The sequence below is a fragment of the Carettochelys insculpta genome, chromosome 4 (assembly GCF_033958435.1).
Source record: "Carettochelys insculpta isolate YL-2023 chromosome 4, ASM3395843v1, whole genome shotgun sequence".
Lineage (NCBI taxonomy): Eukaryota > Metazoa > Chordata > Testudines > Carettochelyidae > Carettochelys > Carettochelys insculpta.
Window position 1 is genome coordinate 16,786,070 of NC_134140.1, and position 230,265 is coordinate 17,016,334.

The window sequence follows — 230,265 nt, forward strand, 5'->3', positions numbered from 1 at the left end:
GGCTTTCTGCAAACTCAGACATCTCTGCATCAGCTATGCTCAGATCATATTTTCAATCTGTTCTTTGCAACCATGAGGGCTGAAAAGTTACTGTATTTTTAAATGAAGTCTGAGACGCTGATGTAATCACATAACTAGGAGCTGAGGCATTAGGCATGGGCCTATATTGTCTTTACTGTAATTCAGCCCTGTTACAAAGCTTCTTTCAGTGGTTTGCAAAAAGTTATCACAGCAGTAGAGCAAACGCTCGTATGAGTTTAGCTCAGACAGTCTTGCAGGAGAACACATATAACTATTGTTTTAGGGTAGGTCTGCACAGCAAAGTTATTTCAGAATAACAGCTGTTTTTTCAAAATAACTTTCCTAGTCCCTATGCAATGCAACCACTATTTCAAAATCACTGAAGGCCCCTGGATACACGGGTAACGTTAGTTTCAAAAGCGGCTCTTTCAAATCACACACAGATGCCATTATGGTAATGAGGCACTGCATATTCATGGCAGCGCCTCAGTATCTGCTGAGGTGCCTCATTACCATGCCCCCTCCGAAAGGAGGGGGCTAGTGTGGCCGCAGCCCTCCAGAACAGCTCTTCCAGAACAGCTTATTTCGAAATAAGGCTGCTGTGTAGACGATCCGTTAGGCTGTATTTACACATACCCCCTCCTTTCAAAAGGCCCCCATCTACATGGGCGGCATGCATATGAGAGTGACACTTTCGAGTTGTGCGCAGCTGCCATGATGTTAATGAGGCACTGCATATTCATATCAGTGGCTCATTAGCATCTTCTGAACTGCCCCTTTTGGAGGGGGCATGTGTAAACACAGCTTTGAGACCAAGACTAGTGAGGTAGCTGTCCTATGCAGGGAATTGGCAGCAATGCCTCAGGATGTTAGGGACTTGCAGAACTAAGTAAATCCCAAGGGAATAAACCCACTAGCTCAGCAAAATTAAATTATATAAATTAGGTGAGGAATCAGCCAGCTTAAGTCTGAGCCATCTGAACCCTCAGACAGAGATGAATGAAGCTCTTGCAAATAATCCACAATACAAGAGACCAGGTGAGAGTGGATACATATACAAACTCCTACAAGCTTTTGAAGAAAAGCAGCTCCTTCCCACCATGGACAAGGCACCTACCATCTTGCTAAGCAAAGCTGGGGTAGAACCTCATGTGTGTGATAAAACTGCAGAGCAGCAGCAGCAGTAACCAACTGACCAATTAATTGTGACTGCAGCATGCTGGCAGGGCTAATTACCGGTGGGATCCAGGGCAGCTAATTTATCTAGAACACCCACAATAAAGAGACTTTGTGGAAGAAAAACTCCAGGAAAATGTTACAGGCCACACCCTCATCTGGTGAGAATAGGCAGAGAAGCACTGCAGCATTTCCAACTGAGGATCTGGCCTTAATATCGCACAGTAGATAAAGCTGCATTCGGTTGCTATGGCAAAGTCTTTGCCTGAGGCTGGGAAAGCACTGGATGAAATACAGCGGGGGCCCCTGGCATTGGGGAGACTTTTCTAAAATAGGCAAAAGTGCTCTTGGATATTTCTACAGCTGGCGTATAGACCATGATGGCCAGCAGGCCACTTCAAAGAGAAACACAACAAAGGTGTCCCTCTGCCCCAGTAACTCACAGACCACCCAGGCACAGAGGGGACTCATTTGGTGAGGAGAGAGGCCAAAGAAAGGTCAGAGGCTGACAATCAACTGTGAACAACGTTAAATATTCCAAAACAACCCATTTAGCATGCAGTGGAATGTGGACATGTCAGAAATAACTCTCTGACACTATAAATATAGCAAAACAAAACAAGGAGGGGTGAGATTTAAATAGAGCAATTCACACTTCAGCATAGCTGAGGGTCAAGTCACACCCATCTGTTAATAAAATATACGGCCCCTTACCAGATCCAGCTCAAAGGCTCTGAAAAGACATGTCTCTCCTTCAACCATCAATATTGGGAAGACCCCTGGAGTCTCATCTATGGAGTATCAGTGGTCAGCAGAGCAGTCCCTGGCAAAGCACACTGAGTTCATCCTTATCATCAATAACCGTGGGCTCAGCACCTGTTGGTGTCTGATGCCTCTCTCACTATTTCCTTCCATCTTTCCCTGTCGAGTGCAGAGTGGCTTAGTTTCTGTAGACTAGCTCTGCACCAATCTACTACATCATCTATCCATTCTCGGGGGGGTCTGCATCTCCTATTTGAACCGTCCATTATGCCAAATACTAGGGTCTTGATTTTTCGTTCATCGTTCATTCTGCAAATATGTCTAAATAGTTGTAGCTTCTGTTTTATAACCTTCTGCAGCAGGTTCTCTTTTGGCTGTATCTTCCTATATAATTCCTCATTGGTGATCTTCTGCATCCATCCTATTCTCAGAATCTTTCTATAACAACTCCTTTCAAATGCCAATATTCTTCTTTTTGAATCTTTCATTATCACCTGTGTCTCACATCCGCACAACATGCTGCTGAATACACACATTTTCAAGACGCCCAGCTTCGTTCTTAAGCTAATTGCTTTGCTTTTCCAGATCTTATCCATCGCCTTCAAACTTGCTTTGCTTTCACTATTCTAGTCACTATTTCCTTCTTACAGTCTAGATCATATGTTATGTTGCTCCCCAGATATGTAAACTTCTCTACATTTTCTAGTTGAATACCATCAACACTGATCTTCCTTCCTATTTCCTTACCTCCAAATACCATTGTTTTTGTTTTATCGATGTTCATGATCAGTCCATACCGCTTCCCTTCTTTGTTAAACACCCACACCGTTTTCTCTAGCTTCTCCTCATCTTCCTCAATGATAACTGTATCTCCGTGAACCTCAAGTTGTTAATTCTTTTCCCATGCACAGATACACCTTGTACCTCTTCCTTGATCTTGTCCATCACTCTCTCCAGATGTGCGATGAAGATACTTGGTAATATTGGATCTCCTTGAGTTGGCTAGTCACATGATGCTGGCTTGAGCCCTTGGTTTCCAGAAAACATATGTGAAGGAAGGAAGGAGATCAAGTGAAGATTAAAAAAATAAATGCATTATGCACTTGTAATGCTGAACAGACCTGGCTTGCCAGAACCAGGGATAGAACCAGTGAGCAGAGGGTCTAAAGCACTGCACCCTACCACATGAGCTAAAGGCCAGCTGGCTTGCAACTAAGGCTGTAGAGCAGAGGTTTCACTCACTCCAGTTGAGGTCTCAGTGCCTCTGGGTACTACACACTTGTGTTCAGTCACATTAAATTGAGCTAAAAAATGGTTATTTACCAACACGCCACTAGCCACCCCAAAATGGCGGGTGCTACACATAAATATACCAAGAGACACTCCCTGTCTCCAAGAGCTCATGTGACTGATGATGCAGTGGATGAAGGCCTATGTAATTGCAGAGAGTGAAATAATCTCTCTATTGAGATGCCGTGGAAATGACGGATGACCACAGTATGGTCTCTCATTAAACTCTTAGTATCTGCTCAAGGCAGTAAGAGTACCGTTTCCTTTAGCGTGGCCAAAAGACTGCAATGAACTCCTGACAATTCGTCTGAAAGTGAGAGAGATCTAGGCTTAAAATTTAAAAGGAGTAGCTGAATACAGACATGGTTTCCTAAGATGGAGCCTTCTCACTTGGCTTTTTATGCCCATCACCAGCTACAATGGGTCTTCAAAAAGAATAATCAAGTTCCATTGTGCTTCTAGGTAGAAAAAAGCCTTTTTTCAAAGAGACCACGTTATTGTAAATGTACGGGTGTCTGTGAATAACAAAGATTTAGTGACATTAACAAATAAACAGCCTATTAAATCCTGAAAGAACCTTGTAAGAAGTGGGGAGTGAGTAACTCAAATTATCTGAAGATCCCATTATGATTTTCCATTAAGGAACAGGTAATATGGTCAAGCTGAGATACTGGATAATACCTATGGTCCATGCAGTCCCTTATTCTGTCTTCAATAGCAGCCAGCACCAGGTGCTTCTGAGAAGGGGCAAAGTAACCTCGCAGCAGGCCAGCATGGGATAATATGCACACCAGAAAACTGTCTTTCTAACCACTAATCATTAGAAACTGCCTTAGCTCCTCAAGAAGGAAGATGTATATCCCTTCCAAAATTCCCACTTTGTTAGCATTAATACAATAGCTCTGCATACACTTGTTATCATATAAAACATCCAGTCCCTGTTTGAATTTTGCTAACTTCTTAGCCTCAGTGATAATCTGTGGCTAAAAGTTCCACAGTCTAATTCAAATTCATACATGAAATATAAGATGAAATAGGAAATATTTCCAATTCCTTCAAAAGCACAACCAGATCCAGGAAAACAGGATACTCTAGGGCTATAACTAGGAAAATGTAGAGGTGACTATTCCAAGGAATAAGAGGCAAACATGCCTAAATAACCTATGCAGAAATAATAATTGCTGGTAGCACATTAAATTTTCTAGGCTGACGAACTGGGGGAAAATTCTGAAGAGAATATTGGTCTCATATACTCAAAAGGAGCCTTTTCATTCTAAAATAGCTTGAATTGAAGATCATGAACAATTTTTTTCTCTGATTTCAGGGATGTTAGCCAAATTTGCAGAAGAGAGCTCCAGGAAATGGTGGAGATGCACACACACTATGCAAAAACATTTAAAAATTGGGGGAGGAAGAGTGGAAAAACTGGACCAGACTATCAGTGGATGTAAACTGGTATAAAATTATCATAGTCGCTGGAGCGAAGCCAGTTTACACCAGTTGAAGATCTGGCCTACTCATTACAGATTTATGAACTGTTGGCAACGGGGTTAGAAATGGGCTCAGAGTTTGGATTGCTGGCTATGAAAAATGACAAGATGGTAGTACACTGGAAGAAAGTGGATAAGAAACTTTTAGACCTGATGCTAATATCTGTATAGTGTGGCTTATAGAGGAACTGTCAAGCAAATTCAGTTCCTTCAGAGCAGAAATAGTTCCCATTTGTGCTGGATATGCTGGAAAAGGGATCTTGGTTTCACACTTCTCCTTATGAGGTAGGATAGGGGAATTGTGATGAACTACGGCAAAACATATACGGTTAAAAGTGAACTCAATCCCAGACATCAAGTTAGAGCGGAAGCTGAAGCTAAATACCAGTCATTGGCTACTGCTGGATTTGAATGGATGTACCTAGACAAAAAAAAGTTAGCATATATGTAAGGCTGATGAACCTGGGTCATTGGCAGAATGGAGTGAACATGCAACTGTAGGAGCTAAAGCCAGGTACTCCACTACATGAGTTAAAAGCCAGTTAGCCATCACACCAAGGCTATAGAGCAAAGACGTCACCTTCCCTTGTCGGGGTCTCAGTGCCTCTGAGGCTGCACGTATAATGCAAAGGAGGTGCACCATGTTCTCACTTCTCTCATTAGAAAAGTATATTAAATACCACACCCTGCTGGAGAATTAAAGCTGTGTTTTTAAACCACAGGCAATATTGGGCATTTAAACTGTATTTGCTTACTTACACTTCTAATGCTAGATCGCCAGTACTGCAGTACCGTATGTTTGGAATTAAGGTCTAGATGCTTGGCTCCTTTTCAAATGAACTCAAAGATGACACCCTCATTATCTTCAAAATAGGAGCAATGCTGGACCCTCTTGTTTATAATTTACCACCAATTGTCATGGGTGGCAAGTGAATCTAGGTCTGGGGGAGGCAAGACCCCAACCCTGCCCCTTCCTCCTGAGGCCCCACCCCCCATGGGAGCCAAAGCCCCCATCCAAGACAGGTCTCCAGCTCTCCACATGAGCCTTCCCAGCTCCAGAGCACTAGGAGGGCAGGCAGCGAACAGTCCCCAGCCTCCCAGGCCCCAGAGCACAGGAAGAGCAGGTATCCCCAGTCTCCTGCTCTGGAGAGACCCCACACTCAGTGAAGCTGGTGCCCAGGGGCAGCCTAGGAGCTGAGATGAAGCAGAGAGCATTCTGAGGGCAGGGTGTGGGTAGGGCCAGACTGGAAATGCCTTCCCCTGCCTCTTATACCCACCATCCATGCATACTGTGGTGCCAAATCCTGCTTGCCTTATTTATCCCACATGACCCAAAGCAGAACCCCCTTACTAAGGTTAGAGGCATGAGTAACACTGCACAGGCTTAGCCAATAGTCCTCTTTATTTACCTTCTTTAAAAAGAGCTGGAATGCTTTGAGATTCGCTGGAGATGAACCCAGAACCCATCTCCAGATCCAAACATCCTTAGTTTTGGAGAAGTTCAGGTACGAAGGTCAGGCTGAACCATACGCCTCATCTCTGAGCAGCCTTAAACTTTGTGCAAATTTCAACCCAGCCTCTTGACCCAGTATGCTTTTCCTAACCAAGGGCCAATATCACCAGCCACCCAAGATGAGCTGCAAATAGATACCTCCTGCACTAGCTGGGCAAACACTGCATGTTCTGAATTTCCCCAATCTCATCTGCCTTTCCCATGGACCAGGATATTTATCTTAAAATAGAAAAGGTCCAACAAGGGAAAACGAACATTTAATTTAACCTTAAAACAATCAGTTTCCCACAGTTTGCCAGTCAGTGTGACTTGGTGTCACTACATAGGCCCATTGAGCCATAGCTTTTTCCAGTCTAACATACCTGCTTACAAGAAATTTCCTGTTCCAGGTTCTGGCAGTTCATTATGAATGCAAAGCACCTAACCCACTTTTGCCACTACTGAAATAGCAACGATGCAGCAGGAAAGCTGTGTGTGGCATTCTTGAGACAAACAAGACAGTGAAAAGGATGGCCCGGAGTTTAGGGGAAAGCACAGGACTTGGAAGACCTATGCCAAGAAATCTGCCCCACCACAAAATTCCTATGTGTTACTGTTGGAAGACAGGATACCTGGCTAGATGGACCTTTGGGCTGACCCTGTATGCATTGGAGATACACAAAAGAAAAGAACTTAATTGGAGACACACACCTCCTAGAACTGGAAGGGACCTTGGGAGGTCATCTAGTCCACTACCCTGCCCTTTTGGCAGGACAGAGCAACATCCCTGACAGCTCTTTGCCCCAGTCCCTAAATAGCCTCCTCTAGGATTGTGCTCACAGCCCTAGGTTTAGCAGGGCAATGCTCAAACCACCGAGCTATCCCTCCTCCTTAAGTACACATATAGGCTAGTGCTACACACACCCCTGCTGCTGGCAGCTTGATGCAAATGATCAGCTGTGGCTGCAAGGAAAGCTCCTGGAGGCCCACATCTGAGCAATGCTGCATTAAAGTCTGTCAGGTACTCAGCTACTACAGTGACAAGGGAAGGTAAGTACCTTGGAGCTATAACAATAAATGCAACACCAATATTGCTGCACTTGTTTTCTGGATCAGAAAACTGAGACTTGGAAGGATAGAATGATGTACCCAAGAGTGCCCACATGCTCAATATCAGGAATATATCCCAGGAGTTCTAATACCTGCTTTCTTGTCCTAACCATGAGATGAACTTGTCCAAAAAAGCAAAGAGGCTACACTAACATCATTCAAAATGCAGCCCAAACTCCTGCATGTCTTTGCTTCCTGTGAAGCATTTGCTGTCCTCTTGTTTGTGGTTATTTATATCTGCAGCACTGTCATTCACAGCAGGTGATTCTATTTAACACCTCCATGTAAGGAGAGCACTAAGGCTTACAGTAATTCCCAGCAGGGCCTTTCTACAGCAATGATTGTCTTAACCTACTAATGTAATCTCCATAATTTAGTGCCATTATCTCTCCACCTCCAGCGTTAAAATTAACTCTGATCCCACCACCCACTGCCAAAGACATCTGCTGCAAACACATGTGATACGTGCAGCGTTACTTGGTACTCAGAAGAATCAGTCCATGCAGTGGTCTGTGCTGTATTGTTTTGGGAGCACTGAACAGCACAAACTGTGCACAGATTAATTTCAAAACCTCCCTTTAAGCCTGTCTTCTATTATGTCTGTTATCGAAATCCGGTTCCGTGAAGCACTAAGATTTTTCCACTGCCCTAGGATTCAGCACGCTGAGAGCTTTCCTTGATGATCAACCTTGTTACCTCCAAGGCCTTATTCTTTTGGCACCCTCATTGGATGGTGAGAAGAAAGACAAAGTGAGTTCTTGGAAGTAAAGATCCTGCTGTTGTTCAGGTTTGAATAAAGAGGGTCATTGCTCCCCAAGGCTCCTCTCTCTTTTCCTCTCTCTCTCTCTTCCCTTTCTTAGGCCACATAATAGAAAAGTACCACCACCCACAAAGCTGTATAAATCAAGCAGCAATCAATACACCAAAGCTTCTGCAACACATGCAGAGACAGGCACATTAGCAAATGTACGCTGCTGCATGCACACTTCTTTAATCCTACTCAATAAGTCACATGGATGTGCATTTCCTTCTCTTCTCCAGACCTGCATCCCCTATTGCATGGTACCTGAAGCAGTAATTTTCCCTTCCTTGAGAAGCTAGGGAGCAATTTTTTGCTCTGGCAAGAGGTCCCCAATGGCAAAACACTCCAAGACATCAAGGGGGGAATTTTTGTGTTCCATTGAGTCAAGTCCAGAGCTGAGAAAAGAAGATCCAACTCCACTGAAGCCAATGAAGCTTCACTCACTCACCTGAGCTCAGAATATGGCCCAGTATTCTTAAGCCTGATTCTGATAGGGCCTGGAATCATAATGCTGGAAGACACCTCAGGAAGTCGTCAGGTCCAACCCCCTCCTCAAATCAGGATCAACTCCTACTAAATCATCCCAGTCAGGGCTTTGTCAAGCCGATGCTTAAAAACGTCTAGGGATGGAGATTCCATCATCTCTTTAGATAACCTATTCCAGTGTTTGACCAGCCTCCTGGGGAAATAGCTTTTCCTAACATCCAACTCAGACCTCTCCCATTGCAACCCGAGACCATTGCTCCGCGTTCTGCCACTATTGAAAACAGCCTCTCTCCACCCTCTTTGTAATGCCGCTTCAGGTAATTAAAGGCTGCTGTCAAATCCCCTCTCAACTCTTCTCTTCTGTAGACTAATAAGCCTAAATCCCTCAGCCTCTCTTCATAAATCATGTGCTCCAGTCCCCTAATTATTTTGTTGCCCTCCACTGGACTCTCTACAATGTGTCCATATCCTTTTTATAATGGGGAACCCATAACTGGACACAATATTCCAGATGTCCAATAAAGGGGAATAATCACTTCCCTAGATCTGCTGGCCATGCTCTTACTAATGCAGCCCAATATGCCATTAGCCTTCTTGGCTACAAGGACACATTGTTGACTCAAGTCCAGGTTCTCATCCACTGGAATGCTCAGGTCCTTTTCTGCAGACCTGCTGCTTAGCCAGTCAGTTCCCAATCTGTATCAGCATTTAGGATTCTTATTTCCTAAGTGTAGGACTCTGTACTTGTCCTTGTTAAACTTCAACAGATTTCTCGTGTCCCACTCTTCCAATTTGTCTAGGTCACTCTGGACCCTATCCCTACCCCACATCTCCTGCAACTTTGTGTCATCTGTGAATTTGCTGAGGGTGCAATCTATCCCCTCATCTGGGTCATTAAAAGATGTTGAACAAAACCAGCCCCAGGACTGAACCTTGGGGTACTCCACATGATACTGACTGCCAAGCAGACATAGAGCCATTGATCACAACCCATTGAGCCTGATGATATAACCAGCTTTTTATCCACCTTACAGTTCATTTATCCAATCTGTACATCCTTAACTTGCTGGCAAGAATATTGTAAGAAAATGTATCAAAAGCTTTGCCAAAGTCCGGGAATATCACATCCATCCCCATATCCAGAGAGACAGTTACTTCATCATAGAAGGCAATCAGGTTGGTCAGGCGTGATTTGCCTTTAGTTAATCCATGTTGACTATTTCTGATCACTTTCCTCTCTTCCAAGTGCTTCATAATGGATTCCTTGAGGATCCCCTCCACAATTTTTCCAGGGCCTGAGATGAGGCTGACAGGTCTGTAGTTCCCCGGATTCTCCTTCTTCCCTTGTTTAAAGACATGTGCTACATTTGCCATTTTCCAACCATCAGGGGCCTCCCAAATCACCAGGAGTTTTCAAAGATAGTGGCCAATGGCTTTGCAATAACATCAGCCAACTCTCTCAGCTCTCTTGGATGCATTAGACCCAGCCCCATGGATTTGTGTATGCCAAGCTTTTCTAAATAGTTCTTAACCTGTTTGTTCTCTACTGAGGACTGCCCACCTCCTCCACGTTCTGTGCGGCCTGCTGCAGTTCTCTGGCATCTGACCTTGTCTCTGAAGACGAAGGCAAAAAAAGCATTAATCAATTCAGCTTTTTCCACATTATCTGTCACTAGGTTCCCTTCCCTATTCAGTCGTGGCCCTGCTCCTTCCCTGACCACTTTCTTATTGCTAACATGCCCAAAGAAACCTTTCTTGTTGCCTTTCACATCCCTGGCTAGCTGCAACTCCAATTGCATTTTGGCCTTCCTGATTGTACCCCTGCATGTTCAAACAATATATTTATATCTTCCCTAGTCATCTGTCCTTGCTTCCACTTCTTGTAAGCTTCCTTTTTGTGTTTAAGCTCACCAAAGATTTCTCTGTTAAGCCAAGCTGGTCGCTAACCACATTTGCTTTTCTTTCCGCACATTGGGATGGTGTGTTCCTGTGCCTTCTGTAGGGCTTTTTTAAAATACAGCCAGCTCTCTTGGACTCCTTTCCCCCTCATGTTATCTTCCCAGGGGAACCTCCCCATCACTTCCCTGAGGGAGTCACACTACATTTTTCTGAAGTCCAGTGGCTGTATTCTGCTGCTCTCTTTTCTCCCTTTGGTCTGGAATCTGACCTCGACCATCTCATGATCAGTACTGCCCAGGTTGCTACCCACATTTACTTCCTCTACCAATTCCTCTTTGTTTATGAGCAGCACGCCAAGCTGAGCACAGCCCCAGGCTGGTGCCTTCACAATTTGCACCAGGAAGGTGTCCCCAACATTAACCAAAAACTTCCAGATTTTCTGTGTATGGCTGTATCAGTCTCCCTGCAGATGTCCAGATGATTGAACTCCCCTACGAGAACCAGGGCCTGTGATCTGGCAGCTTCCATTAATTGTCAAAAGAAAACCTCATCTACCTGATCCGATAGTCTAGAGTAGACACCCACCACAACATCACCCTGGTTACTTCCACCTCTAAACTTAACCCAAAGACTCTCAACAGGCTTTTCTCTTGCTTTATACTGGAGCTCTGAGCAATCATACTGCTCCCCGACATGCAGTGCAACTCCTCCACATTTCCACCCCTGCCTGTCCTTCCTGAACAGTTTATAACCTTCCATGATATTGCTCCACTCATCTGAATTGTCCCACCAAGTCTTTGTTATTCCAGTCATGTCATAGTTCCTTGAGTGTTCCCAAGACTTCCAACTCTTCCTGCTTCTTTCCCAGGGTTCTTGCATTCATGTGCGGACACCTAAGATCACTACCCAATTGCCTTGTTCTCTCAGTATGATTCAAGGGTTCTCTTCTGTTGCACTTTTCTCCTTGTTGCAACTTTCTTCCTGGTATCCCATTTCTCCACTTACCTCAGGGCTTAGGTCACCATCCCCCAATGAACCTCGTTTAAAGCCATTCTTACTAGGCTTGCAAGCCTGTCCGTGAAGATACTCCTCCTTCTCCTCATTAGGTGGAGCCCATCTCTTCCTACCAATCCTCATGAACAGCTTCCCATGGTCAAAGAATCGAAAGCCCTCTCTTCAACACCACCTGGGCAACCATGCATTTACTGCCAAAATTCTTCGATCTCTACCTAGGTCTTCGCCTTCAACAGGAAGCATGGATGAAACCACTTGGTCTACTTGGTGTGAGAAAGAATTTCCACATGGTCCATTGGAAAGTAGCCGCGAGTCGGGAGATCAAAGTCTGGGCCTTCATGTACAAATAGTCTAGATTTGTGATGGGAATTCCAAATTCTACCATCTCATCCTCATTTTCCAAAGCCTTCCCTGCTCTGCCTCTCTCAGCTAATCTGCCCTTTATTTTCACATCGTTCTTGCTCCCCAACTCCATCAACACTAACAGTCTTGACAAGCCAGCAGCCAACCCCACGCCAGTCTTCACACATTCCCATGTTCCATGAACTCTTCCCAAAGGCCAAGCTGATCCAAAATGGCAACTGCCCACTTCACCATCATGGCCCAGTGCTTCTGCTAGACCTGCAAGAAAGGAAATGTGGCAGGACTCTGCCTGGCACAGTGGAAGGGTTCTATTCCTTGTTTTAAAATGTACAAAATGGGTATAATTCATAAAAATGTTACATACTCTATTGCGTTCCTCTCTCCCCCATTCTACAGGCTGCTTGTGTTAGTAGATTGTAAACTCCTCAGAGCATGCCTCTTCCTGTGAGTTCAGGCAGCACATAGAACAACAAGGCCTGGGTTATTACTGTAATTTGTGTTACAGTTGCACCTACAGACTCCAGCCAAGATTAGGATCCTCTTAACCAAGGTTTCGTGCCTATATATAGTAACAGGCAATCTCTGATCCAATAGTTTGCAATTGAAATAGACAAAAGATGGGAAGAGGGAATCAAGATCATCTACATTCTTTATCTGAGACAGATTTAGGGAGTTGCCTGGTATCACACAGAACCCTGTGGTAGAGCTAGGAATCAAATTCAGGTCACCTCATTTCCAGCTACACAATTGCTGTAGATGGAATTGCATATCTACAAATCGACTTCAAGGTCTAGCATAGAATTGGCCTAAGTTATGCCCACTCTCCCAAATTTACAGAGCAAGGGGATTTTGTCACCTGGCTCAATGCATTTTCACAGGCTACAGGATGGTGCTGAGCTTCCAGCATCTCCCCAAACTTCTAATTAATTCTGTGTCCTCCTACCCCTATGCATCGACGGATCCCCCAACCCACTCAGTGTTTAATTATGCACCTGTCCCAGACTGTCACTGTTGTTCCAGGGTTATGAACCCCCTTGTCTCATCCCAGGCCTGGTTTTTCAGTGATGGGGTGGGAAGAGGAGGAAACAGCAGGGTTATCCATTATGCTCAGAAGGGGATGGGAAAGGAGGAAGCAGAGCAGCCCACAGTTGCTGAGACTTTTCACTTCTCTCCTTCTCTCTCCCGTTAACATGGCCTCCTCTGCTCCCTTGCTCTCTTTTCCACTCAAAAGTTAACCTCAGCTGCTGAAGGAAAGAGGGAGAGTCAGGCCAGTCATGACTGGCTGCTCTTCCCCAGGGGCGAGCAAATGGGACACCTACATCACATGTCACCCACAGGCTAGCATCCAGCCCTGACTGGAATCATGTCTGCAAATGCTACATTTAACCTGGAACCCCCACATTCTGTGTAAGTGTAAGTGCACTAATCCCTTGTTGGTATTACTGTTGTGTTGGTCATGAGTAGAGATGGAGGGCAAGGCTGATGATATGCCAGTGTTGAATTCATGCCTGGGCAAAATACACATCAATTTGGTTTGCCAGGCTGCAAAGGACTTCTCAATGATGTCACCGGACTCAATCTATGAAGGTTATTCTAAAATTTTCAAGGGATTATTGCTGTGGGGTGCCTCAGAGCTCAGCACGCAGTCCCTCTGCATCATCCCCCACCGAGACGTCAGAAACTGGGCACTCATTAAAAGAGGAAACCAAAATCAACAGTTACTTTCATACCTTCTGGCCACAGAGCATGACTTCGTTTCACAGAGGGGGCAAGACGGGTCCCAGGAGACTGAGTGCTTTGCCAGGTGTGACACAGGAAGTCTGACAGAGATGGGTACAGAACCCAGGAGTCCAGGCTTCCCACTACCACCACCACCACACACACACAAACACACACACACACACACTCTAAGCAGCAGCTACCACTTCCTAGTGGAAAACCTGATTTTTAAATATTTTGAAAATACATTTGTGATTTTATAACACTCTCCCACCCCCATGTGTGTGGGTGTGAGAAAGAAGGTGTGAATTATAAATTACCCAGATGTATTTTCATAATGATGTATGTGTCTCTGATCTTTCTTAAGCTCTTCTTTTTTTTTTTTTACAGAGGCCTTTGCTTTTTTACCTGAATTAGTTGAGTAAGTGTAAACTCAGAAGGGTCCCCTGAAGTTAGCCCCCTGCCACATTGAATTAGATTGGGTATTGAGATCAGCTGGAATGATTTGTTTATTCAGTCTGTGGCCAATAAAAGGTCTCCCTGCTTGCTCCCTCACCCTCTGTGACCTTGGCTGAACTAGGACGGCCCCAGTGGCTACCATATCAGGTTGTGTGAATGCAATCTAAATTCAGTAAGCATGCCTAATTAATGCTCCTTGTATTTCTTTGACTCACAGGAGGTGCATGGTGACCTAAGTAGTAAATCTCATCACTACACAGGAATTATGTGGGTCAGTTTTTTTTACCAAATGTGTCCTGGATAAAGCCCAAGATACCCAAAACATGTCTTGGTGTCAAATGAAAGCTACGATCTCTCTGGAACAAAAGCAAACTTCCTTCTGGAGGAGTTAAGCGCTGCTCTGACCACTGTAGCTTTTAAAAGTACCTTCAGGTTATTAATAGAACTGATTTGTTTAAAATAGCTCACCCATTCCATTTCCTGCTTTCACTAAGACTTGAATGATAAACAGATAACTGTTGCCACCGTTTTCCTCCTTGACAAACCACAGCCACAAGCAACTTGGCTGCAGATATTTTTCTACTACCTTTTTAATAATAGAGCAAGGCAATCTACTTGCTAACTGCCTTCCAAGTCTTCATGCCCAATTTTACCAGGTCTTTATTAGAAATGCTTTTTATTTTCTTAATCCTGGTGTCGGGGAACATACCTTGACACGTGACTACCACACTGATTGGTTCAACATAAACATGCAGATCAACAGATTAGATACAAACAGTCCCTAAGACTTTGTACACGTTTAAACTACAGAATCCACAGGCACTGTTTTACCTACGTGGATTGTACATTTAAATGACCAGAAGATACCATTTTATCACATAGATGGGTTGTATATTTAGATTATTAGCTTAACATGCTGGCATACCTAGCAATAGTCCTCCCATGGTTAAAGCTGAAGCAAGATTCACACTTTAAGCTTCATTTTTAAACATGTACACATGAAGGCTCCATTTCCCATTGGCTTGCTTTTTGCTTAACTTCCTGTGCCTGAATAACATCATTGCCATCAGTGGGACTACTCAGGTGCAGAAAATTAAGCAACAGCTTAAGACTTTGCAGAATCAAAGCCTAATTTCTCCAGAATTACAGAGCTCTTCCTCAAGTCTGGGAAAGGTGTGGAGCATGACAGCTGGTGCAAGATGAACCAGATTATTCAGCACAAGTATTTGACATATAGTCTAAGGGACCATTCAAGGTGAAGACCTAAAGAAGAACTTGAAAGTGTCTCTCTCTTACCAACAGAAGTTGGACCAACAGCAGATACTCCCTCATCCAATCTTTCTTTCCCATATTCTGTGACCAACATGGCTACATCACAGACTTTCCGTTCCCTTTTTAGGCTTTGGAGCAATAACTGCTGAATGAAGCCAAAAGTAGCGGGCCACAAACTGGCAGAACAACGGAAAATGAGAGGGTGTGCTGGGAAGGCGTGAGAATAAGGAAGCAAAGCAGGGACAGAAGTATTCAAGAGATCGAAGTGGAGCATGAATAGGATTATGGGCCAGAGAGACAGGTCAGCACATGGAAAGAGGGCTAAAGGGGGAACATAGATACAGGGCTCGTGAAGGTCTGAGGAGAAGCCAGAAGGTGCAAAGCATGAGCACGGGAGGAACTCAAGTGTTCATTTGCAAATTTTGCAAAATTTGAGCTGTGTCTACACTACAAAATAACTTCAAAGTTAACTTGAAAGTCAGGGGCCACTTTGAAGTAGCCTGCAGAGCATCAGCACAAGTTTTCCTTACTTCGAAGTTAACCCAGAAGTAAGGGAGAATAACTTTGAAGTACACTACTCCATTCCCAGGAATGGAGTAGTGGCTTACCTGAAAGTTTAACTTCGAAGTAAAGAATGTGTAGGCGTTCTGCACTCCTTACTTTGAAGGAAGAGGTCAGCCAAGGAGGCGCCACCAGCCCCCCTGCGGACAGAGACAGTCTGGGCAGGCCAAGAAGGGCTCTATGGTCCCTACCATCCGCCTTAAAGGAAGCAGCTCTCTGGCAACCCCAGGCAGGAAGCTGACACTGTGCCACAAGCAGGGGCAACACAAATTCCCACTCGGACTGCCCCTGCTCGAAGCACCAGCCAGCCTCCGCACCCCCTGCCCACCATGGCAGCACACCACACCTCTCTGGGGACCTCAGATGAGGAGTCTGAGGGCTCAGAGCATCCAGTCATAGGCCGTGCCAGGAGGGGACCCTCCTGGTCCAAGGCCGAGCTGAAGGACCTCCTCGCTCTGTGGGGGGAGGTCCTTCTCCAAACTGGTGCCCACCAACGCAACGCTGAGGACTTCGACCAGATGGCCAGTGGCCTCAGTGCTGGAGGCCTCCCCAACTGCACTGGCAGCAGAATCAGAATAAAAGTAGAAGAACCGAGGCAGGTGTACTTCAAAGCCCACGATGCTGCCAGCCAGTCAGGAGCATAGCCCATGCACTGCCCACACTATAGGGAGCTGCACAGACTCCTGGGACCGAGGGAGGTGGCCACCCCAAAGCACCTCATGGATACCACCCCCTTCCCCCCGCCACCGTGGACAGCGAGGACGAGGCAGGCCCCCCCGGCACCACCAGTTCCCTGTGCTGGGAGCGGCCCACTGAGACCGAGGGCGATGATGAGGGCTCCAGCGATGGGACCCTCATCACTGCCCTCCCCTCTGAGACACCCAGCAGAGCCTTGTTGATCTGAGCCTTGCCTGAGCCCCAGGAGATCACAGCTGGTATATATGGGGTGAGTGGGATGTCACAAGGGCCAAGGACAGGGCTCCCCTGGAACAGCCCCACAGCCCATATGCCTGGGGAGGGAACATGGGCTGACACTTACTGGGTGGAAACCTCCAGGAACCCAGCATCCCACAGGGTTTGTGGGCCATCGGGCAGCAGGGGAGTGGGGTGGGGACCAGTGGACCGGGGGCCCCGCCTCTTTCCCCCTCCCTGCTATTGGGACCCTGCACTCAGAACCCGTCCCCCTGTCTCCTTGGGTCTCTGCAGGTCCATCATTGGGAAACTGCCACAACCCACCAGAGCAGGCTGCAGACATAGGGTGCCCGAAGGCCACCCCATCACTTCAGCCTGCATCCACCTGCAGCTGCAGCCAGGCTTTCTGGAGATGACACTGGAGGGATGAGGAGGCAGCCACCAACTGGGCAGTCATGTGGGAGATGACTGAGGTGCTCTGGGACTGGCTGGCGATGGAGCAGGACGTGTGGGTGCAGCTGGCCTGCAGCCTGGATGCCAAGGCCTGGGCCATGGCTGCCCCCCTCACCCAAGCTCCCGCCCCCTCACCAGCCTGGCCCACAGCTGCCCATCCTGCAGCTGGCCCTCTGGCAGCTGCCAACTGCATGGAGGATCTGTCAGCAGCCACCCACCTCGAGCTGGCTTGGTGGATCCTGGCCAAGGTGGATGCACCTGGCCCAGCCCTAGTGGTGCCCCCCACACACCCTGTGAAAGCCCAGCCTACAGCACCCTACCTCCCTGTGGTCCTGGCCCTGTTGCAGCCCCACAGAGGGCCCCAAACTTTGGATGATGGGGCAGCCATGGCCACCATGGCTCCCAGGCCCCCCAGGCCCTTGGGTGACTGACCCTTCTCCCATCCCAGCCCCCACCAACCAAGTTCTGTCTCCCTACCTAGCCCCCCCTCTTCCCCCCCAGAGTTCAGTCCCTCTACTTAGTCTTCTGCCTCCTCCCTGTGGACGGTTGCCCTGTGCACTGTAAATAGCTTCACACGTTGTTCTGTTTTGTTGTACAATGACACCCTAACCCCCATGTCCCTGGTGCTTGCTGGGAGCGTGGCAAGGGGGGGTGTGCAGGAGAGGGTACACTTGGTGGGGGAGCGGGACAGGTGGGGGGGGCCCATGGGGCGTAGTGTGGCTGGGAGGGTCAGGGTAGGCCCTGCATGAAAACCTGGCACAAGGCCTCCTAGACCCTGACCCCATCTCTTTGGGCCTCGCAGCACTGGGCAGCAGGCTGCTGTTCATAGCAGGACCCCAGGTCCACAGCCCAGGCCTGGATAAAGGACTCCTGCCAACCCTCCATTGCAAGTGGCAATGACTGACAGAACATTTGGGAGGCTGACTTCCGGCCCAGTAAGGAGGCTGCAAAACCTTTCCTTCAGCCTCCCAAACGCCCACTCTACTGTGCCCTGGTGCGGTTGAGGTGACCGTTAAAGGTGTCATGGGCTGGTGTGGTGCATCCAGCATAGGGCCACGGGTAAAGCTCATACACAGCACCAGCCACAATGCAGGAGGACATCATGATGTCCCCGAGCAGGAGCTCCCATGGGGGGACATATGTGCCCTCCTGCATCCAACGTCCCAGCCACGAATTCCCGAACACTGGGGCACCGGGGGCCCTGCCCGGCCACCCCATGCACACATCCAGGGAATGGCCCCTCACATCCACCAGGGCCTGGAGTACCACCGAGTGGTACCCCTTCCTGTTAATATAGGCGCCCCCGCTGCGGTTCAGATACCGGATCGTCACATGCATCCCATCCAGGGTTCCAAAACAACTGGGAAAGCCCAGGTTTGTGAACCCATCGAGGGCGGCATCTAGGTCCCCCAGGGTCATGACACCTTGCAGGAGCATGGTGTTGATGGCTCAGATAACCTGCCGGGGGGGGGGGGGGGGGAGGAAGACACGTCCATGAAGACCTTACCAGGAGGCCACCCCCCCGCCAGGCCCTACTTCCTCCCCACCAGGGGTCCCCTTCCCCCTGCCCTCTCCCCAGGGTAGGGCCGTGGTGGGGGCCAGACTTACCCCAAGCACCACTGCTCTGACGGTGGCCTTGCCAATGATGAATTGGTGGCCGATGGACTGGAGGCTGTTGGGGGTGTCCAGCCTTCACAATGCGATGGCCACCCCCTTCTGCACCGGGAGCGCTGGCTGCATCCATGTGTCCTGGTGCTGGAGGACTAGGGTGAGCCAGTAGCAGAGGGCCTTGAATGTCTGGTGGGTCATCTGAAAGTTCCTCAGCCACTGCTTGTCATGACAGTCCTCCAGCACCAGGCAGTCCCACCACTCGGTGCTGGTAGCGAAGGCCCACTGGCAGTAGATCGGGCGACCCAGGGGAGAGGCAGCAGGGCCATGGCCAGGGCCTGCAGGCTGTGTCCCATGCGGGTGACCCAGCCGCGCCACTGAAAGAGCAGGGTGCCCAGTGTGGCCAGCAGGCTGGCCAGGGTAGAGGGGACATCATCCTCAGGAAGGGTGGGAGTGGGCATACTGGTCAGCTCTTCTCCCCAGCACATGCTCCGCTGCTGTCTGCAGCCTGGCAGCCTTGAGCAAGTGGAGGGTGGGGGTGTCGGGAGGGGCAAGCTAAGGGGTTAGCTGGCTGCAAGCTCGGAAGGGCTTGTCAGCCATGCAATCCCATGTCTGCATCATTTCCTGGCCCCTTACTTCAAAGTAGGGGCTAATGGTGTGCAGACGTTTTACTTCGAAGTAGGGGTTGCCTACTTTGAAGTAAGCCCGGGTGCTTTTTATGTGTGGACACTCTACTTTGAAGTTACTGTGTAGTGCAGAGACAGCCTTGGTGTTTTTTACGTTGTCAAATTTCTATTTAGGAAGTGTAACAGCCGGGTGTGATGCAAATTGGATTCCATCCTAAAATCTACTTTCAGCCTTTGCTCTTCTAACAGTAAGGTTTCTTTTTAAGAATATTAACATTCTATGCATATGTGTGTAAAAAGCCACACACACACACACACACACACACCTTGTTCTACAACAATGAATCAACCACGCAGAATGTTATCAGAGTCAGACTGATGCATGGGGAATGAAAGCCCCCCAGAATAGATGGTCACGAGAATAGAAACAAAAGGAGAAACTGCACACTGACCATGAACTTATTTTTGGTGGGGAGAGGGGAAAATGAAAAGAATAAATCCCTAATTTTTCCAGCATAAAAAATCTATATAATTTTTATAGGATAAGAGGTCTTAGATCTTTGTCTTTCCCATGATGATCAGGCATTCAGCCTTAAGAAAACCACAGAAATATGTTTTTTCCCAGGGCTTCCTAGACCTTTTACTATTCGACAGCAGAAAAAAAATGAATTAATATTGTTCTGTTGAACCACTGATTTCACAAACAGAGAGGACTTAAGGATTTTCTCCTTTTAAAAATGTTTTACTTTGCATGTCTTAACTGTATCAATCCCAACCCCAGCTCCTGGAAAATAATCCCTGAAGTGGTTCCATATGCACTTGAAGTATAGAGACACAGCAATTGAAAAACATCAGTATAAAATTATTTCATTGAGTGAGATAAATGGAGAGAAACTCTTGTATGATCCTTTTCGGCTCGCTGCTGGGGTATGCTGTAATGTGTGCGCCTTTTCTATTATATATGCCCTGGGTTTCTCAGGCTGCTTTGAAAGACAAAAAGAAAGTTGGTAATCATATACTGACAGATGGCTCATTGGTGACTTACTTGTTATTTATGGGGAGGCAACTGCAATTCATCAGCTATTTTTTTAAGCTGCATCACGGTGAACCTCCAAGTCCAAATCTATTTCTGAGAAATATTGTCTGTAAAGATCTATTAATAGTGAACTGTGGGATGGTTGGAAAATTATTTTTTTCAACTAGCATATGCCATGGTTTGATACACTTTCCTCCAAATGCCTCACTGCTCTAGTCAAGGTTCCTTTGCTAATTCATCTTTATTTCACTGGTTTCGTCTAAGTCCACTTGTTTGATGTAAATTAGTTTACAAGTTATCAGCAAGTGACCATTTTTTTAACTATAAATGCTAAAAAAGTTTGCTTTGCTTGTTTACAAAGGGGCAAATTCTCCTTCGTTGAGATTCTGTTACCCTATTCAAATGTGTATTTAAAGGTAGTCATGCTGACTGGACGTGAACATTGTATAAAAGTGCATACATGCTTAAAGCCAGGCGCTTGCTTACGGCTCAGATTTTTTAAAGGCATTTGGGCATTGCAGTGCTCAGCCTCATAACACCTGATTTAGGGGTCCACATTTCATTTTCAAAAGAGGTTTCACCTCTTAGGAATCTAAATCACCTTGGAAAATGAGACTAAGCCTCCGAAATCAGTTAGGCATTACAACACTGAATGCAACGATGCCTAAATACCTTTTAAAAACCTCATTGCTTTACTGGACATAGGCTTGTATTTTAGCTACAGCAAAGAAAGTGTGTGCCACAGTCAAGCTTATTTTTAGTGCTCCAATCCTTTTCAAACTTGGTGTCTGTATTTGGAGCCTGGGAACAGTAATTTCTCCCAGCGTCCCTAATAACTTAAAAGGCTGTTTTTAATAGTGATGAAAATTCTTTGTTTCTACATTATGGGTGACCATTTTACCAAGCTAAGATCCTTGAAGTGAGGGGCCTAAAATAGAATCAAGGAGCACTAAACCTAAGGACACAGAGTGTGAGTCCATTCCTTCAAAAACATGGGGGATGCAGCCATTGATGTTTTCCCCTGAGCTCATGTACTGCATGTCTCTCTCTAGTCAACACATGAAAACCCTGGTGCTCTACAATTACTAGAAGGGGTAAAAGAGAGCTCTTTTCATGTTTTTTTTAAATATATCCTTTTTTTTCCCCAAAATGTGAAACATTTTTTTACCATCTCTTCAGTCGATCAAAAAAGTATTTTCCCCAAAAATTTAAAACGTCATATCTAATCCAGCATTTATAGTTATCAAGTGTTAATGTGTTTTGATCAATCTCTCTCTCTCTCTCTCTCACACTCACACACACACACACACACATGCACAAATCTGTATCCAAACTCCCCTCAAGTTTTCGGTAGTTTGGGCCTGTGGTTTTGACTTGCTCCATTATAAGTCTGTGAAGTTCCATTCTAGATTAGACTTTACCACAATTCTGCGCAGAAGTGCTACAGTGGGACTTGGTTCAGGTCCATCCCCAGCTCATACAGTATTAAGTGCAGCATGCTAATGCCTCTCACCATATTAGTGTTATCACGATATCTGCCTTGGAGACCGAGTTAGACAAGGGAAAGCTGAAGGAAACATATCCTTTTCTTACAGAATTTTTGGATGCATTATGTTGTTATCCTTCTCTCCAGGAGGACTATATTAACTTCCTGTGGCGCACACTGGATTTTAGCAGTAGATCACTGCTGTCAACAACTGCCTTGCAAAAAGGCCCCTTTCTAAAAGCTGAGTCACGTTACTAGGTAAGTTAGCTAGATCTTGTGAAAGACACTGAATTGATGCCAGTGGAAGCACAAGCCCTCTGCTTATTAAATTATCATTCAGAGAATGAGCGCGGCACAAGAAAAGGTAGAGCAAGCTTCTCCACCCAGTCCCGTCAAAGTGCTTCAGTAATGCTGTTCCAAGCCTTGGTCACCCATGAGAGCACATGTGGTGAGGGACACATTAAGAACTGGTCTGAGACCATCTACTCATGTCACGATTGCCTCTGGACAACCATTAGGTGGTGAGAATGTGTCATTATAGTCAGAAGCATGACTTTGTAAAGATGGCAACTTCAGCTAGCACTATTGGCATTAATGATGCCAATTTACTCCAGCTGAGTATCTGACCCAATGTGTCTGTCCACTGAGTGGCTTCAAGTCGTATCTGTGTCAGACAAGTTATTGTTGCTGATAGTACTGCTCAGGGAGAATGAGGCACTCTTAGCTGTGACAGCCAATTGGACTGGATTCTGCCTACCGCTTTGTCAGCACAGTTACTAATGAGGTTTTAGGCTGATATAGTCAAAGCTGCCTAAAGGATTTGGACATTTAATTCTCATTAAAATTAATAGAAATTGGGTGTCCAGATCTTTTTGGTGTCTTTGGAAATTTCAGCCCTGATGACAATTCTTTATTAGTATAAGATGGGGCAAGAGGCAGACAGAACAAACATCCAAAGCAGAGGTTCTGGGCTGGTGGAGAAAGAAGCAGCAGAAAAAATGTCAGACCACATATGACCATGATTTTTACAGAGTTGTTCTTCTGACTTGCCTGAAATTTCATTTAGATTAAGGCCCTTTACACAGCTCTGGCCTGGCAAAGAAGCTTTCTTTACGCTGCCACAGTGGTGTAAGTTGACCTTAATATAAATGAGGATCAGGGTCAGTCATGCTAAAGCCAGCTGTTCCTTTTGCATAGTGATCTGTCTCCATATTAATCGATAGGCAGTCTGTGCCCTGTGATTTATAATAAAAGAGAATGATGGGCTCTGAACAAATCCCAAGAAGAGCTATTGATTTGCAAATAGTTCAAAAGAACATTCTGGGGTCACAAGATGACCCCTTTTCAGCTCTGACATTTTATATCAGGGGAATCCTATTGAGTTGAGAGTTTTCATCCTAAACAGGGTTTTGTCTTGTTTCATAAATAAGTTGAATAGCTTAATTGACTGACACTCACCACACTTTCTCAGCTTCCTCAGTCGCACAAGTACACTGCTGTTTCCTGCCATAAATAATCCGAACTCTTACTCAGTTGCCAGGAACAAAAAGAAACTGAAAATTCTGCATATGAGACCTGAGATCTTGCCAATGAGTAACTGTGTGTTGGTAAAGAGTAGCTGATATTTGAGATCACCAGGTATTACTTTTCTTCTTGTGGTTGCCATGGCCATTTCTAGGATGGCTCCCAAACACCACATACCAAGGAGTGCATACCAGGCTTGAAGAGCCCAGTTTGGTTCAGCAGTTGGTAGTCAAAAGGATAGCATTAAAGATGCACGCTGTGAAACACAATTAAAATTAATGTTCTGCTGAGCCCTCTTGCTAACCAGCTAGGGAATGACACCTCTATAAAGGAGAGAATTTGGGCATATCGCTTCGAGAAGGTTTCTAATAAATTCAGGGTCACTCCATTAGCTATGTCGGAACCGCTTACAGACGAGCCCCAAGGGAACTGAGATGAGGATTTAGCTTGTTTTTGTAAACAACATCCAGGGCTGGAGAAAGTGAGCAAGTGTGCACTGACTAGCAAACTTTTTTAAATCCATATGCAAGAGGACCTGTTTGCCGGAGAGAAGAGCATCTGAGAAATGTCCATTATTGCAGGGGGGTCCATGGAAAAAATAAATGCTAAATACAAATGATCACAGAAAATAAGTTTTAAATAAACTGCAAAGTTACAATCAATGATTATTTTAAAATAAATAGCTTCCAGTAATGTTAGTAATTGCTGTCTGAGAAGCTACGTTGTGGCGCCTGCGTGTGAGGAAATGATCGTGATGGTTAGATGCTTAGAAACTTTAGCCATACATTGAACATGGACCTTTGGCTGAGATCAGGCTCGCTGAAGAGGAAGGAGACTCATGTGAAAAGTGAAGCATTCACAAGTGGAACATCTAATCAACCAGACACATATAAATGAAAAGTGAGAAGATGCTCCACTGACTACTTAAATTTCAGATTTACTTGGTCAGGCAGTGAGGCTGAACTGCGACCAATGCGCATCCTGTGCCATTGGGTGTTAGCAAATGAAAACCTAAAACCAGCCAAGCTTTGTTTCCTTTTGCATGTAATGAAGTGTATTTAGTGGCTAGAATTGGCTTCCGTGGGGGTCTGCAAACAATGGGGGGGGTGATTGGGAGTCTGCACTATTGAAAAGGTTGGGAACCCCTGACCTAGTGGTTGGAACAGTGAAATGGAAGAAAAAGCCACATAATTATCTTCTCCACGGACTCACTATAAGATCTTTTCTGGGTCTAGCATAGCATCTGATTGTTTTTCTTCCAAAATGAGAGAAAAGTATTTAAATTTCATTTTGGCTTGGATTCAGTCTCCCTCAAAAAAAAAAAAAAACTTTCCAAAGATGACCACCATGTACACTGCCATCTGTAATTAATAAAGGACACTTTCCCACTCACCATATCAAATCATAGAAGATTCCTCATTCACGAGACATTTGCAAGCCCAGTCCTGTCAGAACTGAATTTACTACAGCTGATTACCCTGAGAATGTGTTGACCTTCTTAGCTCCTGCTGTGGGATTTTAGTTTCCCCTCATGGCAGATAATATGGGGAGCAGAAATTGGGGACTTGGTGGTGGGATTATGTGATGCTAATGAGACAAAGCTTATTGTTGATGATAGCGGTTATTACAAAAAAAATTACATTACTTGGGACAGAGAGACCGTCCATTATGGCACAAGAGAATACATTTTGACAGTAGTAGCATCTATTTAAAATCTGCCTCACATCTGGGGGTCTCTCTGATGTGGAGCATATCTGATCAATCAGAATTATGGCTGTTCAGTTCCCAGAGCAGTTAGAGGAAATTCAGTATACTTTTGAAGTTTGTTCCTCTTTCGTCTGTGACAAAATGAATGAGATTTCATCACTGAACCTATTTTAATGTTAAAAAAAGAGCATGATAATTAAAATAACTAGCAGGCTTCATATCCAAAAACATGAATAATTCAGAATACCGTTGCATTTGCATACTGTGCTCGTGTTATATGCTTTAGCCTTTTATTATTTTCTAGTTGACAAAATAAGTAACCGCTAACTTGCTTAAGGATTTCATTCATGTGTTGTGATTATTGGTCACTATTGGTACTGAGGTGGGGACTAAAGGCCTCAGTCGGAGACTAGAGCCAAGTGGTGCTAGGAACCATACATATTTTTAACATAAATACTTTTTTATACTTCAGAGAGCTTGCAGTCTGACGACCTGATCCAGCAAACCCCCTAAACCTGCTTAAAGTAAATGGTAACACATTGCTTAATGTTTTGCATATGCATAAATAATTACAGGGCTGGGGGGGTCTAAGTAATCTGCTCCCAAGTTCATAGCTGAAGATGCAGCAAGAGCATTTGTAGTGTGAACAATAATGGTTCAAGTACCTTGGGTGCCAGAACAAGATAACAAATCTGCCGATACATTATTTTCAGCATCTTAACCCCATTCTGATCCTTTCATAGCCCATTTTACCAGGGTAGCATATAAAACAGAAAAGTTCCCCACCATAGCAAGGCCATTCTCTTGCTTTTGAAGTGGCCACATTTGCTGTACCCCATTGGTTGCCATTTGGGAGTACCAAAGCCTGCAGGTATGCAAGAAAATTTCCTAACCCCCCCCAGAAAGATGTATAAGTCTTAATGCTTCCACCAAGGAACTGACTCCACAAGTGTTTGCAGAGATTTTTTTGGATTAGGAACTTGAGAAGGCAGATTGGACTCAATGGAACATAGAAAAGGGGTCCAGAAAGAGGAATGGCCATAGATTGGAATAAAGGGCTCTAATTTTTTCTATGATCAGCTTTTGGGACTCCACTGCCAAAGGCAATGATCATATGTAAAAAGGGTGGCTGACCCTGCCCCAGAAGACTTACAATCTAAAGAGAGAAAAGAGATGCAAGCAAATGGGGGCCCAGATTTTGCTGTCCTTACACACACAGGCCTGGAATTCAACGGAACAACTGAAGGAATAAGGTACTACATGGTGAGGTGAAGGGTAGTAGAAACTGGCCCTGTATTAAGGCTTACCATTTACCTCGGCTCTCAGCCTTGACCCTTTGTGCAGTTGCCAGTTCTAGGAATGTCACAAACCAATGGCACAAAACACCCGTTGCACATCCATCACGCAATACTTTTTGAAACACTTCCATCCCTTCCTTAATATGCAGCTCCCGGGTAATCAGCCAATTAGATTGCTCTGCCTGTCTTAAAGAGGATGCAGTCAGCTTTTAAGGAGATCATTGATAAAAATAGAAAATCCTAAAGTATCAAGAGCTATTTTGGTCAAACCTCTGACTTTAAATGGAGTAGGTGCTAAAGGAGCTCACTGGCTCCATTACAAGTAAAAGCCCCATTTAGAGTGGATAGATGAGCTGACTCCAAGAGCTTAGTTTCCATTTTAACATGACCTTCATTAATCTTCTACCATAAATATGTCTCAACAAGAGCTAAAGAACATCATTGTGTGTGAACAACCCCAGCCACTTACAAGATAATCAATTAACCTGGGCCTTCCCTGTCTTCTCCCTGGTCTGAGAATTTAACCCTTGACATACAAATGTAGACAAGAGTGAATCAGAATGCAAACACCTGTGTAGGAAAACGCAGTCACAGAACACGTTGTATTATGAAGCTACTAGACCTAGTGGCAAGTTAGTGCGTTAATCCATGTTTTGGGTTACAAAACCATGTGTCACAAATAACAAACAGTCCTCTAGCACCTTATCAGGGTATCAGGATATCAGCCATGACTGTGCAAAATCCTTTTTGGCAGAGTATCCCCCAAATTATCCACTGTGTGCCTGCAAGGGTGCAGCTCTTGGGAGTAAAGCTTAAAAAAGAATTTCCTACTGCTGCTGTGTGCATATCATCCTGACAAGCCACGCACACCCCAATCAGGTCAGGACTTGCACCACAAAGTTCGCAGAGCAGCACCTGGGGTGCTGGTGTTGGTGACTGAGCTGATGGTGCACTTCTCTGAGAGTCACTAGTGAACCAGTGTCCCATGAGATTAAGTCTAACGTTGAAGTCCATGACTTGCAATGGTGTTAACCCAGATGTCTTGAGTGGATACCTATTCTGCCGACCACACCTACATTCTCTCTGACGTCTTGGAGTATTGCCTTCTTTGCCTATACTGTTATGCTGAGGTACAACAGTTACTATGTTTTGCCCCTGAAATGGGTATGTCGCAGCATGGAGTGAGTATTTCCTGGGTATAATCCAAAAAGGCTCTGGGATCTTTTGAGAGACAGTGGACTATATCAATACATGTTGAACCTCTCCAGTCTGTCATTCTCAAGTCTTAACTGGTGCCGAACAAGAGAATTTGCCAGACCACAAGAAGTCAATATTGTCTAGCAGCATTTTGAACACTTCCAGTGTTTATTGGACACTAAGAAGACTTTTAGGGGTAAATTACAGCTAAACAACAGCACAGGACACAGAGTTAGGACTGGTGGGTGTAAACAAACTTTATGGGACCCTGGGAAACTTGGTCAGATCTATGGTAAGTGGTCATCCAGCTAACTAAAATTATTCTGGATTATGGTTGGTGCTGGATGACAGAGTGCCAGACCAGCGAAGTTCAACCAGAAGTGGCCAAGGAAACTGCTTTCTGAAAGGGTTCAGGTATGACACCGAGTAAGGGCTGGAGTTTGGGTTCAGGCTCAGATTCAAGGTCAGAGCTATCTCCCAAGCAGTCCTTATGACATTTCAGCTGTTCTGAGATTGCTACTGTTTGGGGCTGAAGCATCTCTGTTCTCAAAAGATTCTGGCCACAGGTGGATTGAAGCCAGGAAAGAGTTTGGGATCTGACCTGCTTGGATCAGTTCATTCAGATCTGTAACGCCACCTTCCTGAAATTCAGTCGCAGTCACCAGTAGCTGTAAAGTGGCTGTAAAATTGCCCTCCTGACGGACTAGAAGTTCTGACTGTCCTATTTCCAGGTTTTTTAACTTGTGAGTGAATTTTGAAATGCACTGAAGTAAGGAACTGGTTGATTTAAGCTAAACTTGGGGTGAACTTCCATCCCCTGACTCATCTATGGTCATAGCTGGCCAAAAAACTCAGCAGAGATTCCATCATATTGTGGTGTGGGGTAAGAAGCTCTGGGGAACCTGTGCACAGTGCAGCATAATCCACAAAGGTTCTAGCTCTGGGCACGTGTATGGGGGCATCTGTGGGTTGGGACTCATGGGAACATGCCATATAGATCATTAAGTCTGCCTACCACATGACTCTCCTGGCCCCGGAACCATGTTGGAGTACTTCTGCAGCTGGAGAACATTATGGACTAGATGTCCTGGTGGCCAACCCTCTTCCTCCAGGTTGGAGAAGAATATCCCACCTCCCCTAGTCCTGGCATGGTTTCCATGAAGCAACTATGCAGGTTTTATACAGGGTGCACAAACTTCACCAATAATGTGAATGGAGGCCAGTACACTTCATGTCCACCCAACAGCATTTTGTGTTATTCCAGTGCTGGCCTGAGATGGTCAAACCACTCTGAGGCTGTGTGACATGGCCCAATGGCGACCCAACAGGATAAAACTCCCATCATGTGCCAGCTCCAAGCCTTAGCTGTCCCTGTCCAAAGATGTGTGCTTTAAGAAATGCTAGCTGCACCTACCTCTCACCCCCATGTGATGCTGCAGAACTAGCAGAGAGCTAGTGCTTGGTTTCCTAGGTGCTGCAGTGCTGGAAGAATAAATGAGATCTTGTTCTAGACAAGAAGTGGCTTTCACACCAGCAGGCCTGCAACAAACAACCACTCTTTTGGCAGTGTCAGGAGTTGCGGGGCTCCCAAGTTAATGTAGTTCCCATTTGGTTATAAATAGTGTCCGTGGGTGGAAGCGCTCGGTTTAAGTTTTGTACAAGAACAAAACATTCTGAAAAGCTGTCACCTTTATTCTGGGTCATGCTTTCTGTTTCACCCTGAAAAGCCACGTAGGTGTATGGTGCCAGGCCTGAAGAATGAAATCCTCTCTTTGTCCAGGGGGCAAAGTGGGTTTCATGTCCCACTCTGTGGCTGATCTACAGAGCATAAACCACAGCTGCTGCTCTCAATTCCTGGCTAATGAGTTTAGTCTTGTTTCTCACCATCGAGCCCCCTCCTTTGGAACTAAAGGTCCTGGTTCCATCCTCACTGGCAAGGCCAACCTCAGGGAAATGGCCATCCTGGCTGAACTTGTATTTTGGTGCCCCAGCTCCCCACTGCCTTTCTGGGCTCTCCACCCATCCCACCACTCCCCCGGCCTCTGCTCAATGTTTCCTGTAAACTGAGCACTTGGGTGGCTGTCCAGGGGAGAGTCAGGTGCCATCCATCTGATTCCAACAGCACTCACAGTGGGTGGCATGTGTTTCTCTTGCTGGTGCACATCCAAGCATGCTTTGGGGCACATAAAATTTATTCCACCCAAGGATGGAAAAAATTAGAGGGAACACTGCTCCTGCTGCCTCCCCGCTCACTCCAGACCTCTGATGCTCTCTTAGGCTCTCCAGGCCCACTTCACCCTCCAGCCCCACTGCCTTCTGCTACACACATTGTCCCAAGCTCCCTTCCAAGGGCTCATACTGCAGGCTCACACTCCAGGCTCACCCCTCTCCTTGCCTCTTGACCACAGCATCCTGACTCCCTGACCCTGGCACCCAACTATAAGTCAAGCCCTGCTCATTTGTAACCAGTCTGTTATAAGGGATAGCTCAGATGGTGATTGGAACTGCTGGGGAGCTCAGAAGTTTGGGGCAAGCACCCTGGGACACAGAGAGCACCTTCTGTAGAAGACCTCCTCTCTACATGTGGAAGATGCCTTGTGATGTAGACATGTACATTAGGAACTGGGATTTGAAAAGTGGTGAAGCAACTAGTTATTATTTATGATACATCCCAGGATGTGCTAGATTCCAGGCAATCAAGGAATGATAGTCGCAGACCTCAAAACTCAGAGTTCGATGAGTAGTATCTAAGCCCACTTGGGCTTCCCTTCCACATATTTCCTGTGGAATTTCAGAATGATACATGTTGACACATACATCTCCATTCAGATGTTGGTGTTTTTTCTGGGTTACAGAGCATTGGTGACTAATAATTACACTGCCAGGCTCCATCAAACATGCTAACACTGAAGTAATGCTAAAAATGCACCGGATTTATTTTGAGCTGTGACTGTGTGGGTTGAGTTTCATAAGAAATCAAAACTTAACAGAGCAAAACCAAACAAACCAACAGCAATGAGAAAGCTTCCCAAAGCCACAGCCCCCAGAACTGTTGAGCTTGCACAGCTGTTACTGAAAACACCCACATGGTTCACTCAGGTCACTGAAACCTTTGTCACCACTTTGCACGTTTAATCCCCAGTTGAACAAATGGTCCAGCGATACCTATCTAAAAACTCATATGGTTGCCATGAGCTGAATACCTCACAGTCTTTTAATGTATTTAGACCACGTCTGTTCACAACACCCCAAGAGGTTCCTTATAATCCCCATTTCACAGATAAGAAGCTGAGGTACAAAGAGCCTGAGAGACTTGATCAAGGCTGCTCAAGTCACCTGTGACAGATCAGAGAATTGAATTTGGGGCCATTCTGTGCTACGAGGACAAGTCCACCTAAGCAATGCAAATTGAGTTATGTTAGTAACGTACCTCTAAAAGGTGTAGCTTAGATCTACTTACTGTGGGGTCCAAACGGTGGTGTGGGGAGGCAAACTGACTCCCTTTACTCCTCGTGTTCTCTTGGAGAACTGGAGTTGACAGAAAAGAGATCAGCAGTCGATCTAGTGGGTCTTTAGTAGACTCACTAAATCAGCCACTGGTGGAGTGATTGCTGGAGTGATCCATCCTGTAATGTAGACAAACCCTCAGTCTCTCCGGTCCCAAGCTAGTGCCCTCACTGCTAAAATACTCTGCCTCTTTTGAGGGCAATCGCTGTGTCTTATTACTAATCCCCTGATTCAATTATTTCTTCTCAAAAGCCTTTTCTATCAGTGGAAGATATAAAAATACTTAAATCCAAGAAAAGAGCCTTTGGAAGATGGCCAGTCCCTACCCCTTCCACCTAGGAGGGGTGAGGTCTGTTCGTGGAAAGTCATCCCCGCATGTATCTCTTAGGGACATATTCCAGCCCACTGCTATTTCAGTGATCACAGGAAGTATTTTTCATGGGAATGTTAATATCAGGGATTTGAGACCCTGGTTAAGGAGGCTCCTGGACTGCAGAAATGCAGTAGACATGTCTCAGTGCGGTAGCCTTATTAGCCTGTTTCAGCAAAAGCAATGAGAAGGTCTGTGGCACCTTAAAGACTAACAGATTTATTTGGGCATAAGCTTTCATGAGCTAAATCCCACTTCATCAGATGCATGAAGCGGAAACTACAATTTGGCAGAGATATATACACACATGCAAAGGTGGGAGTGTGTCATTACTCCGTGGAGGATGAATGCTAATGAAGCTAATTCAATCTGGGTGCATGAGGCACATCCCAACAGCCGGTGAGAATGTGAAAATATCAAGAGGAGGAACACTGCTTTTTGGAGAGAGCTAGCCACTCCCAGGCTCTATGCCGACCGAGCATGATAGTATCAAGGTTGCATAGGAGTTCCAATTCTAGTTTCACACTGCACTCTGGTTTTGATGTTCTTTTGCTCAAGCTGCTGTCAGGGTTCCCTGTAAGTTTTTCCCTCCATGGGCAGAAAAATTTTTAGTTATGTGTGGATGTGCACCACCAGCAGAAACACAAGCTGCCAGCTGTGGGCAGCTGTGGATGCTCTGCTAATTAGCTAGGTGGCACCTGAATCTCTCCTAGGCAGCTGCCCAGCGTATAGGGAACATTGGTTGCCGTACTACCACACAGAGTCTGGTTTTTGCAATAGACATGGTTACTCGAGCAGCAGCAGAGCCAAGCAGGAAAGAGCATCTGCTGAGCTGCAAATTCAGTCCTCCTCTTATGTGAACAGCCTTGGCAAGAGGGGGAAAAAAAAAAAAAGCCCCAATAACAGCAATCAGATGGCAAAACTGCAGCCAGTGGCCAATTTGCTCCCTCAGTGGGTTCTCGATTCGTCTGGTCAGCGAGGTCCAAGAAAGCAGCCACAGCTGCATGCTTCAACCCCACTGTAACATTGTGGGATCTTTATCCACGCAAGTGGAGGGAGACAGTGATAGTGATCTATCTGACACCGGCTGGAGCACAGCGAGCCTTTTCATTTCGAATGAGGATTAAAGAGGAGTGTTATGACTAGGCGCACACTTTGCAGCCAAACAGCTGCCTACGCACAGGCTTTTTACTGGTTCTGTTTTAAAGTCTGACACAGATGCCAGCTGCAATTCCTGAGTGAGGCCAGTAGGGGGCATTTATTCAGTTGTGAACATGATCCGGATGTCTGGACAGCAACGAGAGAGACTGATGCTTCCGACCTGTGTGTCGTGAGAACTCCCTGAACAAGGCAGCACTTTGTAACAGTAACGCTAAGGAGTCTTGATTCCACATGGAGTCCTTAAGCGCAGCAAAGGAAACAAAGGGTTGTTAAGGCCAAAGGAAAGCAAGGAAAGGGCTGAGCAGAAATGGGTTTTGCGTTTTAGTCCAACCACGGATCCTTTGTGCTTGTTATTGTTCTCTTTTCGGGCGAGAAATGCGTCTCAACCAGAACCCCAGAGCCAAGCGGCCCTGAGCTTTGGGGAAAGTATGTCAAGAGCTAAACTTTGCACCTGGGCCCACCTTTGCCAATGACTTGCTCCCACAATGCAGCTCTTTGAGAATGAAAAGCAAAGCCCCCAATCCTGCCCCCGCTTCCCCAAAACGCACGATTCATGCTCAGGGCACAAACAGCCATTGCACAGAAGCTGATGGCAGTTGTATGCCTGAAGCCTAACTCCCCCGAGAAAGGGGCCTGATTCCTCAGAACTACAAGGCTCCCATAATGCTGCTAGGCCAGTGGAGTTTTGGTTTCACAGCCTCTGGGATATGAGCTTTTTTCTCATAACTGCAACCGGTTGCTCACATGAAGAGTGCCACCAAAGTCAGCTCCCTGAGGGGCGTAAAGGGCTCACAGTTCTGGCCCCATTAATTTTCTTTAGGAGCCACAGTTTGAAACGTTCTGGCCCAGGACTCTCAGATTTGCTGTCTCAGCAGGGTAGTATTGACTGCTGGTGTGTGTTGTGAAAGGCAGTACAGGTTTGACCTATCAGGTCTGGCGCCATTGGGACCTGAGTGGCCCCAGACCAGGGATTTTGCTAGATGTGGGAAGGTCAGTGCTGCCCTACTGGGCTCCAGCCCACTCCTGAGTTCCCCTGCAGCTCCCAGCCTCCAGCCCCCAGTGGCTTCTCAGCCCCTGGCTGCCTGCTCCACATCCTGCCAGTGGCTGAGACTGGCTGTGGGCTCCCCTTCTGCATTTCCCCAGCCATGGCTGCCAGCTTCCTGGCCCCAGCTGCAGGCAGCCGGGTTCTCAGCCCCGGCTGATGGCTCCCCAGCCCTGGCCACTGGCTCCCCAGCCTCAGCCCTGGCTGTGGGCCAACTGCTTCCCAGCCTGGCCACGGCTCCCTGGCCATGGATCACCAATATCCTGGCTGCAGCTTCCTGACTGTGGGCTGCTGGCTGCTCCCAGGCTGAAACTTCCCAGCCTTTCCCAGCCACACTGCCACTGGCCTGACTATGGCTCCCAGCTGCCGGTTTCCTAGCTTCTCTCTCCTCCAAGGCACCAGGGCTCTCTGGTCTCGCAACATCTGTGATCCAGCTCAACCATGGATGTTGCAGGACTGGAGGAGAGTCCTGGATTTCAGAGGTATAACATGTATGTTTCTCACATGCAAAGAACTGTGCCCTTCCAACCAGAATCACTTGTCTGTTTGAGCTCTTCATTTACACCAGTGGAGAGGGATCAGGGCAGGGACATGGGGCTGTTGCCAACTGGAATCCCCCCCACCATTGCCTCAGCTGGCCCCTGTACCTTTTTCTGGTTATAATATACCTTTTCTTAGCTGAAGCTAACAGAGCTGCACACAGTGCCCCAGGTGTGGGTGTATCACCCTTTTACACAGTGACATTATAATTTTGTCTGTATCATTATCTCATTAAATGACCCTGAATGTGGTTCTATCTAGCTCTTGTGCCGCTGATGCCTGGCAGCTTGCTCTGGGGTCTGTCCCAGTAGTCTGTGACATGCCCAGCCATGAGTCTACCGACCCAAACCTTTACCAAGGCATATTTTTAAGGTCTCTCTTTGATTCCTCCTTTAAGTAAGAATGCTGCTGGCCATCCATCCACTCTCCTCCCTTAAGCCCTCATACTCCCAGTGGAGCAGAGGTCATCTTCAAGTCCCCTCCACTTCACTCTGTCTCAGGACAAGAGCTCCAGCCGACTCCAGGAGTACCCCAGTTGTTGTCCTTCAACCTCAGTAAATCTTCTCCACGATGTTCCAGCTCTTCTTCTTTTGCGTTTTCCTTGCGGGAGCCATTTGAGAGCTTGATGGACAGTGCTGGCTGATGGTTTCCTGAGAGCGTAACCGAGCCATCCTCACTTTCTTCTCCTGCTACAAGCACCAAGTGATTCTCTGCTCAGAGCCCCTCATTTGTGATGAAGTCTTGCCATTTGATGCAATATCTACTGCTGAATATCTGTAACTTGTGACTTGCTGCCTTTTGTGTATGCCAGATCTCACATCCATACAAGAGCACGCTCTTCACATTTGTGTTGAAGATCCACAGTTTTGTCTTTGCAGATATTATTTGCGAACTCCACATGGGATAGAGTCTTGAATGCAGCTGTTGCTTTCCCTGTCCTGGCATTGATGGCCTTATCTGTTCCTCTGTCTCCACCCATAATACTCCCCAAGGAGAAGAACTGCTCCACATCTTCCAGGTCATCCTCTCCCAGTCTGATGGTGGTATTCTTAGGACTGGTCGATCCTCATTGTCTTGGTCTTTCCCTTGTTAATGTTCAGTCCAGTTATTGAGGCAGTTTTGTCTAGTCTTGTGACCTTTTCTTCCATGCTTTCATGTTAGTGTGAAAGGAGGACGACACCATCAGCAAAATCAACGTCCTCTAGCTGTTTGAAAAGTGTCCGCTGAATGGCTCATTGATGGTCATCTGTTGTCCTGCTCATAATCCAGTCCATCCAGGTACAGGCGACAGCAATCCCCCTAGATGACAGAACCAGAGTCGCCCTTCTCCCTCACTTGATTGCCTCACATGCAGAACTTTGACTCTGAACAAGGCCCTGCTGCGTCCCAAGGACAGCGTGCCTCTCCCTGCGGAATTAACACACTGACCTGGCGGAACCCGGGAAAGCTTCATGGCTCTTTGTATCGGAATTTATCAATGAAGTTGCAGAGCCAAACGATAACGCACAGCTGGATCAGCCAGACTTCCTTATATGGTCATGAACAGGCGTGTGGAGGGGTGTCAAACACGCAGCCCATTTTACTGTCTGGACTCGTGACAGACTCACGATGTTGCAGAATATAATGCTCTTTCCCTTCCTTTTTTTCAGATAAGTGTCTGGCCCTTCGCAAAGATAACGTGCCAAGTGTGAGCAGAATTAGAGCTGTCAGACCAAGGAGATGCAATGGCTTTGAGAGCTATGAACTCCCCCATTCATCTCAATGTGGGGCTGATTCTGAAACCCAATAGTGACACCCAGAAAGAGACAGTTGGGTAAATAATAGTGCAAAATACATAGTCAGGCTTCATTTTGATCTACATACATGCATATTGCCAAACATACAAGGGGAGGAAAGGGTGGGAATCAGACCAAAGCCCTGCATCAGTTTTCCCCACGGAGTGATAGTGAATGCGATAACTTTACTAAATCTTGAGTTATATCATAAATCTAGCAAGGATCTGGGTAAAAATCTCCCCCCGTTATGGGTAAAATCACCCTGGGAGTGAAATTCTGGCTGCACTGGAGTCAATGGGAGTTTAAAAATCAACCAACTATGTAGACAGGGAGAAATGACTAAAACAATGTAATATTTTTTGTGTTGTATTCCAGAGGTAAAAATTCCAGACTTCGCTGCATCCATTCCAGCTTCATTCACTGTGTCGGGTGTCACTGCATTGAATGAAGGAGGGATTAGGCAGAATAACTTGGCAGAGCTGTGCCTGTAAGGTGAAGAAAAGAGCTCAGGTAACTTGATGGATCACGTTTGCCTCATTTTAGTGAGGAGTTCTGTGGGTTGTGACAGCAGATTTCCATAGGGCTGTCCTCCTAATACAGGGACTGTCAGCAGTCTGGCAGTGGCCTCCAGAGCTCAGATAACATTTTGCATATCTGGGCTGGTTACACTACATAAAGGGTCTGCAACCTGTGGCTCTGGAGCCATAAGCGGCTCTTTAAGGACTTCTTTGGAGCTCCCCACACTATAATTTCAAAGCAAAAAAATAAAAAAACCTCCTGATTATTTTTGATAAATGGTGAGCATCTAAAAGCCCAACAATGAAGTACTCACACCAAAGTAGCAAGCTACATGTGATCTCGAAACTTTGGCTAACACCCCCTTAAATACGTGCAGCGCATTGTGGGATGTGCTACTGTATCTATGTTTTGATTGTGTTGCTAATAAAGTCTTCAGTTTGAAAAGGCAAAGGAAGTGTGCAGCTTTCCTGCTGTGAAGGGCAGCACTCATCTTAAAAAAGAAAACTGAAATTATAGAGGTGAAATAAAATTGGCAGAATTAAAGTGGGGTCGGGAGTGAAAGTCAGGAAGACGGTGGTACAAACACACACACATGTAAAGTGCGAGGAAATGGAACGTGTGAACAGTTTGCGAATGTCCTGCAATGAACAGGTGTCGCATTACAAATGTGCATTGTTCTTAAAATAGGGGGGTCACAAAATGTGTGGTTTGATGTTATTTATTAAGGACCATCTCATATTCACATGCATTGCAGCTCTTGAATTATTGAGTCTTTACCAAATTTTTAAAAAAAGCTCTTCTTGCTGTTTTGGTTGCCAACCCCTGCACTGCATGCTTGATTGGAGACTGGGTGTAGGGAGCTGCTGTTTGCTATGCCTGACTTAAATCCAAATTTTGCCTCAGCAAAGAGAAGGTGTTAGACATTATCCTGTAGTGCTCATGTGCTCTGTTCCCAAATTGTAGCAACAGCATCTGTAAGAGGAGGTTTATATCCCCAAATTATTTCAAAATCATGGCCATTATTTTGAAATAACTACCCTAGCATATACGCAACGCAACTGCTATTTCGAAATAATTTCAAAATAGTGGTTGGCTTATTTTGAAATTGGTAAACCTCCTTGCACAAGGAACAGTGCCTATTTCAACATGGCTGTGTCAAAATAGGGGCTGTTTAGACAGGGAATAGAGCCTATTTTGTAATAAGCCATAATGTGTCCAATGGCTCTTTTGCGGAATGGGCTCTATTATGCATAGACGCTGTACATCTAAATAATTCAGTGCTATTTCAAAATGCATTTTGTGTGTAGCAGCATTATTTTGAAACATGCTCTTCCAGAGTAGCTTCTTTCAAAATAAGGCTGCTGGGTGGACAATACCCTAAGGGTATGTAAGCCCCTCTGTATGTGGGAGCCTCTAGCTGTTGCTGTGTGTGGCAATCTGATGAGGCTTTGGGAAGGGGAAGGGGCTTTTTGGGGAGGCTAGAAAAAGAAGATGGTGGTCTCCTGTTGCTGGTGAGTTAAGGCTGATGGAACAGACTGCTTCAAGGCAAGGGTGACGCTTTCTCCCAGCCAAAATCGGCTTTGGGGAGCTGCAGCCTGCTAATGAGAGGCCCTGAAGGGAAGGAACTTGATCTGTGTGTGTTAGAGTGCTGCAGAGGCCAGCTCCAGGTCAGAGGGCTTGGGCACCTTGTTGCTTTGCCTGAACTGACACACAGAACCCTCACCAAGGTGTCTGCAATCCAGTGGATAACAGCCGCACGCCAACGCAAGCCAGTAACTGGAACATTGATCATTAAAGAGTGTACACTCTGGGGTGGGAGAACTGATGGTAGTGTACATGCTAGTTAAGGTTCATTTATTTCCGTGTACGCTGAGAATTCATTTCATTCATGTTTAGTCTATAACCCTGTCTCCTCAAGTTGTTAAGTAAAGGTGTGTGTTGATTCTTATGTGGTCTATTAGACACATACTATTTATAGGCTGTGTCTACACTTGCCCCCAACTTTGAAGGGGGCATGGTAGTCAGGGCCATGGGAGATTACGAATGAAGTGCAAAATGTTGAGGAGTAAAGGGACTTCGAAGTAGCGCAGGCACTTCAAAGTGCCCACAGCTACACGCATGCCGGCACTTTGAAGTTTGATGCTGCGAAGCTGCCACGGGGGAAAATTATCCTGATGAAGTGCCACATATTCACCACAGCACTTCATTAGTAATCTCCCATGGCCCTGATTACCATGCCCCCTTCAAAACTGGGGGCAAGTGTAGACACAGCCATATTATTTGGGAGTTAAATCCAGATTATAACTGAAATAAGTTTCCTGGAGGTTTCCAAAGGCACACCGTTAAGCGTGTACAGGGGCCAAACAGGTAAAGGCACTGCTGTTTTACAGAGCTTTAGAAATCAGGGGTGGAAAAGGGATTCTCAACTATCCAATATCACCACTGGGATACTCAGGATCTCCTTTAATATTGAACCTCTCAGGTGCATAGACACACAGCCGAGTGCTACCTGCTCCCGAGTAACCCAAGGAGGACAGAAAAGGGGTTACAGTAGAATGAGTGATAGTCTGTTACTGATAGATTGGGGCATCCCTAAGTTAAGGCTGCATTACGGGAGTGGTGTGTACCTTAACGTTGTACCGGCTGCTTTCAGAGGTTTAAGTTCACCATTCTCCACATTTGGGAAGGGCACTGGCACTGCTTAATGCTGGGTTAATGACATTGGGGAGGCATTTAACAGGACACACAGCAGTTTCCCTGCTGCAGAGTTCTCAAATCCCCACATCGTTTGGCATAAGACGGGCCTCAGCTTCACCCACCGGGCCATTCATTGTAACAGCCTCACATCCATGCCGATTTGCCACAGGCTTACAGACAAGTGGAGTGCCTGAACACCGGGGAGGCGACAGAAAGGAGCTCCTCTTTCTGTCTGCAAGTTCTGTACTGATGCAGCCCAACCAACAGCAGGACTCTCACATCCTACACTGAGCAAACTATGCTGACATCTTTCAGCAGCAGACACACACCCTGTAGCACCCCCCACAGCTCCAACCAGAGGCTGACATAGCTTCAGAAAGATACACTTGAGGGGGAATGACATGTTTGAGCCAATAAAGGTAGTGCTAAGCACCCATAGCAGCTCATTACAGGTGGCCACAGCAACTGCATGCTGTCCTGAAATTGGAGCCCTTACAAGTAGTTAGATAACTGACATGGTCCATTAGATTGGCAGGCCAGCGTGCCAGAAAAACCATCCCTGCTCCAAAGGAACACTGTTAGCAGTAACTGAAGAGGGATGCAACAGAAGAAAATAAACAAATAATAGAGGCAGTTGGAGTAACTGGCCAGCAGACCAAGATAAATTCATTCCAGCTTGTGAGTCCGGCTGCTGAGAGTGATTCAGAGTAAAGCATGTGGCATTGACTCCTGGGCCAGCAGGAATGAAATGCAGTATGAGACAAAGGCCAGTCCGCTTTTTAGAGAGCCTGAGTGAACAACCACCACTCTGCTCTGTCCTTTTGGGCTCTGTCACATGGTTTCTCTGCTGCCGCAAGCTAACCGTTTTCCCAACCAGCCATTAAGTCTTCCAGGGAAGAGCCAAACCTGGGTTAATATAAAAACTAAACAGATATTTTAAACATATGTCAAAGAGGTTAGGAATAAAACAACTTTACTAAACTTCGAGTTACAATGCCTCTGAATTGTGTCACTTCACCTGACTCATATTTTACCAGTCCTCACTTGACCTTTGTCACATAGATTTTGGGACCTACTTAAACAAGCATTGTCTCGATAAGCTACAGGTAATGAGAAGCATGTAAGACATGTCTAGACAAGGCTAGAATGAGATAGCATTTTAAAGCTGCATGTCATACAAAAGATGCTCCAATCCCACGCCTCACTAATGGTCTCAGATAATTACATGCATTGAACAACAGAGCATTAGAGCACATTCTACAGAGGAGCTGAAAAGAAATGGGGAGACCGTGCAAAAAAGAAAATCAATGTAAACAAACAATCACTCTTTTAAAGTTCCTAAATGCCTGCTAGGCATTTAGTAGAGCAATATAAATAATATTTATGCTTCTCGTATTGGCATCTCTTTGAGGCACTGACCTGTTTTTATTGATTTGCGAGTCTTCAGGCCACAAGCTGGATAAATAAATGTAGCTCTTATCTTTTTAACAAGCTGGATTTCAGGGAATGTGACCCTTTGGCAAAGCACATATGTATGAGCCACGATAGGAGTAAAATCGCCTGTGAATTATACAGAGAATGAGCATTTGATGAAATAACCGAAATATGTGAAAGTTCCTTGACTGTTAGCTTTTTTTGTACCTTCAATGCAATGGAGTGATGGCATCTTTCCCGTAGAGTTTTGTATGTCTGTGCAAAGGTCTCTTCCTACTCCCTCTCATCGATCCCTCCTCTATTTGCTGGTGAAGAAGAAAATGCAATGAGGTAGCCTTCTGCTCATCCGGGAGCCTGCCTTGGTGTCCAGCAACCCAAGGTATGTCGACGCAGCAAAGTTATTTCAGAATAATGGATGCTATTTCAATATAACTTTGCAAGCATCTACATAGCAAAATAATTTCAAAATAGCAGACGGCTTATTTTGAATTCTGTAAACGTCAGTCTGGCTGAGGCTACACTACATTTCCCTTTTGGATGGGGAATGCAAATGTGGCCAATTGGAAATGCAAATGAGGCACTGATTTACATATTGCATGCCTCATTTACCTAATGGTGGCCACTCACTGTTTCAAAAGTGCTGTTTTTCAGGAAAAAAAAACAACAAGCAGTGTAGACTGGGTTCATTCAAAAGGAAATCCCACTTTTAAAAGCTCCCTTCTTTCTCATATTTTTCAGGAAGAAGGGTTCTTTTGAAAAAGAATGAACCCCCTCTACACTGCTTGGTTTTTTTCCTCCAAAAACAGCACTTCCAGAACAGCAAATGACCACCATTATCCAAATAAGTCACATGATATGTAAATCAGTGCCTCATTTGCATTCATTGGCCATATTTGCATTCTCTTCCCAAAAGGGGAATGCAGTGTAGCTGCAGCCTTTAGGAGGAATAGTGACTATTCTGAAATAGATATTTCACAATAGGGGCTGTATAAACAGATGTTGGGGCTGTTTAGAAATAAGCAATTCCTGAATAGTTCATTCCGAACTAATGCTGCTGTGCAGACAGAGCCTATTTCTGATTAGAGCCCTGAGAAATACTCTAATCCAAAATAGGCTGCGATGAGTGTGGACATATTATTTAGGAACAAGTTTTGCTTATTTTGTGATTTCCATGCAGTATGGGTGCATTATTCTGGAAGTGATTATTTTGGAGTAATAAACTCCAGACTAAGCTGTTCCAAAATAACTCTGTAGTGTAGACATACCCTCAGTGTGTAAGTCACAAAAATGCACACTGATGAACTGAACTTGAAATCGGTAGAAGCCACAAAAATTCAGATCCAGACGCAAAGTTTAGGGATGTTTGGATCCATGTTTTTGTTTAGTGCCTGCAATATATTTGTGCAGGGGCCCAACAAGGTACCAAAAAACAAACAAACAAACAATGATATCTCATCTCTAACTAAGGATCCCATTAATTTAAAGTACATGTATTTCAGTGGGAATTGCTGGGGTCTCACAGATTTTCAAAAAGCCAGTTGACAGAGGCACTAATTCAGTACAGTGCTTAAAGAAATCCTTAAAATAATCCTTTAATTTTAATTACAGAATCATAGATCACTAGGACTGGAAGGGACCTTGAGAGGCCATCGAGTCCAGCCCCCTGCCCCAATGGCAGGACCAAGTACTATCTAAACCATCCCTGATAGATGCCTATCTAACCTGTTCTTAAATATCTCCAGCGATGGAGATTCCACAACCTCCCTTGGCAATTTATTCCACTGTTTGACCACCCCGACAGTTAGGAACTTTTTCCTTTTGTCCAACCTAAACCTCCCTTGCTGCAGTTTAAGCCCATTGCCTCTTGTTCTCTCCTCAGAGGCCAAGAAGAACAAGTTTTCTCCTTCCTCCTTATGACTCCCTTTTAGACACCTGAAAACCGCTATCACGTCTCCCCTCAACCTTCTCTTTTCCAAACTAAACAAGCCCAATTCTTTCAACCTTTTTTCATAGGTCACATTCTGTAGACCTTTAATCATTCTTGTTGCTCTTTTCTGGACCCTCTCTAGTTTCTCCACATCTTTTTTGAACTGCGGTGCCCAGAACTGGACACAATACTCCAGCTGAGGCCTAACCAGCACAGAATAGAGCGGAAGAATGACTTCTCGTGTCTTGTTCACAACACACCTGTTAATGCATCCCAGAATCATGTTTGCTTTTTTTGCAACAGCATCACACTGTTGACTCATATTTAGCTTGTTGTCCACTATAATCCCTAGATCCCTTTCTGCTATATAGTAGCAGAGAGGAAACCGTGCTAGTCTATACACTGTCAAAACAAAAAGCATTCCTAGACAGTCTCTCCTCATTCTGTATGTGTGAAACTAATTGTTCCTTCCTAAGTGGAGCACTTTGCATTTGTCCTTATTAATCTTCATCCTGTTTACCTCAGACCATTTCTCCAATTTATACAGATCATTTTGAATTATGACCCTATCCTCCAAAGTAGGTGCAACCCCTCCCAACTTGGTATCATCTGCAAACTTAATAAGCGTACTTTCTATTCCAATACCTAAATCATTGATGAAGACATTGAACAGAACCGGTCCTAACACAGACCCCTGCGGAACCCCACTAGTTATACTTTCCAGTGGGATTGAGAACCATTAAGAACTACTCTCTGGGTACGGTTATCCAGCCAGTTATGCACCCACCTTATAGTAGCCTCATCTAAATTGTATTTGCCTAGTTTTTTTTATAAGAATGTCATGAGAGACCATATCAAATGCTTTACTAAAGTCTAGGTAGACCACATCTACCACTTCTCCCCTATCCACAAGGCTCATTATGCTATCAAAGAAAGCTATCAGATTAGTTTGACAAGATTTAGATTTGATTCCTATTACCTTACCACCTTCCAAGTGCTTGCAGATGATTTCTTTAATTACCTGATCCATTATCTTTCCTGGCACTGAAGTTAAGCTGACTGGCCTGTAGTTTCCTGGGTTATTCTTATTTCCCTTTTTATAGATGGGCACTATATTTGCCCTTTTCCAGTCTTCTGGAATCTCTCCTGTCTCCCACCAATGGATCATGTTCCAGCTGGATGGCAACTTTTGTGCCTCTTTGCTGTTCCATTGTTAAAACTGTTGGTGCAAAGGTCAGCTTTAAATAGGGATGGTCCATGAATTTGCCTGTTAGAGAGCTCTTTAAATAATTCAATGAAAAGGCTTTTGCACCAGATTTGTTAACAAGTTCTGTCACTCCAGGAGAATCCAAGTTCTTCGTTCCACTTTTTCCTCAGAGGGTTAGGACAAGTGGCAGTGGTATAAATAGCAATAGAGGAGTGATGTTGAGCTCAGATATGGTCTGCACCTAGTTCTAACAGAACGCACGAGCAGAATGACAGACCGAACTCATGTTTTGTTTCTCGTCTGTGTAGCAGGATGGCTACCCTGTTTCAGGAGAAGAAAGGGTTAAACTCAGACCTGAGGCTGAAAGAGCCAACTGCTGGGGCAATTAGCTGTCAGTTAGGGCGGCAGCTAATTAAGGTCCAGCAGGGGCTTTATAAATGGAAGGCTCCTTGAGAGGAGGAGAGAAGACAGACACTTGTCTAGCAGCAGGACAGGTGGGACCTAGCTGCCAAGGAAGCTACAGGGGCTCACGCAGAGCAGGGCTGGGAGAGAGCCGATAGAGCTGGGGAAGTCTAGCCTAGACTGAAAGGCCTGAGACAAGGTTTGTGGGTACTAGGGCTGCAGGGTAACAGCCAGGACAGCAGACGGCAGCAGGTCCACAACCCCCTTGCCAATGATGAGGGGCCGTTTCGTACTGCAGTTTACCCCCCGAGGTAAGGGGCTAGATGATGACTGGCAGTGGGTGACTGAGGCAAGGATGGTATCAGAGTTCAGGGGTCCCTGGGAGGGGAGGACCTCAGAGAGAAAGTGGGAGCACTGCAGGAGTGCACCGTGGTCTGGGAAGGGTGTGTGTGCTGGCATGGGTGGCGGAGAATAAGCAGGTAACAGCAGGCAAGACAGCAGCCAGAAGAAGGTGCTCCAAAGGCTGGGTGAGCCAATTCCCAAGTGACTTGCAGGAAGCATCCGGGCAGCGTGTTGCTCCCTGGTTACAGTTTGGTAAAAGGAGAATAATGGGATAGTGCATGTCTTCATTAAGCCTGGAATGACCTGATTAGCAACTCTGAGAGGCTGTTACTTGAAGCTGTTTCTCCCCCTTCTCCAGCATGGATTGTCCCATCAAAGGTGCTTGGTGGAAGATAAGTGAGATGTGTCATGTTTATCATTCTTTGCAGGACAACCACAAGGAACTGAAAGTTGGGACAGATTCCAATGGGAACTAGCCAGATTACAGGCCAGGAGCAGCAGAGAAACTCCTTGAGAGCAAACCAATTTATAGGCCTCGCAATCACATATCCTTTATTCCTTCCACATGGACAGCCACCTGCAAATATGTTTCACCAGCACTGGACAACTCCTTAATCCTCCTGTGTGGCTCTGCCTGCCAGCCTTGATAAGGGTGCAGTGGGACTATCCAGTCTTAAAGAATATATCCACGCAGCACTTAATTATACATTAGGAAGATACAACTCCACTTCTTCCTCCCATCTGCAAGCGGAAATCAGATTTAACATCTGCCTTTACCCTCTCTAGAATGAGCTGCACAGATTTATTCTCCCAGTCCCAGGAGAGGCTACCAGACATTTTCATGTCACCAAAGCCTCTATATGATCCCTTTTTATTGTATGTTCTTCCTCACAGCCTCATTGGTCTTCACTTGGACTGCTTTCCTCTCAGCCTGCCTCCTTCTCCCGTTCTCTCATTTCCTTTCTTTTCTGTTTCATGCTATTCTTGCCTCCTTTTCTCCTCCTCTAATTTCTACTTCACAGAGCTCAATGAGATGTTAGCTGAACAGGGTTAACTTAGCACAATTATGCATTCACTTATAGAAACGGTATTAAATTCACTGATGATAAAAATCTTTGGACCAAACTGAGACTCTAAAACATTTCCATTGGAACTTCCCAGTGCATTGATGATGGTTCATATCAAGTGGTGTCTTTCCAGAGATTTTCTCCAACCTGTTAATCCTGTAGCATATGGGGGAGGGAAATACCACCAAACATTTCTCCCCTTCCAACAAAACTCACAGTTGTCTCGTAATCAACACACCAGTACATACATTTCACCCCAGTGGAGAAAATCTACTTCCTCTCAGTGCTAACAATCCCATGGACATCTTGAGACTATGGTGCATACATTACAGCTCTCGGCCTCTGCAAGCAGTCCAGCCATCACCCATCATAAGAAATTGCTTGCCCAGTAGCAATCTAAAAAACGAACCCAGGAATTTCAATTTAGGGCAAATACAATATTCTGAGGCAACTGACTGATTCTAATATAGGATACATCTTATAATACTCTGTCCTGATAGGAAAAATAACTTCACAGTAAAATCAGGTCCCCATCTCTACCAAATAATGGCGTTGCACAGGTATAACTGAGGGCAATACTTGGGCAGCTAAATCTTTAGTTCTAGATATAATACACAAGCCATGAAAAACCCAGCTTGACGTTCAGTCCCTGGGATGAGTTTTCAGATGTGGCAGTTGGAAAAAACACCATTTCATTAATGAAGAGGTAAAACTGAATGCGGATCAGTGAGGCACAAACATGGGACCCCAGAATGGCACAGTTCAGAAGAGAATTGCATTTTAAGGTCAAAGAGAGAGAAGGATAGTTTCAGGGTTAAGGACATTGAACTAAGGCTCAGGACAGAGATCCAAGTTCAGTGTGTGATTCTGCCATGGATTCTTTGTGTGACCTTGGTCAAGTCAGGTTAGATAAATACCCAAAAGGGACAATATAGATAGCGCTTGGTCCTGCCATGAGGGCAGGGAACTGGACTTGACCTCTGTGTCCCACTGTTCCACTTGTACACAGAGTACAATAACATGTTGTGCATATGCTTGTTGACAACCCCCACCCAATGAATTCTAGTAGATTAGTAAGGGAAAATCATACCTCACTAATCTACTAGAATTATTTGAGGAGGTCAACAAGCATTTGAACAAGGAGGAGTCAGTGGGTATAGTGTACTTAGATTTCCAGAAAGCCTTACCCTTGCCAAAGCCTCTTAAGTAATATTAGCTGTCACGAGATAAGAGGGAAAGTCCTGTCATAGATTGATAGCTTGTTAAAAGAAAGGAAACAAGGGGTAGAAATAGTCAGTTTTCAGAATGTAGAGGGGTAACTTGTATTCCACAGGGGTCCATACTGGGACCTATGCTATTCAACGTATTCATGAACAATCTGGAAAAAGGGGTAAATAGTGAGATGGCAAAATTTGCAGATGATTCTAAACGACTCAGGTGAAGTTAAAGCAGACTGTGAAGAAATTCAAAAGGATCTCACAAAACTAAGTGACCAGGCAACAAAATGGCAGATGAATTTTAATGTTGATAAATGCAAAGTAATGCATTCTGGAAAACATAGCCCTAAACATACGCGCAAAATGATGATTAACTTATCTATTACAATTCAAGAGAGAGATCTTGGAATCGTTGTGCATTGTTCTCTGAAATCATCCACTCAATGTGCAGCAGCAGTCAAAAATCAAATAGAATATTAGGATAATTAAAATGGCAAAGAATATCTTATTACCTCTACATAAAGCCATGGTAAGGCCACACCTGGAATTCTGTGTACAGATGTGGTTGCCTCGTCTCAAAATGGACATGGTGGCATTGAAAAAAGTTCAGAAAAGGGCAAAAAGAATGATTAGAGGTTTGGAATGACTGCCTTAGGAGGGGAGATTAAAAAGACTGGGACTTTTCATCTTAGAAATGAGGAGACTAAAGTGGTATAGATAGAGGTACATAAAATCATGACTGGTATGCAGAAAGTGAATAAGGAAAGGTTTTATACTTGTTCCCATAACACAAGAACAAGGGGTCAGCAAATGAAATTAATAACTAGCAGATTTAAAACAAATAAAATAAGTATTTCTTCATGCAACACACAGTCAACCTGTGGAACTTCTTGCCAAAGGAGATTGTGAAGACCAGAACTTTAACAAGGTTCAAAAAAGAACTAGATGAATTCATGAAGGATAACCCCATCAATGGCTATTAACCCAGATGGGTAGGAATGGTGTCCCAAGCCTCTGTTTGTCAGAGGTTGGGAATGGATGGTAGAGGAGGGTTCTGTTCATTCCTCCAGGACACCTGGCATTGGCCATTGTTGAAAGACAGGATACTGAGCTAGATGAACCTTTGGTCTGATCCATTGTGGCTGTTCTTACATTCTTAACACACAGAGGTATTGTCAGGATAAACAAGAAGTCTTGTGGCACCTTCTAGACTAACAGATATTTTGGAGCATAAGCTTTTGTGGGCAAAGGACCACTCACGCATCTGATGAAGCGGGTCTTTGCCCACAAAAGCTTATGCTCCAATATGTGTGTTAGTCTATAAGGTGCCATAAGACTTCTTGTTCTCGACGCTACAGACTAACATGGCTACCTCTCTGATACTTGTCAGGATAAAATTAGTTTGTGATTTGTTTAAGTACTAAAGTGACAGAGGTCAGTATATGCAAGTCTGTGCTGTACCAGGATGTCAGGAGAGATATGGGCTTTGTGAATGATTTTTGAACTAACCCTACCATTCCTTCTCATGGTAGACAGTACTGATCACAGGAGCAAGGTCCAGAAGAATGCTTTCCAGGAAAGGAAAGTTACTTTGCATTTCATAACAATTCCACTTCCTTCTGCAGAATTTGTTAAGTTGTCCTAAGACTCCATCCTGCCCAACCAGAGACACAGCTCACAGGCTTTACCTGGGAATAGCCTGTACCTCTTTAGGCATGTCTCAGAAAGATAAGTAGTATCCCTATAGCTAGTCACTGTCCTTCCATGGGAGCTGAAGGAGTCCACTGCTAAGCAAGACTAGGTCCCAGCAAAGACATTAATTTTTAGACTGGCTTTTACCACTGCTTTTATTTTTGCAAGGGGAAGGTAAGCACCAGCCGTACCAATGGAGAACATTGCTCCTTAGAGGAGACACCAGGAACAAGGAAGAGGAACATAAGCTAGAGTGGGATTAATGTTCAAATGAATCTCCTATTATGAGTTAAGTTTTTCTTTGAGTGATGGATGAACGTAATCCAGCTGTAATGTTAGATGTAGCTACTTGTACTACAGCAAAGGGCCATCTGCCCCTCTGAATAAACGTTCATAGTGCTTCTGGGACAATAGTGATGATCCCTTAATGAAAGGCAGTCAGCAATTAGCCTTCAGTGAGGTATACCCATTGGGTTGTGTACCAGGGATGATCTCCAAACGTGCACTCAACAAGTGTATTTTTTCCCACTGTCTATGGCAGGCTTTTTGTGTGTGGTGGGGGGCGGGGGCGGGGACAAATATGCTCCAGTTCCTGCAACAGCAGGAGCCAAATCAAGTTGTAATCAACATATGGCTATTGTAAGCTGGGTAGCCATGAATTAAAAGGGCAAACTGCTCCTCATTTCCAGACTGCTCCTCTGAATCACAGCCACCTGCTTAGGCGGCCAGACTGCAGCAAAGCAATGGGACGAGTGATTCCATCTGTTTAATAAATATACTGTGGATTTGGGGAAGCCGACTAACTTTGCCTTGGTTTATTTTCTTCTCTCCCACCCCCATCCTCTCAACTGCAGCTTGCTTTATGCTGAGATCCTCAGCCAAAGGGGCGGACACAGTTGAGACAATGGAGCAAAATTGGGCCAGAGCAGGAGTTCGTTAAAGTGTGAGGGGCTTTCTCCCCCGGCTCAGGCTGAACAGCCTAAAAGAGACAGATGAAGCAAGTATCCAGTTGCATCACGGATGTGCAGGAAAGCCTCGGTCTGTGCTATGAACTGGTGTCTCCCGAGAGCAGCATTTTGCAGCCCCAAAAGGAAACATTTGGCACAAAGCACATTCTCTCTAGTAAGAGACTCTCATAAGGATTCCTTTTTTCAGGAGGAAAGGTCACCCCAACCAACCACCAGCTCCCTGTGCTAGTCTGCATCAAGCTATACTGGACTGAGTTTGCAGCCTAAATGAAATCCATAATGAAAGTGGACTATGAATACATACATGAAATCCATTTCCAGTGGCGTTTTTCACAGAGCAACACAACCCAGGCTGTGCAAAGGGAAGATGAACAAGTTTCCAGTCCTACTCAGCAGCTAGAAAAAGCAATAGATGAAAAAAGGATATAAGCTAAAGACACTGAGGTTCAGTTTTATAGGCAAATGAAGAGCGGAAGGCAGGTGGTGTGTGGACAAGGCACAAACCTGAGCGTCAGAAGCTCAGAATGCTACTTCTAGGTCTGTCACAGGATCTCCCTGTGGTTCTAAGGCAAATTACTTAGCCTAGCTCTGGGCAACAGTCCCCCACCTGTAAAGTGGGAATTATGCCTCGTCCCCTATTTCTAAAGGTGTTTGTTGAGGGGCTACATTATTTACTGTCTGGACAATGCTGAGAGACCCTTGCATAACATTCAGTGTGTAAGTGCGTAATATCCTCACCAACGCTTCCTTATTAGTGTCATACAACCTTACTATGCAAAAATTTAGTTTGTTTTCTAATTAATTCCAGCTTTAATACTTCTTTTAAAAATAGTGCCTCTAAAAACACCTATTTGCTTGTGAGACCTTAACAGCTTTTAACAGCCTGTTAACGTGTACTAGGAAAAACATGATGTCATCAATCAAATAACGTGTCTTCGGAAGACTTTGGTAAATAACTTAAATACAATAAACCTTCCAGTTACACAGGGGGTTACACTCCTGCAACCCCCACGTAACTCAAATTTTCACGCAAGTTGGGAGACGGAGATGGGAACCAGGCTACTGCTCGGTTCCCAGCTCCCCTCGGCTTGCAGGCCCAGGAAACTGAACAATCCACCAGGGCTGGTCAGTTTCCTGGCTGCTTCTCCCTGCCTTCCCCCCACCCACCCCCAGCAGCCTGGCTGTCAGGCTGACAGCTGTGAGGCTGGGAGAAGGTGCTGCAGAACAGCATCAAGTTGCGCTTAACTCACGTTAAAGCGAGTGACACAACTTGAAGCCGCTCATGTCGAGGGTTTACTGTAGGTGCTTATGAAATGCATTAAACCGCTGGCAAAAGGCTTCAGCATCAAGGGTTAATGAAAACCTCAAGAGCTTTGCATATTCATTTGCTAAAGAAATAGATGGGGATGAGAGAGGGGTATCAAAACAAATGAGGAGTTAAAAGCCACTCACTTTGAATCAGGCAGAACAGGAACTTGAAGGGGAATAAGCTGTACTGAGAAAAGCTCCCTTTAGCAGATGGACTCATTGCTGTGGCGCCTCCTGCTGGTCATATTGGCAATTGCTGTTGGAGTGCACCAGCTTCTGGACAGCCTCTCACCCACAGTCATTCCACTCCACTAACCGTCGCCAGACCCACATCACTTCCTGAAGTGCAGTGTCCTGTGCTGGACACTAGTCTCTAGCAGTGCTCACCCCTCGGTTCTCACCCACGTTCAGCGATAGCAGCAGCCCTCGGTCAATACACCGACCGCTGTGACCAAACGCTAGTCCCTTGTCTCAGGGGGCAAGCTGCTGTCTGTGAAGGCCACACGCTGTGATGGTGTAGTACAAGGGCTAGCCTGACCGCTACTTTGGGTCCCAACCAGGGATCCTCTGGTGGCAGCCTTGCCCTGTCCCTCAGCTCCCCTCAGCTTTCCCTGGCCACTTTCCCTTCACCCTAGCACCTTCTCGGCCCTTGTGTCAAAGCCCATAGCCTGGCAGGCATCAGGCCGGAGCTTCTCTCCAGCTCACCTGAGCCTGCCCATAACTGCTCTCTCCAGGTGCCATTCCTTCCCCTGGGCAATGGGTGACCCCACGGCTAGGGAGGCAAGCCCTGCAGCCCCACTCCTTCCACCCTAGGCCATGCCCCACACTGTGGCTATTGCTGGCCTTTGCCCAGGTGCATAATGGGACAGCACAGCTCCAGAGAGCTGGCAGGCAGAGCAGCTACAGCTTGCCTGGTCCCCAGCTCCTCAGTGGGCAGCCCTCCCCTGGCCCTGGAGTGCGGGAGATCAGAGCCCGGAGGCACAGCCCCAGCCGCCCCTTGTGCCTGCCAGACTCCATCAGAAAGACTGTCCCTTCCAATCAAGCCGTCAGTCTGGGTGCTGGGAGAGCAGGCAGCAGGGTGCAGGCCCCAGCCTGCCTGCCCCTGTCTCTGCCACCACAAAAGCAGGCTGGGAAAGGGAGCCTGGGGGATTCTATTAGGGCATGGGTGGTGTCAAGTGAGGCAGGTAAAGAAGGCATTGATAGTCATTGCCTACATGCCCTCCCTACGGGGACTCAGCTCTCACTTCCTCGCTGGTGAGGGTGAGAACGAGCCTCTTTTTAAAACTCTCACAGCCGAAGGGCGGGGTGGGGGCAGCCATCCCACTATAGCCCCCTTAATCCAGTATAATTGCATGAAGACCCACCTCTGACTTCTATTATTAACCTCCATACAAGTCATTAATATTGAGCTGTAAACAATGACAAACTGGACCACAAAGGCATGTATACTGATTAGCTGCAGCTGAGTTCTGTGACAGTTTTTAGTAATAATTTTTCAGGACCTTTAACTTCATTTCCTTCATTAGTTTACCAAAAGAAAGCAAGAGTCCAGGGGAGAGTCTGCTGAAATTCCTGGACACCCACAATTAGGAAGACTTCCAGAGACAAAAATACTCAGAATATTGTATACAAATTCACACATGGTCGTCTTGTTTCAGGGAGTATCCTGGCTTGCCTCTTGCTGCAAAGGTGGAATTCTTCATTTGCCTTAACTAGTCTTTCTTTTTCTTTCTCTATGGCTTTCTTTCTCTTAAAGTCCTGTTCTTGCAACCTGTTGGATCAGGGCCTATAGTTTTACATCTTATGTGAAATGTGGTTGAACTAGACTAGCTATCTTTATCAAAAATCTATTATACAGATGCAGAAAACTTTTGGACAAGTCAAATGTCTGGAATATTACACTTTTGGTTAGATATTTATTTTAATTTCCAAAATGTATCCATCCCAAACCCTAGAGAGTGTCACATAATTCTATGCTTAAAATGTTAAACACCTCAGGTCGGCTCACAGTGCATAATAGCTTAATTGGGTCAGATGTGAATATATGCCAAGCACCTGCAGCTTCCTTGCACTACAGTGGTGACTGCAGATGCTCCTCACCACTTAGGCGTTGGCTCTGAGACAACTCAGAAGTACCAATACAGAACCATGTTTTGCTTCATAGGAAGGAAGATCATTATAGATGGGATCAAACTAGAGAACACAGAGAAGTTCATGTATCTGGGGAGCAACATAACGTATGATCTAGACTGTAGGAAGGAAATAGCAACTAGAATAGTGAACACAGGAGCGAGTTTGAAGGTGATGGATAAGATCTGGAAAAGCAAAATGATTAGCTTAGGAACGAAGCTGAGCATCTTGAAAACATGCGTATTCAGTAGCATGTTGTATGGATATGAGACGTGGGTGAAAAAGAAAGATTCAAAGAGAAGGATATTGGCATTTGAAACAAGTTGTTACAGAAAAATCCTGAGAATAGGATGGATGCAGAAGGTCACCAACGAGGAATTATATAGGAAGATACAGCTGAAAGAAAACCTACTGCAGCAGGTTATACAACGGAAGTTACAGCTTGTGGGGCATATCTGCAGAATGAACGATGAACGAAAAATCAAAACTCTGGTATTCCGCATAATGGACAGCTCGAAAAGGAGAGGCAGAGCTGCAGGGAATGGGTAGGTGGTATAGTAGAATGGTGCAGAGCTAGTCTACAGAAACTAAGCCACTCCACACGGGACAGGGACAGGTGGAAAGAAATAGTGAGTCAGGTATAGACACTAACAGGCACAGAGACCATGATTGCTGGTGATGATGAAAGGTCCTTCAGAAGATGTGCTTTCAGGCTGACAATTGTGCCCTTTGCAGCGCTGAGAACATGGCAATCCAAGCACTGCACAAGGGCTGGCTGTCCTTCAGCTCTGCCCCGGGACTTGTATGGCTTCCAGCACCATCCGAGCAGAGCCTCAGATAAATCTAGCATTACTTTCACCATTATGCTGATGGTGCGCCAGCGCATTGGCAGTGATCTTCTGGGGTTTGATGTAGCATCCCTAGGGGGCTGCGCTAAATCGAACAAACCAGGCTCCACCATCAAGCCTGGTACTCCTGGCAGTCACACGGAGTAACGGAAATTGATGGAAGACTTTCCCTCCCACTGTGCACACAGCAGGAAAAATCAATTTAGTGTATGTCGACTCCAGCTGCACAATTCATGATGCTGGAGTTGTGTATCCTATATTGATTTTTCCCTGTAGTATAGCCCTGGCCTAAGTGACTTGCAGTGAGGCAGTCACCCCACTCCAGGGGTATAAAGACCCCAGCCCTGGGAAAGGGCTGGGGCTGAAGAGTGAGCAGCCAATTAGGGCCCAGCTGGGGCTGTATAAATAGAGGAGGCGGCGAGAGGACTCTCGCTGCAGCTACGGAGTAGGAGTGACCTGGCTGTCAGGGAAGCTACAGAGGTCTCCTGAGACAGAGCAGTGCTGGGGAAAGGAAGGCTGAACCAAGGAGCTCTGGCCTGATCCTATTTCCAGGCTGCAGGCCCTGAGACAAAGCTTGAGGGTGTGAGGACTGCAGGGAGACAGCCAGGGTAGAAGACAGCAGCAGGTCCACAACCCCCTTGCCAATGATGAGGGGCCATTTTGGTCTGCAGTGTACCCCTGAGGTAAGGGGCTAGATGATGACTGGCAGTGGGTTACCCATCTCAAAGCACCTGCTTCTCCTTTAACCCTTCTGCTGGTGACCATATTTAGTGCCTCATGCAGTATCTAACAGCCTGTGGACACTTACCAGATACTAATTATGGAGAGCATGGAAGAAGAAGGTGACCTAACATAATGGAGGGCAAACAAAAGAGACTTATAGCACATCCTGATGGTTCCTAAAAGGATGAGAAACCATATATGTTTGAAATGGTTTTAGAACATGCATATACCTTGGGAGCCTCAAGATGTATTCAAAAGCCACTTCCTCCACAAATTAAACATAAAGTTCTCCAGATTTGTGCTGTTGGGCAGGCCAGCAGGTTTTTCACTTCCACAAGTGGCCTGATTTCCGGGCTTGCATTTTCAACATCAGATGGTTAGGAAGAAAATGACTTGCAAGTAAGATGTCTGAGCACTGACTTCCTGCTACAGAGAAATCAGTATCCACCCTCATGGGCTCTTCAAGGTGCTAGACAAATATTTTTTTCAACATCAGACTTGTGCCTCTTCAGTCTTCTTTCTCATGTTTACAGATGGCCTGAAAGGTCTCTCTGTGTGCCGGTTTTAATACAGCTTCCGCTTTTCCTGTCAACAGGGACTGGAGTTTTTCCAGATGCAACATAACCTCTTCCTGAATTTGCCATCCAATTGTTTTGCCCAAATTAAAACAGCATCAAAACGTCTATATTTCAACCAGGCAGCCCCCCAGTACAGACCATAAATCAAAATCTGGGGACAGACAGACACACAGCACAGGGAAGTTAGCTTAAACTGGCAGAAGATGAGATAATGGTACCTTGTAAACCCATTCACTGTGCCCTCAGCCTCCATTCTGACCATTTGCACCAACACTGATTTTTCTGGTGCTTGCATTATTTGAAAATAGACCTTTTCTTGGCACCATGAAAGGGATTTTCTGACAAAGAGCCCTTTTGGAGGAGCCTGGCGACACAATGACATTCTTGCATTAAGCAATTTACAAACTTGGTGTTTACAGCACCACGTGGGCTGATTGGTCAGTTTTAGACCCATGGCAAGCCCCATCCAGATACCTCTATCACACCGTCTGCAGCTCTACAAGTAGCAGAGCTAACAAGGAGTCTGAAGGTACAAAGCCCAGATTAATGCTTCAGTTAGTAGCCCAGCTGGCTTCCTGTCTCCCCACACATTTGCATAATTATCACTGGGGGAAAGAAGAGTGGGGGACAGACCAGCCTCGAAATGGAACAGCTGGCCATTCTGAAAATGGATTATAAAATTCTATTGTCCTGATGTCTGGCTCGCTTAGTTTGCATATTAAAGATCTGCCCGCCCAGGCTCATAGTTTGCTATAGAGCAGCAGCACCACTTGCATCTCTGGTGTTTAAGGCTGTCAAGTAAGCCATTCAGTTTGCTCTTGACACTCAGCATACAAACTCTCGGGGAATGGAAAAACAACAACAAAATACTCAGGCTAGAGGCCTTCACCCGACTGAGATTAGGAGGAGTGTGTGAAAGTTCAGCTTGATATTACCACTTGCAAATGAATTTAAGAACAGACGTTGTGATGAATATTGAAATGTGTTAATCTGGCATCATACAAAAACAGGTTGAAAAGACCCATTCCTTTCCCCTGGGCTGTATGTCATTACAGCCTAGCCTACAGTGCATTTTAGTTAATGGGCATGATGGATATAAGCCTAGAGGATTTCATGGGCTAGGTAACTGCCAACAATAAAATCATGTTCTTTCCCAAGAGTAATTTAGTTCTTTTTTAAGAAATGGGGGGTTTTTAGCTAAAAGCCCTAGCTGGGGCTGAGTTTTGAGGATCCAATCTCATGAGTAACCCAATCAGAATCAAGCTTGCACAAGCATTCACCTTATCACTAGTTATTTTTTTACAATTACAAGAACTTCAAGGTATCACCTAACCTGTTTGCAGTAGCTCCCACATTATATCAGCTGTTTTCTATTCTAACTCCTGGGAATACACCTTGGATTTTTTTCTCTTATTTGAATTTCCCTTTATCTCTGTTTCTTTCTTCACAGTCTGAATTTGTTTCTGCCTCCCCACCCCCCATTTGCCCTATACAAATAGCAAAATCAGAGACAGTTGAACTGCTGGCTTTGTTATTAGACTTAGCAAGTTTGTCCATTCCAGTACATAAATTAGGTGATGAAGGTAATGCTGGCGATTGTTAAGGTTGCCCAACACTTTCATCGAATTGTAGAATGGTAGAACTGGAAGGGACCTCAAGAGCTCATCAAGCCCAGGCCCTTGTGATTGCAAGCAAAGGCACAGTTTTCCAGCCAAGGAACAAATGTAGAAACATCAGCAAATTATACATAGAAAGGGGAGATACACAGAGATGGAGACAGGCTCCCCCTTACCTTCCATGATATAGTGCAGCATGCAGAAGATGCCCCACGATCTGGGGGACATTGACAACACCCACGTCCAGGTGGGTGAGGAGACAGCACCACCTCTCCTTCAAATGGCCAAAGGTGCACTCAACCATCTGGCAGGCGTAGTTGAGCTGGCCATTGAAGCGCCCCTGGCTGGGGGTCGGGTAGCCCGTATAGAGCTGGAGTGGGTATATCGCATCTGCCATCAGGCAGAGGGCCCGGTGGTATCCCCCCAGTGGGATCTCCTCCGAGGATGTAGATCTCTGCCTCCAGCCAGCAGCACAGGCCCAAGTCCAAAACACCTGCACATCGCGAGTGCATCTGGGCTAGCCCAGGTGTATGTCCTGGAACCAGCCCCAGTTGTCCACCATGGCCTGCAGGACCATGGAACGGTACTCCTTCGTGTTTATGAATTGTCCTCTGCTGTGCTCCAGGGTGCAGATAGGCATGTGGGTCCCGTTGAGGGACCCAAAGCAATTTGGGAAGACCAGTGCAGTGAAGCCCACGATGGCTGCATCCAGGTCCCCAATGTGGACAACCCTCTGGAGGAGCACATCATTTAGAGCGTGGACCATCTGTGTGTGTGTGGGGGCGGGGGGACATAGACACCCATGAGGGTGTGCGGGGTGTGCCCAGCCACCCTGGCCCCACAGGGTAAAAATAAAACTATATCTGGCTAATAATTTAGGCAAAAATCTGTCTAAAAGCTCAAATTTTAAAAAGAGAGAGATTGATCCACAGCAAATCCAGATGTACTCCCCAGTCTAGAAGGGACAGGTTAGGAACCACTGACTTGGTCAGACAGGGCTGAGCGAAGGGAATCTTTTGAAAACATTGCATGGGGAATCCCACGAGCATAAGGATGCCAAGCATCAGCTAGAACAGGAGTGAGCAAAGGCTGGGTGCGGGGGAATGAAATTTCCTAAGAGGGGGGCACAGCATAATTGGCTGCTGGGTGTCAGGCTCACCCATCTAATTAAAAATGTTGCAATATGTTACTGTTTTTCTGTATGTGTGTTCACATTTCTATACCGATCGATAAAGTTTTTACATTCTACAGACCTATTTTCTTACATATGCTGAAAGTTTTTTTTTTTCATATGAACATAAAAGGAAATTTCTGTTGGTTTGGATTACATTAGACAGGATGGGGGGCCCTGCTCATTGCAGGGATGAAATCTGAGGCTTGATGTAAAAACTTTGCTCACCCTGGTCTAGAACATCCCTCAGATGTTTGTTTAACCTGCCCTTAAACATTTACAATGATGGAGATTCAACAACCTCCCTAGACAATTTATTCCTGTGCTTAACCATCCAGACAGTTAGGAAGTTTCACTTAATATCCAGCCTAAGCCTCCCATGCTGTAATTTAAGTCCATTGCTTCTTGTCCTATTAAGTGTGGCTAAGGAGAATAATTTTTCTCCAGCCTCCTTCTAACATCCTTTTAGGTACTTGAAAGCTGTCATGTCCCCTCTCAGTCTCTTTTTTTTTCAAACAAACCTAATTCTCTCAAGCATCCCGCATACGTCATTTTTTCTAGATCTTTAAACATTTTTGCTGTTCTGCTCAGGGCCCTCTCCAGTTTCACCACTTTTCTTGAAATGTAGTGCTCAGAACTGGACACAGTACTCCAGTTGAGGCCTAATCCATTATAAAACTTGGTTTGCGATAGCCTTTAACTTTCCCACACAAACCACTTGGCCTGAAATTTTCTAATGCTGGTTATTTTCTTCAGGCTGAATGTGCTCCCGAACCCCCATTTTCTACACGTAATTCAGCCATCTCTCAGACTGAGGTGTGGTGGGGAAAGGTTGCTTTACCCATGTTAAATAAAAACCTCTTTCAGCCATTTTAGCTGAGACCTTTAAGCAGCTGCATTGCTTTGGAGAAGGTGCTTGCCCTGGGGTCAGATACGTGCCTTTTGCTGTCCCTGTGAAATAGCATCTCAATTTGGCCATGCTTTAAGACTTAGAAAAATCTCACCTTACACATGCTCAGTGGAGATATGCGAGACTTTGGCAAGCTGCATTCATTGAAGACTCCATCCACACTGGGCAGGCTCCATCTCCCTAGCCCCCATCCCTTCCCCCCCCAAGCTTCAAGGGGCCAACCAGACTGCAAATACACCATGGTTGCAGAACTGCAGAGTCACCAAAGGGGGTGGGGATTGACAATCCAGCACCATCTGGGGCTCAAGCAGCAAGGCTGCCCGAGTCCCACCTGACACGGGGTTCGTCAGTCCTTCCCCCCACCCTCCATGGTGGCTCTTTGCAGTCACCACGAGGTGAAATGCTGACACTGCAGGATCCCGTTTGTATCAGGAGGTAGCTGAAATGCTGCTTCTTGGCCGAGTGAGCTGGCAGGGAGCCAACCCTCTGTGTTCCCTGCTGTGGCAAGGAAGTGCGAGGGAGGGTGGGACCCTGCTGAAGCTGGGACACTGTTTAAATGCCACATCCTGGCTCCACCAGGCTGGCAGGGAGGGGAACTTGCTTTCAGTGGTTACTTGTTTACTCAACATCCTAGCATGGCATTGAGCAGATTTTGAAAACGTGTCTGCGCTCGCTATCTAAGATGGTGCATTCTGTGGTGGATTTAAAACATTAATGCATTTGTTCCTTGTTTAGCTTCTTGTATGCCCTCCTATGTTGCAAACCTCTCTAGTAAGACTGTAACCATAGTAAATGTGACATTCATGAGCAATCGATTCAGCTGAAAAAAGTGGGTGTGCCAGGGAATTGTTTGTCTCATTGAAGTGTGCCCAGGCACTGAATTAGACTGCAATGAATGAGGCTGTTGTCTGCAGTATCTGTGTCTCATCTGATGCAAAAATGAAGGTGGGTGGTGAATGAAGCAGAGATCTGGGGAATTGCAGAAAGAGGAAAAGATGGTGATCGTGGAGGCTGAAAAATGTCAGCCCAGAAAACTGTTCTCTCCTTGCCTCTGCCACAGAGTTCCTTTGTGATACTGGGCATGTCACATAAACAATTTCCATAAGTAGTCGGTGTGTGCCTCATCTTCTGATTGGTAAATGTATTGAGCACTTGTGATTACACTCACAGGGAGCTGTGATCTGAACACACAAAAGCTGCGTCTACACGTGCACGCTACTTCGAAGTAGCGGCACCAACTTTGAAATAGCGCCCGTCACGTCTACACGCGTCGGGCGCTATTTCGAAGTTAACTTTGACGTTAGGCGGTGAGACGTCGAAGTCGCTAACCTCATGAGGAGATAGGAATAGCGCCCTACTTCGACGTTCAACGTCGAAGTAGGGACCGTGTAGACGATCCGCGTCCCGCAACGTCGAAATTGCTGGGTCCTCCATGGCGGCCATCAGCTGGGGGGTTGAGAGATGCTCTCTCTCCAGCCCCTGCGGGGCTCTATGGTCACCGTGGGCAGCAGCCCTTAGCCCAGGGCTTCTGGCTGCTTCTGCGGCAGCTGGGGATCTATGCTGCAGGCACAGGGTCTGCAACCAGTTCTCAGCTCTGTGTATCTTGTGTTGTTTAGTGCAACTGTGTCTGGGAGGGGCCCTTTAAGGGAGCGGCTGGCTGTTGAGTCCACCCTGTGACCCTGTCTGCAGCTGTGCCTGGCATCCCTATTTCGATGTGTGCTACTTTGACGTGTAGACGTTCCCTCGCTGCGCCTATTTCGATGTTGGGCTGAGCAACGTCGAAGTTGAACATCGACGTTGCCGGTCCTGGAGGACGTGTAGACGTTATTCATCGAAATAGACTATTTCGATGTCGCAACATCGAAATAAGCTATTTCGATGTTGGCTGTACGTGTAGACGTAGCCAAAGTGTTGTAGAATACTAGGCACTCTGGAAAAAAAAATCAGGCCCTAGGCTTCTTAAATTGGGCACCTAAAATGGCTGACGCCATGAACAATTTTGTATTTAATCTCATTGCGCTTCAATTCCCCCTGGGGCAAAGGGTGATAATAACCATCTCATCAGAAGGATATTGTGACGATGAATTCATTTATGCTTGTAAAGAACTATGATAGTAGTAGGTAGTAGGCATCCTTCAGTCTGCATAGACTATGGATCGTGCCCTTTATAGTTTCAATTGAGGACTTCATTTACAGCGTCTATTGTGACTATGAAGACCCACACGAGAGTGACAGTCCTTGCTGCATCTCTTGCAGATGTGGTGGATGTCTGGCAAGTCCTTAGTGTGCTTTCTGTGCGCTCGCTTCTCCTCTGCTAGCTGTCTGATCTTCATCTGGCCCTTCTGAAGGCCCTTGTGTAACCCCTGCCTCCATCTGCTGTGGTCGTCTGCTAGTTCTTCCCAGTTGTCCAGCTCGATGTCTACCTCTCTGAGGTCTCTCTTGCAGACATCTTTGTAGCGCAGCTGGGGGCGTCCGGGAGGTCTTTTGCCAGAGGCTAGCTCACCATACAGGATGTCTTTTGGAATCCTTCCATCATTCATCCTGTGGACGTGGCCAAGCCAGAGGAGCCGACGCTGCCTGAGAAGGGTGTGCATGGTTGGGATTCCAGCTTGCTTGAGGATGGCGGTGTTGGTCATTCTGTCCTTCCATGATATTCCAAGGATGCGCCTGAGGCAGTGCAAGTGGAAGATGTTCAGCCTCTTTTCCTGGTGGGCATACAGGGTCCAAGTCTCGCTGCCATAAAGGAGGGTGCTGAGGATACAGGCTCTGTAGACTTGCATTTTGGTGTGAGTGTACAGCTTGTTGTTACTCCACACTCTCTTGCTGAGTCTGGACAGAGTTGTGGCCGCGTTTCCAATCCTCCTATTTAGCTCAGTGTCGAACGACAGGGTGTCAGTGATGGTGGACCCGAGGTAAACGAACTCGTGGATGACCTCTAATGTATAGTTGTCAATGCTGATTGATGGGGATTCAGCAACATCCTGACCGAGTACGTTTGTCTTCTTTAGGCTGATGGTAAGCCCAAAGTCCTTGCACGCTTTGGAGAACTGATCCAGCAGTTTTTGAAGCTGGTCTTCTGTGTGAGACACTACAGCAGCATCGTCTGCGAACAGCATGTCTCTGATGAGGACTTCCTGCACCTTAGACTTAGCTTTCAGCCTTGCAATGTTAAACAGTTTCCCATCAGATCTTGTGTGCAGCAAGATGCCCTCTGTTGAAGATCCAAAGGCATGCTTCAGGAGGAGTGCGAAGAAGATCCCGAACAATGTCGGAGCAAGCACGCATCCTTGTTTGACGCCACTCCGGATTCTGACACCATTAAAAAGTCCATGAGGAAATAAATCTATCTGCATTCAGTTTAACAGTCTGCGGTAAGTAATGTGTGGGACCAGGCCCTGAAGGAAGATGAAAGAAATATCAGTTACCCATTCAGTGAGTGCTTTCCATTCTTTGCACTGAACGAGGCAGAGGTCGCAGGGGGTGGGGAAATGGAAAGAGATGACATAACTGAAGGCTGTCCAAATGCATTTGCATAAGGGGAACAAACCTGAAATCTGGCATTTCCTACCTTTGGAGTGCTTGACTTTGCAACTTTAGAGATATTTTTTATATATAGTGTTCCAAACACGTGCATGTTGCGCCACATCTGTATTTGTATGGGTCAGAGCCCCTGGCAAGCAGTGGGGGAGGAGGACAAAGGAGGCTACTGCCCCCTAGGTCCAGCATTTCAAAGGGGTCTGGAGTGCCAGCCACTACAGTAGCAGTGGCAGCAGCCAGAGCTCTGGGTCCCTTTGAAACGCTGCAGCTCTGAAGCAAGGTGGGGGCTAAGTTCTGCAGTCTGAACTGTGCTCACACCTGACTGCCTTAAGCCCCACCCCTTCTGGCTTTGGCCCCACCCTTTCCAGGGGCACAAAGCTGCTGCCCCCACCCACATTGCTCTGGAGCCCAGGGTGGCTATTGACTAAGATTACACAGGCCTGTGACAACCTGTTGAAAGTAGTTTTGGCAGAATTCTTTTTTCTTTTTTCTGTAAAATGTCCATGTTTATTTTTTGTTGACAAATTCTCACAAATGCACAAAAGTTATGGGCCTTTAAGCAGATTTTAGATTTATCCATTAGAATTTTCACAGTTATGGGAAATTATGAATGGAAAGGTCAGAATAACTAATGACAGTAAACATTGAAATTCAAAAAGGAAAAGCTTTATAACCCATTACAACATAAATTATCAAAATCATATATGAAGTAACTATTGCTGAGTCAAAGGCTAATATTTTCAAGCTGCATATTTCTTTACCTATGTGTACATTTCAAAAGTCAGTTGAAACACGTTTTCATCAATGTGTTTGTGTCTGTGAAAATTTAAGTTTACCAACTCAAATCTAGTCCTTCCATGCTTATTTATAACCCATGGTTGCTAAATTATGTTTTAGCATTTTCTAGGCTTGCAACATTTCCTATCTTGAAATTTCTTATGGGATTGACTTCTGCATCACCTTTTTTTATAGCACCCTTGTGCTGTGGGTCTGAGATGCTGTCAGTTGGGCTAGTATAACTACTCTCCCACATGCACAAAGAATTTTAACATTTTCAGAGAGCACACTGACCAGAGGTATCTCTCTAATAGTATCTAGCAGTAACCAATGCAGCTAGAGACCAAAATGACTCGTGTCACAACCCAGTGTGTCAGAACAGGCTATTGAACTACTCACTTACTGGACCTATTTCTGTTGGTGAAAGAGAGAAGCTTTTGAGCAACCCAGGGCTCTTCTTTGGGTCTATCAGCAGACAAGGCGCGCACCTGCTATTTAGCGAAAATACATTGAAAAACTTACCGGATTCTGGAGTGGCCTTCGGGTTTCTCACTTGGTTCAGCTTTGGTTTATCACAGGGGCAGTATTAAGTGGGCCCGAATGATTTAGTCGCATGGATCGGCTCAGGAACATATAATGAGCAGAAGATTAAAAGGCTTTTGACTAGTGTAGCAGAGTTCCATCCAGGGTGTCCTGTTTCTTGACAGGGTACTCCTTCAAGGTGTGACTCAGGAGCTGCTCCTTTCCCAGGATGCATTTGGCAGCCCCCCCCCTCACACACACACACACACACACACACACACACACACACACACACACACACACACACACACACACACACGCAGAGTGATCTCAGCTGCCATGAGTAAGGAAACCAAAAAATTCACTGTTCACCTTAGAAAGTAGAATAAGACTTGACAGGAATATAAAATATGCATGGTCTAGAGAAAGATCAAAAATCTTCTGTTCCCTGCCTCTCAAACCACCAGAGCCAGGAGACATTCAAGGAAATTGAAGAATGGACAATCCCAAATTCAAAGCACTTGTTCACCCGACGCATAATTCATTGGCACTGGATGTTGCTGAGGCCAAGGACTCAGCAGGATTCAAAGAGAGATCAGGCACAGACCCTTTTCCACAGATATACTTTCTTAGGGAGCACAGTGGCTGTCAGTATCTGGCTTTGGTATCTAATACAGACAGCAAACGTTTGCTGTTAACAGAACTGAGTTTGCATTCAGTGCAGGAACTATTAGCCAGCGATCATTTAACTGCAGTGTTGCCAGCCACCAAGGTTCAAAACTCATGAGTCAGACCCTCAAAAATCATAACACTGGCCCCCAAATTGAGTTTTTTCCTCTGTCCCACCACACCTCAGTGTCAGTGTTGCCCAAATTTATTAAGGTGATTTTCGCTGCCGCTGTAGTAGCTCTCCCTGCCACATTTGCCCATCTCTTTGCTCAGCAGTTAATTGTGCATGCCTCCAGCCTCCATCTACCACTTCCCAATCCTCGCTCAGTTCTGTCCCCTTAGCTCCCACCAGTCCAGACCCAAGGGCATGAGAAAGATATAACCCCACTGGTCTGCAGAAGGGAAAAAAGGACAGACTCTAGTCAGGGAAGGTTATGGTCCCCACATGCCCTCTAGAGAGCCTGCTGTCCACATCCCTGTTCTTCCTTGGTAATAGGATTTCATCAAGATGAACCAGCCCTGGTGCTAGCTCACATGCAAGGTGCCCTTCATGAGTGTGTAATGTAAAGTGTTGCAGGACAAAAGCTTATTCCATGGAGCTCAGGTGCAGCTAATGCTCCCTATTGCCTTCTGAAGGCTACATGTAGCCACAACAAAGGAGTCCAGTGATGATTGGGTGCTACTTCCTGCAGTGCCTAAAAGGGGCTGGAGAACATGACCTTGCTGCTTCAGACTAGCTCACAATTTACTACTTAATCTTGGAAGGGGCTGTGGGAAGTTGTCTGGTCAACCACCAATGTTTCCTGGGAGCTGAGCACTTGGGTCCAGGAAAGATTCAAACACCCCCTGCCCCCAGCTGCTTAGCAGAGCACCACCAGCCAGTAGCATTCATTCATTTCCGGATGGAAAAAATTAGAGGGAACGTTGGCAACAACATACACTTGTTGCTTGTTGTGGCGCCAGACCTCACTTTGTTTTGCTCTGATGTTCAGTTTCCTGTCCCAGACTGCCTTTGACCCTGATTCTCAAATCCAGCTTGGTGACTGCATCTAATCTTTTGTTTCTGACACCAACCTCTGCCTACTGTTTTTGGCTCCTTCAACAATTACAATTCCTTTAGGCTGCCCCTTACTCCCATGACACCAGCCCAGTAGTAACCACCCTGTCTCAACTAAACCGACCTGTGTTTGTATTGCAAGTGTTCACCGGTGCCATGTAGTTTACAGGAACCATGATTTGAGAGAGAACTGGGGTACACTGCACCTCTTGGGGCAAAGAATAGGTGTGAATTCCCAATCAGCACCTGGGCAACCACAGGGGAATGATTTGAAGAGGCTCAGATTAAGGCACATTAATTTGTTAACCTGGAAAGCAACATAAAAGCTGACATCCCAGGTGACAGTGCTTATGTGGCTGAAAGGCTGGTGGTATTAGAGAGTGGACACCCAGCCAGGCACAGGAGAGACTCCCTCATGTTACAGACGAGGGGAAAGTCAGCCCTGGCTTTTCTGGGTACTGTTAACAATACACACGTATGCAAGTTAGTTCAAAGGGCTGGGCTAAAATCCAGTAGAAATCCCAAATTTCCAAAAAACTGAACATATACACAACATAGTAACAGCTGCAACACCATCAGTTTTTTTGGGCAGTATCTATCTTTTGGGTATACACCACTTCCCCACAGAACCTCACCGCAACAGCAGAGTGAGAAATCAGTTGATCGTTTGGCTTCATTTAGCTGGTCTGCCATAAAGACAGATCCTCTTGATAAGTTGACACTCGAGTGTGCCACAATGCAGGCCTTTCCTTTGAGCGGGGTACAAGGATCATGTCATCATCCCTCCCTGGGCTCAACAGACCTTTCAGTCTCGTGTGCAGGTTTCCTCACCACCTCTCTAGGTGTTACTATCTCAGAGTCTGGACCCTCATGTTACTGAAGAGCTCTGCCCTTAAACAGGGGGCAACATTTTTCCTTAAAGACAAGGCTGCCCTGCTCACTGATTTCCCAGACCCATTTCTGTGGCAGTTGTTGCTATTCAAGACCTCTCTGGTTTCTTCCTTTGGCCCTTTCCTAGCTGCTTATATAAGGGTTCTTTCACTGGCACTCTGCAAGACAGGAACTTTGTTCCTACCAGCTGTTCCTCCCACAGAAGATAGGTTACTTCATATCTTCCCTCAGAAGATCTAGATCTCAGCCACATGACCAGCAAGGGACCAAGCCCAGCTCAGAGCTGAAACATGAACCTCCTGAAGAGTGATGCTCAACCTGCAACAGGCTGCAACTAGTTGTCCCACAATGCTATGACTTCCATTTTGAAAATCCCCTTCTACACATGTCCATGGTAGGTTATTAGGAATGTTTCCCTGTTCACCTGCAGCACTTGAATATAAATACATAAATGTGGTAATTTCATTGTCTAATAAGCTCTTTAGGGACACCAACCACATTTTCATGCATTCCACAATGCCAGGATCACTATCTGATGTGAGCATATAAATACAGTTTTAATTTCTAGCTCCCCATGGGATTATACTGGGCTGTAAACTTAAAGTACGTATTCCTCTTCCAACAGATTTCATTTGACCATAATTATGCAATATTTCTAGCACAGCTGTTCAATTAATTTTCTTGGTCACCCTGTAATAAAAATCCCAGCTCAAGTAGGTGGTTACTACTGCATGTACTTTCCCATGCACTTTGTTCTTCTCTGTCAAGGAGTGCTCCTAACTTCTTCTGTACTCTCTTAAATAAAACTTAGCCCTTCTGAAGTTCCTCCCATCCCAGGGTCCTATGGATTCTAAGCAAGGCATACAGGTGAGAGAACCAACCATTAGTTTTCACGTCATGGAACTGAAGCACAGAGCACTGATTTCTTTAGACCTTAGACCTGAGATTAGAAATTTGGGAGATCCTGGTGTCCGGTCATTTGCTTGGATCAGGCCTTTCAATTTGTTCCTCTTGTGTTTTCTATCATCTTTAATTGTTAACAAATCATGTATTCTCTCATATAGTGAGGTACTACCCCACCCCCAACTCCCTACATCTATAGACCGTTTTTATTTTCCCTTCTTCTAGGCTCTCCTGCTGTGGGTTACAGAGCCATGGCTGTGAGCATATCTGGCTTCTCATTCCCTGAAGCTTTAACATTGCTAGCAGCATATACTAAAATAGAAAGACGAGATATGAAATGATCTCAACCATCCTATTGCCATTGGCTATCACCCTGCATCATTAAGTTCATGCACATTTACTTACCTTTATTGCTGTATTTAAAAACATGGAGATCATAGTTGTATTGCAACTATAAGTGGAATCTCTCTAATTTGGCACACCCATCCGGCAACATCTGTAATCCAGCATGATTTTAGTTAGCTGGATAACCACTTCCGGGTGTGGACAAGTTGCCTGTGCTCCCATAAAGTTTGCATCCACCAGTCTCCCTGTTCGCAGTGTTCGGTGCTGTTATGTAGTTTAATTTGCTCCTAAATGTCTTCTCTCAGCCCTGTAAGCAGGGAAAGTGCTGGGAACGCTGCTAGAAAATATTGACCTCCCACGGTTTGGCAAATTCTCTCATCTGGCAACAGTCAGATCTTGAGGGTGATGAGAGAAGTTCAACTTCTACTAACATTCAATTTTCAAGCAAGACATCTCTGGGCTTATTATTCCACAGGGGCATCCTCTACATTTCCAAGGGTGATGGACACACTAGATTTGTCACCCTTAAGTCACCACACCCTTGCACTTCAAAACCAACAATTATGTTGTAAGAGCTGTGGCTCTTTGAAATGGTGTGTATGTGTGGATAGCTCATGAAGCATAGCATAGATGCAGGATTTCGTTGTCTTTGTACAGCAAGATGAATAAGAAGTTCTTTTCTGTATACAGACACCTGTACTCCAGCTCTTACACTCCAGTTGCTAGAGTAACAAGGCTGGCATTTAGGGCTCCCCAGTGACTCACTTCTTCATTACTGAGGTGGCTTTCATTCTGGATACACCCTAGGCATCTCAGGTGGTTAGTTCTTTGAACTGAGCTCCCATCTGGTGACGTGCTGTGGCACTCCACATCCCACAGGATTAGGCTCTGTGGCACCTCGTTACTGATGTCCTACTTCTCTCTTACCACTAAGTCTGCTGAAAATGAGCTTTTACAGAAGGGACAAATCTCCACTGCAATGCACTGGCACCGCTGCAGAAACTGCAGCGTATTCCACTTTATTTAAGCGGTCCTACACACCATTCACTACTTGAATGGCTCCACAACTAATCTCTACCATCCTCAACTCCATCTAATTTAAAGTGTCCCTGAACTCAGCCTCCTTGTGTGTGTGGAAAATTCCTTCACTTTAGCCATATGTAATGAGTATTGTAATGGTTGGCAATCATATAGTACAGGTTGAACCTTTCTAACCCATTGCTCTGGAGACCTGACCGCTGCTGGATGAGAGAATTTGCAGGACTACGGGAGGTCAGTATTGTCAAGCACATTACCAACCTTTCCCCCCGCCCCCCTCATTTACAGTAAACCCTTGATTTAATGGACTAATGGTGGGAAGGGGTGTATGTTAATGCCAAAAGTCCATTACATCCAAATCATTATACTGTATGATGGTGCACTGACCTTCCCAGCCCATCATCCCTGTCATCTGCCCCCACGTCCCTTCCCTTTCTCTCTCACCTCCCTCTCCCCCCCTCTCCCAATTAGCAGGAGAGGAGCTAAATGATAGCCTGGCTCCTTCCACCTCCTGCAGCTCTCAGCACTGTGGCTCTTCCGGGGCCCAGCTCCAAGCCACCCGCACGAAGGTAGCGCGTGGCTGCCCTCAGCCTGCCAACAGGCAGCAGCCCCCGACATCACAGCTGCTGCTCAGTGCCACTGCAGGCAGTGGTGGCAAGGCACTGACATACTCCATGCACACGGGGCTGGGGAGGAGAGCTTCTGCACCCCACCACAGACCCCTTCCCCCAAGGGCCCATGCCACCGCATTGATCCCTCCAGCCCTGGCAGTCCCAGCCGCGGCAGTGACTCTGATGTGTCTCTGGCATTTATTTTTTGGGGGTGTGGGTGGGATTTGGCAGACAGCGCCCATTAATTTCTGAAGTCTGTTATATCAGGGTCCGTTAAATTGAGGGTTTACTGTACTAGGCTCTTGGAAGACATTTATAGGTAAATTGCTGCTAAATAACAGCGCAGAACACTGAGAACCAGGACTGGTGGCTGGAAACAAACTTTATGGGATCACAGCAAACTTGGCCACTCCCACGATAAGTGGTTGTCCAGACTAAAATCATGACTGATTACGGGAGGTTGCAGGTTGAGAGAGAGTGTTCCAGATTAGAGAGGTTCAACCTATAAAACATACTTCAAGTGCATTTTCACTGCCTTTTTTTTTTTTTTTTTTATGATTACCCCATGAAATCCCTCAAAAAGTATTCTGGAGAGATAAGAATCTAGAACTTCATCTCATGCTCAGGAGAGATGCCATGCTACCATACCTGCAAAGGCTCCATACATCAACCAATAAAATTCATAAACACGTGCAAATGCAAAGCAAAATGTCAATTTATTTAATTCAAGGACTAACTTCCTTCTAGTATTGCTGAAGGGATCACCTTCTGGGGAACTGATCATTACAAAGCCCCTGTTTAAAAGTTCAGGTGCTCTTGTACATTCTTTTGAACCACAGAAAACATAGTAATGACCGAGAAGGTGGGCAGGTACTTGCAATCTTATCCCACCTAAATTAGCATTGCTTCAGGCTAGAAAACAATTCAAGTAGTAAAATCATGGAAAATGTTAACCTTTAAGGTCACTACTACATTTTGATCAAAAAGGTCTTGAATGTATGAAAAACCAATTTGTACATGTTATTAAGTTTTATAACCACTTACTGTATAAGGAGACAGTTAAGTATTGTGGACCAGTTGTCGGGATACTTAAGAGTTCAGATCTCCAGATATCCAATGGTTTATTACCAATTTAATTATGCAACTCACTTTTCACATTAAGGTATTTAACAAATGGAACATATGCCCGCACCAGAATCACTGTAGACAGATTTTGTTTTACAGACTGCCCTTCTGAAAATTCATTTCAAAATAGAGATCCTTTCTACAGAACTGTAAAAGCCATAAAAATGCAAAATATCTGTTAGGAAATTTGTAATCAAAGTTACTCCTTAATGTTCAAAATAACATTTAACCTCCAGTCATCTTTTGCTGTTGTTCGTATACTGATCAATAGACTATAAACAGGAAATAATGGTTCATTTTTCCCCCCCCATCTGAAACATTTTTTCTAACACAGTCCCAAGATAGGCAATACAGAGATCCAGGAACATGGATTATGTGGTGCACAGGTAATCCACTAATCATTTTAATTTAGAACTCTGATTCGAGTACACAACTTTGATCTTCAGTTGTTTTCAATCTGCTCTAGATCCAATTCCCCACAGTCTAGTGGAAAGATGCCCTCTTCAGTGCTCTCACAATCACTTGTGTCCTCATCAGTTTCACACACTGCAGCTGCCTTCTTATAATCCCTTGCATTGAAGCCCACTTGGCATGGCCCATAATGCCTTACTTCATTCATTTGCTCTTTCACTGGACTGGAACCAGGGGTGGTGATGTTCATAAAGTCATGTGAGTCACAGGGGGATGACACAATGGTCTTCATTTGTGTCTCATCATCTTCATCGTCGTCATCTTCTTCATAGTCAAGGGAGCAAAGACTTTTTGAATTTTTTAAAGTCTGTAATTTAAAAGAAATATATTAACCAAGAGCAACAAAAAAGACTGCAAAAGTAGACGACAATTTACAGTAACTCCGTAAATGGGATCCATTTGGGACAAAAACAGTTAACGACCCTGCTGTAACTGCAATTCTTAACTGATTTGTCCCTATAGATCTCACAATGACTAGTTAGCAATTTCCAGCTTAATATGAGCATCTGAAGTCCTAGCTACAACTACCCAAACAAGGGCTGCCAAACCTTTGTTCTCATTTGAGCATCTGGCCTAGTCACCAAAGCCAGGGCATGACGTTTCCCAAAGGTATGAGCTGAACTTCAAGTGGCTTCCCTGCAGATGACCCATACAGAAATATATCTAAGGCATACTGAAGAGGTTTTCCAGTTTCCAGCTGAGTGGGCCCTGATGCTTGAGGTAACGCCATATCTACTAGTTGGTAAAAAACAGTGATCCATTTGGGTCTCTGAGAAAAGACAACCTGATCTTTTACAGCCTTCCCTAATGCCCCCATTTGATTTCCTGAATGGCTTTATTTTATCTAAATAGATAAAAGCTCTCAAAATATCTAAGCTGAGGCATTTGGTTTAGCCCAAGTTTAAGTGGGGCTTAGGGGTAATAAGAGGAAGTTGATTCGGTCTCGGTAAAAACCAGAAGCATACTGGTCTCTCCCCCAGAGAGTAGCTTAGGGACACAATAAGTCATCTTAGTTTATTAGGTGAGCTTTCGTGGGACAGACCCACTTCTTCAGACCATAGCCAGACCAGTCTGGCTATGGTCTGAAGAAGTGGGTCTGTCCCACGAAAGCTCACCTAATAAACTATTTTGCTAGTCTTTAAAGTGCTACTTGACTGCTTTTTGTTTTGATAGAGTATAGACTAGCACGGCTTCCTCTCTGTTACTATTTAATAAGTCAAAATGCGGAAGGCATGGCTTGAACCTGCAGGTGCTTAGCCTGGCCTTTAGATGAAAAGGAACCTTAACACCTTCAGAAGAAAAATCATTTTAATGGAGCTGTAGAAAAGTTGTCACTAAGCTAAACAAAGTAACCAAATAATTCTAAGTTGACTCTCCGCGTACCCTCTGGGGGCAGTACAAATGCTGCTGGGTTCCGTCTGCTGCCCTGGGAGTATAAGAGTGAAGTGAGCGGTGGCAGAGGCTGCTCTGCCCCATATGCCCTTATTGGAGAAGGGAGGCAGAATGGGGTGGGAGGGTGCACATATATGTAGGTCCCAGGCACACCCCCAAAGGATGCTGGTATAAAAAGGTCCTGATCTTCCATGCCTGAGTGCGCACACACCAAGAGGAGGATCCATATGGACAAAAGACTAAAGACCCCTCTTATTTTCAGTGTTTTTAGAGCTTTGCTTTTATTCTTCTTTAAAGCCTGTTCTTTGACCACCTCAATCTATTCGTTAAACAATCACTATCAATATCACACAGTATATTATGCTAAATCCATGTTAAGAATTTTACAAAACATGCTTTTCACTGCGCAGTCATTTTACCAGCATCTAGCACAGGAAATTTTTTAGAAAGAACTTTACACATTCAAAAGAGCTTCACCAACATTTACTAACTAGCCTTTGCAACACCACTGCAAGGAAGGAAAGTAGCTGTTCTTTTCCCCATTCGACAAGCAGGGAAAGCAGCATAAAGGTGAAGTGAAGTGACTTTCTCAAGACTATATAAATCCCTGAACTTGGGAATGTTACCCCGCAATTCCATGCTAAGTACTCCAGTTCATGTTACAATAGACCCTTGAGTTACGCGAGGGTTCTACTCCATGCACCCTCGCGTAACCCGAATTTCGCGTAAGTGGGGGGTCTGGCTCTTTCCCCGGTGGAACACACGTTCTGCAGCTGGGGAAGCAGCAGGAAGGCAAGTCCTGGGGTAAGGGGAGCAGTTGGGGTGGGTTAAGCCTGACAACGGGTTAGGGCTGCAGTGGGGTGAGGGGTGGAGTTCAGTCAGAGCTGTGCATGGGGGTGGTGAGCCGGGCCATGGGGTGTTTGAACCAGAGTGGGGGCAGGGGGGTTGTTGAACTGGAGCTCTGAGAAAGTGAGAGGAGAGAACCAGAGCCACACACACAGGGGGCTTAAACAAGGGCAGGAGGATGGAATCGAGACTGCAGGCAAGGGGTTTGAACCAGGGAAGGGGTGATGATTTGAACTGAAGCCATGCGCGGGGGGTTTAAATTGGGGCAGGGGGGCTTGAGCCAGAGCCAGAGGAGGGGGGGGAGTGGTGAGCAGCAGCTGGGGCTGGGGCTGAGCTGGGGCCATGTGGAGCTGGAGGGGTTGAGCCAAGGCCCAGGGGAGAGTGAGTTAAGCGCAACTGGAAATCACGTATTTCCAGCATTTATGGTAGGAATCGGGGGTCAGCTGCGTACTCTGGGTTTGCGTACTCCGAGACCTTACCATACTTCCTAAACATGCATAACTTGAATCCAGCAATCTGGGGATTAAAGCACTCAATTTGAGAAATAAATCAGATAACATTAGAGATGTTGAATGACTTCACAGCATAAATGGGATGAATGTTGGTGGGCTATAATACTACCACGATTAACGTGCTTCACTGCCTTTGTCTTCTTATAGAGGACCACAATGAGATTTTTGCCTCACAGTAGAGACCACTGAATGTCTATTATATCTCATGGTAACCTGCACCAAATCATATTGCTGGAGTGGAACAAATCTTCCTGGAGTAGGCTTTGGATGGCTCCCATTATTTGTACGTTGGGCTTGATTCATTTGTCTCTGGTTGGAGTAACTCTGCATCAGTCTACAACATTACACTGGTTGAACAACATTATTAGACTTTGTGGCTGGAGCGTTTGCCTATAAAAATAAAAAAAAGGAGAGCATCTCGACTTTGTTACGCAGATTCACCAGTTTTAAAGCCAGAAGGGATCATTGTGATCCTGCAGTCTGACTCTTGCATTACACTTGTCATAGGAATTTCATCAATTAATTCCTGCTACAAGTCCAGTACCTGTGCTCTAGCTGAACTAGAGCATCTCAAAAATATCCAATTTTTATTGAAAGATTTCAAGTGATGATGACCAGGTTCTTTAATGTTTTTCATCAGCAGATTGAGAATCTATCCTAAACCTTGATAAATTGCTCCAGTGGTTACTATCACAAAATTCTGCATCTTATTTCTCATATGAACTGGTCGAGCTTCAACTTCAGCCCTCAGAAACTGTCATCTTTGTCTGCTAGACTGAAGAGTTATCAAATTTCTGTTTCCTAGGTGGATTCTTATAGCTAAATCATGTGCATTTTTATATATCACTATGAAATTTCTACAGGCCTTTACTGATTTGTAGCAGTCTATATACATACAGCTACTGAAAACAAACCTTTAATATCCTGCAAATGAAGAAATGAGGTTCATTCATATTTATACTTAAAGACACTGAATTTCAATGATGAATTACTACAAGAAAAACGTGGTGAGGATACTTGCATCCGAGCTGTAGCCTATTCCTTCAAAATGGTGGAAACATTTCTGCTATATACCTCCCCGCTGAGGAAGAAAGTGTCTTCCAGGTAACTAATTCCTATGGTAGATACCGGTTACAGCTTCTGTTCAAAGGAGGACACAAACTTAAGCATGCTTTTGGAAAGGAATTCTTGAACCCCCTGAATTGTCCTCCAGTCAGCTTTATTCAAGTTACTACTACAGATTAACCAAAACTAAGCACAGCTGTCTTTCTAGAAGGTTTGTGTACATAAAACAGAAAATTGCCCGTTAGATATACTGCATGGAAACCATTTGAATAGGAACTTTTGGCTGGTTTCAACACAACAGCAAGTGCATTCAGCTAGTTTTTTGTTCAGGCACTTGTCACAACCACACCAAACTAAAAATAGGTGGATTTATTATCTCAAGCACAATCCCACTACTTTTCACATAGCAAAAAGGTAGACACTGAAATGCATTCAAAGCCCTCTAAAGCTTTACATGTTACACCAGTACAGTAATACACCTTTCAAGCACAATCAAGCTCAGTGGGGAGTTAGAGAGTACTTGCTCAATGGTCCTCATTTTATAAAGGATGCTGGACTAACAAAACAAAAGAACCCACAGTTAGCAATGGATGGAACTCAATCAGCCAAAAGTATTCTTTTGTGTAAAGAAAGAAAAGAAGCTCAAAGGAGTTTTAGAAGGAGTAGGGTGATAAAATGTCTGAATATTAAAACCCTGTATACGAAAACAATGGTGGAGGAAAGAAATAAAAGAAAAATATCCCTAGACCCTTGTTTTCAAATCAAATAAGCAAGCAAGGCCCACAGGAATTTGAAAGCAAGTTGGTGTGTGCATGTTCTTCTCAGTGTCTGCCTCAGAAATTTCGCAGTATGTCACTACACACTTCTGAAGTTTTTTGTTTTAATAAGTGATTTCACCGGAGCATTTTGCTACATGAGTTTACCCAAGACATTAAAAATCACACATTCAATTTATCCATGTCCCTAGCAGTGTTTAAAAAGCCTACAGAAATGTGTTTGTTACATTCAACTCTCCCTGAAAAGCTAAATATAGTTTTATGCAAATCCCACAGATGTACTTTGGACTTCCTTTCAAATGCCTGACTCTGGTGCTTCCAGTTCTCAACACCACCTTGCAAGTTTCACAATAGGTAGTGCTCTTCTTAAAGCCCCTGCTCCTGGAGTGTTAGGATTCCAAGAGAACCTCCACGTTCACTTTGTACAAAAGGAGCTGGTTTCTAGCTGTCACTGGTACAGAGGGAAACGTGAAAAAGCTCAAAAACTAGAATGCAAATTGAGACTCCCTTTTGCTCTCTCCCAGTTCCTTTTTTTTTTTTTTTAAATTAAATCATGGCATTTTGTGGCTTGGTTCATGATTTGAATGCTTAAGATTGGGTAAGATGCTTTTTCCAAGCGATCGTCTCTTCTCAAACAACAGAGAGGGAGCCATGCTAGTCTATATACTATCAAAACAAAAAAACCAGTCAAGTAGCACTTTAAAGACTAACAAAATAATTAGAAGTGGGTCTGTTCCACGAAAGCTCTTCTCAAATACTATGCCTTTTGCCCAAAAGAAGCTACTTCAACACAACGTTATAGAAATTATTTGTACAACACTTAGACAACACTGCCGTTACCACAGAGAGCTCACAATTTAAGTTTAGCCATAAAATCTATACACATCCCACCAGGCTTGTTTTACTCAACTAGCCAGATTTAGTCTTTGCAAGGGCTGCAGAAAAAAGTGTTAAGGAAACAGAATTAAAGAATAATTTTCCACATGAAACCAGACTGAGCCCAAATCCCACATTTATAGCATGTCTGTTAATAAATATTTCTATGAAGTCATTCTAGAGTTAGGGGAAACACCACAGAAGGAATCCACAATCTCTTTAAAAACTGAGCTAGAAATCAGGAAACTATTCCACTTTTAAGTAGTTTATGCACCTAATTGCAATTATGGCAATTACTAATGAATGCAACTGGAGTTGCCTATGCATTACAAGCTACCTTTACCATACATTTCACATTACTACAAAACTTCATTTTTTTAACATGAAACATTTTAAATATTGAGATCAGATCTGCACGGATTAGTAATTTGCGTTGTGGTAGCACTCCGAAACCATCATCACTTTGAGGCTTGGTGCTGGTTTGCACCTACTGTGACAGGTACAGAGCATTGCAAATTACCATCCCTGACTCAGAGTTTACAAAGATCGCTGAATGTCCCAATGATTTCAAACATTTCAAGAAGGATTTGATCTCATGTTGTCCCATCACTGCAATTTGTATTTTATGGACCCCACAAAATTTTAAGCTCGCACCAAGCAAATGCAGTTATGCGAATGCAAACAGCTATACCACACTGAACAGAATGATTGGGCAAAAAACATATGCATACAGATGGTCTAATTTTTCACTCTTACCCTGTATATCTATTGAACACACGGTTGCACTTGCATAACACTTAGTGGAGTTAAGACCTTTGATGACTGACTCAAAAAATCAGATGTACTAACAAAATGCTTGACACTATACAAAACAAATACAAGAGGAATTCTTGACTCTAGTCTTGCAGAAAGGCAGAATCAACCACAAAGTGCAAAAAACACAGGAGGGGGAAAAAACAAACAAGGTAATCCTTTACAGTCTTGAATGTTTGGAATCTAACACTTTTGTTACTACAAATCACTTTCTCAGCATTTAAATTGAGACAGACATCAGGCATATGGCACCAACTACTCTGCTCCAAGCAGGTGGCCAAACCTTTCAGACAAAAGCAGGAAGTCCCCACAGAACCATGAGTTGCCCATGGGAGGGCAACGGCCTATGACCCATTATAACCACTTCTACTTTCTACTGCTCCTCACTTGACCACAAAGCCTGTAGACCCACTAAAATGGACAAGTCAAAAATTTGGATGATTATTAAGATATTTGGGATTGAGGCCCAGTTGTGCAACTTAGAAGTGAGACAACCCCAACCCTGATGGGCTCTTCCACAAGGAAAATGGCCTTTTCTTTGAAAGGTTTCTGTTGAAAACAGACTCATGCATGCTTGCATAAGGGAAAATTATGCAATCATTTGCTCAGTAACAAAACAAAAAACAAAAAAAAAAAAAACACACATAAGAAGAACTGTTTATATCCACAATATGTCCTTCTTGGTTTATATGGGGTTTCCCCCGCCCATGTCATCAGATTTAGCCATTCACATCTTTCACTTCAAGCGTGAAAATGTTCACATTTATCATTTTGGAGATTTTAAGACCGTATTTCCAACTTTACAGAGAAAGAATGTGTTTGTAGATCTTATTATTTATATTATATGTACAGCATAGGTCTATAAAATTCATATAAGCTGACATCTCTCTGGTCGGTTTTCAATGTTTGGTTTTTAAAAGGGTATTCTGACACAAAAGGGTGCATTCACACTGTTTTGCAGGAGGGAGGTATGCAGACAAGCCCCTCTGTACAGGGATGAGAATACACTCCACGGTACTCAGGCTGACATTTCTCAACAGTATATGGTTACTGTCCAGCAAGACAAGGACTGCTTGTATCAGCAGTGGTGAGCAGTATTGATCTTTGTGATCTACAAATCACTGTTGCTATCGTTTCTCACTGGAGTTGTATTGTATGCATTTTTGGCTACCTATTTAGAAATCTAAAGTTTCCAGATACCATAAAATATTCCTGTCCCCCTGCCAAGAGGGCTGGGGGTGGGGGGAGATCTTAGCTAATAATATAAAAATAGCTAACTCACTAACTTACAATGAAGTAATATTTGCCGAGACACAAATGAGTCATTTAAGTGAAACTTTCTAAATAAAAGGACAAAAATTATAAACTTGAAAATCTCAAAATTGCTTCACTTTCACACATTAGACCTCACTAAGCACTGGTAGAAATCCATTGCCTTTGGACACAATGACAGAATTTGATCCCTTAGGTCTATGAAACATTGCCAAATGGTAAGTGTTAAGAAATAATACATTTGTCATCTTGACTTTTATGCAGAACTATGTATCTTCTACTCCACCTGACATTTAGCATCAACAACAATCTTGTGTGCTCTTAGCAGCAACCATCCCATTAGTGCTTAGAAGTCATAGACCCACATTCCTATGTGTTATTAGAACAATCATTTTGTACTGTTTTGCACAGTTTACTGAAAGCTGAGATACATAACAAACCAGGAAGGCCAGTTGTGGTGTGAATATTAAGTTGACACGTATCTAATAGAAAGATTTATACCAGATTACATAGTAAACTTCAAAATTTAAAACTTCCAACTGCATTCATTAATTGCTGACAGATGTCCATCTCACTTACATTATTAATTTGTGCTTGCATTCTACTATAACCAGCATTTTAAGGGGTTTTATAATTAGGCCATAAAATTCATTCCCAAATGGGAAAAAAAGAAGTCTCAGCCTGGATGCAATTTCTCCCCTTTATCTTTTAAAAAATAAATAAAAGGTTGAATATTCTTCTTAAACAAGCATTAAAAAGCAAAAATGCTTGGAATGTTTTGCTTGTACTAATTTTAACAAGTGCACATGACAAATTAATTCTTACTGGCTATTAATCTAAAACTACAAGTGCACCATGGCCACTCATTTCCAATGAAAAGTAAAAATGGGCAAGTAACATTTGTCTGTGTGAAGGGGAAGAATCCCAAATCAAACTATACACTAAACTACCAGTAGGTGTTATACCTAATACAAACCTGGCGTGCATGAAGCCACAAAGATTCTGGTATTGTACTTTTTAAAGAAGTTTCTTGGTTCAGAAGTCATATGGTACTAAGGGAGCTTGGAACCTTGCAGGGTTGGATGTTTGGGTACAATGCTCACAAAATCAAGGCATGTGGTCATTTACCATTTGTGTCAGACAAATGGATACCACACTTGTTCCACGAGGATAGGCTCTTTTAGGTAAGACTTTACAATAAAGATCTTGCCTGTTCTGAGTGAGCATTAGAATTCCTATGGCACTCCTCATAATAGTGAGCTTCTCTCAGTTCCCTACTGATCTACAGAGTGCTATGTACCAGCTGTCCAACTACATAATTCCTCTAACCGATTTGTACAACACATTGGGATAAAAGCTTGTATATACAAAGGTTAAATATCACATATTTCATGTTTTAAAAAAAGACCATCAATAGTCCACATTACCAAATACCATGCTTGACTATTGGACATTTCTTTACTTTCTTCACTTGTGGAAAATGCAACATGAAAGCTATAATGTTTATCATTATTATTTATCATCATTATCCTAACTCAGAAATAAGATTACCTGTTATTAATAAAAAGCAAAGACTTAAAGAGTCACTTATTTGAATGTCAGTGTCTCACTACTGCAGTTTGTTGCATGACTAACTGCCCACAGGCAGATTTGAACCTGGGACCTCTGGAGCTTCATGCAGGTGCCTCTCCTGTTTGAGCTGAAAGCCATGTGACTCTCAGTTCAGACTGTAGGGGACACTCATTCTTTCTCTGTGACATGGTCTAGATGCCCCTACATGGGACAGTGAACCACGTATATGTATGTGTGTTACAACAGCAGAGTTATAAAAATCACACCAGCTGTATATAAATCTTTATTTCTGAGTAAGATTCATACCTATTTTAGCGTTAATCTTTTGAAATAGCTAGGTTACTTTCAAATATAAAATTGGAGTATGTGACTGGGTTAGTTATTTAAGGAGTAGCAGCTTTTATTAGTGCAAGTAAATATTTCAGGTTTGTACATCTTGAAAAAAAGAAGTGTGTAATCATGGATAAGTAGTAATTCCCATTATAAAAACCTAGTGGATGAAATCAAAGTCTAATAAAGCAGGCTGACATACCCAGCTTACTTTAGTCTACCATTCAACTCATTTAAGACATCTATCTACCTACGTGCCTGTATTTATATGCAAACAGAAAATGTTTTTGCAATGCAAGTCCACTAGTAAGACAGATTAAGTAATAGTTACACTGATTCAGCTGAATAGTAAACAGAGAGGGAGCCATGCTATTCTATATACTATCAAAACAAAAAGCAGTCCAGTAGCACTTTAAAGACTAGCAAAATAATTTATTGGGTCTGTCTCACAAAAGCTCACCTAATAAATTATTTTGCTAGTCTTTAAAGTGCTACTGGACTGCTTTTTGTTTTGATTCAGCTGAGTTATTTCCCTACAGAATGCATTTTATAGTGGCTTTGGGCTTTGCAAAGCTTGTGTTTTTGCACTCCGAAGAAATTGCTCAAAAAGTGATTTTACTCAAAAGCACAATAGTACACCTACAGTCAAGTTTCACAGTGAATATCATCTCAAAAGACAGCCTGGTTTGAAAATGAATAGAGCTCTTTCATTCTGGAACCAGATAATACTACACCAGACCCAATACTTCATTAATGAAATGCAGAATCATTTAAAGAATTCCACTAAATTAGTAATTGTAAAAATGATACAATTAACTCCCTTCTCTTGAGCTTCTAAGGATCTTAACTGACCTTCTTTCTGGCCAGATTATTTTTAGAAATCAGAAAGTGGTTTTCCATATCAATGATGGAAAACTTTTTCCCCTCTTTCTACCCCAGATTCTAAAGGGGGGAAAAACTAATTCTGTGCCACCTCCCAAAGTCCCATTAGCTTGGGAATAACTTATAATATCCCATAGCAGGTATATTGCAGCATGATTCTTAAACTGGATACAACATTGTAATAATTGATTATTAAAACAATAGGTTTACCATGAACACATTCCTCACTAATTTAAAAAGCTGTCTGCAAGCTTACATGGGAGTTTACGGATAAGTCCTTTTCACATAACGTTAAATGCAGCTGGTAGGGTATTCATTTACTATTTCAACAATGAATTCTTACTTGTACTTATAGAAACTTGCCAAAGAGGAACAGTAAATCTGCATCAGATATTAAGCTGCAGCCTCTTAAGAGTACAACACTTCCAGAACAAAGCACTGTTAAGTCTCAGTACTGCTTTTCCAGGGCTGGAAGAGGGCAATGTGGTGTTGAACACTTATAAGCAAGCTAGTTATCTGTAAGACATTTGATAGATAAATGACATTAGGAAAAGGAAAAACAGTACCTTTAATGAGATTCCCTTTCCCTCACACCCTCGTCCTCCCCCTCCTCATCTTCCACCCCCCCCGCAACCCCATCATATGCAATTGGGCTGTCCTTTGCCACCGTCTGAGCACAGGGAGGCCTGTAACAGAGGCTTCACTTCATTAAATGCCATTTTGGGCCTAATTTCACATTGTGATTCACTCTGCTGATGCAAAGAAAGCAAAGCGCCAGATGCTCTCTGTGCCTGCCACCTCAGTAGTGCTTCATTCACGATTGCAAAAAACCTTCAAGCGCCCATTCAAAACTAAGTACCCCCAGCCCGGTCTCTCCTGTCAGAAGACAAAGTGCTGGCTTCTCTTCAGCTCACTTTTGATGCTTGATTATCATCTCCTAGCCTAGCCTACCGCTATCTCCTTTCCTTCTTCCCAAGCCTGCTGGAATTTGAACTTTAAATGGATGTCCTCCCTGGTAACAATAGATAAAAAGGGGGCCTTTGATTGTTCATGCGTTGCTGAAAAGAAAGACCGGAGATTCATCCTGGCTGTGACCTAGCAGGATCTCATCAAGCACAGCTCCCGTTCCATTCCAATGTGACGCTTTAGCCTGTAGCTAGTCATTCAAGCTCACCATGTCTATGTTTCCATTCAGAAAGGATGAATTCTTCAGGTTTCCCATTAAGAAATTAAATGTTGATCCTGTGAATGAAAGGCAACACCAAGCTTGGAAAGCAGCCAAAAGGCTCTATAACACTCAGTTGTTGGGGGTTAGTTCAGTACTTACTGCTTTCCATCAGGATTTATAGTTGCATTATTTTTAAAGAAAAATTTCAGTCATATTTAGGGCTTGGTAATAAACTGTTTTTGATGCCATCTGTTCTTGTAGATCCCCAGTTATAGCAGAATTTACTTTTGTATGGTTCCATATTACTAGCCCACTTAAACTGCCCCAGTTACCAGAACCAAAGAGCAAGAATATGTGATGCAAATCAAATCTTTCCCATCACCTTTTGAAAATGGTACTTAAAACAGGCTGTAGATAATCCTGAGTTGGTACCAACCAGACTGTCTGTCCTCAGTTAAAAAAATCTGTACAAATTTTTAACAGGCAATACATTTGATACAAAGAACGTTACTATCTGGAAAGTAATAAATGCTCATTAACTATTAAACCATCTGAAAAATGTTCACTCCTGGCAGTGTTTTTCTGAGAGAATAGTTGCCAAGTTTCAACCTCATTAAACCCATAGATATTTTGTAACAAGTACGCTCTGTCAGGCCACACTACGGTTACAGAGAGGGAAATGGAAAGTGGAAGCAGCTGCTGCAGGCAACTTGCCCCAGCAAAGATGAGACGGTTCAAACAGCAGCTGCCACCCAGGCAAGAGCCCCCCAAAACCCACCAAATTAACTCTTCAAACTCACATTTATATTCTGCTCTTACCGTGGGACACAACACTGGTGGCCTCCTCAGCATGACAAGAGGGATAAGAGTGAAGGGGTTGCTGATTTTTTGAATTCTGATTCAACTAATGCTTTGGATACTTGCATACTGATTAAGTTCTCAGAAACACATTGAGTAGGAACAGTACATTCATCTTGACCCATATGACACATCCAGGTTTCCTTTCTAACCATAACAGCAGCAAAAATATTTTAAGGCTTTGCTCCTAATGATGTTGGAGTTTTAAAAAACTTCTACCAAAAGCAAGAGAAGAGAAATTAATGCTGAACAAATGTTCTTACTCTTTGTGTGGGGCAGAAGCGTTCAATAAAGGTTATCAGGTTTACAGGACTGGTAATGTAGCTATGACAGATGTTTCTAGAAGAAAGGGGGGTTATGCTGCAAAACCAAAGAAATGATTGCCAGTATGCAATATTTAATTCACTTATGTACTTGGAATACATAATATGCTCAGATAAAAAGTGCATCTGAATGCACACACACTTTAGTGAATTCTAGACATATACATAACATTCTAAGGATTTCAAACCAACTCTTCAAACAATCTATATTATTGAAATCCAGTTCACTTGGCACTGACAGTTGGGTTTTTGTCACTATCTGGAAGAGCACAGCATACAATTAGCTAAATGAACTGGGAGGGGGAAAAAAGATTTAACACGCCAAAAAGGAATATGTTTTGTATGTCACAAGAGTCAGTTAAAAGTTATACCTGGCAACCATTTTTTTAAAATCAAAATCAAGAAACTGGCAATATGAATTACAGTTCCCAAAGGCTGCTGTACAACTTGCACATGTATTTACAAAACATGAATTACTGAAGAATGTGATGGCTGATGCAAGCTCCTGCCTGAAAGCAGAGGCTATTAGACTCGCTTTTATTAGCAAACAGTGTTATAGTTTACAAACTTCAGGTGGCTAAGGACACTATTTGCAGCTTTCTGCTCAACACATCTAACCCTTGTACTGTGGCAACCACACATACTTTTGGATTTTAGGGACAATAATGACTACAGGAATATGCCATATCAGGAAAAAAGGCAGTAAACAAGGTAACAAATACAATAGAACCACAGAGTTATGAGGGCAGGGATACTCTACCTGGGGTCCCCAGTGTGCCACAAATGCGCCAGCCCAAATGGAGCTGCCCCAGTCTGGAGCCTCTGCAGACTAAGGTTCATATTAGACCTTGTAACACATTAATACAATGTGAGCTGGTAGATGTTGATACAGATACACTTCCTCTCAGGGGTGTCCTTTTATAAAGGTAACTTTACGCTACCCCGCCCCATTTAATTGGTTAACTGGTTAAAGGGGGATCTTAAATCCCTAGCGCAAATAGTACTCTGGTGTAATTTTGGTTTGTTTTAGTGGGGGCAAAGGGAGCGGAGTGAAGGAGAAGACACCCTACTCTACAGAAACAGTCATCCATACATCAGCCAATACAGAGCCACTTTCACCCAATATAGTACTCAAATCAGTAACACCGACTATGGCAGAACAGCCCAAGTTCTGCAACAGCTACACCACCTTGCACATTGCCTTTCACCCCACAAGATAACGAAGTACTTCACAAAAGTTACATACATCCTTCCCACCTGCACTGGAGTGTGGTGTAGCAGCAAGCACACAGCACATTTAATTAATTAAGCTGAGGTCCTCTGGTCCAGCAATTTCCCTCATTCAGGACCACTCTGATTGCGAGGGTGCTGTATTTTAAATGGAGCGTATCAAGGCTGTATCAGCCACTGGTGCAATCTTAAGTCTGTGTGGTAATAAATAAGAATTTTAAATTTCTGTTTAGACATGTTGGAGCTGACCCAACCGTAAAGCAAGCACATCCTGATTTCAAAAAGGAACAGAGAAACTAGCTTATACACAGACATACACAACTTGAGAATAACTTTGTAAGTCTATGCAGTAGCACAAGACGGTTAGGCCACAAAACACCTGTGATATTGTGATACTTTCCAAATACGTACTGAAGACCCTAGTTTTCAGATTGTGCTACAGTTAGACTTCAGATTAAACAGAGCTAAAAAAAACTTGGGAAAAAACCCTAAACTTCCTCTACATCTACCCAAACCCCATCTTATCTAAAAAAGGTCTTATTTAAAAGGCTTCTAATATTTTAAGGTAAGTGGCACTAAAGAGAAATGTTTTTTAAAAGGTTAAAACCTATTTTAATGAGAGAAAATTATTTCAAAAATGGCACAAAACTTTTATATCAAAATTTCATGCCATAATTCTCTTGTCCTCTAACTGCAGATATCTTCCATTTTTACCCTCCACAGGCGACAGAGAAGGGTGGCAGAGTGCATACTGATCAATATAAAAACAAAACGCTAACTGATATTAGTTTAATGAGAAATAAATAAAGCTAAGTACTAGATTAATGGTCTAGAACAGAAAGTAGCTGGCTCTCAACACTGCTCTTTACTGGTAAATTTATGCTACACATACTATAGTGGCTTGGCCAAACTCATCTCCCTGAACAAAGTTAGCTATGGCAACAGAAGTTAGCTTCCATGGTGGCATCTACATAGCTGTGTCCAAAGGTATATTTTTCACCTCCCTTCTGCCCCCAACTGACATAGCTATGCTGATACAACTTTTAGTATAGACCAGGCATAATTCTTCATTAGAGGAAAGAGAACAAACAAGTTATAGGCAATTCAAGTGTGTGAGAAGAGACATTAGGTCAATGTTTACAGCTGTACTAAGTCAACAAGTAAGATGGGGTGAATTCAGTAAAACTAACATTTAGCACAGATGGCAGACAGTATTCCAATGCTGTACAGTATACTACTTGTATTTCGTAAACAGACTAATAGGGTTTTATATTCTGAACCCATTATAATTTATACACAATGCCAAACAGTCATTTGGATCCTGGAAGCAAGGCAGACTCCCCAGAAGCAGGGGGAGGGGGCAGGGGAAGAACAGGCTTTTGACACCTTTCCAAAACCTCAGAGAAAGCTTTCAACTGTGCTTGCAATTCAAGAAATACACATTTCCGATTGCTGTTTCTACTGGAGTAGCACCATAAAAACGCTATTTGACATCATCAAGGCTTGAAGTTAATGAGGTTTGGAAACTAAGAATTCCATTGCTCCTGAAATGCTTTCCCACTTCTTGAATTCCATATTATGAGAATTATTCAGTTTTGCCGATACTATACAGGTGGTTCCATGGTCTTTTGCACACTCTTATATTGGATGTGTAACCCTTTCCTATACAACGCTATTGTTCTTAGGGGATTAGGATTTCAACACCTGAGCACAATTGGCAGTAACAAGAAACAGAGCACCCAGTATACGCAAGTACTGGAAATGTCTCAACTGAATTTATTTGCTTGTATGATTTCTTTCAGACTCTTGGCGATTGAGAACAGAGAAAGAAATGTTAAACATCTTTCCAGTTCATGGCACTTCTTCCTTAATTTTAATCCGAGCAGTTCAAAGTAACAAGCACTACACAAACCCATCACCTTTGAGGGAAGCTTCCCCTTATCCCCTAATCTGTTTTTAATTCTCCCGGGAAGCATAAAAATAACTATGGGATTCTTTACATGGTGAAGTTGATCAGAACAGTTATTCAGGCACTGGTCCCCAGGTGGAGTTGCTTATTCCAGAATAAGTCCGTACTGGGGACTGTTCCAGAAGAGCTACTGTGTTTCAAAATTCACACCTTATCTTTTCCTGGAATAATTTCTCCATGTAGACAAGCTCCAACTCATTCTACCAATTTGTATGAGGAGCCCCGTTAAGACTTGTCTGCTTAAAATAGGAGGTTATTAAAGTCTGAATGTGAATAAGGGAAATCAAAAATGGTGAAGTCTTAGTTAACCATATTGCAAAATCTTCCATGAGAAAGAATGCTAACGCTTTATCATCATCAAAACTGAGGGAGTTTCCTTTTGAGTGAGGGAGGCTTTGCAGGTCTGAAGATAATGTTTTGTTGGTTTTGCCTGTGTACCTTGAATTAAATTAAGCACACTCTAAATGGAAGTCTAGTTCAGAGGAGCTCAACTGCATCCTCCAGGTGGAATTCATAATGCTCACAGGTCCGGGAGAGATGGAGGAAAACACACACACACACACACACACACACACACACACACACAAGAGTAGCATGAGTTACTTCTGCTTCTCCATTGTAAAAGCTATTATCTTAAGTTTATTTTACAAATGGAATAGTCTGGTACATTTAGGTTTCTAGTACAAAATGGGTATGCACTGATGAAGGGATGTAGCAACCTAAGTCAAGTCAATTTCCACTGTGAATTTAGCTTTACAAAGCTTCAACCTAATGAAAACTTGTACTCTCATGAAGATTAAAATGAACTAAATGAAAATTAAAAACAGTCTATAATTCAGTTCAAGTGTCTCGTTTCACTGTCATTACTAGGAAGGCATCTTATTTAACTTTCACAAAATTGCTGTAGGCAAAGAACAAGCATTAAAAATGAAGGTCTGGTTTTCAATACAGCTGAAATGCTGTTGATTGGAACCTATAATTCCATCTCCCACAAGCTTAAAAAAATATTTTATCTTCTTTTGATGAGCCCTTAAGTCGCCCCTGCAAAGAACTATAATTCAAGCTACTATTGTGGAGGAAGCTTATTGGCCACTTTTTTCCTTCTTCAAATAGCAAGTTCCAAACTGTTGGTCCACTTTAACAAAGGCTTTTTGTGTAAGAATATTAGCATAGCAACTTTAAAAAGTGTTTTACGTAGGAGTTTATAGTGGAAAGTCTGCCTTCACTGTTATAGCTATTGAAACTGTAAAACCATGTGTTGGAGGCAGTGTCAATCTTTGCTGTGACTAAAAAAGCTGTGCCCCCCACTTTGGTTTTACAATTAAAAAGCAAATGCCAGTTCAGTCAGTAAGACCAGGATGGAGCCACAACTGCATTCCAAGACAACTGACAGAGTATACTTCATATATAAAGCCATCTGTTCAGTTTAAAATAAATAAATTTATTTTAAAATAAATTAAAGTTTAAAATAAATTTCAGCTCACACTGCCTTGTACCACATTACAGAGTTAAGAGTTGTGCTATTCAGGAGCTGTGTTTTAGTTTCAACTACACTGTTATGGTGACAAACTTAATTTCAAAGGTTTCTGGCGTCTCATAGTAACAGATACCTTGCTTCACCTGTGTAAGCTAATGCAAATATTTACTAGTTATTTTGATATATTAAAGACAGACTTCACCTGTCTAACGGCCCGAGCATCCAACTGTCTTAACAGCCCAAGCATCCAGACTACATAACTATTTGTATAGCATGGCAAGCCTATGAACTTCATGGCGTAGTCTCCAGTACTTGAAACACTGCAAGGCAGCAGCAGCTATGACAAAAGCTAATTAATTCAAAGAGCTAAAAAGTGACCTACAAGGAAATACAAACCCTTACTTTTAGCAAAACCATACTATCATAATCAGCTCTGGACACGTTATAATCCTGATCAGTACATGAGTAAACAAGTACTCTGTCAAACTAAAATAGTATCATGGAATTGCTTGTCCTACAACATACTTTCAGAAGAGGCGGCGAGAGCCAATTCTCACTGCAAGTATCAGAGAGGTAGCCGTGTTAGTCTATCTTCAAAAAAGAACAAGAAGTCCTGTGGCACCTTATACACTAAGATATTTTGGAGCATAAGCTTTTGTGGAAAAAGACCCGCTTCTTCGCCCACGAAAGCTTATGCTCCGAATTGTCACTGCAGAAATCCATTCCATCCAAGAGCTATATAGTTGCATTGAATTATCCAAGATACTGACATTTGATCAAAGTATATTATACATGCACTATAACTGTTTCACCACTAAATTTTTAAACAAGAGTAATGCAACTGATTCTACCTCAACTGCAATAGATTGGGCAGCATCTCTTTTGTTAAACATAAGTTTGGTTATTCTAAGTTTGGGACCATATGTAGTTTTTTAGATATCAACAGATTGTTCAATGAGTAAATGGAAGGAGCAAAGCACTCATTAAAAGAAGAGGCTAACCAAGTAGATTAGGCAATAAAGCAAGTGAAAATGAGTGTCAGCAAATTGTCTTTCAAACCAAGAAAAGAGTAAGTGATACAGAACAGCACTCGCACATGGGTTCAGTGTGAAGGATAATTATACCTACAGAAACACAAGCAAGTTACATTTGGATATTAAATTACATGAAGTTTTTCTCTCAATCCCCTTCCCTGCCCCATTTTAAGTTTCTGAACAATTCATGAGTGTCAAGCAACATTTAAATAAACATAGCCAGGTCAGATTATTTTAATTGTATTAGATATGGAACCTAGCTAGGATCATGGTGCCTTTGCAGTAGCGACCATATAAAACACAGCAGGACAGTCCCTGCCCTAAAGAGGGTTTATAATCCAGACAGATAAGATGGACAAAAGGTAAGGCAAAACCTAGGTGGAGAAGTTAACTGACTGGCTCATATTGGCTGGGTGGACAAGAGAACAAGTTTTCTGGCTTCCCAATCTGTTATCTTAGCCACTACATCTCACTGCTTCCTGTCAACTTCCCATGACCTGGAACCCATAAAAAGCATCCAAAAAAAAATCAATAGTTTGGTTTTTCAATGTGGGGAATTAGGCAAATATGGAATTAAGACGTTACAGGCCCTCTATGTGGACGTGAGAAGAGTGAATCTGAATACCGCATCTAGTATATATATCCAAAACGCAGAACTGGAGTGAGTTCAGAAAAGATTAACCAAGTGCTCAAGAGTTAGAAGGACTTGAATTAAGAACAGATTAAAGAAGCAAAAACATATGTAGCTTGGAGTAAGCAGTGACTAAGGCATGAGTAAGGGAAAAGGTAACAGCAATTTAAAAATTGCAAGCTTTTTTTGTTTGTATGTTAATTACATATATATGTCAAGAAGAGAAAGGTATAACTGAGAAATGGGATGAAATGATGAAGGAAGTCTAGGCTGAACATCAGGAATTACTTCAAGGCAATGGCCGCGTCTACACGTGCACGCTACTTCGAAGTAGCGGCGCCAACTTTGAAATAGCGCCCGTCACGGCTACATGTTGGGTGCTATTTCGAAGTTGAAATCGATGTTAGGTGGTGAGACGTCGAAGTTGCTAACCCCATGAGGGGATGGGAATAGCGCCCTACTTCGACGTTCAACGTCGAAGTAGGGCACGTGTAGACGATCCGCGTCCCGCAACATCGAAATAGCGGGGTCCGCCATGGCGGCCATCAGCTGAGGGGTGGTGAGACACTCTCTCTCCAGCCCCTGCAGGGCTCTATGGTCACCGTGTGCAGCAGCCCTTAGCCCAGGGCTTCTGACTGCTGCTGCTGCTGCAGCTGGGGATCCATGCTGCATGCACAGGGTCTGCAACCAGTTGTTGGCTCTGTGGATCTTGTGTTGTTTAGTGCAACTGTGTCTGGGAGGGGCCCTTTAAGGGAGCGGCTTGCTGTTGAGTCCGCCCTGTGACCCTGTCTGCAGCTGTTCCTGGCACCCTTATTTCGATGTGTGCTACTCTGGTGTGTAGATGTTCCCTCGCAGCGCCTATTTCGATGTGGTGCTGCCCAACGTCGAAGTTGAACGTCAACGTTGCCAGCCCTGGAGGACGTGTAGAAGTTATTCATCAAAATAGACTATTTCGATGTCGCTACATCGAAATATGCTATTTCGATGTAGCATGCACATGTAGACATAGCCAATGAGATGTAATCACTTTACAGACTAGAGACAGAGCTTTAAATATGTAGCGTAGAAACAACTGAGTTTGAAGTCATATGTAGCACCAATACAAGTAATCTGGACATACCACAATTAGAGATTTGCATCTATAAATACAAATATGCCACAAGAAAAAAATTAATTTCAACTTGTTTTGAGACTTGAAACGAATCTGGCATTGAAGTGATGTTTAGCATAGCATACACATGCTGTTTGGTTTAACTAAATTTTCATAAACGGCATGCCGTAGATTTTCTTTGGCAAATTCACTGATAATTTTGGCAGAGCAATATTCACAAGTTCCCAAAAGTCTATCAATAATTAGATTTCTCAGAGTTTGTAGCTTGACAGTGTCCCTAAACCTTATCCAGTTGGCAGGAGTGTTTTTACTAATATAAGAAAAAGTAGTTCTGTGGCCCAAAGAAAATCTGGAAAAAAATCTGTATACTTGCTAATAAATCAAGTCTGACCTATCTGATAGGGGAAATCTAATGTGTTCTACTCGTTTAAAGGATTTTGAGATGATGTATCACATCTTTTTCACCACTTTTTACTGCAAGCAGACGGCTGTATTCATCCCCCTCAATTTCTTCCACAGAGTAAGCATATTACATAGGAGAAAGCAAATTATGTCTAGGAAACCCATCCATGTCTCAAAACCTATGAGAAAAATTTCTCTCAAGCTTGTTTCAGAATTCTTTGGTCTGCTGGTGTCTGATTTACCAACTCTCAAAAGAAATGCTCGTATGATACAATGCCTGTTTCCCGTAAGCTAAGCAATCAGAATGGCCATACTGGGTCAGACCAAAGGTCCATCCAGCCCAGTAGTCTGTCTGCCAACAGTGACCAGTGCCAAGTGCCCCAGAGGGGGTGGACTGAAGATAATGATCAAGTGATTTGTCTCCTGCCATCCATCTCCAGCCTCTGACAATCAGAGGCCAGGGACACCATTCCTACCCTTGGCTAATAGCCTTTTAGGGACTTAATCTCGATGAATTTTTCTAGCTCTTTCTTAAATTCTGTTATAGTCCTAGCCTTCACAGTCTCTTCTAGCAAGGAGTTCCATAGGTTAACTCTCTTTTATTAGTTTTAAACCTGCTATCTATTAATTTCATTTGGTCTCCTCTAGTTCTTGTATTATGGGCACAAGTAAATAACTTCTCCTTATTCACCCTCTCCACACCTGTCATAATTTTATATACCTCTATCATGTCCCCCCCCCAGTCTCCTCTTTTCTAAACTTAAAAGTCCCACTCTTCTCAGCCTCTCATACAGAACCCGTTACAAGCCCCCAATCATTTTAGTTGCCCTTTTCTGAACCTTTTCCAGTGCCAGGGATTTTTTTTTTTTTTTTTTTTTTTTTTTTTAAGGTGAGGGGACCACATCTGTACACAATATTGAAGATGTGGGCATACCATAGATTTATATTTTCTATTCCTTTTTTAATAATACCTAACATCCTATTTGCCTTTTTGACTGTCTCTGCACACTGTGTGGATGTTTCCAAGGAACTATCCACGATAATTGGTCCAATTAAATATATTACCTCATCCACCTTTTCTTTCTTATATACTGGGACCAGCATAGCTACAACCACACTGCATACAGCAATGGATTTACAGGGAACTTTCTTCACAGCAGACAGTCTGAAGCCTGTGAAAAGTCAGGAGTAAAATACAACATTTCAACATTGTTTTATGTTCCGTAGGTACATCGTGGGGGTCAACTGTCTTGATGCGAGAGCAGGGCCCCGAAGTTAGACTGAAATACATTTTTTTTCATTCAGTGTTTGAATCCTTGTCTCTCTCTGTTCTCTAGAATGTGTATCTAAGCAGGATATTTCAAGGTACACCATATGACCTGAAGAAGTGAGTCTGTCCCACGAAAGCTCATCACCTAATAAATTATTTTGTTAGTCTTTGAAGTATTACTGGACTGCTTTTTTGTTTTCTTTGTCTAGTGTACACATAGGCTACCTTTCCAGTTTACTCAAAGTGGAAGAGCTCTGTGTAAGCTTAAAAAGCTAGTCTCACCATAAGAAACTAGTTCAATGAACGATATTACCTCACCCACCTTGTCCCTGGTAGGTCCAGCATTTTATAAGGTATTTGAAGGAACAAACAGCTTGTTCATTTGACTCATTTGTTTAATGAAAACAAGACACACTTTCAGAATAACTTCAACAGCAGCAATTGGTTAAGCAATAACTTTGTGAACATGTCTGAACAACCCATACCCTGCCCATGTCCGGATGAAGCTCAAATCTAAAATGACAAAGGGAGGGGGAAGGGGGTTAATGGATTGGAAACGCCAGGAGAAAAACTAGGAAGATTTTCCTCCCCACCCCACTTGTGAACATTATCAAAGAATGGCAGATCAGGGAGACATGTCACAGTTATGAATGCAACTTAGTTTCCTCTCTCAGCCTGATTTTTGTCAATTTAAAGAAATCCAAAACCACAGAAAGAGCAAATGCATTCAAGATTGGTTTGTTACTTATGGAACTCTGGTAATTTTTTTCTACCAAATTTTAAGTACAGTACAATCTTTATCCAGCATCCCTGTAGAACAGAGGTTGCCAGTTAATCAAATGTGCCAGGTATTGGAGCTGGGGCTGACAGTTAACCGCACTTGCCAGTTACGGGAAGGCCAGATAATATAACTTTTACTGTAAATTAAACTGTGCTTCCCAAGTTGTGACACCCTAAGGAGAGACATATTCAAAGATCTAAATCAACACCATCCTCAAAAGATCCTAATTTAATTTGCTGAACTCCCCTCCTTGAAATCTAGCACCCAGGGCCACTAAAAAAAGAGGAGTCCTATAAAAGTGGAAATTAGGTCAAATTACAAAGAATGAATATAAACAAGTACATACGTAGGGGCAAAATTAGAAAGGTGAAGGCACAAAATGAGCTCAATCTGGCTAGAGACACATACAGGGTAAGAAGAAAGCAGCCTACAAATACATTATGAAACAAGAGGAAGACCAAGGACATGGCAGGTCCATTGCTCAAGGAAGAGAAAAAAAACAGTAACAGGAAGTGTGGAAGTGGCAGAGATGCTTAACTTCTTGGTTTTGGTTTTCACCATGAAGATTGAAGGTGACTGGATGCCTACAGCAGTGAGTACTGGAGAAAAGAAGTTAGGTTCAGAGTTAAAATAGGAAAAGAACAAGTTAGAAATTACTTAGAAAAGTTACATGTTTTCAGGCCACCATAAGGTTGGATTACACTACGTAACCCTGAGGATTACATTATGCAAAACAGATACAGGCTACCCATTCCATAATGCAGCGATGCATCGGATGTACATCTTAAGATGGAAATACCAAATGTTTCATGGACAGCTCTAGTTCCAGTCCAAGTCCCCGCCCCAACTCCCCGCAGCATGAATGGTCCATAATGAGTTGCATTAATCCTTGTCAAACACACTGCAGAACAGCTTTTCCAAACTTTTTTTTTTAAAAATAAAGATTCTTTATTTTTAAAAAAAAGTATTTCCAGACTTCTCTCACGTACACATGCATACCACCAGTTGAGAAACATGGTCCTAAGGTAAGTTGAGGTCTTGAAACAAGTGCCATTTAACCTTTCCAGATTACTGTACCCTTTTCAGCAGTAAGATTTGTTTTGCCTACCACCAAGTAACACCTGCTTCACTTAAACTATTTACTTACAAAAAACATGCAAAATATCACAGAAGACTACTACTGAAAGCTTGCTGACTTTCTACCATCTTATCATTAAATAAATGAATTGGAATATTGTACTTACATTTCAGCATAAGGCATATGAAGCACTGATTAGGCCTCAACTGGAGTACCGTGTCCAGTTCCAGGCACCACATTTCAAGAAATACGTGGAGAAACTGGAGAAGGTCCAGAGAAAAGCACAGCAACAACAATGAAAAGTCTAGGAAATGTGACCTACAAGGGTGGTTTGAAACAATTACATCTGCTTAGCTTGGAAAAGAGAAGACAGAGGGGATAACAGCTTTCAGGCATCTAAAAAGTCGTTACAAGGCGAAGGGAGAAAAATTATTCTCCTTAAACACTGATGATAGGACAAGAAGCAATGGTTTAAAATTTCAGCAAGGGACTTTTAGCACTGGAATAAAATTACCTAGTAAGGTTGTGGAATCTTTATCACTGGAGATAGTTTATCTAACATAGTTTGTCTTAAAAATACTGGGATGATCCAGAGGGCATTTGGTCCTGCTGTGAAGTGAATGGGACTGAAATTGATGACCTCTCAAGGTTCCTTCCAGTTCCAGTGTTCTATGATACACTGTGTTGACAGCTTTCAGCATTCTTCCCTTCCATCAAGCTGAAGAAAATTTCAATCTTGCTAACAACAAACAAATGGGAACAGTATAACACAGTTCAGCCACAATTCGACAACTGAAAAGGCTATTTTAAAAGTAATTTTAAACTCATTTTCCAACCACAGTCTCACTTCTTGATTCAAGGACCGATCACAATCAATGACATTTACAGGTGAAGTTCTCAAACCAGCACTGGGGAAATAGTACAAAAAGGTAGCATCTCCCCAGCCATGGAGCGTAAGAGTTAAGAGGAGGGTTCACAAAGCTGTCAGGCACAGGGAATGGGCTGAGAGAACTGAGCATAAGCAGTCAAGCACCAACTCTCAGCAACTAGTTCAAGTTACTAAAGAAATAAAGGCCATCTTTTCCCTCACTCTTTCAACAAGACAGTTTGGGAGAGACCTAACAGATGGTATGCTCAGACAGTGACTCCTTAATCCAAAAGTTAAAATTTTGTATGTTGGTGGGAGAAAGAGAAATCAGTAATCCAAATGGTACAGTACTTATAGAGCAGGGAAGGCACATTCCTCTGTGTGGCTCTTAACTCGGTCTCTTTGGTCGACCAATGCAATAAACTGCAATAAATTCTCCCCACTCCTCCTCTACCCATCTCCATGGCGTTTAGTGCTTCTCCTGCAGCTGAGGATCAAACAGGAGTGGGGAAAGAAATTGCTACTGGGGAGCCAGGAAACTGGTATTGGCAAGGATTAATGTAACTCATTTTGGACCATTTATTTCGAAAGTCTCTTGGACTGGAACTAGAGCTCTCCATGAAGCATTTGGTATTTCCATCTTCAGACGTACATCCAAAAAGTCACTGTATTATGGAATGGGTGGCCTGTGTCTGAGGGTTACGTAATGTAATCCAAAATTACTTTCACCTTCAATACAGAACTGAGACTATGAGGACATAGTATTCATGGTTCACCATTTCTTCAAATTTAAGTTTACAGCAGCTAGAAAGAGAAGTTACTCACCTGTAGTAACGATGGTTCTTCGAGAGGTGTCCCCATGGGTGCTCCACAATAGGTGTCGGGCTCGCCCGGCGCCGCAGATCGGAAATCTTCCAGCAGTTTCTCCTGGATCGCGCATGTGCCAGCGCGCGCTGCCCCCCTGCGCGCCCCCGGCCGCGTGCACGATCCAGTCCCTGCCAGTTCCTCGACTAAACGCCTCAGATGCTCCTGAAAAACAATAGACAGAGATCCGAAGCAGGGAGGATGGGCGGGTGGTGGAGCACCCACGGGGACACATCTCGAAGAACCATCGTTACTACAGGTGCGTAACTTTTCTTCTTCGAGTGGTCCCCGTGGGTGCTCCACAATAGGTGACTACCCAGCAGTAACCCAAGTAAGGAGGTGGGTAATCGGTTTATGTGCAGCTTGCCCCCGAGAGGACTGCTGTCGACAGACGGGTATCCTCTTAGAATACCCGAGGCAGGGCATAATGCTTGGCAAAGGTGTCATAGGATGACCAGGTCGCTGCTCTACAGATGTCTGTGAACGTGATGCCCTTGAAGAAGGCTGTTGACGCTGCCATGGCCCTGGTGGAGTGAGCCCTGGGCGGGGCCAGCAAAGGAGTCTTTTGAAGTTCAAAGCACATTTTTATACAGGACACAATGTGCTTTGAGATTCTCCAGGAAGAGAGACCTTCTCCTTTTGACTCAGGAGCAAGAGAGACTAGAAGCCTGTCTGTTTTCCCGAAGGACTTAGTTCTGTCTGTGTAGAAGGCCAACGCCCTCCTCACATCTAGGAGAGGCAGGCGTGCCTCCTTGCCGGAGCTGTGAGGCTTCGGGTAAAACGAGGGTAAAACTATTGGCTAGTTAAGATTAGACTCCGAAGACACTTTTGGAACAAAGGCTGGGCACAGCCTTAAGGTTACCGCCTCCTTTGAGGATACTGTGCAGTGCGGCGTTGCCATCACTGCCGCGAGCTCACTCACCCTGCGGGCTGACGTAGTTGCAAGGAGGAAGGTTGTTTTTATCATAAGGAGACGTATGGGAACTGTGGCTAATGGGTCAAAAAGGTGGACCCGATAGCGTGCTGAGCACCAAGTCCAAATTCCACGATAGTGGAAGCAGTTTCCGAGGTGGGGGGTACAAGGTTTACCAGCCCCTTCAAGAACCTGGTAACGATAGGATGGGCGAATACCGTGGGCCCTTCCTCTGTATGCCGAAAGGCTGATATAGTGGCGAGGTGGACCTTTAGCGAGGATACAGAAAGCCCACCTCTCTTGAGGTCCAATAAGTATTCTAGTATTACAGGTATAGGAACGTCAAGGGGAGCTAACTGCTTGGCGGAACACCAGGCTGTGAATCGAGTCCATTTCTGCTTGTAAGTCCTCCTGGTGGAGGTCCTTCGGCTACATTCCAGGACTTGTACCCCCTCCGTACACGTGATCTTTAAGGAGCTGAGCCATGGATTAGCCATGTTTGTAGGTGTAGACCCTGAGGGTGCGGGTGCTATGGACCCTTGAGCCCGCGTGAGTAAGCCCGGTGCCACTGGTAGAGGGAGCGGTGGGCAGTCCGACATGCGCAGAAGCAAGGGAAATCATTGCTGCCGATCCCAAGAGGGACTATGAGTATCATGTGAGCTCTCCCCCTTCTGGCTTTGTGCAAGACCTTGAGGATAAGCCCTGCAGGGGAAACGCGTAAAGTAGGGAGCCCTTCCATGAAAACATGATCAGGGACCCCCGCCCCACTCCTGCCCTGGAGCAGTACCAGGGACACTTTTTTTTTTTTTGTTGTACTGGGTGGCAAACAGATCAATCTGGGGAAAACCCCCACGTACGAAAAATGCGCTGTAGCAGATTGGAGCGGATCTGCCATTCGTGCGTGATTGCGAAGCGCCTGCTCAGCTGATCTGCATTCACGTTGTGAGCGCCCGGCAAGTACGAGGCTTTCAACGTTATGTTATTGGCGATGCACCGATTCCACACTCAGAAGTGCTTCCGCACATAGGGCACGGGATAGTGCTCCTCCTTGTCGATTGATGTAGAACATAATGGAGGTATTGTCGATATTGAATCCCGACTACTTTGCCAGGTAGGTAATCTCGAAAATGTTTGCAGGCGTTGAACACTGCTCTGAGCTCCAGTATGGATATGTGCAGTGCCTGTTCTGCAGGGGACCATAGCCCTTGCATTACCTTGTCGCCGATGTGCACTCCCCATCCCATGTGGGAAGCGTCGGTGGTAAGAAAAATAGAAATTTGTGGTTGGTGAAAAGGTACCCCTACTAGCAGATTCTCGGGGTTTTCCCACCACGCCAGGGATCTGCGCACCTCTGTTGTGGGCACCACCACCCTGCGGACAGTGTGGGATGTCGGTTTGTAAACGCTCGCCAGCCAATGCTACAGGCTTGACATGTGCAACCTGGCATTCCGTACCACAAACGTCGCTGCCGCCATGTGGCCCAGCAGCCGTAGGCATGTTAAGACCGGCACCGTGGGGCTGTATGTAATGACTTGCACCAGCGAACTGACTGCACAGAAGCGGGCGTCGGGTAGGTACACCCTTGCTGTGATAGAGTTTATGCGTGCCCCTATGAACTCTGTATGTTGTGAGAGTTCGGACTTTGACTTTGCGAGGTTGATGACTAGGCCCAGCGAAGAAACGTGTCTGCTGTGATGCGTATCATGCGTGAGACCTCTGCCTTCGAGGTCCCTTTTAGCAGGCAGTCGCCCAGATATGGGAAAAAGAAACACCCCTTGTCTGTGCAGGTAGGCTGACACCACTGCCAGGGATTTGGTAAAGACTTTGGGGGCCGACAAGAGGCCAAACGGAAGAACCCTGTGCTGGAAGCGCTCCTGGCCGACTGTGAAGCGGAGGAAGCGTCTGTGTGCTGGGTGGATTGTTATATGAAAGCAAGCATCTCGTAAGTCGAGTGCTGCAACCCAGTCTCCATCGTCCAGTGCCGTGAGCATCAAGACAACTGTGATCATCCAAAACTGTTGCTTGCGCAAGTAATGGCTGAGGCCCCGAAGATCTAAGATGGGCCTCCGGTGTCCTGTTTTCTTCCCTGGTAGGAAGTAGTGTGAATAAAAACCTTCCCCTGGAATTATTCCGGCACTCTTTCCACCGCCCTTATGAACATAAGGTGAGTCACCTTCTGCTTGAGCCTCGCCTCGTGGCAGCGTCCCTGAGGTGAGGCCTAGTGGCAGGCTTGGTTGGTGGAAGCAACTGGGAGGGGATCGCGTAACCCGTGGCTATGATCTCCAGCACCCATATGTCTGTGGTGATCTTTTGCCATTGGGAGTGGAACGGTCTGAGGCGATGATGGAACATGAGATGGAGTGGCATTGAGCGAGGGTATTGATAGTGCAGCCCCCGACATACCCGTCAAACTTGTTGCCTTTGGGCCTGACCCGAGGGCGTACGGCTTTGTTGAGAACGTCGCCTAGGAGTTCTGTACTGTTGCCGCTATTGATAGCGCCCTTGGCCGTAGGCCTGTTGATATTGAGCATGCTGTGGTTGTAAGCATAGCGTCTTTGCTGAGGATAAAATTTTTCCCTCCTGTATGGGGGAGTATAAATGCCTGAGGTTCTAAGTGTAGCTCTCGAGTCCTTACTGGAGTGAGGGACCAAGTCGGTTGAGTCTGCAAACAGCTTTTGTGTATCAAAGGGAAGGTCCACGATCTTCGCCTGTAGTTCCCTCGAGATACCCGACGTCTGGGGCCAGGATTCTCTACACATGACCACTGCTGTAGCCGTTGAACGTGCCGCCGTGTCCGCCACGTCCAGGGCAATCTGGACTCCCGTCCGCGATGCTGCATAGCCCTCTTGAACCATCGCCTTTAACACCGGCTTTTTATCTTCCGGAAGTGCATCCATGAGGGGAGTAAGCCCAGAGTAATTATCAAAATTATGGTTTGCTAGGTGTGCCCCTAATTTGCCACTCTCAATAGCAAGATAGGAGAGGAATATACCTTCCTGCCAAACAGCTCTAGCTTCTTAGCATCTTTGTCCGATTCCCCGATTTGTACTGAGAAGCCTTTGACCTCTGCTGGGACGACCCGACCACCAAAGAATTTGGTTGTGGGTGACCGAAGAGGAACTCCAGGCCCTTTGCTGGGACGAAGTATTTCTTATCCGCTCTCTTGTTCGTAGGTGTGAGAGAGGCCGGAGTCTGCCATATCGTAGTGGCTGACTCCAGAATGGCTTCGTCCAGTGGAGTAGCAATTTTAGATGAAGCCGGGGGTCTCAAATTTTTCAGGAGTTTGTGATGTTTCTCCTGCACCTCTGCCGTTTGAATGTCTTGCGTGAAAGCCACCCTTTTAAACTGCTCCTGAAACTGTTTAAGGTCATCCGGGGGAGAGACATCCCCGGGGGCCACGGCCTCATCCGGGGAGGATGAGGAGGAACCACTAAGGTAAACCTCCCTTGAACCTTCGGGTTCCTGCGGTCGATGATACACTTGCTTGCTGGAGGATTGTGAAGGAAAGTCTCGGGGTTCTAAAATTAACTCCCCTTGAGACAACTGTGTTTCCGTCCCCGATCGGGAGTGCCCACGGGGGTATTGAGCGGCCGGGGGGGACCCGCCCCTGGGTGTAGGCCTGTGGTTTGTCTGTGTTCAGCATGATAAGGGCGACCATGGCAGCATGGGCAAGGGTCTGGGGATGGAGACCTGGACCACTCACGGGGTTTGTACCCCCGATGTCTGGGAGAGCGAGACCTCCGCAACAATACAGATAGAGGTGAAACTGGCTTGTGATAGCGCTCCAGGGGATCCAATCCCAGAAATGGTGAAGGTGGCCCAAGCCATGGTGACATTGGTTGGAGGAACGGAGAAGGAGGTGGTGTTTTTTTTTTTTTTTCTTCTTTTTTCCGGATGGGCCGGTGGAGACACAGGCCTTCAGTGCGGCGTGTGTATCACAGGGGGAGGGCTTGGTGCTAACAGCAGCGCAGCCCTGTCCAGAGATGGACTGAGGTGCTGGGTTTTTGATGTTGCCTTGCCCCTCCGCTGCGGGGCCAGCACCGCCCCCTCCCGTGCCAGGGATCTCGGCCCCACTGTCAGCACTGCGCTCGGCACCGTCAGCTGCGGTGCCACGCGCGTATCCCCCTCCGGTGCCTGCAGGCTCCGTGCCTGGTGCCCCTGCACCGCTGGTGCCACGGGGGTCTGTGCCGCCGGTTCCAGCGCTTGCCTGGCTGACGCTCTAGGTGCCGCACATGCCGGCTGTTGTATAACCGGAGGCTCAGCCTCTGCCACATGCGCTGCCGCTTGCCTGAGTATGCAGCTGGTGGCTGTGTGCTCCGCTCGTCCTGCTCGCTGCAAACGCACGGCAAGGATTGAGCCAGGGAGAGTTTCCTCCGTTTCTGCACTGAGGGGGTCAGAGAAAAACTGCCCTCCTCTTATGCAACCCAACGGGCCGTTCTGGGTGAGGCTTCTCCGGCAAGGTAGCCTGTAATTCCCCCAGGCATCGGATGCCTTCGCTATGCCCCACGGAGGCCAGCATAGCTTCACGGCATGACTCCGGTTTGGTAAAACCTGAAGAGGCCATTGCGTTGAGTCCTTTATTGTTAATAGGGTACTTAGCACGTAATCCGTGCCTTTCCACCCCAAATAGTGATCACCGGCCCGCGGTAGCGGGCGGCCTAAATGGCCTTCACGTCTGCTCTTCTCTTCTCCGCTTCTCTTTTTTTCCTTTGCTGATATTCTCTTTGTCTTTGCTCTCTCTCCTTTTTTTTTTTTGTTTAATAACCGAAAACGACAAATTACACGTGGAAAAAGCCACTAAGTAATCTGACTCTGGCCTTAGCCTGAGTGGATTCCATCTGCAGCCGATGGCGGTTGAGAAGGAACTGGTGGGGACCGGATCGTGCACGCGGCCGGGGGCACGCAGGGGGGCAGCGCGCACCGGCACATGCACGATCCAGGAGAAACTGCTGGAAGATTTCCAATCTGTGGTGCTGGGTGAGCCCGACACCTATTGTGGAGCACCCACGGGGACCACTCGAAGAAGAACAAATTGTTCCATTTAGGTGCAGCCCCAAATTTCCTGGTGAATTACCAACATGGCTCTTGGCAATATAGAGTTATAAGCACTTCTGGGTTTGCCTTACAAGCCTCAAACATGGATTTAGAGAACAACACTGCTGAGTAATACTGTTTATATACTGCTAAGTCTTATTTCAAAATTGGGCCAACAGCTCTGAATTCAGTTGTACAATAAGATATGAAAGAATAGAGAGTCTCACTAGGATTTATAATCTTCCTGCATTACAAAATATGCCAGTTCTCTACTGCAATAGAGGGAGGGAAATATCGATTATTTAGGGTATAGCTGAAACTAAAGAGTACGTGTTCAGGAACATTAAGACAATAGTTCCTGTACAATATACCAAACATGAAAAACAATTTTCATTATAATGAACAGTTCAAATTCAAACCACTCTAATTTGGTTACTCATTTTGCATGACAAAGTCTGAAGCTTTTTTCCCCCCTGATTAGGTCACGCTTTCTTCATCTCTTACACAATTACTGTGATGTTGCATCATTACAGGAATAGGGGAACTTTTCATTCACTATTAGTCTAGTTGGAGCACAGACATCAATCAGAGAAGAAAGCAGAATTTAGTAATCTGACAGCAGCTTTCAATACTACCAAGGACCTTTCACAAAACCTAAAGTGGTTGGTGCTATTTCATGGATCTATAATTAACTCATACTCCTCGCCAAGCCACTGTAGAATAAGATTCAGTATACCAAGAAATGTCATGAGGCTGCAGCTAAGTAAATGATTATGCTGCAAATGGAAGCCATTTAAAACCTAGAGAAGTCTTAATCATGTCAGTTTCACGTTACTGCTGCTGGAGAAATTATGGACAGAAGCAAAGGCAGGCACTGGAGTTATTCACCAGAGGTCCAAAAACTAATTTAAAAGACAAGACAAAGACTGGGGTGGATAAAATAAGATATTACTCCAGTCTACAATCTTCAAACTTCCATGAAGCAGCTAGCAGTCTCCAGATGGTGCAGAAGGGTTACAGTACTCCTGTCTCTCTTACAGTAGCTTGGAAGCTTCCAGTCTAGCAGGCAAATACAATGAAGCAGCTGGTAAGAAAAGCAGAGTCATGTGTCCATCTCCCCCCACCCACCCACCCGCCGGGCAAAATCTTCTACATCCAGCTCTCTATCTAGTTCCAGACAGTGTTGGTCAGATTCCTTCCTTATTGGGTCTTCCATATTACTTTGCCTAGCAAATGAACATGCTCCTCGTGAGTGAAGTCTATCAAGGATCTCTAACCCAATTTGATTTAAAAAAAAAAAAAAAAAAATCTACAGAACTGGTAATGAGGGAAGATCTGAGTCTACTCTTCATGGAAGTCACTTCCCTACTGTAGATTACAGTCATTATCCACAATCAACACTTTGCATTCTGGACAATTTAATTAGAATCCACTATCCTGGTAGCTAGCGAATGAAGTTCTAGCTGTCACGGTGGAAACAAGAATGTATGATTTAATGCCATTTCAAAAAAAAAGGAAAAAAAAGCTAAGAAAACCAAGCAAGTACTACACTCAAGACCAAATTATCAAGTGTGCTAAAACTATGTTTCAGCACTTGTGTGTCAAAGTGGCTGGATTTTGGCCTTAACATATGTAAAGTAAAGCTAGCAGAGAAAGCTCCTGAAACAGGAGTCCTCTCCCCAAAACACCACAACATATGGGCCAATTCAGGGCAAAAAGGGGGTCAAAATAGTACATAAAATTCTGTTCTGTCTAATCCTCCACTCGTAAAATATAACTTCCAATGGGATTAACGAGCTCTGTATCAAGGATCCACTAACTGCTGCCTGCTCCACCTCTTCCCATCTTGTCTGTAAGTGGAGCTTGGACACTATGCAGTAATGAGCCCTTAAGCTTTCACTGAAGTCAGATAAAAGTCTGCAAGACAATGAAAGACAGCAAGGATCAACATACATTTAAATGAAAGTAAGAAGAAAGATTCAGAGCACTACCATCTATGAAGTAGACCTTTTAAGAGACACAGAGTGACATAGTATTTAAAATGATTTAAAACAACCATGCTGACCCCTGTTGACAAAACAATCACTAAGTGAAAGTTACTTAGCATTTTAAATCCAGATGCAGTCTCTCCCCCTAGAGAGGAGAAATTTTCAGCAGTAAATGAGTACAATAAAATGATGCAGGTGCACACACACAATGAGGAATTAAAGAATGACAGGAAGGGAAAAAGAGAACTGAATACATCTTTTAAGAACAAACATATTAACCAATGCATTTCTGCATCAGTCTACCACTTTTGAATAAGCACAATACACATTTGGCCAGTTAGTACACAAGTTTTTGCCAGCCCAAACCCAACCAACAACAGGTCTCAGTAGGTCATCTACCTTTTACTTTAAATACTTGAGCTATTCCAGACTGAACACTAGAAAAAGTGAAGTGCCTACATTTTACAAATTTTTCTTCTAGAAGAGTCCTCCAATCCTTTTAACTTAACAGTCAGGACAAGGCGAAAAAAGTCCTTCAAATTCAACCATGAAAACAAAAGGTAAACAATTCTTTAAGTGCTCTTTACATACCATCAACAGACTAGTTCCCAGGCAGCATGAGGTACAAATAGATAAGAAAACATGCATCTTTTGACAATAACTAGGTTACAGGGACAGTTTATAACCAACTTTGAACTGCTCAATCAACTATGCTATGGAATATAAATTACAAGGCCTGTCTAACAACAAGCAGTCCTCTAGCACCTTAGAGACTAACAAACGTATTAGGTCATGAGCTTTTGTGGGTAAGACCCACTTCCTCACATCGGAAGAGCACATCGTGGCCTTACCTACAAAAGGTCATGACTCAATAAATTTCTTAGTCTAAGGTGCTACAGGACTGCTTGTTATTTGTGAAGCTACAGATTAACATGGCTACTCCTCTGAAGCCTGGCTATACATTCAGAGCTTCTCCAGCCAGCACAGAAACTCTACCTCCCTAGAGTGGCTCTTCCAATTTGCACAAGGCTGTCTACACCAGGTGTTAGGTAAGTATAACTGGTTGTTCAGGGGCATGTATTTTCTATACAGTAGGTACGTAAGTAGGTGCATGTGTGTACGCACGTGGAAAATATTCACTCTAGCAACCTAAGTCTGCCCAAGCCTCAGATTACACATTTGATATTGAAACATGTAGACAGCAAGATCCACAAGCTTTGAATTCAGCCTTATTATAGAGGGATGAACCTTCACAGAAGACTATTACATTATTAAACTGAATACAGAGAACAGTTCCTTTCTACTTCAGTAAAATGAAAGCTAGACCTATAGAGACATGCCTTTTGAGGGAGAAGGAAGAAGCCATTTGTTCTACACAGGAGACCCAATTTACCTGAGCTCCAGTGCACCACACATTTTACTTGGTGTGACTTATAAAAGACAGTTGGGAGGTGGGATAGGTTAGAGGAAAGCACTATCAAGTAATGCCACCATTTGGAATTTTCTTTGTCTTTGAACTTGGAGGGGTGAAGCTGCTGAAAGTGCTAAAAGTTCTAATGATGAAACTACACAGAATTTAAATATACTAAAATTTTGGAGCTCTTCCAAACTAGATTTGGTTTGATGTCATGGCAAAATAAATTTTTAAAAATGTGATGAATGGGAACAATTGGTAAACTTTCAATAATTTCAGTGTGTGAAACATTTACAGACAAGCCCAAAACTATAGTTCAAGGTCAACTCCCTAAGTAGATACATTGCCATCAGCCACACTGGTAGTTCTGAGCAGTAGCAGTGAAATGGACTAGAGTTTAGAAGTTTCACATTACTTCTGTTGGCAAAGCCATTGTAATATCTCATAAGCTGAGATACTGAACCTGCATATAGACTCAAAGACAGCATGTAGTGATTGTGCTCAATGTAATGCAACTGTGAGGCTGAAAGATTTTGCCTCAAACAAAAGAAGTAAAATTATGTGATGACTTCAGCTTTCAGCAGGTGGTATGGAGGAGTTAAATATTCAGTACCAGCGTAAAGAATTGTCAAGACTTGCAAAACTCAAGTATTATTGTTATAGTTTTGAAAGTTATTTAAAATAGGATTAAATCGAAATAATCAAATTCAACTAAATAAGTGAAGACTCATAATAAACTATGGAGACCACAACTCTAGTTTGGCTGAAACATATGACAAGTGACATTCTCTGGCACATTGTTACAGGTTAATCGCTATATTTAGCTATAGGGTGCTATACATGTGCAAACACGGTATATACTGATTACCTCCCTAACGAAGGCAATAAATATCAGCTCTTTGGCAGATGAGCTCATTTTGAATTCTTGCTGACTAAGAATACAAGCTATTAAGTCTCTAAATTCTTATTAAACAGGATATTCTGTGAAAAAAATCAAAAACTGTCTGTACGAAGGACAATGTGTCACTTTAGGTAGTTAATTCTGATTTATAATTTCATCTAACAATTGTCCTAAATCAGACTGGAAGAAAATATCGAGAAGTTAATAAAGCTTAGTGGGTAACTAAAACAGCAGTGAAAAATTATGTCCCCTCTGAGTCTTCTCTTCTCCAATTTTTTCTATCTTTCCTCACAAGTCATGTTTTACAGACCTTTAATTTTTGTTGTTCTCCTCTGGAATTCCTTCACTTTGTCCATGTTTTTCCTGGAATGTGAAACCCAGAACAGAACACAACACTCCAACTGAGACCTTATCAGCATGAAGTAGAAGAATTACCTCTTGTCATACTTAGGATACCCCTGCTAACTCATGCAAGAATAACGTTTGCTTTTTCTGACAACTAACTCATTTAACTTACGATACACTATAACCTCCAGATCCTATTCTGCACTATTTCTTCCTAGGCAGTAATTTCTTATTTTGTTCAATAAGAAGGAACACTTTTCATTTGATATCCTTGAATTTCATTCTGTGACATATTGTACTTGAAAATAGCACCCTCTACAAGCCCCACATGCACGTATTTAAACTTTGTACAGAGAATGTCTTGTAAGATATCCCATGAAAGGTGATTAATTTACTGAAACTCACTGCTTTGCCAAAATATGTACAACTCCTTGAGTTTGAGATTTTGCTATCTGGTTAGGGAAATTCTTGAGAGTCAGAAGTGCCCACAGCTTGCTCTAAATTGGCAACAGATGCCATCTGTATCCAGACAAGTATTAAGCAACCATCACCACCCATTGATGCATGTAACTATAGAATTATCTAGCTATCGATAACAATCATTTCTCTGCCAATGGTGCTCCTCTGTCCCTCCTATTCTCTTCCCATGGCACATAAAAGGTTCCCTTCCTGTAATACTTCTGTTTCATTTCAGTTGCTGAGTTTACTGTTTGGGTACTGGGTGGCACTGGTGGTCCAGGAGATCACAAGATAAGGTGGTCCCGTCCGGCCATCACTCATTTGAGGACATCTTAAAAAATGTTCTCTTGATATCTCATGGTACAGGTTTTAATAGATTCAGACTCAATTGTGTATTGAATAGTCACATCCATACTCTAAACATAAGATAATATTTACCTGATATTTATATATAACTATTCTCACCCTCTCCAAGTAAAAGGTCTTCAGTGATGTTAATAAGCTGGACTCCTTTTCCTCCAAAGGGATTTTCCATAACTCACTTCCAGCCCCAGAGCTCAGCATCTTACCTTAGATTCCCTACATCATTAAACAAAATATCAGTCCAGTGGTAGCTGTAGTGTTTGCCTAATGTTGGGCAACAAGACAGGCAATGCAAGGCATGCAGAGTTTTAAGCAACCAAACTCTTACCAACACTGGAGCACATGACTAACACAAGAGGGACTATTTTTTTACATCTTGTATAATGCAACTTTATTAGCGCAACTTTTTATCAAGTATAACAATAGGATTTTGGTATTAATTGCTACACAGTATTCTTGGCTAGATCTTCATAAACAAGAAGTCTTCAGAAAACTTATTCAAATTAAACACATTTGCTTCCAACAACTGCAACATTATTCCCAAGTAATAAGAGCTATATATGTATTACAGAAAAGACTTTTTACGTCAGTAGAATTACTCTTTAGATATCTTTAAGTGTTCATTAAAGCTATATCCTACAGTATATTTCACCTTTCAACACACATGCATTCAACTTGTTCAGATTTGTACAAGTAGAAAAAATGCAGAACACTAAAACTACAAATCTAAAATTACATAATCTGATGAAGTGAGTTGCAATTCACAAAAGCTTATGCAATAATGAATTACGAGCCCTTTAAGGTGCCACCTTGTTGTTTTTCTTGACACAGACTAACAGCTACCCTATGAAACCTGAGCTAGTACTGTTGGATAATGGCCGAAAGCCCAATGGGAAATACAGATTTCCAACAAGGTCAAAACAGCTACACTGAAAGTTATCTGAATGATTAGTTAATATACAAATGTCTCCTTTCCCAAAAAAAAAATCAGTCTAGTGCCTATTCTAGAACACAATCACTATTTTCTTCTAAAAAAAGGATACTAAAGTACACAACAAGAGATCAGAGCAAGAGGATAGAAATTTTCATTTAAACTTTCTTCAGTAAAAAAGGGGTGGTAAGAAGTAGCCTATTCTTAAATTATTTGAATTGCCAACACTGGTAGGAACTAAAACTAAGCTGGTTAATAAGCATCACACACAAAGTGGAAGTGCACAAGCTCCTACAAAGAAAGGGTTTCCTTTCCCAAATCAGCAATCATCATTAGCTTTTATAAATCATGTTCCTGCTCAAGTGGTTTTTAAAACTGACAGGAAAAGTCACCATAACACTGAACTCATGAACTTAAGAAACAAATCAGGAATAAGGCAATTTCGAAGTGTGGGGTTTATGTTGAAGCACCTGAGTCTATACAGCCAGTCTGCGTTTTGAAAACAGCACTTTTGAAGTGTGACTGGCTGCAATTATGCTAATGAGGTGCTGAATATGCATGTCAGCACCTCATTAACCTGTTCCAAAGTGCCTCATTAACACGGCCCTTCTGAAAGGGAGGGGCACTTGAGACACCGCCTAAAAAGTGAAGTCAGTTTGATCAAGGCAAGTCAAGGAACATAGGTTTAGTTTTGCATTTTTTCCCACAGCAGATAGGACCAATTTACTTTTACATGAAAATTTTTTTCTGCTGCAAACAACTTCTTCAGGGGACTTGAAAAACATCAAACCATTGTGTTTGTATATGTGGCTCATTATAATAGAATTTATTTTTGTTTTATATATTGAAACGGCCTGTCTTGCTTACCTTATTGTACTGGCAGAATAGCACGAAGATTGATGAACTAGTGACATGATGTCACCAGTAGCAAGAGAGGAGAACCCACGCAGCTGAGAACGGATGAGCAGGCTAAACAGTTTAGCTCTACAATTCCTGACTAACACTGTCTCCACAACAGCTAGAAACGCATGGCTGACCCATGCCAGCCATCTTGAGCCGTGAGTCTGTTTCACTGCTGTGTAGACTTCTCATGTCAGGCTGGCTACCAGGCTGTAGTGTCCTACAAGGTTTATAGTTAGACACATGCAAATATCCACCCACATGCACTCCACATTAGTAACTCCATGTTAGCTGTACAGTATGTTAATTTTTTTCCACAAAGTTAAAAACTAACAGCTAAATGAGTCATAGCACACTGACTAGACATCAGCCAACTGAACAAGTTAACTGGATTACATTCTGCCATTCTGAAGAATTTGGTCTCACTTCCCATGCCTGTTTGGTGTATAGTCAGTCACTGATACAGACCTTTCATAATAAGCACTGATAAAATGTGTTCTAAAAAACGTAGATTAGCATTACTTCCCCTCCTGTTCTTCAGATGGGGGAGCAAGGCAGAGATTAAGGATTTGAACCAGAATCTGCGCTTTCCAAATACCAACCTTGGATCTAAATCAATTCCCTTGGCTACAGCAATTTTCTTCCATCCACTCCCTCTTTGCATTTGCAAGAGGGTTCTACACAGTTACAGTAGCTTGCAGCTACCTTTCCTCTTATTTTCTAGATCAGAAAATAAACTAGAAATACTGTAAATTTGGCTAATCTTATTTTTAAATTTAAGTTTGACAGATCAAAGTTTTTATTTTTAAAGACCCACTGCACTTGGTCTTTAACTATAAATCACATGTAAACAAGAAACATGAGGTCTTCTGCAACTGAAGTGATATACTCATGTTATGGATGGAGGCTGGAAGACAGAAGTTAAAATGAGAATATAAGAATTTATTCACCATTTAAAATGCTGTAGAATTTCACTCAATTTTAGGCTTTTTGGCTCTGAATGATCTGTGAGTATCAAGTCGTATGTCACCACAACAGGTGATTTGACCTTGACTAACGATGCTTTCTGTAAGAATCCCAAGATATGTTCCAGAAAACCTCTTCAGCATGTGTGATATGACTTTCAATCTAGGCAGATAACTTCCCTTGCATTAGCCAAAAGGGGAAGAGGACTAGCCCAATGTAACATGACTCCTATATCTGGTATTTACATTCCCATAATGGAGTTTGGAGATACAACTGCAGTACAGAATATTTTTTAAGACTACAACAGTGCAGACTGATTTCAGAAGTCAAATATATACATTGAGAGAAGGCGCGATAACTTGTCCATAAATTTCAACGCAATTAGATGTACCCCACCAATACTGGGAACTTTCTGCCATTATGGATGTTTTGTGATAAGAATTAAAATTAAAAAATTTCAGGGACACCAGTTGAGATCTTCATTTTGGCTAAACTAAGTAATTTAGGCTGCAGTGCTGCTAATAATTCAGACATGTATAACCCCAATGTTACAGCAAAGGATCAATAGGATATCACGTGAAGAGCCAGAATGCATACCATGAGTGGAAAATAAGATTCAACTAGCTGTTTGTTTACTAACTACTACAGTGCTGAGCAGACTAAGTATAGGACACTCCCCTCCCAAAAACAAATTCAGAAGCCAACTGAGAAAATTATTCACATCCAGGATAGAGTGAGACATTCAAAGATGTGGAGATCAATCAAAAATCTAAAGTTTCAAGGGAAACAAAATTAAAAGATTTGGGCGAAAACTTAATTTACAGAAAAATATTTTTTCTTATATAAACAAATCTGCTGCAATACAGATGAAAGCTGAATGTCTGAAAAAATTATTTTTATCACCAATAAGTGTCAATTTCACCATATACACAAACCAAATATTTGCACTAATAAAGTTCATAGTAGGCTATGAAAGAAAAAATGTTGCTTGAGAACTTACTCTGATTGAAGGATACTTAAAATTTGCATTTTTAACAGTTGTAAAACTAGCTTTTTGAATCTGAATGTCTGTCATTAAATGATTGTCCTTTGCTGTCTGAAACCATGCCCACGCACCCAAATGTGAAAATTCAAGTTAAAATTGAAAGTGCTTTAAAAAAAAAAAAAAAAAAAATAGATCTCAGACAAAAACTATAAAAAATAAAAACGGAGTTCTGGCTAGCTTAAATATAAGTTTGCACCACAAAACACAATGACTCATGAAAGACAATAAGGGGGGGCCTTTCCCTATCTTCCAGTATGCTCCCTAGATAAAGGTCATTTGTGCAGCACAGTTAGTCCGTGAGCAGGTTTTGAAAAGGTTCAGAAAAAAATTACAATTGATATTACTTCACCTTCCTTTGTAAACTTGGTTCTGCTAATTACATCCTGCTCTTCCCTTTCTCACTGCTTCCCCCACCCACCCAAGCTTCCAACTTTTTTCTGCCACCATGTACGCCCGGAAAGCCCTTCTTCCCACTTTGGTCCCGAAGCCATTGCCTCCTCCATAAATACATGTGTAAATGCTTTTAAAACGTGAAGTCTAAAATGTCTTCTGAAAACGCACTTATTCCACAACAGAGGAATGAACGTTGACACTATCTTTATTTTCAGTCTTGACTTCAGCAGGACCTTGGGCACGGGGGGGGGGAGGGGGGGGGCGGGTAGATGCTAGCAGATTCAAAAGCAGCATGTGCGCCACAGTTTCCTCCTTCCTTAAAAGGCTCTTAATTTTGGAAAGGGAGCAGAATTTTTTTTTTTTTTTAAATTTCAAGACCTATTTGAATGATACCATCAGAAATCAGACTTTCAAAACAAGTAGACAGTTCTACAAATTCCAGTTGATATTGAAAAGCAGATTTTAAAACTCATAGTACTTATGGCCAAACACTATATTCAGTATCTATTAATTCTTGAAAAAGTTATCCAATCCATAGGAAAAAGTGTAATACCTTAACTGGAACGTATCCCAGGAAACAGGGCAACATTCCTCATACGAAAATTTAGAGCTATGGAGACGGACACAAAATAGTCTTTGTATTCTTATCTATCTCAAAATGTCGGCTGCACTGTATGTGACTAAGGTGTGGCAAAAATGTTTGCAGAAGTAACTTTCACTCAAAAATATATCCAAACAGATCTTTACCCGAGAGTTAATTTTAGTAGTGTTCTTTAAAAAAAGGTAATGCTGTCATTTATTTTGCATAAAAATATAATTGACTGCTACAAGTGCAATATTTCAACCAACTTAAAACAAAAAACAACTTTATTATTGTCTTTGTTGCTAAACTTCTCTGGAAGATATAAGTAGCTGAAAAGAAGAGCGCTACTAGTTTGAATGTATGTTTATGTTATGGTTCAACATTTGCTTGTTAAATGATTTAGATACAATAGTGACTGGAACCTTACAAGAATCTACACAAATTTCTAGATGTTATTCCCCATTTCAATCAGATCTATTTAAAATTGAGAGGAGGAGATTGAGTATCTCAGTAAGAATGTTCCTGTAAACTTTTAGGCCAGAAAAAGTTTTAAAAATCTATGCAGTGAAATACTTCCTATTCCTTATTGTAAATGAACTGCTGGGCCTGTAGAATTTCAGAATCATTGACTGCCCAAGTAACTGCATACCTCATTTTGGACCCAGAAGTGCACAAGCAGCAGAGCCCAAACAAGACGGCAAAACAGTACACACAATCCCAACAGTGAAGGAAGACAGAAGATCCTGGAGACGAACCAGTGGCTAGGTAAATTGCATAGAATGGAGCATTTCGTGTCCTCAATATGCCAGAGTGCCAGGTGGGCTCATTTTGCAATGCCCTCCCCCATGGCCTGCTACCCATTAGGAGAAGCCAGTGGAGGAGATGAACATATAAAGAAGGGGATGGGGAGATGTCCTGAGGACCAATGAAGGGCTGGGGTGCAGTATGGGAGAAGGAATATTTAAGGACATTAGGGTAGGGATTTTTGGAGCACATGGGGATTGGGCATATGATTAAATTGGAGGGGCTATATAAGGGAAAGGAGGGGGTTCCCTGAAAACAACAGGGTTCCATATGAGTGGAGGCAGAGGTGCAGTGAATGGGAACCAGAGGGAGAGGGAGAATACCTGTATCTATGGAACAATATTTTAAAAAGGATAGATGAGATCCAAGACGATATATCAGGACTGGAGAAGGAAACAGTTGCTGTAAAGAGCTGTGATTTCCCTTGGTTTGTGTCACTTTATAGGGATGAGAAGTGGAAGTTATCTATAGACTGCAATACTGAGTAAATTTCAAAGGGTGGGGACATTAAGGAACTGTGCAGGAGTATGTGGAGGGTGTTAATTGTGGTGCAGAATAGCGTGTGTATGAGAGGAATAATGCTTAAGAAAATATCGTACAGGAAAACTTGGCTTTAGATACCTCAAATGACCCCATATTCACAGCTATTTTATTAATGACAAGTCTCAGATGGGTAGCTATGTTAGTCTGTACCTACAAAAAACAATGGAGTCTTGTGGCATCTTAAAAACTAACAGATATTTTGCCATCAGCTTTTGTGCTCAGGAGAGTGGAGGCTCAATACGGTATGGGGGGAGAGGGGAGGTGAAGATGGAGAAGAGGCAGCAGGTTGGGGGCTGCAGCTCAGCCCAATATGGCTGGGGCGGGCTGGCTGGAGATCCTGCAGTCTGGGTCCCCTCCACCCCACTACCTTTTCCTTTTGTGGACTGGAGACCTGGAGGGTTGGGGCTGAGACAGCCGGCTTGCTGCCTTAAAGCAGGAGTTCACTGGCCACCAATGTACCACTAGGAATAAAGATCGCAGGCTATGCACACTACACACTTTTCAAGGAAGCTGAGTAGTGGTGGGCAGCCTGTGACCCACAAGCTGCATGTGGCCCATCAGGGTTCTGTGTGTGACTCATGAGACATTTCATTTACTGCTGTTGTGCACTCCCTCAGAATCCAAATCAAAGCACTGCCATGCATTAGTCAGCACACCCACAAATCCTACGTAAACAAGTGCAGTTAGCAACAGCACCCTGTCCTGGGAGACAGTGTTTGTTATGACTACCTTGTGGCACGCCGAGATGAAGCCCACTCAGAGTGCACTCTTTAGCCTAGGTTGCCCAATGCTGAAGCAGCGACTCTGGGGGAAAAAAGATATGGGGATGGCAATGGGTTATTTCAACATGAACTCCCCATATAAAGCGGTAGCCAAAAGGGAGAATGCAATCCTTAAGCATACACATGGGAATCTTAAGCAGGAGTAGGGAGGCTACTTTAGTTCTATATTTAAGGCTACTGCAACCAAGTCCCATTCCTATGCTCAGAATTCAGGTTGATGAATTGGGGAGAATTCAGAGAAGGAGTGACAAGAAAAATAGCTAAGTGGTTAAAATACATGACTTAGTGATAACAGATTGAGCTCCATGAATACATCTTAAAAGGTAAGGATGACTTTTACATGAGGAACAAATATTTGATAATGGCCTCCTCCACGTAGCAGTGAAAGGTATAATGTAATTCAATGGCTGGAAGTTGAAGCTGTACAAATTGACTGTAAATGAGGCATATATTTTTAATTACCCACTAGCAGTTTGTCAATGTTCACTGGATGTTTTCATATCAAAAATTGTTTCCCCCCCACCCCCAAAAGATCAGCTCTGAAAATTAGTTTGGTGAAGTCATGACCTCCGTTATACAGGAGGACGGACTAAATCATCATAATGGTGTATTTTGGCCTCAGAATACAACTCAACCACAGATGTCCCAGTTTAAACATCCTGGAAGCAATGGTGTCATTTTGCCTAAAGTTTCAAAAGTGACCAAACTTTGCTCCTTGAGGTGTAGAGCACATTCCCACATGGAGCTTGCCCTTCCTCTGAAACTTGGAATTCTTCTGAAAACGTGCCCTTTTTGAAAGGGCAAGGGGATTATTTAGTTAGGCTTACGGTCAGACGATTGCCATTTTATTTTGAACTCATCACAACAACTTTTCAACTACTGCACTGCCTTTTTAAGGAGAAAATTGTAGTTACTTTTTAATTATGGACATGTGTATTTCCTTCATGAAAGAAGACCGTCTAAACCAAAGATGAACCTAATTTTTTAATCTAGTAATCAGAAGATTAAAGCTATTTATAAATAGGATATAAAGTCCACACACCACTTCACAGAGCTAGGCACATTTCTTCCCCTAAAAGGAATATGGTGCAAGGTAAATGAGACACAGGACAACAGTCCTGCCAATGAATGGAGACGGGAGGAAGGAATCAGATTTTGAAGGACTGTACAGAGAGGGGGAGAGAGAGAGAATGAATTAGTGTGTTTGGTGTACAGGAAGAGGACACTTCTAAGTATAAAGAGCAGGAATAAAGACGTTAAATAGAATACAGGAGAAGAGATATAAGGCAGAACAAGTGCAGTAGTGGAGGAAAGGAGAACAGAGAGGCTTGGATGCTAGATTTATGTAAAGCTTTGGAAAAAGATGCTCTATTCTTTTACACTTAAAATGCAGTGAACTAGTCCTGGCCTTTGCACAGCAAACCACCAAGTGTTTTAATTTGCTGATGGAGTCCCCTATATAAGAGGACAAGACTGTACTAGCACAGAAAATAGACTGTGACACAACACCCAGGATACCAATATGCTAGCCACTAAGCACATGTTCAGCTAGTTGTCTTGAACAATAAATGTATTTTTCAGAATAATGCTAGTTCATTATCGCAACAAAACTAGTTGGACACCGTGGTTCTACAGCATAAAAAGTTGCAAGACATTAAGCATCTTAGTGTTCCTTCCTTCTAAAACACTGCTATATCCCGTATGTAAATATTATATATTAAAAACCTTCAAAAATTAGAATTAGATCAATGTTAACTGAACCACTAACAATGACAATGACACTTGGCTTCAGTTTCTGAAATAGTCTTTTTAGACAATACGAACAGATGCTTAGCTTTCAGTTTGGCATTCTTTATCACAGACTAATGAGAAACTGAGGCAATCTCTGACTAAAACCAAGATTGTCCCTTTCGATATTCTTTTTGTGGCTCAGATTCATCAGTGTTAGGCAAATCAAAAGCCACCCAAAATGAAGCCTTGTGCAAATAATTTTCCCTGCATGCTGCCGCCTATTAGAGGAATGAAATAAATTGTTTTAACAAATTAGCTACATTTACACCCCACCTCCCCTGCAAAAAACCCTCACTGTAAAGTAATACTAATGCCACAATCTATTTTAGACTTCTGCCAATCATGAGTCAGGAAGATTTTCAACAACTGACTAATCAAGATTCATTTGCTATAGGCCTATCTCACATATTTTTAGTCAAGGTTAAAATTAATAAAAACACCCGTGATGTCACAATCTGTTCTGTGAATAAGGAGTCTTTAAATGTCAGAAAGAGGTAGAATAATTGAGAGTTCAAAAAGGAACACTTCTTGGTTCCAATTTTGCAACACCACTTTTATAGATACACTGCCAGGCCCTTGCTGCAAGATCAAGATCCATGATCTCATTTCAAATCAAGGTAATTTTAATTAAAAACTATACAAAAAGTTTCAAACTTGTCATATGAAAAACCCCCAGTGAGATCAGTCACAAAACCAGTGCACAGACTCAATACAAAAATGTATTAGTAACAGTCAAGAGAATTTTCAATTTAAATAAAAGCACCAGCTTGAAAATTGTGAAGTTAGTCAGTGAAATAGTAAGAGAGGGAGCCGTGCCAGTCTATATACTATCAAAACAAAAAAGCAGTCAAGTAGCGCTTTAAAGATGAACAAAATTTATTGTGTGAGCTTTCGTGGAACAGACCCACTTCTTCAGACCACATGGCTATGGGCTAAAGAAGGGCGTCTATCCCACGAAAGCTCACCCAATAAATTATTTTGTTCATCTTTGAAGTGCTATTGACTGCCTTTTTGTTGTGATAGTCTGTGAAAGTTTGTTAGAAAAAATAATCAATAGACTAGAGATTTGACAATGACCCACAGACTACCTTTTTTTTTAAATTAGGTGTTTACCTGCATTAAAGTTGCAAACACTACATATCTTTGAAATGTACTAAGACCATCTCCAGCCCATACATACTCTATTGTCCTTTATTAAGTCTTACCCAAGCACCCTGCCACAGAATCCATAGAACACTACTAGTGAATTCAGGACATTTTTGGACAGTGGACATTCACACTACAGGCTAAACACTTTCATACTATAGGCTGAACATCTTTTCAAAGGATCATATCATTAGTTTATGATCTATTGAGTATCATAACGTGTTTCCAAGACAGGAGGTGGTCTTAGCAGCAAGCGATTACTAGGATGATCACATTGCCCTATGGCTAATACCAGACATTGGGCTCTGGAGATAGGGGCAGGACTGCAGTCCCACGTCAGGGAGCCTTGGCAATGGGCTCTGCTGCTCCATGGGGAGGCACCAGTGAAGGGGATCTGCAGTCTCCCATGGGGAGGCACCAGGGCTAAAGGGGAGTGGAGGATGGGGTCTCCAGAATGCCCTGGTGGGAGGGAATTCTAAAGCTTCCCGGAGGACAGGGGGAGGGCAAGCAGGGAATGAAGCAGGGAAACTTAGCCAGGTGTCCACTTATCAGAGGTGCATTCAACTAAAATCATGCCAGACCAGGGACTCTGCCAGAGCAGAGTGCGCCAGACTAGAGAGGTTCAGCCTGTAGTTGAAAGTTCATCCCACAGCATTTCCCTATGTTCTTTTAAAAAAAAAAAAGGGGGGGGGGGAGGGGCAGAATCACTAATGGGTAAGCTGATTTCCAGAGTCCCAACTCCATTCAAGGGCTCTCAGCTTACACCTTTGAAAGATCTATTAGGTAGTTACACGTTTCTCAGCTTATCTTTCATTATCATCTTTTCACCACTGTATTCTCCTTTGAAGAGGAAGGCCAGTTAAATGAACTTCTCCAAGGCTAGTGCCAATGAAGTTATGGAAGAAGTGTGAACAGATGGATGATTCCAACCTACAATGATACTACAATATGAGAGTTCTCTCTAGGGCTCAAGTGACTGCACCTGATATTGTTCTCATGGACACATGCAATGGGATTTGTTTTCAACTGCAGCAAATACTTAAATCTATATCAGCACTGCACAGTCAATGAAAAGATTAACCCACATACAAAGTCTACACTTCCACTAGCTCAGAATTAGGTAAATAATGAATAAAATTAGTCAAAAAAAATTCACACAAAGAATAGGGAAATAAAAGTATCCACATAGCGTTTCTCCAAACATTCTCCACACTACCAGAAAAATGCTTTCTTTAGACCACCTGTGCCAAATTCTGTTCCCACTCTTGTCTATTAGCTTCAAACTGCATTCACTTACGCCTCTTATTAATGAACATCTATCTATGCTACTGGATCAGGCCAATACATGTTATGACTGATTTTTGACTTACAGAAGAAATATTAGAGCCAGAAGGGGGTTACTTAAACAAGAACATATTTGCACCACAACACTTAATGACTGCACCCAATCCCACTTCATGAGAACAGGCTTACCTGGCTGACTACATCCCCCTCCACTTGCCCCTGACATGGTTATGGCATTTCAGAAGCAAAACCAATTTTTAAATCTGCTCCAACTCTGGTCGTTGGTTTTATACAGCCCTTTGTACAGTATGTAAAATCAGGATGCAGCGGACAAGGGTGCCAGTAATCGAGAGTAATCAGTAGCCACAGGGCATGAAGTTAGCAAGTGGTAAAACCCAGCTGTATTGCTGGAATTACAAAAGCCAATATTAAACATTTAAATTTATCTGACTATCACACCCCCTGAATATCTTGGTTAAAACAAACTTATCTAGGAATAGCCTGGATGCAATACTTCATTTCTATACTAATGAAGAAAGTAAAAATCTCACCCGTGTCATTTTAAAAAAGTCTAAAGATGGACGATTCCACCTTACATCCTCCTCCCGTCTGCGCTTTAACCGGCTTTTCTTTTCATTCAGGACACAAGGCTGGGAGCGACATCTCAGCAAGCCCTGACGCCGGCTGAGCTCTGGTGTGGAGGTGGGAGTGCTGTTGGCTGAAGGCAAGAGATTTCCTGTCTCAGTGATATGCTCCTGTGAGAGGGAGAGGCGACGCCTAGGGTTAAAGTCACAATGTCCTCCAGAATTCCAACGGATACTTGAACTTGTGCTGCCCTCGCTACTGTCCACAAAGCCACTGCTCGCAGAGGAAGGTCTGGGTACTGGAGACGTATTGAAGCTGGCGATAGTGAAGACATTGTTTAAGGACAGAACATTTTGTGGCAAGCTGACACTTGTGCTTCTCTGTAAGTTAGCACTCCCATGACTGTTACAGCGCTGCAAGGTGGCACTGCCACCGCTGTTGCATCGTCTCTTTGATACAGGAGTCCAGACTTTGGAACTGCCAGGTTTCCATGGCGACCGACACCGAGCCAATTCATCTGGCTCAGAGAGCGACCTACAGTGGCGTTTGGTAGGTGGCGCCAACGGCTGTCCCAAGCTTTCATTAAGGTTTAGTTCACTTATCCATCCTGACACCATAGATGTGCTGGAAGATTCCTGCTGCCATTTCAGACTCACATTGTTAACTGTGCCTTTACTGAACGGGCACACTGGAAAAGGGTAAGCTGAAATTTTGCTTGCTTCAGCTTGGATTGGACAACCCCCATTTAAAGTTTTCCAAGGGCTCTCTTCTAAGAAAGAAAAATGTAAGGGGAGAGAAAATAAACAGGATACACAGTTAGCTTAGACTCAAAGATATCATTTTGGTAAAAAACTAACAAGTTGGAAGTCCTAGGTCTCTTAGCTATGAAGGTGGCACTTAACTCTGCATCTTCACCAGCCACCAACCCTGTAACACGATCTAGCTTTGAAGAGGAAAATTACTACCGGAAAACTCCAAGATTTCAGAGTAAAAAAACACCACCCAGAAATTCTCTTGAATCATCCCAAAGTAACATAACTGTGTCTTAATACCCAGCCTTTATACTTCAGTATGGCTACTGTGAAAATGTGAATTATTTTCGCACATTAAGAGCTACAGTCACTTTAGTTCTGAGCCACTTACAGAACACAACACCTCACAGCACACCAGGTTGTACATTGCAAACCTGCATAATAAAAAAGTGTTGCTACTAATAAGCAATACAGTAGTGGCAAATTTCCTGCTTCTCCAGAGTCTACAAACACATTGACATCAAGACCAGTAGTAATGAACTACTATAGGTAGGGTTAAGCTGTCTCAACAGGTTGCTTTTCTTCCCCTTGCCTCACCCCGTGCACAAAAAAAAAAAACAACTTACAATTAAAATCTAATAGGCTTAAAATGGTCACAGCTATAGGAACCACAGATCATTTTGTTTTCCTCTCTTATGGACATATATTGCATATGGAAAACCAAACTGAGTTTTCCCTTCAAGACATTTCCACATTATAGAAATCCAAAACTTACATGATGTGACTAAGGGTTTTAAAAATAAACAAACATTATAAAAATATTTAAAACTCTTATTTTAGGAATGTTAAGATTTTTGGGATGGGGAGGGGTAGTGGAACATTTGTCCCTCCCGCTCATATCCATGACACAAAGCCCCTGAAAGCCCTAAGTTAAGAGCCACCGTTCCCCTTTACAATTTTTGAAAACCTTTTACAAATTTTACTGTGAATACAGACAGCCCATAGCATACAATTTCTCATGGTGTGAAGCAGCAATGCTGGGTTGGGGGAGAAAAAAAAAAGTCTGCCAGACAAGCCTCACACTCTTGTGAAGCTTTTCTTTGAGATCATTTTGCACATTTTACAGCTGTTCCCTACACTGCAGAGTGAAGCGTAAGATGAACTACAACAGAGGGCTAGGATTTGCAAATTGAAAGGCATATTGTCCTGTTGGCCAGTTAACAGCTCTTCATGCTTGGTTAGAAATTTTGCTAATTTAAACCAATTAGCCAAGCAAATTTCACTCAGTCTGGGGGAGTGGTAATAAGATTAATTCAAGTTTTGGGACACCAAGAGGTCTTTCCAAGTAAGTTTTAAAAGCTTGTAATTAGAAGATGAAGTTTTTAAATCTTAATTACACTAACGTACATGAAAGCAGAGCACTACTTTTAAAGCTGGAGGCAAATTTTTTTCTAGCTCCACTGATATTTTACATATGGATACTGAAGATCTCAGATGCAAACTCTTGTTCACAAGTAACTCTAAAACCTTCGTGGCCAGAAAATGAGAAGAGAAGATGAAATGGATCACTCCCACTGCCCTGTTCTTTAGTCTCCCCACTAAAGCTGCAATACCTGTTGAGACAGGACATGGGGCAAGATAAACCATTGGTTTTATCCAGTATGGCAGTTTTGTATTTCCACTACAGGTAGGTGGGTGGTTTTGTTTTTTGTTGGTTGATTGGTTTTTAAATTACCAAGAGGAAATAGTTGCTCTGTTCATAGGCTTTGAGGGTTGCAAATGCAAGCAGATAATAGGTACGAGCTCCCTAGCCAGTAGGGTCTTCCAATAGTTTGCATATCTTGCTTACACAAAAACCCACACCTTTCAATTTACAACAGTAACTGTCCAGACAGCTGCCTATGCAAATATACGTGACTAGAATTCCTTTGTCCTTCTTCCTCCAGTGTTTCAGGTGACAACCACCACACGTTTTTGTCTTAAACTATAAACTCTTCAAGGCAGAAACCACCCTTAACTGTTTGATTATAGTCCCTAATCCAATGAGGCCCTGATCCCGCCTGATTTTGAGACACTACTGTAGTGCTAAAATTTATCATCTAACCTTAAAATTCTTTATGAAAGGCTTGTTCATGTAAAAAAAAAAAAAAAAAAAAAAAAAAAAAAAATCAAAGTCTCAGATAATTTCCACAGTAAATGTGCTGTGAGTATGTTTTTTCAATCATGCTCCTGTAAGATTAAGATACTGCTGTCCCCTTTGGAACTTTTGAAACATTGATCCAGGAGACAATCCCACTGAATAAATGAAATATACCATACCTTAAAGAAAACAAGCTGATGTAAAATTTCAGCTTTCCCCATCAAAGATATTTTAAAAACCCATTACACTGCAGTAAGATAGAAACATAACCAGATATGCAGAGACAAAAAACAAAATCACACAAAAACCCACTACATGCAGGTTTTCCACCCACTACATTAAGAGACACTGGGCATGAACTTTCATTGTTTGCATCTTGTGAGCATATTTGCATTATAGAATAAAATAAATGTATTCTATAAAATAGAACATATTTAGTTCTCAAAGTCCTATGTTATGAAAGTGCATGAAGAGGCAAAAATGTATGGTTTTCTATAATGAAGCAAGCCTGACGAGGAAGTCCTGACAGGACAAAAGTGTGGGTGCTGTGCATTTGTACCACACAACAGATATTGAACAAAAATGCTTCACAAGTGCTTTTACCATGCAAAGCAGATCACAAGCACAAAAACCAGTGACTCCCAAAATTTGTTCTAGGACCTGCATAAGCTCTACAAGAGCATGTTCCAACCCCTTTCACCTTATTTTAATAGAAAGGCAGCTTACTATAGTACTATACCAACCACCTCAGCAAAACACTGCTAAAATGTCGGGGGTGGGGGGAAAGGAAAAAAAAACATCAAGAACTTACCACTGATTTCAAAAGGGAACAAGCTGCCACTTTTGTTGAGCTTCTCAGATGAGTACTGAAATTAAATCAAGAAAAAAAATTTCAATTCTATACAACTATACCTGGTGAAAGGCAGAAAGCACAAGCCTGAGCAAAGATTTAATGTTTTAGTTTTATTATATATCAATGGACTAACATATGTCTTGTTTAGAGTCTGAAGGAAAAAACCCTACAATTTTCAATCAGTTGCTGATAATTAAAAAATGTTGACTATGGTGTTGTTCTGGAAGAATCCAAAATATTTCAAGTACTTCCTATGATGCAATATGAATCAAAGTAATTCAAAGCCTGAGTGAACCTATCCCTAACTTGCCAAAAAAGAAAAATATGGAGCTTTCAATCCACACCTAAAATTTCTTCTATCAAAACATCAGGAAATTGAAATTTAATAGCTATTACCTGAATTTTCATGGTCTTATAATACTGCAAATTCAACACAAGTGAAAAGCTTTACTAAAGCCATTCCAATCTTTTATGTAAAAGAAATTCGGACTCAATATGTAACACTGGATAAATCTATTGGAGCATTTATAGGAGAAGAGTGTTTGTTGTCCTTTTAAGAGTAAATTTTTCTTTGTTTTATTGATCTTTTAGCACATCTCTTATGGATTTTGCCCATTAAACAGCAGATTTTTTGACAATAAAATGCAACAGCTGAAAAAAAAAAAGATACCTACAGTTTTTTCCATGCAAAAGGTTGCAAATATTACTCAGCCAATAATGTTACTGTGGCATTTAAGCATGGCTACTGTGTCTACAGGCTATGGAAGGACTTAGAAAAACACAGTCTAGTAAGGAAAATTTGTATGTTAAACATATTTCTCCCAGTTATCAAACATTTTTAGATGGAAAAGTGACTAGATTTGTCTCCTGTATAGCGTAGCTTGATATCCATCATCCTAACAACTTCAAGACAAATCAATCATTTTATTAGAACTCAGACTGTGGCGGAGTTTTTCTGGGGATGGGAAGGAAAGACTTTCTTTTAAAACATGCATTTAAAAGCTTTTTTTGGACCTTGTTTTCAGTAATAAGCCAAAAAAGATAGCATTGTTCAGAGACTTCCTTCCAGATACAAGTTCAGTTTTAAGTAAACATCCTTGGGTAATGGAACATTTTTGCTGTTTCGCACCAAAGTGCAAATGACAGCTTTAAAACCTTGAACTTCAAATTCACAACTAAGATACTGAGCAACGAAAGGGACAGTTTTCCTTTCTTAAAAGAAGTTACCTATTGCACAAAAACCACCTGCATGTCTTATGCACTTCTTTGCTGTATTGCTAGCCTCTTTCTGCAGACGCACTGATACTTTTCTCCCCCACAAGGAACAGCAAGATTTTTTTAAGGATCTCAGGACTAATTTAGGTTTCAACCCATTAGCCCTGAGACTAGCAAGGAGCATATCATTCACCTTTTTTGTAAAACTGAATTTTCCCAGTTACATAATCTAGAGATATTAAATTAATACAATTTAATTTGTGAAAAACTAAGAGGAACTCTTTTGTTCTATCTAGTCATTTGAGAAAGGAAGTCACAATTACTGTTTTGAGGCACAAATGAGTACAGAGTGACAATGTGACAAATTTAAAGAGTTTGAGTAGGTTATTTAAAAGGTCTCCCCTCCAAATTTGGATTAAACAGATATTTCAAATCTATTCACTATCACGTGACAATGGCATGCTACAGAAAATTACCAAACTAATTTTGGAAAACCCAATGATAGGTGAGATATGGTGGAATGCACATTCACACACAAATTTATACCCTATTATGCAATTAAAAAACAAACACGTTTCATAAATTTCCATCAGCTAGAATTATACCACACCTTCTGCTCTGAACTGGAGATATTATTTTTCTGGCTTGCAGTGGGAAAGATTGAAAAACTAGACAAAATTAAGGTCTCAATTTCTCCAGATGAGAAAACCTGCATTACAAACCACCTCTTGAAAAATGACCAATCAGTGGAATGTTCCATCCATTTTTATGATTACAATATATGTATTTTAGGGCATAAAACAAAACTATACTGGGATACACAATGCTATGGAAATTCAAACAAGATATGCGACCACGAATACTTAAATTTTAGAAAACTGTACTTCTATACAATCACAAAAAGGTAAAAGGACTAAGATGTAAGTAACTCTTTCAACAGTCAAAAGACTTATTAAGCAACCTAAAAAACCTGAATCTGTTGGACAAAGGCCTCAAATTTGGACAATGTAAGGGTCAAAAAAAAAAAAAAAAAAAAAAAAAAATAGCAAATCACAGAATTTAACCCAAATTTCTTGTGTGGACCATCATTAACTGAATGCCCAAATGATTCGAAAAGCAATCCAGTAATAATACATTTTATTTTTCAAACATCTGCAGTGCAGTTATTTGATCACCAGCATGTTCTAATCCACCATAAACCATGCAATTTTAATTGGTCTATTAGATCTTTAGCAACTATGACATAATCAAACTGGAAAACATTTGACACAAATGTCATTGGAGTGATCATTCTATGCACTAGAATATGGTCAGAGGCCCTGTCTAAACAATCATAGCTACCATCATCATAGAAGAATTTAAATTTTTCTCTTTGACACAGCTTGAGTTATGTTTGTGTCAACAACATTAAATTAAAAATAGTTCTAGTCTACTTCACAGGAAAAAAAGGCCCTACCCATTTGTAATTTAAGACCTCGGCCAGGATGGACAGTGGCTAAAAGAGGAATTCCAGCAGCAGGAACATGGTAGAATGTCATCAGTGATTCAAATTACAGATTTTCAATTATGGATTTAAACTGGCAAACTGAAAACCTTCACCTAAACCTATTTTAACTGTTTTATGTTTGTATTTTTGGGGAATTTGTCTAAAAGAAGATTCTTATTCGTTGGTAACCATTAACACATGTTTAGTTAGAGCCACTTATTAAAATTTTACACTAAATTTGACGGGGGTTTTGGTAACCAGGAGAATAAACCATACCTGTATGAATTTATTTATGCAACCAAGTAGCTTGACTTGCATTTATTCAGATGCTTAACTTTTACCCTTTTTATACAATGTTTGAAAATGATGCATGAAATACAGGTTGAACCACTCTAATCTGGCACTCTTGTCCAGCAAGATTTGTAATCCAGCAGGATTTTAGTTAGTTGAAAGACCATTTATCGTGGGTGTGGCCAAGTCTCACATGATCCCATAAAGTTTGCTCACAGCCACCAGTTCTGTCTCTCAGTTTTGTGTTATATTTAGCTGTAGTTTACACCTAAACATCTTCTAAGAGCCCAGGAAGCATAAGTTTTTTTGATAATGCCACTAGAGAGTACGGACCTCCTGTGGTTGGGCAAATTCGCTCATTCAGCAATGGTCAGGTCCCAAGGGTGCCAGACCACAGAGGTTCAGCCTGTATTAGGATTGTAGAGGGAGCTTCGCCACCTATTACTTTTTTTACTTGTGTTTTGTGTCAAACTCTTTTAGATGGAACTGATTAAAATGCACAAAAGCAGCAATTTTTTTTAGCTAAGTGAAGATTCTGAAATATGCTGGATACATAAAGTTTTAAATGAAAGGCATATGCTCTCTTCTTCCAGCACCCTCAGCCCATGCTCATGGAACACCCACAGGTAAGTCTCACCCAGCCCACGCACTCAGTGCCAGTTGCCCTGCACTCCCCACAGGATCCCTCCACTGCCAGCACACTGGGGTGACCAGACTGGCTGCCTTACCAAGCCAGGAGCTCGCTGGCTGCCTCTGTTGCCCAACACAGGACCTCCCAGGGACACCTCCACACAGGCACCAGTTGCCTCTGCCCTTCCACCACAAAGGGAGGCAGACTCTGTATACTATATTTATATAGTACACTCTGTATATTTATAGCAAAATATAAAGTGACCACTACACCCTTCATATTGTATGTTAAAACTGAAGTCAATATATTTAAAAATATAGAAACATTTAAAAAATATTTAAATAAGTGTTCTGATGTGTTCAACAATGCAATTAAAGCTGAAATTAACTTTTTAAAGTCTCATTATAATCACTGACAGCCATAATTTAAATAATAGAATCATAAGGCTGAAAGACACCACAGGAGGTCATCAAGTCCAGCTCCCTGCCCAAAGCAGGACCACCCACTAAATTATCCCAGCCAGGACTTTAAGCTGGCTGTACCCTAATATGCCATTAGCCTTCTTGGCACACTATTGACTCATATCCAGCTTTTTATCTGCTGTAATCCGCACGCCCTTTTATGCCAAACTGCTGCTTAGCACATTAGTCGCAGACTGAAACAGTGCTTGGGACTTTTCTGTTCCAAGTGAGGGACTCTGCACTTGTCCTTGTTGAACTTGGTGCAATCCCCCAGTTTGTCTAGATCCCTCTGGAACCCTCTCTCTACCCTCTAATGAATCTACCTCTCCCCCTAGCATACGGTCATCTGCAAACTTGCTGAGGGCGCAATCCATCCCTTCATCCAGGTCATTAATAAAGATGTTAAATGAAGCTGGCCCTTCAACCACTCCTTGGGCCACTATGCTTAAAACAGACCACCAACCAGACATCAAGCCACTGATCACTACCTGTTGAGCCCAACAATCTAGCCAGCTTTCTAACTACCTTACAGACCATTTATCTAATCCACGTTATAATTTAATAATAAACCATACCATGTTTAGGCCCTAACAGTCAGATAATTTCAAATTTAACCAGGGAAACAAAATAACTCTACCCTAAAATGCCATCACCAGCTACAGAAAGAATTTCAGAGACACCTTTCCTACCGTCTTCTCCCTCTTCATGGTTAATCACTCACAAGGACATGGAGGTCATTGACTCTGCAAGGTCACATCTCTCCTAATCGGAATAGATCGTCCAAGTTGGAAACTTAGATTGCAGCGTCCAAGTGCCAAATATCAGAGGTTTTAATTGACAAAAGAAATGCTGTTCAAAATAAGTTCTCCCCACGTGTGACGAACTGAGTGCTGAATCTAAAGATGTTTGCTTCCTACATGTTATCACAGCTCAGATTTGCAAATAAACCCGGAGGAGAACTGTAAAAGATAACACGGAACAAGTGAGAGGACTCGTGTGAATTACAGAATAAATCTACAACTGTAGATGGTTTTAAGTAGCTAACACTTAAGTATGCTAACATGGGTTTACATTTTCAAACAAGTTTTATCTACCTTGTCTTGTTCTGTCCCCATGCTTCTATACGAATCACCTCAAATACCAGTAAAACACAATTCAACTCCTGAAACAGACTGGTGAAACTAAACCCTAAGAATTTGACTAGAAAATCCCCCAATCAATACGGTTGACTGAAGCAGGAATAAATTTAGGCCATGTCTATACTAGCATTTATGTTCGCAAAACTTGTCACTCAGGAATGTAGAAAAACACCTCCCTGGGCAACATAAGATTTGCTGGCATAAGCGTTCATGTGCAGAATGTTAAATCAGCAGGAGACGCTTTCCCATCAACACAGCTATTGCTGCTCACTAAGCTGATATTAATATGTTGACAAGAGAACTCTACCTATCAGCATAACATGGCTACATAGGCACTCTTATAGGTGCACAGCTGTATCAGTATAGCTGTAAGCTCATAAATGCAGACCTGTGAAGTGGGGTTCAGCAAGGATCATTTCTAGAAGTTGGTCTTTTCAGTAGTTCCATCAATGATTTAGATAATGGCATAGAGTGTACAATTAGCAGCTTTGCAGATAATAGCAAGATGAAGGGGCTGCAAGAGTTTGGAGGACAGAATAACAACTCCATGATCTGGACAAAATGGGGAAATGGTCCGAGGTAAACAGAATGAAATGCAATATGGACAACCACAACTATTCCATTTAGTAATGATTAGCTGTATGCATACAAAAGTGAAAATATGGATTACCAAGGAAGTACTACCACAGAAAGCAACGCAGGAGTCATAACAGATCACAAGCTAAGTATAAGTCAGTTGCAAAAAAGCATGTGTCATGCTTGGATGTATTAACACAGTGAGGGGCAACGTAGGATAGGACATGGGCCGCAAGACTGTTTTAACCAAGATAGCAACACTACCCTATCCAAGGAGGCTAACTGTGCTTGCATATCTAGAAATTGCAGGTTGTGCCTTTGGAACCTTAGCTGTACATTGACTGGAAGCAAAGGGAGCAAATGGCTTTTACAATATGTGCAACCTAACTTAACCTGATCTTCTTTTAAGTGCTTGTCACTTCTGTGATACTGGTCTTGGGTGGGGAGGGGGGGAACAGGACAATCCATGCAAAAGAAAACCCACAGAATCCTGTGTCTTCTGGGCCATACACAGAACCCCAAATGGGCCAACCAGTTGCCCACCACAGTATTAATAGAAGTACTGTAAGCAAGTCACTAATTCTGCTCTACTCCAGACCAATTAGGCCTCAGCTGAAGTATTGTGTCCAGTTCTGGCTAGAGCACTTAAGACCCCTCCAGTGATACATAACAGTAATCACTAGTAAACATTTGCAACATGGTAATCACTGTGACTCCAACAAACTGGGAGCACATTTGTTAGTGCTCATAAAACACCTGTCTGACAAAGTAATATCAACCACCACAGTAGAAAAACTTTGCACTTTATGAACACACTGATTTTGGCTGAAAGAAAATGTACCGTTACTTTTACATGATTGAAGTTCAAATATTACTATCTAAGCATAACCATGAGCACCTGAACGTGTAAGTTTTAGTCCCCTCACCCCCACATACACTTAAACACTCAACTGCAACTGTAGTCCCAGCATAAATCTATAAATTTAAACTTAATTCTTCATTCTTGCGTTAAATTTATGATTTGCCTTTTATGAACTCCATCTCTTTGCTATCTGCTACTTCAACAAGTTCACAGAGTAGTTTGGCAGGTCCTTACCAAATGAATGTTATATGTTTTACATGTCAAATCATCCAAGCTTTGGTTCTGCAGCTTTTCTGTTATTAGTGTTACCATGGTAGTTGCCCCTTTTCCACTGCTCACACTGCGAAGTGTCAGAGGCTCTTCTACGTCCTGTTTCAGTAGTCGTGAGCCATTTCTGGTTCTGTTCTAAGTCTCAAGATTTATGCTTCCATCTTACTGCCGAAGTTTATATTCAAAGGCCTTCAGTGTGTCATGTCTGCTTTTCTGTAAGGTTGGAGGGGAAGAGAAAGTCAGATTTATATGCACTAAATTCCTTACAAAACAACAACAACGACCACCACCACCACCACCACCACCGACTTCTAAGTCAAACTTCCACAAAGCCAGAGATGTTGGTGCCTCCGAATTTCTTACATTCCCCCCCCCCTTACCTCACAGATTACAGGTATCAATTCACAAAGTATAACTCCTACTGCAGTTATACTGATCGCAGACAGTTACAGCCATAAAGACAGAACTCGCATCTCAATTATTTTGCTTTAGTATTTATTTTTCCCCCATTCCTACAGCCATTGTGTTCTATCAGATTCCTTTTTCTCATTTAAAAGGAAATAATGAAGGCAAAATTAACGACAGGTGAGTAGAAAAGCAAGTTTATACAATCGGAAGGACAAATGTAGAATCTTGGTTCATAAAACAGGAAAGATCTGCAGACTATTTTACATAATAGCTATTACGTTTCCCAAATAGGTCCCTCTGGAAGATCTAGCTGAAAGATTTTTACATGCATGAACAGAGCAGATTTTTTTTTTTAAAATATATTTTCCGTTTCCCTGTATTTCAATGTAAATATGTATACTGACCAATAATGCTTATAAAGATTTAGTTAACCTTCAGGATTACTGATCTTCAGCTACATTTGGATCTGAGATTTATGAAACAGTATAAATACACATTTTAAATGGAGAACATTTCCTTAGGGAGCAACAGAGATACCAACAGTAAGCTCATTGTTGTAGATGCCATGTCCTGATCATCCCTTATCTACCTTCATTTTTGCTATTCCTACCACTGCCCAGAAATAAACCTCTTTTAGGGCTCCCGTCTTTGAAGAACATTACAGACCCACCCTCACACACCAACTTTGCTCATTTTCTCCAACCCTCATTTCTTGCACTTCTCCAAACAATGATGGAATCTTATATATTAGACTCCTTTGGGCTTCGAACACTCACTTCCAAACTCACTTCTAGAATTCTTTGAAGGGGTTAATAAACATGCGGACAAGGGGCACCCAGTGGACATAATATACCTAGATTTCCAGAAAGCCTTTGACACGGTCCCACACCAAAGGCTTTTATGTAAATTAGGTGGTCATGGGATAGGAGGAAAGATCCTTTCATGGATGGGGAATTGGTTAAAAGACAGAAAACAAAGGGTGGGAATAAATGGTAAATTTTCACAATGGAGGAGGGTAACTAGTGGTGTTCCCCAGGGGTCAGTCCTGGAACCGATCCTGTTCAACTTGTTCATCAATGATCTAGAAAATGAGGTAAGCAGTGAGGTGGCAAAGTTTGCAGATGACACCAAGTTGTTCAGGACAGTCAAAACCAAAAGGGATTGTGAAGAACTACAAAAAGATCTCAGCAAACTGAGTGATTGGGCAGCAAAATGGCAAATGAAATTTAATGTGGGTAAGTGTAAGGTAATGCATGTTGGAAAAAAATAACCCAAATTACACGTACTACATGATGGGTCAAATTTAGCTACGACAGATCAGGAAAGGGATCTTGGAGTTATAGTGGATAGTTCTCTGAAGACATCCACGCAGTGTGCAGCGGCAGTTAGTAAGGCAAATAGGATGTTAGGAATTATTAAAAAAGGGATCGATAATAAGACAAAAGAGATCATACTTCCCCTATATAAAACTATGGTACGCCCACATCTCGAGTACTGCGTGCAGATGTGGTCTCCTCACCTCAAAAAAGATATATTGGCATTAGAAAAGGTTCAGAAAAGGGCGACTAAGATGATTAGGGGCTTGGAAAGGGTCCCATATGGGGAGAGGCTAGAGAGACTGGGACTCTTCAGTTTGGAAAAGAGGCGATTGAGGGGCGATATGATAGAGGTATATAAAATCATGAATGGTGTGGAGAAAGTGAATATAGAAAAATTATTTACCTTTTCCCATAATACAAGAACTAGGGGACACCAAATGAAATTGATGGATAGTAGGTTCAAAACTAATAAAAGGAAATTTTTCTTCACACAGCGCACAGTCAACCTGTGGAACTCCTTGCCCGAGGAGGCTGTGAAGGCCAGGACTCTATTAGGGTTTAAAAAAGAGCTTGATAAATTTTTGCAGGTTAGGTCCATAAATGGCTATTAGCCAGGGATAAAGTATGGTGCCCTAGCCTTCAGAACAAGGGCAGGAGATGGATGGCAGGAGATAAATCACTTGATCATTGTCTTCTGTTCTCCTTCTCTGGGGCACCTGGCATTGGCCACCGTCGGCAGATGGGATGCTGGGCTGGATGGACCTTTGGTCTGACCCAGTATGGCCATTCTTATGTTCTTATGTTCTACCTTTGTCTCAGCAATAATTTTTCTATGCTCAACCTTCAATGAGCTGTCAACCCATATCTTAGCTCAGAATGTCTGCTTGTAAGTGTAGGGATACATCCCACTGTCTTTGTAAATATACATGTAAATTTATAGTACCAAAAAGAAAATGATTAATGAGTCAGACTGATTCATTTTAAACCATGTAGCATCAGGAAGGGATATTACAGTTACACAAAACTGGAACAGAGCTATTTTTACTCAAGCATATTCAGAGATGCAAGTCAAATGTAAAGAAGCCAGAGACTGTTTGCTGTTCAGAAACATTTTGCAATGTTGGGAAAGGCCAAACAGAAAGACACAGCAAATTAAAGGCGGCACCAAATCATCAAGTTCTGTTTTTATTCAATAGGTTTAAAACAAAACCACCACACACACACCCCGAATTTGTGACATGGTAAATGAGACTCTACCAGTCCAACTTCTGTTGATGAAGGAGACAGGCTGCACAGAACTCTTCCTCAGATCTGGGAAACTTATTCAAAGAGCGTCACAGCTAAATATAAGATGGAACAGATTGAAATACGTGTTAACCACATATGGTAAACAATCTGTTTGATCTTATAGTTAGCTGTGATACTCTGGATAAGTTTCCAGACCTGAAGAAGAGCACTGCGTAAGCTTCAAAACTTGTCTCTCTCACCAGTAGAAGGTGATCCAATAAGATACTACACCTCACTGACCTTGTTCTGATGCCTTGGGAACAACACAGCAATACCACCACTGCACACAATTTGTAAAAATGGATTAATCTAAGGAATATTGGAAAATGGTCGCCTGATTTACCTTTATATTTATATTTAAATACAATATTTTGAAGGTGTTCAGTATTTCACATATACTAATCAGCTTCTTAAATAACTAATAGCAAGCCAGAGGCTAAATTTGAGTAAATGACTTAAATTGAAACCACCTAAAATCTAGGTAACACCCAGAAGTACATTCTGGGAATATATTTCATATTGTAGCCCTACATAACAGCAGGTTTCTTTGGAAAGAGTAAAACTGATGGGATAACAAATATGCTACTGTCATTCTTCCTGGGCCTCCCTCCATTCTGATTTTATTTGACATGAAGCAGGTATTGTTTACTATGAGACAGACAAATGCGTTCTAGAAATGCCAAATAAGCTGCAGAGCTTTTACAGAGATACAAGATAAAAGCACAAACACTATCTTCCTTTATAGGCACCCAAGAGTCAAAACATCTGCCAATCAAATCTCAATCAGAAACTGAAGCATTGTTTGAGGGCGCTAAGGCTAGATCTACACTAGGGTATAAAGTCTATTTCAAATACACAATTCTAGTTATGCCATTAGCATAGCTAGAATTGTCATATCAGAATCGACTTCCTTATCTAGTGTAGTCCAGGGCTCTTCAAGCTTGCGCCAATGTCCCTAACGGCACACAACAGTGTGGAATACAGCGGTCAACAGCCAAGCCCAGAGAGATCGATTTTGCCACTTCTTCTATACTGGCAGATATTGGATCATAAGCTTTCGTAGGCAAAGACCTGCTTCATCAAAATGTGACTGATGGCACACTAAGTTTTACATAAAATGGATAAAGACAGTACTACACAAAACAAGACTATGCGCTAAAGTTGTTGCACCTTTTTTCCCCCGCATCACATTGCAGAAATTTAAACCATAGTTAATTTTATGTATCATTAGACAAATTAATTGGAGGGGCGCAGGCTATTGGATATTTGTTTTTGATTAATTGGACATTCCAAAGCCCCCACTTAAATTCAGAAAGAGTTCTTGAATTAATATGGCAACCTATTTCATGCTCAAATTAAGCATCTGGACTGGCCACCTTTATTATTTCTAGACAACCACAAAGATGGAGAAGTTAGTGGATTTTGTGCAGTGGAGATTCAAAGGCAACTTTTGGTTACCATACAACTTACAGTGTAAGAGTTTTCTTCCCCTTAAGTATGGTCCTTACTCAGGCTTTGTCTACACTACACAACTTTTAGCTACATGCCCATGTTGATAAACACATGGTAATGTAAATACCAACAGCAGTTTTGCCAAAACTACTTCTACCCACTCCAAGCAGGGTTTGTGTTGTCAACAGGAGAATGATCAGCTTGTTTATCAGCAGTAGCACACTGCCACTTGCTGTGGCAAAACTTGTCTTTTGCAGGATAAGGGATCTTTCTAAAGCACCTGTGAATGACAACAGATTTTGTGGTACAAATGGCTACGTGGACAAAGACTGAACCAGAAGCATAGGTATAGGACTATTTTCTCCTCCCCACCCCCTCACCCCACAGCTGATCTTACTGGGAAATCCCAAGTGAGACTTTAAAGGAGAGCTATAGCAGATAGTTAACTATGAGGAGTTTGCTAAATTTACCAGAGCTGTGGAAGAGTGTATGTGCTACAAAGATGGTAAATTCTTTTAATCAGATTAATTCTTTTAACACTATTTCAGCTCCTGCCACTCTGGCAGGAAAATTCCAGCTTTCAGCACTAAGTAATTGGAGTCAGGGACAAGGGGACTGTTCAGTGTGGCTACAACAGAATTCAGACCACTGCTAAAAGTCCTCTTGTAAAAAAAATTAACTATTTTGAGGTAGACTGCATGTTAACTGACTTGTGTTCTCCCACATAGGCATTCAGTTTTTTATGCAGTTCATAGAGTAGAGAAGTGCCATTCCACCAAATGAAGACTTCAAAATGATTTTTCCTTTCCTCTTTCAATTCAGACTTCCTCTTTGCTGGATAAACTGCAGTAGCACAATGCTCCGATGAAACACCACTTGGGGTCAGAATGACCCAGAAAAATCTAATTGTCCAAACTAATGGAATTACTTCCGCTCAACTCTTGCCAGTTAGTGGATAATTTATGGACTTAAGTCTGAGGGTCTCTCTCTTCTAAAATGAAATAACCACATTATGTTATTTCTATCAACTGATTTCAACGTTTGTGGGGTCCTTTCAAAAAGGCCCTGTGTAGACGAGTCACGTGAAATTGAAACATGGCACTTTCATTAGCATGCTGCCAGCCGCGGCAGTTCGAGTCACTGAATATTCATTCCAGCACCTTTTTAGTATTCTCTGATTTGGCCACTAGCATAGCCCTTTCGAAATTTTGGTCAAGTGTAAATATGGCCAATATGTATTAGACCTGATGGTGAGCTTGGCTGATGAACTTTCCCCTCAGTAGTCAATCTTCCAGGTAAAGAAAGATGTGAATCCCTGTTCTAACACAGGCTGCTGCTACAGGCATTTGGTATGGGCACACAAAGCTGAAGGCAAGACAAAAGTGAATACTGTGTTTAAACAACAATGGCAGGTAAGCAAATCTCAGACTTCCTGGGGCTTCATATAACTGCAACATGAAAGCAGACTACTTGAAGCTAGGGAGCAGCAAGTCACTGTGATCCATAGCAAAGAAAATTAGAGCTCATGTTTCCATGTGGAATTTCATATTTGAAGTAACTGCTGATACTGCCAAGGTTGAGAATATGTCTGAACCCTGTCTTTGACCTGGGAATCAGGAAGGTGTGAGTGGAATACTTTTTCCCAAATGATGACAAATATTTTCTGACATCCAAAGCTCAGCGTATTAAATCTGAAGATGCAGCATCTTATCAACAGTGTTCCTCGAAAGGAATGAGGCAGAGAAGGAGCTAGTTTAGGAATTAGATGGCATATCCCAACCATGCAGTTCTCAGAACCCATTTGTCAATAGTTACTGTTCCCCAAGCCAGGTAGTTGTAGGACAGTCTGTCCCCAAACAGGAAGATACAGTCAGGGGAAGCTGTTGACAGGAAGCATGCTGATCAAGAGTTAAACTGACTTCTTGCTCAAAGCTGACGACGAATGTGATGATTGATTCCCAGAGGGCTTCTCTTCAATTTGTATTTCTTCATGAAGAAATCCTGTGGCTGGACAAGTAAAGTTGGCAGTCTAAAATACTCCTGGGAATATTTATGGTAGCATTAGTACTGTTGTCATCTACTCGTAATAGCTGGGGTATAAACTACTAAGGTGCAGTGAATAGTTCATGTCCTTAAAGAAATCAGTGTTCCACCATTTCTCTTTTTGGAAAATGAGAGCAGATGAACAAAAGGTAAATCCTCTATATTTTGTTGAAACTTAGATGCTACCCCAGCGTCTATAACCACGAAGCTCTTCTCATTATGGGCTCAGCTGGCAACAATCCTGAAGGAAGCTTTGGTACCTCAAATTCTGATTACATTGCCATCTTAACCACTAGGCTACCTTCTAGCATTTTACTAGCAAACCTGGATGTCCTGTTCCAATTTACAAAGTTATATTTGGGTAACACCTACTGATTAGCACTGTGCATCTATAACAATGAAGTAAAATAAGTCTCTCCCCATGACACCTAATCTCAGCCTTTATCTTTGGGTGTTGCTTTATACCTTCCTTGTCATCAACAGATGTGCAGTCACTACAGTTAAGAGTTCGGGCCTCAGGGAAAAGAAGAAACTCAAATCATTGCATAGGTACATAGTACCACTTACCTGTACTCTCTGCTGTGGGAATAAGTTGAATATGTTGCAAGGAGTTGGCAGGCTCCAAAAGAGTATGATTTATAGGTAGAGCTACCTCACCAGGGATCAAGAACACCTACTAATTCATGAGTATTCTCTGGAAAAATACAGGCTTGGATGCCATCCCAAGGGTTCCAGGGAACGCTCTGCTGAAATGAATATGGTACAGGATATTATTACGTACTGTGTCAAGAACATCCCTCCCTTTTTTTTTTGGGAACTGTGCCAGTCCTGGTATCCATGGTGGACACCCCAGAGATCTAGGCAGAGTGATAACAACTCTGAGCCTGAGGAATCATTTAAACAACCTGCAGACAAGGAAATGTTACTGCACTGGAGCCAGAAAGCATCCAGACTGTCTTCGGTACCTTAGCCAAACCTGCGAGTAGTAGTTGCAATACTGATGTCGGACTAATGCTCAGTACCAGAATAGCCATCAATACTGGAGTAGAGATTGGTACTGAATTGAAGAACTATTCTATACCAAACGCGTAGAAGTTGGGATCATCATCCAGGCTGAATAGGCTATCAGTTATGACAGAAGATCTCAGCATCAACAACTGGACTGGATTAACTTCTGTAGAATGATTCATAATTGGTGCCGAGGAAGACACCAGCAGCAGCCTGTAGGTTTAAGGCGCCAACCAACCCAGGTGGTCCTGGGGTCACAAAAGGCACCACCAAGCTGAGAACTACTTTATTAAAGAATGCATGAAAGAGAGGCAGAGTTAATTCTCTGCTTCATGGGATCAATATTGTCAGTGCCAAAACTGATGTCATCAGTACCAGGTGGGAAGTCCCTTGCACATTTCAATGTTCCCCACTCTTTTCTCTAATCAGGAATTTTATACACAGACTAAAGAAAGCCAAAACTCAAGGGACAAAGTCAATGGTAGAAATGGCACCCCAAGCCAATGATCAGAGAAGTCATTATATACTAGCTCCTCTTCAAAAAGAGCAGCTTCCAAATTCATATCAGAATCTGAGGGAAATATACCAGGATAGTAATTAAAATGTATGTATAAACTCTAACAGCTCGCGGCCTGGCAATGTTAAAATCCCAAGTGGCATGTGAGCTTAGCCCTGAGGTGTTCATGAGTTCAGCGTCCACACAAAACAAGCTGTTCCTTGGACAAGAAGTGTTTTTTGGTTCAAATCTAAGACTAAAGAAGTTCCAGACCTGTGTAGTATTTGATACCTAATTGCCATTTTTCAATCAAGTCTTTAGAACTATTATTAGACTAGCACACTTCCAGTATAGTAAAAATTCTATTATCTGGCACCCAGTTCCCTCGGGGAGGGCGGATGCCAGATATTGGCATGGGGCTGGTAGCCCAGCTGCCACCAGCCCAGTCAGGTGGTAGCAGCATGCCAGTTATCTGGGTGCTGGATACTTGAGCTTTTATTGTATTTAGTCATAGGGTCAAAATGCCAGAAGTATGCACACTACTGCTACACCAAAAGCACGATTTTCATGAACCACCAAGTCTAAAATAAGTGCTTTACACAACTGGGATCCTTGTTTAATATGGAAATTTTTAAAGAAAGGTGTTAGCCTCCTTTTATGAGCCATAAGCGCATTTCTGAAAGCAATGGGACAGAACTACAGTCCTATCTTTAATTAAAAATAAGGATTGTTGGCTGTGTTTATGCTGACTAAATACACTGGCTAATATATTCTCCTTAAGCAGTAGTTACTCTTTTCCTGAAATAAGCAAACAAAAAACTTGGAATTGAACCAAAAACAAAAACAAGGAATCTTAACATTTAATTTCCATAGGTCTTCCAAGAGTTGCAGTGACCATAGCTACAAAAAGCTTCACCAATTTTCCATACAAATACTTTTAAAAACAACATGCCACAGAATTCTAGATTTCTATGTAGCATTCAGCTAGCTATGCTCCTGCACAGTCAAAAGGGATTGCGGGCGGGGGGGAGGGGGGATTTATAAACATAGGTAGAAACTGTAGTCCAGAACCTTTGGGACCTGACCTGAACAAGAGAACTTGCTAGACCATGGGAGGTCAATATAGTCTAGCAGCATTACCAACACTTTCACTGCTTAATAGGCTCTTCAAAAACATTTAAAGGTAAATTACAGTTAAATAACAGCACTGAACTCAGAGTCAGGAGTCGTGGCTGTAAACAAACTCTATGGGACCATGAGAAACTTGACCACATTATGATAAGTGGTCAGGCTAACTAAAACCATGCCAGACCACGGATGCCTCCAGACTAGTGAGGTTCAACCTCTATTCTAAATGTTTTCTCTGTATGAAATGAGAAATTAATAAGTTACACTTTCAGACAATTTCAAAACTTGAGAAGCACAAAGGATGTGTATGACTTTGGAAGTAGTTCTACTATAATACAACCTACATCAATAACTCTACAGAATATTCTGTTTCCCAGAAGGTCAGCTATATTAGATATGAAGAATTAAGATGCAAGGGTATGGAGGGACTGCGGCGGGGGATGAAAAGAACACATGAAGGGCACCTTTGTGAGCTAGACTCAGCCAAATTGCTATGTAACCCAGAAAGATTAGTACACCATGATCCATTTCTTGTAGCAGGACAAAGTTTTGTCCTAGCTCTCTACCACTCTGGCATGCAATAGCAGCAGATTGCCCATTCCAGCAATTGGAGCAAAGCAGCACAAAAAAAACCCACCATACCCAAATTAGAGATTACATCCTACACATATTGGCAATAGCTTATCTACCTCCCACAGTCCATCTGGGCAAGTCTGCCTGCAAGACAACAAAACCTGTATCACCAAACATAGGTTCTTGGTACTGCTGTACTCACCAGGAGCTGGTGTTTTCTGACCAGGCCTTTGCACTCAATGGGACATACATAAGATAAGAGTGCCTGAGGACCATTCCACTAAGCCCCAGCTCAAGTGTTCTGTGTTAGATAGGGAAAACCTACAAGTGGACCATGGGGACAATCAAAGGACAAGAGAGTATGACAAATTTTAAACAGCTAACTGAAGAGAATGGGGCTGAAGAACACCCACAAACTTAACTTCTAGGCAGTAGAGACAGCCAACAAACCCCACATGCAGGAGAAGAGCTTCAAGAAAAGGTTTGTTCTTTTTAAACCATTTCCACCTTCTGTAAAGGACATGTAAAATCCACTACCTATATTGGCACTGTAGCCTAAGCAAAAACCTGGAGTTCTTCAATGGAAATTGAAAGATTTAAATACAGTTTAACAATTTTTGAACTGTTTCTCAATACACTATTGCATGCTGAAAGTACTATATTCTTCATTCTTTCAGATCACTGTCAAAGATATTAATTCTTCCTAGAAAGGTACCCCCTTCCCCACTCTAAAAATTCTCTTCTAAACCAGGACACAATCCTTCCTTTAACAGAACTAAAACAGGCAAAACCAAAACCAATAAATGTAGCAGTTTCCTGCTTGTGTAGTTAGATTATGAAACTAAGTGCTATAGGAAATCAACAAGACTCAAGAGGTTGGACATCTATATGGATATGAGAAATATCCAAAAGGTATAATCAGTGATAATTTTGGAAGAAATAGTCACCCTCATTCTACACATACACCTGTGAGGCTGTGTCTAGATTGCTGAGAAATGTCAGCAAAAGATATGCAAATTGCACAGGACCAAATGTTCAAAAGAAACAAACAAAAAAAAAAACAAAAAAAAAAAACAAAACACACCTCTGCTGAGACATGCCTTCTGTGGAACAAGCCGTACAAGTATGCCAACAAAATGCTCCCGACTGGCAGATCTCTTGTAAGAGATCTGCAGTCTGGATGTGCGCTGTCGACAAAACTTCTGTCCACTAAAGTTCTGTTAACAGAAGCCTGCAGTCTGGACGTAGCCTTAGCGACCAGAACGACACATACCACCCAGGCAGAAGTAACTATCCCACAACTTCATATTGCTGGATACTTGCATCTTCCTTTCAAGCTGTGGTTCTCAACCTTCTGGGAATCAAGACCCTTTTGTAAATCTTGATGGCTAAGTGTTTTTACCCATGATATAATATACACAAACTAGTAAGTTGTAGGTAAGTACACCATGATGCAAGCCAATAAAGTACATTTAGATGACCATTCATTGCAAAAAGTGGACCTCAACAGTGCTGGGCACTGAACCAGATGAACCTCAGGCCTCTGTTCTCTTCCTTCAAATTTATAAAACATGCTACTTTAAAAAGTCTACTTCTACACCTAAATCAAGTCCCATAGGTGCCTGCTACCAATATTAACCTAAGAAAACTTTGAAATATAGCTTTTCTAAGGCTGTTTTTCTACCGCATCTGAATAAAGGTTTCCCCCATCTACTATTACTAAACTCAAGTGGTACATACTATACTATATCCTTTACTATTATGCTCAAATCTGGCATAGTAAGGTTTTTAATACATTGCTTTTACTATAATTAGCATTAACTTTACTAGTTTGGAACTCAAAGATTCCTGGTAGTGATTACTAGTCCATTTTGTTAGGTCTCCTTATTTTTCTTGAAATATCTGTATATAAAGAGTCCAGAGCAGTTTGCTGAAATATTTTAGTTTCCCACTATGCTTGACGGCTTTTAAAAAGTACTTGGCTAGACACCCACCAGTTAATTTTAACTAGTTAAAAAAAAAAACCTCTTCTTTAAAAATTACATGAATCAGAAAATAGCTAATTAAGTTTTGGAACAAGATATCATAGGAGTAGATTGATTTAATTGCAACTGAGTACACCCACTTTGTATGAGCAGGCTTAATGCTATTTAAGTGATAAACATTCAAGCAATTAAAGGGTCTCTAATAAGATGCAAAACAAAGATTCCTGAAGAAACTGACATTAAACCTCAAATTCATTAGGATAATTTCTACACATTAAATATTGACACAATAGTGCCCTCAGAACCTCAAAATTTTATTGTACTTTTCAGAACAGCTAATGCTTGGGGACCTGAAGCAGAGTACACAAACGTTGTCAAGCTGGCTATGCCACCCTGATGGCCCTTCATTGCACTCCAGTAGTTGAAGGTAGAAGAAAAATCTTGAGAATTAACTAACACCAGCTGCACTGCTAGTCCCATCCCTTAAAGAGAATGCAGCCTCAAGAAATCCCTTGCAGTGTGATGGGTCCCAGACCAGATTTTCCATTGCTTTTCTGAAGCTGTGTGTATTATGGGGTCTTATACCACAAAGAGAAAAAAAAAAGTTACCAGAAATTTCTAGCCCTTTTGCTCTCTGGGGACTGTCAGTTCCATTTTGAGAGTTCTCAGGATGTTTTCTTCACAAAAATTTCTATTCTAAATGTTAATTAAAAACAGCAACTGAAAAGTACAAGATAAAAAGAATACCCCAGCAAAAGCAGAAGGAAATCTCAATGGAACCCTATAAAGGATAACCCACATCTCTAACCTCTTGAATTCTTTTTAAAAGTAGAAGGCGGAAGAAAGAGAAACAAGTGGATAAAGTGTATTTAACCCTTCAAAGACTTTCTAAATAAAGTTCTACACACAAAACTAAAAAGGAATCTTATTAGCCACAGAGCAACAAGTCCTATCATAATTTAAACCTAGCTAAAAAAGCAGGAAACAATGGTATAGGAAAAACTAGCCAAATTCTCAGCACGGAAAGATGTTGTTAGTGGGGTACGTCAGAAATTAAGGTTGGTGTTTCCTGTATGGATTAACAGCCTGAAAAGGGATGAATAATGAAATGATGAGCTATGCCTAACAGGGATGTTTTGTCTGGTTGATTTTCCTTGTTTTTAAGTGTGGGGGGGAAAAAAAAATGACTGGCTATTTTTCTAAAACTGTATGCTCTCTGGCCTATGTTTTTCAGGAGATCATGCCAGATGATCGCAATGGTCCTTTCTGGCCTTGAAATCTATGAATCCTTAGATGGATTGAGAGAAACTTCAAGAAATCCTAGCAAAAACACATGAAATCACATGACCAAACAAAAAACGCAAGACCAAACTAGTATGAATAATTTCAGCTACTTGTACACAGTGGCTGCATCTGAGTTTAAGACAGAGAGCTATTTACGCACACAACTCAATAGGTAGTAATAGTCACATCAAGTAAAAGGACAGGAAACACATAAGCACATATAGAGGGGGTCCTCATTAGAAGTCATTTTGCATATATATTGTTAAATAATTCAGGAAAGCAGGTTCATTTTGAGTCGTACTGATCTGCACTTACATCGTTTAGGGGCTGAGGGATCAAAAGCCAGGAATATAGCAGAGCTTTGTAGTGGCCAGGTGGCAGGCACTGTAGTGCAGAGGCCCTGGAAGTGAGCCCTGAAGTCATGGGGGAACAAACGGTGGGGAGCTGGCAGGTACCTGGGGGAGTGGTGGGGACAAGCAAGGAGCTGGCTTATCTTTTTTCCATTTATTTGTTTATATTTATTTATTCTATTTATCTATTTCTATTCTATTTACAGTAAACCCCTGATATATAGCTGCTTTTGACTCATGCTTAACTTGCATTAATGCGAGTCAAAAGCCAGGGGTTTGCAGGGGCTGGCAGGAGCACGGCTCCTTTACCAGCTCCTGCCTTCAGCCCCTGGCCCTCCCAGCTGGGAGAGCCAGGGGACAAACAGCCATGGCACAGAATATTCTCCTCAGCTTCCCTCACATGGGCAACCTTGCATAACTCAAGTTTTGCACAACTTCCAGCCCCTGACTCCTTTAAAATTTGAGTTGTGTGTGGTTGCCCAGGAACGCAATCCTCGCATAACTCGGGAGCCTAATGGTTTGGGGTTTTTTTTCTTGGTGGGCTATAGGTACATTATATGTACCACACATGTACAGTGTGTGTGTTGAGAACATAGCTCAAGCTAATTACATTATTCCTTATGGATATTAATTCTCCTTTGTAAGTCATTTCACTATGGCCTTCCCTACACTTGGAGAAAACTTCAAAATGGCCATTAGCATGGCTATTTTGAAGAATACTAATGAGGCAATGAATATGCATTTCAGTACCTCATTAGCATGCTGCCACCTGCGGCAGTTTGAAATTGCCACTTTTCTTTCCCATGTGGCTCGTCCAGGTGGGTCCTTTTCAAAAGGACCCCACCAACTTCAAAATCCCCAATCAGCAGATAGGAATAAGGGGATTTTGAAGTTGGCGGGGTCCTTTTGAAAAGGAGCCCTGTCTAAACAAGCCGCGCAGGAGTGAAAAGCACCAATTTCGAACTGCTGCAGACAGCAGCATGCTAATGAGATGCTGAATATGCATTTCAGTGCCTCATTAGCATTCTTCAAAATGGCCATTAGCATGGCTATTTCGAAGTTCTCTACGTGTACACATTTAATCCAATGGAATTCAATTTAAACCTAATAAATTCATGGTAAGCCCACACCTGAAATATTGCATGCAATTTGTGCTATCCCATAATGGGAAAAAAGATATTAGAATTGGCAAAAGCATACAAAAAGATGACAAGTTATTAGCAGCATAGAACAGCTTCCATATGAGGAGAGGTTAAAGAACTGGGACTGTTCAGCTTAGAAAAGCAACAACTAAGGATGGATATGATAAAGGTCTGAAAAAAAAAGTCACATGTTGAGAAAGTGAATAAGAAAGCATAACTCACTGACATAAATCATGAATGAAGAGTTAACCAATGAAATTAGTAAGTTTAACAAAGTACTTCATTCAATGCTATCAAACTGTGGAACTTGTGCCAGGGGATGTTCTGGGCTCTGAAGGTCAAAAGTAGAACTGGGTTAAAAAAAAAAAAGAATTAGCAAATTTAATGGATGACAGGTTCAATAATGGCTGTTAACACAAAATAGTCAGGGTTGTAACCAGTGGTTCCCTGTAAGCGGAGTGCTTGGGCAGCTGCTCATGAAAGAGTCAGGTGCCGCCCAGTTGGTTACCAGAATACAACTAGCAGCATGCATTTCTATGGTACTGCACATCTGCATTCGCTTTGATGACCAAAGTTTATTCCGCCCACTGAGGGGAAAAAAAAAATAGAAGGAACACAGTGTGTAACCCCAGGCTCTGGATACCCCAAAATCTCTGGCTGCCTGAAGCAGGTGCTGGCCTACAGGGAATGGATGGCTTGATAAATTGCCTATTTTGTTAATTTCCTCTGAAGCGTCTGGCACTGGCTTGTCAGAAGATGGGATACTGGGCTAGATGACCCATTGCCTTCACTGGGTCAAACCATTCTTATCTAACATGTTAAAAAAAATGCATTTGCTGAGAATCTCTGCTGCTCACCTAATCTGCCCACTGACCCCCTCTTTCCCCAAGGATGAATCTAACATTCTACATTTAACTTCTCTTGTTTAAATGAGCTCTCCTAAGAAGCTGTTCTCTTCTCACTCTCCCCCTAAGAGGAAAATTTGCTTGTCTGAGGCCAGGTAGGAAAGGTTCAGTTTAAGGTCTCGATGACCTTGTGTCCCTTTAAAAAGGAGCTCCACGAAAGCTACTGTAATATTTAACCATGCATGTGTTTCAATTAAAGCTATAGAGTAATTCTGTAGGTTTTAAAAAATGTATGTCTTTTCCACTTCAGGACTCCAGCTTTTAAGATACTCAGCTCTATGGATGGAAAAATAAAATTTACTGGAACCATTTTAAAAATGGCTTATTTCTATAGTAAATATCATCAGTCATACACTTTGCATATATTGGTGATTTGTCAGCTGTGTTCATGGGAAAAAATGAAGCTTTCACTCCCATAGTACCACACTACTCAATTTGATGCATTGAAGAAAATTTACACATCCTCCTCTCTAGAATCCAGATTTAGCTTGTGGGGCAGGGAAGAAGATTAAGGAGGATCGTAGCCTAGTATCTTCAGAGATAATGGAGCAGTCTTTATGTTCAAAGCCCCATTTTATTGCCAGGGGGGTTGTTTGTTGGAAAAAAAAAAGAAACAAGCCACAAACCCATACCATACCCATACGTACTTAGTGTTCCCCAAACTCCTGCAATATAATTAACAGAAAAACCAACAAGAGAACTAATGGAGAACTAATGGATATGATAGTTATGAAAGAGAACTCTACAGGCTTGTGTGTGTTTTTCAAAGGTTTTCTGCTGTATCCTCTATCTTGAAAGTGCACAAAATGGATACATGAGACTGCACACAATAAACAAGACAGTTGCCTTCTGCAGCCCAAACTTATTCTCAATCAAGATTAAACATCTGTAGTTTACTACTAAGAGTAAACTTTCAGAAAGAAAAATTTACAACAGGAAATAAGGTAAAACTTTTTAAAATATTTAAAATGGGACACTGCAAGGTCCAAAACTTAGACTATTAAAGTTAAAAATTTAAGCACAACGATGTCTGTTAAAATGTATAATCATGCAATATTGTTTAGATTTAAATATCTGTCTCTAGCATTTGTAATCCCAAATATCACAGCATTATGCTAGAGATGGGAACCAGGAAGTGAAATGACGCCAAGGGAATGAAATGTACAGGGTAAAAAGTAGCAAAGAGTGTGCATTTTCAGTTTTAATCCCGGATATTCTACATAATAAAGTTTACTTTGACTACTCCCCGCAAATAAAAACAAATTCAGCTAAGGTTGTCTGTATTTCCAGTTCAGTTAAACTATAACTTCATTTGTGGTGTAGCACGTTATAGGTTAAACAGCTAAGCAAAGTTCAAGTTCAACATAAAACCCTGACTGCCTCCCTCTGCCACACTACCTGCTTTGTAACTTAACATCTATGCACATGGTACTTGTCACGTACAAAAATGAATTTTTTAGTCTTGCATAACTACACTAATTTCATTGGCATAATGGTCATTTTTTACTTAAGGCTCTAATTGTAAAAGTCTCTAACACTCATTTTGCCATTGGTTTTTCTTTGCAGGCATACTTTACAAAATTGCTGTTTAAGGATATCTTTTGACAAAGAAACATGCAGCTGTGGTCTTTTACCATTTCATATATGTGTGCATTTTTCATGCAATTTAAACTCCACCTGACTAAAGTAGTAGTATTTTAAAGTATGTGCAATAAACTCATTGGAGAGAGTATGCACATACAAGTTATACATCACCATCTTATTGATTGCAGAATTAAATTAGTTACCAAACCTGCAAGTTGATCCCTAGTGGTAGACCCATACACCCAAGTGGCACCAAAACAGCAAAGAGGACTCAGCACAGAAAAGCTGACCTACATAGGCAATCAGAGTTTTATACTACAAGTTTCTAGGCACAGATACAATCCTTTTGTATGCAGCTCCTAGCACAAAAGCTTGTTGTCAGAGACCTTTGTACACTTTGTAGCATATGAACAAGCTCCTAAGAACAAACCAGGAGCTAGAGGAAAGATCCTCTTTAAGGCTGTGACTTTTTTTTTTTTTTTTTTTTTTAAGGAGGGATGGCAGGGACAGACAAGAGGGAAGCAAAAAAAATATTCTTCTAGTCCATGTTGACCTGCCTACATGTCAGATAAGGGACTTCCCCTGCACGTTTTGTCTTGTTCATCTGCCAGAAGGAAGAGGGAGAGAAGACATGACATATTAGTGATCAGAAGGGAATCCTACTTATGTCCTCCCACTTGGCTTAACATCCAGAAAGTTACCTTTGTAAGTGAAGTGTTCCAGATGTCACTTAATACAACTGGTGAGCGAAGAAAATACACGAATTTAGCAGGATAAGGGCTTATTAGTTACAAACTGCCAAGTATGTGAAAGGGCACCGGAAGATAGATAGGGGAAAGCAAGAGAAAGATGCAAGATTAAGTAGCCCTCCTCACCTCCCACCTTCCTATCATACATCCTTCAGTAAATGATTTTTCTTGCTAGTCTCACATATTGCCTCTTGGGCACATCAAATGTACCAATTTCATGTGCAACTTACACCACTAACCCAGGGTAATTGGAGCATCTGCTGAAAAGGTTAAGGACAGTCAACCTTCACATATGATCACATAACCACACTCACCCACATATTTATACTATTACCCCTTGGGTTAATTTTATACTATTACTCCCATTTGTTAAAGCGTTTTTGGAACCCAAAATCATCATACCCCTCTCTACTGGTTTAGAAACCTAGCGTTCACTCAGTCCACTGTATTTACTGGAGCTGACTGACTAAGCTCATGTAACTATTTTGCCAGCCATGGGGTGCCAAGGAAATAGGACTTTCACTTCATTCCTTTTTGTTTCATTTTAGAGGCACATGCCCTGTAAATGAAACTTGTCAGGACTATTATAGAAAGGACTGCAGAAGTCCAGGCTGTGACTGAAATAGAAAAGCAGAAACTCTTTTCAAATGCACATTTAAAATAACCCATTCGTGCTGTAAAAAGCCATACGCTGAAGCTGCACCTTTTATCCCCTGCTAACGGACGCAGATAAGAATAATTTGATACATCCACATGCACTGCTATGTGGAAGTGTTACCAGACAGCTTGTGAAAAGATTCAGTAAGTTAGGCCATGTTTCACTGGAATAGGTGATCATGTGCTACTGCCGCTTGCTGGAGGTGGTTTAATTATGTCGATGGGAGAGCCCTCTTGTGGGACAGAACAGCTACACAAAAACCTTACAGCTGTAAGGTTGCAGCTGTGCCACTGTACAGTGTCTAGGGTAGTCATAGCCTAAGTTTTAAAGAGATGGCTGAGAAACAAGAATTAACCCTTCATCAGCTGAAGCATGACTCAGTACATTTTTTCCCCTCAAAAAGAGAATTTACCAGTCAGTCAGTCAATGTTAACAGCCAAACCAACTTCAATTCACACCATACCATGAGAGTATTTGAAGGGACTTGATCTGTAATTTACATTCCTTTTCTAACCAACAACCACATACAGACACCTTCAATTCCCAATAAAGGGCAAACCCTAGCAACCCCTCCCATCCCCAACTCTTACTGCCTCAACTCCAATCTCAGCAAGACTGTCTACTGGTAACATATGCTTTTTGGGGAGAAAAAAAAATAAATAAATAAAAACTATTGTGATCTTAAAGTATCTGAAGTTAGAATTAGGGTTGCATGAATTTGAGTGAAGTTTTGAGATGCTGGATATTTAAATGGATGCTTTTCAAGACAGGAGTTATTTTAAGAGTTTGATCATTATCTAGCAAAGCAAAGCCGCTAACCTCTACTGCAAAACAAATTTATATTGTGGGATGTTTATATTGGAAGCCAAAAGGAATTTGCCCTGGAGAAGAAAGCTAACGTATTTTCACTCTCTTTAATCTGGATAAAAAGGATAACAGCAGGCAATCAGTGTAGTGACATGGATGAGGTGGAAAAGACAACATGAATTGATGAAATGTGGAGAAATAGAGGCTAGGCACGGTCATTGAAATACAGAGTGTACTACGGGACAGGAGCAATAATGAAAACATTGGTAGGGTTGAAGTTTACATTGGGAGTCAGGGAAAAAAGATTTAGCAAAGGAAAGGAGGACATGCTGTACTAAAGGACAAGGGTGATGCTGGGTAGGTATAAGCAGCACAGCTGGCAGTGGGAGAGCAACAAGGGAAAGAGCGGAGTTATGAGCAGAAGAACAGTTTAAGATTACACAGTCCCCAGTGGGCAGGATTTCCCCTCTACGGGATTAGTTCTTTAGAGACCCTAGAATAATAGTTAATTCAGAAAGCATCCTAAACAATTCAATATCCCCTGAACAGAAGCCATGGCATACTTGGAAACTAACAACACCCGTGTTAGAGGGATTTTATCTTTGCTGTAAATGAGGAGCTGTAGCCAACACTGAGTAGCGTCACTACCATAAATCCAAACATTTCAGAACCACAAAGCATACTAACTTAGTTTCCCACATGACTGAAGCAAAACACATTAAATTTTTGCTAGGGAAGATTAGGACCACACTTACTAGTTTAGTTCCAAAAACCAGGTTCAGAAATGCAGCCTCATTTGGCTGTAATTCCACCAAACCACCATGATTTCCTGCTCCTCAAATGGCTAGCAATGGTTTATTAAAATAGTCACCTTTCAAATGAAAATTTAACTCATAAAATACCTAGCATAATAGTTTCATATTTTATGGCACTGCAGAAATCAGATGCCATGCTTACTTTTTGAAGTACAGATGTAAAATTATCAGTTTAATATTTTAATGGCATAAAGGAGTTTGATATCAACAGTGGAATTTTTGCTTCAACAATAAAAGTCACGCACAATCCTCAGGAAGGGCTATATAGATTTATTTTCCTGATACAATAATAGTGCTGGAGCCAGAACTTTAGTTCATGACATAATATCTTAGCTTACTCTTTGGCATAGGTTTGGGGGAAAAAAAAGTTTCCTCGTAATAAAATAAAAATAGACATTACAGACAAGTGGTTGGTTGTGACTTTCCACTCTGGAAAAAATAAGTGAACTAGATAGAGTGCTAAAAGTTGAACCTCTCTAGTACAGTACTTGCTCATCCAGCAACATCCGTAATCCAGAATGATTTTAGTTAGCCAGACAACCGCTTATCATGGGTAGGGCCAAATTTCCCATGGTCTCAGTTTGTATATAGACACCAGTCCTGGCTCTCTGTTCTGTGTGGTTATTTAGCTGTAATTGCCACAAATTCTTGTGAGAGCCCTGTACAGGGTGGAAGTGTTGGTAACGCTGTTAAACAATCTTGACCTTCTGTAGTTCAGCATTTCTCATTCAGCACCAGTCACGACCCAAGGGTGCCGGACTGCAGAGGTTCAACCTGTAATGATGTAGCCCCCTTTTACAGATTGAGACTTGAAGGAAAATTTAAGCTTAAATTATGTTCAAGGACTAAAGAGACACCTGTAAGTAGTATTAGTACTAGTAAGCCTCCTCCACTCCTACATCTTGGAGTGTAGACCATTGATGCCCACCCACCAGTGTCCCCTGTTTTGAGCAATCTTTTCCTGTTCTGACCAGGTATAACCTGTACTTTTAGTCTCTGCCCTCAGGTCTCTATGCCACATGTTTCTTAGCCTCTTCTTTTCCTTTTTCCCTGTGAGTTCCAACTTAAGGCTTGCCTTGTGACTTTGGTGGCTGGTTTTCTAAGAGTAAATCCAATCCATTGCCATTTTCTTTTCCCAATTTCTTTTTTGGCAGGAAGTTGGTGAGTCAGTTGCCACAGGTCTTGGTTGTTGATGTATGGACAGTGGATCCAGAGGATTTTACAGAGGTAGTTATTGATAAACATCTAGATTTGTTTGGACAGTCCTCTTTGTTCTCCAAATTTCTGCTCCATACAATAGGACTGATTTGACAATGGAGTTGAGTAACCTGATCGTTACCTGAGTTCTGATCTGCTTAGAATTCCAGGCGTTTTCATGAGAAAGATGTTCCTTTCCCAAGCCATGAACTCACATTAGCATCAGTGCCCCCTCTATCGATGGTGCTGCAAAGTACGTGAAGACCTCAACTTTTTCCAGCACCCTGCCGCCAAGTATAACTGGCTCTGTGCTACTGACGCTGACTTTCAAGGTCTTAGTTTTACATTGTGGATGTTCAAGCCAACTGTAACTGAGATGTCAGCAGGGTGTGTCATCTTTTCTTGCATCTGTCAGTGGCTGTGGGACAGAAATGCCAAATCGCTAGCAAAGTTCAAGTCATCCAGCTGGGTCCTCAGTGTCCACTGGATGCCATTTCCTTTCCCTGCTCCTGTCATCTTCACGACCAAGTCTATCACCAGGTGAAAGAGGAATGGTGACAATGAGTAGCCTTGTCAGACTCCGATCTTCACTTCGAGACTCCTTAACTGTCCCCCATTGTCAACTTTACGGGGAGTTACTTCGTAAGAGTTCTTAATGAAGCTGACTAAATTGGTTGGTATGCTGTAACACCAAAGCAGCTGTCAGATGTGTAAGATACAAGAAAGGAAGCGCAAGAAAGAGGAAGATAACACCAGCCACAGCAGATCAGCAAAGGCAGCAGCAGAGGAAGAATACACAAAAGTCAACAGGGAGATGAAGAGGAGTGTGAAGACAGACAAGTGGGATTTCACAGAAAATCTGACAGAAGAAGCAGCAGCAAACAACACTCCAAAGAAGCTTTCAAGAAAATGCAGCAGACTTGAATGACCAGTCAAAGACAAAGAGGGACAAGGTCTAGTAGGATCAGAGCAGCAACTGAACTACAGGGCAGAACATTTTGAAAACCTTCTCAACAGCCCCAGAAAATTCACCATACATCAATCTTCCAATAGACTGTGGCAAATCAACTAGACAATCAGGAAGACCATCTTGAAAGCAAAAAAAATAAAGCCATGGGCCCAGAAGACATTCCTGCAGAAGCCCTCAAAGCTGACATTGATACCACAGTAGAGATGCTGTTTCCTCTATTTGAGAAGATCTGGGAAGAAGAAGATATACCAGCAGACTGGAAGGAAGGCTACTTCATCAAGATCCCAAAGAAGGGCAGCTTAAGCAGCTGCAAGAACTATAGAGGAATCACACTTCCTGCCTGGCACTGACAGATCTTCAACAGAATCATTCTGGAAAGAATGCAAAAAAGCAGTGGACCCAGCTGAGACACCAGCAAGCCAGCTTTTGACAATAGGTCATTGACCATATCGCAACATTACCAATCCTATAGGAACAATCTATAGAATGGAATTCACCATTTTACATCAAATTTGACTCCAAGAAAGCCTTTGACAATTTACACAAGGAAACCCTCTGGCATTACAGCATTCCAAACCTGTCACTACCATTCCTAGCTCTGGTACATCTTTAGAGTCCCCTCGATCTTTAAGAACAAGAAAACCCTTCCTCAGTTTTATCTTGTAGTAAAAGTTCGAAACGCAACCAGGGAGACATTTAATAAAAACCCAAGTGCTACCCATTTGAATGATATAATTTAGGGGAAGGCAATATTTTTGAAGTGTAGAAATTAATTTTTGAAAGTTAGTGCCTTATTTTTCAAAGCTCTGATTTGACTTAAGTGTTAAGTTTCTGAAGAGATGTGTGTCACAAGGGAATACAAGGTAGAGCACCGATAGTTAAATCTTACCCCTTAGGAGTTGAGACACAATAGTGAGTGAGATAAAAATCTTTTAACAGAAGTACAGCAGTTTCCTGTCTAAATTTTAAACAGAACTATCTACAGCAATAGTACTGGTAGGGGAAGAGGCAGAAAAAGGCACAAAATATGGAGCCACCCAGATGTGCTCTGCCACAAGTACTCAGCAGGCCAATATTTTTCAAATGTTTCTCTGAGCAGTTTTCCCATTATACTGTTCAAGTGCTCCTTATTCCAACATTGAATCTAAATTACATATATCCCTCAAGTCTAGTCTTTTCCCTTTAGCTCTTGGAAATTTACATCAGAAACAAAGCACAGTGAAACTGAGTTATTTTAAAATAAGAAATCAATCCATCATGTATAAGTAGCCATGTGAACTTACTTTCATTAAGGACATCACTGCATTTCATTAATCTTCCCTCTTTCTTCATCCCACCTTGCCTCATGTCTTACCTTCAAATCAGACAAAGTACTTCAGCATCGGAACAATCTATTCCTATGTATAGCATCTACTACAGTCTTAACTCTGCTCCTAGTTGGGGCTTCCAGGCACAGCTATAATATAAATGTATAAGGAAAATAACTACTGGGAATAGAGAGTGACAGGCTTGAACAATCAGGTCAACTAGCATAAAGCAGTGTACAAAAGGGTAGTAACATCAAAATATTACCCAAGTTCCTATTGAAGAAACCATGTCCCTCCCAAATACATTAAGAAGACAGTAGTACTACTTGGAAGAGCTGAGATATCAACCATTATATGAAGACAAACAGTTCACTGAAATGCCATAAGAACTTGGGAATGAATTGGACCATCCTCATCTTTCACACGGAGAAACAGCTTATGGAGGCTGTAAGACCCAGCTCCATTTCGTCGCCAGCAGACTTCAGCTCAAACTAATGTGTACAGTTCTATCCTGTGCCCCAGTTCTCGCTTGTACCTCCCTATTTCGGATCAAGACGCATACAAAATGTTTCACTTCGCGTAATTCAGGCGTAGTTCTCAAACCCTGAAGAGTTACCAATGCAGCAGATCTCAGATAAACAAAAGGAGACCCTTAATGTGACTCCTTTGCTATCAAGAGCCACTGAAAATGTGGCTATATTATGGTTCCACCTTCCCAATATTTAATATTTCCAAGTCAACAGAAAACTTGTAGGCAGAATATACATGTCACAGGCAAATTGGGAAATAAAAGCAGGGGGGAAGTCTCATGATGGAGGTGTTGTGACAGGGAAAGGAGGGAAAGTTTTTTAAAAAAATTCCAGTCACACTACTGATGGAAAATGTTTTTTCTCACAACAAAGCTATGACTGGCAGTATTGTTTCATACTTGTTGCATAGAATATTTAATACAAATACTGAATGAAAGCAAATATTAAAGCTATGGTTTTTATATACCCATCAAAGTCAGGCATAATTCAAAACTATGGCTCCCACAGTAATTCTGTTTCATTGTACCCACACATTTTATATTAATGTGCATGGCTATACAGAAGTATTAATAAAAATATTAATACCAACTAAAGCAAAACAAAACACACACATGTAACGAACCAAACAAAGTTTGTGAGAACTGTAACATAAGAACATAAGAACATAAGAATGGCCATACTGGGTCAGACCAAAGGTCCATCAAGCCCAGCATCCCATCTGCCATCAACTTTGAACTGGCTGATTTTTAGTCACACAAAATTCAGTCTCACCACCACAGTGAGAGTTCCTGAAGCTCATTTCTTTGTACAAATAAATTCATAATAGATATTTATCATTTTCTTCAAACTCCTCAAAGACAGCAGGCTAAATACAGATAAAAAACCACACAGATTCAGACCTCTAATTTCAAGATAGAAATTAGAAGTCTGAGTTCACTAGCAAGAGTGCAGTTTGCCCCAATCCACATGTGGATAAATAATTCCAGTCAAATGGAATTTTACCATAGCTTTGGTTTTGAGAAGTAGAATATTAGGCCTGTGTTGAAGGTGTGAAGCCACAAAACCCCTGATTTAGTATGCATAGGACTAGACAATCTTAAATGATACAGATCAACTGCTAAAAGTTCCAATTCTGATGAGTTAATAAATCAGTGAGAGAGTTTAAACCTACTGACAAAAATTCAATCAATGTAGGACTGGATGGAACTCTCAATAGATCATTTAGCTCACTGCACTCAAGGCAGAGCTAAGGAATAACTGGACCAGAGGTCAGCAACTTTTCCAAGATGGAGCGCTGAAATTTGACCTTTTGATCTCTGTGTATAGTCCAAGTGCAGATGGTACTTTTTAAAGTCACTAATAGTCCTATTTGCAACAGCTTCATTAATAAATAAAGATTCAGGGCTTTACTGTTTCAGTTTTAAATCTTCGTCTGGCTGGGTTTAATATCTAAAAATGTCCAGGATTTAATACAGGTTGAACATCTTATTCTGGTCTCTCTGGTCTGGCACCATCCACGGCCCAGCACACAACACAACGTGAGAGCAGTGAGCACCCTCTGCATCCAGTCAAAGTGCTCCTATGATTCAATCAGCACATCATGCAAATTCTAGATACACAAGCACAATTAGCAAAAACTACCTTATCCTGGAGACCATCTAGGATACGAAAATTTTGCCACCCACTGAAATGAAGGGCCACTCATGAGACCCACTCACTAGTGTTGGTTATGCATGGCTACTGTAAATATAGGAATCATTCATCCAGCACTAAAATGAAGCTACCCCTGGGATGGAAAACAGCTACTGTGATCTACAGCAATTCTGCCCAGATGACAGAGAATTCCATAGCCGGTGGAAAAAGCATGGCCTAATTACCTGTTGGCTGGGCCACTCAGACTAACACACCTTCTCTTGAAGACAGCACTGGGAATCTCTACATTAAATCTCAGCCCAATACAGCACCTCCAACTGCACAACAGCTTCTTGTGCTGTGCTGGGGCACTGAGGTCAACACCAACTAAACAGGTAATGTCTTGTTGCATCAGCCCCCCCACCAGACTAATCATTTGTCTCCCAGCTAATGTTAGTGCAGGGTGCGATTTATTCTTAAAAAGGAGCCTGACCTTAAAAAGCCATTCAAAGCTACTCGCCTGTATAAAATCCAGTTTCAGCAAGTTCCACAAGTTAGTGTGAAAGTGTCAAAGAGTCACGACCTGTTCTGCAGGCATCTTCCAGCAACCAAGATATAGGGGACCTCCCTAAGCCTATAATTAAACCCCCTTGTTCTCTCAGACCATGCAAAGTCTTTCTGGGGAGAAAGTTTCCACTTCCAAACAAAACCCAGCCAACCCAGGCTCTCTCACTCCTCCCCCACCCCCATCCATGCCCACTGACACAAAGGCAGTTCCATGTGGGAGAAGAGATGCCTGTTATAACAGTGGCGAGATCACTCCTGTTTTTACAGGCTAAAAGACAAGGGGTATTTTTCCCCCCCAACATTTATCCAATAGTACAGAGCTGCTTTGATTTTCATGGCAGTAATACAAAAGGGAGCCACTGCCACCATGACAGCCAGAGCCAGGGAGCTTCTGTGGCCAGAGTCACAGAACCGCCCCTGGCTGGGGACCCCCCAAGGCCAGAGACATGGAGCAACCCCTAGCCCAGCTGGGGAGATGCTGCAGGAAGGAAGAGTGGGACTGAACTCCTGCCTGCATGCTGGGGGCAGGGGGAAATCAGTTTGTGTGCACGCCAGGAATTGCCAACCTCTGAACCAGAGCATTTTGACATGTTTGTATAACTTCTTAAAGACCTCCAATGATGGTGATTCCACAACCTCCCCAGGAACTTGCTCCAATGCTCAGCTATCCTCACAATCAGGAAGTTACAGCTCCCTTGCTGCAGTTTAAATCCACTGCTTAACATGCTATTCTCAGAGGTTAAAAAAATAACTAACTATCTTCAAATGCCTAAAAGATTACATTCCCCCTGCAGTACTTTTCTCCAGACTAACCCCATTTTTTAATTTTCCATGAGTCATATTTTCTAGATTGTTTTGGTTTCTCTGCTCTAGATTTTCTCCAGGTTGTCCCCATCCTTCCTGAAGAGTGGCACCCAGAACTAGATACATTACTCCATTTGAACTGAGCCTTATTAGTGCAGAATAGAGTGTAACACCTACCTCGTGCAGCTTGCTTACACCACTCCAGCTAATATCTCCCAGAATGTTAGGTGTGTGTGTGTGTGTGTGTGCACGCGCGCACGCACGCACGCGCGCATGAGTGCGCACAGAAGTATCATTCATTCCCCCAAATTTTTCTGTTGTATCCCCCAACCCTTCACCCATAATGGAACCTGTCCTTCCCTACTTCTCCTGGGGGACCACAGTTGGAACCAGAGATGCAGCCAGGGCAGAGCAGGGCTGGATGCTGCTTCCTCCAGCTCCTATGCCCCCATGCATGGCATACCACACAATTTGAGAGGCAATGTGCTACAATGTTGACTCACTTTAGCATGTGATCAATGATAACTCCCAGAACCCTATCTGCAGCACTGTCACACGCAGTCCTTTGCCACTTTCTGCGGGTGCACCAGTTCCATTGTAAGGGAGTACTTTGCATTTGTCCTTCAATTTTATCCTATTTAATACAAATCTTTTCTTCTGCTTTTTAAGACCCTTTTGAATTTTAAGCCTCTCCCCTCCAGCTTGTTATTGTACACAAACTTTGTAAGTTTAATTTTTTGAACAGCATCTAAACGGCTTAAGAAGATACTGAAAAGAACTGAATGCAGGACCAAGGCCTGTAGGATCCCATGCAATGTGCTCCTCCAGCCTGAATGAGAACCACTCTCCGGAAACTATTTTCCGACCAGTTATACAGCCACCTTATAGCAGGTCCATTTTGCTAGTCCATAAGAAAGCCACGTGGGATACTTTCAAACAACTTTCTTAACTCACAGATCCCCTACATCAAACCTTCCCCTCATCACGAAGGCTTGGTATCCCAAAGAAAGCTATTAAGTTCATTTTAGTTGTTTTGTTCTTAACGAATCCAGGATATTACGTATCAACTTATCTTTCAGGTGTCTTCAAATTGATTGCTTATTTGTTTCAGTATATTTCTGGGTACCAAAATTAGGAATACAAATGTTTAATTCCCTGGGAAATCCTTATTCCCTTTTTTTTTTTGAAAAAAAAAAACAAACTACTAACAGACTGACACCATATTAGCCCTCTGGAATTTCTCAATCTCTTGAGTGTTCTTACCTTATTCTAGCTTCAGTTGCTACCTCATTTCATTGGCACCCAATTTGTCAAACATCCAATCATTACTGACTTTTTTTGGTGAAAGCTGAAACAAGTCATTTAGCACTTCCATCATTTCCACATTTTCTGTTATTGACTCTCACCCCACCCACATCGCCATTGATTAACTGACCTACCAGGTCCTTGGTCTTCCTCTATTTTTAACACGTATATGTAGAATGTGTTCTTGTCACCCTTTATGTTTGTAAGCAGTTTAATCTTATTTTGTGCATTGGCCTTTCCAATTTCATCCCAACACACCTGTTATTCTTTATCTTTCACATTGTGAACCATTTTCCACTTTTTGGGGGACTCAGTTTCAGATCATTGAGAATCTCCTGATTAAGCCATTGTGATCCCCTGACATATTTCTGACCATTGCTACGAAGTAGGACAGTTTGCTGTTGTGATTTTAATATCTCTGAGAAACTGCCAAATCTCTTGAAGTGCCTTTCCCCTTAGCTTGCCTTCTATGTGATCTAACTTACTAACTCCTGGAGTTTTCTAAAGTCTGACATTGAAAATCATGATCTTTAATTTGTCTGACCTCTCCAATCATTCCTTTAAATTATGAATTCTCATTTCATAATCATTTTTGCCCAAACTGCCTGGCACTTGCAAATTCTCAACAAGTTTCTCCCAATCTGTAGAAGTCAAATCTAGAGTAACCTCTCCCCTAGTTGATTTGTCTTCTGAAATAAAAAGAGTTGTATCCAATGCATTCCAAGGACTTGCTACATAAATCTGTGCCCTGCAGTATTATTTTCCCAACAGATGTCTGGATAGTTTAAGTCCCCCATCACCACCAAGTCTTGTGTTTGTCATCTAATTTGGTATTTTTCAGACAGAAGTAATTTTTTTTCCCCAAATGATCCAGATATTCTTCTGAGTGAAGCTATTTTATACCATACCCTGCCTTCCCACTAAACACACTTTGAGAAACAATGCATGTCCTTCAAAAAATGTATTCACAGTGCTGTAGTGAAATTCTCCACCAACCCTCCCCTACTCAGTTTGGTTTCAACATGTAATACTCAGTTCAAAAAACAGCCTGATAATTTTCCGCCATCCTACACAGTTCTTTCACTGGTATAAACAGTGCTAATGATGTTCCATCGTTTTGTGACAGGAGCTTTTTTGCAAAACAATCTAGTATTTGTTTGGTGTAGTCAGTTGAATAATACAGTATGATTATTTCTTTTGTTCATGGGCCCAGATCCCCAAATTCAATCTATACAAGCCCTCTGTTCACATGAAAAGCAAGAGGATTGGTTTCAGAGATCTGCTTCCACAGATTCACCTGCAGAATCAAAGCTTTGGAGACAAATTTTTTGGAATTATATGGCCAACATAAGGCATTTAAACCCAGAGTTTAGCTGGTTGAGTTTTAACCAGTTTAACAAAAAAGCTTTATATTACTTAAAAGCAAGAGTTTTAAGACATATAAAGCAATTATTTCAATATAGGTAGCCTTTTCCATGCTTACATCTGTAGGCAGTTCTCACTAGGGCAGCAGTTCTCAAAATGGGGTAGCAGCAATCCCACATGAGGTCATGCAGTAGGGAGGTCGCCATTTTGTAATGCAAAAGGGCATCTTCCCAATGGCATGACCTTTCGCATACAGTGTGCATGAGATCAAGATACATGGAGGATACCATTTTTAAATGGTATCCTCCATGCTGTCTCGGGTCACAGGAATCAAGGCATCTGAAAATGGTGTCACGAAGGGAAAGTATTTGGGAAATGCTGAGTAGGACATTAGCCACCACACAAAACCTATTTTTAAAATGAGTTAAGCACTCTAAGTTCAAAGGGTGAAAAATAATGTGGTAAAGATACAATTTTAGACATTCAAAGGTTTTAGGTATTCAAAGCAATTTTTAAAGAGTATAAATCGATATGGTTATAAAATTTTCAGCTGTGATATGAAAGGAAATCAATGAGCTGATCTGTTTTTAAATGTATTTATGAACCTGAAAAGACAGTCTGCCTGAGCCATACAACTCCTTTTTAAAAGAAAGCCAGAAAAAACTGTTTTCACATATAAATCTTTCCCAATATAAAACAAAAAATTACACTGAAACTGAATGACTGGAAGAGATTTTAAATGTATACATTAAAATCTAGGTTTTCCACCATTTGAGCTTGTTTTCATTACCCAGAACAGTCCATTTCATTTGGTTCACAGCTATTTTTCATCTGTTTACTTGCACTAGCATATTGCCACAATATTGGATATGAACACTGTATATCTTTCAAAAAATTCTAGTGGGTATCCCAATAAAAAGTAGACATATACCTCTTCACTGGGCTTATGCTTGGTCTATTTCCCAGGTGTGGATTGTTCTTTTTTTAAGTTATTAAAAACCACCTTATTTTCTGGTAATTTTGACTTTGAGTCCCCTCTAACAAATATTTAAAATTAAGAAAGAAAACAAAATCTAACTGGTTTTAAGATCTAATTTTTTTCTTTAATACAGAAGAAAAACCTCACACTTTAATGATCTGGAAAGAGAAGTAAAGGATGAAATGGCAAAATCTGAAGATAATTAAACTCAAAACAGACTGAAACAAGTTACAAAGGCATCTCACAAAACTGAATCATCTCAAAACTTCTCTGTTAGTCTGTAAGGTGCCACAGGACCCTTCGTTGCTGTCACAAAACTGAGTGACTGAGCAAAAAAGATAAGACATTCGCTGTGGATAAGTGCAAATTAAAGCATACTGGAAAATTTAATCCCTACTGAACCCACAAAAATGGTATGATCTATAGCTGTCAATACTTTAGAATAGTCTGCAATCACTGTAGATAGTTCTCTGACAACATGCACTCAATGGGTAGCACCGGTACACCCACACCTAGAAACTGCGTGCAGTTCTGCTGGCACCATCTCAAAATAAGATATATCAGAATTGGAAAGGTTCAAAGGGCAACAAAAGTGATTAGAGGTATGGAACAGCTTCCATATGATGAGAATAAAACACTGCCACTGTTCATTTTAGTAATGGGGACAAACAGTAAATATGATAAGTGAGCTATAGAATTACAAATTGTGTGGAAAGAGTATAACAAAACACCATTTACTCCTTCACTTAACACAAGAGCCAGAGGATCACACAATGATATTAATAGGCAGCAGGTTTCAAAACAAACTAAAGAAAAATAATTCGCATAATGCGCAGTAAACCAGGATGATGTCTTAAAGCCTGAAATATAACTAGATTCAAAGCAGAACTAGACTAGTTTACGGAAAATAAGCATCACCTGCTAGAATCCAAGATGGTTAGGGATACAACCCCATGATCTGGGTATCTCTAAGCCTCTGAGTGCCAGAAGCTGGAAGTGGACAGCAGGTGAATCACTTGAAAATACCCTGCTCCGTACATTCCCTCTAAAATGCTTTACCCCACTGTCAGAAGACAGGATATGAGGCTAGATCGGGGTCTGCAACCTGCAGCTCCGGAGCTGAATGCAGCTCTTTTGGATTTCTCTGTGGTTCCTGACCCTATAAAAGCAAAGTAAACAAAAACCCACCTGATTATTTTTGATAAACGGTGAACATCCTGTATCACATTACAAGTCATTTGTGTGTGCTGTTCTAAAATAGGGGTTACAAAAAGTATGGTTTGATATTATTTATTAAGGACCTTCTCATATTCACATGCATTGTGGCTCTTGACTTACTGAGTTTTTTTATTGAATTAAAAAATGGTTCTTTTTGCTATTTTGGTTGCCGACCTTTGGGCTAGATCAACCATTAATCTGACCCTGTCTGGCCACTCTCACATTCTTATGCAATATTTTGTTTCTCTCCTAATACAAAAAAAGGATAAAAATGCTTAGTAAGCACTGACAGCAAGGATTTTAGCCACATAAGCCTCAGGACACATTCCCCCACCCTGCCCCGCCCAAAAAAAAAATTCATTGCTTCTCAGGTATTATACCCACTTTACCGATACAGTCCCCCTACCCACTAATAGAAACTGCTACAAATACACAATATTAGGAGCTACATTTTCAGTTGGCACATGGTTATTTTTGCTGTTTCCTCATTTGAATAATTTTGGGTTTTTCCCCCCATATAATTAGCATACACTATTTTATATCAAATAATTCCCACATGATCTGTCCAATAACAGATGCACCTATTTTTTGTTTTACAGAAAAAACATTAACATCATAGCATCTAAAGAGGCAGTATTACTTCAACTAAATTATTAAAAACAGCAATGCTCTTCTTGCCGAACTGTAAAGATGCTACAGGTCTGCCTGTGAAAACATAGATGCTAGATATTAAATAGGAGACACACAAGTCAACAACTATTTACATAATCTTCCATGTTAGATTTCTGATCATTTTGGATAATCCCATTATAGCTCCACATAAAATGGATCGCAGGAATTATGCACAGCCCTGAAATCCACAGATATCCACTTCATAGTTGCAGGTATCTGCATCAGCAGATGCAGATATGGGTATCTGTGGATCATTTTTGCAGATGTGGATACCAATTTCCTGTGTGTGCAAGACCCTATATTGTGAAAATATTTACAAAGTAGTAAAAATCTCATGAAAAACTAGACAAGAATCTATTTCCATAAAAGAGAACATAAGCTACTTCTTTATACACTAAAGACTTCTATAGAAGAACATTTTAGATAGTAAATGGGGCATTTTTAAAAATACAGAAATAGAGGAAAAATTCAAGTTAAACTTTTGCATACTTATCATATACTATCATTCAGATTCCTTAGAGAAAATTTGAATTTACTGTAACTCATACTAAACAGAAGAATTCATCTATGTCTTAACATTCTCATAACCTCCCTCAAACATGCAAAGAACAACTGTGTCTCAAAATCTTCTTAAAAAATGAAAATGTAAACCCACAATCACCTCTCTCCAACATGGTATGACAAGACTTACCTCACTATTAATTAATTAATAAATAAATTCAATTCCTAAAATACAGCTCTAAGTGGAATAATAAATTTTATTGCAGTAACAAAAATCAGGGTTGGAAACTTTTAAGTACATGTTTCTAAAGGGAATAATCTATCAAGCCACAGGAGGTGACTAGAACTGCCATCATCATTGCTGTTAACACAAAGGAATGTACTGGGGAGGAAAAGGGGAGACAAAAGCCCAACAATGTCTACCAGACTCAAAAAGAATTTAAGAGGGGGAGAAATTATCCCAAGCAACACACAATTTTGGTATAAAATTAAAGTAGTAGTTTTACTATGACATTAATTACCACATTAAACTTTCCAGCCACATCAACTAAACTTTCCACAAGTTCTAATATACTAACATTTCTACAGCTTAATGCAGAAAAAAATGAAAGCACTGTTTATAATGTTTCTCCTCTTCCCATTCAAATCATAATACTGTACACAAAAGTAGCACTCAAAGTGAAAAAATATGGAATATTGGAATTCATTACAGTATTTTGCAACTTGCAGTAAATTGGTATATCACATTAAATATTTGAGATATGGAATGCTACATATTGGGTTAAGCACAAATTGCTGTTGGATTTTCTGCAGTTGAGGCCTTCAGAATATGATCAGTTTATTCCAACATAAAATTTTGTAAAGGTTTACTATCATATGGCTCATCCAGTCATCAATGAGCCAAGTATTAAAATTCTAGCCAGATTTTTTATGCCTCACACACAAAATGCACTTTTACTCAATTACAGTTTTCACTAGAGTATAAGTTTGTATTTCACAACAAATAATAAAAATACTTTGGACAAAAAATATGAATGAACTCCTAGGGATTTAATATAAAGCAGCAGCAATCCTATTTTAAAAACCATTGAAGCAACATACAATAGTCATTTTAAACAGACTAGCTTACATTAAAACAATCAGTTTCTAGGTACTATGAATTGCTGTCATGCAGCTATACTTCTGACCATGCACACACCCTCCCCATAAGTTACAATCCACCTCAAAAACAAGGTAGTTGTACAGGGATAAAAAAAAAAAGAGTCTTCTGGCTTGATAATACACTCATGCCTGAAAAGCTCCAGTAATCACTTAAACTTCTAATACAATCCCAAATTAAACTCCACACTCCATTAAAGGAGCCTCATGGAATTTTTTGTTCTGGGCACTGAATTCAATTCACAGCACACAAATACAAAACAAATTAAAACATCTTCAAAACTTTCTACCTACAAAGCAATTTTATAACATAAATCACATTTTAATGTTGGAAAACACAAAATTTCAGGGCACTGTAACAGTGAAGCCTGTAATTCCTCCTCACAGGAGCTAATTTTAATGTAAACAAAGTGGACCAGAAAAATAGATATGACCAGCTGGCTAAACTACCCTAAGACCTATAACTCAAGAGTCCACATTTAACAAACCAAAGCAGCGTCTATCTCTTCCGATTTCCCATGAACAGTTTAGGCTCCTCTCCATCAGACAACCTACAGTACTATTATTACTATAAAATTCTACTTTTCAAAAAAGCTATTTATTGGAACAATTTGGAAAACTATTATGACAAAAAAGCGAAAAGAGGGCATTATTTTTAGAACTCAGGCAAGACTTAGAAAAGGCCAGATGTGATACTAAAATACAGGGTCATCTCCACCAAACCTCCCAATCACCTTAAAGTTACCTCTTTGCAGCATGCACGGTTTCCAGTACAATTTTATTTGACCTTTAAAGAACTCTCACAGGCAACAGCTTTTTGCTGTCATTTGGGTGATTGAAGAGAATGAGTTTTTCTGCACTTAAAAAACCTCTCTGTTTGAAAAAGTAATACAGCCAATGTAAAAATTTGTCATCATGACAATCTTACAGTTACATCACATCTTTTATCCTGGCAGATCTTAAAAATGTTTTTAAGCTACACATAAATGGAAATTAATTGCACAAACACAAGGCATTTGGAACGATCTGCGAAATGACATACTGATATTGTTAAAGCTGTGTAACTATATTAACATAACTTGGTTCCTTTGCATATGCCTATTAATTGCTGAAGGAATAATTTAGCTCTGGAAATCTTTCAGGATATGTATTTTATTCCAAAACACAAAACTGTGCTCAGAACTAGTGTTTCCGTGAACACAGGACACAGTTACTGTTGCAAAACTCAAACAAACAACAATATTTTATATACAGGCCAGAGAATTCTTTGGATAGAGAAGGAACTTTAACCCATAACCATGCAATACATAAAACCTAATTTTAATCTAAGCAGTAATTACTGATGTTACTACCTACTTCTTTATTCCACCAAAACCAACTTTTATTCTCAACCTGCATTAAACTTGACAAATACAACTCTTAAAAACTAGCATAACTTAAAAATCACTACTTGACACAAGAAATTGTTTATTAGTAGCATTTAACATAATAATGTAATCAATTTACAAGCATAAATCAGAAATTATACCTCAACACTCAGTGGTTTTCTAACAGGCACTACATCATCTCCCTCACTCATACAATAACCAAGCTGCCAATCCTTCTTTTCTCTCTAACACTTAGGGTGGTATGGGCCCAGAGCAACCCACTGCCAAAAGATAGGGCCCTCTGACCATTCCCTTAAACCAGCATTTGAAAGCTCTTTCAGAGAGAGGGATGCTCAGAAGAGCTAGACAGATGCCTTGTTACCTTAATCTCACTGCCCATCAACCACTACCCAACCTCTCACGCTCACAAAGACATGCCCCCAGCCCCATCACTACCCTCCTTGGAAGATATCTGAGGGAATCGCCAAAAATCCCTCAAACAACTGGTATATGTACATAGCTCCACAGCTGGCAGCTGTGCTGGCCCAGGCTCCCTTCTCTCTCTCTCTCTCTCTCTCTCTCACACACACACACACACACACACACACTCATGAGCCAGGCCTCACTGCCTGTGTCCCCATCAGCACCGCACATAGCCAGCCTGCTCCCCCCCCACACACACACCCTACCTGTGTCAGGCCCGACAAACCATCAGCCCACACCCTGCCAGCTGCCCTCCCAACAGAAACATCCCATGCCTGTCCCTTGGGCACAGAAGCCACCCACCACTGCCCAGCTATGGAATGACACAGTAAACTGTAACCTGCTCCCAGCCTTGCACCTCACTTCTCTCACCCCCCGAAACCCACGTCGCCCAGGGCCCCAGAACCAACCCTACACCTCACCTCGCCCCTACCCCCGTCGCACGAGGACCCGTGGCCGGCCCAACCCCTCGCCACCCGCGTGGCCCGGGGACCCGTGGCCGGCCCCACACTCGCTTCCCGTCTCACACACACGCATCGCCCAGGGATCCACAGCCCGCTTCATACCTCGCCTCCCCCCTCGCAGCCGCGTCGCCCAGGGACCCGTGGCCGGCCCCACATCTCATCGCCCCCCCTCCCCCCAGAACTCACCTGCGCTCGGTACCCTCCCCCACACACCACAGCAGGCTGTCCTCTATGCCCCCCAACCGGCCGGCACCTGGGGCAGCGCCGTTGTCCTTGGCCCCACTGCCTCCCCCACGGGCACCGACCCGGCAGCTGCCCCGGCGCGCTGCCTCCCAGGCTCCCAGTGCTTCCCCGCGCCGCCCGCCAGGTACCTGCCCCTCAAGGCCAGCCCGGGCGGCCTCCCTCTGCATATGAACAGCGCGTCTCAATGGCAATTGAACAAAACACAGCCAGCTCCGCCCCGTCCAGACACGATCCACCCATTGGCAGGGTCGGCAGGCCGCTGACCTCTCACACCTGCCGCCATAGGGCCGCACTGCACACTTAGCCCGCCCACAGGGCCGGGCTCACATCGCCGCGACGCCCAAGTCAACGCGCCTTTCCGGACTACAACACCCAGAAGGCTAGGCGTTCTGGCGGCGCCATGCTTGGTGCACACGCACATGCGCAGTGGAGGACATCACAAGGTGGAAGTGGTATGCCTGGTCTGAGTTTTAACGTCATAATCTCCCCGGATGAAACCGCAAAAAGCCAGTCTACCCGGTTCCCTTGCCCCTCTTGGATGCGTGTTATAATTCCTCAACCTCAGATTAGAAGTGGATGAGTAACGTTGTACGCATGCGCAGTGGAAACCTGGCTTTCGTGGTCCGGGGGCGCTGGCGAGTCAATGGGCATGTATTTTGAGGGGGGCGGGGCAATAGCTTTACAATGGTTCTGACGCGCGCGCGCTGCGGGGTCGTGCGGCTCGCCTGTCAGAGAGGGGTGGGATGGGGAGGTGCTCACCGCGGAGCCGTGGCTCACAGCGGGGTGGGCTGGTGGTGCCGCGCTCTGATTGTGTGCGCGTCTCACTCAGCATCGCCAGACCTTGTCAGCCCGTGTGTGTGCGTGTGCGTGTGCGCGCGTCCCAAACCCTCTCACCCAGCATCGCCAGTGCCTCTGAGCCCCTGTGCGTGTGTGACAGACCCCCTCACCCGTCACCAGTGCCTTTGAGCCCGTGTGTGTGTGTCACAACCCCCCACCCAACATCCCCCGTGCTTCTGAGCCCGTGTGTGTCACACTCTCGTCACCCAACATTGCCAACCCCTCTGAGCCCCTCTGTGGGTGTGTCACAAACCCCCTCACCCAGCATCACGAGCCCCTCTGTGTGCATGTGTCACAACCCCTCATCCCACATCACCACTGCTGCTGAGCCCGTGTGTGTCACACTCCCCTCACCCAACATCGCCAGCCCCTCTGAGCCCCTATGTGTGTGTGTCACAACCCCTCATCCAACATCACCAGTGCTGCTGAGCATGTGTGTGTTGCACACCCCCTCACCCAGTATCACCAGTGCCTCTGAACCCCCGAATGTGTGTATGCATCACACACCCCTCAGCCAACATCACTGCCACTGAGCCTGTGTGTCATAACCCCTCACCCAACATTGCCAGTGCCTCTGAGCCTGAGTGTATGTATGCATGCATCACACCCCTCCTCAGCCAATATCACACCGGTGCCTCTGAGCCCCTCAGTGTGTGTGTATGCTTCACACCCCACTCATTCAGTATCACCAGCCCTCCTGAGCCTCTGGGTGTGAGTATCTCAGTCTCTCTCACCAAGCATTGCCTGCTTCTCTGTGCCCCTGGGTGTGCCTCAGAGGGGATGGCAATGCTGGGTGGGGGTCTGAGACATGCGCACACCAGAGGCATCAATGGGGAGTGGCAAAAAGAGACATCAACTTCCCTTCCCCCCTGAATAACCCTGCTGCTGCAGGATAATGGTTCCTGCCTCCTCACCCAGGGGAGTGAGAAACGTCGGACTCAATTTATGCATCTCTGGCTCTGCTATTTCTTGGAGGCTCTCCCCCACCCTGACCAGGCACATTGATTGAAAAGCTAGTTCACACTTCTGTCTCCTCTCCCTCCCTCCAGGCTGACTATTCTTTGCTCTATCACCTAAGAACACTTCACCGCAAAAGCAGCAGACTAAAAAATGACCACCTGCTGGGATCTTTCCCTGCTGTCAGGAAACAAACCTGCTGCCACACCACAGACACTGCTTAAATTACACTTAAAACTTTCCTATTTTTACCAACTCTCCAATTTTGGGGAGAATGACAGTACCCCATCATGGGGCACCTGTTCTTCCATTTAGTTACACTTAGAAGTTGCCTGAGAGACTCTTTCCTTTGCAATGGGCTGGGTCAAGATTACCAGGAAGGGTCCAGACTGTTACACTCAAATGTTGATTCCTTCCTAGCATAGTAAATGAACTTTTGAATTCTAACAACTTTTTCCTAGAACACCTTTGCTACTCGATATTGTGCAGAAACAACAAACCAGCCAGCCATTTTATAGCTGCGTGTCTCCTGCACTATCCTCTTTCAGCTGTAAGTAATCGTAGCTCCTCTTTACTTTTTTGTATGACTGATGGGAGCAGAGTCTCTCAAACTTGAGTACCTTCAGTGAATGTCATGGAGGTGAATGTTTATACTCTCAGATCTTCCTTCCAATGCTTTGTATTTATTCATAACCAGGGGTGATATTAACAGATTTCTTACAGGTAGCGTACTGTACCCTTTGGTGGTGGGGGCTGGGATAAAAACAGGTTTTTTTCTGTAAGGAATGTAAGTGTTGGGTGGGGTGTGGGGGATTCAGGGCAGAGGGATCAGGTGAAGTGGGGGGTACAGGAGGTAGGGGTTTGGGGTGTGAGGTACTGTTCCCTCTAAGATGTTTCATCTGTGAGTGGCATGAGTTTTGTCTTGTGCAGCAATACTGAGGTTATATGTGCTTGTTCAGATGTGTGCCACCATGGCACCATAGCCATCAATTCCCAGTGGAGGTGTTTTTAAAGCAGGCATGCACACACAGAAGGAAGTAGGGAGCCCAGCCATGTGTGCACACGCACATACAGACACACACGATTGGGGCCAGGCCTTCAAGGGTGGCTGGGCTCTCCTGGCTGTGCAGAGCAGTTCATAGGGGTCGTAGTGGCGTTGTGTCTCCCTGAAACTCTGCCAGCTTGAGAGGGGGCTTGAGAACTGACTCCTTCAGTCCCACCCCTTCCACCCTCAGTTCCTCTCCTTCCAGGGGCATGGAGCTGGGCTTCTCCCACCTTGTTCTGAAGCTTGGCATGGCTGTCAGCCCCACTGCCTGCCTCCCAAAACCTGAAATGATGCCCTGGCGCACACCCAGGGCCTCAAAGGGGCTGGTGATGCTGGGAGAGGGGACTGAGACATTCACACTCTCAGGGGCTCAGAGGCACTGGTGATGCTGGATGAAGGGATGGTGACACACGCACACCCAGGGCCACAGAGGGGCTTACAATGCTGGGGAGAGGAACTGAGGGATTTTCCTCACTCCTCCTGGCCACTCAAAGAGCCTGCGATACAGATCCAGGCCCATCATAGGTAATGAAAAGTTCCTCAGACCATTGCTGACAGCAAAGGCCAACACCACAGCCTTTGTAGGCAACAGCCTTCCATCCTTTCCAAAGTACAGCAATATCCCAGCTGAAGCCTCAGGAAACATTTCCAGTGCCTCTTAGGTCAAAGCTCCCGTTTTCAAACTAGCCAACAACCGCCTCCATTCCAGTTGCACCTCACTATTTGCCCTTCAGACAAGGTCACACGCATGAGACAGTCCAGGCCTTGTGGGTGGAGGATCTCCAACCTATAATAGCCAGAGGACTTGTCCATCTCTAGCAGCTGACCATGGTCTTGACTGCTCATCTCAGAGGTATAGTAGCCCTAGCCCCAAAGCAGAGTACTCCATGGCAGGGCTCTATATGCAGCCCTGCGAAGGAGGCTCAGGACAGCCCTTTGGCCCTGGCCCTTGCCCTGGCCCTTCAGAGGGGTCTCAGGGGTTATGGGGGGAAGAGGGACTCTGACCTTGGCCCACACCACAGCTGAGGTTCCAGGGGGATCCTCCAGCCCCACAGAGGATGCTGGCGGTGGGGGGGGCTTCTGGCCCTGCCCTGCAGAGGGGGCTCGGGAGGAGGAAAAGGAGACTTTGGCCCCAGCCCCGCACCACAACTGGGGCTCCAGGGGAGGCCTCCAGCCCTGCCCCCAGCTGTGTGCTGCAGCCCTGTGCTTTGACCCCATGCCATGGCAGGGGGCCCTGTGCTCCAGCCCCCACCCCACACCATCGCTCTGGGGAGAAAAGGAGGGGCCCTGGCCCCGCACTGTGGTGCGACTCCAGCCACACCCCGCAGAAGAGGCTCGGGGAGAAGGGGGCTCTGGTCCTGGCGCAGCAAAGAGGGCTCCACACTCCCTGGCCCCACAGAAGAGGCTTGGAGGGGAGGAGAGCTGTGGGGGGAAAGGGGGAGCTCCAGTGCTGTGGCGGGGGCTGCAGCCCCACACCATAGTAGAGCTTCAGCCCCATGCTCCCTCCCCCTCCCATGCTGCAACGTGCCAAGAGTGACATGCATGCCAGGGGTTGCTGAACCCTGGTCTAGAAGAATTGTGGGAGAAGACATTAATCTCCTCTATGTGCCTGGCAAATTCCCATGGTCCCCTTGTCCCCGTATTTCTCAAAAGGAAGGAGAGGGTGGGCTGGTTTTGTGTCTTATTGTATAAGAAAGGTTTATACTGGATTGTTTGGAAAGCAGTTAGTTATGAGGAACTGGAGGGCATTCGGACAGTACTAAGACTGTCTGCCTCTTGTGACTGCATTTCCACCTACCATTACCATGGTCATGAATTACAACTCATAGAATCATAGAATGCTACGGCTGGAAGGGACCGTGAGAGGTCATCAAGTCCAGCCCTCTGCCCTCATGGCAGGACCAAGTACTCTCGATGCCATCCCTGATAGACATTTATCTAACCTCTTCTTAAATATCTCCAGAGATGGGAAATTCCACACCCTCCCTAGGCAGTTTATTCCAGTGTTTGACCACTGTGACAGTTAGGAACTGCTATAAATAGAATCATAAATTAAAATCCTTTTAATAGGTTTTTTTGCTGTTTCTACCCTTCACCCTTTGGTGCTTGTAGATATTTATACAGTAAACTCTTTCATATCCGGTATTCTATCATCTGGAACTCTCAACTGGAATTTTAACCATAAGTAAATTTTAGTTACGTTTTCCATAAGTACAGTATACTGAGAGTGAATACAAATCTATACAGCAAATAGAGTATACGTTTACAGTGTACAATAGTACTGTTGTTGGCCAATAAAATACTCTGCATACATTTTTGTTTGTTTCTTAATATTGAACCTCGTTTTTCTTGAGTTTATGCATTATTAGGTATACCTCTCTATTATCCAAAATATATGGATATCCAGCAATCTCCCAGTTCTCAGGCTGCTGGATAATGAAAGAGTTTACTGTAGTAATATAATGTTACAACACACTACCTTACTCACGATCTTGCCTTGGCATTGATTATATCTGACTGCACTGTAAATGTGTGGTGCATTCTGAGACTGTGCAGGAGCAAGGGCCAAACCTAACAGATTTTGGTGCAGAATCAAGGCCTAAAATCAGCAGTGTTTGTTTGCAGGAAAGCCCTAGTTCATATAGTTTCCATGCTTTTAATTCTGGTACTACCATGTGGCCAAATCAAAGTTCTTTTACCCCTCCCCCCATGCTACTTCAGTATTTCTTTGATTGTAGGCTTTGCTTTTCTGCTTTCCCACATAAGTCTTATGAGACCCAGCTTGTTGAATTCATCCCTGGTATTTTTAATGTCTCTCCATGCTGGCATTAAGGCCTTTCTAAACAATTTTGTAAGGCCACCCTTCCTGCACTATTCAATCCATCACAGTACAATAAATTATCTTTGAAACAAATTATTTCTTTGGCTAAGTGTGCACTACCACTTTACTGCACTGCAACTTTTCGGCTCAGAGGTGTGAAAAAACACCAGTACCATTCCCCTCTGAGTGCAGCAAGTTACCTCCCTATAAAGCACCAGTGTAAATGGGCTTTGTTGCCAGCACTGTTAGCTGCTCCCCTCCTGAGGGTGGCTTACCTAGAATGCTGGGAGAGCTTTCCTCCAGCACTCTTCTGTAGCCATGCTTTAATATGAAAGTGCTGCTACCTCAGCGCTTCACTTATAGACATGTAAACAATGCCTTTCTTATGCTACCTCTACTAGTTTACTTCCAAGATGTGCTGAAAAGATTACCTACAGTGCACAGGTCTCCTTTAGCTCCTAGTGCTGGTCTCTGAAATACTTTTCGGTTGTATTCATGTTGCATCTGGCCATAACCATTCTAAACATAGAAAAATTGTATCTCAGCTGTTTTCATGATCCTATCCATGACCTTGTTCGGCAATGCTAGGGCCATATCCTGCGATCATTTTTGTACGTAGAACTCTGTATTGAAGACCTGATCCCTTGGGCGCTTCATAGAATACCAGAACACTAGAATTGGAAGGGACCTTGAGAGGACAGCAAATCTCCTGCCAACTACTCACTACTAACTATTTTCCGCACTCAGACCAGGCCTACACCAGGCGAACAGATGAATGGCTAATAATGATTCCTGTGGCCAGAGTAATATTACAGTTTTATGTAACTTATGTGCAATTTGTTAGGAAAATTCTAGATTGCCTATCTGTATTACTCTCATAGCTCCTAAGGTACAGGAGAACTGTGAAGCGGTTATGCATATGCTCAGCTGCTTTTGGATTACCAAGCACTTTAAAATGTGATTACTACATCATTATATGGTGCACATTTTTTTTCCCTGCAGACTCAGATAGATAATGCAAAATGCACATCTGAAATTTAACATAATTCTGCACTGTGGATAAATACTTCATCTCATTCACTTTCCTGTTTCTTTCTTGTAGTTTTTTTAATGAAAAGATTACATTCCATGATGAGCTCAGAGGATATGTAGTGTCAGAGAGGTAGCCAGGGTAGAGGATATGGAAAAATCTATGGGTTAGATTGGAGCAATATCCTCCCAGTTTGCCCCCTTGATCAAGGCTGGGGATGAAGTGCTTCATTTTCATTTTTGATTTACATTCCCCTTTCAAAACAGGAATGTAGTGTAGATGCAGCCATACTGGCAGCAAATTACGCCCTCGCATTCCAGTCCTAACTTAGCTCTCCTCTACCACACCAGTTAGCAAAGCAGAGAGTAGCAGCTGCTTACCACTGTACAAGTGCATCCCAAGATCCAGGTGGTTTACACAAGGTGTTATGGAAGCTTTAAGCTCCCTCTAATGCTTCTACAAAGACATGCAGCACAAGGGGTGATTAAGCCCCAAATGTGTTGTTTGACATTTGTAATGGAGGGCTGCAAGGGTCTTCCAGAGTTCATCCAGTCTAGCCCCCTGCACAGGGGCAGGATCAAATATACCTGCATCATCACAGAGGGTGTTTGCTAAACTGGTTTCTATCTGTATGAATAAAATACACTCACACTGAGTATATGGTGGAATGCAACAAAATAATCTAGAAAATGGTATTCGAGGATACTCATCTCATACATAGTTCTACATAGTGCCAGATGATTACTATGAACCTTGTCACTGAGGATCTTTGGATCCACAGACACACTGCGATGGGTTCTCCATGAGATTCCACCTGGAACTGGGGTACCACTAAGCTGTCCTGGCCTACCTGCCTGGATTGTCAACCATGCTATACTGCTGCAACAAGCTACCAAGCCTGCCAGCCTGTACTATCACCAGCATATATACATGTAAGGACATACCCAGCTGCAGTTACAGGCAGGCTATTTGACCAGCCCCTGCATGGGAAGGCCTCAGCATGAGGGCAATAACCAACTCCTCAGGCACACACATATACACCCCTCTGGCTATACCCCCAAATTATACAGTCTTGCACTGCACAGAGAAATGTAGATCATAAACTCCTGAAATTCATTCCCTTCCTCAGTGTGGAGAGAAATATACAACAGTCATTTGCCACCAAGTTATGATTCCCACACACTGGTTTGGATAAAGCAAAAACAAGTTTATTTTAAGTGGTTATAAATTATAGCACACAGTTAAGCAGATTACCTAGGAAATAAACAAAAAATGCAAACTAAATTTAATGCACTAAACAGTATGAATAGCTCATTCTCACCTGGAGAAATGATACAAAGAGACTGTAGGGTCTTAAGGGATAAGCTGCATTTGCTTAAATTTTGAAATCCCAGGTATTCTATTCACAGGCCAAAAATCCCTTTAGCCTGGGTCCAGCACATCCCCAGTTCCATCTTTTTCCTCAGGTGTTTCCAGGAGTGTTCTTAGCTGGGGAGACACTGAAGAACCCTAGGTACCGTCACTCCCCTCCTTATATTGCTTTTGCATACAATTGAGGTATCTTTCAAGAGATAGGTGAAATTTATTTTTTTTTAAATGAGCCAATATTTTCCAACTTTGTTGGCACTTGTCCTATAACTATCTGTTGGGCACAAAAGAAAAAGAAGTTTATAATAGCATCCCTATGCGATAGAATTTTGGATGCCTGGGCTATTCACACAGAATGGGAATTGTCTTCAATCACACAACTATACATTTTCTTTCGTTCTATTTGGCAATCTTTGGAGAACTCTGAGGAGTATGGTGTCCTGTGGCAAGTAGCTTTAAGTCAGACCTGCATAACTTTCAGCTTTCCCAGGAAGCAAAATCCTTACAAGCTTGAAAACTTTACTGGAAATAAAGACATGTTATTAACAAATATTGTAGGCCAGTTATCTGTTTATTTCACTTTATCTGATGCAAAATATTCATAACATTATTATCATCTGATAAAGGAAGAAACCATTATATTTTTCTGATGATATTCAGAATGATTACAGGCCAAATTTTCACACAGTCCTCAACCCAGTTGTCTAATACATGCCCAAATATTAGGCATAGAATCCTTCACCTGTATTCCTGCTTGCAGAACCTCTTTTCTGTGCTCACACTGCATCTTCTCAGATCACACCTTATCCCTGAGTAATCTCATTGCAAACACACACTTGACTACCATCTCTAAGTTGAGGATTCATGGATCTCTCTCTCTCCTGATCTATCTCCTTCTGTCCAAACTGAAACCTCATCCTGTTTCTCTGACACTTCCTTACGGATGTCTAGCTGTCAGGACTCAATCACTCCTCTATACTCGTCCCATTACTCCTTTTGTAGTCACTGTGGAGATCATCACCATCCTGTCTGTCACTCAAGTTTATAATCTAGGAGTCATCTTCAACTCCCTTTCAGGACATGTATGAATACTGCCAATTTTTTCTGCATAAACTCACAAAGCTAAAATATTTCCTTTATAGCTCTGTGGTTTGAGCATGGGTTTGCTACACCCAGGGTTGGGAGTTCAGTCCTTGAGGAGGCATTTAGGGAGGTGGGGCAATTAGATTTAATCGTTTTTTTAAAAAAAAGAGGGATGGTGCTTGGTCCTGCCATGACAGCAAGAGACTGGACTTGATGGCCTCCCACGATCCCTTCCAGCTCTATGAGGTGTGTATAGCGAAAATCCTCATCAAGGCTCAGTTCAGTTACTGCTGCAGCCATCTCTCTGACACATGCTTTCTAGCCCTTCTCATATCCTTTCAGGATGCTGCTGCAATCATCATTTTCCTAGCTGTTGCTTTGACTAGGGCATCTCTGCTTTGCATCCCTTCACTGGCTCCTTTGTCATGTTATGGCCAAATTTGCAAGAGCAAAAAGTCAGGTTTTATGCCTGGGTGGTGGGTAGCATAGGTAGGGGAACTCATAGCCTTTCAAAGGCACCTCACCTGGCCATGCACATGCTCCACTGGAGGCTCATAGGTTTCCTCCCTCAGCCTGCTCTTGCGGTGGCAGAGGCTGGACTAGGCAGGCTGGGAGCTGCACTGTGCCACTTGCCCTCCCAGTTCTGGGACTTATGACTAAACCAGGAAAGGGAAGCTAGGGGAAGCTGCAGCCGCACCACCTGCCAGCTCTATGGAGCTCTGGGGCCAGGGAAGGCTGCAGCCAAGCTGTCCACCAGCTCTCTGGGGCTGCACTGTATCATGCTGGGGGCCAGTGGTCCTATTGTGTATGTTGAGGGAGGGCTGGATAGAGGCCAGCAGCCAACAGTGACCACAATTGGGGTTGGGGCCTTGGGCAAAAGGGGTGGGGCTGAGGTGCTTGCCTCACCAAGCTCTGGGGGTCACTCACTGCCCATGTTTTTGTCCAAAAGCCAGGCGGGTATGTTCACTGGAGCGCCACATTTTGAGCTGAAACAGCTGAGTTCCAGCACAAAAATAAACCCACCACAAGGAGTGTCTTTGCACTGGTGCTTTTGTGCTGATGTGCCAGTGAGAATTCTTGATTGCTTTTCCTGGCCTAATTGCCCTCTGGAGCTGTCCCACAATGCAGAGCGGGAGTGGCCACTCTTTGACACTCAGCAGTCCCACCCTTCCCTTTAGCTCCAACCTGACAGCCATGCTGTCACTGCTCCTGCACACCAAACAAATCATTATTGTGGAATGATCCTCCTGCCTCCCGCAATGCAAACAGAGGCAGGTGGAGTGCTCCTTTCATATGGATGCAAGTGGTGCATTTGTAAATACACTCAGATTCCTGCAGGGAGGACAACAACCAGTGCTTTTGTGTCACCAAGAAAGTGTCAGTAAAAAACTCTGGAAGTGCAGACACAGCCTTAAGCACAGCAAACATAAGTTGTTTGTCTTCAAGGGTTTCACAGCCAATCTCACACATCAGCTTCTACCTTTCATTCCCTTCCGAGGCAAAAACTCTTGTCTCTGGTCTTGTCAGCCTCATCTCCCATTTGTTAAATTGTCAAAAAAAAAAGCACCTTTATGCTTTCCTGTAGGCTGCTCTTCATGTTTGGGAAGAGCCCCCATTAAACATGTGCAAAGCCACTCATTAGTCTTCAAAACCTTCCTCACGACTCTCCTTCACCTCAATGACAATGGTCAGACCAGTTATACCCTTACCTGTCATGCTGACCAGAAGTGTTTCATTGTTTTCTTGCAGTCCCCCATGTATATCTGTAGCCATCGGTTGTCCCTTGTCTTCCACTCTGTTCTTTGCTTGCCTATTCGTTCTGTGTATGTATGCACCCAGTTCAGTGGCGTCTCAGTCCATGAGTAAGGCATTACAATAACACAAATAATAATCGGTGTGTACAAAAAGGTATAGTTCTGTGCCTAAGTATCCAGCTTAGTGCAAACATGCACATAAGAGGTTACATGCAAAAAGTCAGATTAAGAAAAATATTGCACAAGCAAAATTGGAGGCACAAGTTTAGAGGCCATTACAAAAATAAATAGAAGTGGTGAACGTTTAAGGCCGTGATGTCCAACATGCTAGCCTCTAGCCACATGTGGCTATTTGGCCGGTTGAGTGTGGCTAGTTGGCTTGGACAGTAAATACAGTTTTAGAATAATATAGCTAGTTCACTATAGCAGTAGCCATTATAGTTAACTATAGTGACTGCTGCTTAAAAGCTGGTCAGACACCAGGGGTTTAAAGTAAAGCATCATAGATTTGTTTATTTATTTATTTATGTCTGAGGAGAAAGGAGCAATTTCTGAATGTATATTTTCTGCTGCAGTTTGTTTTGAACTTTTAAATGTAAAAATTTATCTCAGTGCCAAACTCTAAGAATGCAGCAGTCTGATGCTTGCTCTAGAAGAAGCATATTTCTTTCCTCATATGTATGCATGCATGTGTTAAGAATAAAAAGCAAATCTCAAAACACCAATGTAAAGACCTGCCTCAGTGTTTTTTCAGGGTTACTAGTCTGATACAAATTAAAGCAATTAGTCTTTCTGAAAATAAATCTGACTGCAGTTCAATCTGTTCTCTTTGAAGCCTTAGTTTGCAGATAGCAATGGCATTCCACTGGCTAAGCCAGTTCAGTGAATTTCCTGATTTTGCCTAGTTGCTTAATTTCCTGTTGGGCTCACATTTTGCCTAATTCAGGACAAAAAGACCCCTATAAATGGGATGAATGATTGAAACTGCAGAGCTGGACATGGTAATTTGATTGCAGTTTAGTATGTGAGTGGAGCTAGGGTTTCAGAAAAGTACATAGAAGTGACTCTAAAGATTGCCTTCAATAAGGGAAAACCACTGAGTTTACTACAATCCTGTTAAGCTAAGTATCTGCTAGTTCAACACATTTTTTACTTTTCTACATTCCAATTTTAATTTGTGCCAAAGACAAGTGTCTTGCATTCCATACTAATAAGCCTTAGGTCTTTAAAAACTGGTAAAGAAAATAAGGCACTAGAAGCTTTCAGTGAATAGCATATATGGAGTGTTAACATTTACTGCTAGAATGCCTTTGGAGCAGGGCTGCATCATTATTGTGGTCTTCAGCCTCCCATTCAATTTTTCAAGACGTGCAAGTGTTATTATGGTAAAGTAGTGCTTTGTCTAACACAAATGTATAGGGAGGAGTTATGGACATACACAATGTGCATAGCATTCATTCTGTTGTACATCTCTTAGCTTTTTGTATTGTGCTTATCTCCATGGTATTTATGTGCTGCACAAAATTATTAAAGTATAAAGGCCTCCAACAGAGTTTCATTTTTGCTCAGTGTTCCGCCCTAGCAGAAGAGCATAACTTTGTCTGCGTCAGACTTTTTGCTGATCAGTTCATGAAGACGATCAAAAAACATGTTTCACACCCTGACCTGAATAACATTAAAATGGGGCTCAGCATGAGCCTTTCTGGAAAGCAGACCCACAGCTGGAGGCCTGTTGCTGAGACTGGTTATGTTCTCAGGGCCCATATTGCAGAACCTGCATATGTTCAGCTGCATCCTCTTTCTGGATCACAGTGTTTTTGGGGATCATGGAAACTAAGATGATCTTTTAGGACCAATGCTCTGAATTCTGTGTTGATGCTGCATGTGGAGGCCAGGGATAAGGCCACTCTGAAAACTAAGCATACTCAGACTGATCTTAATGCTTATGCAGCGAAAGTGCCAAGTCTTCCTCCTAACAAACCTGAATTTGCTTATTAAACGTTATACTTGTGTCATGCCTTGTCTTTGACCTTGGAGTGGATGAAAAGTCTCAGACCAAAGTATATCAGTTGGAAAGTGAATAGGAGGATCTCTGTTTGGGAGGATTATATTCTACCCTTCAAGAAGAATGGACCCTACCTAATAAGACATTCCCATCTCAAACTACTATGGGACAGACCCTGTGAACTTTGTTGACAAACTTAAAATTGAAAAGTGTCTGTATCGAACCAGACTAATAGTTGGGGTAACTGCATGTGGCCTATATTGTTCTGTAACTCATTTGCCCTTCTAAGGTCATTTCTACTGGTGAGCTTACAGCAGTACAGCTGTACCAATGCAGCTGCACTGATGTAAGATCACTCTTGCAGTCACTCAATGCCAATAGGAGCGCATGCTCCCATCTGCATAATAAATGAGCAGTGGTAGCTATATCAAGGGAGAAGCCCATTCACCAGCCTACTACATTGCTCACCAGCACTTGTTTTTTCACACTCCTGAGTGACATAAGTTTTGCTGACATCAGTGGTAGCGTCAATGTGGCCCAAGTCTCGAGAAGTCTACTTCTCCCAGCAAAGGCTGTCACGTTGATTTTCGTACTCTGCTAGGCAGCCCTACAGTAAGGAACCCAAGGCACTGCTTGCCTTCTTAAACACTTGTGTATGTGGGTGTTATGCTATCCCATCTGGTCTTATAAGCATGAAAAGGGCCAAGCTGTACAGAGAACTGGATTCTCATTTAGTTCATAACCCAGCCAGCTCAGAAAAATGAAGCACGCAAAGGGAATGTCAAACTGTTAGCCCAAAATGGATTAAAGGTGTTTACTTTATGAGGCTGCTGAGAAGATGGGCTAATCCACAGACTCTTTCCTCTCCCATATCTGTCACTAGTGTAGTTAAGAATGAAGCCAACAGGGTAAGAAGTAAATACAGTAAGATTTATTAGACCAATATGGTCTTAAACAGAACCCTTATTAGAGAATTAATGGACATCTATACAAACAACAAAATGGCTCACATGTTAGCAGTGAATGGAAGGACTTGAAGTCTGGAGCCCACTAACTTAATGCACTGGGATGACTGAAAGACAATAAGAGAAAACAACAGTACCTTCTTTCTCCTTGTGCTGGGCATGAACCCCAACGGTCCAAGGAATGGATCCCAACTGTCCCACAGAATGAACCCTGGCCACGTAATGCAGATGGTTCTGGAATCCTGGACAGAACCAATGAAATTGGAAATGATGGCCCACAGGAACAACGGACCACAGGACACAATGATCACCCAGGCAAGTGACTTGTCATCTTCCTGCCAGCTTCTGTTCCCCATTGTCATCAGTGGCAATATGCAGGTTTGCTGGTGGAAATGAAAAGAGGTGTGCATAGTGTGTGACAACAGAGCAAACCTGGTACCATATACAGCAATTCTGGCCTAACTACTACACCTCCACAGACAGGTAATGGGGAGATACCATCAATAGGATGGACAGTCCTGAGAAGCAGCAAGGTTGGCACCTAAATAGTCAGGACTTGCTAAGCAGATGAAACCTTCATGTGATTCTAAGTGCACCATGATTCTAACTTTTCTACTCTTGGTTGAAAAATGGAAAAAAGGAGCATCAGGAAGTTCTCCGTCCTGGTCAGTGGGAGAACCTCTGCTTTGGGCAGGCAAGTACATCAGCTCTGCCCTTCTCCCCAAGGCCCTGCCTCCACATGCCAACACCCCAAAGACCCTGATAAAAGGGAAAGTTGTGAGGGGGCCCCAAGACCACAGGATCTCTGACCGGTTCACCCCAGCCATATTGGACTCAGCTACTACTGCCAACCCCCAAAATGCTGCCTCTCAGCACCAGATTGAGGTTCCATTCCCCTGGCCCCTGAGTACTGGGCCAGCCCTAGTGCCTGGGTGAGCCGTCAGCCTCCCCAAGCACCAGGCCAGCCCAGTGCCACTAAAGTTAGGCTGCTCCTAGCATTAGGCCCAGCCACGGGCCAACCCCTCAAGTGCCAGACCAGCCACAGCAGTGGGCCAAAGTACCAGCAACTTCTCTGAGCACCAGGCCTTCCCTCTCCCTTCTCGCAGAACACCAGGCTGGCCTCAGCACTGGGACAAGTCTCTGGCAGCCTCCTCAAGTGCCAGCTCCTCCTGCCCTGAAGGCCTCACTCCACTGTTGAGTCAGCAGCACCCAGATAAGCCGCCTTAGTCTCCCAGCTCTCCACCTCAGTCCTTGCTGCCCCATCCCCAAGAGGAAGTATGCAGTGGGCATCTGGGACCTTTGAAGGGAGGAGTTGGAGTGAGGAGGCAGTGGGGTTCTTGGGGGTGGTGGGGGCACTGTGAGCCAGTTTTTTGTGGATAGGTTGTTGGCATTGCCTTCCCTGGCCTATTATACCTGCCCACCCACATTCTCCAAGAAGGAGGGTGTCCAAAGTAGGGTCTTACTTGCTGACTTTTGTAAAACATGATAGAGACTAAAGAAGAGCCATACCAATGAAGAGTTTTCCCTCAACAAAAAGGCCTTGTGTAAATCTAAATTTAGGCCTTGAATTTCAGTCTGTACAATGCTGCATTTTTAAAGGTATTTAATGTAAATAGGGCAAAGAACATGGAAGTAATTTGGGGATTTATATATATACACATTTTAAACCAGTTAAAAGAGGATCTTCATTCACAGCTGGCTTAAATTAAACCCATCACTTTCAATGTAATTGAAAGGGGATTACAGAAAATATGGTCACTCTTAATGCCAGATATTGCAGATGCACAGGATGAGAACTGCAAATTTAGTTACTTTCTGATCCCCCATTGAGCACCACAGAGACAGCCATAGATCAAACCCTCCTTTTCTCTTTTTGTAGAGAGGCTTCTTCATCATTTTTTAAATTATAATAAAACTTGGATCCTCTGAAGTGCCTTAGATTTCTGTGTATGCATTTGTCAGGGACAGCAAGAAGCTGAACTGCTGTACCACTGGCCCCCACCTAAAGCCTGGTCTCCACTACTGGTCACATCAGTATCTTATGTTGCTCAGGAAGATAAATAAGTTACCCCCCACCCCCACATGATGTAAGTTACACCAACCTAAGCACTGGTGCGGACCGTTCTGTTTGTGTGAGACTTTCTCCCACTGACCAAGCTACCACCTCTCACAGAGGTGGATGTATTATGCTGATGAGAGAGCTCACTCTCGTTAGCATAAAGCATTTTCACTAGTTGTACTACAGCAGAGCAGCTGCACCTTTGTTATGTTTCTAGTGTAGACTAGCCCTAAGAGGACAGGGTCAGACAGCTGTGAAGAGCTATAACCAGAGAGGTGCCTACTGTGACTTTCCACCCGTAATCTGAGGAAGACAAGATTTTCTTCTCCTGCTGTGCCTGATCCAAGCTCTGGGAGTTCCAAAACACCCTGACTCAAATAGCTGTTGAAGTAATTATTAGGGGAAAACAAAACAATTTAAGGAAGGGTGGATGGCTCTTCAATAGGCAGGCAGAGAAGAGGTGGGCACATCCAGGTACAGGTGTTTTCTGGTAGCTGACTTTTGGATGTTGTCATTCTGATGTGTAACACAGAAGAGAGATTTGAGCATCCTTTGCAGAATATCAGTAATGTTCTGCCTAAATGGCTCTCTAGTTACAGCTAACAACACACTCAGCCAGCCTGGCAAAATTTTACTGAGTGGCCTGAGGAAAGTGGAATATCATTTTTTCCAGCTCCTTACGGTCATCATGCTAAAATATAGCCAGGCAGTTTTTGTGCCTGGGCTGGTAAGTTTTCAAGACTGCTCTCACACACAGGGTCAGGAAGTTAAAACCATGTGGGCAATGAGCAACTTAATCCACTGTTCTCATCCATTCCAGTGCCCACAGGGACCTGTCCTAATAAAACCAGGCCTTGCATATCTGACTGTATACATGTGGGGGACGTGCTCATCACCAGCTTGTGGCTACTGTCGCAAATAATAAGGGATGGCTCAGAGACCTCCCACATCTGCCCTAATTTTTTTTTTTTTTGGGTCTGCAAACAGAAGGTCATCTGTTGCGCAATATTTGAAGCCCAGATGTCCTGCTCAGAAGATGATGCTGTAACGCTCTGTGGTTGCACTGACACACTGGTAGTTACATGGCACAGGGAACAGAACCTGACCGTCTGCTGTTGTCCAGTAAACACAAGACCCAACTGGATGGGCAGCTTTAGTGGTTAATCTTGGAGCGGGGTTATGAAAAGACAGGTGAGCTGGTCTGTTGTTTCATGTAGTAGGAAGCAGTGGTTCCCAGCCGCCCAGGCAGGGACAATATAATATGGGCCAAAGCATTTAAATGTGACTGCCTAAAATTAGGCATGTACCTTCTTATTTATGCCCCTATATTAGAGTGATCTGCTACAAAAATGTGCTGAGCACCCACAACACTAAATATGAGATGTGAGTGCTGAGTACCATTGAAAATCAGATCCTGTCTTTTTAGGTGCCTAGAGTCCTGCTCCTGTCATTGGACCCACACAAGTGGATGCCTTGTCTCCATCCATGTGTACCTGATTGTGGATCAGAGCTTACATATGGCCATGGACATTAACTCTAAGTGCTCCCCAAGTTTGAAAATGTTGACCATAGTTCTCTGCCAGATTCATTTGGACAAAAGTGCAGTTCTTTGGCAAGGGCATTTGGCTGCCAGATTGTTTCTCTAGCACTGACGCATGGAAGCTTTGAAGAATGTTATAATCCACTGTCTTTGTTTTCAGGAATGAGACAGAAGGTCATAACTGTCTTCTTGCCTACAGTTTGTTAGGCACCATGCAATACCATTACCACCAGGGCGTTGCATGGGAAAGTTTGCTTTTTGTTGATTACATGTGGCAACTTGCACACGTTTGTCTACATCTAGAACAAAATGATGGATGCAAAAAGTAGCATGATGTGAAAACCTGCAGCACTAGAATTTGTAATGAAAATCTCTCAGGAAACAGTGAAACAAACTTATGCCAAATATTTGCCTCCCATCACTTGGCTTGCCAAACCACCTCCTCATCATACCCCTGCCTGTGATTCACCTTTTCCACCTCCCTCCCTGTGGGCATTCTGGTATCATTTTAAAACACCAATTTTCTCTGTCGTGGTGGTTTCTAAGTACATATGTCTTTCTAAGATGGTATGTTCTTGCAGAGGGGACGAGGATTGCCAGCTCTCCAGAATTGCCCTGGAGTCTTCAGAAATTAAAGATTAATCTATAATTAAAAATTATGCCATGTGACGAAATGTTTAGGGTTCATCTAGCCAAAACTGGCAAGCCTAGATGAGGCTCATGTTGTGTGTTTTGTATGGGGCCAAGTATGGTTTCAGTGCCTAATAATAAACTAGAATCATAACTACTGAACCCACTAGATCCTATTAATTAGTTTCAATAAGGTTGACATTTGGATCTTAGCAAATAATACTAAAGGCAATAGCCACTAATTCTTGGCTTATTGTGGGTGTGCCTTTGTTTTGACTCACCTGATTTCATTATCATTCCTGTATCCTCAGGACAGTTCTTCCACTCAGAGGGAAAAGTTCTTATGAGAAAGTTTTGAAACTTTGTTCTGTGATGGCACCTGCTCATTAACAGATATTGGCAACTAATATGTCCAAAGGGCCTTCACACGGAACTGCAGTCAGATTTACTATTTATATTAGCTAATTATTAAATGTATATCAATCGCCTTCGAATTTAGAGTCTCAGGATTTGTCACATAAATTAGATATGTTCAAAGCAAGCAACATGTGACTATAAGAGATGTAGCATGCATTAGTTCAGTTGGGATACAGTGTCACCACTATAAAGTTAAAACAGGATGGCCGTGTCTACACGTGCACACTACTTCGAAGTAGCGGTGCCAACTTCGAAATAGCGCCCGTCACGGCTACATGTGTTGGGCACTATTTCGAAGTTGAAATCGACGTTAGGTGATGAGACGTCGAAGTAGCTAACCCCATGAGGGGATGGGAATAGCGCCCTACTGCGAAGTTGAACGTTGAAGTAGGGCACGTGTAGACGATCAGCATCCCGCACCATCGAAATAGCGGGGTCCGCCATGGTGGCCATCAGCTGAGGGGTTGAGAGATGCTCTCTCTCCAGCCCCTGCGGGGCTCTATGGTCATCATGTGCAGCAGCCCTTAGCCCAGGGCTTCTGGCTGCTGCTGCTGCAGCTGGGGATCCATGCTGCATGCACAGGGTCTGCAACCAGTTGTCAGCTCTGTGGATCTTGTGTTGTTTAGTGCAACTGTGTCTGGGAAGGGCCCTTTAAGGGGTGGCTTGCTGTTGAGTCCGCCCTGTGACCCTGTCTGCAGCTGTTCCTGGCACCCTTATTTCGATGTGTGCTACTTTGGTGTGTAGACGTTCCCTTGCAGCGCCTATTTCGATGTGGTGCTGCCCAACGTCGAAGTTGAACGTTGACGTTGCCAGCCCCGGAGGACGTGTAGATGTTATTCATCGAAATAGACTATTTCGATGTCGCTACATCGAAATAAGCTATTTCGATGTAGCGTGCACGTGTAGACGTAGCCGATGAGTAAATTCATAGAAACATAGGGCTGGAAGGGACCTCGAAATGCCATGTCCAACTCCCTGCAGTGAGGCAGGATCAAGTAAACCTAGACCATCCCTGACAGATATTTGTCTAACCTGTTCTGAAAACAGGTATTAACACAGCCTCCCTGGGAGTCTGTTCCAGAACATAGCTACCCTAGTTTTTCTTAATATCTAATCTCAGGCCCAGATGCAGGAATTTCTCTGTGGGGATGTGTGTGAGATTATTTTGTACATGTGGACCACATTTTTTAAAAAATATAAAGGAGTTCAAAATAGTTGTGCAATGAATGTGCAAAAGAGAGGTTCATGAAAAATGTGAGCAGAAACTGATTGGTAAAATGATTCTGTTATAACACACTATACATTTACACAGTAATGAAGGTTTTATAGAAATTACCTTCTGCAATCTTGCTGTAATTTTGTAAGTGAAGAATAATATTCTAAAATATTAGTCCCCCTCCCTTTCCTGTTGCTAGCGGTCAAGGGCATGCAGGGAAATATGGTCCCTTCCCTGCTCCAGGACCAGCTCTCTCGGCAGGGAGCTGGGCAAGGAACTACAGCTCCCAGGTTGCATTGGGTTTCCCCATTGTGCCTTGCAGGCTCCCCCCTGCACAGCACAGCAAGGAAGAAGGGAGAGAAACTGGACACAAGGGGGGAATTTCACACCCTTTGTGCATGTGCACACACACACACAAACTCACACACACTGCAAGCAGGTCTGAATCTACACCTTCTTAGGTGCAGCTTAAACATCACTTCTTGTCCTGCCTTTAGTTGGCATGGAGAACAATTGATCGCCATCCTCTTTATAACAAGCCCTACTGTATCATCTTTCCTAAAGTGTGGCACCCACAACTGGACACAGGAACTCCCTCCAGATGGGGTTTTCACCAGTGCTGAGACTGTTACATCCTGTGTCCTGCATACAACAGTCATGTTGGTACATCATCATCATCATCAATAACCATGGGCTGAGTGCCCATTGGTGTCTGATGCCTCTCTCACTATTTCCTTCCATCTTTCCCTGTCCAGTGTGGAGTGGCTTAGTGTCTATAGACTAGCTCCGCACCAATCTACTATATCATCTATCCATTCTCTGTGGGGTCTGCCTCTCCTATTCGAACTGTCCATTAAGCCGAATACCAGAGTCTTGTTTTTTCATTCGTCGTTCATTCTGCAAATATGTCCAAATAGTTGTAGCGTCCATTTGTTAACCTTCTGCAGTAGGTCCTATTTCGGCTGTTTCTTTCTATGTAATTCCTCATTGGTGACATTCTGCATCCATCCTAGTCTTAGAATCTTTCTATAACCACTCCTTTCAAATGCTAATATTCTTCTTTTCAAATCTTTTGTTACCACCCATGTCTCACATCCGTACAACATGCTGCTGAATACACACGTTTTTCAAGATGCTCAGCTTCGTTCTTAAGCTGATTGCTTTGCTTTTCCAGATCTTATCCATCGCCTTCAAACTCACTCTTGCTTTTGCTATTCTAGTCGCTATTTCTTTCTTACAGTCTAGATCATACGTTATGTTGCTCCCCAGACATGTGAACTTCTCTACATTTTCTAGTTCAATACCATCAATACTGATCTTCCTTCCTATTTCCTTATCTCCATTGTTTTTGTTTTATCGATGGTCGTAATCAGTCCGTACTTCCCTTCTTCGTTTAACACCTGCACTGTTTTCGCTAGCTTACCAGCCGATTAGATTTTGCAGCTGCATCATATAGTCGAATCACATTCAGTTTGTGATCTACTTATTCTGCTATAAATCCACATGTTCCTTTTCAGCAGTACTATCACCTAGTGGGATATTGGCCACTTTGTAGTTATGCATTTGACTTTCTCTTCCTAACAAGTATTTCACACGTGCCTTTATTTAATCTAATTTAGTTCAAACCAGTTCTGTAATTTGCCGAGGTCATTTTGAATTTTAATCCATCTTCTGAAGTGACTGCCAACCCTCTGAGTTTGGTGTCATCTGCAAATTGTATAAGCGTAAAATGTTATTTAAAATGTCTTGGCATTCAAACACTGAAATGTAGTGTGTGCAAGGTGTTATGTATGCTTGAACAAAATGGAAGCAGTGGAACCAATTTTAAATGTTTATGTTGAAGTACTATGCCGTCCATTAATTTAGGAGATCTTAAGAAGCAACTTAGTTTGCGTGCTGAAACCCTGGTTTTGTACCAATTGACTTCAAAAGATGAAGCATCAGTTAAGTCATAGGGTGCAAATAGTGAGACTTAAGCCCAGACCAGAAACAGACTAGAACACTAGCTCCAAATTTTTTACCTCATAAAGCTATTCCAAATCCAGAACAGACATATTTATTGACCTGTTCTGCCTTTTCTCTATATCACTCTTTATAGTTCTACCCTCTGCATCTAGCAATGACCCTGTATCTGACCGAGGTCTCTAGTTTGATCCTAATATTATTTTAATGCTTTAATGTCATTTAGCTTATAGGTCATGGATATTTCATAGACTTCTTTATTTTCCCTTATCAGTCACCTATATTTTAACTTACACGCTTTGCCATTTACTTCCCCTCTCCCTTGTGTATCTTCATTTTAACATTTGATCACTGTTTCCACATCTCATTTTAACATTGGTGGTCCAGCCGCACCTTTGTGTATGTGTTTATGTATAATCATGGTTCTTGGGGCAACACATCACTAATTTACATAGGAGATATAGGACTAGGTCATTGTTTTCAGGCTTTAAAGCGGGGTGAGGAACCTACAGCCAAGGTTTGAGGCTCCTCTCCCCCTGCAGTGGTGCAAGCTAGCCAGTGTTGGCACTATGGCTACTCAGGGACACCATAGCCGTGTCTACACGTGCACGCTACTTCGAAGTAGCGGCACTAACTTCGAAATAGCGCCCATCACAGTTACACGTGTCAGGTGCTATTTCAAAGTTAACTTTGATGTTAGGTGGCGAGACGTCAAAGCCGCTAACCCCATGAGGGGATAGGAATAGCGCCCTACTTCAACGTTCAACGTCGAAGTAGGGACCGTGTAGTCGTTGCGTGTCCCGCAACGTCGAAATTGCGGGATCCTCCATGGCGGCCATCAGCTGAGGGGTTGAGAGACGCTCTCTCCAGCCCCTCAGCTCAATGGTGGCCGCATGGAGCGGCCCCTTAAAGGTCCCCTCCCACTCCTTTCCTGTGCAGGAAGCTGAGGGAATGTGCAGGCAGCAGCTCAGACAGGCGGCCAGCCTGCATGTCCCTCGGCAGCCACAGGAAGCACAGGACCTTTAATGGCCGCCCGGCAGCCCCCCCAGCGCCCCCAGGGGACCCCCCCCAAGGGGAGCCAGGGCAGCCAGCCCAGCCAGGCTGGCAGCCAGGCCGGCAAGCGGCAGCGGGGACCCTCCTAGACGGAGGCCGAGCTGCGGGACCTGCTGGGGCTCTGGAGCGAGGAGGAGGTGCTCCAGGTAATGGGGAGCAAGAGGCGGAACGCGGATGCGTTCGCTCGGCTGGCCGACGGCCTGGCTGCCCAGGGTCACCCTGCCCGCACTCCTGATCACGTCAGGAGTAAGGTGAAGGAGCTGCGGCAGGGTTACTCCCGGGCCCGGGATGCGGCCAGCTGATCTGGGGCCGCCCCCATCACTTGCCCCTTTTACAGGGAGCTCAGGGACATCCTGGGCCCCCGGCACACCTCCTCCCCTCCGGCCACCCTTGATACTTCGGCTGACGAGCCCCAGCAGGCCCTGCAGCCGGAGTCCGCCCCGGAGGTAAGCCCCGCACCCTGGGGGCCCCCCCCCGGAGCCCACCCCCGGGCCATCGCGGCAGGAGGAGGAGGAGGAGGAGGAGGAGGAGGGGGGCTCCTCCTCCGCAGAATCCGGGCTGCAGATCCTCCTCCTGCCATCCCGGAGCAGCAGCCGGGCCTCCGCCCCCCGGGGATCTCCGGACCGTGGGAGTGGACCAACAGGTATGTACCCCCCTCTGGTGTACACCCCTGGGCTTGAGGGGCGGGGGGTAATAGATATGTGTCCAGCGCCCCCCACATGCTCACATGGCCATGGCCCCAAAGACAGCAGGGCCATGTCCCCCACAGCAGTGCATCAGCCCCTGCCCCCCACCCCACCCCGCACGACAGTGCCATGCCCCATCCCCGGGGCAGGGGGGAGCGGAACCTCGAGGGGCCCCCGGGAGGAGGGGGTGGGACACCCCCCAGCAGCAGCAGCAGCAGCAGCAGCATGTGATGGAGTGGGGGGAGTGCAAAAGAGAGACTCAGGCTAGATATGAGCAACAAGAGCCTGGGGCTACAGCTGGCAGGTGACACCTCTGCCCTGAACAAAGAGGAGGGAGGAGCCGAGCTGGCTTTGAATGGGGGGAGCGGGGCGGGTGCCACAGGTAGAGGCTAGGGGAAGGGAGAGCTGGAAGGCAGCCAGCCTGAGGAGAGGGAAAGCTGCATCCCAGAGGGGCACCCCTTGGGGTCTTCTCCCCAGGACGGGTTGGAAGGACTGTCTCTTCCGACAGCTGGTGCTGTCACTCCTGGGAGAAACTGGGCATCTGTGGCCTAAGAAACCTCTCCTGTCAGACCCTGCGGAGTGAAGTGAGAGTCGCTCCCACCAGGGGACGGGGTGCAGTGCAGGGGGACCCCTGAACCCCATCCATCACAGCAGCATCTCCCGGGGACGGGGATGGGGAACCTGCAGCACAGGGCTGGGGGGACAAAGGCCACGGCTTGGGGCCCACACTAACGCCTGTCTCCATTCTTCTTCCCCGCCTCCTCTCCTGTGTCCCGCAGCTGCACCATCGGAAGGACCAGAAGAGAGCGCCGGCGAGGCATCAGTTGTCCCGGAGAGCCCTCCGGGACTATCGCTCCAGGCAAGCCCCTCGGCCAAGGACCGACCGGCCCCACGGCGGGCTAGACGGCGGACCCCGCACCACCACCAGCCGACGGCGACAGACCCCCAGCTGCTGGCCATCCACCGTCGGCAGCTGGAGGTTGCGGAGCAGCACCTGCAGGTGGAGCAACGCCACCTGCACCTGCAGGAGCGGGTGCTGGCCTGGCGCCAAGAGGCATGGGGGGCCTACATGGAGACTTTCAACCGCCTGGTGGACTACCTGGCCCCCCATGCCGCGCCGGCCGCCGCAGCACGCACCCTGCCTGCTCCACCCGCCGCACCACCAGCTGCTCCACATGTCGCCGTCCCGTCCGCCGTCGCCCCGCCACCCACCACCGAGGGCCGGAGCGTCGAGGGACCCCTGGAGCCAGCTGAGACTCGCCGGGCATATCTTCCGGTCCGCCCCGCCCCCAGCCAGCCCCGGACAGGGCTGTGGCCGTGGTGGGGCTCCCGGCCGTCCACACCCAGTGCTGGACTTTAGGGGCGAGGGGCCCGGGATGTGCCCCCCCCCTTGTATATAGTTGTGACTTATTAATTTGTTTGCCCCGTCCCCCCATGTAAATAGTTCTCCCCTTTATCATCCCTGGTTTTCTCTTTATTAGTGAACAAACTTTTTTATTACTATTGTTTTATTTGTACACATTACTTTTGTTCCACACATGTTGTATATAGTTTGTTCTTGTTTTATTTATAGTTAAAAAAAAAGTTCTAAAAGAAAAAGCAGTTTAAGTTCAGCCACAAGTGCTTGCTGTCATTTGTCCAGGAAAAGTGGGAGGGGAGTGCAGTTGGGTGCTCCATGGTGTGGGCGTTGGGGCAGGGAGTGTTGTGGAGGAAGGGGTGGGCAGTGGGGGGCCTGGCAGAGTTCACCCTGTGGCCTCATCATCGAAGTGGGCCCGCAGAGCCTCCCGGACCCGGGTCCCTTCGGGGTCCACCTGCCGACTGGGGGCAGCGGGTGGCTGCACATCGGTCCTGCCGGCCTCCACAGCCCAGCCCTGGAAAAAGGCCTCCCCCTTGCTCTCCACCAAATTGTGCAGGGCGCAGCAGGCACCCACAATCAGGGGATGTTGTTGGGGCCCGCATCCAGGCGGGTCAGGAGACATCTCCAGCGTCCTTTCAGGTGGCCAAATGAGCGCTCCACCACCTGGCGCGCGTGGTTCAGGCGCTGGTTGAAGCGCTCCTGGCTAGCGGAGAGATGGCCCGTGTACGGGTGCATGAGCCAGGGCCGGAGGGTGTATGCCGCATCTGCGATGACACAGAGGGGCATGGTGGTGTCCCCCACAGGGATCTCCCGCTGGGGGATGTAGGTCCCCGCCTCCAGCCGGCGGCACAGGCCCGAGTTCCGGAAAACCCGGGCGTCGTGGGTGCTGCCAGGCCAGCGCACGTAAATGTCCTGGAAACGGCCCCGGCTGTCCACCAAGGCCTGGAGGACAACAGAATGATAGCCCTTGCGATTGACATATCGGCCTCCACCGTGATGCGGGGCGTGGATGGGGATGTGAGTCCCATCTAGAGCCTCGAAGCAATTGGGGAAGCCCAGGGTGGCAAAGGCCGCGATGGTGGCATCTGGGTCCCCCAGCCTCACGAGCCTGTGCAGGAGCATGGCATTGATGGCACGCACAACCTGCAGGGAAAGCACAGGGGAGAGCACCAATGAGGGGTGAGCAGGGTGTGCGTGGCCCTGCCCTGCCCTCCCCTCCCCTCCCCTGCCCTGCCCTCCTCTGCCCTGCCCTGCCCTCCCCCGCCCTCCCCTCCCCTCCCCTCCCCTGCCCTCCCCTCCCCTGCCCTCCTCTGCCTGGGTCCCCCTCCCCTGCCCTGCCCTCCCCCCGTGGGATCTCTTACCTCCATGAGGACAGCCCCGACAGTGGCCTTGCTGACACCAAACTGCTGCCCCACGGAGCGGTAGCTGTCGGGAGTGGCCAGCTTCCAGACAGCGCTGCCGACCCATTTCTCCACTGTGAGGGCATGCCGCATGGCAGTGTCCTGGTGCCTGAGTGCGGGGGTGAGCCACTGGCACAGCTCCATAAATGTCTGCCGGCTCATCCTGAAGTTCCTGAGCCAGTGGTCGTCGTCCCACTCCCCAAACACCAGCCGCTCCCACCAGTCGGTGCTGGTGGGGTAGCTCCACAGCCGCCGGCGTGTGAGGCGGGGGGGGGAGGGGTGCTGCAGGGTTGGGGGTTGAGCCCTACTGCCCTGGGGGCAGCCCCTCCTCCGGGGTAGCAAGGAGGTGCTCAGCTGCCTCCCGCATGGCATGGAGCAGGGCAAGCCCTGCTCCTGCCGGGAGGGCTGGGTGGACCTCTGGCTGCTGCTGCTGCTGCTGCTGCTGCTGCTGCTGCTGCTGCTGCTGCTGCTGCTGGGGGTACATGACTGCGGCGCCCGGGGTCTGTGTGCCTATGGCTCCTCAGACCGCGTGCTGTGCAGGCTGAGTGTGTCTGGGAGGGGCCCTTTAAGGGAGTGGCTAGCTGTTGCCCCGGAAGCGCTAGTCCGCCCTGTGACCCTGTCTGCAGCTGTGCCTGGCATCCCTATTTCGATGTGTGCTACTTTGGCGTGTAGATGTTCCCTCGCTGCGCCTATTTCGATGTGGTGCTGCACAACGTCGAAGTTGAACTTTGACGTTGCCAGCCCTGGAGGACGTGTAGATGTTATTCATCGAAATAGGCTACTTCGATGTAGGCTGCACGTGTAGACGTAGCCCATAAGGGCAGCGTCAGTGCTGACTGGCTTGCACTGCTGCAGAGAGAAGAGGTGCAAGACTCGTGGGCCGGATCCAGGCAAGCTGGGGCCTAATCCAGTCCACGGGCTCTTACAGGCCTGGTGGAGCACCTATGTGTGCTACAGGGCAGTGCTCCATGCAGGTACCATGCTCCTGTTGCTCCCATTGGATGAATTGTGGCCAACAGAAGAGGCAGGGGCAGTGCCAGTGGATGTCTTCCCTGCAGGATGTCGAGCCTTGTGGAGCCATGCGCACCCCCCCGACTCCTGGAGCTGCACCAGGTAGACATCTTTGCCCTCATTCCCTACCCAACTCTGCAACCCCAAACCCATTCTGCATCCTTCCTCTCACCGAGACCCTCACAGTCACACCCCAAGCATGCTCCCGCACCTGCCTTCCCATGCAGACCCCTCACCCCTACACTGCTCCTGTATCTCCTTTCCAGACTCATCCCCTCTCTAGACACCATGCCCCTCAGCCCCAGCCACTCTTGCATCCTAATCCCTCCCAGATCTCAGGCCTCCATCCCCAGGCTGCTCCTGTGCCCTATCTCCCATCAAGAAGCAAGACCCCAAGCTCACTCTTGCACCCTACCTCTTGTCCAGACCCTGTATCTCTTCCAGGCCACTCCTCAGCAACTCCTCCCAAGCACCAAACCCCTCATTTTTGGTCCCACCTCAGAACCTAAAGGGGGCCCAGTTAATCAACCAGCCTCTGCTGCAGGCCACATCTGTGAGGGGTTTTTTGTGTTTGTTTTTTGCTTTTCATGTATATGTGGCCCCTGACTGATTTTTGTGTGGTTCAGTGGACCCCAGCCTGACATGGTTCCCCATGCCCTGCTTTAAAGACATGTCTCACCTTGTTTTCATTCTTCCTTTGCAAAACATGCTGACAGGACCAGATTTTCAGAAGTGCTGAGCAGCCACCATTCCACAGTAAGTTCCTGGGAGCTGAAGATGCTCAAGCATCTTTATTTTTATTTATTTTTTTTAATAAACCACCTACAGGAAACATATTGTGAAACCTTTAGAACACCAAAGCCACAGTAATTTTCCTGTATGTTCAGATCGTTATCATGTTGCGTTAAGAAACAGGACCATTATACATGAGGAACACAGCCTAAGCCATGATGGTTTGAATCAGTGTGTTGTTTTAGCAGTCTACAATATAAATGTGAAGAATGGTACAGAGTCTGCGTGAGAGAAGCAAAGTACTAAAAGTATTTTCTGTCTGGTGAAAACTGCATTCAAAATAATATGTCTGTTTACCTACAGACATAGTAGTCTGTTACAATATCAGTTCAGAAGGAAATCTAGATATAGCTGAGTGGGAAACTAGTTTTATTCTTATACCAGAGACGCCCTGCACAAGGCGTGTGATCTAATGAAGTCCCACTCTCGGGGTGAAATCCTGACCTCACTGAAGTCGGTAGTAGTTTTCCATTCACTTCATGTGGGGGCAGGATTTCACATCAAAGACTTAAGTGGGACTTAACTGGTGCTTAGGTTTGATCCAAGGGCATCTTGTTACCAACTGGTAGAGGGCATACGCGTTTGCCTAGATGACCACATGATTTAATGTCTCTACTAAAAGTCTGGGTCACGGTGGTCATCATAATGATTGTGGCATGTATGTATGGATAATGTATATATACTAAAAATGATAACCTTAAGGTCCGTGACTTGGGTCTGGACACCAAAAGCTGAGAAACAGGTTTCTTCCCAGCAAAACATGAGAATTGTATCCTTCACAATGCACTCCCTATTTAGTCTGAACAAAATACTATCCACATACCTGCAAAGTTGTGAGGGGAGTCTATTAACAGGAAAACCAGGAAGTGGGGCTGGAAGTGAAGGTGATGGATTTGGGGGGGTGACATTTGTAGATACTGAGGTTTAATCTACATCTTCTACCTAGGAAGTAAGCTGAGCTTGGTCTGACTTCATGACCAGAGTTCAATGTAAGCAGTGCACTTGTGCGGTCACTCAGGAGAAATTCAGATGTCACCCAGCAGATTAGCCACGCGCCCACAACTAGGTTTTGTGTTTCTATTGGTGATGCACATTTGCATATGACTCAGTGCACATTGAAACATTTATTCTGCACATGGAAGGAAATAATTTGCATGTGGATGGAAAAGATTACAGGGAGCATAGTTCATGAATGGACCATATCACAGCCAAACCTGTTTGTGATAGGTTGTAAAGATGTTGGGAAAGCTTTTCCTTACTATAACATGATAATATCCTGATGGCTCAGTTTAGGCTCTACTATATTATGCGTGTTGTTATTTTGTTGTCGATGTAACCCTTAGTTTCCAATATTTCTGCTTGCTATCACTTGAATCTGTTCTTTGCTCCATAAACTTATACTTTCTTTCTCAACAAACACTTCTAGAGTGCTCTGTGATCAGTGGAGCTATGGTGTAACTGTACCTTTGAGATCAGAAGATCTGGGAATTCTGGCAATCTACAGTCACCAGGGACTGGGCAGTCCAGGGAGACGTTTGGAGGACTGGAAGATTGGAGTATGCCTATTGCTGACCTGTACAGAGAGAGCAAAACCTGTAGAAGCCTAGAGGATAGTGCTTGTGCTGTCAGAGTTTGATGGAGTTAGGTAGTAAGTTGCCTCACAACCCTGGGAAGTGTCCCACTAATGCTGGGGGGCGGTCCTGTGCCCAGGGGTGATATAAGTACCTGAAGTGATGGAAGACCTACTAGAACATGTTCATTCAGGCAACGATTAGAAAATAGAGACTAAAGCAAGCAACTTGTACTGGAAAAAGCACACAGAACAACATTAAAAAATTAGTCACACATAAAAACCCTCTGATGGGCTGTGATATGCTGGAAAGATTTTGGAGGAGCTTTTCCATACCTATTTACTCCTTACCCCTCCAGTAATGAAATGACAAAACACCACCAGTACATTTCATCGTGGCTGCCACGTGAGGCTGAGCATTAATCTATATCTTGCCATTGATTTATGCTGAACATTCTTCTGTATTTCGTCAAGCATTGTGCTCACATGGATCATGGTATAATATTACCTTACAGATGTAAGGAAGTAAAGAAATTTTAAAGAAAGTTAAGTTGTAAAGTACAAGAAAGAATAAAGCATCCAATGCCCTCTGAAAGGAATGACAGCACATGATGAGAGCACAGCAGCAGTATGACCCACAAAGATCCTACAAAATCTATTGACACTCAGGTTTTTATGACTAATTCTTGCAGGTGCAAGCCTTTTCAGAGGATCCTGATTTGCAGAGTCTAAAATAGGCCATTATAGCCGTGTCTACACGTGCACGCTACTTCGAAGTAGCGGCACTAACTTCGAAATAGCGCCCGTCACGGCTACACGTGTTGGGCGCTATTTCGATGTTAACATCGACATTAAGTGGCGAGATATCGAAGCCGCTAACCCCACGAGGGGATAGGAATAGCGCCCTACTTCGACGTTGAACGTCAAAGTAGGGACCGTGTAGTCGTTGCGCGTCCCGCAACATCGAAATTGCGGGGTCCTCCATGGCAGCCATCAGCTGAGGGGTTGAGAGACGCTCTCTCTCCAGCCCCTGCGGGGCTCTATGGTCACCGTGTGCAGCAGCCCTTCGCCCAGGGCTTCTGGCTGCTGCTGCTGCAGCTGGGGATTCATGCTGCATGCACAGGGTCTGCAACCAGTTGTCAGCTCTGTGGATCTTGTGTTGTTTAGTGCAACTGTGTCTGGGAGGGGCCCTTTAAGGGGTGGCTTGCTGTTGAGTCCGCCCTGTGACCCTGTCTGCAGCTGTGCCTGGCACCCTTATTTCAATGTGTGCTACTGTGGCGTGTAGACGTTCCCTCACAGCGCCTATTTCGATGTGGTGCTGCGCAACGTCGATGTTGAACGTTGATGTTGCCAGCCCTGGAGGACGTGTAGACGTTATTCATCGAAATAACCATCGAAATAAGCTATTTCGATGTAGCGTTCACGTGTAGACGTAGCCTATATTAACGACAAAGTTGACTACAGGCTTGCATGGATGGTGAAAACCTTGAAGACCTCACAGCTGACTCTCCAGAGGGTTAGTCATGATTTGAAACAGATGTGAAATGAGGGGTATGACACATTATAAAGTACATAGAAGCTTTGAAAATCCAAGTCTGCTGTCCTCAGGTTTTATAAGGAAAAACGATTAATGAAATTGTGCTGAAGTTCTCTTGCATTACCTTAGGGGAATTCATTGAAGGGAACTAGACCTTTAATATCCAAGAGGATTAAGTGTTATCAGGCCCTTTTTTTCTTTTGGAATAGTTATCCCATGAGTAAGGCTGGTATAGAAAGATAAAAGAACTATCTATTATATCTGGCCAAATCCATCAGTGGGAAACTGAATCACTATTGTCAATTTAATGAGAGCTTGATTTAAGCACAGAAGTATGAGGTGAAATGGTGGGAGTATTGTGATGACTACTGAAAAATAAAAGTTATCATACTCGAAAAGAGTTCTTGGGTTTTAGCGTGGGGCCTATTACTAGAATGGAGAGAATGTAAGTGTAACCCTTCAGCCAATAGCAGTCGGCAGCAGCCAGGGCTGTATCCAACATCTAAGGGTTCCTTTTCATCCATCTCACACGAAACCAGCTGTAGCCCCCACCCAGTAGCCTGGGCAAATCACACACCGATGGGTGCCTCGGAGAGGCAATGCTTCCCCACTCACAAGCACACAGTCTGAGTGTGGAAAAGAAAGTTTTAATGAAAGATGCAGAGAAATCACATGGAATTAGCTTGGGAAAAATACCACACCCAGGCTATGTCTACACTAGCCAAAAACTTGGAAATATATGTCTACACTAGCATTACATTACACTAGCATACACTACACAGCTCTAGCCCCCACCCAGTAGCCTGGGAAAATCACACACCCTTGGGTGCCTCAGAAAGGCAATGCTTCCCTACTTGCAAGCACACAGTCTGAGTGTGGAAAAGAAACTTTTAATGAAAGATGCAGAGAAATTACATGGCATTAGCTTGGGAAAAATACCACACCCAGGCTATGTCTACACTAGCCAAAAACATGGAGGTGTAGGGGAAGAACTAGTCAAACCAGGTATATGGCCAAGGCTTGGTTTAGCCTAAAGCACCCAGCCAGACAGTTACCCACCAATGCTCAGATGAGGGGAGCCCTGTATGATCCATATCTTACACAGTGATAATGACTGCCCTGTATCCCCACAACAACACCAAGCCTTGGTGAGACTCCACAATTCTTACACTGGGTGACAGCATAAATTGTGACTTTTCAACAACATGTTCTTGACAATAGATAAAACCCCATTGTTTCACCTGCTACCCATCAGGCTTTGGTTGCAAGGCATCACATGTGCACACTTTTACATTTTCATGCAAATGATCTCTAAAGAATCCATTCCTCAAATCCTTCAACAGTATAGAACTCCTGACGACACATTCCTTACATAAGGATGGCCATATTGGGTCAGATCAATGGTCCATGTAACCTAATATCTTCACTTCTGACAGTGGCTGGCACCAGATGCTTCAGGGGGAATTAACAGAACTGTGCAATTATCGAGTGATCCATTCCCAGTTGTCTAGTCCCAGCTACTAGCACTCAGAGATTTGGGAACATCCAGAGCATAAGAGTTACATGTTTGACCACTTTTTCTATTAGCCACTGAGGGACTTATCGCCTATGATCTAGTTATTTTTAATCCAGTTACACATAACATAATCATAACATCCTCTTGCAACAAGTTCCATGGGTTGACTATGCACTGTTTGAAGTACTTGCTTTTGTTTGTGTTAAATCTGCTACCTATTAAATTTCATTGAGTGACTCCTGATTCTTGTAATAGGGTGAAGGGGTAAATAACACTTCCTTATCCGCTTTCTCCACACAGTTCATGATGCTATAGATCTCTGCTGTACCCCCTCTTAGTAGCCTCTTTTCTAAACTGAACACTCCCAGAGTATTTATCGTTTCTCATATAGAAACTGTTCCATATCCCTCCTCATTTTTATTGCCCCCCTCTGTACTTTTTCAAATGTTAATATATTTTTGAGATATGGGAACAAGAATTGCACATAGTACTTAAGAGTTGGATTTATATATTGGCATTGTGGTATGTACTACAGGTGCCACCTCTCCGGTCCAGCACCCTTGGGACCTCAGTGGTGCTGAAGGAGGATTTTTGCCGGACCAGGATTTGTTAATGCTCCCTGAGTCCCTGACAACCCCTGCAGGCCTGCCACAGCTCACTGCAGCAGCAGGGTCTCCTCCCAGCTGTGGAGCTCCACATGGGACAACCAGGGGATATTGATTCCCCAGCCCTGGCTCCACACAGGGTAGCCAGGGATTCCAGCTCCCCATTCCAGCTCCAGCTCCACACAGTACTGCTGCCACCCCAGCTCCAGCTGCAGCTCCACAAAGGGCTGCAAGCTCCCTGGCCCCATGTGGGGCAGCTAGGGGATGCCAGCTCCATGACCCTAGCTCCAGCCTCAGCACTGCAGAACAGCCAGAGGAGGCCAGCTTCCCAGCCCATCTCTGCACAGGGCAGCTGTCTCCCTGGCCCCAGCTTCAGCTCTGTGTGGGGCTGCCAGGTCCCAGGCCCCAACGCTGGCTCCCTGGCTTCATGCAGGGTAGAGGGGGGATGCCAGCTCCCTGACCCCGGCTCCAGCCTCTGCACCACAGGGCTGCTAGTGATGCTGCCTCTGGCCATGGTCCCAAAGTCCCCCTGGGGGACTGCCAGGAGGCCAGCTTAGCTTGCCCTCTTGCCCAAGCCCTCTTGTCCAGGAGCATCCTGCCAGACAAGGGATGTTGCTGGACCAGAGAATGCCAGTTTTTGGTGGCGCAACCTGTCTTTCATTTATCCCTTTCTTAATGATTCCTAACATTTGCTTTTTTGACTACCATTTCATATTGAGCAGATGGTTTCAGACAACTATCTACAGTGAGCCCAAGATCTCTTTTCTGAGTGCTAACAGCTAATTTACAGCCTCATCATTTTGTATCTATAGTTGTATTATGTTTTAAAATGTGTTACTTTGTGTTTCTCAACGCTAAATTTCATCTGCCATTTTGTCATCCAGACCCCGCATGATCTCTTTGTAACTCTTCACCATCAGCATTGGCCTTAACTATCTTGAACAAGTCTGTATTGCCTGCAGACTGTGCCACCACATTGTTTACCCCTTTTCTTCCCTCATTTACAGATAGGTTGAATGCCACTGGTACCAGTAAAGATCCACTTTACTTCTCTCCACTGTGGAAACTGACTTTTATTCCAGCTCTTTTGTTTTCTACCTTTCAACCAGTTACTGATTCCATGACTGGTTACTTTGCCTAAAAACTTCAGGTGACAGACCTTGACAAATGCTTTCTCAACGTCCAAGAACACTATAGCCACTCAATCACCCTTGTCCACAGCTGTTGACTCTCCACCCCAAAGAATTCCAACAAACTGGTGAAGTGTCATTTTCCTTCACAAAAGCCAGGCTGACTCTTCCCTGAAAGTATTTACATCTGTGTGACAACTTGTTCTTTACTATAGTTTTAACGAATTTGCCTATAACTGAAAGTAGGGTTATCAACCCCAGGATCATCTCTAGAGCATTTTTAATAAATTAAAAATTAAAAGTTTTCAGGTATAGAAGCTGCCTTGAGCAATAGGTAACATACCAAAATTAGTAGTTCTGCAACTTCATATTGGTGTTACTTCCAAACTCTTGGATGAACACTGTCTGGTTCTGGTGATTTATTAGTCTGTTTTAAGCAATGTGCTCCAAAACCTGCTCTATTGACGCCTCAATTTGGGACACTGTCTCAGACCTAAAACCTAAAAAGAATGGCTCAGCTGTGGGACTCTCCCTCACATCCTCTGTAGTCAAGACCAAAGCGAAGAATGCATTTTGCTTCTGCACAATGGCCTTGCCTTTCCTAAGTGCTCCTTCAGCACCTCAGTCCTCCAGAGGCCCCACTGATAGCTAGCAGGCTTCATGCTTCTCATGTGGTTTTTAGTATCAGAATGGTAGGCGAGTTAGTCGGTATCTTCAAAAACAACAAGTAGTCCTTTGGCACTTTATAGACTAATAGATATTTTGAGCATATGCTTTTGTGGGCCAAAATATACTCCAAAATATCTGTTAGTCTATAAGGTGCCACAGGACTTCTTGTTGTTATGTGTTTTTTTGTTTTTGCTTTGCTTTGTTTTAAAGTGCAACAACTTTTCCTGTTAGTTTTGGGAGGAGGGGTCATTAGTTGCTCTTCAAATTCTTTCTTAACTGACTAATTATACCTGTAGATGTGTTATGTTCATGCTCATGCTCCTTCCTGTTTTCCTCAGTACGACTGGACTTTCAATCTTTTAAAGATGTCTTTTAGTAGCTAACCACATATTTTACTCTGTCATTTTGCCACAGTGGCCTTTGTATGGTTCTCTCACTGTTTCTATTTGGGGTGTACGTGTAGTTTGAGCCTCCAATATAGTATTTTTAAAACGTTTCCATGCAGCTTGCATGCATTTTACTCTCGTATCTGCGCCTTTTACTTGTCATTTTACTATCCTCCTCATTTTTGTTTGGTTCCCTTTGGCTATGTCTACACTAGCATTCCTCTTTTGAAAGAGGCATGCAAATAAAGGAAATAAAAATGCAAATGAGACACAGATTTACATATGACACCTCATTTGCATATTATTCTTTCAAAAGAAGAAAAGCAGTATAGACGCAGCTCTTTCTAAAATCATCCCAGTCTTCGAAAGAACCCTTCTTCCTATTTTGTTTTAGGAAGAAGGGTTCTTGTGAAAATGGGGTTTACATTGCTTTTCTTCTTTTGAAACAATAATATGCAAACGAGGTGCCAGCTCTGTAAATTTGTGCCTCATTTGCACTTTTTTATTTCCTTAATTTGCATGCCTCTTTCTAAAGAGGAATGCTAGTGTAGACGTAGCCTTTCTGAAGTAAAATGCTACTGTGGTTGGTTTCTTTCGTATTTTCCTCCACTACAAGGTTGTTACATGTAATTATATCAGGATCACTCGTACTGAGTGGTTCAGCTACATTCACCTCTACTCCACTAAATCAAGAATTGCCCCTCCCCTTATACATTCCAGCACTATCTGCTCCAAAAACAGTCATTTATAGAGTCAAAGAACTTTATCTCTGTATGCCAGCATGAGGTGACATGTTCCCAGCCACTACAGCGATAATTGAAATCCCCCCATTATTTTGGGGTTTTCAGTTTTTTGCAGCCTTGCTCAGCTCCTGAGCATTTCAGAGTCACCATCACCATCCCGGTTAGGTGGGTGACAGTATATTCCTACTGCTATAATTTTATTATTCAAGCAGAGAATCACTATCCATAGATAGCCCAGGGCACTATTTCATTCATTTAAGAGTTTTTCTCCATTTGATTCTATGTTTCTGTTCTCATATAGTGCCACTCTCCCACCCACACGACCTACTCTGCCATTCCTGTCTCTTTTGTATCCTGGTATTACTGTGTTATTGTCATTAATTATTATCATTTCAACAAGTTTCTCAGTGCTGTTGAGATCAATATCCCCATTTAATACCAGGCAGTCACGTTCACCCATCTTAGTATTTAAGTGCTGTTAGGCAGGGCTTTTATCCCTTCTACAACATAAAAAAGTGATCTTTTGGCCTCCAGGAGATCATGCAGGAACTTTGTATGGTTTCTGTGGTCATATTTTGCCAGAAAGGTGAAATAATTGGACACCCTAACAGGAAGGGTAGATGGGGCATAGACCTTCTGCCTGAACAAGTCGTACCTCTTACTGTCTCAGTCTGGAAGGGTGATCTGAAATGTTGCTGTTTCCCATACTGATGGGCTGCTTCCACTACCCAAAAGTTTGGACTGAATAAAAATTCAGTTTGGTGTGTGAATAAAGATTGCGACCCTTTGCAGGGGACGTAATATTTGTGGTTGACCCTTTTACAGGTAAGTGGGATGGAGACTAGGGTCTGCCACACAGTTTTTGTGGGGTCCATGATAGTGGGATTCATAGGGGGCACTATCTTAGCAAAGGGAGAAGCTTCCAGGCTGTCTGGCAACTCCTGCTGTGTTCCTGACACCTCAAGAGCTATTTTGAAGTCGGCAGTGACCCTTCTAAAAAGATCTTGAAAGTGTGAGAAGTCATCTGCTGACATGGGGAGTGAAGGCATTATTGCCTCATCAAGGGGGGGCAGAGGAGGGATTGGTTGGTGATGAGGCATCTGGGGCTGATTCCACTGGGACCTCTGAAACCAGTTTCTATGCACCATGCTCCTGCTCTGTAGGCAGCTGTGAAGGAGATTTGGATCACTCTCTATGTCAGTGGTTCCCAACCAGGGGTCTACGGACCCCTGGGAATCTGTGAGGGTACTGCAGCAGGTCCATGAAAAATCAAAAATGGTAATAGAGAATAGGTTTAATATAATTGATTGTAACTTTGCAATTTATTATTTTTAAATTGAATATCTTCCAATAATGTTATTAATTGCTCTCTGAAAAATCTATGTTGTGGTTTCCTTTTTCATTGAATGAATCATCTATAGTGGATAGAACTGGCTTTGACGGGAGTCTGCGAATGGTTTGGGAGTGGTGAATGAGGGTCTGTGAATGGTTGGGGGGGGTCATCTTTCCTTTTACAACATCTGACATTGGTGCCATCTGGGCCATTCCAAACAAGAGTACCAATCCCAAGTCTTAACGTCTGCTGCTTTGTGTCAAGAGGGACTGAACAGGGTAGAGCCAGCCTGGAGGGGATCTCCCCTGCATAAAGGAATCCTTTGGTGTCATATACACTACACCAGTGAGGCTCAAACTGAGGGTCGTGAGCCACAAATGTCTCTTTAATGTCTACTGCAGCTTTGTGCAGCACCTGATAGTAAAATTCTGTGTGATTTAATTATTAACCAGTCTATGTCGTTAGCCAGGTATAGTTGATACAATAATGATACTTGGTTAGAAAACCCAATATTATACAACTATACATTAGAGCCCCAGAGTTATGAACACTGCTGGAACAAAATATTATGGTTGTTTTTCCAAAGGGCTACAAGTGAACTTGACTCAATACAGGTTTGCAACGTTAAGCAAAATGCTAATTTCAACCATTTAATTGAAATGAAACAAGCCCAGAAACCGTTTCCTTTGCCAAATCTATTTTTAAACTTCCCTTTTTTTTTTAGTTGCTTTTTATCACAATACTGTACTGCATTTTTGTTTGTTTCCCCTGCTGGCTGAGCGTGTACTTCCAGTTCAACATGACGTGTGCGGTTAAACAGTCAGCTCAGAGCAGCTGCTTATCACTCAGGCTCCACGCACACGTGCACTCAGCAAGAGCGAGTGAATGAAACAATGAAGTCACACGACTTTTGGGTAACTAACTAGCTGATCACTAACTGGGCTCCGGAACCACTGAGGTCTGAGGATTAGTGCACTATGTCCTGCCAGCAGCCAACATACAGAGTGAATTCAGGGGAAAGAGGCAAGCGCCAGGACATCCCTTGGGATTCCCTACAGACATGATGGCCCTTTGAGACAGTGCTGTCTCTAGAGGGAAATATGTGGGGCCTAGGGTGGGACCCTGCTGCTCTACCCTAGGCCCCGCCCCACCTCTTTCTGTCCCTGCTCTGCCCTCACTCTCCCTCTTCCCCCCAGCCTCTACCCCTGCTCACTACTACTCCACCCCCCCTCCAAAGCTCCTCACCCCTCCTCCCACAAGCAACACCAGGAACTGGCAAGGCAGAACAGAGCTAGTTGTTCTGTTGCTGGTCCTGCACTCCCTGAAACTGCTGATGGGGCAGAGCAGAGTAAGGCTGGGCCTGCTGTGCTTCTGCCAGCCCCTGCTCAGATCAGGCTCCCCGTTCCCTGAAGTTGGAGGGCAGAATGGGGCCGGTCATGCTGCTGTTGATCCCTGTGCTGCCCAGGTCCTGCATCCCCCTGAAGCGTGGGGCCAGGGCTGACTGTCCCACACCATCCTATGGACAGTAGCTCTGCTTTGGGGCTTGTGGCAGATATAGCAGCCTACAGACTGTTCTGACCCCCTGGTTGGGATCAGCCCCATACAGGGTAATCCCACAATCAAAGCAGCATAAATAAAGGACACCTTTGAGTCCCCCCGTCCCCCATCACCTGCAGAGAATTCAGTTCAGCCTCAGCTGAGCAGCTGGCCTTTGGTTCGCGGATATATTTTTACAAATCCCAGTTCTTCCTGCAGGAATCCAAAACCTGGGATAATCCGCCCCAACCTGCCTTCAACCCAGTAGCAGACCTTTCACAAGAGGCTCCCATGAGCCTCATCCAGCTCCTTGCTGATTCCACCAGATGTACTAACTTGCCTTTTTTCAGGTGACTGTCTTGTTATTCTTGGACCACTACCCTCCCCCTCCCCCGGCTAGAAACTCCTTTGTTTTTTTCTTCTGCCGTCCCCCACATCTGCACTGCCTCTCCATATGAAGTCACTTGTGAATTTCATTAGTGGGCTTCCTCTCCTCTCTCCCACATCATTAATAATGATGTTAAATAAAACCAGGACTAATGCTGATGCCTGCAGCATCCCCACTGCCTACCTCCCCCACAGCTGCTTCCAAAAAAGAGAACAAATGCCTGCACTGACTCGCCATTTGGAAAGCTGTAGCAACAATTGTATCTCAACAACGTCTTGCTTTATATTAAAACCACCCACCCTCCCACAACGCCATCAGCAGAACACATGATGGACGGGCTGAAACTTAGAAATCCAGGTGCCTGTTTAGTCAGAGAAGAGGTACAACACAGGTAATGGGTGCAAGCTTCCCACACCACACAATCCCCATTATTGCCTAGAGGAAACCCAGTAGCAAGAAGAAACTAACTCAAGTTTCTATGCCCACTGAGTTCTCGGTCTTTTCCCCAAGTCAGCCCGCAAGAGAGCTATTTATTGTGAATTCTTGTTGTGGATTGCCATGGAGAGCTTTGCATACAACCCTCTCCCCGATGATCTGCAGGGTGGCCACTAAGCTTAATTTAAATAGGTCACAAAACAGCGATCAGATGGTAACTTTGCCTTCTGTGCTGCAAAAGGGGGTCCATTTTGCATGTTAGTAATGTGAATTGTGGTTAAATCATCTTTTCTTATTGCAAGCTAAAAGGAAGCTTGAAAGGTCACATACCATGTGGCTCTGTGTAGGTGGGTAGCGTTGGGTTACAAACCCATGCAAGGCATGTAATAAAAGCATGCTTGGCTTAGTGGGTAAAACTTTTACCACTTGACCAGCAGGTTGCAGGTTTAATCCTGAATCAGTCCTAGTTTCATCACAGTCTAACACAGTGGTTCTTAACCTGTGGTGCACACACTCCCTGGGGGGTTGTGATGCCCTTTCTGGGGGTCTGAGACATGCCAGATATTTTTAGAAGGTAAATCACTGAAAACACAAACTAAGCACAGGCACGTAAGTGCAACTACTTTGTTTCATCAAACCTATGTATGAATTCAGTTAGCTGCTAACTGTCAGCTCGTCAGTTACAGTCTACTTCCACAGCAAAACTCTGAAACATCTCTGGATAGTGCTTGCGTATTTTTGTATGCCTACAGTACTACTGTTTGTGGTGAGTAATAACATAAAATGATTTTACATGTATTTATTATGCATTTAAAAGTGTATAGGCCCCCATCTCCATTTTTGATAAGGCATGAGAGAACATATTTTGAGAACCAAAGGAGTGCAGGCTGCAGTAAAGGTGAAAAACCAGGAGGTCTAACAGTAGAGAGGCACAGTGGGCGCAGAAAGAGATGTGACAAAACATTTTAGTTTTTGAAGTCCTTGGTGGCTGTGCAGAAAAAGTCAAGACTGCAAGACACTGTTTGAAAAGGAAATATAAAATTTCTGACATTCTGCTGTGTCCACCACTCTTCTCTCATCCAAATAAATAAGGAGGTCGGGTTAATGGATTGTTGGGTTTGGATAGTTTTAATTTCAGTATTTCAGTTCCCAAGCAAATATGCACTTCAAAGATAAAAATGCATCTGATACACAAGACGGAACTATCTGGAACAGCATGTGTGTAACACCATATAGGGCATTTCTCAGAGAAGAGGGTGGTCGTGTTGCACACAAAGTATTCAAAGACAGGCTGCTTACTTCTCTGCAATTAGTCCATACCATGCATAAGCGCAACATAAGCCATTCCACTCTGGCAGCCTCTCAGACCAGATTCCAGATGGAAGAGGTAGGAAAAACAAGTAGGTGGAAGAAAGTGAATATCTTTTGAAGAAGTAAATTATGAGCCCAGCTTTTTAATCTCTGGCATGTGCCAAATGTCAAAGATGAGTCCAGAATCTATAAATCTGTACAGACACAGGCACATGTTGTCCATGAAAGGTCAAATTCTGGTTGACTCTTCCAAGTATGCAGTCAGGGCAGGAGAGGAAAGCAAGACATCCTGGTCAATCAAATCAGAATCAGACCCTGGAAAAAAGCCCCTCCCTAACTGGGATTCATTCCAGACCCAAAAAGGCAGGGTTGGATCTGGCAGTTTCAGATATAAAACACACCAACAAGGTTTGGGTTCAAAGTTCCAGTGTCAGCCTCAGTATTAAGACCATTTATGAAAAGGGGCAGGGGAGGGAGAGAGAAAATTTGGCTTTTTGTGGAAAGGGTTTGTGTTGTCATGAAGTACAGGAACAATTTCTTTCTCCTTTAAGAAAGAGGGGTACTGTCTCTGGGTTGGAAGAAACGGGTACCTGGCCTCCCTGTGCTGAAACATTCTGCCAAGTTTTCCCATGGAGCCTGGAATTAACATGGCTTTCTCCTTACTTCTTTGCTTAGGCTTCAAAACCTAGGAGTACACCAGAAATGCTACTGTGCAGCTGCACCTGCCTGGCCCCTTTGATGAAGCACTCTAGGTGGCTGCCTAGGTTTCAGATAAACCCTTTGCAAAGAATCAGAGGTGATCCTACATTTTATGGTGCCGTTTACAGAATACGTTCGGCGTGGAGTGCCAGGCAGTCTTCACTATCTCACATAGCTTATAAGAGATGGGCATTGTTTGGCATATGAGCAAGGAGTAGGGGATTTAAGGAAGACAGGAAAAGAGGGCTTTGGCAACTACTAGTAGTAGAGTAGCCTCTTTGTTTGCCTGGGAGAGAATTCTGGGTTTAACTTTTGATGTGTTTATATCGTAATTAATGTGAGAGAATATAGACATGATGTGTTGCATTTCCCACAACCAGATGGGGCTTTTCGTACAATGAGAAAAGATAAGCAGTAGAGTTAGTGGGTATGGTAGGAGTGTAATACACAAACTTACACTGTACTGGAAGGCTACCTTGCTCCACTCTCAAGCAACCAGTTAGGAGGAGGTAAGGGGAAAATCAGTGGGTATAAAACATAATAAAACCCAAAGAAAAATCTTGCCTTGACTAGTACACAACTTTATTCCTTACCCTTCCTACTGGGTACAAAAGAAATGGTATCAAGTCCCAAAACTCATGACCCTCCCTAAAGGAACATGACCATAAATTGTAAGAGAGGGACAGGTATAATTATGCCTGCAAAGAAAGAAGGATGGAACGGAGACACTGGGAAAAGTCTCTGAATATGCTTGCTTGAAACTAACCCCAATAAACATTGTGAACTTCTGGTCTTCTGCTTTCTGGCTGCATGACAAGAATCAGGGGAGAGCTGAAGTGAAAGCCCCTGAACCAGCAGGAAATTTGAACACAGAGACCATGTTGGATCAGGTAAATTGCTTCCTTTAGTACAGTACCTCCTTTGACAGTGGCCAGCATCCGCACTTCAGAAGACACCAGAAATATCACAGTCAACAATTATGGAACAACCTGTTCCTAGAGATAGTTTCTTCCTAACTCCTAACAGTTAGAACTTGGGCTATGCCCTGCAGCATGAGGACTTTGCATTCATTAATAACCTTCCACTCATGGAATACTGAGCACACACTTCGGATCACGCAGAAAGCCCAGTGTCCTGCCTGTGTTGCAGCTGACTCTATGTTAAGTCTGAGGCAGGCAAGGTCAGAAGCCACAACTTCACTCCTACATATGTGAGGCCATCTGTGAGGTCTCTTCGTCCAGGTTTAGTTGGATCAAACATATAAAGCTGCCATCTGGTACAGAAGTTGGTATTTGGAGCTGATGGTCAAGCCATCTGACCAGCACTAAGTCTCTTGAGAAATCATTGACAGCTGATTGATGAATGAGGATGGCAGGCATTGGACAATGGGCTAAAGCAACATATGCCTTCAACATGTCAATGCTGTTTCATGTCAAAAGTATCTACCTGGTGTATTTGCATCTCTGGGATGGCCCAGCTCTCAGAGCTCTATAAAAGGACAGAACCCACTGCTGCTTGATAGATACATATCTTAGTCCAAGTTGATATATGGCATTAACCCTACAGGGGTTTCCAAAGAGCACACAAAACTCCAGTAGCCCTCCTGCCTCAACATTGCATGTCAGCGAGGCAATCTCCTTCCCTGGTGACAACAGAGACAACATAATCCAAAGACCCGATGAAGTCACCTTCTTGTCCATCCATTCAGATAGGTAGGGACAGAGGTTTATCAGCCATTTTCCTCAACGTGGTCCCACATTCCTGCCCAACATAACAGGCAATTTCCCTCTGAAAATGATAGTTTACTGAACAGGGATACTGAAATATTGCATTGCCTCTTGCACTTTGAGGTAGCACAAGACATGAGGGAAAGAGGACGTTTCTTTCTGGCAACACAGTCAGAGCCCTGAACTGGAATGCTAGGTTCAAGCAGGGCCAGGTTTTGGGTGGTTCCCCCCTCCTCCTGCCCCGAGATTCTTGTTCCACCTCCTCCTTTCCCTTCTTCAAGAAGCTGATGCTCATCAGCATATGTAAACAATTGCACAGGTGCATTTTGGATCAAATAAATGAGGGCTAAGGGCCAAGTCTTAGCTCCACTCTGTGTTTGGGAGTTTTTCCACTGATTTCAATGGGGTCAGGCTTTAGCCCTGAGGCCTTCCCCTTATATGTACATCTTTCAGACAGTCATAGGCTGTATTTCTGTGGCCTTTTGGCAGTTCTCCTGTTTGCAGAGGCACTCCCAAGTACAAAGGTATGATCGCTTTATATAATCATAACCTCTTAGTTTTCCTTTTAAACCCACTTTCCACACACCCTTCAATAACCAGTTTTATTTTAATAGCTCCATTCCCTGCTTTGCTTTTCTAAAAATGTAAAAGGAAAACAAGAGATTTCAATACAAGTCCTTGCAGGCTGCAACAATTCTAAAATCCTCTCTCAGATCTCTGCTTTATCTAGTGGCATTAAACCTTGTCTACATGAGAAAGTTGTACCAGTTATTTATTCAAACCACGGCAACCCCAGTTGGGCTCTTATTGCATGTCAAGGTAGGTATATTTTGTTTTAGTTTATATGAATTAGCAATCCTTTTAAGCTAAGCCATAAAAGCCACTCCAATTAAAACAAGGTCAAAGGGGTTTTCTCTAGTTTAACTAATCTGGTGCAGAAATGAATAAATGTTAAGCCGGTGCAATTATGCTCATGTAAGCAAGACCTTAGTTTCTCATTTACATACAGTGGGGCAAATTATAGCCATAGATGCATGACTGTCTAGGAAGGAATAGTGCAGAAAGAGAGCCAGGCATGACAGTGTACCACGAGCTAAAGACACAGAGTAACAAGAAAACTTTCTACCAATATTTTAGGAGGAAGAAGACAATCAAGGAGGGTAGACCTGTTACTCAGTGATGAGGGGAAAACAATAAGCAGAAAATCTGGAAATGGAAGAGGTGCTTGTTTGGGTTTTCACCAAGAAGGTTGGTGGTAATAGGCTGTCTAACATAGTGACTGTCAGTGAAAATGGGGTAGGTTCCTGAGGTAAAATAGGTAAAAGAACAAATTAAGAATTACGTAGACAAGTTAGAAGGCTTCACATCACCAGGGCCTGATTATACCCATCCTAGAATACTCAAGGAGATGGCTGAGGAGATAGCAGAACCATTAGCTGTTATCTTTGAAAAGTCATGGAACACAGGAGAGAATCCAAAGAGTGGAAGAGGGCAAATATAATCCCCCTCTTTAAAGAGGAAAATAAGGACAATCCTGGGAATTACAGACCAGTCAGCTTAACTTCTGTAGCAGGGAAGATAATGGAGGAAATAATTAAGGAATCCATTTGCAAACAACGAGAATATAATAAGGTGATAAGTAACAATCAGCATGGATTTGTAAAGAACAAATCATGTCGAAGCAACCTGATAAGCTTTCTTTGGATAACAAGCCTTTTGGATAAGGGGGAAGCAGTAGATGTGGTATAGCTAGACTTTAGAAGGGTATGTGAGACAGTCTCACATGACCTTCTCATTAACAATCCAGGGAAATACAACCTAGGTGGAGCTACTATAAGGTGAGTACATACCTGGTTGGATAACCATTCCCAGAGAGTAGTTATCAATGGTTTGCAGTAGGGATGCAAAATCCTATTTAATTGGTTCACTGATTAAACACTAGGTTTAACTGGTGGACTGATTAAATGGATGGGGAGTAGGCGGGGAAAGAAGGCAGCTGGCGAGGCTGTTCCAGTCCAGCTCACGGTGCTCCAGGAACTAGGGCTGCTCTGGCACTGCCAAGGGTGGGGGACACTTCAGTGTGGCCAGAGTAGACCCAAAGACAGTGGCCCGGCCCAGGAATGCCATGGGCAGGGGTGCTCCAGCTGGGCTGAATCAGACCCAGTCAGGGTGCACCATGGGTGTGGGCACTCCAGCCCATACGGGTTAACTAGTTAACTAATTAAACTTTAACATCCCTAGTTCACAGTCATGCTGGAAGGTTATAATGAGTGGGGTTCTACAGGGATCCATTTTGGGGACATCTCTGTTCACTATTTTCATCAATGATTCAGATAATATCATAATGAGTATGCTTATAAAGTCTGTACATGATACCAAGCTGGGAAGGGTTGCAAGTGCTTTGGAGGATAGGATTATAATTCAATATCTTCTTGGGAAACTGGAGAAATGGTGTGAGGTAAATAAGGTGAAATTCAATAACAACAATTGTAAAATACTCTATTTAGGAAGGAATAATCAGCTGCTCACATACAAAATGAGAAATTACCTAGGAAAGAATGCAGCAGAAAGGGTTCTAGGGGTCACGTTGGACCACAAGCTAAATATGAGTCAGCAGTGTGAAGCTGTTGCAAATATATATATATTGCAAACTATTTGCAAACCCCTATCACGGTCAATTGAAAGAAAAAGGAAACCACAACATAGATTTTCAGTCAGCAATTAACAACATTATTGGAAGATGTTTAAGTTAAAATAATAATTGATTGTAACTTTGCAAGTTATTTAAAACTTATTTCTTATGACCTTTTTTAAAGAAAATAATTGATTGTAACTTTGCAATTTACGTCAACATATTTTCTATGATCACTTTTATATATTTTTTTCACAGACCCTCTGAAATAGCCTCACAAATATCCTCAGGTGTCTGCAGACCCCGGGCAGGGGACCACTGGATGTAGATTGATCCTGCCATGAGGTTCCTTCCAACTGTATTACAGTAAACCCTAGAGTTATGTGGGGGAATGCAATCCCCATGTAACTCAAATTTTTGCGCAAGTCAAGGGGCATTGGGAACCAGGCTGCAGAGTGGCAGGGAGCCAGGAACTAGGGGGGCAGCCTGGTTCCTGTCTTCCTGCCACTTGTGGGACCCAGGAAACTGACCAGCTCATGACTTGTCAGTTTCCCAGGTCCCACAAGCAGCAAGGAGAGGGAAACCAAGCAGCAGCCTTATCTGGGGCTGCTGCTGGGAGCCCAACCACTTCCCAGCTCTAGGGCAGTGGGGGACCCCCTGTCCCCTGGCCGGGGACCCTGCATCTGGCTCTGCTGGCCAGGCACTGCCCAGATGGCTTCCAGTCACAGGCCTGCATGTCTCCCCACCCTGTGGCTGGGGACCTCGCAGCTGGCTCTGCCAACCAGGCACTGCCCAACCAGCTTCCAGCAGCGGGGCTGCAGGGTCTTCCTGCCCCGCCCCACCCCCCACAGCACTGCCCCCCCACACCTCTCTTGCGTAAACAGAAGAGATGAGCATTTCAAATGCATGTATCTCAGGGGATTACTATGTTCTACGACTCCCCTTTTTGGGGAGAAAAAGCTGGCGGCTTATGTAAGGGAAATACACACGGCCTCAGTAATACTATAAATAGTGCGTAGACAGCACAGAAATAGGGATTCTGTGAAAATTTGACAGAGAAACATGGTTACAAGAGGAATCTCTGTGGTTTCAATGTGGCTACCCAAAGCAGAAGAGACACGATATGGAAAGGCTCACAGCTCAGAGGTGAGAATCCCAAGAGGGAAGTGGGGTGAACACTATTCTGGCAAGTGGAGCATTTCTAGCCATCGTGTTTGACCTCATTCAGATGGAAATCGTGTCCGGATCTCTGTGTCAAGCTGTACAAACCTGCACCGGGCAAGAAGGGGATAAAAAGCAGCTTGGGGATTAACAGCCCTGCCCCATGCGTAAGGCTTGCTTTAAAAAGGGAGCAGCTCAGTGCAACAGGCCCCGTCCTGACCAGGTGGGCACTGACCTTCCTTAGCTCCCCCAGGGGAGTGCAGCACAGAGTCAAGCTACCTCAGGTTGCCTGAGAGCATAGGCCCCCTGTCCCCTGGCCCTTTTGAATCACTGGATCCAGGCTGAGAGCCCTCTCTCCTCCCTTCCCCGGGTAGAAGGCCTGCCATGAACAGGGTCACTGCATAGCAGCTGCATGAATTCTCTCCTTCACTTTGGTTAAGCATTACACAGCTGTTATGGGCAGCTACACTGAAACAAATAAGGATAAGAAATCAGGGGATTAAAAAGAAGGCTTGGCCTCTGCATAATAAATGTTAATTAGCTCCTCGTAACTCTGGGTAAGAAGGTACAATTACGATCAAGCCAAGGGCGCAGCAAGGAAACAGAAGCCTGAAGCCAAAGTTCCTCATGAACAGCCGCACCCTTTGCATGACTCAGGCTGAGATATCTGTTCTGTTTCATGGGCCCTGTCTACACTAGGGAAGTTTTGCTAAAAATGCTCACCATTGCCAGGGCCAGTTTGGCTCCACCTGTGATAGTAACATTGGGAGCCCTCCTTTAGGTGGCTGCTGACTGCCCTGGCATTTTAATGCCAGGTTGATTAGACCTGACTGTCTGCAAATCTCTGGTAGCCTCCAGCCAGCCACCTGCAGGAGGGTTCTCAGCATTGTCAACAAGGGTGGAGCTGAAGCATTGTTAGCAACTGTGGGATGTTTTTTAGTCTGGGGGGGGTCAGTGGGCCTGATCCTTCATTCTAGTTTTGACTTCTGATTTCATCAGTTACATCAGCACAATGCAGTGGTGAATCAGGTCCCACTTGCTAACTTAGACGCTCCCTGCTCATCTTGATGGCTCTAAGAATCCCATTCTTAGGTGCCTAACTGTCCCTAGGCATTGCATAGGGAGCCTAAGTGTCTAACTCAGGGCTGTGCATTCCAGTGGGCAACAGAGCCCCTAAGAGTTAGCTGTGCAATGCTGCATCTAAGATCCTTGGTGGATCTAGCCCCAGCTCCAATCCAGTGCAGCTGTTTCCAACTTTAGCACATGCGTAGTCCCTGTGAAGACACCAGTACTCTGAGAGCATTCAGGGTCTAGCTGCAGGACTGCTAGAGGTGTCTGGAGTTAGAGAAGTCATTTCTTCATGAAATAATTATAATTTAGATGACCTATGAGTGATCCTTCCATTGCCAAGGAACTTACATAGATTTTTCACTCTGAAGGGCTAATCCACTGAAATCTAAATTTTCACTCTTTGCCCTGGAAATCACAGAACGCTGACCATGGCTCTAAGAAATCACAGAGAAGCAACTGGCTTGTCACTGGACTCATCCTTTGTTTTGTTAAAGAGATTAGAACTCGAGCGCTTGACGGAGTAGAGGAATTCTCTACGTTAAACTTCCGCACTTTAGAGATCTCACAGTATTTCATGTGTGAACTATTAAGTATATATTTATCTATATTCAGATCTTAAATGTATGATATTGTAAATCCCTGGACAATGTAGACAAAGTATCTTTCAGAGAGTATTAAACTTGCTTCTTGGCCTCTGAAAACTCATGGCTGTAAAAATAAATATTAACAAAAATATGACCACAGTGTCTCCCATTCAAGTCTGCAAAAACTGATAGTGACAGCACAAATGTGTAGCTCATCCTGTTTGGACAGCATCAGTGGGACCTAGCCAAAACAGCTGCAAATAACTGTGCCTGTTTCAATTTCAGAGCAAATAATCTTTCTGCTATAATTCCTGACTAATCATTTTCTTGCCCAATGATTTTTGGTTGGTATTGCAGGACTGCTTGGATAATCATCCTGCAACTGCAGATAACAGGATTGTAATCATAAACCTTTAAGTTCAAGGAAATATGATGCCAACAAGATCAGGTAATGACCTCTGTTTTAACCAAATGCATATATTTTCTTGAAAGAAATGGGGGTGAGGTACATATCTAATGGTGAAATTAATGTAAGAGACACACATCTAATTGTCTTGTATGTATCATGCATTGTAGATCATTTCATTGGCATTCTGCTTCATAGATTGGTGAGTCTGCCTCTGTATTGAGCTACTGATCATTGCCATTACAGTAGCAGGCTCACAAAGTCTCTCAGGCTACGTTTACATGGCGCCCTAAACTTGAAATAAGATACACAGTTTGCTCTATGCAAATATAATATCCTATTTTGAGTTAATTTTGAAATAAGCTATTTTGAGAATTGGCGCTAAATGCCAAAATACTGCACTATTTTAAGGCTTCCCTTAATCCTCCTGCAACCAGGCATAGAGGGATGACGAAGTGGTGCACCCATTATTTCAAAGTGGCATGTTTCATAGAGGCAGAGTAACGATTTCAGGATACGTTGGTAACCTGGAATAGCTCTGCCATGGAGACATAACCTCAGAGAACTGGTTACATGGCCAGGCAAGATCAGCAAACTCATGCAATGTTCAGCCTTAACTCCGCAGCGATTTAATAAAGGGGATGACGCAGTGTTCCAATTTCTTTGCTGTGATTTTACTTCTTAGTGCCTCTGTACCTTACCCTCCACACACAGCAACCCTCACCTCAGTTGTGGTGCATACCTCTACAATAAATAGGGTAGGTGGGCCTGCCTGACTTGATGGGGGGAGGGGACCAAAGCAGTCAGCAGGGAAGGAGGGAGAAGGTGAAAAGACACCCAGAGGAAAGTGGTCTGCTCCCCTGCCCCTGGGCAGAACTAGCTTCTCTAAAAGGGTTAGAGTTTGAGGAAGATGTTTTCAGACAGAGGTGGTGTTTTGTTTGGGAGAATTGGGATCCTTTTCTCCCCAAAATGCTGTATTTTCATTCTCTCTCCTCCCCCTACAATTCTTAATGGTCTGGTCAACAGGTGCTTCCTGAAACAGTCCAAGAGCTGACACCAGATGGCCCTTAGTCAAAGCCGTATCTCTCACTGCCACCTGTGCTCTCCTCAGCTCAGCTCTCGCAACCTACCAACTGCATACATGGCTCTGTGCACACAGTGTTAGCAAAACCTTGCTGGAAACATTGGCATTTCACACTTTTTTCATGGAGATTTTTCATGGCAAATGGGCAAATCTCATGTTTTCCATGAAATCTCCGAAGGCAGCAGAAAGACAGCGCTAGTGTTTGGATAGGTATGCTCAGTTTGCCTTTTGGGTGCATTTGAATGCTAGAGTCTCTCTGTCTCTCTCTCTCTCTCCCCGTGTTTGCGCCTTAGCATATCATTTCAGGTTTGGAACTGGGATATTTTTGATGCAAAGGACAAAATGAAATCAACACATTCACTCGCAATCTCACTTCGTGGTGCTGTGCACTGGAGAATGAATCTTTTGCAGCATTTTTAACATAGAAAGCCAGCTGACAATATCTATCCATGCTGCCTTTGCCAAACACTAGAACAAGCAACAAGCAAAGAACTATTTTTTCATAAAGAGATATTGCTGGGCATGACTATTAGGTCTGGAATCTTTATTTCTCAACTCATCAACCTCCGCGGATAAATTCTTAGCCAAAGGAGAGAAAAGCCTCATTGATCTGACAAGCAATCAGGCCATGCAGTTGTCATTTCCCCAGCAGTTGCTAGTGTATTTTTGCCTGGTGCGCAACAGGCATTTCCTGAGTTAGCTAGTTGAGCTCTTAAAGGGATTGTCCCTCTCTTATCTACATCCTCGTGCAAAGTGCAGCTCTCGGCAATAAAAAGATTGAGGGTAAAGTACTATTCTCAGTTTAAAAAAATGCTGGGAGCTGTCTTGCTGCAAGCTGCCTGCAGACCACACAGTCTAGAGAGGATACACTGTGCTCAGCAGAAAACCAGGCACCCCTGTCCCAGCAGTCAGGGGAAGTGGATATTTCTTCAGACTTTATGGTTGCTCCTTCATAAAACACATCTTTGCACCATGTAATTTGCTTTCTTTATGAATGCAGCAGACTTCAGAGACCTAAGCTAAAAAAGCAAGACTCTCTACTCTCAAGCTAGTCCATGATGGCATCTCAGAAAACCAGTGGAGATGGGGGGTTACATGGCCTAACTAGTAATAATATACAAAGCTGCAGAGTTTTAGGTACTGTACCATCTTCAGGTTGAAGTTCATTCCTATGCAGAACTCCAGCACAAGGCACTATCTAAAATCCATGTGAGCCCTCAGGCTTACCTTTGAAAATTCACTTCCCTGAAGCTACCCCAATTTCCACCAGCTGATTTATACCTTGACTTTAGCAAAGCTTTTGATATGGTCTCCCACAGTGTCCTTGCCACCAGCAAGTTAAACAAGTATGGCTTGGATAAATGAACTGTAAGGTAGATAGAAAGCTGGCTAGATCAAAAGACTCAATGGGTAGTGATCAATGACTCTATGTCTGATTATCAGCCGTTATCAAGCAGAGTATCCCAAGGGTCAGCTCCGGGGTAGGTTTTAGTCAACATTTTTATTAATGACCTGGATGAGGTGATGGATTGAACCCTCAGCAAATTTGCGGGTGACACCAAATGAGGGGGAGAGGTTGATATGCTGCGGGGGGGGGAGGAACAGGATACAGGGAGACCCAGACAAATTGGAGGATTGGGCCAAAAGAAATCTGATGAGGTTCAACAAGGACAAGTGCAGAATCCTGCACTTAGGATGGAGGGATCCCAAGCATTACTTCAGGCTGGGAACCAACTGCCTAAGCAGCAGTTCTGCAGAAAAGGGACTGGGGATTACAGTGGATGAGAAGCTGGATATGAGCCAACAGTGTGCCCTTGTAGCCAAAATGGCTAACAGCATACTGGACTGCATTAAGAGCAGCATTGCCAGCAGATGTAGGAAAGTGATCATTCCACTTTATTTGGCAATGGTGAAGCTGTATGTGGAATACTGCATCCAATTCTAGTCCCCCTCCCCCGCCCCGCCTTGTACAGAAAGGATGTGGATGCACTGGAGAGAGTCCAGTGGAGGGCAACAAAAATGATTAGGGGGCTGGAGCTCTTGACTTATGAGAAGAGGCTGAGGGATGTGGGCTTATTTAGTCTACAAAAGAGCGATGGGGGATTTCACAGCAGCTTTCAACTACCTGAAAGGGGGTTCCAAAGAGGATGGAGAGAGGCTGTTCTCAATGGTGACAGATGACAGAACAAGGAGCAATGGTCTCAAGTTGCAGTAGGGGAGGACTAGGAAAAAGCTATTTCAGTGAGAGAGTGGTTATGCTCTGGAATGGGCTACATGGAGAGGTGGTAGATTCTCTTTCCCCAGAGGTGTTTAAATCCTGGCTTGACAAAGACCTGTCTGAGAGGATTTAGCTGGGATTGGTCCTGCTTTCAGTGGGATGGAGGAGGAAGGGTTGGGCTCAATAACCTCCTGAGGTCTCATCCAACCCTATGATTCTATGGTTTGGCTCATGCTATGGAAGTTACCCATTTATGGCAGCCTAATTTTTAGGAGGTTTGCAAAATTTTGAAAGCCATTCATCCATCTCTACTTTAATTTCCCGTAATAAAACTATAGTGTCTCATTTAATCCATGGAGTGATTATTACTCTGAGAAAACACATTTTTCCTGCCATTTTTCACATTTCCATTATTTTCTTATGAGAAAGCAAGAAATTAATAGGCCTGGCAATCATCTATGATGGAAACGCTTATGTCTATTTCATTAGAACTGTGCTTTTTATTGGCACACGAGTTTGACGAATCAGATATGTTCGTTAAAAAGGGCACACACACAAAAGAGTCTGCTAGAACATCATCACTGTGCTCTGCACTCAAAACTCTCTCTGTTTTAAAAGAAAACAAAGTTTATTCTAGTTCACTTGAGGATGTTCTTAGAACCATTAAGGAAAAAAAGAGCTTCATGGTCAAGTTTTGTCAACACACCATTATTTTTGAATTTGAGCTGAGTTGCTTTAGAAGGATGACAGTTGTGTCCTGTGTCTGCAGAAACACTATGGGATTAGTATCGGAGGGGTAGCCGTGTTAGTCTGGATCTGTAACAGCAACGAAGGGTCCTGTGGCACCTTGTAGACTAACAGAAAAGTTTTGAGCATGAGCTTTCGTGAGCACAGACTCACTTCATTCTTGACCTTCCTCCCACCCCTCCACTCTCTGATTTGCTCACCTTGATCATTTTTTTCTGATTTGTCCTCCTTGATTACTGTTTTTGGTTCTCTGTGCCTTAAATATTGACTCTATTCTGGTATGGCTATGGTCTGAAGAAGTGGGTCTGTCCCACGAAAGCTCACCTAATAAATTATTTTGCTAGTCTTTAAAGTGCTACTTGACTGCTTTTTGTTTTGATACTATGGGACTAGTTCACCTAGCATAGTAAAGGGGAGGAGTTTTGCAACCCAAAATACTGACAAGGAATCTGACATTGCAAATCTAAGGAAGCAAAACAAACCCAAAACAAAATATAATCTTCCAAAGTAGTTTAAAATCTATTGGAAGTGGACTCAAAGCAAAAGCCCAGGCCCCATCACTCATCACATTTCAGAGGAGTTTAGATCCAGAATCACACCTGGTTCTTATCTCCATGATGAATTAAACTGCACCACCCTACGTAATTATCACAACACGTGGTTCTCATCCAGATTCAACTGTTCAAGTTCATGTCTATTACATACTCAGATGACTAAGTCCTGCCCGTTAATGTTACTTAGTGTCACATAGCTGAGGCTCAGAAAATAATACATAGCCCAATCACCACCCCACTCTGGTCTTCATCCCCAACCCTTCCCAAAGAAACTACAAGCTGAAAACTGCTTTCAGGTTCCTAAAAGGTTGTTAACAAGGAGTAGGGAGGAAAATTATTCTCCTTAACCTCTGAGGGTGGGACAAGAAGCAATGGGTTTAAACTGCAGCAAGGAAGGTTTAGGTTAGACATTAGCGGAAAAAAAAAAATCCTGTCTGGCCGGTTAAGCACTGGGATAAATTGCCTAGGGAGGTTGTGGAATCTCCATTGTTGGAGATATTTAACAGCAGATTAGATAGACATCTGTCAGGGATGATCTACATGGTGCTTGGTCCTGCTGTGAGTGCCGGGGACTGGACTTGATGACCTCTCAAGGTCCCTTCCAGTTCTAGTATTGTATGATTCTATGAGAAAAGGATAAAAACACAGAAATTATTGGAGTACGTGAAAATTACTTGCAATATACAGATGTAGAGACCTTTTAAACATGGGGCTCTTAATGTTGTTCTCCAATTAAAATGGTGGGTTTTTAAAGTGGCTGACAAAAGGGGGCATTTCTATGATGGATGCCTTTGGACAATGGAAGTTGAATGTAGGAACTGGCATAGCACATTAGATCCCAGTTATTACAGCATCTTGTCTCAGACAGTGACTGCCACCAGCTGCTTCAATGGTAGATGCAGAAAACCCTGCAGTGGGCAGTGGCGGATAAACTACTGACAATGAAAGCTTTTTTCTTGGTCCCCATTAATTAGAGGGTAATTTTTGACTTGAAGCAGGATGGTTTCTATTTCCTCACTCAACTTACTTTAAGAAGAACTTCATTACTTCTAGATCCCTGGATGATATTTCTAGTCATAGAAATGTCCTTTCTATTTAGTAACCATGATGAGCTCTTTTCCTTTAGGACAGAATCATAGGGCTGGAAGAGTCCTAGGGAGGTCATCAAGTACAGCCCCTCACACAGCCGCAGAACCAAGAATACCTAAACAACTGCTGATAGCTGGTTGTCTCTTCTGTGTAAAAACCTCCAGTGATGGGCAGCATTCTAAGGGTGGAACTTACTCCATGGGTGGAATAAGTTTTGTTATGTGCACCAAGCATGTGGGTATGTGCATCACCAGTAGAAACACAAGTTGCTGGCTCTGGGCAGCTGTAGGTGCTCTGCCACTCAGCTGGGCAGCAACTGAATCTCTCCTGGGAAGCTGCCCAGGCAACGGACTTACAGGGAACACTGGTGTTGAGGAGTCCATTACCTCTTTTGAAGTCCTATTTTAAATTGTTGCTACTCTGACAGTGAGACTGTTGTTCCTAGTATCTAGTAACTGTTTCTTCTTTGAGCAGCGGCAGCTGTGTCTCACTTCAGTGACTCACAAGCAGTAGCTCTGGGGTGGAGCTTGAAGACTATTGAAACAAAGACCGTGCTCCCAACATTTGCATTTTCTGTGGATGCCGCGGGAGTGGCATAATAGTTTGGAAATAGTTTCAACGACTGAGTGGCAGCCCTGAAAATTTCCCATACTGAGAAATCACTTAGGAACACCTTCAAGGCTACTTGTGCTCTCATAGAATGAGCTCACACCCAGAGAGGGGGCCCAGTTGAAGCCGTTTCAGATGCAGTTGTGATATAGGAAATTACCCACTTCGAGATCATCTGTGAGGAGCCTGCCTGTCCCATCATATGGTCTGCCTACGAAACAGATGAGGTGAAGTCTGAACCGATTTGATCCTGACAAAGATGATAGCTATTAGGAATGTCGGTTTTTGGCTGTGAGAAAGAAAAGGGGCAGGAAGCCAGAGGCTCAAATGGAGATCCCAGGAGAGCCAAGAAGATTGTGCTAAGGTCCCACAAGGGAACCGATTCCCAAATTGCCAGAGGGAGGTGAAGGATTCCTTTCAAGAATCTCAGCACTATGGCATAGGAAAGCATTGATCTTCCCCGATTGGCTGAGACCAATATCAGCTGGTATCTTCACCAGCTGAACTGTGGAGGCCAATGACCACACTGAAAAACATTTCACGTTGTCCAACAGGCCACCTAGCATTTTCTACTGCAGAGTAGGACCGGCTGCACAGCTACCAAGCATTGCTCTTCTTCCTCCTTCAACCAGGGCTTTGGTGCTGATGTAGGCTACACAGCCTGTTCAAGCAGATGCCGGTTCACGGGAAGGCCCATAACCACCTGGACCTGTCTTGTGCATGATCTACAGCTCGGACTCTACTCTGTAATATAATCTCATCCAAGCACAGCAAGAACTGTGGGTGGCGACTGTTTGTTAGGGCTCGCTCCCTCACACACTGGACAATGTTTAAATCCCAATGAGGGCATTAGAATGGAATACTTCGCTAAATGCAACTAGCACTGATCTAACTAGTACTCAGGTACTACTAACAATATACATCTAGAAAAACCACTGAACTATTAACAAAATGCAAGGTTAACACCAGAGAGAGCTCATCCTCCAGCCATGGGCAGTAAGAAGGAAGTGGGTTGGGGCAAAGTCACCTTACAGAGAGAGGGGAGGAGTTATGGTCACACAGCATGAATGCCACCCCTCTGCAGATACTGACAGACTCCGGCTGCGTCTACATTTGCATTCCTCTTTTGAAAGAGCTATGCAAATGAGGTGAATCAAAAATGCAAATGAGGTGTCAGATATGCAAATTTGTGCCTCGTTTGCATATTATTTCAAAATAGCTTCTTTTGAAAGAAGAAAACCAGTGTACCCACTGCTCTTTTGAAAGTAAACCCCATCTTCGAAAGTATCCTTCTTCTCATAAAAAATGGAAGGATTCTTTCAAAGATGGGGTTTACTTTCAAAAGAGCAGTGTCTACACTGGTTTTCTTCTTTCAAAAGAAGCTATTTTGAAATAAGAATATGCAAATGAGGTGTCATATATGCAAATTTTGCCTCATTTGCATACCTCTTTTGAAAGAGGAATGCAAGTGTAGACACAGCCTCCCTGTTTATGTTGCCTGTGGGTGTTCTCATCAGCTTCTCCCCCTCCAACCAGCAGCGCTCCCTCTATCTCCCTCCCAGTACTTCTCACCCATCATGGTTCAGCCATCATGCTCAGTGCCAGGCAGGAGGTGCTGGGAAGAGGGAGGCTTGAGGGCAGTGAAGATAAAGTATGCTCAGGGGAGGGACAAATAAGGAGGGAAGAGGCAGGAGATGGGTGGGTCTTTGGGGAAAGGGGTGGAGTGGAGGAAGGACCTGGGCAGAGTCATTATTTTGTATACTTTTAAAATGACCCCACTGATAAATCTCTTCTCAAAAGCAACTAGTCTCAAATCTTTTCATATGGTAGTTTTCCACATGCCTAATCACTCTTACTGCTCATCTTTGAACCCTCTGCCTTACCCTTTCAAGCCAGTGTACCCAGAACTGAACATGGAGTTCTGAGTGAGGATGCATCACAATATATTTTCGATATTATTTGCCATCCTGTTGTCAGTGAAGGTTCTGAAAGACTATCAGTGGGTCCTGAACACTAAACTGAATTATTTTCAGACAAGGTAAATTCCATCTAACCTTTGCATAAAGAACAACAAATGTCTTCTGTAAAGCAATTTAAATAAGCATTTTATATTTTTCCACTATGTAGCGGTAGGACAGTGCGTGCAGGCTAGGCTATTAGTAGTCAGAAAGATCTTTTTTGCAGACCTCTTTCTTTCTAGCTGTGAAGTTACTATTATCCCACATTCCATGTAATAATGGGCTTAACATCAAGTGAAACTGGAAAGGGAAAGGAACAGTGAAAGATGACAGACATGAAGGGATTTTATTGGGACTATAGGTTACTCCTAAGGTCAGAATCAGTAAGTATAATTAGATTCCTGGCCTTTACAACAAATGTAAAGCAACCCTGAGATTTCTTTTGTGTGCCTGTAATTAAACATGCACTTTTACTGCCCTCTGCAGTACTGTACAGTTACTTTGATTCCAGCACATGAAAGCTCATTTAGAGAGCAGGTGCAACTCTTCCATTTCTGTAACACATTCTTATTTCTGAAAACAACATAAATTGAATAGTGCCTTTTCACAGAACACAAAAGAGCACTTGTTTTTACTAATAATGAGTGGTTTTTAAGTACCTTGCACAAATTCATTTCCATACTCTTACAGAACATATAAAATGCCCAATACATGCCACTGAACCTCAATTAACCCACAGAGAAAGCTCACATTTTTGGCATAAAGCTAAGCTGTACCTTGAACATCCATGTGACAGATATTTGGACAAATTAGCTACCAATTGTATTTAAATATCATTCAAGTGACACAAATGAAAAGGTTCAAAAGGAACCCAGCATTAGTAATGTGTGATCCAAATATATGACGGTGGGCAGAAATGACAGTTACTGTAGCTGGATTATTTAAATACATTTCATATTTAGATACCAGATGACTAAATGCTGGATGACTCAGACGGGGGCTTCCCACAAACACTACCAGTTCTTTCATACAATTATCATTTATATGGCACTCAAAGCGTCCTCAGTTCCATAAAGAAAACAAAATGGATTCAGTCCCTCCCTGCTCCAAGAGGTTACAATCTCTCATACACAACTGTTACTGTGATTTTAGTTTGTCCCCCACCCCACCCTCAAACTATGAATGTTTATTTCAGGCTGAATTCAGAGGCAAAGACATAAGAATCATTAATTCGTGCTGAAAATTTCAAAGCAAAAGTGTATCACTATAAAAAGAAAATCCAAACAAAAGGAACCTTTCTGTATGTATAGACAGCTATCAGATGAGCTCTATCTGGACTAGAAATGCAATGTTTAGAAGTACTTTGATAAAAATATTTTGTCATTTCCCAAAAGGGCACAGACACCTGGTTCAAGAATAATTAGCTCAAGCCTTGGTTCTTCATGTCAAGAGATATCTTCTATTTATAATAGCAGTGTGGGAAAGCAGGTGGTGATGCTGACTCTTGCACAGGTAAAATCCTTTTTACTAAATATTTGTATAAGATACAATCTCTTGGTTGATTTGTCAAGCATTTTGATTTCATAAATAGATTAACTGAACAAAAATATTGTTTCAATTTTCTATTGTATTATTATAATAGGTCTTAAATTGAGCGTAGATCTTGGCAGCCCTGCCCACAGAAGTAAATTTCACTCCAAATAGCTACTTGGCAAACAGAGAAACATGAACACAGCTATTACTGGCATTCATTTAAATAGCCTCAGTTATACAATGGTTCTCCAGCAGAGGGCTTTCCAGATTGAACAGAGTAAAATCTTTAACCCAGTTTCTATTGCAAAGTGTTTAAATATTTAGTTTCAAGCAAAAAATCAAACTTTTTTCTGCCAACAGGTCATGATCAGTACTTGTTTTAACTAAATGAACCATCAAAGCAATTTTTTTAAACCACACAGAAGCTGTAAACCAGAAAATTTATATTCAAGAGAACAAGCCAGATATTGTTAAATTATAGGGAGGAAGATAGTGTAGTTTGTATCTTGAACACAACTGCCTAATTACAAACTTACGATCAGAAGCATCCACTGATTTCAGGTGGCTTCATTTTTAGAGCTCCAACTTGGAACACACTGGTTCTGAATTTAAGAACTACCAAGCTCTTTCAACTCTAATTGACCTCCGTGGATGTTCTCGGTGTTCATCAGCTACAGAAATTGAGCACACAAAAATTGAGCCACATGATATCAAAAGACAATTTTGAAAATGTTAGGCTCAGAGCACAGACAATCAGTGTAGTAGAGAAGTTACATACCAGTAAAAAGCTCAGTTTATTGCCTCCACACAGCTGCCCCACCGAGATGAGTGTGTAATGCTGCACAATCTCAGGCTTGGTCTGTACTAGATTAGGTTAAATTTTGGTAACAGGTCAAATTTCTAAGATGTCCCCCTACAAGGTCCATCCTGTCAAGTTTAAGGTTTCCTATGGTCAGTTTTTGTACTCCTGCTTTTTCACAAGTAACACCAAATTCAACCTTTCATGGTTTACCTTAGGGTATTACAGTGTTGTGAAATTCAACATTTCTTGGCCTACTGGAGATGTCCCTCAATGCCCCAATGTGACCATTCTGGCTACCACTTTCAGCTCCACTGCTTTCCAGGTGTGCATGAAGCAGCCTGGGGAAAATTGGAATTTCATTTCCTGTTTGGCCAGCGTGCTGAGCAGAGCAGGTAGCACATCTAAGCAGCACATCTGGCCAGGAATTCCCATGGCCACAGAAACAAGTTCCAGCACGGAACTTGCAGGAGATCCAGGACCTCATTGCTGGGGCAGGGGAGAAGGGAAGTGGAAATTTATCTTTACTGGGAAAACTATGAAGCAGCAAAAGAAATGCAAACATCTGTGCCAAGATACACACCTCTCACAGAGCTGGAAGGGACTTTGGGAGGTTGAATCCAATCCCCTGCCCTTTTGGTAGGGCTAAGCACTATCCCTTTTTTAACCTATATGCCCCAGATCCCAAAAAAGCCCCCTTAAGGGCTGAACTAACAACGCTGGGTTTACCAGGCCAATGCTCAAACCACTGAGCTATCCCTCTCTCTGCTAGCTCACCTGGCATGGAGCAAAAAGGATAAGCCTAGCAGCACCATGTGACAATAAAGGGACTTAGGCAGGTATACCAAAAAACAAAGGAAGCAAATAGACATTCTGGGTCATCGCCACAAACATGCTGCTTCTATGAGCAGTTGCATGGAATTCTAGGGAGCAATACAACTTCTGAATTCCTCAGGTAGCCTCTGGCAACAGAAGGGAGGACATAGTGGAAAAGGACAAAGCTGACAGTGGTCAGCAAGTGAATGGAGCAGCTAATCTTGCTGACAGTAAGGAACTTCTTGTAATGCTCGATCTCATGCCCTCCTCCCAGGATATTTTGCAGACAGGCTCTGGTGGCAGGGAGGGCACCTCTGGTGAGTTCTCATTTTCAATCAGACTGTAAGTGAGAAGGAAATTGGATGTGATCTGAGGCAGCCACTGTACCTACAGCCTGGGGCCCACCAGCACAACTTGTTAATGTGTCTGGGGACGGAAACTGATCCTCCTTGCATATCTCCATAAAGCTCTTCAGACACGTAGTCTAATTTTTCTCATGAGGCTTTGGGGAATGCCTGACTTATTCTGACCTCCTCAATAGGACGCCTTTCCATGCCAAGCCACCAGTAAGTAATCTGGTATCATGGCATCAGAGAGCAGTGCAGCCTTGAGCCCACATTCACTCAGCATATGTTCCTCAACATTTTTTAGTTTAAGGAAACTACTCTCTTTTTGCATCCTAAAAGAAGCTGGGGAAGGAGCATTAAACTACTGTAGGAAAGCACAAGCTGCTTCACTATGCTTGGACCACCCCCAGTACTCTCCCCAGGCTGCTGGGGGAAGGAAAACTTTCACTGTCCCAGCCAAGTGAGTGTGGGAGAGACCAGACAGTGACCAAGAAAGCCAGGCACAAACCGTGACCTCCAATGCCACAGCCCTCAGCTCTCTCCCGGATACCAAATCTGATTCCAGCATGGACAGCTACGCAAACTGCTTTTACAAGCACAAGCTTGAAAGCACGATCCCAAAGCTGCGGCTTGTCCTGGCTGGAAGCAAATCATTGCAAGCAGGTGCCTTAAGATCTCTGTGTAGTACGTGGTGTATCTCCATTGTCTTTCACAGAGGTTCATCCATGAGATTCCTTTCTGTGTTAAACTTATTTACAGTAAATTTATCTCCTTAATATCTGGCCTTCTTGTGTTTTGTTGCAGTGTGTCCAAGAGTGGGCTGTTTGACCACCATTTGCCTTTGCCCTCCCCAGCTGTTAGACTGGCACAGATGCACAGGAAAAAAAAAAAATGAATGCAGGAAGATATGTTCATGGAGCACAGAGAAGCTACCTGCACGGAGAGGACACACTTCAATGTGTGGAGGAGAACCACACTGGAGGAGAGGTGGGCTGATCAGGAAGAAAGGAGAGAGGACTGTGAACTGAAGACCCAGGAGATGTTGCAGCTGATGACACAGCAAATAGCTTGTGGGGTGCCTAGTACAGGAACACAGAGCCCCACTACAGCCCACGATGAACCACATGCCCTCACCATGTTCCCTAAACTCACCCCCCAGCACTCCATAATGCAGAGTGTAAAGTCAAGGGCAACCCTGAATCCCACCTGTAATGGTAAAATGCCCTTGCTTACCCACTGACCAAGCCCCTGCTAAGAACTCATTTAGTGTTCCTCAAATAAAAATGATTAAGCTAAAAAAAAATCCAGGGTCTTTATTGCTTGTGGTGCACAGGAGAAGTAAGGGAGAGGTTTACAGGCAAGCACACAACATTCACAGGGGACATCCTTAAGAGCAACAGATGTGACTGTCATGCTGCTGTCTGGGTATTCATTAGTTTATTTTTCAAAGCCTCCCTGATTAGCAGAGCCCCTTGCTCTGCTCTCTATTAACCTGGTATTTGGCTCCTCATAATTACCCACCAGGTGACTGCCTCTGCCCTCTAGTCCAGCATGAAATCTTCCCCTTCTCTCACAAATTATAACACACACAGCAGGCTTCTGCCAGAAAGCGGATGCTGCCTTCACTGAGGTCTAACTAAGGCAGAAAGCTCCTGAACCTGGCTTTTAAATGGCTAAAGGCATATTCTACCACCATTCTGCACTTGCTTAGCCTGTAGTTGAACTGCTCCTTATTGCAGTTCAAACTGCCTGTGTATAGCTTCATGAGCCAAGGGAGCGAGTGAATCACACAGCATCATTATTGGCATTTCTGCATCTCCAATGGTGATTTTCTGGTCTGGGAAGACAGTCTCATTCTTCAGCTTTCTAAACAGATGGGTGTTCCTAAAAATGGGCATGTCCTACACCTCTCCTAAACATCCCACAGTGATGTCAGTGAACCAACTCATGATCCACCAACATGTGCAAGACCATGGAGAAGTAGCCTTTGCAGTTTATGTACTTTGTGGCAAGGTAGACCAAAGACAAGACTCACAGAACACACATCCCTATCACCCTGCCACAGTTACGAAATCCCCTTGGAGCAAAACCGTCCACTATGTCCTGCACATGTCCCGGTGTCACTGCCTTTGTAACAGAAGGTATTGATTGCCTTGCCTATCTGGATCACAGCAGCCACCGCTGTAGATCTGCCACGTCTGAACTGACTGGCAACTGAACGGT

General features: G+C 43.6%; 1 protein-coding gene and 1 long non-coding RNA gene across 4 annotated transcripts; one reads left to right on the forward strand and one right to left on the reverse strand.

Moving 5' to 3' along the window:
- Positions 1 to 69,974: 69,974 nt before the first annotated feature.
- On the reverse strand, positions 69,975 to 167,072 carry FAM53A (family with sequence similarity 53 member A). 3 transcript variants are annotated; one of them, XM_074991697.1, is made up of 6 exons: positions 166,990 to 167,029; positions 153,550 to 153,620; positions 130,071 to 130,319; positions 123,134 to 123,188; positions 119,397 to 120,199; positions 69,975 to 71,167 (listed from the first exon to the last, which is right to left on the reverse strand). In XM_074991697.1, the coding sequence occupies exons 3-6, from the start codon at positions 130,146 to 130,148 to the stop codon at positions 70,832 to 70,834; spliced, it is 1,272 nt and encodes a 423-aa protein (XP_074847798.1). In that variant the 5' UTR covers positions 130,149 to 130,319; positions 153,550 to 153,620; positions 166,990 to 167,029; the 3' UTR covers positions 69,975 to 70,831. The 3 variants fall into 3 exon arrangements, with proteins under 3 accessions (XP_074847798.1, XP_074847797.1, XP_074847799.1); XM_074991696.1 differs by lacking the exon at positions 153,550 to 153,620 and having other exon boundaries at positions 166,990 to 167,072; XM_074991698.1 differs by lacking the exons at positions 153,550 to 153,620; positions 166,990 to 167,029 and adding an exon at positions 166,805 to 166,918.
- Positions 167,073 to 169,115: 2,043 nt separating this feature from the next.
- Positions 169,116 to 226,055, forward strand: LOC142012096 (uncharacterized). Its single transcript, XR_012645260.1, has 3 exons — positions 169,116 to 169,205; positions 216,240 to 216,330; positions 225,942 to 226,055. It is a non-coding gene; the product is annotated as an uncharacterized LOC142012096 (long non-coding RNA).
- The last annotated feature ends 4,210 nt before the right edge of the window (positions 226,056 to 230,265 follow it).

What these genes read in the sequence shown, in the direction of transcription:
- FAM53A (XM_074991696.1), bottom strand. Translation starts at nt 130,148, where the DNA reads ATGGTAACACTAATAACAGAAAAGCTGCAGAACCAAAGCTTGGATGAT. An exon ending in GTTCCCTTTTGAAATCAGTG is followed by an intron (nt 120,200 to 123,133) that starts GTAAGTTCTTGA and finishes TTTCTTTCTTAG; the next exon opens with AAGAGAGCCCTTGGAAAACT. An exon ending in ACTTTTTTAAAATGACACGG is followed by an intron (nt 71,168 to 119,396) that starts GTGAGATTTTTA and finishes TTTAAATTACAG; the next exon opens with ACTTTAAAAAATTCAAAAAG.